The following is a 285,528-nucleotide window of genomic DNA, read 5'->3' as shown; positions in this document are numbered from 1 at the left end:
TTTGCTGAATAGAGCAGTGCCTTTCTTAACCCCGTGACCTGTAACCTCGACCCCACATCTAACAACTGTCATTGCCTGCTTGATAGCATCATCACCGCACAACAGTCCCTCCCTATGTACCGGCTGTTTTCACGCAGCCTTTGAAACTGCCTTGGGTCACACAGAGAAAACCTTTGACCACACTTTGATCTTTTAGAAACAGAAATTGAAATGTAATAGTATCAATTATGTAAATGCATACATTTTTACATAATTATGTATTTGACATTGATTTTGAGCTGCAAGTTAGAAACAATAATTCTCTGTCATTACTACATTCTTTAAGTTCTATACTGTATGTGCACATAAATAGTTTAATTTACGTGAATGAACTGGTTCAACACTTGCACACATTGCAGCATTGTACGTTCTGCTCTAAAGCCCTTTGGCCTTGATTAACACATAAAGAAATGAACAAATTTTCTACCCAGACTTGTTCATGGAAGCCCTGTTTGTCCATCACCAACGTTAAGTTTAGAATTTTTCTGCCATTTCACCACAAGAGGAAATGGGAATACAGCAACCAAAGAGGACGCAACAGCTGTGCTCAACATGTGCGATACTTTCCAGCGGATTACCTGCAGCAGCGTACGGTCGGCCAGGTGATTATTCCAAAATGTCTCTATCAGCACTGACTCGTCAAGTCACTTGAAAAAAGCCCCAAACGCCGGCTTTTAAAATCCATAGCTCTTCCCGCTACAGGAAACACCACTTAATAAATCATTTAAGTCAAAAAAAGTTATGTATGTTCCAAAGTACATAAACATGAGTCATTATAAAATATACAGATTAAATGCAATGTTCAAAAAATTCATCACGAGCCCCATCTACCTGTTCCTCACTCGGTGCATACTCCAATTGAAAGCATTTAAAAAAGAAAAGGCAAACATCATCTGTTACTGTGATAACCCAGTTGATGGCACTCTTGAACATATTAATAATTTATTATTCTATATACAAAGTTTTTTATTCATGCACAGAAATTTCGCTTCCTGTTCCTCTTTTTTCCTACGACTGAATTCTCTTCTTAAATCACTCAGTTAATTAAACAACCAAAAACGTAAAAAGCTTTTTAAATATTGTGGAACTTTTGTTCGTGAAACCTCTGACTGAATAAGTTTCTATCTGTGTGTACGTGCACTCCTGTTTTTATTTTTATGTAACTGTATTTCAATATTTCACATTTTATGCTCTTCATTTATATTTGAGGCATTCAAATTTGGTTTGCTGCTATTGTTTACCTGAAAGTTTTTATATTATGCTTTTGTTGAAACAAATAAAATAAAATAAAAATGGTCAACAAACATGGAAGGAACAAGAAAAAGGAAGTAGAAATGTTAGTGTATGATGTTGTTTTGACATAAATGAGTAAACTGACTTTTTGATAATTACCCCTCGTCCACTCAGAGGTAAAAGCCTGGAAGACGTTTAAAAAAAAAATTAGGCATCTGGTCCTCTAAGAGTCGTGAAGAACGTAGTAAATGTACAACAAAGAGTCCCAAACCCATGAGGTAACACTGGAACGTGATATTTCACGTGCTGTCCCATTCCTATTTATGCCATTTCGGGCCCTGCAGCCGCTCACACTCGAGCGTTTACCAGATGATGTCAACTAAGTCTGTGACATACAGGGATTAAAGCCTTCAAGGGGACATACTGATTGGGCCTAATTCTGTCTCCCTCTTCTTCTTCTTTTTTAAGGTTTAACAGCGGTTGGCATCCTTGTGGTTGTATTACTGTCAGTTCCTGGTGATACCCCCCCCCCCATCACTGACCGATCCCTACAGTGGCTTTAAGCAGTTGCTGCATTGTTCCTGCGTCTTTCAGAACATGAAAGAGAGTGAGAAGTGGTGAAGTGAGATCTTCACATTACTGTAACATTACATTTTTGGGTTATTTTAATCATATTAGTATGTACATACTTTCACTTATTGAAGTATAGTATATAATATAAACTGTATATTTCAGAAAGAATAATTCCACAAAATGATTCTGGACTTTAAAAATTCAGTTTTCTCATTACATTCAATAATTATTTCATTATCATTTCTAGCACTGTAATACTTTATTATATACGTATGTGTAACGTATGTGTAAGAGTTAGTGGTCACATTCAGATACTCAGCGCCACTGCCGCTACTACGGACCCCTCCTCCTCCCAGTCAGAAGAACTCAGCTCATGTACTGGTGAGCCAAGCTACCTCACCATGATGCCTATTGTCGAAATGTTGATATGATACATATGAAACACACAAACTCAATGTACCCGTGGTTTGCAGAAACATTAGACCAATATTTTATTCTGGGGTGGATCAAGGACTAATTTCAATTCTGTAAAACTTTATATTGCTGAGTGTATCTTCACTTATAAAGAATTGTATTACTGATTTTGTCAGAAAACGTTGAGAAAAAACTATTTCAGGTGCATGAGGGTTCATTCTTATACATTAGTATTACTTCATTTTCTATGTGATGAAAGACAGTGACTTTATGTAAGGCTGGATAGGGCATCATTTTCCACCCAGTGCTCCCTCCAGCGTATTGAGGAGGTCAAGGTCTAGGGTTTGGCTTTTGTCTACACTGTGTTTCATCCTGTTTATAAGCCTGAAAGTAACTGCTGGGATTCGGGGCTGTTCCTGGACATACCCAAAACCCAAATGAGGCAAAGGAAATACCTAATTCATAATTTTGGGATTTGACAGGGTCATAATTTGTGCATTTGAACATGTCAGAGTTGAAGGTGCTTTGACCTCACCGAAGTGAGACATGATGGGCCGCAGGCCCCCATGGTCTGTGAATGCGGCCATGGCTGGAGCAGACCACACCACATGATTCCCATGCTCATTACCACAGCTTAGTAGGTGGCTGGCCATCTGCATCTGTACTGGAGTCAATGTCGGTGTCTCTGGGCGTATGTTTGTGTCATGAAGGCTTATACTTTTATATTTCATGTTTTGTTTCTGTTATCTGTTGTCTGATGGTGTCGTTTTTGATTACATTAAATGTGGGATTAATGCAGTATTACACACCGGGGTGGGTGAGGGTTTAGTTACACCTACAGCCATATCACAGGATCTGTCATTGTGTTTACTGACAGACTTCACTTCACTATGTGTAAGCCCTCAAGGGGTTTTGTGTGTGTGTGTGTGTGTGTGTGTGTGTGTGTGTGTTTTATGTTTATTCATTGTGTCTCCATGAGATGTTAGCAGCACAGAACAGCTAATATTCTTTGGGTCTGCATGAAAAAAATAACACCAATAATTTCATGTGATTAGGTAAATTCAAATAAAGGGAAACTTCTTGGTTTTATTTTTGTCATAATCAACATTTAGAAAACCATGTATCTGTATGAGTGTCCTGAAATCTATCTATGACTCACACTTCAAACATAACTGTAAAGGAAGTAATATTATTATTATTATTTTTATATGAATTTGATATTTGGTCATATTAATCATCTCAGCTGGAAGCATGTCAAAATGTACAGATGTATAAAAGCATGTACTGAGTTGAAAATTCAATGCCAAGTGTGTTGTTTGTGCAGCATATTTACTGTTCTGTCCTGTATTTTGTTGTTTTTAATTATCTGTGAACCGTGCTACCATTTGGGGCTCACCAAACTAATTAATAATCATGAAATTCCATTCATTTGCTAATTTGTGTACTGAAATGTTACATTGAGTGTGTGACTCTGCAGCAGGACGCGTCATGTCATCAGTGAACTATGAACAAATATCACTAGAGGGCAGCAGAGGACATGATATGCAGCATCATACACAGGCCCACATACACGCACTTCACTTAAACGAGAGCCAATATGTCAACATGAACTAGATCCAGATGTGCTGGAATTGTATTGATCCTAATGTCTTTATTCTGTAATATTCCAAAATATGGACAAGTGGCAGATCCCTCCTAACTGGATTGATTAACTATTTTATGGTGAACACAGTTCTTTAACTTCAGTGTCATTTTGTATTTCTGTAAACACTTTCATGAATAATTCTGCTCGTGTACGCCCAAAATACTTTACCACGTAAGTCTGCCCTGTGCCTGCACAGTTCCACCAAGACCTGTTGGGGGAGGAGGACGACTGTGAGGTAGCCCATGGAAACATGGGTGGGTGGGTGGGTGGGGGTGGGGGGTTCTTCAGGAAGTTGGAATGTGGGTCCCTGTGTGTGTGATGTGATTGTTAGCAGAAACGTGTCAGCCCCAAGCCCACCGCCACCAACCCACCACCACCACCACCAACCCTGCGCCCGCAGCCCTGCTCAGGTTGTGAAAATAGAGCTCTGTACGTGAATATGCACACGTGTGTGTTTATGTGTGTTCATCAGCGTACACACGATATACCGCGCTGCCACGGAGGCCCAGATACCTTATCATTGCCTTTTCTAGTGGAACAAGGGTAAACTCACTCACGAGGTTGACGGTGGGTGGGTGGTGGAGAGCTCGGGGTAAAAAGACAGCCAAAGACTCAGGGCGGGGGGCAGACCACAGGCCCATGTGTGGCCATGCAGGGTGAAAAACCATACTGGATTAGGAGGGAGTTTACAACTCTCCCTCTTTATATAGAGAAACTGAAAGACAGAGGAGGATGGTGGCAGCGGCTTGTGTGGGAGTGTTCATGCTCCTCACCAACAAATGAGGCATCAATCAATCCGTATGCATCACTTTCCAGTCATTATAATAACCTAACCTGCACTGCTGCTGCACAGCTTTCTGTCACAGTGCTCAGTTTTGTGCCTCCAGTCTTTAAGGTTAAGACATGTAATGCTGCCAGCAGGAGATTTCAAACACAATGCTATATGCCAAATTTAATTCTCTGTTACGCTGCTGACAGCTTGGATATATTCTGTATTTCAGTGGGCTGGACTTTAAAGGTGTAGTCTATACAACCGAATGTAGCCTCTACTATCATCTACTATCATTTGTCTCCCCGTTTGACAGTGGAATGTTTGCTGAATATACAAACAGTCGACTGCTGAGTATTCATAAGCAACAGAACTTTATCCGCACGAGAATGAGTCATAATAATCCTTTGTTTATGTTTCAGAAATTGGTCATAAAATCCACTCCACGCTTGCGTTAGAGCCATTAATACGGTGGAGTGCAAAATGAAATCACATTTCAAGCAGGAATTAATATATTTATACATCTTCAAATTCAGACTTATTCTATCAAATTAAGGTACTTCTAAGTGCCACCTGGAAAAGATCTAAAAAATGCAATTCTGCAGCTTTTGTTTTCCTTCTCTCCCTCTTCCCTCTTCTCTGGCTCAGCTCCTGCGAGCCAAACTGTGGATGGGTTTTCAGCCACAAACCTCAAAGCGGGTCTTTGGTGCAGAGGGTCTGGGCAGGCTCCCCTCCCTGATCCAGGGAGTCCTGGCTGGACTGGTGGTTAGCCACACCAGCGCTTTCACCTGCCTGTCTGCTGAAGTCTCACCAGACTTTAAGCGGCTCTAAACAAGCGGTAACATCAGACCACACACTCAATAGTGCTGGACAGCCAGGAGGTAGGGAGTATGTATTTAACCCCTGTGTGTGTGTGTGTGTGTGTGTGTGTGTGTGTGTATGTGTGTGTGTGTGTGTGTGTGTGTGTGTGTTGCACTTGCACACACAATTTTGTAGCATACAATCCACAAAAACAGCGCTATATGGTTGTTGTTTTTTTATTTTATTTTTAATCCTGCATTCAGTTTTTATACACCTTTTTTCATGATGCATCAACCTATCATATCACTCTATATCACAGTGTCGTTGGATGAGTGGGATTTGTAGTTCAGCAGGAACTTTTAATGTCACACAGTGTGCTTGGTCACTGGTGATTATTTCCGACTTTAGACCCTGTTTGCATGCAGTGGTTTGATTTTAATGCTGCAGATTTACAGTCAATAGCAAGAGCAGCGGTGAGACCGTTTAGATGCCACTGGTCAGTATACTGTTGCCGACTGACCTCTGTGGCTGATGCATTGTGTGTCTTCCAGGCTACATTTAGATTTTATGTTTCAGAGTAAATACTAATTAGCCAGCATGGTCACGCAACATGTTGAGATTGATTTTTTTTAGAAGTGAGGACAGGTTTTATGTACTTTACAGTAAACATAAACAGGCCCTTTGAGAAGCTCACTATATTCTGCCCCTCAAAGGATTTGATTCAGCAGAAAAAGTTAAACTCTGTCCTTTTTCATCAGTTACATCATTTTGCTTTCAAGCACGCTGAGAGTTCTTTTTACCCAATAATCTGAATGGCTGCAGGAGACTTTTGACACCACGCTGCTCCTCTGTTATGCAGTTTAAAAGAAAAAGGCAATGCATTTATATGTGTGCAGTTTCTCTTTTTAAGAGCATCATGTAGGTGTGATACCTCCATACTATTAGCCACAATGTAAATTTTAAAAATTTAAATAGAGTTTGTGAGTTATTTGGAGTAAATATTTGAAAATGTGCTTTGTGCAGCAATTATTTTGTCTCCCCTTTTAAAAATTACATTTCATTGGCAAATTTAGGTCCACATTTACGTGTGTTTTATTTGGCAGCATGGGAGCTCATTTGTTTAGTTATTTACATGGCTTTAAGTGGACTCTTTGCATGTCATCTCATAATGAGGCACTTTAACAAACACTTTTATGATGTGCAAAATAAAGTAAAATTGTTCCTTGCTTTATCAGTTCAGCTCAAACTGATGCGGGGATTATAGATGGTGTTTTATGATTTAAAAGGAATGATGTGAAAGAGGTATTTAGTTTCTAACTCTGACTGCTGGATTCTGTTTGCCTTCTGCTTGGACGGCTTGTTTTCATACATTTGCATCATGTTAAATGTGCCTTCTCGTGGCGTGGCTCATCAGGTAGACATTATGGCGCACAGCGGCTGCAGGCAACAGGTGAACTTTAACCCATCCTGCACAGGGCCGATTTGTTTTAGTTTTAACTTGCATTGCTCTTGTTCTTTATTTTGGAATTTTGTCCGTAGAGGATGCAACTTAGTGTGCGATCACGTGCATAAAGAAAGCTATGTTACGCTTGATCTTATTTGGTCTTTATTGTATTATCTGATAAATAATGTGCACATCGGTCTGTCGCTTTATTCGCGTTTGTCCAGAAATTCTTTACCATCACTGAGGATATTTATATGACATCGTCTGTCACACTTTTAATATTTCGCTAAATTGGTACTTTTGCTGGTTTTTGTGGCCAAAACTTTATGTATTTAATTTTTGTTTCTCTTTATTAATGTCACTAACTTTTGTCCAGCTGTTTTCCCCCAGATTTAACTCGAGTGACGCACCGGTAACGCGTCTCTTTGCAGGCTGTAAGTTAATTGTAGTCTGAAAAAAGCTCTCGTGCTGCACCTCTACGTCCACGTCATCCACTCGTGAGGCTTGCCTTTAACTATTTAAAATGATCAAAACATCGCATTTCGGCTTGCTGAACCGCTGGCACTGGCGGGGTTTCATTCTTCCTTTTACTTGCTCATTAGGCCTTCAATTAATTTCCACGTGGCCCGTTCCTCCTAAATGAGGAGTTTCCCTGTTGAAGTCTGTTCAGTTTCTTTTATGAAAGCCAGAGGTTTTCTCGTGTTTGGCACCTTTTTATTTGGTATTCTTCCATCTAAAACTCATATAGATTAATACACTTTAACTCTCCAAAATTGGTTTTCGTGTATGGCAAAACGGAAGTTTGCAAACACAAGAGAGCGCGTGCAGGATGCAGAGCGCATGTCGTTGTATAACCAGGCTATATCGATTCATATTAAAACTTATTTGTGGAAATCAATTTCTTTACCGCCAATATGTTATAGACTACTTATGTAGCAATGTTTTAACCTTATTATGATGACCTTTAAGTTGTATTGACCGCACAGCGTTTAATATGAGCCTGATATGCATTTTAATTTCTATTAATGCAAACTGTATGTCTTTTTTAATTGTTTGCAGGGGAAACTCTTGATGTGACAGCTTTTTTTCCCTACATAGCTTCTCCATTTTCCTCTTCATATAAATCTAGTTTTTCCTCTTCTCTGTCTTTATTTATCAATGTATTATTTTACTAAAAAATATGTTTGTATATATGTATATATGTGTATATATATGTATGTTTATCTATTAGGGATCACCATACAATAACGACGTAATGTAACAGTAATTACAGCCATTAAAATAATCACGCGTTATCTTGGGCCAAGTTATATCCATGGTCATATTTGCACTCTGAAAACAACTCAAGTGCAAGACGGCGCTCTTATAAGCGCTGCAAAGCCTTCGTTATTTGTGTTGATACAGTAATGGAGAAGCATGCCATTCGGAAGTCTGTCTGCAGCTGCGTGTGTGTGAGGCAGAGGGGAGGTGGGTCGGGGATTTCCTATTACCTTACAAACTCCGCAAAATGTTCCAAACTTTGGAACTCTTTGAGCTTCTTTCGGCCCCTTCAGTAGCTTACATCTGTTTTTATTATTAGAGGCAAAATAAAGTGTGACTTCAGACGGAATTGTCCGCATATCCAAATCTAAGGAACTGTTTACAGTTTCTAGTGTTAAAGTGTAGTTTTCCAACCTTTTTCACGAGAATGCTGCGACATATTTAGAGGTTCTTTCTCAACATCTTAGTACCCAGTATTTTATTTTTCGAATACATTTTTCCCCACAGAAATGAATTTTCACTGTTACATCAACTCAAGATGTGAGAATATTGACAGCTTACAAATCAAAATAAACATCCAACTCGTGCTGTCTCTGTAACACACTGAATGACGGGGAAATGAACTCTGCGGGCGCCTGCGTATAGACAACATCCTTAAATGCAAATGAGACATTGCGCACACTGCAAAAAATGGCAACTTTCGCAAGACGCACGTTGTCACAGTGCTCCCGTCTTTTTCTAAACTCAGATATTCTGCTTATAGGCTGTGCTAAGTGTATTGTTTTCAATGTTTTGCTAATTTCATGAGGAACAGGACTGGCCATGCTCCATCCACTGAAGTTACAGTTCAAGAACAACACTGATAAAAAGAAAGTTTGACTGGTCAAATATCAAACTTGACTGTAGGTCTATTTTACTCTCTGAACACGATGCATGCAATATTGAGAAGTAGCTGTTTTTTGCACTTCATTGTGTTTCTCTCTCACTATAAAGTCAGCTAATCAATGTTCTCTCGGTGCAAACATGGCTCCAAACAATTTGATCCAATTTAAACGAATCAGCGGCTTGTTGGGATCTTTCCATGTCAGAATTTGAAATCCAGTGTCGTTTGAAACGGTCCGCGGAGAGCAGGCTAAACCTATGTGTAGCCACAGGCCTAAACATAGCCTGCGCTGAGTGCCCCAGGTTTCTGTTTTTTTTTTTCTGGGCGGACAAATATATCCAATTCCGATCTATTTGCGTCTTTTTTGGCCTGCTGCTCTCAGTCGTGGAAGCTGTTCTGTACCTTGTTCTGCTGGGGGAAATGACGGGACAGTAGGGTTCATTCAGAATATTTAGAGACAAACTGCTTGAAGAAACGGTCCGTTAATTGGCATTGCTAATTGACCAGACACTAATAGAACTACAGGCAAAAAAAAAAAGAAGGAAAACATATGGTCGATTAATAAACAGAGACATCAGGATGACCTCCAGTCTCTGATTATGCTGTAAACAAATTCAAATTATGCTCAATAAACTTGATGTCCACGTTGTCTGGAGGCTACGACTTTTGAGAAGAGGAGGTTGCGCGTAATGGCGCATGAAGCAGCAAATATCAAATGGATTCCATCAACCAAACTGGGATTATGGAGAGGTTTAGGGCAGAAACTGGGGTGGGGGGCTGGGAGGAATTATTATTTGGGGCATAAACCAATGCTAGTCCAGCACAGACTGCTCCCCCATCTACGTCCCCCCACCCGCCCCAACCCCTGATCTACGTCGCGGACTCAGCTTCCGCTTCGCACGGTTGGTCATTGATGCGCAGTGGAGGGCTGGAGTGGGAGAGCGCGCGCGAGAGAGAGAGGACTTGACAAGGCTAGAGACTGGGAGAGAGAGGAGGGAAGAAGGAGGTGACGGACCTGTTCCTCTGGGACTCGGCTACGGCTTACTGCAGGGTGCTATCTGCAGGGTTGGCTCACAAAACGGTTTTCGGTTGTAAAATGCGCAGCAAGGCACCGAGTAGCGCCTTGTAGCTGTCACCGAGCTCCGCGAGGGTCTCCACGGTCGCGGCTCCGTTTGTAGGAAATCTGGACAAACTGTGTGTGAGAGAGAGGGGGGGAGGAGACGGATTCATGGAGGTTCTGCGCGGCTCCATCGAGCAAAAAGCCTGGATTATCTGATTTTGGACGGGGCATTGAACATTTAAAGACGAGGCGGCGTCTGCTGTGCCACCGCCGTGTCCAACTGCAGCCTCCGACGTGTCTTTTTTTTGTTTTTAGGTAAGATGATCCCACTCTGATCCGGCTACGTGCATATTCGTCGTTGTTGTATTTCACAGCGGTTCACACTGTAGTAAAAGCGACTCCGCGTTGCAGGAATCGCCGCTCTGTGCAGAAGTGACAACGACTGTGTGTCGAGGATGTTTTTGAGCGTCACTGAGCTACATTGTGCTGTGGACATCACTGTGCCGCGATGCAACAATGAAGCTAGTGGCTTTTGTTTGGGGAACATGAATAGGAAATAGTGTTTCCTAAGGGAGATTGGGTCTCAGGGCTGCTTCAGTGTGCTCCCAGAAAAAGTCAGTCATTGCACTTCTAATGTTAAAACTAGATTGTGCAACTCCTTCATATTTAGATATTTGTGTTAACAGCATAAACATATTTGTGACAAGGATATTGACATAAGATACCAAACTTTTAGCTTCCTGCAATAATATAAGTTCAATTTATTATGCTGTTATTCTGAAAGGCTTCACATTTAATAAAGTTCACATGTTAATGTGCTTTACTTTCAAGGCTTTTTGGGATTTTAAAGGCTGATCCCTGAGCTGTAGTTATTAGCCTGTATAGCACACTGCACCTCTGAAATTTGTTGCTAACTTTGTGGTCACATGTAGTGACAAAATAAAGCTAGTCCCTGTCTGTCTTTACATACAAACGTATTCAGATGAGTCTGTAACAGTGTTAAGAGGGAGGTCCAGTCCCTCACACTCACATCTCTGTTCGGGTCTTGCAGCTAGGACGGTAGTTTTCGGAGCTGCGGTCATGGCGGACCAAGAGGAGACTTTTGGTCTTCAAAACTCGCCCAGTGGCTCGGATTCAAGGGAATTACCGAGCGATAATAAATCAGAGAAACAGAACGGGACCTCAAGCAAATCCCCATCGTCACAGACAACTTACATTCAACAGGTCAGTATCGGTCAGTCTGTAGGCCTCACTGTCACTGCGTCAGGCTGCGAGCCGAGGCTGCTTCCACCGACTTCTGGGGTCACGTCCACTGTGGAAAAACAAAAAACAGAAAAATCTGTCTTTATTTACATTATCGTCCCAACGAGTTTTGTCGTTTTAAGTGATAAATATGCACAAAATCTCGCAGAAAATGTCTGCCAGTGGGATGGAGCAATGCCATTAAATTTACTTCTTCCAAAATGTGTTTTTAATTGACAAATAGAACTTCTCGGATCCGATGTTTAGTCTGTGCTCTTTGTCATACTGCTTTGCTCACAGAAGCTGACTTCATAATTCTTATCTATTTATTCTGGACAAGTGAAACACCTTCAGAAAAGTTTCAAAGCAATTTTATCCTGCTTTTAGACTACATTTTATAACTTTTATAAACACGAGACTGATAAATTATGTAGGAGGATATGTTAACTGTCAAACATGAACTCTGGCCTTATTATACTTATTATACATACAGTTTAAAAGTGTATGCTAAAGGCCCAACAGGTTAAAGACTGCAGGATGACAAAGTACATCCATATGTTAAATTAAGTGGTTACACAAGAGTTCCACTGTCACTACATGCCCTTCATTAATTATTGTTTTGACTTGCATGTACGGCAACTTTCTTGAATTTTTTAATTCATGTCTTACGTCAAACCAGAGGCATTTATACTTTCCCCTTTTGGCAGATGTTTTTGACAACAGGCTGTTTAGCTCTCAAGGCCTCAAAGTCGTGTGCCTGACACCTCTGCGTAAAATTGAAGTAGGTCTGCTACAGCAATGCTGAGCGCACTCCATGAGCACTAAGATGTTTTATTTTGAAGGGAATGGAGGGAATAAAAGTCTACCTGCACGAGAGGGAACTCTGGACAAAGTTTCACGAGGTGGGAACGGAGATGATCATCACCAAAGCCGGAAGGTAAGCCGACAAACTTTAAAAAATATTTAGCATTATTATGAGTGCGAACCCCTAATCAGAACAAGGGGGGTTATTGACTGCATGGCTGCTCGCTGATAAGGCTACCCCCACAGCAATTATAGGCTACTATATGAATTTTATCTAGGCCTAGAATTATGGTGTCGTTTTACATTCAGGCTGGATTTTTTTTTCTTGCATGGAGATTTGGGAAATACACACCGTGAGGACAAAGCGCAGAGCATCTGGTGGACGCTTCAGCGCTCTGCAACACCACGAGTGCATAGCCTACATTTTAGCCTGGGTGGCCCTGTTGGGAAATACAATAGCATCGACCAATCAGTCTGAGAAGAGCAGATGCACAGAGCTGTCCTCCTGTGTAAAAATCCTGCCGAGTCTGGGTCTGGTTTACTAGACAGTTCTTTAAATCCAGAGAAATAAGACCATTTTAGGAGCGCGGGCTCTGCCATTTTCAGTGTTTTCTCCGCATCTTCTGTGTGTGATTGTACGCAGACACTGCTTGCGTGCAACACTTGTGCAGCGACACTTTACGCAGGGCTGTACATGTGTCTCGTCAGCTCCACAGTTGCCCTCAGACTGCATCCAGTCAAATAACAGCGCCCGTCGGCTGAGTGTGAACTTGCATTTATGCATGATGACCGCAAGTGTCTGCTCAGGGCGGCCCAGATGTGGGTATTACACATGATTAATATTCATAATTTAACACAGCTACATTTCATTGTGCGCTCCAGCGCGGGCAGAAGGCAGTTGTTTTCTCACAGCTGCATAAAGTCTCCATTATATTCCCGTCAGTCATTTCACTCACTGTTTTTGGCGTCAAGCGATATTACGCAGTCCCCCCTAGTCCTCAGCCCTTGCCTTCCACTCGCGAGGCTGCTTAACCTTACTAAATTATGTGTTTTTTCTACAGTTTGACAGCGACCAAATATCCCAATGATTTACTCAGCGGATCCAGCAAAATTCTGGCCTGGAGTGAAACATTTATAATGCGCAGGTCCCTCTCAAACCCAACGCCCTGTCCTGAAAATAGTCTTCACCTCTCCAAACCAAACAAAGGCGTTATTTGACGTTTTAAGCCACCCCACGTGTGCTGCCCGCATGCGTTATAATTAATTTGCACACTGGAGTTGATTAAAAGACGAGAAGGTCATGCTTTATTCTTTATGATCCTCTTTATTCTGTATTTTATAAGAGAGATGCCTGTACCCGTTTGAAAATGGCTAAAACTGGATGTGAATTTTAGTAATTTCTTCTACAGAGCAGAAGCCCATGAAAACGCACCGCAGTCTATTTTTGCCTAGTAGCATTCTTTTTCCAGTTAACAGAAATACCATATAGCGCTATAAAAAGTGTGTTTTTTTCCTTTACAGGCGGATGTTCCCGAGCTTCAAAGTGAAGGTCACAGGATTAAACCCCAAAACTAAATACATTCTCCTGATGGATGTTGTTCCTGCGGACGATCATCGATACAAATTCGCTGATAATAAATGGTATGTAAACTATAACACAGAAAAAAAACGAATTTTAAGGATTTTTCCTCACAGAAACAAACTTTTCTTTCATTTTACGCGCACGACATGGCACAATAACAGGGGTCATTGTGTTGGGGGTCGCGGCTACTCTCTCTGGAGTTTACTCCAACAGGAAATTTATATTGTTGCCCTGATGGACGAGAATCGGAAGTGAACATATTAATTCCCCGAGAATTACGAACTGCGTGTTTGCAAACGCATGCCAAGAAATGGAGTCAGCGGGGAGAAATGTTTGAGCTGCCTTTTCGGTGTTGAATGAATGTAGATGACTTTTCCTATAGCTACACCAAGCAGCCTATATGAGGACTGCAACAAGGCCGTCTTTCACACATGGGGCACAAACATGGCTATTTGTTTAGTGTAATGTCGATCTCTCTAACCTTGGTCAGGAATGCCTTGTTTGGGTCAGCGCTTTTCAATGAGGGGATACTCAAAGAGGATAATCACATGCCAATACTGCCGATAATGACCTGTCCAAAGCATGCCCTGGAACTAATTCTCCTCTTGATCTAACGATGTTGGAAAACAATGTCTACCAGCTCTAATCTGACCTCCTACAATCCAAAACCAATTCCCAAAGTATACATCCTGGTGGCCCGGACGTTTAAGGCAAGCGCGTAAATGTCCAGGATGACCAACTGAGATTCTCTATGTAGCAACTTTTCAACAGACTTAAAGATGTTATCACAAGAGTCCTGTTACTTGGTGGCTTTTGTTTGTCATTTTTATGTAATTTAATTTTTGATTTGCCCTTAAATGGATTGCGTTTAATTCAGATGTCCCTGTGCGTAATTTCTAAATTCTGCTAATGACATAATAGCTTACAGATGACGGGGAAGTGTTTTACACAACGTTAGTTGTCGTTTATTATTTAAGGACACGCTGACGGCACATGGGTGTCAGTCTAAGGTGTTACAGTGTGTCTGTGTTGCTGTAATTCAGGTCTGTGACCGGGAAGGCTGAGCCCGCCATGCCCGGCAGGCTCTACGTTCACCCGGACTCTCCAGCCACGGGGGCGCACTGGATGAGGCAGCTCGTCTCCTTCCAGAAGCTGAAACTGACCAACAACCACCTGGACCCGTTCGGACACGTAGGTGCCTAGGCCTATCATCTATACTATACCCGGTGTTTGTGTGTCTGTGAATGCTGCTGCTCGCATCAAAGTCGGTTTTGTTGTGATGCTCGGTGGCTCTTCAGCGGGGAGGATTGATACTGAAACGCGTGCCTTTTTCTGCTCACCTGCCCTGCAGGCTACTTTATCACCTTTTACGGAACAAATGCTGTTTTCCATAGATGATACTTAACTTGTGACTGTTTCCCGTTTGATTTTAAAATTATCGTTTTGCATTTGTATGAAAATCACCCAAATAAATTGGCCAAAATCAGTTGCGTCAACAGTCACACAGCTGAATCTGAAAAAGTTACAAAACGGGTGCGACTCTTTCTATTTATTATTATTATTATTATTATTATTATTATTATTATTATTATTATTATTATTATTATCTAGATAATATTAAGAAGTTGCATACTTTTAAAAAGAGTTTATTTTAAATGTTTTTGTTAAGACATACTGGAATTGATTAAAACTGTACTTATATTATTGCACCATAGACTTTAAAAGTCTTCTTTTTTTCTTTAAGAAAAAAAGTCAACTGCCCCTCCATCTTTGTAAAACAGTGATTTGTATGCTGAGGCACCATGAAGGCTGAATGTTGTCTGTTAAATTAACTTAAATTTTACAGAGCAAAATTTCCCTCACTCCTCCACTTCTCCAGCATCAGGCCCCATAAACTCACTGACCCTGAGAGGTTTTAGTTGTGTTCTGTAGTTTCGCTTTTTCACTGGAGGCACTTTGGACATATGTAATGTCTAATCTATTCTGTGCTAAAATCAAATCACACAAATTATTTAGCTCACTATTTAGTTTAGTCACACAGTTTGCTACTTTTTTCCTTTAATTTTTTTGGCTACTTTGTGATACAAAAAAATGCAAAGAATTATGTCCTTGCAATGCACATGACAAAAGAAAGAAGGTAAATATTTTACAGTTTGTTATCCTCTGAAAATTTCAGTCAAAATAGTTTTAAATTTTACTATCAGGAAAAAGTTGTTTCTTTATTGCATAAAAACTATGTACTGATGGTTTTCTGTAATGTTTTCTAGTGCTTAATTCTTCATTGACAGATGAGTTAAAAGGAGAGGATATTGGATTTTATGAAAAACAAACAAACATAACTTTAAATCAAATGATCTCAGATGGCCTTTCAAAAATAAGAAACAGGACGGTGACTTTACAGCACATTATTTTTTATCTAGGAGAAAGGCTTTGCTGAAGAGAATTTACATTTTGAATACTACAAATGTGAAATACTCTCCTTATAATCCAATCACTGGATTTCACAATGAAACAATAATATCACGTTCTGCTGAGAATCTCTGTGACTTTGGAGAAAACAAACTTAAGTTCTGATTCTCCACACAGAAAATCGACTGAACTTTGACTCTTTTCACTCTGCCGTCGCCGATGGTTAAGTAGAATAACATGTTTGGTTCCAGCGTTCTGGAACCTGGTTGGTGCTTTTCGTTGCCCAGGTTTATTACAGCACCCCCTACATGCATTTAAGTTGTAGACCTCCTAGAAGTCTGTTTTCCTAAAGTATAGGGGAACAGTTGGGCACTTTTTAGCAAAACGGAAAGAGGCAATTGCACCCCCACCCACTGCCCCCCCTCACCAGTGTGGACTATGGTACCCATTTCCGAACTTAAACTCCTCATTATTCTACACTCTCTATCTGGCCCCAGGCTTTTGTGAGTTCTGTCTTACCCAAAACAGAGAACACAAACATCACTTACTTCATCAACAAATGGGCCTGTTGGCGGCAAGTTATCATAAAATTTAAGTTGATGGGCGCATCGAGGCCAAATTAGATGTCTTGTTGTAGAAACAGAACAGTCACACAATTAATGTTCTTACTAATAGGCCGAGTCATTAAAGGAAAAAACAATCAGGAGGTTGGCAAAAGGTAGGCCTACATCAAAAGCTGTTTTGTTTTGAAGGAGATTAAAAACTGAGGAAAAACAGAAGAATCTGATTTAAGATGAAATGATTACACGTGTTCTATAAATGTTGATAAGAGGCTTTAATAAGACTGAATTAAGTTAGACTCTCTCATCGGGGTTAAGAATAAGGTGTACTTAGGTTGTCGTACGTAGATATATGTCATTAAGAGGCAGCTCCAAAACATGTCTCCTTGTTCTAAAGTTAAAGTCATAATGTTTGATTTATTCCAGAGACCATGGCCACTGAACACAGATATCATTCACATTTACCAAAGCTAAAACTGCATCTGTATTCCTACACACACAAGCCACTATCTGTCCACATGGCACCTATAGTGATCGAGGCCTCGCCAAAGCCCGGCTGGTGAAATGAAACACAGTCGAAATGTGAGCGGTGTTGTAAATTCTGGGCTAAAGCACATTTTTGATTGGTTGCAGTGGTTCTTGGCTCGCCCTCTTTCGTGCTGGGAGACAGCACCCTGGGATTCATAAATGAAACGCTGGTGGCTGGCCAGAAACATATTCCATCAGCTTGTTGGTCCAGCTGGTTGAAATAACTGGTGGATGATTTATAATTACTAGCAGTGAGACATGAGGCCGATGTAGATTGGACCAATTTAAGATGGGCCTGAAGCGGTCATTCTTCTCTAGAAATGTCTGGTAATTAGACACACGTCAGCGGACGGAGCAGGGCCGGGCTCAGCAGCTCAGGACTGCTGTGAAGGAGTGTGATAGGAAAGAAGGGGAGCAGAGCCTGATGGGGCCGGAGTGTTTTCTATTCAAATGAAGTGCAGCACTGCCTCCTAAAGTCTTGTGTACAGCTAACTTGCAACAGCAAATATTTTACGTAAGACTCATAAAAGAAAAATGCTGCCAGGATTAAGTTTTTGAGGTGATATAAGTAGAAGTTTTGAATGAGATAGTGTGCTTCTTTGCTTTTTTGCCACTTCATTTCTTTTGGTATTTCCATGCAGAGAGATGTTATGTAGTCATTTTTTTCTCAGTATTTTACATATGGATGAGCATGCCTAGTTTGTTTCACTGATACTTGCAGTCTAGTTGTGGATAATATACTCTGAATGTGGTTTCATGGTATTTACCTTTATAAACATGCATGTTAATAAATCACCACAGCAGTTTTGTAAAGTAACTAACTGCTTTAAGTATAGTACTTCAATACATTTTTGAGCATTTTGTACTTGTGTGTTGAGATTTTATCTCCCTCTATGCTTTTACTGCGTTGTATTTCAAATGTCCTCTTTAATCCACTACATTTATTGGACAGTTGCAGTAAAGTTACTTCACAGGTTTACTTAGAAAACATGATCAGTTTACAAAATATGATGCATTGTTTTCAGCTAAATTATTCAACGGCATAAAAAGTTGCTTGAATTAGCTTCACCATGACCCTCTGCAACATTAAAATGCTGTTTGAATGCATCAATAATGAAGATCCATTAGTACTGTATATACTGTACATAATAATAATGCAACATGCTAGAATTCTGCATAGTAAGTATTCATTTCTTTATATTTTTTGTTGTTAATATTTCTATACTTTTACTTAAGTAAAACTGGACATGCAGTACTTTCACTTGCATGTAGCATGAAAGTATCTCTATTGTAGCACTGCAGTAAAGGGTGTTAATACTTCTTAAACTACTGCACTGTGGTGCTATTTTGGTCTCATTGTTAGAGATTTAAGTAAACAAACTGGTGCTGTTCTTGTATCTGAATTCCTAAAAATCATTTGTTTTTGTCTCAGGTTTCATACCAAGCTGCAGTTTTTGCTTTGATCTCCCCCCTTCCAACTCCCAGAATATTCCTCAGCGTTATTCATCTCCCCCCTCAATTTGCTCCTGCACTCGTCTCCCTGTCTTCCCACACATGTTTGGCCAGGAGGGTGGAGTGTGAGGATCGCACTGTTTATATTTGAATGGCAGTGTGCGATGAGCAATAGATGATGGTGTACAAAGCCTGCTAATCCCGAGGCTCGGGGAAACTCTCTGATGTGGTGGAACTTGAAAGCAAAGGGCAGCGGCTCGAGACCCAAAGTGATCCTTCACTATCATTAAATACTATCATCCAGAGGCTGGGGGGGGGGGGGGGGGGGGGGGGGTAGAGATATAGGGACCCAGGCAGGGCAGCGGCTGGACACGGGAGATGAGGCGTGTGCTGGGACCCCAGTGGGTGGTCTACACCCCTACCCCCGCTAACACACACACTGGACTTTGGGAACCCACAGTCAGTGGACCATGCTATTTTCCAGGGTGAAATGTGCATTTACATATTTCCATGCAGCTTCCATAGTGCCACAGAGGCAGACAAGTTTAGCCTCTAAAGCCATGTAGTGAGTGACGCGTTTGCATTGATGGGCTTGCTGTTGTGGTTTGTCCTGATCTTGGACGTATCTCTGCAGACCTCAAGTAAGCCATTAATGAATGCATGCATGGGAAAATGTTTTGTTTAGCCTACTTTTCCTCGTCACTGGGTTCAAAAAGTTTTGAAAAGCTCTTTCATAGAGCGGTAAAGCCTCATTTATGAATCCCAACAGAATGGCTACTTGATAGTTGGGACATGTGGTTAGGAATTTTTTTTTTTTTTTTAATTTGCACAGTGACGTTACTTTACAGCACAGCAACCAATACAATCCCACGGTTAAATATGGAACTTCAAAACAGAGGTACCATGAAATACAGCAGCGGGATTTCATTTCTGTCAACCTGAGAATTTTTGGTAGAACTATTCTTAAACTCAGATCCAAGTATGCAGCCCCAAAACCCTTTTTCTGCAAATACTTTTATTTATGGTAGATTGTAAGACATGCAAAAGCTGAGTTTCCATCTGCAAAGCATCCACTATTCAAGAGCCTGCTTATCTAACCAAAGTGATACACTCAACTGATATTTTCTGCACAGGGTCAGCAGCTTCCATTAAATCATCTTGCATCTACACTGTGCACGTCAGGCAGTTAAAACACATTTTTACCCAGTTTCTGCCTGTTACAGAAACCTATTGCACCATGAAATTAGATCAAGTTCAACGGGGAATTGATAATAGATGAGTATTGTATCATCTGTGTAAACCTCTGTGGTTCACTCGGCTCTAAGAACATGAGGTTATGTCTGTTTAATGCTACAGGATGCCCCCACAGGTACTGGAGGTCAGGGCGATCCCTTGTCTCTTCTCATGCTGGCAGTGAAAGGCAGGTACAAAAACAACCTTTAAGATAACAGATAGGGGGAATGCTGATGGGGCAGAGAGGTGGGGGTAGGTGGGTGTAAAAAAGAAGGGGGGGGGGGGGGTAAGGGGGGGGTGCTGCTTTTTTATAATCTGTAAATGTAAGTGGATCTCATGAAAATAAAAACCATTAGATTTCCTCCAGGCTGATGACCGTGACTCCCTGGTCCGTCAAAACAATTAGACTTAAGAGCCACGGATGAGAGGGCCTCAAAAGAGAAGTTCAAGGCTCAAGTTCAGCTGTGTGGACCGCGTCTTAATGTCGCCAAGCTAGCCACTGGTAGTAGTCATCACTTAGCACAAACTAGGTTAGTCAGCGAGAGAGAAGACATGCTTATATCAGCCCATTACTCTCCTGGGTCAGCCCATACTGATGAGCATAGTGACTGTTGGGACACGGGACTGTAAGAATTACAGCGAATTAGCCCTCTGCAAAGATAAAATACTGAGTTTGGAGTTGCACATTTTGTTTGAATCCTGTCTGAAATAAACCGAGACAGACCTTTATTTCTTTAAATGAGGAGAAAGGTTCATATGAGGAGGCCTTCCACAGAAACAAAAGTGTGTGAGTGCCCATGGCCCGACTTTATTTGAAATATTTATGAAAGCAATAAAAGGTTCATTAGATTTTGTAGTGCAATAAAAGTTTTACCTTTAGTCAAACAAGTAATTTGTCCAAAAAAAAGTAGAGTTATGCAGTTTTTGACTTAAAAAGTTGAGCTTAATTTGATCTGTGAGATTAATGAAGTAGATTGCATTTTAGCCTTTTCTTGTTTTTTTTCCCCCCACTCTAAATTCTGAATTTGTCACCATTGTGCATTGAATGACCGCCCTGCTTTTATCCTTGTGTCTCTGTGCTCACCCATGTGTTTGCGTTTCACTTTGGTGCATGTTAGAATGAGACAGTGCTGGAGCTGAGCACTGAAATGCACTGCAAAATGCTAAGAATTGGACTTGTGCCAGTCTAGATCTTGTTGAAAATGTGGTAATTGGGCAATACATGAGCAACAACAGTGATAACCTCCAAAGCAACAAATCAGCAAAAATATAGGTGTGATTCATGCAGAAAATGGGGTTCATGGGGAAAGTTAGGGGTTGTTTTTTTTTGCATCTTGCTTTACTTTTTGGATTTTTTTTCGCTCCAAGCAGCTCCGAAGAAAACCTAATGTTAGAGCGTGTAACCAAACTCTGTCTCCTCTGCAAGTTTTAAAGGGTGTTTTAACAGACTTTGCTGTGATAGCATGCAATCAAGCATCTGACGCCGGGCCCCGCTCTTTCTGTCTTCCAGATCATCCTAAACTCGATGCACAAGTACCAACCGCGGATCCACATTGTGAAGGCGGATGAAAACAACGGCTTTGGCTCCAAGAACACGGCCTTCTGCACCCACGTCTTCCCCGAGACGGCCTTCATTGCGGTCACGTCCTATCAGAACCATAAGGTATGTCCTGCATGTGTTGCTTTTGGATTTTGCTTAGTTTTTTTTTTTTATTATTATTGCATTCTGTGACTTAGTAAATGGGCAAAGATTAAATCCACGGCGTATTTTATGAGGCGGCTTCTTTTTTTAAAGTTTTACACGTGGCAAACAGAAAGACAAAATGCACATACAAAAGTTTGCCAAAATGCAGAATTGTGTAAAGGTCTGATTTCCACTTTAAACTTAAAGAAAAAAAAACAGATTATTTCCACACATACCAGACTTCTATTGAATTTTGTCCATTTTACGGACGTCCTGGATCCGCTGACTGCACGGGAGAAACTGCTTCTCCGTCTCAGTAAAGCCTTGTCACTGTCAGCTGAAAATCTCTGATATCACCCTGAGCCACTGACAGACGGGGGAAAACTTCAGATACCCGACTAGACGACGTCTGACCTCAAGAGACTTCTTCAAGTTAGAGGCCTGCAGCGCTTTGTAGACAGAGACGAGCCGCAGATAAAGCGGATAAACCTCTGGCGCGACTTTCCAAGCTCCTCTGTAGGTGAGGGTGTCTTATTAGACCTGATAACAAGAGAAACCACGTCTAATAACACAACTATTATTAATAATAATAATAATAATAATCATCGAAATACGTTCAGCTCATTATTGTTGATCTGAGTAAATAATAGTTCGTTATGCAACCAAACTTCTGCTACTTTCCAAACACTTTCAAATCGCCATTTATTTATTTATTTATTTATTTATTTATTTATTTAAATTAAAATGTTTGTTTTCGGTCAATTTCGCAACGGCAGAAAAACACAGCCTCGGCTTAATTATGGTTTGATAGATCATCTCTTGGCTTTCTTTATTAAAGCAGCCATTTGCGTGTAGATTACAGGTGCGTAACATAAACTTTTAGTTGATAAAAACCGGGAATGCACATGAAAAACAATACAACTATAAATAAGATTGCACTTCATGTAATGTGTAACTGTTTTAAATTTCTATTTATTTTTTTCGTTGCGTTTTCTGTCAGTTTCTTGCAGTGAGTTGACGGTGCAACTTGTAACATTAATAAACAGCAAATTAAACTAATTTCGCTGTTGTTGCTACCGTGAGCGTGTAAAAGCTGAAAAACCTGCAAGATTTCCTTGTTGTTGTTTTTATTTACATTTTTTTTCCCACACAGCAAGTTAAAGGTAGCCTTTAACAATCTTGAATTAGAGTTAAATGCATCGGATTTCTTCAGATCGGGCGGCTTGGCGGTTGTTTAGCACTTCAGTTAGACTTGCGTGTTAAGATCTGGAGAAGGAAGCAGAAATAAAACTCACTATTTACTCTGCACAAATTTCTGGGAGGGGAAAATCTTGGGAGTACAGATATGTGTAAACAGCGTCTGTTTAACGTCATTTGACCGTGCAGGCCTATATGTTTTCAGTTTGGGGAATATGGGAGAAAAGGGGCGAAAGCTCGTAATGTCCCCGCAGCCAATCCGACGTCTCCGCGCCTCTGGGAACAGGAAGCGCAAATGACCGACATGCTGTAGGAACCATTCATTATTTTCAAACGTCTTATTGGGGGCTGAGACCGTAACCCTGGGCTAATTATTGGGGCTTTCCAGACCTACAGAAACACAAGCATTTCTGATTTCCAGGCGCTTTACCACAACTGTCTAATCAAACACTCTTAACATCTGCCAAAGCAATATGCGCTGCAGGCATGTGTCCAATTCACCTGTTAGACTCTCAGCTAATGAAAGTGGTCAGAATCTCTGGTTTCAAGTCTTTCCTGTCACAGCCGTAATTAAAACACGTCTCCAAACCGGGTTGTCTGAAATAATGTTTTCTTCAAGAATAAAAAGTGAAAAACTACTTTAAGTACTTCACTTATTTAGGGTGAAAGAGCCCAAAGCATCTGGAAACATGCTTACATAGGTCTCAGTTATTTTAATGAGCACACTGGATACAGTCTTGTAAAACTGTTTAGTCTTCAAGTTGTGAATGAATTTTGCACAATTGTCTCGAGTCTGCTACCAAATTATTTTTAACAGTATTCATATTCTCTGCTCTGATTGTTTCCATCCTCTGAGTACAGTCAGTGGGAGAACTCCCATGTGTTTTGCAAAATATATTATTTTCTTTCTCTGTAAACTGAACTCAGGCTATCACTGTGGAACGGGTAATTATTTGTCTAGCTGTATTCCTTCTTGGAACGCCCGCAGAGGGTAGCGAGAGTTCAGCAGGACTCTGAACTTTTTATTCCAAACTTTTTAAAAAAAAAAGATGAAACAATATACGTGGGCCCGTAAATGCTCTGCCAGCCTGCGTGTATTAACAAGAAGCTAGCGAAGTGTCACACGAGAGATTTTACAAGGTTTGGTTGAAGTGTCAGCCAGCGTGCAGACAAACCTCCAGTCTTGTCAGAAAGCTGGAAGCACACAAGAGCTGCCAACTAATTACCTGCCAGAAACCACTCCTCATGAGAGGGATAGCCCTGGATTGTGTTCAACCTCCTTGGGATTAACTTACTATTTTGGGGTGGTTCTTTGCACTTATTGTGTCTAATATTTACAAAGACATTTTTACCAAAACATGCAGGCACACAATAAATCACATGATTTGCATCTGCCAAGCGATGCGCCAACTATCTGTTCAGCAAGAGACCGTCAAATGTCACGTTATAAATTATGCAATGATAATATATCGTAGTGAGACATGCTTTTATTGCACTGTTCAGCTTCAGATCTCTAAATGCATCCTAGGCTTCTGGAAAAGTGATCTATTATTTTACTCTCTTGGGCAACTTTGGATGCAGTTAGATGCATCCAAAAAAAAAAAAAAAAGCTTCAAAACTCGGTTCTCCAAAAACATGTTGTAATACTGTCATCAAGCTGAAGAAGACTTGTGTACTGTGAGAGTATTGCAGGTATTGAAATGTTGTATTTTCTACAAAGTCCTTATTTAAATAACCGCTGTATTTGGGACAAAAAAATGCTGATGCACATGTGTGCTGATTTTGATTTGGGCCCATTTGACTTTTTTAAATAGTTGATCTTATAATGAAGCGGCACAGCCAGCACAACAAATGGCTTTTATTGCACAATATGTTACTAATTAAGTGTTGTTGCTGTTCTAGATAACCCAGCTGAAGATTGAGAACAATCCGTTCGCAAAAGGCTTTCGTGGAAGTGATGACATGGAACTGCACCGGATGTCCAGAATGCAAAGGTAGCTATAGGAGAAGTTTTGAAAATTAGCCATTTGTTCATTATCCGTTTCTTTCATTGATCCCGGGCTCTGATACATGGAAACGCTGACACAAACTGAATGATGTCAAATGAGTCAATAAATGTTGCATGGATTCCTGACATCCTGGTCACACTGTCACTTAGCAAGCCCCACTTTAATCCTTCAATCATCCCGATGCAAGCCAGTTATGAGTGTTATTTTCAGTGAGTGTTATTTTCAGTGATGTAAGTGTAGTTCTTGATCCTCGGCCAGTTTTCATGCTGAAGACTTTTATGGCTGATCTGGCAGAACCTCTGAAACACGACTGCAACATCTCCCTTCCACACAGCTCTTTCTACCAGGATGTTCCAACTGCCTTTGTGTCTGCTGCATATGTGTGTGCGTGTGTGTGTATGCATTTCTCTTGAACTGGTGGTATCGCTCGGTCCAGCAGCCAAGGCAGAACACGACCACATTGCTCTCTATTATTCAGTCCAGATGAGGGATGTAGCATGCGTCCATACTACGTAGAAAACACATTTTCAAAGGAGAAAATCTGGTTTTGAAACTCAAAGCCCACCCACCCCCCTTTTGGGCAGCTGATACAGGCGTTGTGCGCATTCAAATGTAGAAATCCCAAAACACACACACACAAAAAAAATGGAAAATCTGTTTGGCTTTTCCACAAGGTGCTAAAATCCTGCCTCCTTCCCATAACCTTTAGTCTGAGCCACAGAATAAAGTTCGTCATAATTAAGCATTTCAGATTAACGTCATGGTTTATACTGTGGAGGACAATCCCTGGAAGCCAGGAGCTGGTTTCTGTACTTCCTCAACTAGTTTTTAAAAATTGCACATTTGATTGTATCAGACGCACGTTAAGTTACTTTAAGTAGGTGCGTGCCCCAATTTAATACAACGTTTTGAGTGAAACGCATTTCACCTATCAAAACTCTGCAAATGTATAGAGCATGGTGAGAGTCCAGACCACAACATCAATCTTACTTGCCATTGTCCAATCCTGCCGAGTACAGTAAGCTATGCGCGTCTGCTCTTGGTTACATTTTTGAAGGGAGAGCTTATTGCAAAACCAGGTCATGGTTTCAACTGAGGCGATCCCTGAAATCAAAGAACCAAAAGTAGCAAAATGATCTATTGACGGATCCTGTGGATTAATAGGAGTGAAATACATGCTGGCTTTTTCACTGGAAAGGGTTTTCCCCACAGGAGTGTCTCTCTGGGTGTCCTAAGTGGACGTGATTCACTGATAGTGAATGTTGTTGAGCTCACGATGGCGCAAACTGTACAGAATGATCAATGCTATTGTTTGTCTGAATAAACTCTTCATAGCGATGTTAACAAAAATATTCTAGCGGGTCAACTGCAGATAATTACTAACAGCTGTATTTGGGTGTTTTTGTGTGTGTGTGCCTGCACACAGTACCAAGGAGTATCCAGTAGTGCCTCGCAGTACAGTGCGCCAGAGAGTGGGCTCCAGCCAGAGTCCGTTCAGTGGGGAGGTCCAGGGCATGGCCACCCCGAGCACCCTGAGCTCCCAGTACTCCCAGTGTGAGAACGGGGTCACAAGCACCTCACAGGACATGCTGCCTCAGTCGGGCTCCTACCCCCTGCCTCACGAGCACGGCCAGGAGTACCACTGCATCAAGAGGAAAGGTAGGAGACGCTGCTTCCACTTGAATTCTACAACGGATTAAATGAGGTGTTGGTATGTGAGGGACTTTTATCTAATATGGAAGACTCTGATGTAGTAAGAAGATAACACACTAAGTCTTACAGCATTCAGTAGGTATAGTGTAAACTGGCCTCTAATGACCCACAGAACAGTGATTAGTAACAGCCACATGTTGTAAATTGTATAATAACCTTCTTTATATATGGGCACACTATGTTCTTCCTCAAAGATTTTACACGAAATTAAGTTTAATGTGTATTTGTGTATTTATTTTTAATCCAAATTAATTAAAATTTAAATTACCAAAATGGACAAATATTCATCTGCAGTTTTGTGTTGGCAACCACATAATTATACACCAGCAAATCCAAAATCTAAAAGTATTTCTCTAAAAGGAACAATAGTGATCCAAGCAAAAATAGTCAAACATTGTGTCTTTATAAACAAAATATGCTAATTGTTAATGCTTTGTTGTTTCTATGATAAAGATTTAATAAATAGTGGGAAATGATGAGTAATTTTGGTACCAGGTAATAAACAGAATTAAAAGATAATTTTGTATGATTTCAAAAGGCTTTACTTGGTATAACTTGAAGATAACACTTGAGTAACACTGTTCTTTAACTCTGCCTGCAGTGGAGGATGACTGTCACTCAGGTGAGCACAGCTATAAAAAGGCCTATCTTGAGAGCTCGTCCAGCGAGGAGGACCATTACTACCGTCCTGTCAGCTACGCCCAGAGCCTTGGCCTGGCTGGCGGGCCCTACCGCAGTGAATCCAGCCAGCGGCAGGCCTGCATGTACGCCAGCGCCTCGCAGGGCGCGGAGCCTGTTCCTAGTTTGGAGGACATCAGCTGCAACACTTGGGCCAGCGTTTCACCCTATGGGAGTTGCTCCGTCACCACCATGCAGCCAATGGATCGGCTGCCCTACCAGCACTTCTCTGCTCACTTCACCTCAGGGTCTCTGGTGTCCAGACTTGGCGGGGTTGGGGGCCACGCCTCTCCGCAGCTGAGCGATGGCCACCACGCTGCCATGTACCAGAGCTCCATGACCCACCAGACTCTGGGCCGCCAGTGCAGTCCTGGGGCTGGGATCCAGTCGCCAACAGCCGGCTTACAGGGAAACGAGTACCTCTATACGCACAGCATACCACGTACACTATCGCCACACCAGTACCATACTGTACATAGTGTCAGCATCATGCCAGAGTGGAACGAGAACAGCTAAAAGAGCTTTTTGCTCACTCAACAGATAAAGATATTAAAAGGAAAACAATAAAACAGGACCAAAATAAGGCAGGGTTCAGAGCAATTTCTATTTATATTTTTAGAAGATGCGTCGCTGATCATTCTGTTGAGATCAGTGTTGGTTCACTGACAGCAGTGGATATTTGTAAGATGGTGTTGAGTAGGAAAGCTAGCATCTTATCACTTAATTTGTTGTGACAGCAGCTGCACTTATAAGCGAATATCAAAAACACGAACAAGAAGGAGCTGGACCAGAACCAGTGCAAAGACTGCTCGAGTGCAGAGAAAGTGAACACAGTGGCAATGCAGACACTGAACAGAGGAACAGAAATACTGCAGATGCTTCGCCAGCAGTCCCGAAGTTGACGGCGTTCTTGTGCGGTTGTGTTATTTGGTTGTCAATGTTTCAGAGACAGCAGAATATGTTTTCATCCTTTTTTAACGAGGACAAAACTCTTGTTTTGTATTCATGTCCCGAATTCATGTAAAAAAGGACATTTGTCTTCTGTCACATTATCCCGAGTTCTCATTTGCTTTTAAGTTTTTTGTAGCCAACAACTTACTTTGTAGTCGAATTGCTATAAGTTAAAAATGAATGAGCAGATGGGAGCTTTTGTTGTGGCTCTTTGCTTGCTCTTAAATCTGTCAGGAGGGATTTTTGCTGTTGCTGGGTATATTTACATGCATACAAGGATTGGATCTTAATGTCATTATGAAAAAACATGACAGTAAGAATCACAACTAGGACAGCACTTCAATTAAATTGTTTATTCAGGCACGCATTTTGGGCAGACGGCCTTTCTCAGCCTTCAAACTGTGTTACGCTGTGTGAACAGTGTTACAAGCAGTCACAGGTGAGCTAAGTGCAACAATGTGGCCAATGGCATTAAACCAACACTAGGTTTTTAACCTGGACCTTAATTTCCAGGTTTTTGCCATCATGATCCAAGATTTAATTAGCTTCATTACACCTCTCAGTTTGCAGGGCACACTGCACTCCAGTATAGTCCAGTCAAGATATGGCAACATCACTCAAACCCAATAGAATCAATAAAATGTTTGTCAGCTCTGACACTGTAATTTGACCTGCCTACACCCAGCTCTCCTTATAACTTTCATATTTCATACTAATACAATGAAGCTTTGATGAAATTGAAAGAATTGCTGCCTTTATTGTTGGTCGAGATTGATACATGCAGCTTACTGTATGTACAACACAATACAACACAAAATGTTGCCTTCCTCTTCCAGTATGGAAGAACTTAAAGAAGACTGCAGCCAGTAAAGTAAAGCAGGACATATGTGGACCATGATAAGAAAACCAAATGGACTGTCAGGGCCTTGTCGGACTCACCACATGTGGACTGCAGGTATAAGCCTGCCAGCATTCTCCTCCCCTTCTGCGTGTTAACGTTCACTACAGGAAACAACAGCACAACCTCCAAGCTAGTCCTCTGCACACTGAAAAAGCAAGTTATCCTAACGTGGTCACCAATGGTATGAACGTAAACAAGCTAGCAGCTGTTGCCTTTTCTGTTGCAGGCATCATGAAAATGTTCTAGTGCTGACACAGCACTGTGGAGATAGGTCTGGCTATGCAAGACCAGTCAAAACCTAAAACTCCACATAAATATTCAATGTTACTAACAGTGAATCAAATTACCAGTGAATATACGAGTGAATATTAGACCCCAAGTCATCATGTGGCCAGAAACACAACATCTAATGAATGTAAATGTCTCTCTGTGTCTACTTGATGTAATTAGGCAATGGGTTGCTCACACATTACAACTTTATAAGGTGATAATATGTCAGGGCTGTGGGTTTGTCACCCTCTGTGTGGCCTTCTTCTGCCCCCAAGTGGCCAAAAAAATCATTACTGCAGCTTTAATTTTAACTATTGGATCACAGCTACATAAAAGATTAGTGGTTGGCAAGTAACTGTCATTAAGTTGAAAGGGCATGTGTTGTTCATTGTTTCAGTTTGACGTTGGTTTCACTGGATAGTATTGAAAAGAGTAAAGAAACTGATAAAAAAAAAAAAAAATGAGGTCAGAATAGCACAGCAATTTGGACAATAAACTGCAGATTTAAAATATACTTAATGAAGACATGGATAATATTTTCATTTGTAACGCCGATTTGAGGTAACATCATTAATATTGCAATTAGAGCATTAACACGGATCTAAACATCATTAATATATGCTCATTTGCAACTTATTGCCACACATGCCCAACCTCATTTCAGTTTTCATTTACAGCTTTTGCACAATAGTATAGCAAGAGCTCATGGAAGTGGAGGAACAATTGACATTAGTGTGCAGAGGGCTTATGAGTGACCATGTGCCATCAATAAACTGTGCAAAATTACATGAAAAACATTGTTCCAGTATTCTAATCCACAAAAAAATCTTACTTATGCAAAGGGCAATAACATTAAAGTGTAACTATGCCTGTTGGTACCATAATAGAAGATGTCATCACTATTTTTATTACCAGTTAAAATGAACTGGCACTGGTGATGACAAATGAAAAAGACAAATCTTAATGTTGCATGCACAAGCAACAAATGTGGTTTTAAGTCTAAACGTCTTTGTGCGATCTCCACATGGTGAAACATTTTTTTTTGATGTTGTTTCAAGAAAATCTGAGGAAACAGGGTTTCAAAAATGCGAGTACATTTTCACCCATCTGCCTAATCTGGCCCCATCTCTTCACACACTGGTTAATTAGTTAGCAAGTATACAGTAATGGATCCTCTCTGAGTCTACCTGATATTCAAAGATGGGTTGTTGTTCAGCACTGCCATGTTACAAAACCCTCCTCCAGTCTCTTTGTGCATATGTGCATTTATTTGGATTGTATCACACATTCTCCATGGGCCAAATTGCTGTGACTGTGGGTCATCCACATCTGAATTATTTTGACATGTAGAGGCAAACAGCATTGCAGTATTAAATTGCAATTTCAGATGGTTTGACAAAGGTTTTTGCATCTTAAACACAATGAATACTTTGCCTTTTTTCTGATTTAACAATGCTGCAGAGTTCGAAGGAGATTTCTTATCTCTGCCTAAGTTCTAGTTGTGCGTTTCATGCAGCCTCATGCTGTGCTCAGTGAATGTGTGTCCTCTCAGATATTTTGTATTAGTCCCAAAAATGGCACTTCTTTGACAATCAAACTAAATCCAAAATAGCAGTCCGGCACTACATAGAATGTAAATCTGAAACCGTGAACAAAATTTAGCCGACACACATGAAGAAAAGGTGAGTTTCACCCTACAAATGAGTGCATGTTATAAGTATGTTTTACATGTGGACAAAGGCTCATTTTTAAATGCTTGTAGTTGATAGAATGCTATTTGTCAATAGTATTTATTTTTCAACTATGTAAATCAGCTTGCTCCTGCATGTATCAAAGATAGATGGTCCCATTTCTTTTTTTATAGCCTGTTTTTTATGATTGTTTATAGGATTTTCTAATCATACTTATATAGAAAACAGGAGATTACTATACAGCTGTCAAAAAATTATCAAAATAAGATTAAAACACATAACTTTGTAAATAAACATGTACATAACAGAATACCTGCAATAAATTAAAAAAAAATAAAGCAGTGTTTTTTTGTCTGTTCAAAATTCACACATGTTGAAAGTTTCCATTTATGTTTCTTTACTTGTCAGTCTTCCGTTTTATGCTGTGACAGCACTGTGGTTAAGGTCCGGTTAGGTTCAGGCATAAAATCCACTTGGTTAGTTTTCGGAAAAGATCCTGTTTTGGTTCAGAATACCCGGTTTTGTCACCACAATAATGGCTCAAACAGTGGTCTGTTTGGTGGTTGTCTCACCTGGATGTCACACCACCCCCATCCCCTCCACCAGGAGCTCATATACATGAACCAGCAATTTGAACAATATGTCACTTTGATACCTAAGTAGAAATTGTTGATATGATACATATGGCACGACATGTATAGGTTTAACGTATCCATGGTTTGCAGAAACGTACAATGGTATGGTAATGGTTCATGGTTACCTTTGTTTATTGGAATTTTCATTGACTTGTGAAAGAGTAAGATGAACAGACTATTGAAAGCAGGCCACACATGAAAGTGAAATGTTTACAGGAAATTAGAAAATGACAAACCCTGCACTGTCCGTTTCCCTTCCCCCAATAACTTGACCCTCACAGTCTCTTGGTTTCACTCCTATTTATCTTGCACTGTCTCTGCCCATCCCTCTGTCTCATTTCTTTTACTCCCCATGATCCTCTTCCCAATCCTTCCAACTACCCCTCCACCCTCTCCACCACCCCATGGCCAAACAGAGTGACCTAGACTCCCAGCCTCCTTTGATGTGAGCGATGTGACCCCTGTTCTCCAGATGCCCCTACACCGCCAGTCTTATCCTCTCCGAGAGCCGGCACAGCCCACAGAGAGGGCCAGTCATTAACCCCGAACAACCTCGGCCTCCCCTCCACTGCTTAAACACATGATGTATCACAACACCCAGCCTCATGCATCTCCCTGATTCACCCAAACACGCATGTGTGGGCGAGGACCGATGATGCAATAGGCTCTTTAAACATTTAAAGAACAGGTCAGCTTTTCAAAGGGAGGAGCTGGAACCTTTGGCCACTGCTTCAGTTATCATGGTCAGTGGTTGAAAGTCTGGTGATATGTCAGAAGGAAAACAAATGAATGTCTAATGAATGGAATGTCTGGATGATGGATGAAACTTCACACTGGTACATTGCTGGTTTATTTGGATTATGAGTATATATCTTTGCCATACCTAAGTGGATAGGGTTAGATAGGATTAAAAGAAATAATGCGCTTATCTACTAAATGATAGAATATGATGAATTGTATGGAAAATGTGCATCTGTTTATTATGATACGTTGACACTTAAATGAGTACAAGCGCACTGAAACCACACCGAATCCTTAAACCTACATCAAGTATCTTTCAGTAAACCCAACATCTTTTTGTTAGTTTAGCAAAGAGAAATTAAAACAAGTCATCTCCCAGAGTAATGATGAGTCATGGCCTCAGTCAACCTTAAATCTGAAACCTAAACAAATCATAGTGTGGGTGCCCCGCATGACAAAGGAGAAGAGTGCAAGAACAAGAGCATTCCTCGGGGTAGAAAAACGAGGGAGGGGGATTACTTTATTAAGATGTACTGAAACAAAGATCACCACAGATGGATGAGCGCCTTACACAAAGAGGGTTTTCAGAGAATCAAATCCATCTCATGCAGGAGTCACAAACATCTGTTTGAAGAGTCAAACTGTTGCAACTTTGGGTCTTTCATTAGAGACTGGGAGCCTCCTCTTGAAACCTTTGGACAACAAGCTAAGACATAAATGTCAGAGGGCTTAAAAAGACAAAGAGAGAAAGGGACAAAGAGGTGAGCTCTCTTAATAACGACAGGGTTGTGCTTTTCCATGCAATTATAATAATGAGGCTCCAACCCGGGCCTCAATCGACAGAGCATCTGGGCCATCCACATAAGGAGGCAAATGCTAATATTGCTCTTTCTGGCAGATAAAATAAAGTCTAGCACACTTTTCCTGGCACACTCCCAGGGCAGATGTTTGATGCCTGGCCTGAGGCTTCTGGTGAGATGGCAGTGGGGGTCGGTCTGGAATTAGAGAGTCCTCCATCAGATAACACATTTTCTGGTTCATGTAAAGATGTCCAGCATATCAACGGAGACATGCATCACCATGATGTGAAATCTGCATCTGTGCACGATGGGCCGGTTTTTGCCTACGCAGCCGGCCGAGACAAGTCCTGGGACGGGAGCGTTGAAATGGGAGCAGAGACCCTTCCATCTCCCACCATTCCGTCTTTCAGCACCACTCCTGGCCGGAGTCCTGGCGAGAGAGTGGGAGGAGAAGGGGGAGGGCAGGGAGCGTCCTCCGAGGGAGGCATGCGGATGGTGCTGTGTGGATAGGATGAGAACCGGAGAGTGCCTCACAGCTAGAAAGCAGCATAGCAACTGTTAAGCCGAGCCAAACAGTAGCAGGGAACTTTCAACTGGAAGTGCTGGCTAAGCAATTCTGCATAGAAATAAACAACCATCGACTGATATCCAAGCTGTTCACCTGGTCCAGACTGGTTCAAATCAAGTCCTCAGATGGACAATAAAGGTGTTCCACAGGGATCAATATCAGGCCCAGTGTTATTTACTCTATAATGGTATAAAAACAATTTTTTTGTTTTAAGTGAATATATTCAAAAGTATAGTTATTATTTGAATATATTCAATGAGGCTATTTATTGTAATGCCCCACAGTGAGTAATATGAAAAAGCTGGATGGTCATCGCTGACATGTAGAAACCATCAGCAACCCTGTGTTTCTATTGCCTAAATATTTACATCTTGAGTCGAGTTCAATGAGCACACCCATGACACCAGATCATAGCATAGGTTAGCCTAAAAAGTTCCTCATACCAACTTTGACCTGGGGTGGAATGGTTTCCAGTTCTATGCACCTACATGGCTGAACTATAAAACAAGTTGAAATGAGAAAATATTGGACATATTTTCAACAATATTTGCTACTGTTTTATCTAATGATCTTGAGTGATGATGAGCTTTAACTTAATGATCAAGATCCCTGAATAAATAAAGCCAAATTAACAAACTAACTACGTGGCATAGTGTTGAGATCAACACTGAATGAATACAGAAAAGGAAAGAGGAGGGAGCAGAGTCTTTCATCTGACAAGAAACAGATCATGGTACTGGTGAGAAAAATTGTTTCGATCATGTAAAAGTATACTGAGAAGCCATGTGTGATTCTGGGCCAAATCAATTTACAGTAAATGATGAGAGGTCTTTCCATGACAGGTAGATTATGACTGTGCAACATTTCTTATCCCAAAAACCATCTCAGTCGGGTGAAATATTGTGCTGTACCAACCATGCTGTTGGGTTTAGTGCAAAGAACACACATCTATTCATCAATTACAATGACATCTTGGTGGGACTCCTTTTAATCACAGCCTGCATTAATCAGGATTTGATTTTAACATTATGTTTTCATCAAACAAAAAGGATTCACTGTTCTGCAATGCAATGACAGACCATTTTTAACTAAAATTTGCTCTCAACTGCAGCTCTCCGTGGAAGATAACCAAGAGTGAGTGAAATTATAGCATTTGCTCGGTAAAGCCATCATATCAGATTTGAATGAATGGTTAACATTGCAGAAGTCTCATCCATCCTTGTCATGGAGAGACCCGGCAGGGTAGACCATAAGTGTTTCAATGTCAAAGCTGGGCCCAGCTGGAAAATGGCCTCCAGCTGTCTCATCATCAGAGCTGATAAGGCACTGTGGCCAGGCTTCCTCCATTCCACTGCTCAGTCTGTGGGAATTACAGGTACAAACTGTAGGTACTGGCAAAGAGAAAACAACCCTTTCTCTCATCCACCTGGGTAGTAGTTCCACCATATGGAACACATTTAGGCTTGTGTCAGTCCTTTGAGATGTTGAGCATGCTGGTTTGTTTCAACCTAAACATCTCTATCTGCTTTGTCCTGGGAAGATCTTTACAGGATAGTTCAGGTTTTTTGAAGTGGGGTTGTATGAGGTACTCAATAGTCAGTGTATTATCTATATTAGATGGCAGCTGGCAAGCCCCCAGTTCAGAGAAGCAGAGAGGAGTACCGGCACGGAGGCAGCAGCAAAACATATTTTATCCCTCTATATTTTCTCCACCACTTCACATAAGATCAGCAGTGCCACACACTGTAGATTAGATTGAAATAAAACTTCACTTTGCTGAAGCTTTCCAAAATGGTGCATGCTTGTGCTTTTCCAGGCTGTTCAAACATAGACATGTCCTGGTCACCATATCAATTTCACTGTGTCCCATTAAGTGATATTAGCCAGCTGCGACTAGGTGCATTGAATATGGACATCAACACCCCTTGCACAAGATTGAGACAATATGCATTTGCAGCAGCTATTTTTCTGAAGAGGATTATGTAAAACCACTGCTGACTAAACCAGATAGGCTCCTGCTGAAGAGCACTGCTGTACCCTACCATCAGGTGACATAGTGTTAAAGACCTACAAATAAATGAAATGGTTTACCAAACAACCAGTGAGATATTTTGCAGTTTGTCAGTTTCAACAGAATTTTCTCTTTTCTCTCTTTTAGCCCATTCAGTTCTGCAGTTGGGAAAATGTCGTGCCAAAAGAAAGGGCTGTCTGAGGGAAAGGTGAAGTGCTGAAAATATAGTAAATATTGTGTAAAAGGTCACATTGTAAATGTTAAAATTGATTGCCAATCTTGGTAAAACAAGGTTGCGTTAACATTGATCACACCTAATCCAATACCAGCACAACACAGAGGGCGTAAATAATCTGGTCATGCAAAGGCTGTACTACGCCCTTGTGCAAAGACCCTGCTGCATGTTAGGACCTAGCCATGGGATACCTCGGCCGTGATCACAGCCATTGCTCTAGAGGAACACTCAACAGGGAGTTCTGTAGTGGAAGGGGGATCAATACCATGCCTACAGAGTAACTGAACCCAAGGGTAGCGAGTCAGCAGCCCTGCCTGACCCCTCTGTGCCTTCAGGGACAGTGTGCCAACACAGCAGGTCAATATGTCTAGAAGCAGCAGTATGGGGCCATCACATTTTAGAACGGTAAGTTGACTTATCATGCGTGCCACAGCCAGAAGACGGTTAAATCACATTATGTTAAATGTGTTTAAAGTTTTTTGATTAAAGCTTTCAACCTGCTGTAGTAAATGCTTTAATTATATTAGCTGTCAAAACCTCTAATCACTTTTTACAAAAAAAAAAGATCTTATGTATCAAGTTAATTATATTGTCTATCATACTGTAAGCGTAACTATTGCATTACAAGGTAGCAGGAATGGGTGAATCTCTTATGGGAATACCACAAATTTGTTCCAGAAACATAAAAAGAGCTGACTTGAGTGGAGAATATCAGAAATATTGGCTCCTTCTATGAACACCAGTTCCGAATCAATAAATGCTTCTCTCCAGAGGCACTCTGAGCTGTTTGTGGCAAGGTATTGATCTCCCTAAATGCAGGTGTCTGCATGTTGCTCTCGGAGAGACACTGTGGCCTCTCTGTGTGCCAGTATACCCCCAAACCCACCCCCCCCCCACCCCCCTTACCCTTTGCTTTCACTCCCCGTCTCTCTCTTCTGCCACCCGGGCTAAGCAGCCAGCATAGCACCCCTGCAGAGGCCGATGTGTGACTTGATGCCATCGATAAAACCATCATCTGAGATGGACTTCCATCGCGCCCTGCACAGTTAGTCAGGCCCTCTGCAAGGAATCACCTTGATAGAGGCAGGCCCTCGAGGAGACAAACACTCAATATCTCACCAGCAGGTTTTTTCAAATCCATACCGGTTCATGTTCCTGCTTTTTTCTGCTCTGTGCTCTCGGTCTTTGGGGTTCTGGGTTAGCCAGCAACAGAACTCACCAGATCAAGGCATGGTGGGTTTGAAAAGTAATAGGGCTTTAAAATGAGCAGTGGAGGAATGATAGGGAAAATTCAAGCAGAGAGGACAGCAATGAAGGAAATGTGGACTTAGGGGCTGTTGCAAAACAAGTATTTAAGAACTGAAACAGCTGATCAAGGCTGTTCAATTTGTGTGCTGTGTTTAAAAGCAAGTTGCTGGAAAGCTGAGGGTAAAGGTGTATTGCAGGATACCAAGCTTTTTGTGTCTGTGAGTCAGCTGTTCTGCTTTTATCTTATCTGTGACAGGTTGTTTAGTTTTTGTAACAGCTTATTATCAATGCACGTGAAAAAGGTCACACTTGAGAGAGAGAGAGAGAGAGAGAGAGAGAGAGAGAGAGAGAGAGAGAGAGAGAGAGAGCGCCTGTGATATCATGCTGGTGGTCTTTTTCTTTCTCACACTTGAAAAACAAACTGGCCCTTTGACGAGATAAATCCTTGATCTGCAAAAGACTCATTTCCACTTTTACAAGATCGAGATCTGCCACATAAGCAGATTGTGTAACCTATCTGTGTGAGGATTTATTTGGTGTACAATTCTGAAGATTTATTTGGCATATGAGGCACATTTTTCTTTCTAGCAGTGAGCGCAGACACAAATCAAAGCGGGAAGAAGCCAGCACCGAGTTTTATAGTCCGTAGTTGTGGACTAAAAAGCACTGCTTAATGGTTAGCAATGTGAAGCCAACACTTGACAATTGACAGTAACAGTATGGAAGACACCCCATGGTCCCATATCTTAACAGAGGGCCCTATCAAGATGGATGGGTCTGAAAGGACAGTAAATGGTTAAACTGACTGATAGGACAACAGACAGACAGATAGTCAAGTCTTTAAATGCTGCACACAAACATAACTGTAATCTCGAACTGTCGTTTAGATTATACCAGCCTGGTCTTGGTGATACATGAGCCACAAGTTTTCACACCGCAAGTAACCAAAGAAGAAACTAATAAAGGAAGAAATGTGACAAATTAGGTGCAGCAGATACAGAATCTTGTGATTTATGAAGCCAGTTCCAGACATTAAAGCCTTTGAAAAGCTATGATGTTACAGAAATTCCCATCGTAGTCACTGCTATGTCTATGTATACCCTTTGCTGCCGTTGTTTATACAATCTTTTTTCTCCCGTTCCAAAATCCAGACTGTAGGTAACCTACTTCTGCAGTGTTTGGGCTCTCAGCGAGAGCACTGCTACGCCCGGCGTTGGTCCAGAATGTAGCTGAGATGGATGAGTGTATGACAGCACTCTCCCCTTTACTCTTTCTATGGGAGGCTCACACTGAGCTACGCAGTGGGTGTGTGTGTGTGTCTGCATACTGGCTGTATAAACTCACCCAGAGGGACCCCAGGCCTGTGGGAGATAAAGACCTCTCCTAAAATGTAAACACTCTCTGAAGTGGCGAGCGGGGCAGCTGTAGTTGCACACACACACATTTAGAGAAATGCAAGCCCAAGGTCAAGGTTAAGCGGTACACTCTTTCAAGGCTCACTTTCCCTCTTGACCCTCCGTCTTGCCGTTGGATCTGCTTTGGAGTTTGGGCGCTGAAACATGGGCCGCCTTGACAAAAGAGAAACAGTGAGAATGTGCAGAGGGCTGGTGCTGCAGAGCGGTGGCACAGCCGGCCACAAAGAAAGTTCTCATTTAGAAACAAGAAAGAAACAGGGAGGCAGGCATTTGAGGATTTAAAGCACATGAAACGTGTATTTTAAGAGCATGGGGCAAAGTGAAGAAAATGGGGTTAGGGTTGTTGATCTTGCTGCTGCTTAAAAGAATGGGCAGTGGAGCTGTTGCAAGAAAAATGGAGGTGAAGCTCATGATGCAAATCTGTCATATGAGGGACCTCATTCATGAGAGTGGTCCAATTTAGTACTGATTTTAAAGGAAATTTTCCACAGTTCTATGTGGTTTTAAGTGGGCCAGAGTGTCAGAGAACAGGGACTAGACTGGGGCTTTAAGTACAAATGGACAATTGAGCCGCTATGGGCATAATCATTCTTCTATGCTTAACTTAAGCACTGCCAGCCAAACACTTGGCTCTGCGCTCAAAGACTGAGAGAAGTAGTTCATGACAACATAAATAAACGGATCAGGATTTGAATGAATGAGCACAAGATTAAGGGCAAAATTCTCCAAAAATATACAAACAAATGGCTGCAGAATTAATAATAACAACCGTTATCTCTTTTTGTCACTCCCGTCTGTGATTCAATGAAAAATTGGGCAAAAGGGTCACATTTTCTCTTCGAATGTTATGCATGTGTAATGTCTACACTAATCTATTACGTACTCCGACTTTAGGCTAATAAGTTTAGGCCCGATGCCAGTATCAGATGTGTATACTACGGCCAAAACTGAGATAATCTCATTTGCATGACAAACATCACAGACTTGGAAAAGAATGAGTCAGCTTTGCATGGCTCTGTGCATAATCATCTGACATCAAGTGCCTATTTAAACTGAATAAATAAAAGTTAAAATGATAGGAAGTATTTAAATGTTCTAAAATTATTATATTACATCATTATTAAATGGATGTAGTAAATTCTATAGCAGTAAAGCAAAGTGTTGTGTCTTCCACCAAGCATGGCAACATTAGTACAAAGTCTGAATACAAATGTTTCCAGAAAGCCTCGTACAAATATACCCCGCAACACTCAAGTGCCGTGTAGGTGTGCTATTACCGGGGTGATGTTTGTTTGCAAAGAATAACACACTTAACAAGTACTTAACAAAGTACCTTCTGCTCAGTGAGAGTGCTGAGAAAAATGAGAGGGGCTGGCAGGAATTGCTGGTAATCTTTGCTCGAGTCCATCTTTATTATCTTGGTCAATGGACAGAAGTGGATCCTGAGGTAAAAATACCCAAGCCTGCTTCTCATCAATGTGATGCTCTTATCTGGCGTTTGAAATACATTCAGCAGGATGAGCGAGTGCGTAATGTATGGAGGCCTGAGATTTGTCTGCTGCATTTATATATGATGTGGAACCCCGAATGCAAAAAAGTAATAAATTAAACACAATGTGATAGTTTGTGAATCCTTTCTGGCATCTGCTCAGTTGAAACCAGCACAAAGTCAATACATTTAATGTGTTACCTCATCAGCTTCATTGATTTTTGTACATATCTGTTTATTGAATTTGATGCAGCAACATGTTTCAAGCAAGTTGGGACAGGAGCAACAAAAGAAAAAGATGTGGAAGGCTCCAAAAACACCTGGATCATTCCACAGGTAAACAGGTTTATTGGTAACATGTGATAGTATCATGACTGAGTATGAAAGGGGCATCCTGGGAAGGCTCAGTCGTTCACAAGAAAGGATGGAGCGAGGTTCACCACTTTGTGAACGCATGATTGTATGAAGGATGTTACTGCATGGGCTCAGGAACACTTTGTGAAACTGTTGTCAGTGATCGCATTCTGGTATGTACGTCCCAAAATTTGGAAGAGGGGCTAAATATGTCAACAATCTACAATTATTTTATTAATATATGTAATGAAAAATATGACATAATTGTAAACTGCTTTTAATTATAGACACAATTTTGCATACAATTATTAGGAACTCAATGCTAGTAGTAAATACAGGTGCTGAACTCAAGACCTGAAAGTGACAGAAACAAAGAACAAACTTAAAAAGTTTATTTTTGTGACTGACTGACAAAGTGAAAGGGGTTAATAAAAACAACTACATCTTTGAAGCGCAACAGATATCAATCCAGCACAAGGAGGAGACAAGGGGGAACATTAGCTGCGTTTCAGAACAACAAGGTGAGAAATTGCAGCTTACAGGTCCACAATAGTTCCACTCGAGTGAGCTATTGATTTTGTCCCCAGTTTTTCTTGGGCTCTGGACACTCTGCAGCCTTAGCTGGCACTCTGTCACTCTCCTGTGGGATGCAGGATGAAAGGACACCGCCGCCAAACAAGCAAGTCAAATGTGTGGCGAATCATTCAGGGAAACACCTCCAGAGATGGCTGTGCTTTTTCTAAACTGAGACAATGGTCCTCTTTGTTTGCTGCCGCATCCCTGAGCTGCTTAGGGATGCAAACACTTGCTGAGTCGGTCAAGTGCAAAGAGGAAGACAGGAGGACCTGGACACAAATGGGACTGGCGTGAGGAAAACGAAAAATGCAGTAAGTGCATCTTGTTTATCCACACACACAAACACACCAGGGAGAGTCAGTGACATGCAAAGAGAAGTACGGATGGAGGACAGAGGGAACACAGATCATACAGGAGGAGCACTGAAGCAACCAACATGTCACAACAGCCAACTTTCTTCAGCTTCTTGAGAGAGTGTTCCTCTTGAGTTTTAGAAATGTATACAAGTTCGTATAGTACACAGGTGTGTGCGCACAGGCAGCATCATGACAATATCACCCTATAACTTTGGGTTTATCACAGGCTGTAGTTTTTAATAAAGTTGGTATGATTTTGTTGTTTTGTGTCATCAAAGGTCATGACAGCATTTTTCCTCATATCTCATGATGCTCCTGTGGCTCAATGTTGTTTTGTTTTCTCTATACAGGATTTGGAGGAGGTGTAGTTATCAGCATTTACAGGAAAGAAACTGGGAACAGTTCCTAAATTTACCGATGGAAATGTATAAAAAAAAAAAAACTGACCTTGTGTCATAAGTAATGGGAAGTTTCATCAGTGAAAAAGTCATTTTTAAGGGCCTATTTCAGTCCAATCACACATAGATATTAAGCACAACAGTAAAACTACTATCAGCAGACTTTGCCAAACTGTGTCTGTGACCACTGTTACTTGGTCTATGACGTCATGATTTTCAAGACCAATCCTCTTGACTTTGTCTTAAAATGATCTGTTAGCTGGCGATTCTTCCTCAAAGTCAATCAAACTAGTTATTTTTAAACCTGATTCCATTGTAGGAGCACTTATAACTGTGATTCAGTTTCTTTAGAGCTAAATTCATTTCCCCCCTGAAGTGTGTCTATGATTTTATTGAGTCTCTGCACATTAAGTTGTCAAGAATAGCTTAAATGTAATGGGGGTATAATCAATCACACGTAACAGATATGCTCATCAGTTTTTCAGTGCGATGCACGTATGAGGGGCGGAATGGCAGCAGCAGTGAGGGCATTAAGGCAGCAGGCAGGCAGGCAGGCAGACGGGCGGGCGGCAGATAAAGAGGACTCTATTAGTTTCGGCTCGTTGTGCCATTCTGATTTCTTTCTACTTCCTAATTGGCTGGCTTCTGTAGGCTTGGCGGCCATATTTCAGTTTAAAGGGGAAGGCTCCATGGGTCACGGGAATAAAGGGGCCCATTTGACAGGTCAGCAGGCTGATGTCTACAGCATAGTCTTAGGTCGAAGGTCAAACTAACATCAAGATAGGCCGTGGCAGTGTGGGTCAGCTCCTACACCGGAGAGCTCAATAAGTAAGTCGGCAGACTGGCTGGAATGTTGTATCTTAGCATTTTACCGAGACTATCGTTGCAAAGACAATGAGCTGATTAATGTCATCTAATACATAAAACTAAACTCTAAACTTCTCTTGGTGTGAGCCACAGTTTTTACAAAGTATTCGATTTTTGAAGGAAGATTCGGGTTTGCAGTTTTAGAGGTAGTAGAATGCCAAATTACAACACTACAGATTACATACAAGAACATACACTATGTTCAATTACCGAATAAATGAACTTGAAAAGGTTCAAGACACACATGCGGCGCACAAGATTTACAAGGTTTTTCAAGTGTAGCCCTGCAGGATGCATGAAGTTGGCACATTCTGTACTGTTTGATCTGATTAATATCAGTACAATTTGTAGCTGTTATGCACTGCAGTTAATAAAAAGCAGCAGTGAGAGTTCAGGTTCAACTTAAAGATGTTGATTTGAAATAAAGTGTTGATTTTACTCATTATTCTTTACATTACGGAAGCAAAGTAAGGCAAAAGTAATCCAATTATGAGTAATCCATGAATTGCACTAGTCAGAGGGCTTAAGTAACTGACAACAGTCTTTAGGAGGGATTTGGTTTGTACAACAGATCACATTGGAATCAGCACCCTCCTAACTCGATTAGCATTAGCGTTCACCTCTAGGAAATGAGTAGCCCGAAAACATGAAATTCACCATGCACATTTGCACACACGCATTCACACGCATACATGTGCACACACAAACGCAGGACAGTCTGCCTGGCACCAGACAGCAGTGCACGGCCAAATGAGATGTGTGAGAGCCCCCTGCTGCCAAGAGGCGGACAGGAAGAAGAAACAAACCCTCTCTAATGGAGACATGACATGCTCGCCGGGGCGGAAACTCAAACAAACGATTAATGGGCCATGGAGCCTTCAGTACAGCAGCAAAATACCCACCACTGCTCCCCCTCTCTGTACTCCCTCGCTCTCGCTCTGTCCCATGTTGGCCGAGGGGGTTCGACATTTCAAGACCAAGGCCCCTACCCTGAGGCGACATATTTCTGCCACCCCCCTACCCCAGTTCTACTGAGATCCCTGAACTGAATCGAATGGACAACACGACATCCATATCGTGAACATATCGGAGGAACCCTGTGCACCAACGGATTCAACAGTAGGGCAAACAGACTCGTGCGTGCTTGTTTACTGTCCTGTTGATATTGCTATGACATTGTTTTAAGCCTTTCACCAAAGAGCTTTTTGCAGCCATGATACGCAAATACCCAACTTATCTGCATTATAAGCTGGGTTGCACGGCTCTTTCAAAGGGCAAGAGACAGACAAGTTCTGTCACTATCTGGAAAAGACAAGCGCCCTGTGATCATGTCTTCTGGTAAAGAGCAGCTCAGCCGTGTTTGGCCCCCCGTGGAGGTGGTGACCTGACAACGGTGACGCAGCACTAAATGAGACGACAGGGCCTGGGAAAAGATAGAGGGCAGAATCCACACAGAGGCGCACATCTCCTGAAACAATTTCCCAGCCACAAGCACGCTGGAAGGCATTGATAATGCAGTATGTAACAGAAATGCAGCTGATGGACTGGGGGTCAAAAAGTTTTGCATCAACTTCGACATAAACTCCAGCACTGGCTGTTAAAGGTTGCAGGAACATCTGAGGCGCCCGAATAAGTCCAGGAAGCGATAGGTTGGGAGTCTTCCATTCTCATGGGGCCACGGAGGTCCAACCAGTCCGGTAGCTGGTACAGTCTCCTCCTTTGTCTTCCCTTCCATCCCAGCAAAGAGTAGTGAAAGAGAGCAGAGGGGAAGAAGGGAAGCCCCTTACGTTCATGTGTTTTGATTAGCAGGTAATGATCTTTGATCTAATGCGCTGACTGGGAAAGTGCCGCTCCCATTGAAATCCGGTGGATGCTTGGCCGACCTGGAGCCAGTGTCACTTCTCGTTAGGGCCTGCAGCTCCATGACCTCCCCATTGCCAGTCCCAGCCCCCTCCTCGCAGCATGTGCACCCCGCGTAATGATATCAATAGCAGCAGGGGTGCAATGAATACAAATCCGCGTGCAGAATGTTTGGACAAGAATTCGCTCCCAGCCCTCCCTCCTCCCACTCACCACCATTCAACCTCTATCCCCCACACAAAGGGCTAGGTTAGGCTGTAATCTGGATGGTTGATTTCACTCAAAATAGTTGGCTACTGCAAAGAACAAATGCCCCCTGCTGGTTGGCTATAACCGCATATGTTTCAGCTAGTCTGTTTCTGCATCCCCTCCATCACGGTGAGTCATAACCGAGCTTATAAATCAGCATGTGAAAATGTGTGTGATTGCACCGAATTGTTTAAATTTATTCATGCATGCAACTAAAATCATTCAAGCTGCAAAGTATATGATAATGACTGTTACATGCTTAATTGAAAGGAGACAAAACTCATTTGTCCATTTGCATGAAATAGGGCAGTTCACAAAAATCTTCAGTGAGAAATATTGTTTCTCATCGACTCAAATAAAGCACATTTTTCCTATGATGTCATGAACAACATTTACTATCTGTACACCAGAGGACTCATGTTTTTCCTACGACCTCCCAAGAGCAATATATAATTTTATTACTGTACATCATCATATCATAAAATACACAAAATCAACATGTTGTTGGAAAAGGAAACTACTGCACAGTTCTGTGACCAGGCACACAACCGTCCCCTATCGAACACTCTGTCCAGTGTTGGACCTGACATGGCAGGCACCTGATTTCCGTCTCTGGTATTGACACAGCCGCTTAAAACGGCCTGGCCACCAGTGCCCATAACAAAGGTATGTTCATGGAACCAGCCAATGAAAGTTTCAGTTAAATCATGGAGAAAAGAACCAATGCATTTTTTTTCTGAATTAACAAGACTGGAAAAGCTATAAAATCCCTGCTATGAGAGCTGTTTATTATCAATTACTGCGGCACAATGCGGCCAGACTGTGAACGCACATACATGTGCTGCAGCCATGTGCCTCTCTGCAAGCATTGCATGCCATGTGTACATGCCTGGTGCACACAGAGTCCTCTCTTCTTCACTCGCCTGGTTCATTACTGCTGTCTGAACACACCTCTGTTGCTTTCTGCAGAGCTCTTGGTTACATGGTTCACTGTTTAATGTGCTGTAAAATGCAGCAGTGTCAAGAACAATGTCCGAGATGCCTTAGTTTCACTTATCACTTTGGACGACGGGATAAATGAAGCAGAGTAATCGTCCCAGACTAACTCTTTTGGTTGACAAACAACAGAGAATAATAAAAGTGCTCAAATTCTTTAGTCAAATTATAAGAAAAGGTTCTTGATAAATAACGATTTTCTTTTAATATTAGTAAGAAACAGGGATCATATACTCAAATTTGAACTATTTTGATGTTTTAAATCTGTTTTGGCATTAAAATAACTGCACAGTGACGCAAGTATTTTCCTATAACAACCAGTATATAGTGAATACTGCAGCTTTATAACAAGAGTAACTGTCTTTAGTTACCGACCAGCCTCAGACTGTCTTGATTCTGTGGTGTTACTCTACTGTTTTCTGTGGTGGATCATTTCTCTAAATGAGCCTTTCCCTCCCGAGCACCCATTAGGAATGGGGTGAAAACCACATTGCAAGAGATGAGACTCCACCAAATCAAAGCATGGTTTGCATCATCTTGTATCACGGAAACTGCAGGCATGAGTGTGTGTCTCCGTATCGCCTTGCCACAGTTTGACAGAAGTTCCTCAGCTTGTGGTCTGTCATCACTGAGGATGACATCGTTTAAAATCTGTTAATTGTAAACACAAGTGTGCACGCTGTCAATCTGTGGTGCAAGAGGCAAATTTATTACCTCTTGCAAGGAAGTGCCTGCCTTCTGCCTCTTCCCTCAAATGCTCTGTGTGTAAATGCTCTACTTTTCTTGTCTTTATTTACTCCATTTTGTATCCATTTTTTTCTTTTATTAATAGAAATACACGATTTTTTAAAGATCTGTCAACTTAAAAGTTCTTATTTTAGATCTACAGGCAGAGAGGACCACAGATCAGTCAAATGTGGACTATGTTCAATATTTTATGACGTAACCTATAGTCACTTTAAAAAACCCAGCATGACATTTACACTGCTGTGAAAAGTCCCATCTCCTCTGAGTCAACACTCATGGAGTCTCAAAAAGCTTTTTATTCCAGGACATCTCAAACGCATTAGCATTAATATGACCACGGGAAATGAAATCTTTATGCATACACGAAGAGGCTCCCTCAGGTCAAACATCTTTTGTCATACAGTGTCTCGATCGCTTCAGTTTACAGCTATTATTGCACAGATTTTTCTATTTTTTTTTTTTGTTACTTTATATGCACTGCTGACAATATAGTCAACACATCCAGATTACTTTCTCATAACGAGAGGTCCTTCCAGTGTTTGATAATGTAATGAAAAGTGAAATGGCCTCCAACTACATCTAGACTAAATGAGAGGAAAGATTAAGATAAATAGCTACATCTGGCTCTCACTTGAAACTCTAAAGGAAGTCGAGATAACCAAGGAGGGTCTGGTTATTCATCACCATCCAGACATGTGCCCGTACACAACTGTAACGGCGTAGAAAAACACACATGGACAGACGGAAACTCAGCAGCCGTGCATGGTCGAAAGCAGCACCTGACTTTGGGGCCTGTTTTTCACAAAAATAACCACTCACAGAGTTATACTGTAAAGGCGCACAAGGGAAAGCCATGGATTGACAGCTGGGCCAGGAGGGCACCTGGTTAATTTCACCTATCATCCAGACCCTTAGTGCCCCACACATCCCCTTGCATCTCTCTCTCATTCGCTCTCCACTCTTTTTCTCAAGGGAGCAACTTTTCCTCCAGATCCTGACTGACATAAACCCCAGAGCCTCAGACCCCAAGCAGAATTCGCTGCAGACCCCGGGCTGCTTGTCTTCTGTCTGCTTCATCTATCTCTTTCTTCCACCATTTCCATCCCCTTAGCCATCGCTCCCTTTGTTCTCGCAGTCGATCGATGCGCCATAACTCAACTGGCCTCTGGTGTTTGATGTCTGAGCTCTGGATATCATTTCTTCGTTTTTCATTGAACCAGTGAGCCACACTGATAATACCGTGTCTCACGAACACAGACGTGCAAATGATGTGTGCATGCACGCGCGCGCACACTGACACAATATATCTATACACTTGGTAATAAAAACAATATTGAAACGGAGGGATAACGTAAGGGGGGGAAAAGAAAAAGAGACTGCGGTAAGTCTTCATACACAGTAGGCCTGAAAACAGTGGGCGATATGTCACAAGACCTCTGTGCAGCTCTCAGTTTGAGACACAGTTAAAAAATAATGTTCAGGATCCTAAAAGTTAAACCACTTCATGCTAACGTGCTGAGAATGAAAGCTGCACAGAAAAGCATACAGCATGATGATCAATTGCTTATGGCTCAATGAGGATTGATTTGACAGCCACCTTTTGCCACAACCAGCGCGAATTAGACCTGATGGATAGACAAAGCAAAATGTTTATTCTAACGCCTGTTCTGAACACTTTAAACGAAACGCCTTTTTCGGATTTGAGCGGGAGGTCAGCAAGGTGAAAATGCATGCACTGATAATATTAAATACATGTAGAAAAAGCTAAAAAGAAAAAAAAAAAAACACACAAACACTCCACCACAGCTAATGTCGTGACAAGACAGTGGCTGTACTGGAAGTGTGGTGTGTTCAAGGTAAAGTTGGTACATTGGCGTAGAAATACACTTCTAAAAACTTTTGTGCCAAGTAAACTTCAGCAGTGAACAATAAGGAAAAGTGCTAATGCTGCTAATCTGCTTGAACCTGTAACTTAAACAACAGCTGCCTGCCTCATGTGAGGAATGTGTAAAACAGTGGGTAAAATTCATGTCGATGGAGGACATACTCAGAAATGGTCACAAATGAACAGTGCAATTAACCTGCATTGCTTTTATGCTAATTGAAAGAAATCTTATGAGACCATAGTGTGAGCACACAGAGCTGAGAAAACAGCAGCAGATGTTTAATACTGGATTTTCTCTCCTCGTTATCACATTAACTAACCTATTCCCAATTTCTAATTAGTCAATTACAGTTTTTCTGAATACACAATAACTGCAACACGTTTGGCACAGCTGTAAATGACATACTGTCCTGTTTGCCTGGTAGACAGAGAGAGAAGAAATATTGACAGACTGCCAGAAGTATTTAGTTAAGGGGTTTATCATACAGTAACTTTGTCATTTGCAGTTGTATGGAGCATCAAGTGTGCCTGCCATTGTGAAATGTGAAGTTAATACATTTGTATATATTTTATTTGGCTTGTGAGTTGCCTACTGTTAGCATCCTGAGCATCATCTAACACGCTTCTGCCGAGACGGTTTGAGATTTGTGGCGTCTTCAGAGCTACAATCAAACTTCAGATGCGGTGAGACTTTACAGAGGTCATTGACAAACTTTGGAAAAGTCTGGTGGTGCTGATTTCTTTAATTTTGTTGTTAATTTTTGAAAATTAAAGAAAAATGGACAGAAAAATTTAAGTTTTGAAGCATTTTAACATTTTACTGGCTGCACAATTTACATTGAAATATAAAATTAAACTGACTTTTACTTTCCAACTACAGTTAGCTGGCAGTATTCACTCTGCATAATTAGGGTTTCTTCCTTGTGGAAAACTATAAAACCAAACATACTGAAGAATGGGATTTGAGCAAAACGCAATTATTTCTATTCATGGTGTAATCTGATAGAAGTCAGTAATCTATACTACCCCTACCTCAGCTCCCTTAAAGCAGACTGACTTACCAAAGCGTAGCAGCGAGAGATCCGATTTGACCTATCATGTCATGAGATAGAGGAGTGTGTTCAGGTGCAATGAGCTGGGAGGGAGTGCAGTTGTCATGTTCCCTAACGTGTAGCAGGATGTATTGCTGGCAGAAGCAGCAGGGGAGACCCAGAGTCTCTCCTGAACACTCACAGCCTCATGAAAGAATGATGGTTGATTACCTGCAGGAGATGAGCTACACAGGCCCTCCAGAGTCACAGGATAGCACTTTAACGCCGCAGAGCTACACTGAGGAAGATGAGAAAGACGGAAGGAGGAAATCCATCTTTGTCTTTGCTGTAAACTGGATTTTTTCCTCTAGGGTTGTCCAGAAAATAAGACCTCACACATTTGAACGAAGCCATTCTAAGATTTTGCTTCGCGTAATTGGAAATTGATTTAGTACTCTCTGTGCACATCCGAGGACAGATTTTATGTGACAAGAAACAGATTTGACCCCAAACGAAATGACCAAAAATTCAAAGCCGTTTTTGAAATAATGGCAACTTTCACAAACATTACCGCCGTCAGCAAATTCTGGTGGTTATTCGTGAATACACACATAAATATGGATGCCTGAACTGAATGCCACCAAATTCTTTGCTTTTCCAAAGCTTATTGCCTGTTCACCTTCAACACATGCCAAAACTGTTGCCTGACGCTGGTTTTCTGGCTTAAAAATAAAAATCAAGTCATATTTCCTTTATATATTCTGCAGACTTTACTGTCGATACCCTTCTTGTGCCACAGCCACGCTCTCTGGGAGAACAAGGTCCAGATGGCTTGGGGGCCCCGTCAGTTTCCCTCCACCAGCCACTCTGCTTATCGGCAAGTTCACTTCACTTCAAGGAACCACTGACAGCTCTGTTAATTAGCACCTTTAGTCCTTTTTCTCCCAGACATGGACAACACTAAGACATTCATACGTCTATTAACTCCTGTCCTCTTCGTTGGGCCAGTTGACTTTTCTTTGATATTCTGCTGTGCGAAAATACCAAATTGGTGGAGAATGACAACAATGTTTGCCATATATGTCCTATTTCTGTTTTAAGATAGAATTAAATAAGCAGGGAGTTGAAAGAGGTCAGGAATAAAATAAAATCATACAAGCAATAAAAGCATAAATATGAATAGGAAAGTTATTAGAAACCTGGTGTTTTGATCTCTTTTCGGATTGGACTTTTTCATAGCACAGCAACACTGATGCAACGTTTGAAGCAAACTTTAAGTGAACTTTCCATTACCTCCAGATGTTTGCTGTAAATGCCACAAAAGAGGAAAAATTGACAAACTCATGGCAACATTTTGCAGCAGTTTTCATTTTGACCTCTCTCTTGTCAACATTGACAAAGATACGATTTCCAAAGAAATGGATACTAACAGTGGGACACAATGCAGCCAATAACCTGTCTTTTGAGTCCTCATAAGTCCATCGTCTCGTCATTATCATCACCACTGCCACCATCTCTACACCACCACTGAACAAAAGATCCGCTTTGTCTGAAACCGAAAGCCATGAGACACAGTTCACAGCACAGTGGCATCAGTCCAGGGTCAGTCCAGGGCCCTTGGCCTCTACCCTCAACGGAACTGAGTTCCTGACCTGTTGGCCATTTGTCCGAAGCGCAGGTTCGACCCCGGACAGCCTGCAGAGGAGGAAAATCAAGCCGCAGCTTTGATCTGCTGTTACCATGGATTGGGAGTAATGAAAGTGCCCCTGCTAAATTACAGTGGGGTTCAAGAGACTAATAAATAATCATGTCCACCAGCTACAGGTGACAGCTACAGATCTAGGTCACATTCTGTAATTAAACAGCAAAGATGGTTGCTGAATATCAATAGATATCACTAGATTTATAAGAACAATCCAGCAAAAACGATAATGCTCTGCACCAAACAGGTATAAATCAAACATATTTCATCCAACCTGAAAAACAAACAGTTCTTTCAAGGGTTCCTATCAATAAAAGAATAATTAAAACAGCCATAATGTTTTCCTTTTCTTATTGAGGAATGTTTCAGTTCATTAAAACTATCAGAGTGATCTTGGTCATGAGTGATACGAATATAATTTGGCAATTATATAAAGGATGAATAAAAAGAGCCGGCCATGGGTTTAATCCTCCTGTGTGTTTGAAGTGGTCTGTTGGGGGGCGGGACAAAGGTAGTTGATTGATAGCCACTTGGCCTATAGGGCCGGCCAAGCTTCCTCCATAAGGTCACGTCCTGTCTGGCCCCTGTCCACTGCACACTTCCACAACATATCCGGGGTCTCGGCCCTCCAAGCTGGCTAAAGCACTCAACATACACACACACACGCACACACAAACTCTGTACCCCCTTGGCGCCATGCTGCGGCGGTGGTCAGGGCCTTGCGTGCCATCCAGGGTCTGGTGTGACGGGGAGGGGAGGAAGTATGAGGGGGGTGAGAGATGGGAAAATAGTCTTCAACCAATCACAACCCTCAATCCTCCTTATGGAAAAGGTTACAGCACTCCTCCTCCCCTTCTCCAGTCACTGCGGCTGTAATTTTAGGTCATTCTGTCTTTCACATCTATATTACTCCACACACCAGATGTAAAGTACATAACCTGTTAGCTCCACACCTGGCTGTAAGGATATTAGTCTTCAAGCGACTCCTACAAGCACTCAACCCTACACAATGTTCCTGAAAAGTAGCGGCCACTTTTCAAAGACGCTGGGTAACTCTGAGTGATCCCTGATGAATGGCTCTTTACACAAACTTTTCCACACTGTCCAGTTTGTCAGCCCCGACACTGCGATCACTTCAAACCCGCTCGCAAACCTCCAGAACTCAAACCACGATGGGAGGCCCACAGGAGCTGGCTGGCTTTCAGACTTCTCTGTCTGACCTTGGGCAATGGCCATAGCGCCATCTTTTGGTAGGTACGTGTAGTGGTGAGAGAGGTTGTGTGAAAAGGCATTTAGAAATTTTTCTAGGAGAAATAATACAAGAAAAAAAAAACAGACTTAAACATACGTAACACACATGAAAATAGAGCAATAGTATTTAATGTTAAAAAGATAACAGTGGATTATGCGGCCACAGTTATGCATTAAAAGCTTTTATCAGATGGAAGATATAAGCAGATTATAGCTACTTTTTATATATGGTCTTATAAAATGGAACATATATATATTAAAGAGACTCCTTCATTGATAAGTGGATTATTTAATATTTAATACTTAATATTACAGCCATGGAAATGTCAGGATTAATGTGCTTTACTCCGTCTTTACTGGATCAGTGTGTGTCAAATTAGTGTTCATCACTGTGGGTGAAATTAAAATCAGCCAACAACTAAATAATTCAAACTTTCCAAAGCCTTACAATATCAACCATAAATTATCAATAACGTGAGAATAATCAAATGTGCTTAAAGTTTTTAAAGCGTCCTGAAATACTGTTTAAATATGACTAATAAAATAATTGTTTGGAGTGGCGAGCATCTCAAGAGCTCCGTCTTAACGAGCTTTGTCATCTTGTTATCCAGGATTCGTCTTAAGCTTTCTCCTGCTTCAATATCCACTGATTATTTTGATTTTTTTTTTTCCTTCCTCTGATCTTGGGGAAGACGAATGAAGTGCGTAACCACAGAGAGACAAGAGCGCTCGCAGAGAGTCTGGGAAAACATTCCTTAGACATGGACGGAAGAAGAAGAACGGAGAGATGTGGTAATAATGTTTCTCAGTCTGCTCAGTCCTGTACAGTATCAAATTAAATTTTACAACCTAGATCAGGGTGCAGAGGTATTGCTTAAATTAGGATAAATAAGTTGAATATTATACCCTCTAAGCCAAGTTTTCTGGCTCTCACTCGTGTAGTACAAATGTATGAGCTAACTGCGATTGCTGCTGTGTACAATAACAGATTTGACATTGTACATAATCACACTTACGCTGAATGTGCTCATCTAAATAAGTACAATGATTTTAGCTTAGCTTTACACTGAAATCCCATTAACCCCAAGGCGTTGTCACGATATGGTCAAAGCATAACACACCTCCGCTCTTGCTGTTCATCAATAATGTAAAACAGATGAGGAAGGAGAGACGGACCGGGCTCGGAAAGAGTTCAGAGCATACTGCGGATGGTAAAATTACCAAAAAATAATAAGAAGAGAATTGTATTTAGTGTGAAACTGAATTGACTGGTATGAGAAGTGGGAGAGCATAAGAGGAAATGTGGTAGACAGAGATGTGCTCAAAGTGCTCGGCAAGGCCACAGTTCGTTTTCAGGAGCTGGGATGGGATCTGTGCCAGAGAGGGGTGGAAGGTGTTGACTAGATGCAAACGAGTCGGCCCCATCGAGGAGCGACAGTCAAGCTGATAACCCACTTTCCACCCACCTAGAGAGGACCTCTTTATAAGGGCTTTCTGACGGGGCCCCAGGCACCTGAACATCCCCAAAAATAACCCTCTCTGAGGCCTGATCCAATAGGCTGCGGCTCCATGCCAACACGTTTAACCCCTAAACAACACAACACACGGGAGTCTCTCTTGTGATCTCAGTCAGTCACACAAAAACAATCCTCTCATTTAATGGATGCTTTCTTAATTATGGATTCATTGATTCATTATATGGATTAGAAAATGGAAGAAATGTAACATTTCACGTGCATCTGCAGGATCAAATTGTCAACTTTCAAGAGACTTTGCCAAACTCTGCCCTTTAAGCAACTTCACCACATATACATTCATGTGCAATCCCATTTTTCCACTTTAGAATACACACATCAATCCCAACAACCTCTATTTTCAGAGTTTGCGGTCACAATGACACAAAATATGGAAAGTGTGGGAAGATGCTGTGGGTAATAAAAAAGAAAAAGAAGTGCAAAAAAATGGGAAAAAAAAGAGGCCTTTGCGTGCTGACTGTATTTCATTTTCATGGCACAAAGGCAAGCAGCGGAAACACTGTCTTGCAGCTTGCTTTAGACGTAATAGTCCCTGCTGAAAAGCCTCTTTCCTTTCTCAGAAGGTGCACCCAGATTTACAGCTTGACAGCAGTAACAGATCATAGCAGAGACACAGTTCTCTGGCAATGAAAGATGTTCTTTACGTTACAATTGGCAGGTGGTGCTTTCAGGCCGCATAGTTTTATCAGAAAGCATAGGGTTGGATACTTGAAAATTTAAGAAGGGGATTATAATGAGACAGCAGAACATTTATGTCATACATCTGTAAATCTTAAGTAAGCTTGAATTGCCCCTGACACTTTTAAACCCACAGTAAGTCACTGACATATTAAAATGATCGTTACTGAGGTGTCGAGAATTGGTTTTCTTGGCATTTCAACCTTTAACTGGACATCCCAAAGTAATTATTACAAATGAGAGGGTCACTTAAGCCACACAAGTGAAGGGCATGTCAATCATGCACATGTGATTTGTTCAGCCAAGATGAACACTCGGGTTCAGGAGATCCCAGTTATCACGAATCACTGAAGCACAGAGAGGATTTTAATGGACAAAACATAGTTCGGTATAAAGTGTAAACAAGTATGAGGAAAAAAGTAGAACATCGTGTCTCAAAAAGTGCTTTTTCATTCACAGCATAACTGTTAGTGCCTTTTCTGAACTGCAGTATGTCACACTTCATCATAGAAATTTCACATTTTCAAAGGGTTTCAGATCTGTGTGATCACTTTCCCAATCTGGTTCCTATTCATCTTACTGTAATAATGGCCTCCAGCCAACGCAACCCCAACAGACATTTCTATTTCTAATTAGGACGTTTCTGGCCCCGCGACAGCCCCACTGACTACAGTTCTTCCCTTGTGATCAAGCTAATTTAAGGTTCCCTTTGAGCGTCTGCATGGCAGGTTGTTCCAAACATCTTCATGAGCTGCCTGTTTCCAAAACAAAGCCACAGCACTGTAATTACAATACGACAATAAACCGAGCTAACCAGCAGTTGACCTAACAACATCTCAGCTCCACCCAGTCTGACAGAGCAGCGCTGTGCGACCAACGTAAAAAAAAAAAAAGGATGTCCCATTGAAGATATTCCTCCATTAATGAGTTGTCAGCAGTTTTGAACATAGGAGAACGAAACTCCTGAGGTGAGAGCGGCTAATGTCAGTCATGTTGGCCCTGTCATTCCTCAAGTGGCCTTTTGCCTCGTAAGCGATAGCCTGAGAAAGGGCAGCAATCTTATCATCAGAGGGAGCACACAGAGGAGAGCCAGACTGCGGGGACGGCCGCTCGGGGAAGACAACGCACTCACATGTCTGCAAACAGATAACTGCTTCCATAATGGGTTAATGAGATATGGGAAATACTCTTAATGTATTCCTCATATACAAAATTACTGGGGAACATCGTTTTGGGATTACAGAGCTTTGTATGTTTTGCATGATTGCTGACATGTTCAATCAGATTTACAGGGAGTTATCAGCAGTGTGCACATCTTCTGTCCAACTTTTGCCTTCAGTTTGTTTGTTTAAGGTTTTGGCCGTACACTCTCTACACTATATTCATTTGTCCAAACCGTACCAGGCAGCCGCTGTTTATACTTCATTTCAAAGTGTTCTGAAAATCAACTTGCAGGGAGACCTGAAATGTTTTCCATGTAGGTGCGAGGAGAGATTGTTTTGAAGTGTTTAGGAGTCCGCTCATGAACCACACTGATAGAAAATCCAACCTCAAAGACAAAGCAAACATGGACGACTGAGAAAGCGAATAGAAGTCTGGTTGTTTCTTGAATGAAAGAGGCACTTTGAAAACTTTGATGTCGGGGCACATCCTCCTCCTCCTTCGAAGCACCAACAGGCAGTGTTGGGAGTAGCTTCTTACTGTAATTCCAGTACTTTGGGCAGTAAGTAGTAATGTAACTAATTACAGGGCTTGTACATGTTACTTTCGTCTCATGTGAAAATAGTGGACAACTGCAGAGGACAGCAGACAGCAGATTTTCCAGTTAATCACCACTGGACCTTATGGCAGCACAAGACAGTTCAGGCAATGAGAGCCTGCCTTTCATCACAGTGACTGTAATGTTTCTAATACAAAGTGAAGAAACTCAGTTTCATCAAATATATTTATTAACAATAACAAGTGGAGGAAAGCTTGGTCAACATGCAGCATCATGTGGGTGTTCTTCTACCAAATGCCACTGTCCAACCAAAACAGTGACACAAGATAGCTTATGCTACTGCCCTCTGGTGGTCAGGAGTATGAACAACTGCTATGACTACAGTGATCTTGTCTTGACACTAAAATACTGTTGCTATGTGTACATTAATAAGAGAACTGATGCAGACATTTAAAAGTAATACAGAAGTTACTTCCCTCTTAACTACTTACTTTTAAATGACATTTAAAAGAAGTAACTGGTAAATGACTTATTGCTAATTTTCAGTACTTGCACAACACTGGCAATGGGGAGCAAAGAGCTTTTTCATAAGACTCTGATGAACTGAAACAAATGGGCCAATCAATGGGACCTGGTTAGGCTGAGCAGCACTAATGCAAAGTTTACACAGATTTGTAATTAATGAACTAAAAATCTATGACCAGCGGTTACAGAATGTCCTCTACAGCCAAATACACACACAGGCAGCACAGTCCAGCTGTAACTACTGCCGAGCATTTCCATCCCACTCTTATGACAGCAGCAGTGCTCTGATGCACAGGCTCTTTGGCATATCTCGAGTGGATGCTGTGTCAGTCCTGGGAACCCGAAACAAAGATAAAGCTGCCGTTCCTGATGACTGGAGAGCTGCTGTAGCACTGGAGAGCGCTGGGACGGGGGAGAGGGGCCATCAGATAGACGAGGAGGGTGAGGGATGGTTCCACAGAGGATGGGATATGAGGGGAAGGCAGCCTGTGGCTTTGTATCTCTGCGTGAGGATTAACTGATATCGTAGGCAACGTAACCTCCTTCACTCCAGTTTGTTCTGGTCCCAGATAGTTAGGGGACAGACAGTACAAATGCCCTATCTGGATGTTGTTCTCCACAAATCACTTTTTATAGCTACGCAGCCCGTGGTTTGCTCAGGTGTGTATTTTAGCAATCAGTTGATGCACAACCCCCCCCCCCGCCATTTCCTCCACTCACACACACATATATACATATAGTCTCTTACTTATAGATACTTATTCTAATTACATGTCCAAATACTATAGACATGTAAGGACATTAGCCACTCCAATATTCAGGCTGCATTAATCACTTTCAGAGGGATTATCCTCCGTAAAAGAAATACAAATAAAACAATTTCAAAGGCTTTGTTTGGATATTAAGATGCCACATAATAAGCTCTTTTAGGTCAAAAGTCAAAGTCAAAAAGTCAAAGTCAACTTTACTGTCAATTACACCATATGTACAGGATGCATAGAGGGATCTAAATAATGTTTCTCACACTCCCACAGTGTGTGCAAAAAAATATAAAGGTAAAAAACAGATTTTACTAACTTGAATTGCTTTCTATCCCATATGAAATCTGCCACGGTATGTATATACACTATGTTCATTAAAAGAAATGAAAGTGTCAAAATGTCAACAAATACCATTAGTAATATATACTGAGAAGCTATTTTAAAAAGCAAAGTATGCACAATATTTAAAAAAAAAAAAAAACATACATAGTATACTGTATGCACACATATGATTAAAACGCAAGACCTCTGAACTACATGTGTCCTAATATATCTATATTTGGTTTGTGTTGTTAATATTACAACAATGATATCATCTATTGTTCTAGTTTTCATAATAATGTAGGTTTTATTTTCTCTACACTTACGAGTAACAGGAGAACAACATTATTAGTATCAGAATATTGTGCCAAAATAAATCTGGTATTAATAAGATGTAATTATTCTTGGGATTTGTTTCAATTAATCCAATGAATATTGATACAGCACTGGACAGAGAACTGAAACTTTGCTTATTTTACCCCCTAGCCAGAGGAGCTGGTGTGTATAATGAATTGATGTTACTTGGATGATCCCCACGCAATGAAATATGACAGTGCTCTGGTGTGTGTTCAGTGACAATCTCCATGGTGACTCTGCTGTGTTTGGACCAAATACATTACCTACTATATCTAGCACCCGTTTTCTTCCATCTTTAGCAGCATTCACACAGACGACTGGAAGGCACAAATCTTCACGGAAGAGCCTTGGCCCACGAGTAACTGCAACAATGAATAACCCATGATAGTATGTGCACGTATCATCAAATAACAGCTCGCACTGTAACCACATCCAGATGGGCTGAGCCACTTGTCTCCCTCACTTACATTGGTGTAGTGCTGCTCTTCCCTCTGAGGGCTGCTGTGCATGTGGTCATGTTTTGCACCTTCCCGGCAGCTGAAGAAAAGGGAGAGAATTCTGCTTTGCCGGATGATCGACTGTTGTATCTCCTGCAGGAAATAAATTACATGATCATTTGACATGTGGCCAGAAAAAGACAGTCGGTCGTGATGCTTCTCAGATGTGAGACAACCGGTCCATTATTGATGATAGAAAACCCTGAGTTTAGTATGATATTGATTTTTTTTTTTAATTATTATTCTGAAAAAAAAATTTAAAACTTCAACCTCTGATACTAAGAAGAGGCAAAAAAAGACATAATAAAAAATAAAGCATAAAATGTCAGATATCGAAAGCAAGATTTCAAACAAATGATTAAAATGTCAATTATGCATACTAAAATTAAACCATGACATTCATTTTATAGCACAGTTGAATCATATTTAATACCACTACTAAGTTTTTTTTTCCAAATTATTTTCTGTAGTAATCCTTTACATTCCAATGTTACAGATGTTTATGGATATATTTCTGATCATTGTAAGTCATGATTGACACCTGACCTGAAAAATAGACCAAGCATGAAATTCTGTTTTGTATGGCTTTGTTTAGGCTCCTAAACTGAATCTTGATACTAATGATCAAGGCATGAATTGTCTCAGTGACACTGCATTTCTCAATATACATAAACCGTCTCAATTTTGCACTTCTTCCCCTGAATACAGTGAAAACACGGCTGTCTTGAAAACTGATACTGACACTGATACACTTGCAGTGCTTGTTTTCCACCAAAAGAGTGCAGCATCATACCTTATGATGATGCTGTACTGTTAAAATACAGCAATTGCAAATGGAAATTAAAAATTGAAAAGCAGGAAATATTCAACTCACACACACACACAGAGAGAGAGAGAGAGAGAGAGAGAGAGAGAGAGAGAGAGAGAGAGAGAGAGAGAGAGAGGGGAGGTGAATAAAAGTTTTGGACTGTGTAGTAAATGAGTGGGTGAACTCAGTTTTAAGAACCTAATATTTCCATTAACACCATCCACTGCAGCACAAAATGGGAGCAATCCAGACTTTACACCAGCAAGAAGAAACAACATATCAACAAATCTGAAGGCCGAAGACAGTGACGTCAAAAAGTCCTCCAAAGCCAGTGGTTACCCAAACTGGGTTTTCATTAAAATAGTGACAAAATGTTCAAAAGGACACCAAACAGAGAAAGCCAGACCATACTTCTCCTGATAATACAGTCTAATGGAGCCATTTTGCCAAGCCATATGTCACCAGGGTCTCTCAGACCTTGAAGACCTTCTTCCAGACACAAGATTCGCATCATTAAACAGAGGGGGGAGACTTCAGACTCCCCTGTCTGCAGACACATCATTGTGGATTTCTAGCACTCTAACTTGACACCATTTACTACCTGGAAGAGCAAGCTCGAGCACAGAGACTTGCCTCAGAGTTGTCCTCAAACAGTCCCCATTCACTTTACTTACTGTGTTTAGATGCATTCCAGATGTCTTAAGTTGATCCTTCATCAAAGTCCTTCAAAGACTTGATATAACCTGCAGTAACCTCCTAAAAACGGCCTTACCGTATGAAACTTAAAAGACCAGTCTTTAAGATTTAGGGAGATATATTTGCCGAATATGGCCGAAATGGAAAATATCATTCAGAAGTATGTTTTAATTAGTGTATAATCACGTGAAAATAAGAGTAGTTTTCGAGAAAATGTTTTCTTTACCTTAGAATGAGCTTGTCACGTCCACACCAGGTGCAGGCCCTCTTCCGATTTGACCGCCATTTTGAGCAGCCATGTTTCTACAGCAGCCCAGAAGGGACATGAAACACTGGCTGTATATGCGTTTGTCGCGTTCTTCGCGAGTTTCACGGCCACCGTAGTTTCTCTCCATGCATGGAGATGACGGGGTGAGGTGGCGGTGGGAGGGAGGGTGGTAAATCAGTTGGTTGCAATCTGAGACTTCACCGCTTGGTGGCAGGGGAGGGTTAGTAACGCGATTTAAGCGCGCACCAAAAAAAAAAAAAAAAAAAAAAAAAAAAAAAAAAAATGGAACAAGCACTGCTCATGATCCTTGTTTTGAACCGTACTTCTGCTCTTCACTCGAGCCCCTAATCTACTTTTTCTTCGTCATTTAGTCTGCTCTACATGTAGGCATTGTGCTAGGAAACCTATGCTGCACCAGATTTCTCCACTTTTAAAAACTTCTCCTCTTCCTCCACCAGCTCATGGAAGTTGCTGTACTGTAGATGAGGTAGTAGTAGTTAGCTAGCTAACATTAGCTATGTTCATTTTTCATGTCTAATGTTAATCTTTGATGTTATGATAATGACATTATCTTGTACTTAGTGATAAACAATCAACACGACTTTGGAAATAAGATGTTCACAGAAGAGATGAAATTGTCATCACAAACTGGACTATAGAGTTTGAAAATGTGGTTGTTTACCAGGCAGGGAGGACCAACCACAAGGTGGTATTTGTTGCATTATGGGAAATGTAGGATCCAGCATATTGGGAGCTTTACACATACTGGCAGGATATGGTAAGGATATGTCGGCCTCTGCTGCTAAGATTTCGCTCGGTCTTTTTTTAAATCCCCCAACTTTATGGAAATGGAACATTCAAATAAATGCAGTACCTCTTTAATAGGATTAATTGCAGTAAAATGAGCCATAGAGGAATTGTGCGTGAAAGACACACTTTGCCAAACAAATGTACCAACCCACACATCACATCATTCAAAGTGTAACTGAGTGAAAATGAAGACAACATGGAGCACTGACTCATTCATATCTGTATTCTGCCAACAGTGATTAATGTGTATAGACATATCTGTGTACTGAAAAACATTTCACTGCCAACAGGAAAATGCAAAACACTTAACTTTAGAGTTCAGTAGGCCACGATGTAAAAAGATGAATTTCATCTCTACAGTCTAGAAATGCTTTCCTCAACTCCTTTAATCCACAGTCATGAAAGACTGCATCAAATCATTTCAGGTGGTTTGGGAAGATAAAAGACGCCATTCGGTCCCTCGTGGTGTCCTCCATCTCAAACCATCGTCCCTCCGTGTCAGTTCTCAGTCTGCGTCCTCATCAGAGTCTCTTCCTCATCTTCCCCTTCTTCTGACCACCCCGTCCAAACCCTGACTTCTTAACCTCTCCGAGGAACTGTTTGTTCTTGGCTCGGAGCTTCTTCATGCCTCCGCTCTGCAGGAACTGTTGCTTCTGCTTTTTCTTGCGCTGCTTCAGGATCTGCTGGTTCGTCTTCAGCTCTGAGCGGACTCTGCGGCCACCGGGCGTATTCTGCTGCCCCGTGGGCCTCTGGAAGTTAGGGCTCTGGGCGTTAAGACCTCGCCGGCCACGACCACGACCACGACCTGGGAGACGGACAATACACAGGCAAGGATTATGAAAACAAATATTACTTATATTGCTTGAGGGTGGTCTAAATTTAAGGAATATTTTGCCATTTCAATACCACCTTCAAATCTATTCATTGCACAGATAAACAGATTGATAGTGTACTTTATTGATCCCCTAAGGAAATTCAGTTTCCCCCTGCTGCCAGTCATTGTGCTAAGCTAAGCTGTTGGCTGTAGCTTCATATTTAGGAGATAATATGAGAGTGGTATCTCTATTCTCATATATTTCACAAAATATCAAATGATATTGATGTTCTCCTACCTCCTGCCGGCCTCCTCTGTCCTCCTCCTGTTTCTCCATCTGAGCCAGATCCTGCGTCATCCACCCTGTATTTTTTCTTCCACTCCTCGTAACTGACATGCCGTTAAGTGATACAACACCTGAACAACACGGCTGAACGTCGTCAGAGTGAGAGAGAACAGGAAGAGCAGTTAAAGTAACCGAGTACACAAAGAGAGATTTTGGTGGAAGGATACAAATTCTTCTTGTTCTTCTTGTTCTCGATGACCTGACCGCCATCTGTTCTGATCTTCTTCTTCTGGTCCTCCTTTCCCGTTTCTTTCACGAAGCGCTTCCTCTTACGATCCCTAAAAGTGACACAGAGACACTGAATTATGGTGTGAAATGGAAAACTGAGAACCAAAACGCGTCAGAAAGAGAAGAGACACAGATTTAGAGTGGATTTAAATTTTTACCATTTCATCATGTTTTTGTGCTGGTTCAGCCGCTCTCCCTCATCTCCCATGAGGTCCAGGACAGCCGAGGAGGCCTGCTGTTCAAAAGCAGTGCCCTCTCCGCTGAGACTTAACCTAACATCACACAGAACGTGAGCCACACAGATAACACATTTTAATCATGATGTCATTTTTCCCCCCGTTAAATCTCAGTGGTTCCTGCCTCACCCTCTCTCAGAGTTGAAGTCTTTGGGTCTGTAGGGGATGTAATACTCCTCATCTTTGCTCAACTGTTTGCTTCTCTTCTTCTTAGGCTGTTCTTCCCCATCTTCCTGTAGGCCTCTCCTTTTTCCACCTACCACAGCAGAGAACACCCCCTGGTGGAGACATTGAGAATTACATGTCAAAAAATGCTGCCGTGCTTGTGCAATTATCGTGCCAACAAATTACTATAAGTAATTTTCCAAGCAATACTGCCAAACAGTTTACTCATTCAAAAGTCTCAATTGCAAAGCTTTGTTGCTTTTCTTTATCTTATGTCATAATATGCTGAACATTTTTGTGTTTTGGACTCTGACTCTCTTTAATAACACAGAGGAATGAGAGTTTCTTGCCTTTAGATCGACCTCTTTGCTTATGGAGGATGTGAAATCCTCATTGTCAGCGGCGGTGGAGCTGATGGGCTGCTGCAGCTGGCTTTCTGCAGCCAGGCTGTCTCTCTGTCTGTTGAATTTGTCCACCAGCCGCGTGTCTTTGGAGCGTTTGCTCCGCATCACCTCGCTGGCCAGTGTCTTACTGCTCGAGTTGATTTCGAAGATAGTCTACAAGAAGACGGAAGGATGGGTTAGCAGGAACTTACAGCACTGTGAAATATTTGTATGATTATCTACTGCAACTCACTGATTTAGATTTGTAGCCTTTGATGGCATCAACTATCTGAAGGCGCTCTAGTTCCATTTTCTCCATACCTGACCCTGAAAAGAGATTAATAAATGAGATTAATTGAATGCTGTTACCAACAGCTTCCTGCGCATCATCATCATCACTGTTTTCGTCACAGTTCCCCCTCTTCCAAACTGACCTAGTAATGGATGGACAGCAATGCTGGACACATCCGTGCTTTTGACCCTTCTGATGGACTCAGGTGAGGGGTTCGGTCGAGATTTCAGATACTGCTTGTAGGCGTTCTCTGAGACCCGATGCAGGCTCTGCAGGTCCTGGGAGTTTTCGTGAGCTGTGATCAGATGGGTACTTTCGTCATCCAGGATGCTCTGAGGGACACGACCAAACACACCGTCTGAATCTGGAAGAGGACAGGAGAGGTTTAGATGGCGGACAGTGACAGCACAGAGGCAAAGACTGTGACCAGCAGCCTCAGAAGTGTAGCACCCCAATCCAAAGACCTGGCCGGTGTTCTGCAAAGCTTACCTTCTGTGCCTTCAGGTGTGGCGAACTGAACAGGCCTTCCAAGAAAGAGGTGAAGGTCATAGACATAAGGCATCTCATCTTGACAAATCATACTGTAGGCTGTGCCACTGCGCCCAGCGCGTCCCACACGGCCTGATGGGAAAGAGACAAGCAATGACCAAATAATCCTTATTTATCACACCAGCTTCATCAATTCTTCCCCCAATTAAAATTTCTTAATGTCTTAATTCAGCATATAAGCCACTCACCAACTCTGTGCAGGAACAGTTTGGCCTTGGAGGGGAAGTTGTAGTTGATGACGTTATCCAGCAGAGGGATGTCTATACCACGAGCAGCAACATCAGTCACAATTAGCACCATGGCCTTCCGATGCACAAACTTCCCAATGTTGATCTTCCTCGCAGTCTGATCGAGGGAACTGTAGATGTAGGCACACTCCACGCCTTCTACAGACAGCAGCTGGAGACAAAAGAAATTAAATCAAAGCTGATTTTTTAAAAAATATGAGGAAAAATACACAGAAAGAGAGATGTATGTTACCTCCTTCAGGTACTCCACGTGGTGTTTGGTGGCTGCAAAAACCACAGTCTGCTCCTGAGGCTTCACTACGTTCCTCAGCAGATGAAGCAGCATTGCTGCCTTGTCATCCACACGCAGATGGAAAAATGACAGCTGAGGGAAGACAGGAGAAAGATTGAGATTTTCTCATCGTTGGACAGACATGAAGTGAGGATTTAGCACCAAGATTTAGATGCATCATGCACCTTTATTCACGTCTGAATAATTAATGTTGTTATTTTTTAGGGCTTTCTCACTCATGATGTCGGTAAAACTAACCGTGTCCTTTCTTTACCTTAATCTGGTCACTGAGCTTAGAATCCACATCCAAACGAATCAATACTGGTTCAGTCAGACCTGGAAATATACAAGAATTTAATGTATTTAATGTATTTAGTCAGCTTAGGTCTTATCATGAATATTATTATGATGATGATGATCTTAAAAACATCATGATAGCAGCGTGTAAAAAAAAAAAAAAATCAGTTCTCACCAGCTCTGGCAAACTCCACCAGCAGTTTGGGCAGAGTGGCAGAGAACAGCAGAGTCTGTCTGATGTCTGGAAGCCTCCGGATGATCTCCTGAAGCTGCTCGGCGAAACCCATTTCAAACAGCCTGAGGGGAGGAAGAGCGCCGGCACATTCACACGTCGTAATTCAATCCAGGATGTGAAATGAAAATGACACCTTTAAATGCACAAACTCCATTTCTCACCTGTCAGCCTCATCAAACACCACGTACTCCACATTTTGCAGCTTCAGGTTCATCTCCTTGATAACGTGCATGAGACGACCAGGGGTACCGATAATTCTGAGGAGCAAAGCGCAGAGATCGGGATTAAAACATGCAGTGAACGGATGGGGAGAAACAGCGTAATCAGTCAGAACTACAAGAAAACACTCACATGTCAGGATTTTCATGAAGAGCAGCAAACTGATCATCCATTCTGGGAAAAGAGCAGAGACATTTACAATCATTCCAGGGTTAAAGGACGATGGTGCGGATCTCAGAGTATAACAGAAAACACAGGAATATAAAGACGTCACACACCTGTCTCCACCAAGGATCAAGGCAGTTTTGAGGCCGGTGAATTTTCCCAGCTGTAACACCACAAAGGAGGGAAAGAAACATCAGGGACAACCTGTGTTCTCCACAGACGCAGCAGATTAACTAAACCCTGATTAAAGAGTTGCAGCATCCAGAAAACACAGCTTCATGTTCAACATTAGCCAACTTCAACACTCAGTCTGACCTCTTTGGTGAACTTCATGGTCTGCAGGGCCAGCTCTCTGGTGGGGGTCAGGATGAGGGCCCTCGCTCCTGTCTGGGCTTGAGGGGCCTTCAGCTTCTCAAACATGGGCACGAGGAAGGCAGCGGTTTTACCACTGCCAGTCCTAGCCATGGCGACCATATCTTTGCCATCCAAAATCACTGGGATAGTCTGAAGGAGTGAGGAGAAGGATTGGGCGTGAAATACTGTGCTGTTAGAAGACAAATGTTTGATTATGGGATCCAGAAGGGGTGCTGACTTACTCTTCTTTGGATTGGAGTAGGGACTTTATAACCCTTCTTCATAATGCCTTTGTATACAGGGTAACTGAGACCTGAAATCATAAATAATGTAGTTCAACAGCATTGCCTCTTCAGCTCAAAAGAATACATACAGGTAGATTTACAATACTGTGAGTAACCAGTGGACATGCAGCCCTATCTGTGCACTCTTCACTGGGTCTTACCCATGGACTGAAAGCCTCCAGACTTCTTCTTCTTCTTGTTTTGGGCTCTGACCAGCTGCCTGGTGTCAGGCTCCACATCTGACAGGCAGTCTGACGAGGCGGGGAACCGTAGCACTTTCCTCCCTGGCTGTGAGTCCAAGAAAACACGATAATAACTTGTTAGCGACATGAAAAATTGATGCAAATTTATCCATGTAAAATGGATGGGTCTGAATTTATCTTGAGTTTCTTCTGATGTAAGGAGGCGTTTCCTCAGGATAATTCCGACAAGATACGCTAAAAGTAGTAATGTACATGACATATGATGGATGTAGACTTGAATTAATGGATGGCACACTAACAGCTTACTCATTTCATTGTACCAATGTTAATGTCTCAGAATAAGTGTAACTATAAAGTGACAGATGAGGTGACAACTACACCCATGGTACACTGAATAGTATGTAGAGGGAAATATGATATATAATCCATATAAATGACTACCCAAACTGTTATGAAGTCAGCTACAAGCCAACTTATATAGGTATCACACATAAAGTATTAAGGGGGCATCCGGATTTGAACCGGAGACCTCTTGATCTGCAGTCAAATGCTCTACCACTGAGCTATACCCCCTACTACATGAGCTATCCTGCTCATAATACAAAAAGCCTCCAGCTGCTACTGTCGATTAGCATGAACCGTAAGTTGTGTGTATACATTGTGTTTATATATGGCTGAGTACGTTGTTGTAAAGTGTTGTTCCTTACAGAATCATCGTCTTTCACTTCAGCAGCCAGCTCAAATTCTCCGCTGTCAGACTCAGCCTCCGCTTCCCTGTTGGCTGTGTATCTCTTCTTCTTCGTCAGTTTCTTCTTTCTCTGCGCCATCCTGAAGCTTTAACGCTCCTCTAAGAATGCGGTCGGAAACTTTGCTGTGCAGATTATGAAACAAAACGGCACCAAACTCCTGTTCAACGAAGCTCAGGACATCTCAGCACATAACAACACGGCAGGCAGACATATTGGAACACACGTGTGAGCTTCCTCTGCTTCTTCTTCTTCCGTTTTCCGCTTTGCGTGACTGCTGGTATGTTACTAAAAGCTCAACATCGCCATCTACTGCCTCTAGCTCGAGGTCCAATCAGCGTACTCGCTAATAATCTACAATTCTGCATATTTTACTCCACTTCCACTTCTTCTTAGGCCATTATTTTGTAGGCTGTGTAATTTCTATTATCTTTAACTCTTTACATCGTCTTAAAACGCAGTGTCTGATGTAACAATATCTAATTTTCTGACAGAGGATGCAGAATTGATAAACTGTACTTCAAAGCCAATTATGCAGCAGCTAAATCGAACCATATAACAGCATTTTCCGGTCTTGCTTTTTCCATCCCCCTCAAACCCCAAATTAATATAACGAATTCAGTGAAGACTAATATTTTGTTTGAAATTCATAAGCCTTGGTGAACAGGAAGCAGAGGAGCACCATGCTGTCTCATAAGTTGCAGATTTCAGGCTCTTTTGGTTCATCTTTTGAAAATATGCACTCAAGATCTCATGAGCTTTTTTAATTTCTTGTCAAACTTAATTTAATTAACAGTCGAAATCAGTTTTTACAAGCATGGAGTGACATAATCTCTAAGTTTCATCACCCATTGTTCATCCATCTATTGCAGAAAATCTAACCAGGAGAGATGCTCGGTTCGCATGTTAATTGTAAAGAAATTACCTTTTGCTGGCTCTTCACCTGATTTATCAAAGAGAATATACAGCATCTCCCTCACATTATATTGTGTTAGCACAGACTTCTCTTAGCGGACTCTTTGAATATTAATTACACCCTTTCGCAGTAATGTCTCTGATGCAGGTGCTTTATCCCTCTTCCTCAGACAGAATACATAAGTTCAACATCTTTGTTAATACACCTTGATAATTTTCTGTTTCCTTTGAAGCTAAAATCAAACTGAATCTGAAGTTGTATAACTAAAGGAAACACTGACAGGTCATCTGCAAGCAAAGAGCACAATAAGCATTATTTGTCTTATCAATTAAATGAACTGAATCAACTTTTACTGGGATTATTTCCCTTAGTAGCACCTTTATCCATATTTATTCCCATTACATGATCAAGATGTGTAATTTCCACATCTTTAATGCAAGATTTGACAAGAAGAACTGGCAAGTTAAGTCTTGCAGTTTGAGGAAAATGAACAAAGCTGTTTCATGACCTAAAGTTGGACAGAGTTGTATATCTCAGCCTCTGCAAACCCATGACGTGTTAATATAATAAATAATATATAATAACTGGAAATATTTTTAGGCATGCACATATGAAAAGCGTAAAAATTCATGGTGTCAAAAAAGATGATACGAGCGCCTTTTTTTTATTGCATAACTTTTCATGAAGTGACTGCATAGGACATTTTGGCAGGCAAAGCCTACCAATCCCTGCAACAACTGTCACACTTATGTTACTGGAATCCTGAAATATTCTCCAAGATTTCTCCAAAAACATAAGCTTGGAGAATCGTTAAGTTTCAGCAATCATTATGCACCATGCTAATTTTATGATTCTGCTGTATTTATTACACACGCTCTGAACTAAACAAGTCATTGTTTGAAACAGTGTTAGTATTAAACACAAAGCCGCATTTTATCATTCCTTGTCATGTCATCCCTGATGACATAACAAAACAGAGCTCTGCCTCCATTCATAAATATTACCCTGCCGAAGCTTAAAACTAATCTTGCACGACCAGTTGAATCTGTAAGGGGATCAAATGTGAGTCTCTTACTTGAACTCTCATTTTGATTTTGTCTAAAACGGTTTAGGATAAGGGTTTGGTCAAATTTTTGTCCTTGGGAGCCTCTAATAATCCATGCATTCACTTCTTCTGCACATTGATTATTGGGCAGTTTAAATGTCAGTGATGTATCCCACATGCAGTTTTCATTTGAATGTGAGGCCAGCTGCTGCTCAAGAAAACAGCTGCCCCAAACATCAAAAACCCAGATGAGCTCTGAGGTGTACAGTGTGTTATTCATTAGGAGCCAGTATCAGGGAAAGCTCTCCACTGTGTTTTCTTCCTACTTTTTTAATAAACAGTGTTTTTGTTTTAATCTCATGTGGTTTTTATGATGTGTAACATTAATGAAAACCAGGATATAAAGCGTGGATTTGATTTTGGCAAAAGAAAAGAAGAATGCACATTTTCTATTGGTCAGTTTATCTACAGCTTACATGACTTTTTTTTGCATTAGTTCACAACTTTCTGTTGTTTTTAAGCAGCCACGGTTAAATTTTTTAAATCACCGAGTGGAAATGTGTCCTTTGGATGATAACACTGACACTAATATGGCAGCCAAAATGTGTAGTGCACTGTTTGAAGTCAGTGGGCTGATATACAGTAAATAAGTCAACACCATGGCAACAGCCGGAGCTAATGCCATTCATATTCCCTCACAGAGCCTGGCTGCGGTGGCCTGGAGCCAAATCTGTGCAGGGAGCTGAGAGGGATGCGGGGTGTACACGCGGGCAATAGGTGCAGGAAGCCACCTATAGGATCCGCTTTTGTTCTTATAGATGATTTAAGTGATAAAGCCTGCGGGGATAAAGATATGAAGCTGGCAAGGAGGGGAAGGTTGTGGTGGTTTTGACTTGGCATTAAAATAAACAGGGTGTTGGCATCAGTGTGCTCTCAGGTCAGCCTCCAAAGCTCCTGGCAGTGTCTTAAATCTCAATTTCCCCACTATGTCAAGCTCTAATGTTGAAAACATGCTCCTGAATCACTGCTTCATCTCCACATGATGCGGTTCAGGCCGTTTATTTTCTGATGCTGCTTTGTTATTTATGAGGCTGGGATTTTAATGTTTCTGTCGATGTGTATCATGGCATATGAAAGAAAATACAGCAGCGTGCAAGCATCACTTACAAATCCCGTGAGAGCCCTGTCATTGATTTCACAAAGTGTAATGATAAGATCTGCAACAGACAACATAGATTTATGAGGACTTGATGAAGGCCATGCTAAGGTGCATCCTGAGCTATATGGGACTTAAAGTGGAGTATCTGATCTTTCAAAACTCTGTGGTGTAACAGTCATAGTTTTAGATCAGTAAGTGGTTAAAATAGGACCTGAATGAAAGTCATTAAGAAAGCAGATGTCAACATGTCTCAGGTTGTATTTTCATAAAGATGTTCTCCTGCAGAGTGCGTATGTGTGCAGCAGATGCTGCCTCTAAGCCTTGGAGATTGAGGGGAATGTTTAAATTAAGAGATTATTGAGCTGATGGTTTGTAAAGTTAAGCTTTTAAATGGGGGTAGCAGTTAAATATTCTTCCACTCTATCTGTGTCGATTTAATTATTTATCCACCGCTCTTTAAAGGGCTGCCCATGGGTTCACTGGACCCTTTAAAAATAGTCCAAACATCCAATTAGCATTGCAAGTGATGTGCTGCAACATATCAGGCAGGCATGTCCCTCCAGCAAGCCTTCAAATGCTGGTTTGATTTTCCATGCCAGACGCTGTACATCCAAGGGGCAAATTAATCTCAGAAATCTGATAACAGCCCCTCAAAAAGTCAGAAATGGCTGAATGAGAGGAAATATCAGCTTTGGAGTTGCATCCCATGAAGTGATTAAATCCTAATCGTGAAATGCGAGTTTTACTGTGAATGTTGAAACTGCTGGTGAAGTGCTGTTTTAAGGCCTGTAATACATATTTCAACCCTGAGACAACACATAGTCTAAACTCAGACCTGTGTATGGATTTCAAAAATATGAGAAACAAATCCAGTTGTGCATCAAGCTGATGCCAATACTCAATACTTTCTGCAGGATATGCTGTGGATCAGCAACCAGTGTGCATCATGCAGCTGTGAGTAACCTGGGTGAGGATGACAGTAGGTCTCAGGGCAGTTGAAGAGAGGGTCAAAGCCTGGTCTTGGGCTCACTGAGCTGGCATGGCACTACGAACGTGATAGTGCCACCCCCAGTGACAGCAGCAGATGGTGAGTGGACCCCTGGCTTTACCCTCAGGGTTCCTGGGCAGGGAGACAGAGCAGCCATGCACAAAATACAAGGCCACTGATTGGACTGTGCCTCTTAAGATGCCACAGGCTGATAAGATGCTGAGAGGAGCAGCGCTTACATGCTTGAGAAGACATATAATTACGTTAACCCGGTAGTTTCTCTGGACTCTCCACTTGCTTATCAAGGCATTGCAGCTTATTAGGTCAGCAAATGGGAAGTCTCACAAGGGCATTGGCTGGATTGCAACCCATAAAAAATTTAGGAGGTGTCAGTAAGACTCATTTTATGATTTTCGATGTAAAAGATCATAATTTGCACAAAAGAATATTGGAATAATCTGTGCACCAACATTACAAAAATGATCACATGCAAGGAATGGATCAATTACAATATGGCCATGCATTATTAAGTTATGTAAAGCAAAAAAAAAAAAAAGCATTGTTTTCTATATTGAGTGCATCCTCAAAGAGGAATTCATGTTGCAAATGAATGCATTGAAACCTGAATAAAAATGCTGGGGACCATAATTTAAAGGGCCATGAAGCAAAATTCAGAAGTGCTTACTTTTCAAATGAAGCTAAGCCTTTCGCTGAGACGTCTCCTTTGCTGTATAAGGAGAATCCGGCTTTGCACTCCCTTTAGTGTAAAACTGCAGAGGCACATACATCCGGTCAAACTTTCAATAACTTGATATTCTGGGTGCTAAAAGGCAGTTTCCCTTCAAGGCTTCAGCGGTTAATCTTACAGCCACTGCCAGCATTAAGGCGATAATCATGGGACATGTGACAAAAGCACAAAAAGTTTCCCTATAGGGAAGCGAAGGAGACCCCTGAGGATTTCTCCAACCAGTCAAATTGGTGGGGCATCAAAGTCCCTGAAAGTGAAGTCTCAAATCTTGCTGCTCTCCATGTAGTTTCTAGACTTTTGTTTTGATTTAGCTACACATAGCCTCCAGGATATCTTTCCATGTTGTAGAGTATTGTGGACAAACACTACTGGATTACTGCTCATTAGCTCTGCAGAGAACCCACTGGGCTGTGGTTAATACACGAGACTTAATGGCCATTTCCAGTCTCATCTCCTTTGCATGTTTAGGGGAGTGTTATATGCGATGACAGATGCCCAGAATTAAAGCCCACAGAGCAGAATTAACTTTTCATGTATTTTCTCCTCACATCCTTGTTGTTTCTTTTTGGTCCTTGCTTGCACGGCCTGGGGCTCGCTTCTTCTTCTGGTGTCTTAATTGCAATTTCATCAAGAATTTAAAGCCATGTTGCCTTCTCTATTCTTGTCACTGTCACTCTAAACTAGCCACCGCAGGGGACTTCAAGGGTATTTAAAGCAGCTATTGTGTGTCATAAGATAAGTCAGGAGCAGCTTGGGAAAGACTCACTTTCATCATTGTAGTACTGCCGGACCTCCTCTTCCCCCTTCCGAATCCATCCTTCTCTCACTCTCTCTTTCTTGGCTTTATCACTCAAAGGCTCAAGCAGCTCAGCAGAATATAAATGAATAAGGGCTGTAAGATGGGGAAAGAGGGAAAAGGTTGAGACAAAAATTGCATGCGCACATCAGCACTGGGACTTTTACAAGGACTGCTCTTTTATGCTTCACACCACTCAGTTTGGTTGTGTTGATGCAATATGAAAATTTCACATTATAGATTCACCACCCGTGTCTGTGACAAATGGGAGTCGTAAGACGCTGAGTTGTGTGTGTGTGTGCAAGGGTGTGTGTTTTTGTGAGTGTGCATGCCGAATATAATGTTCCTTTGAGAATTAGTGGCCTATCACTTAAGCTGAGGCTTTTATTACAGAAAGAGTTCATGTTAAAGCACAAGTTTGACATCTTGGGAAATGTGATCATTCTTTGCCTGCTAATGAGTTAATAGCCACATTTTTTTTGACTGTTGGACCGAGCAGAGGTAGCCAGTCTTTGTGCAAAGCTACAGTAACCTTTCCCTGGATGTTGCTTCATATTTAATAAGCAGATATAAGCGTGGAGTCAATCCTCACATTTAACTCTCTGCAAGAAAGCAACTAAGTGTGTTTTCCCATATGTCAGACTATTCCCTTAGGGTTGCAATTTGCACACACACGCACACAGATACACACATACACACACACTCACAGGAATATTGATTAAAGCTAAGCGTAAAACAGCATCTTTTCCTCCCTCACCACCTAATGCATGCAAACACAACTGTCCACATGACCCTTCCTACCTACCATATGCTTCACACAGATATTACACACTCCTGGCATTTCTCTTCTCTCGCTCTGTTTTTCCTCCACACACACTCACACACAAACAATGAGTCATGAATAAAAGCACAGAGAGGAGAGACAACTCACACGCAGCTGCACACACTTACAAACAAAAGGAGGCATGTATATGTGTGTGTGCAGAAACACAAGTCATGATCAGGCATTGTTTGTTTTGTAAATGAGCGGCTGTGGAAGAAGTAGCTTATCTGCATTCCGCTGTAATCAAAACATATGTGGAAAAATCTGCACTCGCCTCTGTAAATATGTCTTAATATGAATGACAGCGATCATTGGCAGCCATCTATCAGGCTGGACCATATGTTGCTTTGGGTGGGGAGGGAATGAGGGCTTACTGCAAAGCCTGCCTTATCCTCTGGCATTACAGTCTCTAAGAAAGGATTTACTCTTTAATTCTTGATTAGATAGAATTTTCTCCCCAGTGTGCGAGCGCAGTGATACACCGCGCAGAGACAACCTGCCCCGTTGGGAAAGTGTGTGTGTGTTTGTGTGTCCTTTGGCAATGCTCCCTCTCAGAGACACACAGACTCATGTACACGCCAACCTACCCCCCACCCCCACCCCCGCTGTGTGCCATCCAATTTAGTGCCTGGGCTTTTAACACATTTTGATAGGGCTATTATTAGGAGCGATGGATTATCAATCAGGAATTAATCCTGATTGATGTGTTTGCCCCAACTGGAAAAGGACCACACTCGCTGCTACACTGTTTGTTTTCATCTCTGTGATGAGAGAAGGTGTTTCTTTTTTGTATTTTTTTCAGAGGGTGACGTGAGAGAGAATAGAGGATTTTTTTTTTTCCTTTTCATTTTTGCAATCAAACAACTAGTTCCACCAGCTTCACCTACTCAGGACGTGAGGAGACCACTGAGGAAGACGTTCATTTATTTAGTTCCTTCACTCATCTATCTTCCTCCCCCTCGTCTCTTTGCCTGACTGGCTGCTGAGCCGACTGACTGCCTGGATGGTTGGCTCCCTCTCTCACTGGACTCTCACTGGCACCTCACTCACACACTGCGTGCGCTTCGCTGAGGCTGGGGTGGAGAGAGACAGTCGGGCAGCTCAGGCTTTGGGAAGTGGGATCTCTGCTAGATTTCTCTCTCTGTCTGTTTTGGTGGACTATTAGATGAGAGCAGAGGAAATATCTGGCTCTCTCTCCTCCAGCACTGACCACTGACCATCACTACTGTGCTGCATCCATGACTTTACATACCTGGCTGGTGTATGGGCTTGGATTTATCTTGGTTTGGGCACTCTGCTTGACACAGGGTGAGTAGGATGTATTTTGGCATTGAAATGTGTGAGGAATTTTGCAATGCACGGAGACATATGAAGAGGCTGTGCGAGTATGTGTGTGCGTGTGTGTGTGCGCACACGTGCATGTGGAAATTTGTATGTGACAGACAAGAAAAAGTGTGCTGAGCTCTCATGATATCACACACACAATAATCTTCACTTACATCAGGCTTTTGCAGGCAAAGTAATCAATAGCATAATATACACCCAAACAGGTAATATATTATATACACTGCTGTGTGCAAATATGATAAAAAAAAAAAAAAAGTATTGTAAAAATTAATGTTAGGCATTTGCAAAATATTAAAACAACGCAGCAGGAGAATATCAGAAAATAGGCTGGTGAGACCAATTGAACGAATCACATCAATATAATGTAGAACCATGCTGAAAGCACTTCCAATAAATATGCCTTTGTTCTGCATGTAATTGACCTGGGAGTTCAAAGCTACGCCTCCCAACAACTGGTAATATCCATAGGTGGCAAACTAAATTTCCCTATAGAGCAATAACGATTGACCTGACTTGGCTTAGCTGCAGCCTTTGTTCACAAGGGACCAAAGAATAAGAAACTGGGGTGATGCGCGCTGAGATGCTTTGCTTAATTCGTATCTCAGTGTTTTGGTCTGAGTCAGATCACCTCTGATCCCAGCTCCAGACCAGAGGGCGAAGTGAGCTCCTGGACCGATTAATGATGTGGCGTTTATAAATAGGGCAACATCCATGATAAGCAGCAGATGAGGCACCAACTAGGTGGACGTAGATATAATTGCACTGCATTATTAACAGTGTCAGATCTCCTAATTAATGTTAGAAATTCAGAAAAGGTGATGGTGATTATTAGTCATAACCAACAAACAAACACCAGAGGACATTGAACTTAATACCATAATAGCACACCATTTAATACCTATTATGTATGGCAGAATTCTTAATTACAGCAATAATCTTGCATTCATAAGTTACTGATATGTTTATGGCACCTTAAAAGCTAATTTTGAGTGCAGCATCATTTTAAGTCCTGCTGAAAAATCAAAACAAAGCGATGTATAATGAGCCAGGAAAGCAATAATACAATTAAATGCAAATGTTCTTATGGTAATTCTTAAAATCCTCCTTGTTTGTCTGCTTACTTTTTCTTTCCAACTGTCTGATTCTTAAATGGTTTCTCATTTAAAAAAATCTATAATGCATACACTCGTATTATGACTATAATTGGTTTGGTGTTGAAATGCAGATGAGCTTTACAAGCAAATTTGTTTGTTTACATATATTCAAACGTGCTCAAAACCAATAATTGATTAAATTAACTCCAGGTTATGATGGTTCTTATTTAGGTTTGATTCATACAGCGTTAATGAACATTTCCTATTGCATACCATTAGAGGATCTGGTCATAATAAATTGTATTGTGCCTTGAAGTGACAATATGTCCTCATTATGTTGACAAATGCTCATGCTGGGCAGCTTTTCAATGTTTCATGAGTGCAGTGCTAAACAACATCACATCACAGTGGACTGATAAATCAGGCTGTTAGCCAGATGTAAATGACCATTCCATGTTTTTTTCCTTTTTTTAATTTCCACAACCATTACCCAGCTCTAATGAAATGCTCCAATATTTATGAGAGCTTTCACTGCATGGTGTATCACCAGCAGGGAATATGACACATCCCCTGAAGGCTGGCATGTGCTCACTGTCCCTGTGAGGCTTTACATTGATTCCAGCAGATTTCTAAAGTGATTTTTGTAAGAGCATTTGCCTGGGATTAGTTTGCTCCTGAAAGCTCCATCAGAGCTTTTGGTGGGCTATTTAACAGAGCAGAGGCAGCGAGAGGCTCACGTCCGCTCTCTGCCCTCGCACTGAGTCCACAGGTTTGCAGAGATAAAGAGGGAGGATTGGTTTCAGCCAAAGCTGATCTTCCATCTTGTGTGTGTGAGATTTTGGAGGTCAGACACAGGTGTGTGAGTGGTCCGAAGTCACTGACAATCCCTTTAAGCTCCAGTGGATTTGTTCTGTTTAGGCTTAGCCTTACTTTAAGGAGAGTTAGACATTTGGTAAGTGAGACAGTGGCTTGTGAGAAGAGGGAACTAAAGATGAAAGAAGTCTTTGGAGCCTTTCATTTCTGGAGAGATATGCTTAAAAATTCAATTGTATCTTGGTGGTCCAAACCTATTTTGGCAAATGATCATATTAAGCGAGTCTACGATTTTTAGGCTTCAGCTGAGAAGGAAAAGTAAACAGCATCGTCTAGCTGCATGTTGATTTAGTCCCTCTCAGGTCCTTCTCAGTGCTGTAGCTTCCACCACTTACAGGGTGCTGAGTGGTAGAGACACGGCTTTGAGATCACAAGCTGGAGCTGGCAGGCAGACAGCTTGGGATGGGGTGTACAACTGAGGGTGAGTCACCCTTAAGCACTAGCTGGAGAAGAGAAGAGAAGAGAAGAGAAGAGAAGAGAAGAGAAGAGAAGAGAAGAGAAGAGAAGAGAAGAGAAGAGAAGAGTCAAATACCGTCAGGGACAAATATCAGATTTCTTGTTCCTTGTTGGGGAAACTTAATGCTTTTGAGATGCACTTCTCTTGAAATACCATGCAGGATATGTCTTCAGTTGAACTGAAGGATTGCTTTAAAATTAGCTCATTTGCACTGTTTGTGTGCTACATAGCTTCAGCTGCTGCAGTTCAAGTGTACCTCTCCAGTTAGGGGACTGCATAGCACAAAATTTTGGACCCTCCACATTCTCTACAGGCCCCTCCACACAAATCCACAGCTATTCATCCTTGTATCTTCGTAGGTCCTTCTCATATGAGGGCCCCTTCATCCTCAGTCCCTTTCCCCCCAGCTTTACGCCACTGGGTCAAGTAGATAATATCTTTGAATTTGAAACAGTCTTTTCCTGGATGTAAAGTAAAAAGTCTCAGGCTAATCTCTTCCATTTTCAAATTTTTCCTCTTATTAAGTGAAAATGAAATCTTTAAATCCTTATATTCATAATCATAATGCTCCAAGGGGTCGCCATGGGTTCAGTGTGTATGTCCTGCCGATAGCACATATGCAGGTACAGCATATGTTTTGGCATCGTTGGCATCATAGTGACTCTACTATCTGTCTATGGCATTTCTTCCATTGCCAAAAAGTAGCATTTTACACAAACAAGCTGGCACACCATCTTAAACTGCACCCTGATCAGTTGTCATGTACTGTTCTGTGTGTCTGCTGCAGTCAGGGGGCTGCAGTGCTATGGCTGCAACATCATCCAGGGCCAGAGGTACGTGGACGTGGGCTGCTCCAACCCAGAGGTCATCACCTGTGCCCACTCACACAAAGGCTTCAAACACCGTTTCTGCATCAAGACAGAGAGCAGTGAGTAATGACCAAGAAACTGAAAGCATCCTCACAAATTCTTCTCTTCTCTTCTCTTCTCTTCTCTTCTCTTCTCTTCTCTTCTCTTCTCTTCTCTTCTCTTCTCTTCTCTGCTCTTCGTCCTCTAATTCAGTGAGCTAATGCATCTGAGTATGATACTTTTTTGAGGAAGATTTATGGTGAGGTAGAAGATTATTAAATCATGACAAATTCACTGTGGCTTGCCACTGGACATTGGCATAATCATTTTTAATCATACTTTCATGTAAATGTTCTTTGTCCGCTGATGTGAATATTCTATTGCTCCTTGCACTGAGGGTAGTTACATAACCCTACTTTGGTGTGCTTTGCTGAGTAAATTATAAGTCATTCATTGTTTGATGTGAAGTCAAATGGAGGATGTGGAGAGCCACGACAGGATAGTGATGGCCAGATGAGTAGTTCTGCTGATATCCAGGGAAGCGTGGGCACTCCAGCTGTTCCTTTGCTTGACGTCTAACTCTGTTCGCTCATGTTGAAAGGGCTGATGAGGCACCTTTTCCGCTGGACTCTGAGAAACAGAAAGCTCAGACATGGACTGACAACAGCCCATCAGACAAAGTATTACACGCACTTTGTCAAAATCTTGAAGCAGTGTCTTGGTTGTAATCTGTGGCCAGTCAGCCTGTTAATCTTCATGCGACCCTGCCAAACTCAAATCTAACAGATGCTGGTGAAGTTCCATAAGAGTCTTAGAGTTCTAGTCCCCTTTGTCCTTAGATACAAGACATCTGTCCTCAGCCCGTAGCCACTCCAGTGCCCTTTTCTTCTGAATACAATGTCCTCTCACTTCTCACCTGTCTCCAGCCTACAAATATGACTAAAGATTAATGCTCATAATTTAAAAGAAGACTGGTTGGCCCTGCTGCCCTCAGATAGAAGACCTGATCACTATTCATTATCAGCTTGGATTTTAAAACAACAACCAGCTCCGAGCTCTCTGTGTCTGGGGATGTCAGGTTGCCATTTGTCCTTTCTGGGATTATAAATAACAGAGATGCTGTCAGGTGATAATTGAGTGCGAGAAGGTGATCGGTAACATCTCATTATAGAAATTATTTTAATTGAAAAACTGAAGCTGAAGTCAGGCTACAACTCCCTTTTATGTAGAATTAGCTCATGCCAAGTATTGCTGCTCTCAGATTCAAATCATGTTTTTTACTTTCATTGGTTCAATGAAAAAATTTACGCACCACACAAACTATATTACAGTGATTGTTGGAGGCCAATTATTAGTCCAATGCTTTTCTTCTAGGCTGTATGACAACCAAAAGTGGCAGACTGCAGTGGATTTAGTGTGGATTTAGGTTTATTTTTTTCAGAATTTTCCCAGTTAAAGAAAGCTAACACAGATTCTAAATCTACAAAATAATCAGAATTCTGTATCAAGGCTTCTCCATGTAGTACAAAATGTACTATTTGTCAGAGGCTTGGTTTCTCAGCTGTGAAGATGTATCCTGTAGAGTGTGCCTTTAAGATCTCTGAATGTCTTCCTCATTACATCCTTGCAGTATTTGGTGCTTACTCGTGCTTTTTTTTCTTGCTGAGCCAAACACCAGCTCGTCACTCTTCTCTGACTGACTGTCTCCGTCTTCCGTCTTTCCAGCGGCTCTGGGTATCGTCCTGACCAGCGGTTGTGCCACATCCAGACACTGCCAGCAGCAAGAGCTGCCAGGGGTGCGCATCCACTGCTGTGACTCAGACCTGTGCAACAGCGCCCCCTCCTGGCATCCAAGCACACTCCACTACATCAGTGCAATGTTGAGCATCTTGCTGCTGAGGATGTGGTTGTGATATGGGGAACATAACATCAGTGGACTATGGGAGAAGCATTTTGTATTAGTAACTCTCATGTCTTCTCTTAGCTGCTCTTGTTTAGGGCCGAATGAGAGTTTTTCTCAGTATGGTGTTGCCGGCGAGCACCTTGAAACGGTAGCTTTTGTCACATAGTCAGACCAACGGCAAAATAACCCTGTGAATCTGTTAAGTTAAACTAAGGTCATCAGTCAATTCATTGTGCACATCCACTCACTCAAATGTAGCTTGAAGTACAGTAGAGATATTATGGGATGTTTGTCGCCATGAAAGAAAGATCTTCTTTTTTTTTTTTTGGTCAGTTCATAAAAAGCTTTCAGTAAAGACACCTTCTATCAGCAATGCAGATGCACGCTGAATTCAGTTTTATAAAGGCTTACATCCACTTGTACTGTAAGACATAAATCAGTTTTCTCTGTCAAGGAGTTCATTAGCTTTCTCAAGAATCTTTCACTTTGTGTGCAGTATGTTCTTTTTAAGTCACAGGATATTTACTGTGCAAAATGAAAGATATTTTTTTAGTTTGCTCTCCAGTTGTCCAGGCTAAGCTTGGGAAAGCACATTGCATGTGGTTTTATGTAGGATTGTACGAAATATTGTACAGTGAAAGCATGTAATGTTGTGAATTAAAATGTTTCATATTTTTCAAAAGAAAAATGTGTTGAACTTGAATTTTGTTATACCAAGACTCACCATTGATGTCACACACTACACATAATCAGCGCAAGCTAAAAATAACTTGACAGGTATGAATTGCCAAAGCAGAAATTCCATCTTACACACGGACATGTGCCCAGCATCAAACATTTAATAAACAGCTCATAGCCCCACTTCCCTTATGCTGATTGTTTGTATGTGACAAATGTTCAAAACTCTCTGAATACAAAAGATATTCTTTTTTCCAATTAAAACATTAAAAGATTTGAACCTGGCTTCAAATCTGATCCCTCAAGCGATCAGTTTGTTTCCCACAGACACACGTGAAACAAACCATCCAAAGACAAATGCCATGAAAAACAAACAAACAAACAAAAACCAGTAATGTGTAGAGCCATATCTCGGTGGAACACATTGCCATGCTTTATATCTCAAAAACCTACAGAAAAAAAGAGAACAAAAAAACAGCTAAAGTTATTATTTTTGAAGACTGGCCTGCAATATAGGTTCTCTTTCATTTATTTGCAGTATGGATGGGTATGCAACTTTGGATTGGACAAAATTGGCTGCAATGGTAATGTGTAACTATATCATTTGCTGCATGTGGCATAAATGTAAACATTTATTAATTTGATGTAGGCCTATTTCCTTAAATATGGATCCATGGAAGAGTGCAATGAAACAAGTAATTAAGATCCAAATAAACAAAAGCCTAAATGATTTTTAGGCCACAATGGGTTACATTAATCTATTAAGATAAGCCTCACATCTCTGAATAAGTTTGATTCTTAGTCTTCTTCAAAAGCGAAAAGGACGATGAAGCAGCATCTCAGTTGCCAAGCATTTGAACCCAGGCCAGGTGTAATCAAATGCCTGAACACTCAAGCTTGTATCTAATGATTTCAATTTGAGTGATGATTTCATAATCTGATGCGTCACCTAATCCGTAGCGGTGTGCCAGTACAGCATGATTACACCTGTGCAGGTGAGGTTGCCTTTCACTAAACAGTGCACACACCGCAAACCGCCGCATATGATGCTCTTTGTCCCAGAAGCCCATTGTACACAGCGGAGGAAACCCTGTGCCGTGAGCAGCCATCTTGGATAGACAGATCATACTTGAGCCAGGATAACCTGCATTCCTCCTCTGAACAGCTGAAGAATACAAAGCTCTAAAGACTTACTTTCTGGTAAGAACAGAGAAGATGGTATTCTGGAACACACTGATACACCTGTTCATAATGGCTGACAAACGAAGAGGCACAGATATTTAAATTATGAAACAGTTGGAACAGTTTAGCTACCCTGTGTTAGCCAGAAGTCAGCTAATTGGCAGGCTAACGACGCTAGCTAACAGATCGCTAATACCAGGTTGGTGTTTCACGCTAGCTTCCAAGAATAGCAAATATTGTCGGTTTAACTGTTAGCGAGTACTGTTATAGGTGAGAATTGACTTGCTCAGCGATGGCTAAACGTGGGCTGACAAGCTAACTAAGATGCATATTTAACGTTAACATTGCTATAATCCAACCACTGCAGCTAAGCTAGCAGGCAAACTAGCATGCCAAAGCTATCGCTAGCTGTCGTTAGTTGGTCTATGGTGGCTTTTCTGAAATTGTGCAGAATCTCAGTTAGTTTACCAACCTAGATATACAACTAAGATAACATTGACTCGATTGTCTGTGTGTTAATGGAGGCAACCGACGTACATGTTGTGATTTATGCGATATGTTGTCAAGATACATCCATGGATGTCAGCAAGCAGTTAACTAGCTAACGGAAATTTAGCTGTCAAAACAGCTAATCTAGGGCCGCAGTTGTTATCAGACACGATCATGTAACGACTAACCAAGTAAATGTCAGTCCTCTTTCGTTAAGTATTGTTTGCGTTTTGGTGCTGACTAACAGCTGAGAATTAACCAAACCGACACTGTCACTTTGCCGGTCAAGCTAACTTAACGTTAAGCTAGGCACCGATGTCGGGGAGCAGGCATGACGTTACTATCATATTAAGGGGTTAGCAGCAGAAACCAAGTAGTGTTTGTTTGGGTTTATACGGACAGACCGTCTCTTTGTCTCTGATCTCTTGTATAGAAGTTATACCGTGATCATTTGTACTGCAGGGTCCGAAGCAAAAGGTCCGATAATTCTATGCCGACAGTGTGTTTAGCCTCCTCTTTGACGTAACTTTTCCAGACAGCATATGTGTTAAATTTTAAAACGGTTGGCGACAAAGTAGACCCTTCATGTGTAAAAGTGTTGCAAATTTGGATAGATCTGCTTTTATCTAACATAAAATGCTGCATCATTTCTGTTTCTTGCGTCTATACACTCTTGTTTACCAGCAGACTTGATTTGAAACTTGGAACAATGACGTTACATGTTGTCATGCTGTATTAAAATCCGTTAACCATCTAAGTGAAGTATATCATGGATTTGTATGAGTTGTGACAGAGTGTCAGTCTCGCCTGTAAAGGCAGTGATCATCTCAAATTGTTATCAGGGCTTGAAAGGAGTCACATGATTTGAATAGTGGGCCTTGACATAAAGGAGGCCCTGTGGCTATATAGTTATACGTCAGGATTTCCTGATAGCCAAGTGATTTCAGTTACTCATAAGTCATACGTCCTCTCCTCTATGGGAAGTAGGTGTTGGGAGGTGGAAAGGCAGTGACAGTATTTCTCTGGAGAAAGATTCAGTGTGATAAAGAAGACTCAGGGAAAAGTGCTGAGGCTGCAGTCTGGTCACATTGTCTTGACTCGCCTTGTGCTTGATGGATACTCATGGGGCTTATTTCTGTGTAATGAGCGGAAAAAAAAAGGAAGGAAAGAAATTGAAACTGTTTATCCAACTTAATCACATTTTATTTTTACTCATCTTGGGGATATCCTTTCTAATAGTTTACCTTCCAGAGCATTTAAAGTCCTCACACTGGCTATAGAGATTCCACATGAGGGTCATGTGACTGGAGGCAGCCTGAAAAAGACCCTCAGATGTTATGGTGTGTTCTGTTAACCTCAGGAGTCTGAGCTGGGAACACCAGAGATGACCAAGCTCCAGTACAAGAAGTCAGACAACCAAGCTTTAGGCACCTAGGAAAACAAGAATAACAATGCACTACATGCTATTTTGTACATAGTAACACTGTAGCAACATGTCCTCAGATAAGTTGGACAGCACTGTGTGTATGACTGATTAAATTACACACAAATAAGACAGAGGTGCTAACAAACAGGCCAACTAAAGGGGGCAGTTTAGTTTGAAACCTTCTCAGTGCAACATCAGATACTTCCTACAGTAATATCAGTTTTCAGTCAATGTGGAAGTGTGAAAATCATGTTATTTAAAAAAGTGCCTGACTTAACAAAACATCAGCTGATGTAGAATTAATGCATTAAATGATAGGGAGCAATGAAATTATACTAGCGTCATCCTTGAAATCAGCAGGTCGGTGTGTGACATCACAAGGGTGTCTGACTCAACGGCATTTTTATTAAAGTAAAGTTTTTTGGGGACATCTTGACCTGAATTAACCTGAACTGAGTAGCCGTGCCAGCCCTCTTCATTTCCCCTCTAATAAATTACATTCACCCACTTACTCCATTTTCTTGTGCGACTGAAAGGCTGCCCTTTTTATATGCCTCTTTTTTCAACCCTGTTTTTACTTCCTTGCTCTATCTTCATTTCTTCTCTTTTAGATTCTCATATCACTCTGTATCTCCTTTTCCTCTGATTGTGTCAGCATTAATCTGGCCTGTCAAACATGGTCACTGAACTGCAGATGCAGTTGCAGAAGCATGAGCATACCAGCAGTACTTGGTTCTGATGTGGTACAGTGATTTTAAGTTTCCAGTTTTGAACTGTAGCACAGTTTTCACAGAGCTGCAGATAAGAGAAAAACAATAAGAGCATCTCCCCATAGCTGTTGAATCAGTGTATTTATATGAATGTTTTTTTTTATTATTATTTACTAGTCATGGTGAGTCTGAAAGCTTTCCCTACATGCTTTGTCTGTGGAGTGTGAACAATGAAGCATCACTAGGTATCAGATAGGTGTCAGGGCTATTTTTAGCCTAACTGTGAGCCTATGATGCTGGAGGTGTTCTTGTGTACATGCAAGTGCCACACTGTTTACTTGTAGCATGTCCAGTGCCATCAAAATTTGCCACTGTCAGGGTTGTGCTCTATCATTATGAGAAGAGACAGGCAGTTGAGACAACAGGGGTTGCTGCTGTGGAGAAATACAGGCTTGCTGACCACAGAAGAGCTTTCTTCATTCCTATGGGTTAAAGAAGACATGTAAAGTGATGGATCACCTTACATGTCTACATGTCTGGACTTGAATCTTTATTATCTTTATTATTTTTTATTTAGACTGAAAATGTTTTGGACAAGAAAAACAAAGTGATGCTGATCAATGCCAGCCACTCTTCTTAGCTCAGTGGCTGCTGAGATTTCAGTTTTTTGCCAGGTACACGTGTACACAGGTATTTTTTAAAACAGAGTTTTCCTCCTGTGTTCTCAAGAGACATCATGTCCACGTAAGCATTGTTTTTAAAAAGAATCTCCATCCATATGAAACTGCAAAAACACAATTGAAGCACTGTCAAGAGCATGCCAAACCAACAGCCGATATTACCCTAAAGCCACATTAGCCTATAAGAGGCCTGAAAAAAAAGCTATTACCAGTACACTACCTGCAACTCGAGGTCTGACTGCTAAATTAAGAATTTACTTCACATAATAGGATTTGTAATTTCACAACCGGATTGTACAAAATCACCTCATGTAAACAAAGGAGATAAACGCACACACTCTATTGTCAGACAAAGGATATAATGGCACACACACTCTTGTCTTCACAAGCCAAAAGCTCAGTTTTCAGTGACCTAATACTGCACGTGTGTGGACGAAAGGGCAAAACACATAGAGAAAGCTACGTTTTGAAAGATAAATGTATGAGTGAATTAGGCATTTGTAGTCAGTAGAGCTCCATTTTTGTTAGGAATACTCTCGTCATCTAGGCCGTGGTCAACTATCCACAGTAGGCAACACACTTGATTTAATTTTCCCTCAAGCCAAGTGAACATTGGTGCAGCATGTGAAAGGTTGGCTGAGCTTTGAGCTCTGAAGTATTTTTAATATTCTAAAGGGACGCATGCTAACTTCAGCTTTACTGATAGCTCAGTCATAGCAGCTCCTTGTTAAGCAGCCAAATGGAAAAAGTGTTGAGTTTCATTTTTGGCTGCTTGCACAGTCTCTGTTGCATCATTGGAATTTAATAGGACGTAAATTATCTGATGATCATGAGAATCAAGCAAAGTGTTATGGTTGCTGAGATGGACAAATATCATATTTCTAATTAGGTAATTTAAAATTAGGATTAGGTAATTACTCAAATGGTGTAACATTCTTTACATAATGTGTATGTTTTGATGTGTTAATTCACTTTTGAATGGAGGTATACTGTTTTTGTTGTGATACTTAAGCATGCATTGTTGAATTGTTGCATTACCTGGAAATCTTTAAGTATGAAAACAGCAAATTGCCCTTACTGACAGTTTATATGCCTAAACCTTTACTCCTTTTTTCTTTTTCAGAGCCACAATGGCCACTGCACCGTACAACTACTCCTACATTTTCAAATACATCATTATTGGTAAGTAAGCAACGCAAGTGAGCGTTGAGGGTCTCCACTGAGCCATGTTGATGAGCTTGTGGGAGCAGTTCACAGTGTACTGATTTATCCCTCCTCCAAAGGAAGGTCCACCTGAATCAATTTTCTGCATACTGAATGCTTCCCCGTACGCTGATTGAATCCAGCGTGTTTCAGTATGTCTGTTATGGTCTTTGATCTTAACTAAAGCACCAGATTTTTTAAGAGATGTGTCTGCACGACTGCTTTAATCAGTTATACTAGACAAGCAATTTGACAGATAGATCAGTAAAATTGACACATGCATGAAAGCCTGTGACAGATTTGACGGAGTCAGTGCCTTATGATGTCTTATATCATCTTAGCTCCCTATTTTCTAAAGCAATTACTACACTTTAATGTCGTACTACGCTGTGCAGCTCATCAGTTAACATTTTTAAATGCCTTTCCTTGATGACTGCTTTTGCTGACATGTTTCTTAATGTGAGATTTCTAAGTCAACACATTGCTGCTTTTGCTTGTACATATATTTACAGACCGACATATGCATAAACACACACACACGCACCCACAGCTCCAGGCTATTTATCCTCCTCTTCTCTGAAACCCAAAACACTCTGCCTCAAAAGCTCAGTTTCCTCTAAATAGTCAGATTCAGTTCAGTTCGTTACACATTGGAACAGTGACTTTCACCTTTCCATTGTCAAAAATTGTGAATGGTACCAACAGTGCTGTTTATTTTTTTGCCCAAATACAAACAAATGTGTGTGATTTTGTTTGTTTGCAGCATAGTTTTTCTAATTGTGGTGGTCTGCAATGAAGAACTCAGGAGTCATAGATGAATACACAAACAGGATCAAGGTGCTAAACACATGTACCGTTAGTGTTAAAATGGTCATAAATGTGCATCATCAAACTCTGTAGGAGAGCAGACATTATATTTGTCTTCCTCTGTCTCTCATCGCTCCACATGAAATTTTAAGTATCATCGCTGACTGTCCCAGAGAGGCTGCTGCTTCATGCATGGGGGCAACACTGCGGGCTTGAATAGAGAATTGTTGTTCTTCTGTTATTTCCTTGGTTGACCTGAGTTTCTCTCTATGTCTCTCTCTCTCTTTTCTGTCTCTCTCTCCACAGGGGACATGGGGGTAGGGAAGTCATGTTTGCTTCACCAGTTCACAGAAAAGAAATGTAAGTGCTGCCCTGATTTTGACTCCTTTTCATCATTGCTTGTGCCTCGGTGTATGTCAGGTTGCCAGGTTCAATTGGAGTGCCTAAATCGCTTTAGATTTCTTTATATGCCAGAGGAAGTCGGTGGCATAGAAGTCAAGTGTGAGCTCAACAGTGAGAGACTCTTCTTCTGTGTGTGAGTCAGCTGCAGCCTCCCATTACCATTCAGCTCTGTTTTGTTTAGTTCTACTATTAACAAGCCAGATGCTGTGTTCCTCATTCACTCGCCACCATCACATCCTGCATACACACACGCACACACACTGGGGTGATTGAGAAAAGGTTTTCAGTGTCAGTTTTTTAAAGAAATTTGCCGCTTTCTGGGTGTTGATACTTAAAACAACTGTGAGTGGAGTGACTAAAGACTGTTTGATTAGTGATGCACCTGCTGCTGGCTTACAATTGAGGTGTGTGAGTGTGAGACTGCACACGCTTATTCAGCTGAAAGCTTGGTAAAAAAACGGCACTGAAAGAATAAGATTGAAACAGCAAATGATGATCACAGGATTGCATGTCGCAACACACACACATACACACACAAAAGAATCATGAATTTGACCTCACTTGTTCTTCCCAGTTATGGCGGACTGCCCCCATACGATTGGCGTGGAGTTTGGTACAAGGATAATCGAGGTGAGCGGCCAGAAGATCAAGCTGCAGATTTGGGACACAGCGGGACAAGAGCGCTTCAGGGCCGTCACCCGCTCCTACTACCGTGGAGCCGCAGGGGCGCTCATGGTCTACGACATCACCAGGTACAGGGTGTTTGTTGTGTGTCAGTGTGTGTGTGTGGGAGATACACTTACTACATATTCTCAACTTTCTAACCATTTAGTGCTTTATATAAAAACATGTGCACGAGGAGGCTTTGGAGAGGCTGAAGCACCTTAAAGTGCGCAGTCCTACAGCCCTACAGACCCCCTCCTGAACAAACGAGAACAATTTGTCTTACAGCTTGTTTCTGACCTTCTTGCCCACACTGTTAGATGGTATCAGTGGTCTGCCAAATAAACACAGTTCAACATGTGGAATGTCTGTCTACACCACACCCAGCTCCAGTAAGGGTCCCTATGGCCCCAGGAACAGTGCTTAATGTTGGTGTGGCCACCCGCAGCCTCTGCCGGGCTAATGGACAAAAATGGGAGATAAAGATCAGTTTGTTATGTAATGTATGTGGTTGAATTACATGATGGGCTTTAATAGCCAATTTTTTCTATTTTTATTACTCAGCGGACTCGGGGTTTGATAAATGTTGTGCATGGTCCAGTCCGGTTTGGTGGGTACAGTGTGTCAGTGCAGTGAACTCTACCAGTTTCTGTGTCTGCCATAGCTCGAAAAAAAAAAACCAAACAAAAACGCTTGACCAGACTTCAGAGTGATGCTGACGTGATTGTCATTAGGATCAAACTGTAATGTTGAAGAAATGGCACATGTATTGGAAATATGAAATTGTAGAACAGGCTGTAACCCTGCAAAGTTGATCTACATACTACAGGCGTTGCTGCAGTTTTGATCTTCAGATTTTTTTCCTTCTCTGTGCACCTTGGAAATAGGAGTGCCACAAACTCCTACTCTGCTTCGGTGATGTTGTCCCGCTCTCACTGTTACACCGTCCTCATGACGTAGCAGCTGCAGAGTCTTTTCTGATCCCTCCTCAGAGATGGCAGTTATAGTAACCTCTGTGCTTCTGTTGATGTCATGCAGGAGAAGCACGTACAACCACCTCAGCAGCTGGCTGACTGATGCCAGAAACCTCACCAACCCCAATACTGTAAGTAAACAGATTAACAGCGTTTCGTTTTGTGTGCTGGGGTTATTCTGTGCGTCTTTAGCTTCTCTTAAACTGTATGCTCCTACACACATTCCCTTCTCATGCTCACTGCTCTCTGTCTTTTTACCATGTCGTTTTCTCTCCTCCTGTGTCATCCCTCTCCCTTTTGTGACTTCCGCTGCTGCCTTTCCTCTGTTTGCCCCTGTGTCACCCCCCCCCCGAGTCTGTTTGAAGCCACAGAGCTCTGTCCATTTCTTAAATTGGATTGCTTGGTAAATATGATTAGCTCTAAATCATAGTGCTCTTGTTACTGAGTTGTGTTCCTTCAATATGCTGCTTCATCCCAGGTTTTTAATCAGAGATTTATATATATATATCAAACTGTTTTCATACACATGTATGTAGTTCTTGTAGAACTGTGCTTTCTTTTGCTAAGATAACCTTTACTATGTTATGAACATTATTTTAATGACAAGTTTTTGCTTTCTGTCACCTCTTTACAGTACAGCATGCTCCCAGAAAAAAATCAATTGAATCCTATTTGCTGAAGCAGTTTTCCTTTTTTTTTTTTTTTTTTTTTTTTTGGTGTATCCTGTGTCGGCCAGGCGGTGGCAATGTTGTAGTCTAGTTATGGTTTCTGCTGTAAAGTGTCAGCTTATGTTCCTGCTTCAAAAGACGTTCATTAGGCTGCTGTTGTTTTAGATGGTGGAAACAGAACTAAGACATTACCAGATCATTAGACTGACTCAGTTCTTCAGTCGACTGAATGAAAATAGGAGTTATGCAAGACTTCTCGTAATTTAGAAACTGCTTCTCAAAACCAGCTCTCGCTTTCCCAGTAACAGCCAATAATTCAAAATGGCAAGGTTTAATTGGATGTAAATTTTATGGAAATATCAGTATCAAATCAGCAGTATTGGAGTTTGTGCATGTGACTCTCAGTGGAAATTGAGCACTCTTCTCATCCCGACGAAGTTTGAAACAGTTTCCACCACAACACTGATGATCATTTGATGGTGACACAGTGAGGACAGTTGTGAGAAGTACTGACATAAAACAGACAGAAGAGCTAAAGAATCCATGAATGGATTATGTTGAACATGCAGCAGTTCCAGAGAAGTCTTTGGAAAGTCTTTCACTGCTACAACAGGGAAGTTCATTACATTATATCAGTACATTACCGGTATAATTGTATCACAGTTGCTCGGGGCACTGTCTGGTGTGCTCAGGTGGGAGTTTCAGTTCGTCAGTGCATCTCTCAATCGATCTCTTAACAGAGAACTCCACAGTGTAACAACTGCGTCAGGAACAGTCTTCCTGCACTGCCTTTAGTCTTCTTAGCTCTTGGAGGCTTGGAAAGAACATTTGTCCCTGAGAGGCTTCACTGTGACTGATTGTCTCATTCTTCCTGTTTTGTCTCTGTGTTCTCAGGTGATCATTCTCATAGGAAACAAAGCAGACCTGGAGGCCCAGAGGGACGTCACGTATGAGGAAGCAAAGCAGTTTGCTGAGGAGAACGGTGAGCCAGACACAGAGCAGCACATGTTGGGATGACAGGAAAAGGGGTTTTAGGTGGAGGAAATGGTTTCTCTTTAAATTTCAGCATGCTGTTAGACTGTCTCACTTCAACTCTTGACGGTATTGCGAAGGCATCTTTGAACTGTGACTGTTCCATGCTCAGTTTCACCAAAACAATAATCACAGGAATCCCAGCAAAATGTCCAAATATTTAGAATAAAAATGAGCTTTGGCCTCTGTGTTCTTTTTTGTATGAGTTTTTATAAGAGAAGCCCTCGTGTTCGATTTCAAGAGACAAAAAAAAAAGATTAATATCATTTTTTTATTTATGTTGCTGAGATAGAAAGTAAGAGAAGGCGACTTGAGGAAAGCTTCAGTGAGCAGAGGTATTAGTTGAAAGGGGTTGAATGAGAACTTGGTATTTGAGGTATGTGAGCTTGTAACAATAATGTCATTGTGTCTGTTTTATGTTCAATAGGTCTGTTGTTTCTGGAAGCCAGTGCAAAAACGTAAGTCTGCACAACTTGAGCTGTTCCAGTGGCTGCAGAACATGAAGTATCCCTTTGCTTACATTCTTTAAACTCCCAATTTCTCACATTTGTGTTTATGCTCTGTATTCAGAGGTGAAAACGTTGAGGACGCCTTCCTGGAAGCTGCGAAGAAGATCTACCAGAACATCCAAGATGGCAGCCTGGACCTGAACGCCGCCGAGTCGGGGGTCCAGCACAAGCCCTCGGCCCCTCAGGGCGGCCGGCTAACCAGCGAACCACAGCCCCAGAGGGAAGGCTGCGGCTGCTAATGACCAAGCAAAAACCCCCTTCAGCCTTCCTTATCCTCCCTCTCCGTCTGTCCTGCCCGCCCCCCCTCAACCACCCCCCTTCCATTCATTCCTCCACCTCCGTACGTACGTCCATCCACCCTCCTCCCTCACTGCACCAGGAGCTGCATGAGAGCACAGCCGCGGGGGGGAAGTAACGGGGAACGGATATCGACTTGGGCCAGACTGAGCTTGGCTGTGTGGACTACATCTCTCCCCTCCTTCTCCTTCTCCTCCTCCTCCTCCTCTTCCTCTTCCTCTTCTTCCTCCTCTCTGCCTGTCTGTCTCCCTTTGTTGCCGTCTCACTCACCCTCTTTAAACTCTTGTCAGTGTGTTGTCGTCCCATAATTCTCCTCTTTCGCTCCCCTCCACTCTCCGTGCGCCATTCAGTGTAGCTCCCCAGTTCATAGAATCGTAGACGCCACCACACATCACACGGGTTACTGACACTTTAGATAGACGTAATGTTCATATGATAAATTAAACCAAGACTGTTTTTTTATGTTTGGTTTTATAGCTATATATGAAATGTAAACACTGCATAAAGTTTCATCCATCACTGATCATGTCTGAATCGGATCTAATTCATGTTCTCAAACTCTTGACGCGTCTCCCGCATGGTTTACCAATCCAGCATTTTATCAAGACATGCGAGTGTGACATCTCACTCGCGGTTAATTTTTGTGGGATTGGACCGCAAAGGCAATGAAGTAGTGTGTCATGCTGCCACACAGGTAGAGGCTCTGCAGTGTGGTGTCAAAGAATGTGCAGCCAAGTGAGCTTTTTCAGCGGGGTTCACACCTGCTTGTGGCTTTTGATTCTGTTTGTGCTGCTTGGTCCAAAACGAGTTCCTTTGCCCTGACTTCTGCTCTCAGGAGAGAGGGGGGAAAACATTGAGAAAACCAGGAATTACCCACAAATTCCTTGCGGGTGATTCCTCAGTCTCTCCTCTGGGACATCACAGGAAGGAATATTGGGTGTTTTCCAGCTTGTGTGTGTGTATGTGTGTGTGTGTGAAGAAGTCGGGTGGGAGTTTCTTTTGACCACGTTAAAATGACACTTTAAGAAGGAAAAAAAAAACAAAAACATGGCATTTGTGTTTTTGTTGGAAGCATTCATTCACATCTGTTTCTTTGCACCAGCTCTCCCTGTCCTCACCCACCTGACCCCCGAAACTCTCCCCCAGGTCATATCAACAGACTCTGTCTTTACCAGCATTTTCTTTGTCATTGTTTGTTGCCTTATTATAATTAATGTTATTACTCTCTAATCTTTATGGTTTTGCTGTACTTGCTCTCATCACACTGCTGTTCACCCCGATTCAATAAATCAATTTTTTTTTTTTTAAAGAATAATTATTGCATTTTGTTGGCAATTAACAAAAATGTACAAGTGGTGGCTTACGCGGTCAAAATATCTGTCAGCAGCATGGTCTTAAGCCCACATCTTGACTATTCAGATGTAAAACAAACTGTCAACACTCCTTTATCTCAAGTGCTGCACTGAAGAGCTGATCTGTTGTTCATTTGGGCGGTCGTTCCTCTGCCTTGTATAAAACAACACCAAGCAGCATGCCCCTCCCCCTGAAAAACATCAAAATCCAATTATGCTTTTTTTTCCTCCCCCAGTTACAATTTTTCTGTACCATAGAGTGATTCCCTGATTGGACAGCTGTATATATTGCTTCTTAACTATTGGTGATGACCTCGCTACTTGGGATTTAGAAATTTATTTGCTGGCTCTGCCAAGATCTGTACAGTTGATGTGCTAGTGGGTTGCCTGTAATTCATGCTTGGGAAATTCTGTAACATAGTTTCTATTAATAAATGTATGTAAAGGACAGACACCTAGACACCCCCCCCCCGCCAACCACCCAGTCTGCACACTACTGAACCTGTCGATTGGTTGAGGGGAGAGGAAGTGGATTGAGATTATGTGCGAACTAGTATTTATGTCTGCAAACTTCGATTTCTCTCTTTTCTGTATGGAGTGGAGAATGGGGCACTTTTATGTTTATATTGTTTTTGTTTTTCCACCCCATCGTCGCCCCTCCATGGGAGGGGCCTGCATCGCTGTCTTAACTTTTGGGGAGTGGGGATTGGTTTGTTATTGTGGGAAGTTGGTGGGCTGGGTCTTCCTTTTTCCTGTGTCCCACCTCTTTGCAGTCTGAGTGACCACTTCCTGCTTTTGTCTGTCCACAAGTACAAAAAAAAGTACATATGTATAAATTTTTAAGGAGCTGTGCTAACATTTAAATGCGTTCTTGAGTGTATATGATTTTAAAATGTTGACATTTTGATTTTAATGACAAAATACTCTAGACAGAAAAAATAAATTATACATAACCTGTTGCTGCGTGTCTGTTTTTTGATCGAAGGGAAAAAGCTTTAATAAACAGTCTGGTTGCTCAGGTTGAAAATGAATTGCTCCAACTGGTTTGCTGAGGAAAAAGCATTTGACTCAATGATGTATTTCAAGTAGCACAACTGCTTTGTATTTTATTGCAACAAAAATTGCACCAAGGCTAGAGGGAGAAACAAATAGGAAAAAGAAAACATATTTACAAAGGAAAGCAAAGTTTGTCTACAAAATTGGTGAGGATGCTTAGACACAAAAGTAGAGTAGTGGTATGGTTGGTAAAGGGGAAGGAATTTAAAAAAAAAAAAAAAAAAGAGGCAACATTGACAGTACCATGTTGAAGTCAAGGCAGCTCGCGGTTGACATGTCCTCAGGCATCGCAGTCAGACGGGGCACATGGGTGAGACGACCGCAGCACAAATACTGAAAATGTCCAGGAGTTGCAGACGAGCATAAAGGAACGTATGGTGTTAGAGTGGAATTTCATGGGTTCTTTTAGTCTATAATGGTCAGCTTCTCACTTATACATTATTTTGTAATACAGCAAGTAACAAATCCATAAACAATTCAGTCCAGTGTTTCCCCCAGGATATATATATATATATTTTTCTTTTTGCTGGGGTGGAAAGGCCTCTGAAACAGCATTTAGACCACGTGGCCTAAACCCTCCATCAAAACTAATTCTTCCAGCCAAAAGAGGCCCTTCAGTGGTCAGAGAAACACTGTTTCAGTCTGTGATCCCTCTTTACAGATAAAACAGCGCGCTGCTGCAAGGCCGAGCTGCTACTGATGGCTTTTGTGACTGGCATGTCGAGAAAGTTGAATCAAACTTGTATTTAAAAAAATATAGGTCCAGTCTACGGACAACATAAAACAACAGTCAGATCCACTGAGTTGCAGATCATGCACCCTGGTCCCTCTCCAGCACAGACTGGAGACAAAGGTTTTTGGTATGGCAAAACATTTAAATCCAATAAACAAATCAACACAGCTATTTCCTAACCACATTTCTGCACACAACAGCTCTGCCAATAGTGTTTAAGGCACTATCTGCTACCGAAGTGTGAAGTGAAGCAAAAATGTGAAGGCCAGAGGCTCATTGTGCCTCATTTTCTTGCTCCCATTATTACTGTATGGCACACGGTTGCAAATACTGCAAAAAAGCATTCATACAAACACTGACATGTTCATCACTCGGCACGCGACCGATCGCTGATGACGTGGTATGGAGCGATGAAATGTTGGGATGTGCTGGACAGAAGCATCAGGTAACAAACACTGTGTGATTCCAGACCCTCCCTAAGTCTTACAGGTGATCACTGAGCATGAAAATCAGTCGTTTAAGTGTTAGAAGGCATCCTAGAACAAGATGAGGTTAGGCGTTTTGTTTTTGCTCATTGTCATCGGCATCGATGAGAAATCAAGCACTCCAACAGTGATGGACATCACAGGCCTTTTTTCTACAAGTGTCATCGATAAGGGGAAAACACATCTAGAATACATAAGACATGATCATTTCAAAAATGATTGGTGAAAAGTCATGTTGATAGAGAATTGGCCCCTTGCCTCTCATTGAGGCCAAAAGACACTGTTCATTCATGGTTAAGGCTTTTCAACATTGCAAACTCCGTGTGACGACGTCTACAGAAAGATTCCTTTGATTCCATCCACAACAACCACAGGCTTAAGTGTTTCAAAGTGTACTGTAGTGTGAAACCTACACTCTGCTGCCGCTCTCCTGCAGGCTTTACCCTCAGATCTCCAACATGAGCTCAGGATGAACCGCAGTTCATGCACATGTTCAGAAAAAAGGGTAGTGTAAGATACAGTTCATATTAGTTTTATATTTTGGCAGTTAAAGATTTTATGGCGCTACCTCTGAACAATGTCACTGATCTCTTTGACGGAGGACAGCAGCTTGCTGAAGTCCTGCTGTGAGTTGGCGCCCCCTGTGGCGGTGGGGCAGATTTGCAGCTCCCGCAGGCTGCTCTCGAGCTTGTTAATGGCCTCGCGGAAGGCAAACTTGTTCCTCATCTGCTGTATGGAGTCAACGTAGCTCATGCAGTACTTCGACAGGTTCTTGCCGGCCTCCAGCACAGCACTGTGGCTACCCGTCTGCTCGGAGTTGCGGCAAATGGCTGCACGGAGCAGCTCCGTGCCTTCTAGCACCATCTCGCGTGTAACGGCAGAGTTGGGGGTGCGCTCGGAAGCCTGGCGGGTTGCAGTCTTGCGGAGGGAGCGTCGTGAGTTCATTAGGGGGATGAAAGCAGTGGGCGAGCTCTGATCGCCAGGGGAGGTGAGGGAGGAAGAGAAGCCTCCTAGGCTTTGGCTGGAAAGGGAGGTGGTCACTGAAGAGGAGGAGGTGGAGGTCTTTAACGGTTGAGGTTTGGAGGTGGAGCCCAGGGGCAGCTTCTTGGAGCCCTCACTGAGAGGTGAGCGGGCTTGGTCACTGGCAGTGGTTGTGTGGTGGGACTCTGAGACAGATGGGAGGCCCTTAGCTTTGATGTCTGAGGTGGTGGATGAGGGGGAGGGGGCTTCTTGAGTGGGGCTGCGGGAAACCTTGCCTGTTTTGGCATTGGTGGGTGGTGGAGGTGGGGCCGGCTTGGGTTTCTGTAACTTTCCTCTTTCCCTGACAGATGAAGAGTCCACAGTGTGCTTGTGCCTGCGGGCCCTGCACTCTTCTCCGGCTGCCCCCAAAGCAGGAAACACATTGGGCTTGAGAAGCTCAGCGTGGAGAGCGCTGGTCTTGGAGTTCTCCAGCCCCGACAGCCCTGGTCTCCTGACCACCTTAGGTGTTAATGCCTGAGGACTGGAGCCAGGACTGGGATCAGTGTCTTTGCCTAAGAAGGCTGAGGAAACATCTGACGAGGTGTTCAGACGTGGTGGGGGAGTTAGGGTGCCCATTCGTGGGGCGTTCTCCCCTTTTTGCTCACTGGTTCTCTTGCGTGGCAGAGCTGGCTTGCCTCCAAAGGTGCCTGAGTCAAAGTGGCGCTGGCCGAGGTCTCGCGGCAGTGTGACAGACTTCCATTCAGTGCCATCTGAGCTGGTGGGAATGCTAGAGGACCAGAGGAAACGCTTTGAGTTAGACATGGACTCCTCCTCACTGGGCGGAGTTGTAGCTGCTTTTCCTCCAGGTCCAGGCACTGCAGGTGCTCCCTTCTTCCTGGGAAACAAAGGTCCTGGGTATGTAGGAGCCCCGTTGGTGATGCCCCCTGCCCCATTATTGTTAGTGCTCAGGAACTTTGCAGAGTCAAGGCCATGTGTGACGTCATTAATGGCCAAAGATGCACCATTGTTGAAGCTGTCACTGTCTCGAGGATCTGGAGTCATGCCCCGCCTCTCATGGTGGACATCCATCTCTCTGAAAGAGGAGCTGCGTTTGGGTGGAGCTGGTGCATTCTTTTTCTTTTTCTTGATGAGACTGAGAAAGCCACTGCCACGTGTCTTGTCTTTGTCTTTGGGTAGCAAGCGGTCATCCTCATTCAGGTTACTGTCCAGGAGGGGGCGCTCTTTCCTGGGGAGCATGGGTGACGACACTGCTGCCTCTGGCTCCACTGGGTCTGAGGAAGGGCCCAAAAGAAGAAGGGAATCGTCAGTGACGAAGAGGAACAAAATACATATCAAACTACAATTACAGTTGTAGAAAAACAAAACATTGTACAAGAAAGGTGTGTGCGTGTTCAAAGAGAGGCGGCAGATGTTTCCATAGCTAATGGAGCCGTAGCTCTTAGGTCTGTGGTTAATGACAAAAATCTCAGACCACACTTGATCTTACTGGGTGTTAAAAGCTCAGACTGTCTTCAGTCAAAGAGAGTAACTTAAGCAAAGCACCATCTGGACGAACTGAAAAGCCTTTTTCGTTTTACCTATCAGTGCAAAGATTAAGTCTCTACTTCCTGTTTGGGGCTGGTTTGGGTACTTTACATTTTATCAAGTATTCTTATTTGAATGTATCAAGTGGGAGTGAGTGCGTCTCACCTGGACTATCTCCATCCCGGTTGTCCATGTTTTTGCGGAGGGTTCTGGTTTTGGTGGGCAGCTCTGGAGCCTGCTGGATGGGGCCTAATGTCGCCTTCTTCCCTTTCTTGCCCAGCTCCTTTTCCACCTCTATAATACAAATACAATCAAGATTTGACAAGCAACCAAACATGACTTTCCACATCTTAACACCCACAAGTAAAGGCGCGTCGGATATGAAAGAAAGCAGCGCTGACCATCAGAGATGCTGGACTCCTGGAACATGGTCTCAAAGGCTTGGTGTGTTTCAGCAAAAGATGGACGCTCAGAGGGGTTCCACCTCCAACCTGACAGGAAGACATAAAGAATATAAGTCCCTCCAACAGAATACAGTGCCTCTGATCATATTCTGGATAGACGAGTTTTGCTACTCACAGGCCGTCATGAGCTCATAGACCTTCTCAGGGCAGCCCTCTGGTCGATCCATGCGGTAGTCTTTCTCCAGCAGCTCATACACTTGGGACAGATCAATGCCGGGGTAGGGGGACATACCGTAGGTGGCGATCTCCCACAGCAGCACGCCAAATGCTGGAGATGTGGGCACAAGACAGTTATTTGTGTGACTCACATAACAACCAACAACAGAAACATGTCAAAACTAAATGGCTGGAACATAAAGTCATGGTGAGATTACGTGCAACAGTGTTATGAGTAAAACTGTTTCCCCTTGTTGAACAGGAACCTGAAAGAAATTAGCTGCTCAAGCAGGAACATCAGGAAAACATTTCAGCATTGCCTGACTTAAATCAAACTTACCCCAGACATCAGACTTAATAGAGAACTTGTTGTAGGCCAGACTCTCCGGAGCGGTCCACTTGATGGGGAACTTGGCCCCAGCGTGAGCTGTGTAGGTGTCTCCAGTCATTAGCCTGCTTAGGCCGAAGTCTGCAACCTTTACCAGGTGGTTCTCCCCGACCAGACAGTTACGGGCAGCTAAGTCCCTGCAGGAGACGATACAGACAGGTGAATGAGTGAGGAACAGGAGGCCACGGTGGAATCAGAAACAGACAATGTAAAAATGCATGAGCTGACTCGAACACAGTAAGAAAAAAATATCAACAGTGCGTCGTTACAACATCCACTGTAGTGTTGGATTTTTACAGATGTTTTGTATGGAGCAGAACCACAAGCTGCCTCTTGTCAGGTTTAAAAATTAAACTGCACTTTGGCTAATACGAAAGACATAAATCACCTCATCTCCTCTGAAGGACCCTATTAAACGTGCCAGAACAAACTAGCTGCGTTACGACATCGACTTGTCTGTGATACAACTCGGCCGCCCAGATGGGGGACTGAAGGGAGAGCAGCTCAGGAATGAGACGAAAAGAAAACACGAGATTTAAGGACACTGCTGACTGAGATCACACTACTGAAGCTAGAAATCTGGCTGCCTGACAAGCCTTAGACTTCGGAAAGGAAGTGTAAGAAGATCTTAACACCCACCTGTGTATAAAGTTTTTTTTCTCCAGGTACTCCATGGCGGAGGAGATCTGCGTGGCCATGTGGAGCAGCACCACTGCATTGACCTCCTCCCTGTTGCACTCCCTTAGGTAGTCTAGTAGGTTACCATGGGTCATGAATTCTGTGATAATGTAGAACGGTGGCTCCCGTGTGCACACACCTGCCAAAAAAACAAAACACGTAAATACACAATGATTTGTGTTTGTGGGTTACTATTCGATATTTCAGCAAATCTGCATGCAAAATCCTCCTTTTAAAACAAACAGGAGAGATGTTTGATCAACGTTTTTCCAGAGGCTCTTAACATACCTAACAGCTGTACCAGGTTGGGATGTTTGATTTCTTTCATGACAGCAGCCTCCTTGAGAAACTCCTCCACCTCCATCGTATCCTCCTGACAGGGTTATTGGCAAAAAAAAAAAAAAGTGAGCAAAACCACAAGGTGATTGCAGTTGCATCTATATGACAGCAGATGGTAGCATTATTCAGACAAATTAAAGATTTATAATAGACACAGTTAATACAGGACGGTAGGTGTCAAATGTGCTCTCTCACAGACTCTTGTTCAACCTGTCATCTTACCTTTAGTGTCTTAACAGCCACAGTGAGGTTGTACTTCTTCCAAACCCCCTCGTACACCTCCCCATACTGGCCCCCTCCCAGCTTGTGCTTCATGGTAATGTCAGTGCGCTCCATCTCCCACTTGTCGTAGTTGGGAGAAACTCCGTAGATTGTGGGCTTGTTGCGCTTTGGCGCCGGGTAGTGCAGCGTGGTGATGAGGCCGTCGGCCACCGTGGAATGGTGGTGCACCAGCTCCGCCAGTGTGTTGAAACGGCTCTCTGACGAGACGTACAGCTGGAGGACAAAGAGACATGAGACGTCAGCTCAGCTTTGAGCTACATCAAAGATCATACATAGGTTTGATTTCTGGAAATTATTTTCAGTGATGACATCGAGTTTACAGTATTTTCATGAGGAATTTTTAAAATCCTCACACTCAAAACTGTGCAGCACAGCTGTTAAGATTTTAATAAACAAAGATTCCCAAATGTTGCAAAGTGTTTTCATTAGATGGTAGTGCTTACACATGTTGTCTGGAAACAATAAGGGATATTAGGGAAATGTGTAAAGCTACAAATAACTGGCACAGTAATGCAGCATGAAATCAACTCCTCAAAGTCTTCACAAAACAACACTAACATGTTTTCCCCAGAATGAACGGTCTTAGCCTATTCAAAACTCACATGGAATTAGTCAGGGAGGCTGGTGGAGGGAAGGATATTGGTCAGGGCTCAGTGGACACAGTCTTTTCCATTGTCCAAGTCTTACATAACCCCAAAAATGATTTGCTCTACAATCTGCACTGTGCATTTCTTCACTTGTGAACGGGCTCTTTGAGCGAGCTGAAGGCATGTGGAGGAAATGGAGAAAGAGGACAACCTTGAAAAGACCTTTGAAATCTAAAGAGGATTTAATGGTCAGTTGGCTGGTTTAAATCATGAACATTGACTAAATCAAGGGGGAAAAAAAAATCTATTTACTAACATAAAAATCTTAGTTATTCAGAGCAGCGTTAATCACAGAGTCAGTGTGAAACAAAGCTGCAGCTCGGGGGAGTACTGAGGTAATCTCAAATTATGGGAGAAGTCATACCAGACTCTTGAGTTGTAGCTTAGTGGGAGGATGGAAAACAATATGAGATGGGGAATTGTGTGTGTGTGTGTGTGTGTGTGTGTGTGTGTGTGTGTGTATGTGTGTGTGTGTGTGTGTGTGTGCATACTTGGCTGCATCTGTCTGTGTTAATGCATGTCTTAGCATGGGCGTCAGTGTCTGGCCGGCCTCGCATCTGCTGGCCATTATGAGCAGCACAGTGGTGGTTAGAGGCATTCTTGTCATAGCTAACGTTCCTCAAGCTAGCTCACCTCGCTGCATCACAGACAGGAGGGTGACACAGCCAAAATGGCAGCGGCTGCTCGATTGACATAGCACTTTGGGGAAATCCCACAGAAGAAACTGAGCCGTACACACAGCGAAATACGGCCTTAACTTCTATCATTACCACCAGTGTGGGGTATCCTCCCGGTCATATAAGGGCAGACTTTAACTATGTGCTCCAGACACCCCAACTTCTCTGCCCAACCTCAAGTTTTTCACATAAGGGATACGATTTCAAGTCATACATTATGCAAAACCTCATTACGTTTTTATGGATTTTAGGGATACTGAAATAATAAAGAAAAACATCTCAAGTTCAGTTCTGTGAATGATGGAAACCTGTGTCCTGACCAGCTTTCAGAGAACAGCACAACGCACTGGTCTGTTCTTACAGATAGCTGCGATTCTTTGTGAGCATGTGTTTGTGTGCATGCTTTTGTTGCCTATTAGGGATATTTTCCAGTATAAGGGAGTCCAAGGGTCCTCACAGGGACCAAAGCCTGGCCCTAATGAATGAAAACATCACTTCTGAAGTCCTGGTTAAGGTTACGGGTAAGGTGTGAACTGAGGTTAGGATTAGGCTACGCATAATGAATGAATCTCAATGCAATGTCCTTCCAAGGATAGCTGCACAAACTTGTACATGTATTAGTCACACGGTGGGAACATAAATCCGTTTACACAGTCATATTGTGGGGACTTGCCTCTCCATAGCATAAATCATTAAATTTTAGAGTGAAGACGGGGTAAGATTTGGGTTAGGCAAGTAGTGGTTATGGTTATGGTGAGGGTAATTCTTCAGGAAATGAATGTAAGTCTATGTAATGTCCCAAAAAGTAATGGAAACATGATTCTGTGTGTGTGTGTGTGTGTGTGTGTGTGTGTGTGTGTGTGTGTGTGTGTGTGTGTGTCCATGTGTGCATGCGTGTGTGTGCCTGCATGATAAAAATATGTCTTGCCATTTCTCAAAGTGCTGCAACAATCCCCCTGGTTTACTGCACCTGGCCACTATCTTTACTTTAAAACAGTCATTACATTCCAGCTAAAGCTGATACAGAACAATGTGGCAGATCCTGCCACGTGGTGTAAGTAACGTCCTGCCTTCATGAAACAAAAAGCAAACCACAGACCCACATCCAACAATGAGTTCTAGCCGTTAGACCCATTTAGACGCCAACAAAGCAGGAGGAACTTTTTGGTGTTTGTGGGGTTACTTTGAGTATTTTTTTCAGTTGTCAACGTACAGTAATTACACCTTTATCATTAGGCCGACAGAAGGCATTCTTGGTGTGTATGCATAATATGTGTTTGTGTTTCCTGATGCCCACCTTGCCGTCAGACGCAGTGTTAATCCTGTAATGGTAGACTCTCCCCTCGTACCGCAGAGAAATGGACCTCTGGCCGGGGCTGCTCTCACTCTCGCGGACCAGGAAGCTCCCGTTGATGCCCGAGCTGAGCAGGTACTCTGCCGCGTTGCGTGACACAGGTCCATGGTACCAGCTGTGCTTCTCCAGGCTGTTGACAGGGGTGATGTAGTTGGACGGCACCCAACCCTGGCCATTCTTGGTCTGTGCCTCACACCACTCGCCATTGTGGTTGTAACCCAGCACGCGCAGCTTCTCTCCTAATCAACAAGTGACATTAAAAGTTCAGATATTATCCAGGCGAGTATCTCATTAGCTGCATATCCATCCTTTAATATTATTTAATGTCACTTCTCATTCCATGTGTGTAAGCTTGGCATGGTGTGGACACTGTACTAGATCTGAACTCAGCGTGTTTTAAAGTCAGACATGCAGGAGTTCACTGTATCTCATGTCATGTTTCCTCAGATCAGGAAGCAGGGCCTTTTCTTTTCCGCCAGTCATTAGGTGACCTAGACTAAAGAGATGTATTTCTTTCCTTTAGTTTAGACAGGATGCAGCAAAAAAAAAAAAATCATTTGAAATTACACATTTAAATTTTAAAAAGGGGCCAAACTTCACATTCAAATAAGTTTGTTACTTTGCAAAACAGACCCAAAACAAAATGAACCCCTTTTGCTGCAACGGCTCATATGAGAACAAACTGGAAAGTACTGTTGTACAGGACATTTTCTTGTTTATTCCGGTGCATATGTTCCCCCCTTCCTTCCTCCGTTCGCCTGTGTGTTCCATCTGTGGTATTGTTTTACAGTCGCTTCAGAGGAAGAAAACAACCCATGTGTGAGACCATCCTCAGGAAGTGAGAGTCACGCGGGGATGAAGACAGAGGGGGAAGGAGACGGGAAGCAAATAAGCAGATTCCCCAGTAAGATTCATAACCTTATCGGGACATGTCGCTTTGCATGTCACCTCCAACAGTCACCTTACAGCCCTGTTTCAGAAAGCCCTGAATCCTTCCTTGCTTTACATAAATTAAATCTGAGTAACATTTCGCTCTTTTCCATACCTTTGGTGATGCTGAGCGTGTTGTCACCACTGGCCACGAAATCATAGAGTGCGACGAACAGGTTGGGGTCATTCTCGCTGGGTCCAGCCAACAGGTTCTCTTTGGAGTTCCAGCGGGCCGCTTCTGTCAGACCCTGACCCTCGAAGTCTGGTCTCTGGAGAGCTTCTGAAAAAACAAAAATCAGTCCATCAGAACATTTAGTTAACTAAGATGTGTGGGAAAACATCACACAATGCTTTGCTGAGAGGAGACATCTGTGGGCATGTGTTTGGTATGCACCGACACTGCAAAGTAGTTTTCACCCATACAGCTTCACACATGCATGATGATTCAGCAACAATGCCAACTCTTCTTCTTCTACATCCCCTTCAACTGGGTCTTGCTCCAACAAGCAGGTCATCAGCTGTGATCCCAACGTGGGATTAGTGCAATAAACCTGATCATGTGACCCGCTGTGTCCCTGCTGTCTTTATAACTTTTCATTTCCTGGATTATCCCTGCTTAGTTTTCATTTTCTTCAATATCCAGACAACTACCACGTATCAGACCGTGAGAATGTGTCCCAGCATGAATCTTCACCGTAACTGGAAAATGGACGTGCTCGCGCTCACAGGTAATGAGCCGGAGTTCAAAGTGCTTCAACTTATAGTTATGTTAATTACAGCCACAGTTTGAATTATAGCAATTTTAGAGCCGTAAAACTGATGGCTGGATTACAAAATGTGGAAAATGGAATGAATGCGGAGAAAGGAAGAAAATTGTGTTTAAGAGGAAGAGAGAGGTGAAGTGAGGAGAGGACTTTTAACTGCAGTTTGGCCTTAACATGAGCTCGACTGTGTGGCTCACTCAGCTGTTGTCACACATGTTTTAGAGGCATCTTACATTTCATCCCCCCCCAGCTCACTAACACCCACATCTTTGCAGTGGAGACAACAGGCTGAAGCTGCACTAGGTTTTCAGCTTCCAGCGAGAATTTCACAAACTACCTCACTAAAGTGAGGAGGAAATATTTGAAATGAATCTGGAAGAAAACAGCAATAGCACATAGTACACAGTACCATAAGGAAACCAAGCAAACTCTAAAAAAGTGATGAAACATACTGAAAATGAACTTAAGGCTGACAGGATGATGAAAAAGCTAGCTACCAACATAAGACAAATCAAAGTGGTCAAGCTTAGCAATGCACATTTACATTTTTCATGGAACAACATAAAAATTACTTCTACTTTCGGAAAGTTTTAGAAAATTAGGCGAAAATGTCCAATTTTAAAGTTGTTTGAACAGCAAAACACAGACAGACAAATAACTGGATGAGACAGTGGAAGTGTCATGCAGAGTCTGGGGATTTGATAGTTACTTTAGTAACTTCATTTGTTCCGGTGCACATCTAAGGCCAAAATATTGTCACTCAAAAACACTGGTGGGTTAATACAGATTTAAGGTTGCAGAGGCCTTTTCTAAGGATTGTTCAGTAACATACAGAAGCCAGCATGTCTGAAATGCTGGTCACAGTCTGATAAAAACATAAAACCAGCTGTTTATGACGATTTTAAGTGAGTGCATATCATGCCATTAGTACCGCAGGCAGGAAAACTGCGGCCAACTTTAAGCATTTCCCAATCGCATACACACACACACACACACACACACACACACACACACACACACACACACACACACACACACACACACGAAGGAACAGTTCTCCATTGTATCATCTCTGTCCACTGAAAACCATACATCTTAAAGTTTTGATATCTTTGTATTTCCTCTCCATTTCAGGCTCATTCAAAAGCCTACTCATCTCATTATGTCTAAGACACATGTCATGGCTGCTGAAAAGGTAATATTTTGGAGATACAAGCTTTTCATCATATGCTGGAAAGCACTGGAGCAAAACCAAATCCCCCAGCTGCATAATTGCTCACCGCATTTATTGCATAAGTGGATGCTCGTTGAGAGAAATTCCACAGATCCGCAGTGCGTTTCTACAAAAAATAAGGAGTGAGATCACCTGATGTATCTTTTGCAGACATTATGTCTGCAGAAGGAGTGCGAAGATCGGCCTGGTCGAAAGGAGACCGAAGTGTAAAAACAGAGTCGCCCTGAAACTGTGTCCTGCACCACTACTGACATTTATTCACAATATAAGGCTCATTATCTTGACTTGGTTAAAAGACCAATGTGCACTAACATTTGGTGGAAACACAGAGCAGAGAGCTGAATTGAGCTTGCAGCAAAGAAGCACTTTGTGGCGAAGCAGGAACTGAACAGAAGAGGCACATGCACCCTCTCCGGATGACTTGAACAGAAAAGAGAACAGAAAGCGACTGCGTATATACTCAGTACAGGGCAGGACAAGTCTGTTTGTATAGCACCTTTCAACAACATGGCGATCCAACGCGCTTTAACCTAACAGTGAGGCATTAAGAAAAGATAAAAAAAGACACAAGGTAGTATAAACATACACACATAAATAGGATTAAGAAGAGTATTCCAGATATGTGGTGCATAAACTGAATGCCGCTTCTGTGTGTCTGGTTTTGACTCACGGGACAATGAGAGGACTTGTCCCACACGGCCTAAGATGTCTGAACGCTTCATAACAGAGCAGCAGACCAGAAATGTATTTTTACCCTCAGCCATTCGGTGCTTTATAAAGCAACAGCAGTATTTTAAAATCAATGCTTTGACAAACAGGAGGCCAGCGTAAAGGTCTGAAAACTGATGTGATCCACTGTCTTGGTCTTGGTGAGGACTGGCAGCGGCGTTCTGAGTCAGATGCATCCGTTTACCAGCATGGTAATTATCTATGGTGTCTCTTTCCGACAAGAGACTAGCTTTGCTTTGATGGGGGCAATTGCATCAGTAACATTCAGAATTTTAGAACAGAAATTATCAACAAGATAATTGACTGAGGCCCAAGAGACAGCCGTGTGGAAGTCTGAATGAATAATTCACTGGATATGCTGTTTTGTGATGAACTGTGATTGAACATTTGTGTGCACACAGATAGACATTTCCAAGAGAACGCAAGAACATCAGACACTGCAGAGCTTTGAACTGTGTGGTTCTGAACTCATCATCGAGTTTGCACTGTAATTTAAGAGGCCAGCTCGACACGCGGAAGTAAACTGAAGATCAGCTAATTTAAATTACGCACATTTGACATGAAGACATCTGTGTGCATTGGACAGAATGATCAACTCCACCTCCTTTCTTATGTACTGTAGCGTAGCTCGTAAAACTAAAGCTGGGAGGGGCTGACTAAATAACAAGACCTGCACTGTTATCGCGGCTTAGCCAAGTTTCAAAACAAAGACATAAATTCAGGATGGTGCCTGATAATTAAATCATCCATTAAAAATGATTTGCCGGCTGATGACAGGCTGTGGGTGACAAGAAATTGATAACGAATTTGATAAAACTGGAATAAAGGATTAGGCAGATTCTACGACTTATCAAAAGGCCAGGAGAAGAGTCTGCTTCTGGGCGTTGGTGTTTCAACCTCAAGTATGTGTGTGTGATTGTGTCCACCCCAGATGATGATGGATCTTTTGGAGTCACGGTGGGAGAAGGAACGACATGCCAGTTCCTCAAAGAAAGAATAAACAAAGAATTTGTATTATACAAAACTAAATCAAGTCCAACCCTAAGGAAGTAAACAGAACATATGCGGCCCACAGCCAGTCACATGACATTGTTGACAAGTTGCAGGAATCTGTGCGTTAGCGGGCCAGTCAAAGCCTTCCACACAGCCTCTTCTGCAGAGCTAGGCTGGCCGGCCTGAACGCAATCAAAGCCAAATGTGGTGCTTCTTTTAGGTCACAAACCTGCCATTTTGTATGAGAACATGCCAGATTGTATTTCATCTGGAGCAAGCGGCCTCGGTCATACTCTCATATTTAGGTGGGCTCCACAGCTAAAAAGAGACAGACCTGTTGAGCTCTGGAGCAACAATCAGGGGCGCCTCGCTCAGCCGGGATAGATGCAGGTATCTATGTGCCTGATGCAAAAATAAAGGCAGACTGTAGTGCCACATCACATGGTTCAGAGACAGAAAAACCAAAAGGTCCCTTAAGGAGAGCAGTCCCTTTCCTACAGCACAGTACACCACTTTTCATAGAGCAGCAGATTCAGCTGAGGCAGATGAGAATGTAGTTCAATAACACGATAATTATCCGAGTAATTAAAAGACGTCTGGTTAGCATTTGAAAAGCTGGTTCTTTTTCATAAGCATGTGGTGACGAGTGATGTCAATGACTAGCCAGCAATCACTCAGTTCACTGGCATCCGAAAAATGTTTGATGGGTCTTGTGTCATCTTACTTTGCTCATTTAGCTCAAGACACACATTCGATCTGTTTGTATTCAGATTCTTGACACAAGATGGTAATGTCCAGGTATTGACACACTGCAAATACTGGCAGTCTAAATATATATATTTTTTTGTTATTAGGTACACTTTATAGAGAATAATACAATCCAATCTGACATAGTTTTGATAAAGTATTAGTATTTGCATTGATACTGTGTTGGATTTCATTGTTTGGGTGCTTTGGATGTTACGTAAAAACTGTAAATTTTGGATAAATGGCAACCAAAGATTAATTTTTTAGTTTACAAACAAAAGTATTCCCAATAGGCACAGCAGACATACAAAAAATACAGATACCTGGTAACTGAAGTCAAACACACAGCCGTGTTTTGTCAAATTTTGGCTAAGCAGAGGCCACAGATCAAGCAAGATAGAAAAAGCCTTGAGAGCAAGCAGGACATACCATATGTCCAGAGTTTGGCCTGGTCATAAAGTGTGCGGGCAGCGCTTTTGAGCGGCCCATGCCACACATGTCCACTTTACGGCCCCAAATACCACAGCTCTTTGTGAGAGGGTGACGGCACACTGACACATGGACGATGACAGCACAAGCTCAGAGAGAGGAGAAAATAAAAGACATGGAAAAGGAAACTCAGGAGGTGAGTGGGAAACAAAGAGTTCTCCAGAGTCATGCAGTGGGAGAAACTGCAGCACGTCCTGGTTGCATTGCTGGGATGACACTGAAAATGATTAAATGTGTGTGGAACTTGTGAAGAATTCACAGCTATGACTGCACTGAGCAACAGGAACGCATCCAAGCTCACACACTGACACAAGACAGACATTTCTTCAAAAACCGGACTGAAAAATAAAACAAACCCATCCATTATTTCCAGGCATCTTCAATAAGCAGTTTCACACTTTGTCTGAAAGGAAAATGGAACAAACTAAGTGCCACAACAAAAACCAGAAGTAGTCTGGGTCCAAAACCATGAATCTATATAACAGCATATTCCACTTCCATGGAGTTGGCTCTGGTCCCAAGGCTGAGAGACAATCTCCATCTTACATATTTATCTCGCATCACCTGTCATCACCTGAGTGGGAGGCGGTGGAGAACAAGGGGAATGATTCAGATCACACATCTGATATGGTTCCACTGACTGTGGGGGATATTTTCATAATTAAGAGGAACTACAAGGTGTCATAAAATATTCTCATTGCATTTTCCTCCTCTTCATTCTATTGATGTCAAACAGTTTACGAGCCCGCAGCTCTAATGAATGTTTAATCTGGGGTGGAACATCTCAGCGTGACATCTGATGGGTCTTATACCATATGATCTGCAAATGAGAGACTACCACTGTCATCCACGTCAGTGGGGAGCGCATCAGAGCTATTAACTCTATTAAATCATTTGGTTGCACAATCTTTGGTACACATAACACTTCCTTGAATCTTCCAATCAATTACTATGTTGATCATGCAGAGACTCAATGTGGCCTGGATTTCTTCAAACTCCCCTTCATCCAGATCTACATTATCTTTCAAATTCATTATGGAAGCAGCAAGGAACATCAAAAGTACTGGAACATAGCAAAGATCTAAAAAGAAAGAGCGCAGCCTGAGATTAGATCCCCTCTCCTCATAAACAAGAGTTAAGTGGGGCACGACCAGGAGTCAGATTTCCTTGTATTCTCTTTGCCGTCTCTTTTTCCACTTCTTTCTTCTTCAGCTAGCCAGTGTGTCTGGCCTCCCTCACCCTCCCCTGTGCTTACCCTCTACTTTCCCCTCCCCATTCTTCTGTTTCCACAGTACAGACATCATTGTTGAGCCTTTACACGGTGATTCTTCATCTTTTATCATTCTCCCCGAGTCTCCCCCAAGCCCTGATTTTTTTTCCCCTTTCTGACATCTGTGCTTTAAGTATTGTTTAGATTTTTCCAAAGTAAACTTTAAAATCACGGCCCAAGCTAAAAGACGACACCACAGCCATCACAAAATATCCTTACCTTCCAAGTAACAGCTGGAGGAGGACGAGAGGCCTTTCTTAGATTTACACCCCACCAATTTCAGGCATATCTCCAACATTTTCATTTGCTTTCTTTCCCTTCCTGCTGGAAAATGTTGTTGCTGGTTCAAATCAGACGTCCCACGAACGTTTCCCCTCTACATGTGTCCAACAGGAGAAAAATCACAAGCTGAAAGAAAAAACTGACAAAAGGAGATCCAGCACAGAGCCAAAGTATGCGATGAATTGTTCTGGTTTTCTTGTCCTCTGTCCTTTCGGTTGCTGTGTATCCTCCTTCTCTCCTCACTTTCCGAAACAGAAAAAGCCGAGTCTGTTGTCCGGCAAAGTCTATCAACTTTCTCTTCTGAGCGGCTCCATGTTTTTTTTCCCTCTTTTGCTATTGGGCTTTTGGTTAGCTCCACTTTTGAAGGATACAGCAACTATCCAAAAGCGCAGGCTCGTTCCAAAAGCTCGCTCGACCTGTAGATGTGTCAGTTGAGTGGGCAGTAGGGCCGTCTGAACGGTGCCATTCCTCTCTCCTGTCCCCTGTGTGACTGTGTATCTGAGGCACAGGGACTACTCGTGCTACAGCTGCCAACAAAGGGCCTCTTTCAGGCTCAGCCTGCTGCACTCAATGACATCAGCTGAGCCCTCCCACCTCCAGCAGCAAGCACAGAGGGAGAGACCGCCACCACACACACAAGCACTCAAAAAGAAGAATACAAACAACATCACCCAAAAATCATCTTGGTCTCATTTCTCATTTGAAACTCTGAAGTTTAGATTCAGCATAGACTTTAAAAAAAGTTCTTCTTCCCCTCTGTTGAAGTCATGAGATGATTACAAGAAGCTCCTCCTCCAACTTTTCACTTCCCCCCTTCCCCTCTCTCACTGTCTTTCTGCCCCTCTCTCTTCTTCTGGACTTTGCTTTTTTCCTCTCTCCATTCTGAAATGTTTACAGGTTGAGGAATCACTTCTGGAAACAGGACTGGGTTGTTAAAGACACAGCTAAAGCTCTCAATCAAGAGCAGCTCGCAGGGAGGAAAGAATAACCCTCACCAGTTTACTCTGGATTTCACACACTCTGCCAAATGAGGCTCAGTTGCCACAGGTAATCTCAAATGGGGATGAAGTAATCAACATATCTAAATTAATCAAAATGAGAGCATTTATCTTTTGATCTTTGGAGAAACATGTCTGACCATGTGATTTTAGGCAGCAGCGGCGGTCATATCTGGAAGGAATGAATAATCCTTGGCAGATGCGAAGGTGTCTTGCGACACAACGTTTTTAAAGATCTCTCCTCTGTCTTTTCTCAGCTGTCTCAAAGTTTAGTGATAAACAACTCACTCTGAGCTTTGGTCATACCTCTGAACTAAACTGACCAGAAGCAAATCTATTGAAAATGCGATTAAAGCAACCAAGGATGTCACTATGGCTGTGCTTTAAAATCTGGTTGTGTCAATGGAATCAATCAAAAAAAGTAATACTTTGAGCTCTGGGGTTTCAGCGCTCTTCTCCCAACTGTCCATTGTTGCTCCATCTACATCAACAATGCAAATTTCTCAGAAAAATCTAGGTACACCTTAAACAAGTAAATAGTATGCATTTGTTTAACTAAATTACAGGAGGTGAGGCAATTCGAAACAATAGCCACGCGACAAATACAGTTTCACGAAACTCATGCTTTTATTATTACTCACTCATGCTTTTACTGTCAGAGAGATCATTGAACTCTTTAATAATTTCTGAGGTGTGCTCTCTATTTTATTGTATGATAATGGATTTCTGTTATTCGGTCCACCCTGTAATGTGGACTAAAAGGGTTGTCGATCGTCATTACGCCACAAAAGACACAAGAGCAGCTGTACTGACTGCGTCTGGCAAATGTTTTTTTTCCATTTCGATGACAAACATCACTTCAGAGATAAGAAGTCCGGTCAAGGGGGTGATTACATACCGGTGGGAAGCTGGCTTGATGACACCATAGCCCATAGCACGAGTGCCAAACCAGTTTACTGGCTGACCCGGTCACTGGAATTTCCAATCAGGGAGTAAAGGAACTGACTAAAATCATGAGCCATGCAGAAAAATATACATGCACAATGGCTCTGACGGCTTTTATTTTTTGCTATATAGAGTGAAAGCAGTGTTTATGTCTGCAGTGGATGAACTTTATCTGAACCAGAAGGCCTAGCATGCAGTATAAAAAACGGTGAAAATAAATTTTATTCAATACAATTAAATGGGATTGCGTCAAAAATGATCGTAACTTTGAGACAACACCTCTCTAAAATAGTTTCAGCAACTGAGCATTACAACCTGAATGAAGATGAGACTTACTGCAGGATGGCTGTATCACACTACAGTAGTTTTGGCTAGGTGTACCTAATAAACTGGCAACTGGAGTATATTATTAACAGCCTGAAATTTTAGGGGGGTCGTGTTTGAAAAATAGAAAAGGATACCAGACAAGTAGGGACACTAGCTCCTCAAACCTAGGTATATCTGATGGTTGGACCCTCATTGGACTGGATTTTGTGTTATGAGTATCGCAGGAAGAAAGGTTGACTGGTCCACTTGGCAAGTGAAACAAGGAGAGGAGAGGAGAACAATAAACAGATGTTTCTGAGGAGAAAAACTGATTCATGTGCAATATATAAGACAAGGAGAATTACGAGGAGAATAGATGACAAAAAGTAAAAGAATAGAAAATCCAAAGATAAGATCATGTCTGTCTGAACGATGACGTCATCCTATAAGACACAGAGCACTGCAGGCTGTTATTGTCTCTGTAAATATATTGTGCATGACTGGGTTTGCTTCATAGAAGACTTTAGAAGTCTTTCCAATGTGGGAAGACAGAACTCAGAAAAAGTGCTCTGCAAAAAAAAAAAAAAACGTGTGAACGTGCTACCTCTGCCGCAGAAAACTTGAGGGGGTCGGGAACTGGCTACCTTGCGAGATCTGCTGGATCGATGGGATTGTGCAAAGCGAGAATCCATCTTGCCAGGCTTCGAGCACTGGGCAAGCGCAGCGCCCGATCAATCAGTGTCCTATCAGGAAGTACTGCTAAAGGCATGGTGTGGATGTCGCGGCAGAGCAACTGTTCCTTAAAGAGGTTAGTGTAGATAGTAACACAGAATCAGTTATATCAGAAATGGAGAGTATTTCTTCACTTAAGAGCAAAGAAAGGCTTTTTTTTTTTTTGCTCTTCTCCCGACTGGGTTTGACAAGTTTCACTCTCCTTTGATGTTCATCCAATCACCTCAACTAAGTATTTTTTGAAAGTGCTGACCCCTTTCCCCAAACAGTTTCCACAGAAGAATTCCCAGATGGCTCTGTGTTACAGAACAACATTAGGAAATTGAGAGACAACCCCAAATTCCTTCTGGAAACCGCTTCATGCAACAACTGTTGGTAAGCTGCTTCACGTTCGGTTAATTGCCTGCCTCGGAGGCTTCTAACACCTACTATATTTTTGTGGTGGTGGGTAATTGAGAAAGAATCAAGGATTCGAGACAACAGGCTTGGAAAGGGGTTTGAAAAGCACTTCAAATTACGTCTAACAAGCCACTTCACCTGGGCTAAATGAGTACAAATAGTGACAAGCGGAGACGTGTGAGTGGCACGAAGTTAACTACATCCACATCTTGTTGTCTTCATATCTAAAGTTACTGCATGCTTGTCTGTTTGGTGTGGACACAGATGCTCCAATTAGCATGTATGGGTACTCTTTAACACGACTCAGTCTCAGTGGCTTTGCAAGTAATGACTTCAATACCCTGAACAGCCAGTCATATGGCACCAGGCCCTACATCATCGCTGCAGTGCTGGTATGGCAAACATTTGCACCACCCCAAACATCAATTAAGAAGAAATACAGGCTTCCTCAAACTCTGAGAAAGGCCCATTAATTTACCGCAGTCACAGAGTGTTGGGGAGATGAGAGGAAGAAGGGAAGAGGAGAGGGGCTATAAAAATGGAGGAGGAAAGAGGAAAAAAGGTTGCAGATGGAGAAACATGAAGCACATTGTTTGGAAGTGAGCTCATAGGAGAATCACTCGCTCGCGTTTTATAATCCGGGCCGTGTATGTTAACAGTTAGCTGACGTACGTCCACCCACGGGATGGTTTTTGGCCCTTTTCCTCTCATGTACCCCGTCCTGCTTTCCTGATGCCTTTCTTTAAACCGTCAAGCAGCGAGCAGGTTGTATTCCCAAACTCTGAGGCGGCAACTGCGTGACTATTCAAGCTACATCGATTTTAAAGCGTCTCGATAATGTTGACATGAATCCATGCGTCAATTATGAAGCGGGCATTACTTTGATACTTATTATTTTCTTTTACCAGAATGCACAGAACAAGAACTCACCTTTGTAAGTCATGCCATTACATGATTAAATGCTACTGGCATCTGCTATGTATATTTTGACATGAGGCAAGGTGGTGAAGTCAGAAGTAGGCCATTAACTCGCATGATAAATTAACACTGTCATGTTGATACTCAAATAACAGAAACATTAAGCAGAGGGTAAGAAGATACTGCTTTTAAATGTTACAATGCTACTATGACATTTAAGGACTGCTTCGTTTCTGTCCTACCAACTCCACACACACACACACACACAAACACATATATAATCACACTGTCTAACAATGTTAGAAATGTAAGCCAGCCAACACTTGGCATAAATCCTGTCCATCTAAGTCATGGAACAAGATTTATTACACTTTTAAACTGAGCAAGCTTTGTAATTACAGAGGAGGAGCAGGGTGGGAGACGGGGAGAGAGACAAAGCCGAGTCGGTTCCTAATAGTGATTCTATGGTTCATCATTCCACCGCATCACCTCATCCAGCGGTCACAGCGATCTGTAACAGCCAAGTATACTTAAATATCAGACACTCAAGAACCAGGTATGTGTGGATACGTGTGTGTGTGTGTGTGCGTGCATATACACATGTGGCTGTTTACTCAGGGCCCTCTGGAGAATGCAGCCAGAGTGTCTGAGGCGTGCGGACCAGCAGATGAGGTTAAGGGGTTTAGAGTTCCACATAATTCTCCACTTAGTATTGTCCACAGGGAGAATGGACACTTAGGAACGACACGGTGGCTGCTCTGGTTCAAGGTTAAGGGCTGCAGCATCAGCCTGCATCGACAGTAAGTTACCAGTGTGGACAACAGGGAAACTGATCATACAGAAACACATTAGAGAGTATTTTCAATTGCGTGCATGTTTGCTTGAACTTGAAATCCCCAAATACACTCAGAGAACAAAAGACAAACAAAGTTCTTTATGTCGATTCTCTCTGGGCTTTTTAGAGGCTGTTTTCCCATTGTATTTTACATGGAAACAGTGAAACTGACCCAGAGGTCATTAAACACATTTTATGATGAAATCCACTTTATGTGCATGCTCTTGTGTATCTGCTCTCACACAAATTTCTCTCTCTGCAGCCAAACCGCTCTCATTTGAGGTGACCCATTAACGGTCCACTGTCAGGTCAGTTTTACGACAATCTTCGACACAGACGGGGCCGGGCAGACCCGGTTAAACCCAGCCGAACTACTGGAAGGGGATCGGAGGAACCATTTTATCACAGTGACAGACGCAAAATAGGGCAACACAACCCAGGTGACTGAGCAGAACCTTCGCTCATTTCTCCACATGATCGACTGCTATAGGCCCAGACGTAACTATGCAGTGCCAAAAATATGCAAACCTGCAGAGAATGGAAATGTATGCATGCTCGCCAAGAGTTAAAATTTCATACTTTGAGCAAACAGAAAGCCAGGTCAAATGCACACAACTATTCATCATTTGTCAGGGGTAAAATGCTGCGCTAATCATCTGTGTTGAAAAGGTCTGAAAATTAAGAGGGCAAGAGAGAATGCAGGCGTATGAGCTGTGCTCAGAAATGGCAACCTGCGTGTGCAGAGAGGAGAGGGTGCTAATCCAGTCATTTTCAGAATTGAGCTAAACTACTCAATTTGATCCAGAGTGCCAGAATGAAAGCACAACATTTTATATTCCATTGTTTTATGAGCATGCAGACTGGCCGAGCCAAACTCTTTCAGGAGGGAGAGAGGGAGCAGAAAAGAAAAGGGTACGCTTGCACACATCAGTGGGAGGTTTGCCGTTCTACAGCGATCGAAAGGAAAAAGCTCAAACTAAAGCCTCCAATATTACTGTGGATATAATTTATGAATTCAACTGCATAAAAAAGCCCACTTTGATAAGGGCAGACAGACAGTAAACAGAGCCGGTAGATGTGTCTGTTTTTACCAACTATCAACTTTAAATGTCACTGAGATGTGATGTCAATGCCTGAGGAAAGACCCCGTTTGTCTGCATGCCCATTGGGGTAGAAACAGAAACAGACATATAGAAGAGTGACTCCGGCTACGAGGCTCTCAGGCTGCAGCAGTGGAGCTGCTTGGGCTCTTCTTTGTGTCTAAGTGGATCCAGATGCAGCAAGCAGAGCAGGCCCCCTCTTTTAGCGCTATGAAGAGGAGCTTCACACAACACAAAGGGACAAGACAGCATACCAGTACTGTATGGACTGGACTGGTGAGGGGAAAAAAAAAAACACAGACCAGACAGTAATGTAACTGGCCAGACGATGCCTAAGTGGATAGGATTTTGTTAATTCCTGCACCATGGAAATCAAATTAAAAGACAGATTTTAGAAAATATAGAACTCCAGATTCTGCAGGCAAGAAAAACGGACCTCATGTGAAGGCCTCCTCAATAGGAAGGCCAATGCCCTCGTGTCAAATCGTGCACCCATGGACTTTTATCCTGTAATCCGCATGGGGACACAGGCTCTCTGACCAAGAGGGCCCATAAATGGCTGAATTTTTCACAAAAAGACAGAGCTGGCGTCCTAGGTAGCAGGTTGTCTGCAGAGAAAACAACAGCTGCGTCTGGAGCTGCCTGCTCGGGCATGGAGCGGGGAACAGGGGGTGGTTTTTTTTTTTTCTCCCCCGTAGTATGTGTGTGTGCGTGGACTCGGGTGGCGAAGAGCTCCCACGCTGCATTCCTAACCCAACTTGGAGGTTCTCGGTATGCATGTGAGTGTTGTATGTACATATGAGAGTACAATGGAGGGATAACCGGCAGAGAGAAGAAAAGCAAGCGCTCGTGTTCTGCTCTGACTGGAACTTAAGAGTGACGACTAAACGCACGATCACGAATGCAGTGACTGGAAAGAATACGAGGACGCCGGCATGAAAATGGAGATTCTTTTGTCTCGGATGCGATGACGATGAAATGGATCAGGCCACAAGCTGATTCTTACATAAACCACCTATCACTACGTAATTAACATTAAAACAAGCCAACGAAATTTTGAGCGATGCATCACTACACAACATCCAAATTTGCAACTTATACATGAGCTTTCAACAAACAAAAAGATATTGCAGTAAATAATTACTTTCTTGTCAGAAACTTGGCAGTCACAAGACCAGATTTCATAACATATACTGTTGCAGATGCTGAAGCGAATCCAAATAACAAAAACCAGAGTGAGAGCCAATGACTCAACAGGACTGTTTGTTCTAAACCGACATGCTTACACTTCAATTGTTCTGCGCAAAAGGCTGTGTACCTTATGTATATGGAAAATGCTCTGGTTTAAGCCTTGGTTTGTGCCTTTGTGATTTTTCCTTCCTTTGTTTGCATTCGGCATTTTTTTCCCTTCAAATTAACTCCATTACAAGTAGCTTATCATTTCTCCATTTTAGCAGTTCAATTTTTTTTTTTTTTCAGCAATGGAAGTTAGAGACTTTTCCAATTATCAGACAATGTAAGCAAACACTGGTTAGCTAAATATCAGCCGCTGCGTTATCCACAGCGTAACACAAAAGGCGGCACGACTTCTTACATGACAGAAATTGTGGCAGATAGCTGCACAAGCCCGTGTGAGCACGGTGCCTAAAAAATACAAAATATACTCTCAGCTTCTACACTCTGAATGCTGATATGCTGTTGCTTTTGCTTGCTTGTGTTGTTTACTGCGCTGCTCTTTTGTGCGCTCCTTATTGTCTGCTGATTTTCATTAATCTAGCCTGTAGCTTGTTTTCGCTATTGTTCTCCGGGTCTATAAATGTGTTCTACGAAATGTAAAAGCCACTTAATGAAAACTAAAAAAAGACACAGACAATGGTGAAAAAAGGGGAGAAAAACAAAAAGAGGAAGGGAGGAAAAGAAAAGAAAGAATGGAGGGGGGGAGGGAGGGAGGGAGGGAGGGACGGGGATTGCACCAGTTATTTGAGAGAGGAATGCACAAGAGGTCACATTCTTCACTCCACTGCTGTGGCTTGCCCTATGTTCAACTCTCTCGCTCTCTTTTCCTCTGTGTAAAATCGGCAATATTACTCAACACACCTCTGGTGCAATGGATCACACACAAACATATGTGACTGACAAGAAAACAGAGTGGACTGCTCAAGAGATCGGTGATGAAGAGGCTGCGGGCCCGGAACGAACTAACCTTGAGCTCTGTTTCTGTGCCAGAAGTGTGGTCATATGTGTATTTGAGGAGGGCTAGCTTGATTTTATCTTGCAGACCTGGACCATTTCAGATCTAAACATGATAAAAAACTGTATATGTCGTGCTTTTTCAGACATTTTGCACCGGCACATGCCATTAGTGTCTAAAATTCAGGTCCTTGTGAGGCACAGAGTAGCTTGATTTATACACACAGCTGTTTTGACTAGTCATCGGCTAGGGTGGCAATAAAGTGGACTCCTTTCCAGGTGGTCAAGACTTGATGAGAGGGGAAAACACTTACTAATCAGCAATGTGTCATCAGGTAAGTGACAAATGTGTGTGTGTGCGTGTCTCTCTCACACACACACCCACCCACACACACCCATTAATGTGGAGACATGGAGAGCCACAGTGAGGGACAAGCCACCAGGAGCCTAACAGCTGGCCTGAATGAGCATGACTATGAGGCGCCTGCTGCGTGGGTACGTGCGTGGGTGTGCACACAACACACACATACACATACATGGACCCCCTCCTCCCATCATCAGGACCCACAGGGATCATGGGAGGAGATTTGGTGTGTAGACTGTCAAGATTCCTCGAGTTCCAGCCAGTTATAGACGAAAAGAGAAATGGATTCACTTACTGCATAAATGCTGAACGCAGCTGCTGCGGCAAGAAAACGCACACACACAGAAATCAAATGATGTCTAATAACTAAAGGTAATGACCCCTCTGACAGGGTGGAGGGCTATTGTGCCAATTTCACAGCTGACAAAAAACTGATCACGAACATACAAGCTCGGCCGAAGACGATCATTCAAATTTCACTGATCAAGACATCATTGTGTCAAGCTCTGTCAAATAACGGGCATTCTGCTGGAAGAGATATTTATCTTAAACCAGATGACATACAAATTTCACAAGGGAGATAGAGTGTATGTAGTCTGTATCGAGTTTCCATGGCTGATTTAGAAGATAGATGAAAGATGGGGATCACATGCAACAAAGGTCCCTGGCCAGACTTGAACTGCAAATGTTGCGGGTCATGAACTTAACCTGTAGGCCCCCAAAGCGCCCCCATGTTCACATATTTTCGTTTTTCCTTTTATGTCCTCCACAGTCAAATGGTTTATTATTTAGTCTCCCATACACGAGTGTTAACCAGTGTGTGGTTTTTTAGTATTTTCTGTCCTGTACATGCTGCTCCAGCACCCTGTGACCCTGAACAGAAATGAGCAAATAAAGACACTGAACAAGAGGGGTGTCATTTTCCTTCATCTCTACATTACAATGCGCCTTGAACATACTTGAGGCTTTGCCAGGCTAGCTTACAGGCGTCAAACAGGGAAAAACTGTGGGGTGACGCTCATTATGAGGAAGAAGAAAAGCCCTGTTGTGCCCATTCTGAAACATATCCAAACAAGAAGAAACTCCCCAGAGATCCCTACATTTTCTGTAACCTAACTCGTCTGGCTGATGACCATAAGTTGGCACTGTTTTCTTCTTGTTGTGTACAAATGAAAGTTGGCTGTAGCTAGAATTTGAGGGCAATCAGTAGTAGTCAATCACATGCCAAAACCGCTGTCTGTTAAATCCTTACACTGTTTCCAGCTGTTGTTGTTTTCCAGTAGTCCAGTAGTTTTTGTGGGATTTACAGCTAATATTGAGCTTCACACAAAGGTGCATTTTCAAACATTGCGTTGCTGAAACTTACAGAATGCATTTCCTTAGAGACAAAAGGTTTAATTAATACACTCACTGTATGTCAATTTTCGAATCGGTTGAGAGATACCTATGACAAATGATGTGCAACCACGATCAGAGCCAGTGATGTGGTCTTCCATGCAGCACACATAGCATGGTAAAAGATGCGTCCTCTTATATGTCAGAGGTTTGCCCTGTGGCCTGCAGCTCTTGATCGAACCACGGATGCATTAAAATAAAGGGATGAGGACTCCAAACAAGTCAGAAAAGTTTCTACTGTCTCCCACCTTGGACGTCTGTAGACACCGGACTGGCACCAAAAAGGTTCTCTTAAGACTAAAGCTATGTTAATTTGTACTAGATCTAATAGTATCTTAATGGTGCAATGGCTAACTTTTAGTGTGTGTCTGTGTGTGTGGGTGTGAGAATGTGACATTTCCTGTGGCTGATTTCACAGTAAAAGCATTCCACTGCTTTCCTGATATGGAGCAGCAACATTAGTACAGTAGAAGTTACATTAGTACTATCAAATATAAGAACTCATCAGAAAACTGCTCTTGGATCAGAGTTTCTCAAACTTCAGCGATGGTCCCCTTCAGAAGCTGAAAAAGCACCCCCACACAATTTTTAGCAGTCATTTACAATGATAGGGGAGGCAACTAATGGAAAGGTTTAATGTTGTGTTTGTTTATTTTCCCGTCATAAATCATGTTCATTCAGCTTAGTTTCATTCCATATTTCGCCTCCGCTGCAGTGGCTCTATGGCCCCAGGCTGGCCTGCCCCCCAGTTTGAGAGCCACTGTGTTAGATGAAAGTAAATACATGAGAGGAAGTTGATGAGGAATGTTGCTCGGATGATCCATGTTTCTTAACACATAATGTGGGACTGTGCAGCATCTGTATCTGTCTGCATATCTGTTCACATCCGAGTCTTTTTGTTGTGGGACTGCATCTCTGGGCAACAGCTAATTTTTGAGCACTTAATTCTAAACAAATTAATGGATTAAATAAGCTGCAATTATAATATGCTTCCATGACTACAATGGGAAATTATACACACACATGTACCTTCAACAAACACTTCAACCTTCAGAAATAAATGTAACCACCAGGGGGCAAATTTCCCCTTAACCATAAAATGTGCAAAGTTACCAGACAAGACTGTTGTCAGCTTTAAAAAAAAAAAAAAAAGTCCTCTTTCCTTTGAACCCTCCCTCCTCAAAATGCCACTCTGTTTTCCTCTTTCCTCTGACAGCCCTATTCAGGGAATGGCAGGAAAACAAATGAAAGGCATCATTCCTTCATTGAATACTTTTATAGAGCCTTGCCTGCCGTCACACACTGCCCTAAAATTACAGGAGGTACATATTTGACGGAAGTGTGACATATTTTGCTTTACTGAGTATAAGAACAACAGTCACCAAAAGAATCTCAGACTAAACAACAGTTTCGCTGCCTTGGTTATTATAATTTTACTTCAGTTTAATTACTTTTGGACTTTGTACCAAAAATGGCACTGGTGTGGCAGGGACATGCTGCTGCAGAAAGCATACTGAAATAGCAATAATGGGTGGCTACTAAACTGTAAACTGAGGCTTTTTGAAGATATAAGCAGCTGCACATACACATTATCAATCCAGGACGTATTTTTGTGTTTACACGTGAACGTGATAGACAAGCAGATATCAGATAGATAGATAGATAGATAGATAGATAGATGGATAGATAGATAGATAGATAGATAGATAGATAGATAGATAGATACTTTATTCACCCCCAAGGGAAATTCACAGACTAGAATTAGACTAGAAAGGAGTGATCAAGTACACTCTTGTGTTGTGCTCAGACCTGTTTTTTTGTTTTTAAAAACAGGCCTGGTAACCTACTTTAGATTGTAATCTAGACCATGATCCATCAAAGTCCACAGTAAACTTAAGGTGGTACTCGGTTTATCTGAGCCACACTCAGAAAAAAATGCCTGAAATACAGTGAGAGTTGTGGTTCCAAAAATCCACTAGCCCGCTCAATCCTTATAATCTGTGCAAGCTAGCCAGTGAGATCATACCTCCCCACTGTACAGTACACAGAGGTGCCAAGAGGAGAGACAGGTCTTTGCTTGCCCTTCACTGCCTCCGTCTCTCTCCCAGGCAGCTGCATGCAGAGGTCTGAACCTGCCTGCTGGGAAGCAGCATGGCGCTGGCTAGCCCAGTGCTAACTAGCTGGGGCTCACCAGGAAGGAAAAAAAACATTGATGTAAAACCCTGTGTTGATATTGCCCTCTTCTTGCACTGTGACTCACATCCCCCTCTCGGAGTCTAACCTGCTCATCACAGGAGAAAGGGGGCAGAGAGGGAAAACAAGTACGGCCCGTGTCACTGACCCTTTGCCAAATTCGATCCATTTACCGGCAACGGCTTTCATTCTGTTTTTCTGACCTTCCCTGTCCTGTCCCCCTCTGTGTTATGCAAGACTTAGAGTCAGTGGAAAGTATTCCTGCCAAGGCAATCACAGCCCAACAGAAACATTTGGTAAACTTATCAGTTAGCTGAATGCATGGCATGCATCCGGTTCGATGGCAAGTGATCGTTTTAAAAAGTTAGAACAGTTTAGCTTCATCTCAGGTGGTCATTTTATCCAACGTTGTGTTCTACATTGATAAATATACTTTGTTTATGTCACCAATACTTTCCACTGATGTCTTGAGATAGAAAAGCAATGATTCTCCCCCAGATTTTTTTTTTTTTATAGATTTTTTAATTGTCCTACCCCCTACTGAGTATTAATTGCATTGTTAAGCATCAAAGCTGAGGCAGTTAAACATAGTAATAAATGCAAAATAAATAAATAAATAAATAATTGATTTATGGTAGAGAATAAGACTCCCTGTACCTTGGTTATATCGTGTGTTGTGCCATTCTGGGCAACATATTAGGACACAGCCCACCATGAAGGCATTTCCATAAGCCAAAACTAGTAAATAACTAACCACTGACTATAAATAAAGGAGATGAAGTAACTGATGATGTCACTGCTGGTTTCTATGTGTTATGACTGAAGCTTCAGAAGTCTGCTTTCTGTCTAGCGCATTAAGAAAGCATCATCTGATGGGTCCTTAGAAAGAGCAAACCAGGAAAATAACCAGGAAACAGACAGACTACTTTCTATGATCATGGCCGACAAGACACACAAACACACAAAGAAGCATCGCCAGGTGAGACTCTTTTCTTCAATGTGAGAAAGATGTCATTACTTGCTTAGCAAAGCATGGTGAGGTTTTGTGCAAGCAGCTGGTTAGCCTTCCCCAGACGTCTCCCCAAGGAGTGCAGTGAAGTTCTCCTTATGGACCATGAGCATGATTAACTCATTAGGGCAGGGCTATATTTCAGGTATATTTGTGGTTACTATGGCTGTCTGATATCATTCACTCATTCATTAACAAGGAGACATGCAGGGCTGGAAATTAGCACCAGACACGGGGCAAATACATGTGAATTGGATCAACCCACCAGCCACAATCGTGGGTACACAAAGGGACCCACCCAAAGATGAATCAATCAGTCAAATAACAGAAAATTACTCAGCAACAATTCTTGATTTCAGCTGATTTTCAAGCAAAAATGCCGAACATTTCCAACTCCAGCTTCTCAGTTGTGATGATATGCTGCTTCTCTGTGTCTCAGACACAGACACTATATAGAGAGGTGGATATACCCACCGTGGCATCTACCTATCGGTTTGGCAGACTGCTGTTTTGAACCCTGCAGGTTTCTTTTGGAGCCAGAAGTGACATTAGGGGTTAGCAAGAGCAGCGGTTAGCAAGTGGGAAGTTAGCTGTTCATTGTTTAAGTCTAGAACACCAGACTTTGGTTGAGATTTGCACCATAAATTCACATTAGTTAATTTGCAATGCTTCAGTCTCTTCAGTTTTCTCTGTATTGTGGAAGTTTGTTAAATGGTTACAGAGACAGTAGAATCAAATGTGAGAAATCTAATAAGGGTGTTGCATGTCTAAATGTTTTTATTATGGGCTCCAGACAGACAGATGGCTGGAACATCTCCGACCACAGGATCAATAGCCCAAGCTAATATGCATGCATCAATATCAATATCAGTGAGTAACTAAAACCACCATATGCTGTAAAAAAAAAAAAAAAAAACTATCCCTTTACAGCCCTACAGAACATCTCAAAGTTCCACAATCTATTTGGTATTATAGTCCAGAAAAACATTTTCCAATCACAACTTAGAGTAACACATCTGTCAACCAGTTTACTACACCAGAGGTCCCGACTGAGCCAAAATAACACCATACCGATTGCAGTTTTCTGCTCATTACATGCTTGCTTAAAGGCCACCATGTTAGCAGCAGTAAGTCATAAGTGATTGTGTGGCTTCATGAAACAAACTGCAATCTGTACTAGTCAAGTGACAGACAACGGTTCACAAAAGAGACCAAACAAGCAACCAATCAACAGTTCAGACTCATCATACCATCTCTGCTGCTGCTTGTATTATTAATGTGTGGTAAGATTCATTATGAGCTGTTAAAATTTATTATTAAATGCTTTGAAGTGAACATCACTTTCTCTCCTCCAGGTTGTGCAAGCAAGCCCGTTATTCCACTGGCAAGCTGCATTCTCAGTGATGCAACCACAGCAGCATTGAAGTGTACGCTGTTGTGATTTGTGTTTGTGCATAGTAACATCTGCATGTTGGTGAAGTGAATAGATCCACTTCATTCCCTAGATTAACAAAAGTCAGCCCAGTCTATTCATTTTCGTTATGTAACTTACTTTGTTGAGAAGTAGGAAAGGTGTGTTAGTATTTAATCCAGTGAGGGCATGAGATGCTCCCTGACACTCTCATTAAACAAACCTATACAGCTGGACAAACTGATATCAGTTCTTACCGTGCACAGCAAAAACGTTACAGGGCTGGGTCCCATGGCGTGTCGACTCTCTCTTCCCACCCTTGATGAAGGCCGGCAGACTGGGTCTCCTCTGGTCCCCTACAAACTTCCCCGGCTGCTGCCCCATAAGGGCAGGGTGCCAGGCCGCAGCCGGGACTCTCCAAGCTGGACTCAGTTGCTCGCCGTCCAACAGCGGGCCACCAGGCAGCGAGGGGATCGGGAGAAGACAGGAACCCCTTTCCCCTGCTCGGTCTGTCTTCTCCTGGAGTATGGGTGATGCGGGTCACCTACGCAGATCCGTATTACTCCAGTATATCTCTGTTTGTCGTGCATTAATGGAGCCTGAGTGCTTCAAAGGTCAAAGAAAGGCATTTCAAAGTAACCTAGAGGGGAAAAAACATTAAGAATGATTTTATTAAGAGTGACATCCATCTTTCAGACAAAAAAAAACTGTATACAAACACCTTACAAAGTGTACAAATGACCCTGGTTTACGCTTAGACTGCAACACACTCACAGATTAAGATTAAGGATGTACTTTGAAAAAAACATTACAATTAATCCATGCAAGCTGGACAGAGAAGTTTCTCTAACAAACAGCTCTCTATATGCGATACTTGCTCAAAGTATGCTCCTGTTTGATTTTTAACTGTCCTTCTTCAGCTATGTTGTCAGTACATCTACATTACCTGTGCTTCCTTCCTATATATAACCCAAAGTCCCTGTTACAACTGGGATGCACGACCACTGAGTTTCCTCCTTTTAATGCTAATCAAGCTCTTTAAATGACATGCTAACGCTGCTAAACGTACAGCAGCCAGGAAATTTAGGCTAATGCTGAACAGCAACAAGGTGCTCGATACAAAAACAATTTACATCGAGGACGTGCAAATTATAGCTGCAGCAGAGCATTAAGTATTATTACAATTAACCCTTTAGTATGTAGGCAACTTATTTCAGTACAAAAGCCATGTCAAAAACTTTATATCCTCAGCAGTAAGCACCTCAGTGAAAATGACAGACTTCTATCACTTATCCCAAACTTATACAGTAGTTACAAACTTCTGGAATAAAGACAAGCGTAAATGGAAACTTACACGGCCATGGAAACATTTATATTGTTGGTTAGCTGGCGACCTCAAGCTAATGCTGAAGGTAGCCATGGAGGCTAACTAACGTTAGCTGGTGGTATGCAGCGCCGGACCCTTAAATGCACATCGAGCACTCAACAGTTGGATCTCGCTGGGTCGCTGTTAACACGCTGGTGGTAAACGTCGGACAAGTGCGCTTAAATGTCCACAAAAAACATCTCCGGTCACCACTATTTAACGCTTTAAAAGTGCTCTTCCCAAAGCTGGAGCGTTCAGTTTGTTTCAAACTTCCGTGTCCACTCTTCCCGTCTTGCGGAGTTTCTTCCCCTGTGGTACCCGGACTAAAGGCACTTCAATCAAGGAGGTGAAGAGAAATCGAGGAAACTCAGCTGGCCAGAGACCGACGACTCTTTCTGCAAGCGCTTTCCTCTGTTTACACTCTGCGAGCTGTTCGTTGCCGACCCCTCGGTTCGCGTACTTATTCATCGCTTTCACGTGAATATCTCGCCAATAAACTTTGGCCGAGCAGTAGTAGTGTCGCTGGTGCCGCCATACTTCCATACGCAAGGTGGTTTACAGAAATATGTGGGTGGGGCGACGTGTGACGTCACGTGCGTGCGTGGGCTAGTACATGGGACCAGAGCAAAGGTTTTATTATGCTGTGAGTGCAGGAGGACAGAGCAGCTCCAGCTCCACTGACAGGAGATCAGCTGAGGAAGGCAAACGACCAAAACCCGCTTTTCCAAGTCTTTTACTTGATAGAATTTTCCCTACATTCTGGTGGGTTTTATGTAAGGTATGTAACTTAAAAGATGTAGTGTTTTAAAGAGGAGAAAGCTTATTTTTTTTTTTTTTTTACTTTACTCCTCCAACTCACATGCAGCATTATATATAAACCCCTTATGGAGACTTGAGTAAGACTTCAATAAAACACACCACACTAAAAATTACTGAAAATTATAGAAAATTTATTGCATACAACAGTTTTTTGTATACTACCACACATTATAAAAAATGTTTTACTATACCTCTGTAAAACTTAAGAACAGCTGCTCTAATGATTTCTGAATGCTGCAGGATTTGAAAAGTTACCCATCATTTCCATTAACAGGCAAACAATCAGCAGTTTTGTTATATAAAATGCATTTAGAGCTGTTCAGCTGCACAACAGACTGTCACAACAGGAAGGGTGCTTTGAAAAAAGGTCAGCTCAGTCCTCTGATACAGCTGGTCAGTCCCTGACGAAGCTGCTTGACATGATCTTGGTCTTGTTCACAGGTCGTAGTTAGGATTTGTGCTCTTTAACCTTCCTGTTCCAACAGTTTCTGTTGCGTCAACATTATAATCTCCTCCATCACTTCTGGTTTCAAGATGTCCTTGACCTATGGAGACAGCATAAAGCCAAGAATTATAGATGAGTCACGCTGAAGAATATCTGGTTTCAACACCACACACATTGTATGGATCCTGGTGAAACTATTTACACACCAAAAGCTTTATTAACTAAATTTAACAAACACTCCCCACTACAAACAAACCAGTGCAGTAATTTCTTCAATGATTTCAGCCTTAATAGTGGACATATTTTTTGTTACTGAGACAAGTCATGGACAGTTTTTAGCAATGACTAATTCAGTCCAGTGATTGACTGATAAGGGTTTTTCATTGGCCAGTGTCAATATTTATAGAGCAGGGCAGCCCACGGCAGATACATAATGCTGATATCACGTTGTTGTTTTTTCATCTAACAATAAACAACTCATAAATTTTAAATAAAAATGTATCAGCTAAATAAATGTCCACAAGTAATTAAAAAACTCAACATCTCATTGTTTCCTCCTCCAGCTCCTTGAGTTGCATTTATCTAACACTAATGTATTATTCACTTCACAAAATGACTCATAAAATAACTGGACAGGACTGGGTTGGACTTTTTAGCTCGGGCTATGAGCAAAAGAGAAAACTTTCCAAACTAATGCCCACGTCAACAGTAAGTGTGCCTCGTCGATGTGTGAACGACGATATGGCGACAGCATGTCAGCCAACATGCTGAGATTATAAAAGCACTATTTATGAGAAGCATTAGTGATGATGTCATCAATTCCTCGCCCAAAAAAGCAATAAAATCAACCATGTCTGTTACACAAAGTTTTAAAACAGTGGAGTCTAAATCGTGAACTGCTGTCAGTCATTGCTGTAGGTTTCCAATATGGCCACCAGATGGCACAACACATCCCAGAAAAGTCCACTTTCTTCCATTTTATCAGGTATGTGAGGGAGAAGGTTTTAATTCAAAAACAATTACATGCCGTTGAAAACTGAAATAAGTAACTGTGGCGCATCAAATTTTATCTGACTGCTTCCTACCTGGTGTTGAACTGAGGATTCGTAGCAATAGAGAACACTGGTGTCATACAGAAGGACCTTGTGTGCAGCCAAAGCCAGTAGGCAGTTTCTCAAGCGTGAAATTACTTCTCGATCTGACAGACTGACAGGCTGAAAGACACAAGATGCACAAAGAAATCAATTTGACACAGAAATATAGATACAATTTGGATGTGGTAGATTAACAAAAAACAAGTGTCCTCTCTTTGATGATTACTCAGATATTGAACTGAAAGGTTATCTAATCAGGGATATCAATATTTTACCAAGATTTCTTAATTGAAATCTGTGTACTCAGTGATAGAACGACTGGTGAAACTCTGAAATACTGCTCTTTGCAGATTTGTCCCCACCTCCATGCTGGTGTAGAAGCCCCCAGCCTCCTCCTCCTGTTGTTCTGGTGTGGGATACAACCACACAAAGCCATTGTTCCCAAGGATGATGGACGCACCACATGGCAGGTTGTGAAAATGAGTTTTCTGCCTCTTGATCAGAGAAGGAGAAAGCTGTACCAGCACTCCTTGACCCAACTGATTGGCAGAGAAAGTAGAAGCAGGATATTAGGGTGAATTAGGAACGACAAGAAAGTATTACTATCTTATTTTTTTCAGTAACACAATTAGAGCTACACTGCAATGCAAGAATGTAATGGTACTTTATCAAGGAGCAAAATCACCATTGTATTTTCTCTGCACATCATAGTGTACACTGGCATAACTTACTTTTCCATACTTCAAACTACGGGTGTGAAGTGACAGGGCTCCATCTGAGAAGACAGACTGCACCTCCGCCTAAAAGCACAGGAAAAGAGCATCAAGAACATAATAAGTGAGGATAATAAGAGGGAGCAGCCAATGAAAGATTGTAATAAACTGTGAGTTACACTGATGAGATCGCCCTCCTGAAGGTATTCTCTCATGGTGAGCTCATCTTCTGCTGATCGTCTCCTCTAAAAGAGAAAATCAAATGAACATCTTACATAATAAACAAAAGTTGCCCTTTAACAAACTTCCCTGTCCAAACCCACTTCCCAATGGGACAATGCTAGTTCAGCAAAATACACAGAACCAGTATCTCACCAGCTCTCCCCCAGGCAGATTGACAGAAGACAACAAGAGGACAGAGTCCAGCCGGGAGTTGGTCTCCACCTTCCACCGTTTCTGTTGTACCTACATATGTCACACACAAAATATCATACTGAACAAAATAACAATAGCCTGATCTAACCATATGATTTTAGGCTACATTTTAAAGGTCAGACATCACATATGGGAAGAAACGTGACGGCAGTGCTTTACCTCTGTGATTCTGCCAACCACCACATCTCCAACCTCACCGTTGAACCTGCAATTCAATAACATACAACAAAATTATAACTAATGCACATGCAGCAGTACATTAACCAATTAAAATGTGTGGACACATCAATTTAATACCACTTGACTTTGACTGTAAATGTTTAAGAGCCTCAGTTCAATCACTTACCTGGTCTTTAGTGGTCTGACACAGATCAGCTTGTCTACTCTCTGCACCTCTCCAGCGACTGAAGCAGTTAGCTTGTCTTCATCAACATAGGTACCATGACCCCTAGGGATGAATAGTGTATAGCAATTAGCGCTGTGACGACTAATTGATTAGTTGTCAACTATTTTATGAACTGGCAGGCATTTGGATAATTGACTTTTAAAGATTTAAGATAGATATCAGTACAAGAACCAAAGGCCATCAAGCTCATTGTAGCTTCTTTCCTTCCATAACAACATGGTGTGGCCACCTTAGACACCAGCGCTTAACGAACCAGTACCAACCTCATGAAACCAGTGTCTGAAGTGATGACATCGCCGGGGACGACCAGATCTTTTCGGTCGAAAGCAGAAACTGACAGAGACACTGCTTTTCGGACAGTTGGTAATCTCATGTCCGCAGCCATGCTTGTGGTTCTTCTTCTTCTGCCTCTTCTTCTTCTTCTTCTGCTTCCCTCTAGGGCAGTTGGAAAACAGCTTAATGTGTTTTATCGCCACCTACTGAAGTATGAGTCTGAATGTTTTGTCTACCTAATATTGCCAGTAGTTTTAGAACAGCTTAATAAGTCCAGAAGTGTGTATATAATAGAAAATACAACATATCTGTAGCATTGATTTGCTGCTTTTCACCGCTCAGTGAACAAATTTCTTCTTCTTCGTCTTCTTCTCTTGCTTGTCTTCTAACTACATTACCGCCACCTGCTGCCCCGAAATATGTACCACAGAGTCCAGTATACAGTCAACATTCACTCTTTCTTTCATAAAGAAAAAAAAAAAAAACAAGATGTGACACAGTCGTTAATTTCGGCTGTTGACACTATTCATTTGACACACACGCACACGGGCGCGCTTGTGCGCTCTTTATAATGCTGAAACCCTCTTGAATCAAATCACTATTTGTTTTTAGAGGTGAGAGACTATTGCAGCACGACTAGCTAAGCCACATTTTTTCCAGGGACAGTTGTACAGCTTGCAGTTTTGGAGTATATACCGTGACGTGATATTATCTTGAGGTTTCCCCTGCATGGTCTCTTTTACACCACCAGATGTCAGCGTTGCCTTCAACCCAACTGTGCTCCAACCTTGGCTTCACATAACGGGGAGGTGACGTCAGATGTCAACACACGCAAACGTCTCCGTCGCCGCCAATCAGCTTAGAGTCGGGTAGACTCTTGTAAAGATGGCGACGGATAGGCACAGAGGAGTGAAAACTGGACGCTCTACCGCTATTAAACACCGATGGTTCAGACACCGTAAAAACTGACAAGGCGGCGGGAGCGAGAGTCCATCGACCAATTGTCAGCCGCGGTACGTTGTTTGGTGCTGTATGGTGACCCGGCGGGCCTGATTGCTTTTGTTTTCGGTTAGTCGTTGCCTTGGACAGCTCATTAGCCTCAAGTTGGAAAGCCAATGCTAGCCCTGGGCTAGCTGTGTAGCCCCATCGGCTACTGGGATCTCTCTGTACGGCATTCGTGGACTGATCGCCTGCCCAGTGTACACGCTGAACATACTTGTACATGTACGTACTTAAAGTTTGAATTTTTACGGAAACAGCACCCATGACTCAGTTGGATTAAAACAAATACTTTCGGGGGAAAGCGGAGCACCGACGACCTGGCATTGCGACACTGGAGCGTCGAAGCGGAGTGAGTTCGCCGTCATGTATTTTCTAACCGGCTGGCCCCGGAGGCTGCTTTGTCCGCTGAGGAGTGAAGAGGAGCCCTTCCACATCCAGCCCAGCTCTCAGAGGTTTTACTTCGCAGTGCTGTCAGAGACACAGCTCAGCATCTGGTTTAGTCGGGTAAGTTTCAGCCGCAGCTTCAGTCATGCTCGTGAACTCAGCTGTCCGGACAAAACAATGCGGCCAGCGTCGCTGTCATTTTAGCTAATATGAACATGTTGCGTACAGTAGACGCGATTATCAAGTACTTCGCCAAATACAACCGCTGTCGTTTATTTGCGTGGCCATTTGACTTTCCGCCCCTTTATTAAAGAGAATAATTAATAAACACGGAGAGCAGCATTGGTGCTGTGAAGAGTGAGCAACCATTTGCCGTGATGACACGGTGCCACCGTTACACACCTACTGCATACATAACAGGTGATATTGTCATGTATTATAACAGTTTGAGTACATCCGCATTCGTGTGACGCGCGTGAAAGCAAAGCAGGACAATTTCTCAGTACGTCATATGTGAACGGCGCTTCACGTGCGTCGTTGCTCTCATTTACTCCCTCATTCATGACAAAGGAGGCTTGGTGGCTTTTCATTCTCCTAGCGAAGCAGAACAAACACCGAATCGTAGGTAGTGGTGTGTTCTGTCAGGCGGCAGCCCAGCGTCATCTCACCATTCAACATCTTACATGATTAGTGTAAACAGTCATGTCAGCACCTCATTTGATCCCTGTTATTTTTCCATTTTTCCTCCACAGCGTCTCAGTGACTTGAAGATATTTCATGTACTGACGGGTTACATTTTTCTCTAAATGGATCACTTACTAAATCTTGAAGCATTTTAAGCACTGTGAACTGACCCACACCCACAGATGAGATCCTATTTTCGCCATTATCCTTATTTATTCATTTGCTCACAATGTGTTGAAATCCCAAATGACAAATAACGTCATGTCATTTGTTACCAGGGAACTTCTCCACCCAGTTAAGTAGAAGTTCAGCTTTCAGTTTTTTGGAAATGCCCAGTGGCTCATGAAGTCATTCCCCACTCAGCACTGTTTCTGGTCCCCAGTCCCCCAATGAAAAGTTGGAAAGTCCTGTGAAACTCCAGCCCTATGCTGTTTGCACTCTGAACCCTATGCTCCTGTCCACATTAGAGTTGAATGCACCAGATTTAGCCATGCCAGAGGAGGAATTTGATTTGATAACCTGCAGTGGAGGACATTGTTTACAGCAGTCTGCGCTCCACACAGCTTGTATATTATTGAGTTGTAGCAACAATGGATCAGGGTCGCTGCTGATTTCCTGAGGCCCACACAGGATGTGACCATGTTTTCCTTCCCCTCTTTCTTAAGAAGTTTGCCTGTCCGCGAGTGTCAGTGAGGCGTCCGTGAAAAGGATCGTGTCAGGAATGTCAATTGGAGCAATTTGTTCCTCATGACATGCACCTTTCACATCTGCTATAACCATTGTGTCACGTCAGTTCACCATCTAGCCCAACTCCACACGCAGATGTGCTGGAGGGTTTTGTTTATGCAGTTTTCTCAAGTACTGTATTTACTACATACTTTTAGATACAGTTCTTAAAGCAAACACAGATGGCAAAGCTGAGTACATATAATATCAGGATTGTGACTTTAAATTACATATATTGTGTGTGCTGGATTGATAACTTTGTAAGACTAGAAAAGCCTTATATAAATATAGTCCATTTACCTTCCAGTCCATTTACTCTGTGTATCAACATAGATACTATGTTCTGCTGCATTAAAGCTGCTGAGCACATTGCTCAGCAACATGAGTATGTTGCTCAGGTTATTTGGTGAATCAAGGACTCTGGAAATCTGTCATTTCCCCTGCAAGATTGGGACTGCTCTCAGCCATCATTCTGATACCCAGTCTCTTTAATCCCATCTAGCCTCTACCTCGACCAGTGCAGCCTGAGCCCGACTAGTTCATTTGAGGCACTATTACTTAATCCGTGTATCACAGTAGCTTAGCCTTGTAGTCGTTCTGTTCTGCCGCCTCCCAGCAGCTGTATGGTGCTGCTCAGGATGTCGAGGAACAGAGGGATGGAGTTTGTCGACGTGGTGGCACTATTATGCAACAGTGGCACCACACCAACAGTAGTTGGATCTGAGTGCCTGCGGAAATTAACAGCACTGTGCATGTGTGCACACGTATTGTGACTTCAGTTTAACCAACGCTAACTGCATTTGATTGTGGCGGGGCATGGAAAATGGGAACGCAGGGATGAGTTTGACATGCTACTACCTTACAAACGATTTCAGCTTTAGCTCAGGTAAAATAATGTACACCTGTTGGTTGTTTGGGATTTTGGCATGCAAACACAGGTCCCCCAGGGTCAGTTTTTTCTTTGGCAGGTCTTCCCGTGTGTCAGTGGGCAGCACACCTGCTTGCCTGCAGGGTTGGTTGAGGCAGTGAGTAACTTTTCAGTGCATTAACCAAAGTTATTGATCCTGACATTTAATAAACAGTATTTTCCTCCTCATCCAAACATACTTAATAACTGTCAGATGTAGTGATGATGGTAAAAATCAGCACTTTAATGTCATTCGTTTTGAATCCAGTGCACTGGAGTAAAAAGGCAAAAGAAAACTGTCCTAAGACTTAAAGACTGCAGCATACGTGATTCCACTGAGCTGCCATAATGTTGAACTGTTTCCATCCCCAGTTCCCAAATGTAATTATACACACCTCCTTATACAGGCTACCTCTGGTGTATTTTTAATTCTTTAAAATACAGAACACCTAATGAGTTTGTTCTGATTGTTATCTGACATTATTGCACCTCCTAACGAGGAGACAGGCCTCTCTTTCTGTTATCCACTGAGCAAGCTTCACCAGTCCAGATACTGTTGCCGCCATTAAGATTTCATGTGAGGAAAGGGACACTGTAGGTTGGAAAAACTTTAAGTCTGCTCTCTCATTTCCATAACTGCGTATGGGGGCTGACGTTGCATAGCTGGAATTACATGAGATATTTCCCTGCTTTTGTTACATGACCAGCACCGTTCAGTGTTCAGTGCCTCCGTTTTCCTGTGCAAGGACTGTTACACTTCTCACTGAAAACAGAGTTTGCTGCTTTACTTTCTAAGATACAGGGCCGCAGTATACTTCTAATGCTGCGGTTTCTAATTTCTTACTTCCTATTTCTGTCTGGAAGGATAGAGGATTGACTGAATCAAGAGAGGTCACCAGAACGGCAGCAGCACAAGCTGAAAAACATGTTTACCAGACCTATTGGCAGTGCTACGTGCTACAAAATAAATAAGGAGTCTTACAACTCTTTTGTTTACATTTGTTGATGACTCAGTATTGATTAAGCTTCAGTAATAGTCTGTTCTATTATCCTAAACAGGCCTGAAATGACTTTTTTCATTGCCTGCCACTGTGACACATTTGAAACCTGTGCACTAAATGAAGGAATCATTTATACGTTATTATAAATGACACGTGCTTCTCTGACTCAGAGGTCAGAATCAGAATACTCCTCAATTGAATAGTGGACCCCCCCCCCCCCACACACACACACAGTTAGAAATGGCACACATTAAGCTACTATAGGTTGCATGAATGCACTTACTCCCGTTTTTCAGTTGCAAAATTGCATTGAGAGCAACCGACATGGACAATTGCAGCTACGCATTGTACATTATGTGTCACATGTGACACACACACACACACACACAACAGAGAGAGGACTTATTTGTGGTCCTTCTTGTACTTACATGACATAGAGGTGAGTGCATGCTCAAACTTGCATGTGGAGGTAGTGGAGTGTGGCATTAGAGGCATGTAAAAGCACAAAAAAAACCATGTAGAAAATATTCAAAATTTGGGCATCAACTTGCATTATTCTGACAGCAGACTAAAGCACATGCTTATTATAATACTAAAACTGGTTCATTCAATGAGCTACACAACTGTCTTTACAGTGGTACTTATCTAAAAGTCAGTGTTTCAGTTTCCTACACTGGACCTGCTGTTGTGCCTGTAGGCCTCTTTGACCTGTGGGAAGAAGTTTAATAAGTAATTTTGGAGCTACAGCATTTACAGTTTTGTGAACCTGACAGAGTTTTAATTGTGTAACTCTGGGTTCCACTGGGAGCCAGTTTAGCTACAAAAACTGGTTTCTTTCTATGTGCTCTCATGAACCAAGACCCAAAACTACTCTGATCAATTTATTTTGAGAGACCCGATGCTTGGGAAGACTATAGTACTAGGTTGAGTGGCATTGGATTAAGCTGGATGCCACTTTCTCTGTCCAGGAACACTGACTTTCTAGCCAAGAACTTTGCTCCAGCGTTCACGGAATTCTGCACACTGCACATTTTCCTGAGTCGTCCAACCTCTTCTGTTTGAGGCCATTTGAAAACAGTCAATAGCATCGCTTTCATATAGCAATCGTGGGCAACTTTAAAGTGTGTAGCTCTATCCAGTCATACACTAAACTTCCTAAATGTGTCTTTCTTTAGTGCATTTTCTTGTTGGATGACCTGCATTTGGTGGGTGTTAGGTGCTAATTTCAGACCTTGATACACAGTAAAGACATCCAGGTTTCTAACTTTAAGGAACCACTTTCTGCAGGGGGGGGGGGGGGTTTCCACTGGTTGTTTGGCAAGCATTTCTGGTGACTGACAGACTTCATTACCAGTGCTCTTCCTCAGAAACTGTTTTAACACCCGCTTATGTCACACGTTGTTTGAAGTTACACACTCGTAAATCAAAAGTTACTCATTGATTCTCATTTGGCTACAGGTACACATACCACACTCATTGTTTGTGGTGTTTATATTGGGGGTTGGAATGAACTGGTAGTGATTCTTGTTCCGTGATCCAGACAGATATCTGCCGTAGTGATTCAAGGGTAGAGGCAAATTAGGAGCAACTGCCTCAGGCACAGACCGCCTGTGTACGCCTGTTCATCTGTCTGTGTTGCGTGGTATAAAGAGAGGCCTGAACACGCTTTTGTTTGCTGGACTGAAAGATATTTTTCACATTAAATCAGCCTCACAGGGTTTTGGCAACAGTCAGGTGTCATAACCATCCCATCCTTTCAGAATTTGGTGTTTTTGCTGTACAAATGACACATCAGATTAATCGATTATCAAAATAGTTGGTGATTCATTTTCTGGCGATCCACTAGCCGTTGCAGCTCTGGGAGAAAACAAGAAGTGATCTGCATTCTTTAAATGTGAGACAGAAACACTGGGGATATCTGATTATGAACGTGTTTTTCGAGCTATGCCGTCTTTTTCTCACAAACCGAGCCGGGATATTAAGCTGTACTCATAAGTCACGTTTACATTCAGACCTATTTTAATGCAACTTTGTTATTTTGTGGCTGAAATAGCCAGACTTTCATATCAATCTTTAGACATTTTTGGCAGCCGCAGTGCATATCCTGTTGTGGAAGCAGGAGTTTTTTTTTGTTGATTTTGGTTGCCATATGTGGCAGTCAGATGGCTCATTTTCTTTCCCATATCCCTATTCCCCACCCACAGCCCAGTGTTTTGATAGTCAGCTATATCGAGTCTGCAAAGGCGGCGGCCCAGTTTGGCTTCTACCAGAAGGCAGAATGGAAACCAGACGACTCCATGATAGCTGTCGCGGTAAGTACACCACTCGACCATCTCATCCTATATTTGCAGTTTGGCTGTTGCCCACTGGCCCATGTCTTGTGTCATCATCAAGTACAACACACTAAAGTACACAAACTACTTGTATGCTTACTACAAAAATAGGATACTTGACTGGAGATTCGATCACCATGACTTTGTTGAGTTGCTGACACACACACTATCCTCAAATGTTACAAGTCAGTAGAAATTCAACATTATATCATGATTGAGTCTTGAAAAGTCGACAGCACTGTGATTATGTGTCATATAATTGTAATACTAATGTTAAAGGATTCTCACCATTGCCTTTTTATCCAGTGAAGGTCAATTATAACACAATTATTTGTCGAGTCAGAATCATGACGGGTAAAATCATCATTTTAAACATCGCACTCATGCTTGGTGTGCACTGAGTCGTTGTGGGAAGCTCCACCTCTGAACTGTGGTTTGCCATCATGACTTTTAAAACTGATGACGAAATGCCTTTGTCTTTGTAGTCCACACACTCTGTGATATGCGTGACCTACCCGCATCCATACAGTCCTCAAACCAGCCACAGCCCTGAGCGCGGCTGAAACGTAAACAGCTGCATAACAAGCTGCCTCTGGAAGGTGGGCCGTCAGGTGCTTTTGGGCCACGTGTCGACTGTCACCTGTAATCACTTCTTCCACTCTCATGCTCTCCTTCCTCTTACCTGTCTGTTTTTATGTCTGCCTGGAACAGTAACTTCCTGTTTTATCACATTGTTAGCACTGGGGTTTATTGCATGTAGAGTTTCAGTCAGTGGGTCAAAGATGCTGCAGTAATCGATCACTGGCAGGATTTTATCAGGATCTTTCTGTTTTAGAAACCCACAGGAACAGAATGAGCACGTCAAATGCTAGAAAGAAAAAAAGACGAATGTTTGGCTGCACTTTTCTGAACAGCAGGGTTTGTCCTATTTTTTGATGTTATGCTGAGCTCCATCCTGTAATACAAGAAATACAAGGAAGGTATTCCCGTGGCGAGGAGAGTGGAGCTGAAACGAGCTCACTCTCTGCATCATGTTCCAACCTCGCTCGCAATCACACAGTGAGCAACGGTGTGACATTAGTGTGAAGTTAGGATTTTTAGGCGCTAGAAAATAACCACAAAGGTAGTGGCAAGTAAAGGAAAATGACAAAATGTCAGGGGGAAGAGATGACAGAGGATTAGAGTAACCAATTCAATCTTGTCAATTCCCGCTCTCGCTGTCACATGGGAGGAACACGGACAACTTGAAGTAAGTGTTGGCTGTATGATCTGACTGATCATAAACACTAGGTGCTCTCTGTTTAGCAATGTTTTAAGTTATGATCTCAGCAGTTACAGGTATTCAGACTTGTTTATATACAGTGTATGTAATGTATGATCCCAGAGGCTGGACACCTTTGACTCGCATGGTCATCTCTCCAGGTTTGCTTCTTACAGAAAGCCGCAAGTCACTTCAGGCTTAATGTTGCCAGAATGCAGTGTCTGCTTAGAGGACAGTTTAAGGTTGAAAGCATACCACTGGCTGTTTAAGTTACTGCCAGTTAAAGTTGAACAATAGACTCCTCCAGGCATAAGAAAAGTTGGAAGACCGAGAATGACCTGCAGCTGAACCGTGACAGACGAGCCTGTCAAAATGAAATTAACATGGAGGAGACTCAACATGCCGCCAAGGATAGGGAATGATGGAAGGAGCTCATTGTCATCTTACGTCCCACAGGGGACAAAGAGGATTCAAGTGAAAGTAACATCCTGAATTTGCGAATGGCAGTAGTTTGTCTGCGGTAGATAAAGGTCACTGAACAAGCTGGCCTTTAACATTTTGTGAGATAACAGTTGAATGCTTCAGTTGCACTTTGCTCCCTTTCTGAAGTATTGTCGCACTTTGTCCTGTGACTGTGACACAATCATCCCAAAGTGAAACTGTAGTTCTCTATCAAAGTGAAACAGTAGCTCTCTATCAGACAGGCTGTTGTGTGGTTCATCCATCACAAATGTTTGCATTTCAACCTGAGTGTATTAACTTTACTATCACAGTAGAACTTCTTATGGTCAATAAATAGGTGATAAGACGGGAATCAGCCACCTTTGCCCTTGAACCTTGGACTCATTCTTCACGCCCGGCTCGTGGGTGAGCTCTGTACTGGGAACAGATTACAGCTGTCTCAAAGAATCTCGCCACCTCAGCTCTTTTTGGAGAAGAAGAGAGCCTCGTTTTTTGTGTGTTTTGCAAATCAATACAAATTCGCCCCAATGCTGAATCTAATGAGAGGAGGATACACCGCCTGTGTCAGTCTGTTTTGTTTTTAATCTCCGTTGAAATAATCATGAGCTCTCTCCTCTGGGACCTTCCTTGCTGTCATTATAGCCCTACCTTAGGTAAACTCTCTAGAATAACCCACAACCCCCCAAAAAAATATGCAAATTCTCAGCCCACAAAGCTTAAAAGACGTGATTTTAAAAATTCATCCTCATTTCCATGGAGATGAAATGACGATGTTCTCGCCAGCATGTTTCTGTATGTAAGCCCACACAGGCTCACTGATGTTAGTTTAGCCAGACCTTTCCTCCGCTGTCACGCCTCCAGTCGGATCATCAAATCTTTTGCAGCTCAGTTCCTCTGCAAAATCTGTCTCCCATGAAATTTAGGTAGTATTGTTCTTGATTAGGTTCACGTATGCCCGCTGTAAGATAAACATTATAATCATCTCAATCAGCTGTCAGTTTGTGCTTCTGCAGTATAGGCAGAAAATCAACGCACTTACATTGCTTTGAGGCGTTAAACACAACATTGCATGCTATATATGGACAGCTACACTGTCCTTGTTGTGTCAGATATTTACATCACAGGCTCCACAGAGGCTGAGAGCAGAACTAAGTATGATTTGCACCTAATATGCACAAATAGCGGCATTGTTGAGAGGAAAGAGAGCAGGTTTTAATACCCTCAAGGAGCAGCGGCCCTTAAGGCAGCAGAGTGCGTCATGACTTGATGTATTGAGTTATTTACTTTCAGGATGGCACATTATTTATTTTCGGGGTGGAGCGTAAGTCTCTTTCATCAAGCGTAATCCCCCATAAAGAGCCCTGTCTTTGTTGAACTAATGTCTTGGTACATGCTGTGAATCAGAGACACAACAGACGGATGCTGCATCTGCCCTGTCAAACATGTTGAAGCAGACAAAGAAGCCTGAGCAGTGGCAGTGGAGTCAGACTATTTGTCTGAGGATGCTCATGTAAATAAACAGGAAGCTTATAGGAATAAGTGTGTGGTAGAAGCACGAATTCAGCTGGCCCATTCAGATGGGTTCATCATGAGAACTAGATGTACGCTATATTGATGTAATAAATGAACTTCACGATGCATCAACTTCTCACATTTTCTGCTCTTGTTACCATCACTCATGACTCTTAGCGGAGCTGCAGCGAAGGTAACTGTGCGAAGGAAGCGTCTTGTTGAGTAATCTCACACGAGGCAAGCGCCCGAGTCAGCAGATGACTCAATCGGCTCCCAAAGGCCATGTGATCAGCAGCGCACAAGGACGACCGCCAAGACCCAGAACAGGAGCAGACGGCATCAAAACAAACCGCACACAGAGAATTGATTCATTAGAATCATTAGTGCCTGCTGGAAAAGCGCGCCGCTGTGTGTATGTGTGTGCTTGCATCCATGCGTACGAGTGTGCGGTCTCTGTGAGCGGCCTGGGGTGTACAAGTGTTTGCAGGTCGCAGTCGTTGGATTTAAGAAATGAAGCAGCTCCCTGAGCATTTACATTTCTGTATGCACTGTATCTAAGATTAGAAATGTTTAATAACATAAGTAATGCTGGTATTAATTAGGGGGATAATGTGTCTCTGGTAACCCTGGCTATCGTATTGCAGTCAGCCATATGTTAGATATTTCCTGTACAAATGTTTATTTTCTGTGGAGTAGCTGGACAAGCAGAATTATTTGCTTTCTTTTTTATCTTATTTCCATGCTTGGGATGTTTCAGGTCAGAGTTTCTCATACATTCAGTTGGACATTTAGCATATTTCTGCTTCATATGAAAACAGCACGCAGCCCTGCATCCGAGGAGTTTATTGTTTCCCCTTTTTTATTTTATGTTTCCACCCTAATCCAGCTAATCCTACATCTTTCCGTAAACACTGCCAGGGAGTACCGTCAAGGCTACGAGTGGCTGTTTAGAGGTCAGTGTGGCAGAGGGCAGTGTATGTTTTTCCCAAAATACCTCCAATTGTACTTGAAGCCACTCTAGTGGAGTCACTGGTGTTAAACAACAACAACCCACACACACACAATTTTTTTTTTTTTTTTTTGTGTCAAATTGAGCATTAGAGTGTTTAAAGTGGAGAACTTACTGGGAAGTTGTCAGAGGAAATGCTTTACCTGCCAATTCAATAAAGAAATTGATTCAAAATAGTGAAGACAGAACATAGCTTATTAGAAAACATTAGCATGATGACCTCTTGGCCTCTTGGGGTCTGTCTCTACACCCCCTCTCCCAAAGTATTTCCTTTCATCCCTGAAGCCAAAGTACACATGAATGAATGCTGTGAATGTGTCAGGGAAAGCACTAAGTCAGGCTTGGTCTCAGGCCCACCCAGCCAAACACAACAGGGAGCAGGTGGAGGAGTTAAAAATACTCGTTCGAGCACTTCCTGGGCTCCACAAACACTGTTCGATTCTGACTCGTGACTGGTGAGAAGTATTAAATGTTAATGTGGGGAGGACTGGCGTGACCCTGCATGTGTGCAGAAGAAGAAATGTGTTCGAGCTGTTTATGTGGCAGAAACGTGCACTGGCTGGAAGAACCACTGTCACAACCACAAACTGTGTAATTGGCAACAGAAATGCCTCTTTAATGCCAACGGTGCTGCAGCCTGAACAGGAGCTGAATTGCAGTGAAGCATTCATATTCTCATTATGCTCAAGTCCCTCACGATTAACTCAACTTTAATCATTTGATTTAATCAGATTTCACTTGCCCTTTGGGACCATGTTTTTGTTTTCTGTGCTGTTTTTACTTTCCTTTCTTCGGGTTTGTTCTTTTTGCCTCTTGCACTTCCTGTCAAACAGGAAATATTTTGGACAAGTGCTTGCAAACTTTGAAGCAACAGTTTAGATTTGAGTGTCTGCGTTGAGTTCACAACACTCAGTGGAAGTCAATTCAGAGTGAGATCTACGGACTAGACAGTGATCGTGTCAGACTTCCTGAAAATGCGGTTGAGTTCAACATAAGGACAAAAGTAATGTCAAGTTTAAAATGCAGACCATGCATTCAGCTGTCATGTTGCTTGTCAATTTCTCATTTATCTGACAATGAAGCTGCAGAAAGTGGGCTTCCAGAAAGGCACCTTGAGTGACAAAACTGACACCGCACTCTGCCGAAATAAGATCAAAACATTTGATGGCTCTGCTTGAAATAATGGATCTGTGTTAGCACACAGGAGGTTCTGATGACATGCATGTCTTACGTTTTAAGTCTATGCAAATCAGCCACAGGCTACATGTTGGGATGAGCTTTCACCAAGCGTTATTAATTTGAGAAGCCTGTGGCATCCTGCTCTTTTTTCTTTTTTGCCTCTGCTTTTTTCCCCTCATCTAGGGATGGAAAATGAGTTGGACTTGGGCGTTTGACTTTCGCTATCACACTGACAAAGCTGTGGTTGGCAGATCCCATCAGCATCAGAGCTGGGAGGCTGCACCGAGGATGGAGCCGCTTTTTATAGAATGTTGTATTTGTGTTTCATTAAATTTTTGAAAAATGAGCCCACATTTTTCAACATTTTGCCCCGTCAACCATGACTGGAGAGCCGTGTTAGAATGACTTAACATAACCTAAACACTGATAACAGCACTGTTTGTCTAGGAGATTATCAGTATTTCAGTGATGACCAGTCAGGAACTGGTTCCTATTTAAGTTTTCAGTACCCATCCCCAGTTATGTGCTGTGTTGACTAGCTTTTATGTCAGGAGGCCATAACTTTTCTCTCACCCTCATCAGCATTGTAGTTTAATTATATGGTGAGCAGACTTGGAGAAGTCAGGGACTGCAGACAATAAAGACCAGCATTGCCCAGGCAGTAGCCCTCAATTCATCTACCAGCTGTTTGCCAGATGTTTGGCTGCTCACACACCCTGCAGACCTCGAGGCTAACGTAATCACCCTCCTAAACCATGGCTAGAACTATCTTTAGCTGAGTGTGTGTTTGTGTGTGTGCATGCATGCATATGAGGCCGAGAATGTGAGAGAAACAGCTAAAGCAGTTGAAAGAGGAATAGACTGTGTTTGTGTGGCAGGAGTCAAGAAAGGATGAAGTCCTTCAAACAGGGGAAATACTTTTTCGCTCCTCTCGTGTGTGTTTTGGGATCCGTCCGAGGCCAAAATGTTCCCTCTCTGTTTTTAGGCTCTCACTCGGCAGTGCTCAAGAAAAGCGTTTTCTCCGAAGATTTTTTTCAGTGCATTTTTCTATGACACAGAAGTTCCACATACATATAAGAACATAGTATCAGCTTACGTCAACGTAAGCATTGTAAGTTTCTAAAAAAGCAAGAAAGATGTTTAAGACAGAGAATAATAAACTAACGTATACAAATATTTTCCTGGTCCTTTTGCTTTTATCTGGCTTTTGTTCTGCAAGGAAATGTTCAAAAAATAAGGAGCAGATAGATTTTCTGCAGCCTTTTATGCTTTGCAACCCTTCCTGACTTATCTCTGTCACATACATTCAGGATGTTGTAGCAGTACCAGGAGCATGCATCGGCTCTGCAATGAACAGAATCTTGTCGAGACTGCGTCAGAGAGGCTGTTTACTCTTTACTATTTATTTGTGCTGTAGCTGCACTGGATTAGGTGTTCCTTTTGCTGTGTCCCTTCCTTGATTACACAGAGCTGGTACAGTCTGTCTTGTCAGAATTTTTATCACACCGTTTGATCTGGTTTCGGAAGATTTAAGATCTCTCAAAGTAGAAATGGTCTAAACGCCAATGTCTCTCTTGGTATTATGCTTTGTTATGCTTTTTCTGTACTCTAATTTAATTTAAACGTTTGCTTTGGCCAAACACTTTCACCGTTAAGCTCCATACCAGTTTTTCTCAGCAGGGATGAACATGATTCAGCTATCAGTTGCACATAATTCCTTCCCTGTTAGGAAAGATAACAGCATGTTATAGTAATGGCATACCAGTGAGTCATTTAAGTGTTGACTTCCTCCTCACTCCTGTAGTCAATGCTGAAGAAAAATAAACTGATAAACAGATAGAGGGGTGGATTTTCATGCTTCAGTCAGGACAGCTGTGTGCTTTCGAGCCACATTTGGTATTGCTGCAGTTACAGATGCACACATCTGCGTCCGCCGTTGCATGTTTGTGCACTGTTTATGCTGTTTAAAGTCCATGCTGGTAGCTACTGTTGCACAGCAAAACATATCTGACCTGTGTTCAGTTAGGAATTTTGCACGCATTTACATTCAGTATGTTTTTCAGTGACTGCCATCTAATGTCTGTGAATCATGTGAGTGGACACTTTTTTTTTTTTTCTTTTTTTTTTTCTTAATTTAAGGGACATCCACGGCCGATATCCACACAGGTTGCATATGTGAGGATCTCTGGAGCTTGTTTAAACATGCAGAAGAGTGGCCTCGGTACGCTATTAGATGGTGCACGGCTTTCTGCTGACTTGCCACTTTCTCTGCAAACAGCAGTATAAATGCAAGCCTGAACCAGAGTTGTGACCAAGTCAGCTTGTTCCTCTATATAGTGTTATAATTGCAGTATCATCTGTTACATGACGTGCCTCTCATATACCGATTACTGAGTATGTGCCCAAAAGACACCAAGTTATTAGGAGCAAACTGGTTGAATCAGGACATCATGAAACATGTTTTCATCCCCTGCGATAACCTGAAACCTGTGTTTGCATGCATTTGCTCAGTAGTCCGTTACCTTATTTTCAAAACCACTTATTAAATTGTCAGAGAAGGTTTTTTTTTTGTCAGTCTTTGGACTAATAATGCAGTGACAGTTCAGTACCGGAGTCTTTCCATGGCCTACCGACCCTTGACACTTCAGTGAATTAGCCTTGTGCAGAAAAGTTTTGGGGGACTCTGATGGACACTGCGGTCCTTTATCTGCAGTGGAAGCTGAGCTGGACCTGGCATCACTCATTTGTAGATGTGTCCTGTTTTGCCGGCTCATGAAAGATTCGTTGCAGCACCCAAGCTCCTGAGCCACTGTGTGTGTTTTGCCTTTTGAATCGTAGTGCCTGCACGTTTATTGGGCCTTAGCTGACAATGACCGGCGTCCTGCCTCTTCCTGTATCATTATCTCCGCATGTGTGAATGTACCAAGAGTTCCTGGAGACATGGGACGCATCTCAATTGTTGCTCTTCTCTCTTTATCTCCCCTCCCTTTCATCCGCAGCTTTTCACCTATCTGACGAGATGAGTCGAAGTAAACCTAATCATAGTCCCACGAAAAGATGAGTGGGTGTGTGAGCGCTTTCATGTGTCTCGTGTGATCAAACTACAGATGAAAGGGATGCAGTGTTGAGAGTGGGAGACACTGCAGAAGTTTGTCTTAGGTTGCCAAATAGTTTTCCCACCCCTCCCCCCACCCCCATCTTTGATAGTTCACTGAGATTCCCTGCCTCCTGTAATTGGCATGCTTTTGAAGTACAGCAGCAGGCCAGTCACACTCACATTTCCTTTCCGAGCCCACATGGCTCTCCTGTGGGACAGACGTCTTGTCTGAATTAGTGAATACATCGGCTCAGGAGGGGGCTCCTGGGATTGACGACTTCACATTGACAGGATTTCAGAGCTATGATGTGAATTTCTTCCATCTTATAACTGGATATATGCAAAATACAGTATTTCTGCTGGCCCATGCACTCTTGCTAATACTGGTCATTTCTTTTCTAAGAGACTCCCAAATGCTCACAATGGCTGTCAATCAAACTGTGGTTGAAAGTAACTATATGTAGATTTACTCAAGAACTGTATTGTTAGCCTGGTCCTTTGTTGAAAGCCCAAGATCGGTCTGAAGCAATCTTCAGTTCACAGTCAAAGTATTTATTAAGGTCACATATAAAGTAATACAGCGCTGGTCTCAGACTGACAGAGCTCCTGCAGGAGCTCTGTCAGTCTGAGACCAGTTGTCATACACATTTATCATGTTGGGTTTGACCAAACCCAGTACAATAATCAGATATACGTTACAGAATATAATTGGTCAAGGCGTGAATGCCAGATCTAAATGCAATAGACATCACAAAAAGAGAAGAGGAGACGAGACTGTCAACAACCAGTGTGCCACCTGCCTTTTTGTTATGAGAAGTGGCTCTCACCAGCCATGTTATCCTTACGGCTCTAGGCTATGAAGGACATCCATGTAGGCTAAAGATTAGAGCATGAGAACACATGAAATGACCATAAAGGGCCTGATCATTACAGTATGATAAAGATAAATAAAATTTGGAGATACTTTACTCGTATATTAAGACATATAGTTGCTTGCTTGTTCCTTTAAAGATTCAAATCTGACATGGAAAAACAAATGATAAAACCCATTAAGATTAAACCTGTGGTCTCAAACCATTTGGCTTTTAACTTCTCACAAAAACAGTGTTTAGCTGGATGTCTGAGTTGTTAGCGGTTTTACCAGAGGATGATTTCCCCTCTAAACTTCTCACATGGCTTCATTTAAATTCGTGCTTGAGGCCCGAAGAGATGAAATTAGCCAGTGTTTCACAGAAAAAGCAAAGATTAGGGGATACTCACAAAAACTGAAAACAGATTTATGTACAAGAACTTTATTTCTTCTTTTCTCATTTCGTCTCCCATAAATAATCCCAAGACCCTTAGGAGGGCCTTGAGCTCTGAGTCAGGAGCCACTGGACTACCTGACTGTATCCAAAGCGGAAAATCCAGTTCCACCTCAACCAGCTACAGTAAAGTGCTGCTTACACATTGATGCAGTAGTTGTAAAAATCTCATTATGTCGTATTCATTTGTACTAATTTCTTTATTCAGCTTTATGATTGAGATATGAGACTTGAGTAAAAACAGTTTATGGGTCTAAAAATGTCTTCTCCGATGCAGATCTGGAATCAGATGCAGTTTGAAAAATTCCAAACATTTCCTGTTGTTGAAATGGCAAATATTGGAGAATTGTGCAGCCATGGCGGAGGTATCCGCTCTCTGAGTGCTTACTGGTATTCGTATGTGGACGGCATTAGCATGCTAGGCTATAATAACTAACTAGGTCATTGTAATGGGACTGTGTCCTACTGTGATCTTAAACTATATATAGTGCAAACGTGATAGTGATGAAGTGGCCGTTTTATCTCTTCAACTCAGTGCACATCGACTCCGCTCAACACGCTAAAGTCAGTTTAGCATTAATCGTATCTCCTCAATGTCCGAATCTCACTCCCACAGTAATTCAGACTCTTTAAAGGTTGTGATACAGGCAGTTCATAATCAGCCGTGTGTGTCACAGACATGATTGCGGAGCATTTGGGGATTTAAGTAAATAATGTCTTTTCGGAGATGGTGATTTTGCACACGTTAAGCAGTTAAACATGGAAATCTTTTTTGTTTGTGCACTTCCTGCTGCTCAGTTCACCACATCTGTGTCTGAGCAGCTGATAGCTGGCTGTTACAGTGCACGTTGGCTGTGTCATCGCTCTGTGCCTCAGCAAATATTTGAACAGCGATGTTTGCATACATTTCATGACGCTTTGAATAATGTGCTGCAGGTTTCACATAATTCTTGCAGTTAACGTTGTCATTATTCTTATTATCAGTCCAAACAATGCCCTCGGAAATGATTTCTTGAACTTGTATGTAGATGTTAAGTGTGTCTTTCCGCAGCGAGATGTGCAGTATTTGAAAGGTCAAAAGGCCTTTTAAGCTAAAGTTTGCACTCTTCATTGACAGTTGTCACACCGTCTTGCTGTTTAGCAGCTTTTGCCTTTGTAGCTCATCAACAGCTTTGCGGAGCTCCGAGGCTTGTTGATGGGTTTAGCAGGCCTCAGTTTGGCTCTGTCCTCTGTCTCTTTTCCAGTCCAGCTTCATGTTGCTGCTGGCTTCCTCCGCTCTCTGGTTTGCGCTTTCTCATCGCTATGGTGACGCGTTGGCCTGCGACTGACAACACTGTCGCCACACGAGAGGAGTCAAGGGTTACTTCAGAGCGCTGCCACCAACTATGAGCAGACACGGGCATACTGCAAAGCACAGATGAATGTAACACTGTGGATAGCAGACTCGTGTTGTGTGCGGTGAACTCGCTCTGGTTCAAGGTGGATCTGCACTACGACAGGAGTCTTTTTATCTACAGCCATTGCAAAACCGTGGCACTTCACTGCTGACGGTGGAGTTCAGTTCAAGTTTCGTGTCATGTTTCAGTCTACGGGCTCAATTTCAGTGGTTTCCCTGGCAGCACTCTGCGTCCACATGCGTGTGCAGTTGCGCAAAAAGCTCTGTTGCAAGATAGCAGTCCTCTATGTTAAGAAATTAAAATAATCATTTATTAATCCCACAGTGGGAAATGTGGTGTGACAGCAACATAGTGGGTAATGTCATAGTAAGAAGCATCAGTTAAAAGATAAGATACATAAGTAAACCATAAATTAAACAGGCAGTGGTTTATTCACATTATTGCATATAGGAAATTTTGGTATTACTTATTTAGTATACACTGACGTTGCACATGGGTGAATTTGTGAGTTTTGATGCGTGCGGTCAGCTGGGAGCGGTGTTGATTGTGAAGTCTTACAGCAGCAGGAAGGAAGGAGCTGCGATACCTCTCCTTCACACCCTGCCGCAGGTGAAGCAGCCTGTTTGAAGGAGCTGGTCAGTGCTGCCACACAGGGGCGGGACATGTTCTCCACCAGGGGTGTATTATTTTTTCTAATATTTTGACATCATAGATAGTGTTGGCTTCTCTTGTAGCCAATCTAAATTCAGTTTTCAAAATGATCAACTGGCAGCTCAGCCTGTTCAGGATTGTGCCACGCAGGAAAATGTCAAGCATCATTTCCTGTGAATACTAATATGACCTGGCTGTGTTGCAAATACTATCCTTTGTAGCATATACCGAGGAGATCTGGGATAAAATGAACATGAAATACTCTACAAGTAATCATGATCTTACAGAATTATTTGCCAAAGGATTCAGATGCATTCGGACGAGGCAGCCGCCTCTATCGCAAACAACATAGGTGTGGATTTTGCTTTCTTGAGATAACCAGCGCGATTAGAAGGTCCTATTTTAGAGAGCGTGCGGCGTAATTGATGTGAAGCTGTTAGCCAGTAGCATCATATCATAATGACTGCAGCTTCAGACCTGTGGGTCTGGACCTGCAGCTTCAGTCAAATCTGCACCACCTGTCAACTAAAGTAACAGCAGCAGCGGTTTAGAAGTACATCTGAAAATGCGTTTGGCCATATTGGTCAACAGTATGAAATATGTGATAGTGCATATTCATTCTGAATGCAGCCCAGTACACCATTTGCAGCCATAAGCTTACCCTCTGTCTCACTGTCTCCTCTGTGATGGCAACAGACGATGTTTTTGTTTACTGATAAACCCCTTTCCTTCCCTCGCGTCCTCGTTATTTCTCTATCTTGCAGCCAAAGACGGCATCGAGTGACTTTGCAAATTTGTGATCTAAATAATAAAACACCATTTTTCTTTAAAATTCCTGTGCGCATCGTTAACCACAGATTCTCCTCACTTTCCCTCACTGTGTGGTTATTTGTGTGTTCTCAGTGTCTGACGCTGGCTGAGTGACTGTATGTGTATTTATTTTTTAAATGACAGTCTTTCCTCTCTGTTTTCAGACTGCCAAAGGCTACATCCTGTTGTTTGATGTGCTGGGTGGAGGGGAAGACAAGTACCTCTATGAGCCTGTCTATCCGAGGTGAGTGCAGCACACATACGAACTCTCACACACATTGATGTACAGCACACATGCTTAGGGAAAGTGAGCCAAAGCTGTAGCGTGCAGGAAGGCTACACCATAAACAAATCACATGTCCCTTAACGAGCCACATAACCATCATTATTATGCACGTTATAGCGATCTTTAATGATACCCGTGTTTGCTGTGAAAAACCCTTCTCGTGCAGTTTGAATTCATCAATGGAAACAGCGAACATGCCTCTGTTAGCCCCGCTGAGTCGCTTGTGCTTCAAGTTTAGCTTCAACTGCTTGCTTTTCCCTTTTGGGATTGTTTGCTTGCTGCAGTTCAGCTTTGAAGAAGAGCGTCAAGGTCCTCGTTATGGTGTGAAGCGGGCTGAGTCTTGTTAGCAAGTAGCCAGCAGCTGTCTGTCAGCGCATGTGGCAAACAATACTACGAGGAATACAGGAGCGCTTCACTACTAAATCCTCTTACATAATACTGTGTTTGCTCATGAGCAAGTATGTAATAAATAGTTTGCTATGGTTATAAGGTTGGTACAAGCAGGTTCAGCGACCACTGAACGCATGCTTTTTTTCTCTTCCTTCACTAATCCTCCCATTTCTGCGCTTTGCATTAAGACGTCCACGTCTTGTGCCATTGTGTCCGCAGTGTGTGTGTGTGTGAGTTTCACATTCCTCGACGGCATACCAGCAGAGGTCGGAGCAAGTCGGGGCATATTCAGTGATCTTTTTTCAGCTCGGAGTTTACAATGTGTTGCATTTTGGGAGTTGTCCTCATACATCACTGCCACTAATATCAATATATGTGTCAATGTATTTGTGTGTTTGCACAGAGGAAGCACTCGTGTGAAAGTGACCCCGGGTTATAAGGAGGAGCAATGTGCCCCTGCCCTGTCTTTAGAGATGAAGAAGCCTGTAGATCTGGAGGCCCCCATTACCAGGTAGTATGAAGTCTTGCATTGTTCTCTTTGTCTGTTTTCCCCTCCCTCTTTGTGTTTCTCTCCGTCCCTCCCTCGTATTCACACAGGCAGAGGCACCTACACACACTGGTTTTATGGTTTTTTTTTTTACCCCTCCCCTCGTGCGTCGCTTCACCAATGTGTACATGTCATATGCAAAATAACACAAAGGAAATATGCTTTACCTTCCAAGACAAAGCATAATCGTGTTTTTTTTCTTTATTTACATTTGCCATTTGCCGATTTAAACTGTATTCACCTTGTTTTTGGGGGATATTTAAAGACATTGCTGTAGCTGTTAAAGCTCAAAACTGCCTTTGTGCGTCTGCGAAGGACATTTGGCTCAGAGAGGTGGCCTGAAAAACTCTCCTCTTCCTCTCATGGAAAGTCAGCATCAGTGAGACATGGCTGAAGCTAAGCTCCTCCATTCTGTCGGTTGTAAGCAGAGAGGCCCGCAGAGAGCAATGCATGAATGTGCGGAGATGGAGGGGGTTGTTTAGAGAGGAGAGTGATGGACAGATGAGTGGAGGTGGGTGGAAAGGCTTAGTGATGATTGATGAAAGGATGACAGAAGGAACATGTTTGATTTCAGCGTTAGCAGGACGGAAGGGAGCGTTGCGTGGAGCATTAAAATCAGCCTCATACGTTTTGTGGACAGTATTTTGACTGTATTCAAATGATAAAGTATTTTGGGTGTTGAGGATTCCTGACCACCTTTCACTGCTCTCCGTCAGTCTCGGCTATCAGTTTAGAGATTGATTGCTTGTCATGTGACCCCCATGACCGTGTTTGCTTTGTTAAATGAGGTGCTTCTGTTTTGTGTTTTGCATTTTAGAGTCAGCTTCAATGAAATGTCACCATTTTTCGACGGCTTTTTAGATTTGAAGACAGCAGTCACTCACAGCATTCAAAGTTTATTTAAGTGAATCACCTTCATTTCATGAAGGCCTCAAGATCCCTTGTTCATTGTTACCATGTAGTGGTTTAAATGGGGATTTTTAAAACCTAAATTATAATAGCATTGATGAGAAGAAGTAACCAAGGCCAAGCAACAAACACTGCAGTCTGTCAGATAAAAGCCAGTGTCTTCCACCTCCTCGTTGTCTCCTTTGTGGTGGTTCAGTCTTTGCTAATTTCACTTCTTTTTTTTTCCCACCTTCCCCATTATCTCCCCTACATCCACCAACTCGCCATCTTTGTTTGCTGAGTGATGAGAACTGTCACTTTACCGGTTTTCTGCTCGACTCCCTCCTTGTTCGGAGTTTTGTTTATCTTGTGTTTGTATTGTCTGCGTCTTTGGCGTCCTTGTGTTCATCTGTCACATCTCGTCCACTGTCTGCACTCGACAGAGATTACAGGGTAGTCATCAGAACAAGAGCGCTCTGTTGGCATTTCGCAGGCGCAGCTTGATTGTGCGGGAGATGAGTGGGCGTCTCCTGCTGTGAAACTACAGTCGTCGCCTCCTCCGCAGCGAAAGTCCGCTGAGCTTCATTTCCTTTGGTTTCTCTCTTTCCGACTCTGACTTCTCCTCTCGGTTGTCCCCTTGTGCTATCTTCAGTCGTGGACCCGTCATACTTTTTGGAAGACAATGAAGCGCTTCACACACACACAAACACACACACTGTTGCTTGTTCCCCTTGTGTATTAGAAGACAAGTGAGACTTGGCACGGGGAGCTGTGTGGCCTCATCACAGCTGGCCAGTAAAAGTTTCAGGCTTCACTCAGAGGGCACAGCTGGATGATGACTAGTCCACTGTTTTCTAACACTCTGCCGTTTGTTATCTTGTTCCCACCCTTCCTACCTACCGCCCCTGCCTGTGTTTTTCTTTTACTACATCCTCCGCAGTTTTTTTTTTTTTCCTTTTCTTTTGAACCTCAACGCTAATTTCTGCCCTTCTCCTTCCTCCCACCAGTCTGCAGACCCTCCAGGAGGACTTATTGGTGTGCACCGCAGACGGCTACCTCCATGTGCTGCACTGGGACGGGCTCGGCAGCAACGGGCGCAAGGCCATCTGTCTCACTACAATCCCCTTCTCACTAGACCTGCAGTCTGCTCGAGGTCAGAGAAGACTTGATCGTACATTGTCCATCTTCCCTCATGTTTTGCTAACTTCAGCTCCAGATTCAGTCTTCTTGTTGCGTAGAATACTTCAACCTCTGTATGTGTGTGCGTAGGTGGTCCCTCCCTGGACCTGGAGGGAGTGTATATCCGATGCATGGAGTATTGTGTGACTCTTGACGGCTTTGCTGTGGTGCTGTCTGACGGACGACTTGGCTTCATCACACCACTCAGCAACACCATCACCACAGATGTAAGAACACTCACAGATACACAGGAGTCAAAGAAGAGTTTCTTTTGTCCAGTAATTCCTTTTATTTTATTTAATTTTATTTTTCTACCTAAAAAAATCTGTTGAAATCTGATATATGTAAGTCCCTCCTAGCTTTGGAAAGAACGATGTAACGCTGTTTCTGGTTAAACAAAACCGATCGTACTCTTCAAGAAAAAGGCCTGTCTCTGTAGGGATCATTTCCATAATGTTGTCAGACACTTATTTTAGCAATGTGAGCCTGTCAGTGGCAAAAACAAACACTTCAGCGGCCGTACATTGACAGCGGGCAAACACCTGCAGGGATTATGTTGCAGCCTGTTTCATGGCTGCACTCTCACTAAATCCTGGAAAAGCCTCAAAAACTGATGTCTCCATTAGCCACTTGGACACAGAAACATGGGTAAATAGGGTCCAGAATCAGATAATAACTGACTGAAATTCCTCCCTCCTCTGGGGCATTGAAGTCTTTTGGGTTTTCCCAAACAGGAGAGACACAAAGACCCTTTTACAGAGAACAATCATCCAAACTGATGACGCAGCATGTCCGGGTCAGCAGGTTTTCAGATTTTATACATAAGGCAGTTTTTTGGTTTTCATTAATATCATGATAATTTGATCCTGCACAGACCTTGCAGCTATTACTTTATCTTGGCCGGATTCAAACAGTAATGACCACATCAGTAAGACATCTTTCAAATCCAAACAGGCACGATGAGCTCACCATTAACAAGCTGTTCGAAAATTGTGGCCAGAAATGATGTTCTCGAAAATCAAAAAGTGGGTGTTGAGGTCACATCGAGACATGAATGCGTCCAGATATAAAATGTTAAATTAAAATCATGACCAAGCAGTCTGCTGAGTTTTATTTAGACTTATCGGAAAGTTAAATAGAAGTGATGGGATTGAAGGAAACCACAGTCAGAACGCGCTCTGCTGACCTGCAGCTGATACCTTACACACATTCAGTTATTGGTGATGTATAAAGGTTTCTGGTGTGTGTGTGTTTGTGTGTGCAGCAGCTGCAGGGCGTCTGGGCAGCAGATGTGACCGATGGCACCTGTGTGGCTGTCAACAACAAGTACAGACTGATGGCCTTTGGCTGTGCCAGGTACGTGTCTGCCACTGTCTCTCTGTCAGCATCTGTACAATAGAGCGATGGCAAGAAATCTTGAGTGTGTGTGTTTGCTTGCGTCCGTGTGTTACAGAGATTGATTGTTGTCCATGTGGTGTGTGTGTGTCCAGTGTGAGAATCTGTCAGTTTGTGTTTGCTGAGGCCTACCTAGTGTGTGCTTGTGCAATCTGCCAGGTTGGCAGGAATTTCTCTTCCTCACTGCTCCCTGCTCTCCTTCAGGTTTTTCTATATTTTGAACCTCGCCGAAACAACATGGGTGCACACACAGTGCTACCGTTCTTTATGTAATTATTGCCTAAACAGCCCTTTGCAGACAATAAGACAAAGCAGAGTCTAAAATCGTATTATCTGTCTTGCTGTATAAGGAGAAACCACAGTGCTGTGTGACCAGTAGCGTCATCTGAGTCTTTGAACATCATTAGAAAACGCCTTTTTAAAAACACCCTTAACGATAGAAGTGCTTCTTACTATCGCTGTGTTTTTGAGCAAGAGGTTAACTGTTCATAAGCAGGAACTGAAGAGGTAGATTTAAGCTGTGGTTAAACAATTACCATCACACAAATAATGACCATGATTGTGTTGTAGAGTTGTGTGCATGTGTGCTTTCATATGAATGTGCACTCACCTGCACAGACATGCAGACATGAGAGTAGTTCAAAGCATAGAAGTGTAGCTTGGAGCCGTTGCTCCATAATTACAGCCACAGGTCACTTCCACCGCAGCAGCGTTTCTGATTATGTGTGTTCCTGCACTCCTCATGCTCCTCCAGGCAACAAGTTACGGCTGTTAACTGGTGCTTGTTTTCATTACAGCGGCTCAGTGCTGGTGTACATGATAGACACCACGACAGGATCCATGCAGCTCTCCCACAAACTGGAGCTCACCCCGAAACACTACCCAGGTATCACCCATACGCTCCCCGTCTCTCTCTTTCCTTCTTCCTCCCTCTTCGTCTCTCCCCTCTCTTCTTCTGTCTCTCTCGCTGCGCAAATTCCTCGTTGAGATCACTTGCATTCCTTCAGCTTTCTCTCCTGGGTGCACATGCCTGTGTTCCCCCTTAGTTCACATCTGTTTCAGTCACACTCCTGGAGTCTCTCACAAAGCCAGAGCTCCCCCTAGTGTGGGAACTGTCATTCAGACCCATTTCCAGGCTATCCTCAGGTCCTGAAAAGTCTTTAAAAGCACTCAACAATGGTCTTCTTCTTGCTTGCAGTTGCAGGGCTGTTAGTTATTAAATGTGATTAAATGTGATTGTGGGCTCTACAAATCAAAAATGGGATTGACACCTAGGAGGCTGTTCAACCCTCTTTATGGAGTTGACCTTATCTCACCTACGTACAGCAGGTACTGTCACCACTGCTAGCTGCAGTAGCCAGGAAGCTCATTGTCTCATAATGGGCGTGAAGGATTTTTGCTTCTTTAGGCCTAAAAGGTAATTTGACAAGCTCTCTGTCCTGATCAGGCTGGGCGGTCTCTGTCTCTCAGGGGAACCAAGGTCATAGCAGCTGAGCTTCACTCTGCCTCAGTGTCTTGTTTAGGATTCAACACCCAAAAGAATCCTCACGTATGTTTAGATGAGTGAAGAATAACCTTCCTTGGACATGCAGTATGTGTCTAGTAAGGGTTAAATGCAGGAGTGTGTATGCCAGGGAGCATCCTTCAGAACACAGTCAAGCTTCAGTAAATGCTTTTGCGTAAGACACCGAGGTTTCATGAACCCTCCTCAGTCACGAGTTAACCAGCTCTCACGATTTCTATTACACTGGCCAAGTGTTCATTTTAGCAGAAATGTAAATAAATGAATCATTTTGAAATGGATATCCCATCCATCCATTTTCTGATGCTTATCTGAGTCCAGGTTGATTTGATTAATTACATAATTAGTAAGTATTCTTATGCACTGCTGGGAGGTACATGAAATGTGATATAATAATAAATAAATCTAACTGTGAATGAAGTTCTGTTTTAACAGAAAGTCAGGCTCTAGAGGCCATGAATCATGTTTTTTTCTCATGGTAAAGTCTGAAAACAAAGGACCAAACATTGAGGCACAGTGCATCAATGAAGAAGACAATGTTCAAAAATAGATGAAGCATAATATCATGTGGTTCAGTGTCAAATATGAGGAGATACTTCACACCTCAAACGCACCACCTGCAAAAGTACAACTATAACCAAAGCCTCCTGATCCCTTAGAACTTCTCTTTCTCCTTCGCCCGTTCAGACATCTATAACAAGACGGGCCCGGTCAAGCTGATTTGCTGGTCACCTGACTACAGCGTTGCCATGGTGACGTGGGAATGTGGCGGCCTATCACTGTGGAGTGTCTTTGGAGCTCACCTCATCTGTACTCTGGGAGAGGACTTTGCGTAGGTGGACACACGAATGCACCCAAACACACGATACACTTAATTTAACACAAATTCATATCAATCTTTTAATTCATCTTTCCCTTCAGGTATCGTTCTGATGGTACCAAAAAGGACCCCATTAAAATCAGCTCTATGGTAAGTGATTTTATTCGATACTGCTGCACCATCTACATAAAAAGGATGGAGATTTAAGGTGATGGAGACCATTAAACTAATTGAAATAATTATGAGTAATGACAGAAAATCGCTCGGCAAAGTTAAAAGCAAAGATGCGGCGCTTATGTTGAGATTCACTACCTACTTAGCACCGTTATTTACAAGCAAATTGCCCTTCATTGAAGTGGAACGGAGATAACACACAGGCTGTGTAAGCGTATGCATATTGAAATCTTTTTTTTTCTTTCCTTTTATTGGGAAAACAAAATTTGCCTGTTCTATATAAAATGTGCTTTTGTGTAACCATTGTGCTCGCTGTCTGACCCGCCCTCTCCAGAGCTGGGGAGCAGAGGGCTACCACCTGTGGGTGCTCCCTAACAAACAGGAGAGGAGAAGGCAGGAGGAGCAGCAGCAGCAGCAGGAGGAGGAGGAGGAGATGGTCGCACCTCCTCACTCCTCCCTGCAGGCCGGCATACTGCAGTTCCACTTCATCAAGAGTGCCCTCACAGTCAACCCCTGCACGGTGAGAGGACACATATTGTCAGTTTTGTGAATACACACACACACACACACACACACACACACACACACACATTAAATATTCATGCCCTGTTTGCTCCTCTCTCGGCTGCACAGAGTAACCAGGAGCAGGTGTTGCTCCACGGTGAAGACCGCCTCTACCTGACCTGCGGTGACCCCACGCAGGTCAACAGCGCCTCTGACACACACCCGCACACACACTTACACCCGCGTGACGGCAGCCCGCTGCACCACCCCCCCAACCCCGACTCCTCTCTCTCTCAGGGACTCAGCACTTTACTGGGACACAAGCACTGGCACGTGGTCCAGGTAAGGATGCGCAGCCATCACACCTGGTGGGCCTGGATTTACGTAACGGCGATGGTGTCGAAATGTTTCTTGGTATTCACGTTTCCAAAAACGAGGCCAGTGCGGCACAAATGAGCTCCCATAGCACTGCAGCCTCAGGCCATCTGTGTAGAATCAGCAACAGAGGCTTTTAGGGCTGAAATTAACTATTCATTTTAATTTTTTATTAATGTGCCAATTTAGTTTTTTAATGTTGTAATGATTTGGGCCACACAACACAGCCCCCAATTATTCAAAAATATTCAATTTAATATAATGTGAGACAAGGAAATGTAAGAAGTTTTTACATCTGAGAAGCATCAAATGTTTGCTTAACAAATCATCGATTGTTGATAAAGTTGGAGAATCATTTTCTTCATGTGCTCAGTCCTTTCTGTGTCATAGATGACATATGAATCAGTCAGATCAGGGAGCTTCAATCAACAAGTGCCAGTGTAGTTAGATGACGTGTGGTTGACTATCTTGTATTTCTCATAGTATTTTTGTATTCCTCTAGATTCACAGCACATACCTAGAGAGCAACTGGCCTATACGGGTAAGTGTGGGAATGTGTGTGTTTGTAATTTCTGGTCCATTTGGTCAAGTGTCATGAAGAAAAATGTGCATTTAGTCGTCACTGTCCTCCATGAGTATTCAGCTTCTGAGCTTTCTGGCTTTGAATGTGATGTTATGTATGAGCCACCACAAACAGGTTAAAACAAACATTAATTGCCATTTTGTGTGACGGTGTGTTCAGTTTGCAGCCATAGACACAGCAGGCCAGTGCATGGCTGTAGCAGGGAGGCGGGGCTTTGCACACTACTCGCTATTCACAAGAAAATGGAAGCTGTTTGGAAATATCACTCAGGTACGTGACGTTGTAGACCAGAAGGTGAATATCAAAATGTAATACAGTTATCGATGAACGACTGGTGGCTGCTCGCTTTAGTTCACGTCCTTCCTGTGCAGGAGCAGAACATGACGGTGACAGGAGGTCTGGCTTGGTGGAACGACTTTGTGGTGGTCGCCTGTTACAATTTCATAGACCAGCAAGAGCAGGTGAGACCCAAAGCACTCACTTCTCCATTGTTTCTCTGAAATCCCACTGTTTCTGCACGTCAGTCTCATTGCGACGCTTCCCTCTCTTGACACTAGTTGAGGCTCTATCAACGCTCAACCAACCTGGACAACGCCTTTGCATCTGTCACCAAGCTGCACTCGGACACTCTGCTGCTCAACGTCTTCAGAGACATGGTCATCCTGTTCAGAGCGGACTGTTCCATCTGCCTCTATAGCATAGAGAAGAGGACCGACAGGTGGGCTCCTGCGCACACGCTGCACCTCCAGCCTTAACTTCAGAACCTCATAGCGCACAGTTGCCTTGAAGCAGGGGCAGTGGTGTTCCACATGGCTTATACATCCTAAATCTTTGCACACTTTTTTTGGCAAGTTCTTGACATCACAGATCCAGATTTTGCACGCTTAAAACAAATGCTAGTAATATTAAGAGATAAATAGGATACTGTTCTCCATGTTTAACACAGTCTCTTGCTTTCACGTACTCCAGCAGTAGGGAAATCCCTGGCAACAGTAGTCATAATACTGTTAGGTAATAGTGTTACTCAGCCACATTTTCCCTTGGGAAAAGAGGCTTTTCGTAAAAATGACTGGCCTAAAACCCATCACATGACAGAACTGGGCCTCAGCTTTGTGTCTATCTGAGAGTATTTCTCTAATGAATAGTGCTGCACCTCGGAGTTAAAGTCTTTCGCTGGTCCAAAATTTCATGCCCGAACCTGTAAAGACCCGCAAGTGTAGCACCGAGACCCTTGCAAAACTGAACCTGGCTGGGAGATTCAGACCCTTTTGGGACTGATTTTGCCGCAAATTAATGTTAATTTACATGTTGTCAAAACCAAATTTTATGTCTGACGTAGTGTATCATTAGTAGCCTTCTCCCCTGAGCCTGGCCATGATGTACAGTCCATCCTCCTTTGCAAGAGCGTTTGTAAAATGTTTTCTGTTGTTCCTCTCTTGCTGATTGAAACGTGGCTAATACACAAATTTCAGCTTGAAAGTCTACTTGCTGTCACGATGGCTCGTTTAGAATCAGCTTTGAAATTGTTGTTGCATCTAGTATAATTAAAAATAGCTTTGACTGTTTGCCCTTCTGACCAATGATAATGGTTGCTCGTTCTTTGCCATGGCTGCCAATGTCAGTATTGCTAATTAGCTATCATCTGCGCTCTCCAAGATGAATCTGTTGTGGCTCTTGTGGTTTTTTCATCTCATAGAGTCTCGGGTCCCTGGGTTCAAGTCTACCGGTTAAGAGCTGCACCTCCAAGCCTTCGTTGTAGTTTTTTATAGTTTGCTTGTTTGTTTTTGTGCATTATTGTTTTTACCTGGAAGTCATGATTCTGACCCAGAATACGCTCACCTCTGTTTCATGTTCCAGTCCACACCCGACAGCCAGCGTGGAGTTGTTGCAGGAGGTGTCGATGTCTCGCTACATCCCTCACCCCGCCCTCGTGGTCTCTGTCACGCTCACCTCTGTGCGCACAGAGACCGGCATCACACTGAAAGCCCCACAGCAGGTAACAAGAACACCGCTGCAACACGCACTGACCTGTGCTGTCTCTGTAGCCGCATGTGCGTTCATGTTTTACGTGCGTGTCCACCTCAGGCTTGCATGGCGGAGAGCATCATGTTGAATCTGGCTGGCCAGTTGATCATGCTGCAGAGGGACCGTTCAGGGCCGCAGGTACGGGAGAAGGAGACGCCTGCCAACAACAAGAAGCTGGTGAGTCCGAACACCTCGCTGAATTTTAACTTTTTACCCGCTGTCACCTGTTTTCTTTGGTAGTCTCTTAGTCATTGTGAAGGTAGTTTAATAAGCAGTGCAGTGGTATTACTGCACTGCTTCAGGTCCCAGTGACACTTTTTCTTCTCCCCTAGCTACCATTTTGTCCTCCGGTGGTCCTGGCCCAGTGCGTGGAGAACGTGTGGACCACCTGTCGCTCCAACAGGAAGAAGCGCCACCTGCTGGAGGCCCTGTGGTTGTCCTGCGGTGAGGCAGGCATGAAAGTCTGGCTGCCGCTGTTTCCCCGGGACCATCGCAAGCCCCACTCTTTCCTCTCCAGGCGCATCATGCTGCCCTTCCACATCAACATCTACCCTTTGGCCGTGCTGTTTGAGGATGCTTTGGTTCTGGGGGCAACCAATGAGACCGTACTTTATGATGGACTGCAGGGATCCTCTGAGCCACTGGAGGCGCTGTTCCCCTACTGCACTGTAGAGAGAACCTCCCAGATCTACCTCCATCACATCCTGAGGCAGCTGCTGGTTCGCAACTTGGGTGAACAGGTATGTGGAGCCTCGTGTCTCATCATGTCAGCTTAGTGAACGAGTGCTGGTGATATTAGAGAACACAAATACCCCCAACCTCAGTCTAAATGTTTGCTGTGGAGCATGTACCTGATAATTCAGACAGGTCCATATCATGAGGCCTACATAAAGAACATAAACTAAGTCTTTCTCTCTGCTCTTTAATCCCCCCCCTCCCACAGGCTTTGATGCTGGCTCAGTCATGTGCCTCCCTCCCCTACTTCCCCCATGTCATGGAGCTGATGGTGCACGTCGTGCTGGAAGAGGAGGCGACATCGCGGGAGCCCATCCCCGACCCTCTGCTGCCCACCGTGGCCAAGTTCATCACCGAGTTCCCCCTCTTCCTGCAGACCATCGTCCACTGTGCGAGGAAGACGGAGTACGCCCTGTGGAACTACCTGTTCGCCGCTGTGGGAAACCCCAAAGATCTGTTCGAGGAGTGCCTCATGGCTCAAGACCTGGACACAGCAGCCTCCTATCTGATTATACTGCAGGTATAGACTGTGGTTAGAAACGCACACTTGACAATGCATGCACTTATTCACTCTGTTTAGGGTGTCATGACGTCTTAAAATGCTCACGCGGTCTCCATCTTTCTCCTCTTCTGCCTCTCTGGAAAGAACATGGAGGTTCCAGCAGTGAGCAGACAGCACGCCACTCTACTCTTCAACACAGCGCTCGAGCAGGGCAAGTGGGACCTCTGCCGGCACATGATCCGATTCCTCAAAGCCATCGGCTCCGGGGAGATGGAGACTCCGCCCCCAACACCCACCACTCAGGTAAAGAATCTCCTTTTACATCCTTTGCTTGTCACTTTTCTTCCGTTCTGTCTGCCGCGGTTGGTCTCACCCCGTCATGCTTTGTACCCACAAACACTGAGCTGTGAACATGAAGTGATGAGTGTGTGTCTCCGTCTTTAGGAACCCAGCTCAACGGGGGGTTTTGAGTTCTTCAGAAATCGCAGCATCAGTTTGTCGCAGTCAGCAGACTCCATCACTACGGGCAAGTTCAACCTGCAGAAGACCTTCAGTATGCCCTCGGGACCCTCTGTTAAAGGGTATGCACGCACGCACACACACACACACACACACACAGACACGCAGTAACATAGATTGCGAGTACGCTGTCTTGTTCTCGCTGTAAATGTTTGCACTCCTTCCTCCCGCCTCGGCCCCTCTCAGTCGGGATGTGGAGTGTGCAGAGAACATGTACATCGACATGATGCTCTGGCGCCACGCCCGCCACCTCCTGGAGCAGGTGCGCCTCCGCGACCTGGGATGCTTCTCCGCGCAGCTGGGCTTCGAACTCATCGGCTGGTTGTGTCGCGAACGGAACCGCGTGGCCCGAGTCGATGACTTTGTTTCGGCGCTGAAGAGACTCCATAAGGATTTTCTCTGGCCGTTCCCTGTCATCCCCGTGGGAAGCCTCAGCTCGCCCTTGAAGAACGGACGGTGTCGCACAGGTGAGTGAGGAGCTGGCGAGGGAACTGACAAACGTTTGACTCTATCGCTGTATTTCATGCTGTTTTTTTTTCTTTTACTCGAAGTGCTGAGCACCCGGCTGTTGAAGTCACAGTCAGCTGACAGCCTGTTGAACAGCGACATGGACACAGCGCCCCCGCAGGCGGCTCCCACCAACCACACCTGGCTGGACGGACTCAGTCAGAGGGGCAAAGACACGGACATGGCCTCGTCTGCTCACTCCAACCAGCACTCACCACAGACACACGATGCGTTCTTGTCCCTGCTCACCAACAAAGGTAAGAGCAGTGAAACCCGTCCAACTATTAACATTTTAACCACTGACTTTTTTTCTCACTTCCTGTTTTAACATTCGTTCACTTCTCACCCCTCCAGTGGAAGAGTACAGCGTTGGCTCGGCCACAGACCTGACAGAGACCAGCTCGGTGGTGGATGGCGATTGGACGATGGTCGATGAGAACTCCTCCACTCTGAGCCTGAGCCAGGCCGAGTTGGAGCACATCTCCATGGAGCTGGCCAACAAAGGCCCGCACAAGTCGCAGGTGCAGCTCAGGTGAGACGCCATCACTGAAACCCGACTTCTGTGATTCCAGCGCAGTAAGTTCAGTGCGAAACCAATGCCAGCGTCTGACAGCTGTGCCTCTCCGTGTCCTTCAGGTATCTCCTTCATGTGTTCATGGAGGCGGGCTGTCTGGAGTGGTGCATAGTGATTGGTTTGATCCTGCGGGACGCCAGCGTCATAAAGCAGGTGATCGGCTTTCTGGACAGCCCCGAGGTTCCTCAAGAAACTGTGCAGAGTGTCCGAAACGGTTTACTGGCTGTCGACACATGGGCCTCTTCTGACTGGTGGGTACAGCCAGAGACCTGTCCAGATGTGTACTTATTGCTCTTTCAGTGCTCTTCATTGGCTGTTTTTAGCATGGGATTGTTGCATGGTACATACTCACTCAGCATCTGTGATCACAGTGCAAGCCTGATCGCTGGGAACGCTTTCAATGTGTTTTAGAGTATGCACCCAGTCTTGCCACGCTGACCTTTTTCTCTCCTTTGTCTCTCATCTTCTTCCAGCTTGGGATACAAACCTTTTCTCAACCTGATCCAGCCCCAGCTGCAGCTGCTGATGGATTCAGCAGCCGGCGAGCAGGTGCAGCCTGAGGCCTTCCAGCCCTCCAGCCAGAGCTCCAAGCTCGGCGGTCCCGAGGGGCTGGGAGGTGCTGCAGTGCCACGGGCGGAGGACAGTAGGGGAGTGGCGACTCCGCTGGGCCTGGCCCTGCCCTCCCTGGAACCTGCAGGCGGTTTTTCCCGCCCCCCCTCTGAGGACTGTGCTCCCGAACAGACAGAGGAGCAGGGAGAAGAGGAGGGAGCTTACGACTGCACCTTGTCCTGAAGCCAGGAGCCTCCTCTGGATCTTACCTGTGAACTTTGGACCCAGGAGGGAATGAGAGGAGGAGGGAGCAGCAGCAGCAGCAGCATTGGCTTGAAATAGACTTTTTGTGTGTGTGTGTGTGTGTGTGTGTGTGCGCCTGTGTGTGTGTGTGTGCGTGTGTGTTTGTGTGTGTGCACAGAAAGTACCTCTCCTGCAGGTTCTTACTTAAGTCAGTATTATCCACATTTCAGATTTGCCCTTTGTGTCGACTAGAACCCTGTGGATACTGAGCGACAGACAGAGCGACAGACAGCCCGACTGGCACAGACGCATCACAGCACAAGCAGAGACGGGGTTCAGTCCCATGGTCCCTCTGTTACCGGCCTCCTTTTACCAAAATGTGCTGTCAGACAAAAGGCCGCCTCTGTCCGTTAGTGCGCTTATACATCAGGTTGTGGTGTTTGGGAGCTGTAGACCAGCACAAGAAAGAACTAGGTTTTTTTTTTTTAATTCCAAGACAGATGTTTTGTGTTTGTAGCTTTTCTTTGGCGGACGCTCAAGAGCAACTGGAGACTTTGAAATGTTTTTTTTTTAATTTTCTTTCACTGTCCAGACAAAAAGCTTCATTGTTCCCTTTGGTTTAAAGGTGCAAAGAAAAAAAAAAAAACACCTGTGTGTAATCGCAGCATCATGCTCCGTCGCTAAGCGAAGTGCAGAACAAAGCTCCAGTCACGAAGCGTTTGGGAGATGCACCGAAGTGCGTCTGAGCCGACAGTAAGCGTGCAGGTCCGTTTGTGTGCTCGAGAGGTGTTTCATACTTTCATACCTCATATGATTTTAAAATATTTTGTGATACCTTTTTCAATAATGTAACAGTGTACGAGATAACATTATTTTTCTATCAATTCCAACTTCTTGACTCTCCCTGTAAAAAAAAAGAAAAAAAAATATGCTCATGGTATGAATTCTGTGTAATTCTTGAGAAGTGACGACCGTAAGATTTCTAAGAAAACGACCTCTGAGAAGAATCCACTGTTGCGAGTGCGGACTAGTTTCTTACGACTGATCAGTACCTCCGTTCATGTATTTTTCATGCACCGACGCCCCGACTTTTTGCTGAAGTCCAGGCCCAAAAAGTGTCTGCCAGAGTCGGGCACCTGCTCTTCTTCGTGCGGTCCGTGAGCGGATTTAAGGCTGTCGTCCAGCGAAGGGCTCGGGCGGAACAGACGCTACAAAAACCAAATCATGTGATGCTTTATCCAGCTTTTAAACACACGTCCGGGCGCCAGGCTCGGCTTGAGAGACCCGACGTGCGTTCCCTATCATCAGCGAGGCAGATCATTTCACATTGTGTTGTTAAAGCCATCGTGCTGTGTAGATGTTGAGCCTATCAGGCATCATTCGATTCCCTCGTCAGCAGTGTTAACAGCGACGCGTCAGTATCGTTGAAAGCGAGGGTGGGATTTCGTTGCGGTAATGTGACCCTCGTCATCCCAGTTATGTATTTCGTCCAGTTCAGTATGCATATCATCCCTGAACCGCTTGACACGATGATTACTCCACATGCTTTCGTGTTGATTTCTGCGTGCATGTACCGTGTTGTATTGACATGTTTGGTGACTTTCATCACATGCAATTTTGTTTTAATTGTATTAGTCCTCATTATTACTATTATTTATTGGCATTGTAGCTGAGTGGTAATTACTGAATTGATGCTCAGTTTGTTTTTATGACTGATAACAAACATTTTTCCCCCCCTTTAGTTAATCAAAGGCGTGTATTGGCTCTCTACCACAAGCACTAAAAGGTTCATCACAGATACGTCAGTATTATATTGTGCAATGTATTGAAATGTTAATCAGCTTTATTTTTAATGTTCTCTGCTTCTTTTTCAGCCCCTCTTTTCATGATAGACCAAATCCAATTTTATAGATTCTTCTTTGCTCACTGGGCGTGGTATCTGTTGAAAATTAAGGCTCTTCAGCAGTTTCTCTTTTATGAATTGGCTGTTATAGCCAGAGCCGTCACTATTCATGAAAAGGGCAAAATGACTCGCTGTCATCCCTCAACACAAATCCCCGTCGCACCCTCCGCTCTGAACAAGCCTACAGCTACACGACGCTGCTGCGCTGTAAGCTTTACTTGACTTGAAAATGGTAACATGACGAACCAAAGACTTGACGTCCAGAGGCCTTCTGTTTTAACCGGTTGCTTCGTTTGACTCATTATGCAGAGGGAGGGGGGGGGGACCTCACACACAAACACACACACACACACACACACACACACACCTGTACCCCATCCCTCTCAACAGACTAAAAAACTAATTCTGACAGCATACGAGAGAATTTCCTACGGAAATGAATATTGCAGATCTTTTTCTGGTTTCCTTCTCTGTGGGCGAGGAGCTGTGGGTCATTTGCGTCAGCGCTCCCTCCCTCCTGTGTACAGTTGTAAAAGTATTGCCTGTTTCCTGACTTAAGTTTTATTTCTGTGGCGGGAGCAGCAAACATCCTCAATGCAGTGTAAAGATAACCTCTTGTACATTTGCCTTTTCTACTCATGTTTGGTTTTCTACTTCATTTTTTTTCCTTGTACATAAAGACCAATAAATTATTTTTAAAAATGGTCAGTTTTCCTCATTAATTAGAATCTGCTGTTTGCAGGTGTTGTAAAAGGACGATGCAGCATAGTTAACGTAATAAGCATTTTAATTGCTGTACAAGTGCTAATTAAATTCAAGCTTTTTGCATAATGTAAAATCATCCCGTCCATTCAATCGATGGATACCCTGTAACCAGATCAATCCCAATAGCAACAGTCATATCAATCACTTAACAATTTTAAAAAAAAAAAAGGTTAACAGCAGTTCAAAGAAGAAACGTAACTGTTACAGTCAAATCATTCACTAAAAAGAACAAAATGATTAGTCTTATTTCAAAAAAACTAATCTTAATTTAACTTTCAGATCAAAAACTGAACAGTTAGAGAATTAGGCATAGGTGAAAAGTCAAGATGCTGGACAAAAAAACATTACAAAACAATCATTTGGAAAAAAAAAAAAAAAAAAAAATTAAAGACACCCTTCAACAACAGGCATTAAGACATTTCCACGTGTATCCCAAAATAGATCTCAGTTAAACTCAGACGGACATTTGGGTGAATGATTGTTAGAGTTTCCTTGACTGTTACATGTGATGGAGATAAAGCTACATCCACCTGTGAGTTTACACTGAACGACGAAAACACTGTGCAGCACTTGGTCTCTCAGTCCGAGCTGAGTCACGTGAATATATTAGATTCTGTGACTGAAATTCACTTTACCCTAAGAAGAGTTTGTTTCTACGTTAAGTTGTCTAGCAGCACTCGGTGTGAGCTTTAGGTGGCGACACAACTCGTCCGGTTTTTCCAGCTTTCCTTCAGCCTCTAACAACAAACAACAGACGTTTAGAAAAATATTAATTTGCATTGTTAATAAAGCTTTTTCTCCCACAGACACAGCTGATCTCCTTCACACCGCTGAACAAACTGGGCGTCTCTCTTTTGTTAAACATGGCTTACTTCAGCCGCAGTGCCAGCTTGTTATTCGCAGGCTCTCATCTTTAGAAGTCAAAAACAGGACAAAAACATAAGAGGACATTTTCAGAAGCCCAGGTCACCTTTTTTTTTTTTTTTGCTGCCCATGGTAAAAGTAAAAAGTCATTTTTTGAAACAAAAGCACATTCGTGGTTCAGATTTCAAAGTGCTGCTGTGCTGGTCAGAGCAGGTTAACGGTGAGCTCCGTCCGAGTCAACCAGACACACATCAGAGTCTGCTGTTAACAGATCAACCACGACCTACTGACAGACTGCAGGCTGAAACGTCAGAGAGCGAGAGAGGCGATGGGTCACGGTGCAGGACACACCTGCTCAGTTAGTGTTTGTGTTTCTGCTGCGCTTCATGTTGACGCCATTGTTAACCGCTGCAGAGCAGCACAGAGTTAAAAACAGCAGCATCTGTTTCAGAGGAAGAAAGGATTAAATATATTAAAGGACCATACTGGTGCTTTCCCCCCTCATGTTTCAACACATTTACATCACAGCTGATTGTTTTCTGTTCATTTGTCTGGCAGTCAGCTGTCGGTCTCCATGTGAATCGTATGGCTGCTGTCACTGCTGTAAAAGTTAGAGCAGGGTTATGGGAAGTATAGATGATCTGTTATAAGTGGCTATAAAAAACACAGGTATGGTCCTTTAAGATGAAAAAAAAACAAAAAAAAACACTTAATAAGAAGTAAAATAACTACATCGTTGACCAACAATTTCACCAGCCATCAAATTTAAATTCTTCTTTACAGTCAGAGTCAAACTCATAACAGCAGATGTCTAATAGATGGGATTCAGTAGCTCTGTTCCGGAGCTTTCCACTGTATCACACGGTCTTCCTCAGCTGGCCGAGTCCTTGACAAAAAATTTGAACATCTACATTTCAATGACGACGAAGCAAACTAAGGTCATGTGACACAATCAAAGCTCCAGAACAGCTGCGGTACTGCATGGTTAGATGGTGCATAAACGAACGGAGCGCTGTCGGACAATCTGCTTTCAACCTGCCGAGTTCAAGGCTGTAATACATTAAAGTTTCAACTTTCCAACAGACAACATAAAAACTCTGTACAGTGCAGCACCTGATGGCTTTAAGACCACTGAGATGTTTGTGTCCACAGCAGTAAACATTTTGTGTGTCTTTGGAAGCAAAATGTTAAGGCCTCCTTCATGTCAGCATTTATTTAGTGGGACCGAAGCCAGACGACACGGATCACAACGACGCGTCACCGGGTGGACAAAAGGCGAGTTCTGCTTAGCTGATCTCCCGCGTGCAAAGAAACCATCTCCCAGGTGTCTACAACAACCTGATTCCACCTGCAATTACATGTCGGAGGAGTCAAACAGCTAACAGATTTCATCAAGAGTGAGGGGCTGAAGGCAGGGAGGGGACGGTCCGTGACACAGCTATGAGATTCAGCTACCAAAACACTGTGGAAACAGGCCTCGTCAGCTAAATCTCCACTTTGACAGCAGGAAACAGACACGAAACATCCAAACCGGTCTTCACAAGAACTGTCATCACCAGACTTTGATCATTGTGGAGGTAGCGGTGATACTGAAGGGGTGAGAATACACGGTCAGAAACATAAAACATACTGCCAATCCAACATTCACACCCTCTCCACGCTGCCATTGGCCAGCCAGGGTTTGAACTTCTTGGCACAAGCGTCTCGGTCACTTTTCACGTGATCGACCGAGCGCAACACTGCGAGTTTCTCCCAGGAGAGGCTGCGAGCTGCTCTCCACACATTTCAACGGTACTGCAAAGGGCCCTGGCTGCCGCGTGCTGTTCTCCGGGGGTCTACGTGAAGCGGAAGTGTAAAACAGGTCACATTAACTGGATTGTGGTTGTGACGTAAGATGAGTGAAATATCAGCAACACACACCACAAATGAGCAGACGGTACAGGTGACAGAAGAAGCTGTCCGCAGCAGCACCAAAAGGCTTAATGACACATTTCAACACGACCTGGGGAGATGACGCGTTTAGCATAGCCTTAGCATAGTCTTGTCTGTCTACAGCAGAGACTATTGGTGGTTTAACTTCAACCAAATGCAGTGAAAATATGGAGTTACTGTAAAGAATAGCTCGGTAAATATTCATTGTTTTGTTATCGGGAACCTATTCCCCACATCTGTTGAATCGTACGCTTGCCTGGACACTAATTTGATATTTCTGCGTGCTCGGCTGGCGACTTAATGGAAGTCGACTGAACGCAGCCTCTGTGTTCCATCTGATTACGAGCAAACTGCACAGTTCTTTGCGGGAAATATTTTCAGAAATTACAGACCCATAAATAAAGCTTTACCCTTTCTGTGTTGTTATATTGCTATATTTGATTGATTTTCTAAAAAAAATCACACTGGAGTGGTTTTTAAGTGGATTCAAATGAATTTCCTGTTTTGTTGTGATGCCGTTCTAGTGGTTCAATTATCTGAAAATGCATCTGCATCTGACATGTACAGCTACTGGATCATTTTCTTTAAGGGCAGCAACTAATGTTTGTGTTCAGAATTAATTACCGTTCCAATTATGTTCTTGATTGATCGTTTACAGGACAAAATGTCAATAAGTAATAAAAAATGCCCTCCCAGGGCGTCCTGTTTTGTCCAACAAACAGTCCAAAACCTAAGGACATTTCCTTTTCTGTTCTTTATGACAAAGGAAAGCAGCAAGTCCTTGTGTTTGAGGAACTGGAACCAGCAGATTTCAGACATGGAACTAATTGATCAATCTACTGCTCTACTTTCTACTTTCATTACAAAAAGATGTTCATTGGCGCTGCTGGAGACGGCTCGTAGCGCAGAGCAGAGGTTTGAAAACAAGTACAAATATAATTACAGTAACAGCAAATGTAAGTAATCAACACTTCCACATGAGACATGGACCGAGCTGACCCACGCTGGTGTGGAGTTGCATTGCTGGTTTTCCACCCAGTCGTCCTCGAGGCTCAGGGAATGAATCACAGGAAGTTTAGACTGCCACGATCATCATTTCCCGGGTCTCATCAAGCCCAAAATCTAAAGTACACCACCGCATGAGCACATCAGGGCGAAAACTTAAGGACCTCAGAGACAACCTCGATGCTGCCTTCAGGAAGGCGACTCCTTTCAAAGGACACCTTGACATTTTGATTTTAGCCAGATGTTTTCATTTAACAGGCACAGTTTTCTGCATCTGCGCGCCAGATTCTGACAATTACAGCAGATCGTTGGCATTCCTCGCTGAAACGCAGGGGCACGCCTTGCTGCAAACCAGTGGCGCTAGTGAGGAATAGTAATGAGCGATTTCACTGTCAGCCAATACAGAAGCTCATAATAAAAACCAGTGCGTGTTGGTGAAAAGCGACTTTCAAAGTGTCAAAGCTTCCAGTTAAAGTCCGAGGAGAGGTCAAACAAGAGCAGGTCTTTGTCTCCCTCCTCAAACAGACGGTATGTTACGACACCTGCAGTCCTGACAGTGGTGGTGTTTTTGCAGGGGAAGCCAGAGACACATCAACTCGAGTGGTTTGCCGATAGAGAGAGAGAGAGAGAGCAGGGGAGGTAGCCATGCGACGTTATTCATTCAGGAAGAGTGTTAGCATGAGAGACGATAACAGGAGGAAGACAGCCAGAGAGAGTGAGATGGAGTGAGTCAAAGCAAAGGCACTACAGATTGAGTACAAAATAAAATGAAATAAATAAAAATCTTAACCCCTTCGTTTCACTAACCCAGGAGTGAGCACAAGGCTTGTGGCGGCCGGTGCGTCGGACGGTGAGTTAGTCGGTCCGGAAGCTGTCGGGTCAGCTCGCCTCTGGCATGTCTCAGCGTGTCTCTTCCTGCTCGGTTAGCTACTAAGCCTACTGACACAGTGATGGGGGTCTCTCAGGCAGGCTGGGAGGGAGCGTGAGCGTGTGTTAGAGTGTGTGTTTGTGTCAGAGTGAAAAGGCGGCAGGGCTGGTCCTCAGTATTGTTCCTTGAAATCTTCCGTCCGTCTCGCGGGCCCCCTGCGGCCCTCGGCTCTTCTCGGCGTCAGCCTCTGTGCAGCGTGGCGTCCTCAGTATCGGTACATGTGGTAGGTGCTGACCCAAGATGAAGGAAAAGCCCACGTGGGAAACCTGCGGAGGATTTCCTCCAGCTGAGCAGTCCTCTGGTCTTGCCCGAAGAAATAGTGAGACGAGATGGCAACGGAGATCATCCCCTCGGGGCCCGATGGGTCGGGGTCCCTGGGAGGCTGGCAGAGGAGGAGAGAGAAAGAAAGGCATGAGAAGGAGAGAAGCAGACAGCAGCTCTCTCCGGCCTGAAGAAAAATCACCTCAGCTTCAGCTTCATTGTGCTGCATGTGTTTAAGCTTATACAAAGGACTTTAAAAGAGTCTTTAAAAGGTCATGGAGTTGCTCTAAACTCATGCAATGGTTAATAGAATCAAAAAAAAAAAAAAAAATCGAATCTCCGAAACTGAAGTTTAAAGGTTTTCACATGACACAGTCCAACTGTGTCCTGGAGGGAGCTTATCTCCTGCAAACGATCGCAGACTGAGGCCCTGAGAGTGATGCTTGGCAGAGTGTAGAAATGTGAGGAATGAAAAGAATGACGTTAAAAAAAAAAAAACAATCAGCTGCATCTGTCTGGATCCTGAGACGGATTTCAGGCTGTCAAAGGTGCAGCAGTTCCTGATGATTTATTTAATATTGTGGGTGAGGGCAACACTCTTAAAGGGATAGTTCAACATGTTGGGAAATAGCTTTCATGCAGAGAGTTCAATGAGAAGACTGACACCACTCTCATGTCTGCATACTGCATATAAATTTAGAGCTAGCTTAGCTTAGCATAGCATAAAGACTGCAAACAGGACTAAACAGCTAGCCTGGCTTCCCCCCCCCACCCCCCCACCCCCAACACAAATTCTCTTCAAAACCAAAACTAACGAGTGACGGTCCTCCTCTCACCTCCTCTCACTGTAAACAGAAAGCAGTCTGAATAATTCACATGGGGGAAAGAAATGCACAACAGAGCAGAGATATGAAATGTTAATGAGTACAAAAAGTACACACTGTGTACTTCAGCTGCATATAGTACCTGGATTTCAAACCAGAAGTTCCATGTGGGAGCGTCGAGTCCGTGGGAATAGAAGATGAAATACTCTCCGCTCAGGTCGAACTGCGGCGTCCCGTCACCGAAGGACCAGGTGGAGAGGCTGGCTCCTTGGTGAGGCATCAGGTACAGAGACATGTGGCTGGGACCTGCACGGGACAGGACGGGACAGGACCCAAAACTGAATACTGCATAATGATAAGTCTTGACAACAAATAGCTGTAAAATCTCATACTTTTAAATGTGTAATATGTGCAATCAAATGCAGCAGGTCTGGAGGTTTTGAGCACACCCCATGATCTTCCTCAGCAGATGGAGTTTGCCCAGTTCTCATCAAATTGCAGAGTTTTTTTTTCCCTTGTTTCATCCAACAGGTAACAGTTGAGATGACCTTACAGTGCTCACAAACGTGAACGTCTACATTCTTATGATAAGTGGGCAGATTCCTTCTGCTGAGGAAGATCACCTGATATGACTGAAAGCTTCACAGCAGCTGCTCAAACTAGTGTCTCCAATTGTTGTTACATCAAAGCTAAGTTGCAAGTCTTTTTTTTTATTGTATCTCTGCATACAACTCATAGAAACATGGCCTATCGCGATGCGTGTTGGTCTGGCCTCACAAAGTGCTCCTGACCTTTCACGCTGAAGGTCATCTTGATCGTCCCCCAGCTGGTCTCCTCTTTGGACAGCAGGCTGAACTCCAATGGAGAGCTGGGGGACACTTCTGGTGCAGGAAGGTACCAGTTCTTCCTGCAAATGCACCACAATAACATGTAGCGAATTAAAAACAATGTTAAGCAAATGGAAACAAAGCCATAAGGCTGCTACTGACTTGCTGAGGAACTTCACAGGCAGGAACCAGGGGTAGCCACAGAAGGGCTGGTCCTCACGGCAGTGGGTGCGAACGCTGTCGTTGATCTCAGGGATGTGGGGAGTGACATGCTGTATGCCCGTGTAGTCAAAACTGTTGATCCACAGACCTGAGTCGCGGCTCTCCACCTGGCCCTGGAGATTGTGGAAGGTCCGTGTTGTATGCTGCAGGTGGGTGGATAAAACATTCTTCAAAAGGAAGTCATTTGCTTCTTTTAAGGGCATATTTTTTTCTGCTCTTTATCTGGAGCAGGTGGTCACTTTCTTCCAATCACAAAAACATGCCGTGTCCCGTTATAAAAAACAATGTTATATGGAGTTTTTGTATTCCACCTGCTCCCAACAACAGACCATAATCACGCAAGCAGGAGCTGCTCTGCAGGATTCACGGCCAAAATCAAACCAAAGTATTTGACCCCAAAAAATTCGAGGTAATTCTGCAGCAGCTGTTTTTAAAGTGTTGAATTTTCAAGGATGTGTTTCAATCAGTTTCAAATGATTTATAAAGGCAGCTCAGTGAAAAAAAATCATTTTCTTAGTGAGAATTAGAATAAAAGTGGATGTTTCTGTGTACATATTTGTGCTTCCATGTGTGCATCTGTGTGTGTGTGTGTGTGTGTGTGTGTGTGTGTGTGTGTGTGTGTGGTGACTATGAACCTGCAGGAAGACTCGTTTTGGCCGTGGACTGTCTGGACTGCCTGAATAAGGAAAGAGGAGGCCACAGGACATCAGCAGGAACATGACGATGAAGACTGAGCCCAGACCAGCCAGGATCCACTTCGTGCTCCGCACCAAGTAGATGAAGTGCAGCTGAGACAGAGAAAGATAACATGTCACCGGAGCGGAGGAACAACCTACACTGCAGTCTTTTTGAAATGACAATTATGAGAGGTGGCACATAGTGTGGGAATACTAACAAAAAAGGAGGAGAGGAAGATGGTTCCCAGGGTAACCAGGGAGGCCAACACCACCTCAGGGGGAATCTCTGTGCCGCTGCGACCCATGATGGGTGTGAAAATCTCAAACACCACCCAGATGAGGAACATGAAGTGGACATACGGCAACGCCAGGCCCAACAGGTAGAGCATGCTGTACTTCAGCGACGCTCCTGCAGAGAGATGGAGAGGTCAGTGTTTGTCAGGTCACACTGAACGTGACCCACGAGGAGGACTTTTCATAAGATCATCTAACATTGATGTAACTGCTGAACTGCTGACACTCCCAATGTCAAGTATCTTTAATTTGCCTCTATATAAACATTCACTGCAAATAAAGCTGAGCTGAGGTTGTGTATTTACCTCTATGTTTAAATTCTTTGGCCAGCAGTAGTTTGGTGGCCAGGGGGAAGGCCACCATCAGCATGGGCACGTAGGCTGAACACAGGCCCTGCTGGGTCAGCCACACCAGGCTGCAGCACCACAGCAGCAAGCTCACGTCGAAGTAGAGGTCCCCCAGCTCCACCAAACGCACACCCTGCATGGAAAACACACACACAAGGAATATTAGAGGCATGCATTATACACACTAAACATACACCACAGATAAAATTACAAAATCTTTGCACGCATCTCTGCAAATAAAAGTGTCTGTAACTCGTGACTGATGTGAATAAACTCTGAACAGGAACAAATAATCAATGATGTGACTCGGAACTTCCCAGTTTCCACAAGAGGAACTTTTAACAATGGGCACTGATGCATCCTGAAACTTTGACCGTAAGCTAAAAAGGAACAAAAAACCAATGAAAATGGTTTGGAAAGAACCTCGGCCACTGCAGGAAGAAGTCACTGATCTGATTTAACATGCATTACTGGAGGATGATTGAGAGGCTTGCGTTCGGTCCGAAGTACATCTACATCCCACGAGCACACAAAGCAGCGCTGTTTGATTAAAATGAACGTCGAGATCTTTTCTCAATGCAATATGTAATATTATTTGCGAGAGGCACTGCCCCAGCTTCTTTCTCACACTGCCTTTTGGTTGAATGATTTGTCAACCAGCTGTTATACAGAAAGCCTTCACGCACGCACACACAGCAAAAATTTATACAGCAGCATATAGTCCCGCATCACCGCCACACAAATAAATCCCCAGTGTCTTACGGGGACCTTTGTACAGCAGATTGTGGTCAGCAGTGATGTGGGGCTACAATCATCTTTTACTGTACTTTTGTAGGCAACGGTTCAGATGTAATGTTGGCTTTCATTGAAACTAGCTGCATTAAGATGTATAGACTGAACCAAAAAAGTCTCTAACACATGCAAGAATAGGCTTTACTATTTACAGACATGCAAAGACCCACAAAGAAGTGCTGGTCTGTGATCAGCGCGGAGGAAGGGGAACTGTTGCTTTCTCCTCTCTGCACTTTAGTCCCCTTTAAATGTGACCTCAGCCAGTCATCAAGGGATATTAAGTTATTATTATCTAGGATATAATGACCTCATCTTCATATCAAGCAAAACGAAATGACAAGTGGAGTTTGGGAAGAATTTGATCACACAGAACTGAAAGAAAGACTGCAAAAGTTCAGAGGACACTTTCAGATATTAATCTGAGTCCAGTTGGTCAACATTCTTTCAGCTTCACAGAGAGTATTTCAACACTCACCTTTGAAGCACATCACCATTTACTGTAGACTATACCTCAAATTCTGCACCTACACACACTGCCTGCCCTTTAACTTCCTGTCCAAAGACGTTAAACGTTATTTCCCACAATGCACACCCTTAAAGGAAGCCTGGCATAAAAACTCCACTTACTCCAAAGTACAAGTTCTTGGCCAGCGTGTGAATGAGGATCATCTTGCCTGTGGCAGCAGCTCCATACAGGCAGATGGAGGCGTAGAAGTGGTTGTACCAAAACATGGAGCGGCCCAGCAGAGTGACGAGCAGAGCTACAATCAGCACTGACAGCAAGGTGACGAACCAGCTCAGGATCGCTACACCTGTGGCACAGGCCAGATCTCGGACGTAGCGGCCACCTGAGAGAGACGAGGGGGCGGTGAGAGCTAACAGAAGAACAGCTCATCCAGCTCTTCTACAGAAAAATTAAATGAGTTGAACTGTTTGGATTTGGCCCGACAAATTGGGATTGTTCATTTGTTTACATTTGCAAGAAACACACTTGAAGGAGCCACAAAGAGGAAAACACACACCCAGTATAGGAAATGACATCACATGCATCCACCAAAGGAAATGGCGACCCACCTCCATTGCCTGGCAGTGAGGCTTTCTTAGCCAGATAGAGGAAGGTGGCTGTTGCTACCATGTAGTTGAGGATGGTGCCAACACGGGCTGGGTAAGCCACCACAACCACCCCGAGCAGGTCAAAAAATACCATGTTGCCATGACGATACTCGGAGGAATCTGCCAGCTTCTCTGACATGACCAGGTACCTCAGGACCGCAAGGATGTTGTCACCTGAAAACAGGAAGTGAGCGGTTCAAAGCTGAAATGTGACACAACAAAGCTCTGCTGCGTTTGACTGCACTGATTTCTTCACTATAGAGTAAAAAGGCGGCCGGAGGGAAGAAGCAGATCTTAACTTACAACCAGGACCGGGTAGGACAGTATGAACTCATTAACGAACTTTGGACTAATAGCTGTGCTTAATCTTTTTGTGTAATTTGCTACAGAGGAAGGAAATGGCTAAAGTGACTGAATGTGAAAGTGATAGCTTCACTATCATGTGACAAAAAGGATCATCCTTTATACAGCTGACACTTCATATACAGCCAGCAGAGTTTACTGATGACTCAGTATAACCTCCTGACCAGAAGGGACAAACTATGACGCTGAGGTAGTGGCCTTTGTCACTCCCGCACAGCCATCCAGACAGTATTTTCTGCAGCAATAAAATCCGTGCGCACATGAACAACACATAAACAATTAAACATACTATACACTCGTACCTTCCTGCATGCACTGCGGCTCTCTCAAACACACAACTCATGTTATGCAAAAGCTTTCCCCATGACAGGATATGTCACAACACACAAAATTATTCAATCCTAAACTCGACTATTCTGTCTTACACTACTACAGCGTGTGCTATGGTGCTTCTCAAAGAGTACGGTGGTGTATGTGTGTCTGATTTATGACCTGACGGCCTCTCGTAGTTGCACAACCACCAGTATATATAGGACACGTAGAGGACTTTCTACGAAACTGGCTTCACTCATGATGCTGAATGTAGATGAGAAATGTGTCTACGTGAAGGATCAGTAAGGGGTCGCCATGGTGGTTACTGCTGCCTGAGGCTACGTTTCTTTTCTCAGTGTACTGCTGCCTGAATGCCTGCACAGTTAACAGAGCACACACACACACACACACACACAAACACACAGACAAGACAAAGCGCCATTGTTCTTCCGCCTGGTAGGCTCGCTGTGGCCTGAAAGTGTAAACAACTGAGTGTACAACATCCACTTGTTCGTGCTGGGTTCACTGCTTAGCTACGCGATTATGCTTTGTGATTCACCCACAACTTTGCTGTCTGGATTTCACAATGACTAAGCAAAAATCATGATAAGATTAATTTAAAAAAAAATTAAATCTAGTAATTTTATTGCACAGTAACACTACATTAGAGCAAAGCCAGGCTTGCACTTTTCCTCCACTTAGTCTGAAAGCAGAGCTGTGAAGTAAGAGATCTGAAAGAGGCCAAAATGCTGCTGCTCATCGCAGGCATCAACAGAGCGGAGCTACTGGTGAATCTGTACCATCTGCATCTGTGCTGTATCACTCTTCACCTTACAAAACTGTTCTTCTCTACGGACTAAAAATACCTTCTACCTCCCTCTGAAATCTCACTTTCTCTCTCTAATAATTCATGCCTTTCACGGTCAGTTACTGTACACAGAAGAAGAGGAGGGAGATGTCCAGTAGCTGCTGAGGGAGAGAGGGGAAGATGCCAACCGTCTCAGGTTTTTAGTGCTGACTGACTGGATTCTCTGCTAAGCAAAGCAAAATAATTCGGCAACGCAGACGCGCGAGGTAAATGAGGGCAAGTGCAACATAATGTCTGCGGCAGCTATGTATGCATGCATTTCTTACTTCTCAGGGAAATAATGAGATCAGCGTAGTGCTGACCCGCCTGAAACGGGGGGATACAGCACAAATGGACAGCGTGCCTTTGTGTCTGTGACAGAAAAACGGTGTTGGCATCTGCTTTTAACCACCAGTCTACTGCTGCAGTGACTGTGTTCTCCTTGAGAGACACACGGACACGCCAACCAGCTAACATGCTCCGAATTTAGACAATGAATGTTCAAATAAATAATATGAAGGAATAACAAGAATAAAATCATTTCGGTCCACATGCAGGGACGCGTAGATGCACGCATGCTTATTTACACACCAGCTCTCTGTATCGAGTCCGTCAGGATCCTGTCAGCAGTGTCGTACTTGGTATGGTAGATGAAACCGTTTTCAATGAACGCCAGATCAATGCCTGTAAAAAATGAAACACATACACAGACAGAAAGAGATTTTAAAAAGACACAAAATTAAACTGTCTCATTAAAGACTCAGACTCTCATGACTAAGCTCAATGCTGTAGTCTGAGGCTTGGTGAACATTACCTGGGATGTTACCAAAGTCCCTGTAGATGCGGAAGTCAGTGTCAGAGGGGATGATGCCACTCTGAAAGACCTCCTGGCCGACCACAGAGGCAAAGGGGTGTTTGGCTGCATGAACGTAGGCCTGGACCAGCCACGGGTTCTCTGGGCCTTTTGAGGAGCAACAGGAAGAAAAGGTTTCTAGAATATTTTATATATTGTACAGTTTTCTCACTTTCCAAGGTTTTGCCACATAGAATAATCATTCTGTGGAAATGGTTTGAGACCAGGGCTGCAACGTTTACGTTATGGTGGGCGGCACACGCAAATATATGCAAAACAAAAGCATAAAGTCAACATGCCAACAAACAAAGCAGAACAATTGGCCAAACACAAATGAAGCAACATTTTGTTATCATGCATCGCAGACCTGGAACAACCTCCCAGCTGAGATCCGACAAGGCCCGACCATTTGAGGTCAGAGATAAAAACTTATCTTCTTAGCTTTTAAACAGGCCTCATTGTAATTGTTTTTACATTCATTGTGCTGCTAACATGGGAGGATTTATCTTTTATTCCCACTTTTACTGCCCTTGTGTATGAAATGTGTTACACAAATAAAGTTTCCTTGTCTGCTTTGCCAAATGGTTACAGTACCTGTCTGGAAAACAACCTCCTTGCCCCCAACACCTGCAGCCTCCAAGTTAATGAAGGCTCGCACCTGCTTGGCCCAGGGATGCTGAGTAATGAAGCCGTGACTGGCCTGACAGAGAGACGAAGTTTAAAAAAAAAAAGAGACAAAGAGTTAGTGAGAGAGAGAGAGTAAGAATGTAGGAGAGAAAATAAGGAAAGCAGAAAGAGACGAGACGTTTTAAATGAAATGACAATCCAAAGTGGTGAAGACAGGCTAGTTCTAACATCCAAAGTGTAAAATATATGTCCTTGTCGCTTCATTTTACCTGCAGGATATTTTCTTCCGCCCCATTAAAGAGGAAGATAACTCCGTGATGAAGAGGAGTAGACTGGTTGGCCAGAGAGTGGAGGACTTCCAGCATCACTGCACAGCTCACTGCATCGTCACTGGCACCTGAGACAAGGAGACCAGTGTGTGTGTGTCAAAAACACTAAAAAGCTGCACGGTTTGGGGAATGCGAGCTCCTGCTTGCCTTTCACATTTGTATCAGGCAACAGAGGCTTGGCATTTACACACAGACTCGAGCAACTGCCAGGATCACCAGATCACCCAAAGTCCTGACGCAATGGCTCAGTGTGACATTAGGACACATGCACAAGATTTGAACTGTGACGTACTTCAGAATAACACGAATTCACAAACACGCGAGAATGAAGGGAGTAGGCTCCGTGTGCAAATGCAAAGAATGCGGCAAGCTGGTAAAAACCCAGTTCCCCCTGCTTGTACAATGGAGAGCACAGAGGAAAAGGGGGTGAGAGGAAGAAGAAAGGACCACATGAACGGGGCATGTGACCCAGAATGATTAGCCATGTTCGTGGTGAGGAACACAATTTTACTGAGACTGAATGTGAAGGAATGAGAGGGAAAAGCCCAAAGTTCTGAGAGCCAAAGTAAGACATCATGTGCTCCGGCTTTCTGCACTGAATGTGTTCATGAGGTATGGGTGGGAGCCGGTTCGCTCTTTGTCTGGGTACCATTCATGCTCCTGTCACTGCCACTTGTGTCCGCTACATGTTAATCCTTGTCCCAAAAAGCCATGTGAGAGCTCAGAGGATGGCAAGAACAAAGCCTGAATAGTCCGCCTGCACACATAATAGCTTGAAAGTGGAAAAAAGTATAGCACATATGAAATAAGCCCTTTGAACTCAGTTATCAGTTTGCCCTCCTGACAGCTTGCACGTGCATTCAATAAACCTACGTGCATGAAAATATGTGCAAGGCAATGCACCACCTCTTTATTTTCTGATTGCTTTTTGGATGAACAAGTGTTTAGAATTCCAAGCAATCAAAGGTTTGGCAGGAAGCGGTGCACATGAAAATGGATTTGTATCTTCCTGGTCCACGCCTCTCAGATCAATTTCCTTTTGCCAGTGAAGCTGTGTGTGTGCGTGTGTGAAGTGGGAAAACAAGGCTCTCCGAGAGGCTGAAGGGTGTGGAGTGAAACTGTGAAAATTCCTGAATTAATGCAAAACAAAGAATGGCTACGCACCACAATGTGCTACAGTACAGTACAGTACAGTACAGATATGACTGTGCTGTCTGGATACGATCCCCTGATAGCTCTAAGCAGCCTCCTGTTTGAAGCACAATAAGACCCGTCTGCAGTACTTTCCAGGAAGCACTGTGGATTCAAATTCTCTGGATTGGTTTGCTATGGCTATCTACATTTCACACAGTGTGGTACACGAGACTACAGAGCACAACATGGGACACAAATGAGTCTATGTCGTCTCAAACACCTGAGGCCTTGCATGCTGGAAACGTATGGCTTGTACACACTGCGAGGAAAAGAGCTACACGATGTGACATGGAGTCCACAGACATGCTAGCAGTTCTTGTTGTCATATGATAAAGATGTTAAAAGCATCAGCATGCTAGCATGTTGGTATTTAGTGGGTATAATGTTTACCATATTCAGCAGATTAGCTTAGCGTGTTAGCATGGTAACAATAATTGATTAGCACTAATGCAAAGTACAGCTGAGGCTTCTGGGAAGGTTGTTAGTTTGTCTGTATTTGGACAAAAACAGACGTCTTCAAACCTGGACTGTTGGCCACTGTGTCGAAGTGGCAGTTGGCTAGCATGAAATGCTGCGTCCCGCCTTTGGGCTCCAGCCTGACAGCAATGTTGGTGACGCGGTCATAGAAGCTGGTGAAGCCTCCGAGAAAGTCAATGGAGAAGGAGCCGGTGGGGCGCTGCACGTCCACTGTGAGCTGATGGGGTCCCGCTGCGGTGTCAACCCGGATGTTCTCGATCTGCTTCAACAGGTAGCCCACCGTCAGGACTTCGTTCTCCTGGCTGCCCACGGGCCGAGGGCCGACGCTGGTGATCTGCTCCAGGTGCCGTCTGGATTGTGAGGTGAGGGAAGAGTGAAGAGAGAGAGACAGAGAATATGGTGGTGCTGTTCAACTGTGAAGAATGAACCAAGCGGATGTGATCCTTCACAATTTCAAAGCATTTCTTATTACATTTTCTGCAGTTCACACACAGTTGGTGCTTGAAAATTTACCAAATCTCATTTTCCTTTATGTCACACAATGAATGGGTGGTCGTGATGACTGTAAAAATATCCATATTTTGCTCAAATAGTATCAGTTTAAATTAGGTTTTAAACAGGTTAGCAATGCCACAACATACGGTTTGATTGGTGGCTCCAAAAAGTCAGAATCATTCATTACATATCTGAACAAACTTCTGCTTTTATCCCTTCAGCTAGAGCTGAAACGACTGGTCCATTAATCAATTGGGCGACTGGCAGAAAATCCATCTGGTACAGTTTAAATAATTATCATTTATCATTAAAATATTCATTATTGAATTCATTTTTCAAGCAAAAATAACAAATAATTGTCATTACCGTCTTATAAATAACATCAAAAGTTGAACGTTTTAAAGAGAGTGGAGCGACTTCATGAACTCTGAGTGGAGGTCTTGGGGTTGAGGAGTGTGTAAGTCAGCAAATGACATCCCTGTTTCTGCAGTAACAAAGATGACCCAACAAAAGATAAAACCAGAGCTCAACTTCATTTTCCATTTTCAAATGAACTCATTTTTTAAAACAAACAGGGTGTAATCCATCTTTGTTATGTTATCCGAGTGCTGAGTTTGGGCCGACTCGGTCAGGTTGCGGTATACCATGTCTCTGTATTACTTTGACCTCATCTTCCTTGTCACGGCACAGACTCCGTGAGGAGATGGAAAACAGGAAATGAAGCCAAGCAACCCGTACGGCACAGAAAAAGGAAAAGCAGATGCGTTTCCTCATCTTTTTTGTTCAAACGCTGCTGCTGCTGCTGCTGCTGCTGCCGGTGTTTGCTGCAGCTGTTCAAGAAGGGCCGATGTCAGCTTCACTGCCCACACCAGCAGGACTGCTGCTGCGCTAGCTGATGCTCACAGCCACCAAAAAATAACATTGTTATCTAACTGTGGTGGGGGTGAGGCCCAGCTGCTACAAGCATGGATTAAATATATCAAACGTTTGATTTTCCTTTGCTTTTTCCACATGCAGTTTTATTGTAGTAACAGAGTGATACCAAATATTATTAAAGATGTCTGAACTGAGGCTTTCATTCCATGTTGAAGCCTCGGAGGCACCGCTTTATGCTCAGGCTCATAATTCAAATCTGGATTGGCCGGGCATGGACTTGTGAAAGCCATGATTGTGACCAAAGAAGCTCAGAGCCCTAATCAGTTCAAATGCAGCACGCCTGACTCATTTATAGAGCGACCAGCCAAATGATGGCAAATCCCATCTGCCAGCAGTTTCAAGAGCTCAACTGCAGCCCTGCAGACCTCAGATTCAATACCATAATCCCTGTCTCTCCTTCTCACAGGGCCTGAAAATCTGATAAGAGCTGCAGCACCGTGAAACACAGCAGCTTGTTTTATCTGGGAATGAACAGGAAGTATTAAGTTCTCTATGGTCAAGTAAGATGCATTTTATAATCAATTAATCTGTCCATTAGTAGTCTGATATTCATTTTCAATAAAATGTCCTATCATAGGTTAACACTGAAAATTGCATATTTTCTCAAAAAAGTCAGAAAAACCAAAAGGCTTTCAAGTGACAGTTATGTGAAACAGAAAAAGGAGCTTTTACTCCCCATTTGTGAGACCCTAAACCAACTTTAAATCAAGTTAAACTGAGTACTGCTGCAAGAATTGGAGCAGGACAGCAACTAGTGACAATGTCCATTACTGAGTGATATTGTGATTATGTTTTCTAAATAACTGATTAATCAATTGGTCCATAAAATGTCAGAAAATAGTAAAAATGTCCATCATATTGTTTGTTTTCTGTCATTAAGGGGCCCACAACCTGCAGATATTCAGATTACAATAACATGAAACAGATAAAACAGAAACAGCCCACAAATATTTACATGTTTTGGTTGATATTAACTTAAATAATTTACTATATGGAGATACAACAGCAATGTTTATACTGTCTTTAGTGGGCCTTTAAAGTTTTATTTTTATTAAATTATTGAAATGATTGACTGTCCAGTTCTGTGCATCAGTTTCCTTCTAAAATATCTAGTATTTACTGTTTTTAAAATCTTGCTTCCTGTCCTTTTAATTTGTGCTTCAGTGTTTTTATGCTGTATTTCCTGCCTAATGTTTAAATCCATTATGTGACCTTACATGTCATGGCGTCTACTTTTTGAGCCTGACATAATGTTTCTGTATCTCTGACTCATTGGAAGATAACATGTTGGAGACTGCCTCGTTTAAAAGCTCAGTCCTGGGGGGCTGCTGTGCCTCTTCTGGCCGTAACACACCGTGAGCACACCTGTCTGCCTCGGAGGTAAAGGTGGAGATGGAGGTAAAGGTGGAGGTGGAGGGGAGGAAGCAGCCGGTAGTGGTTTCTAGGCGGGTCTGTTGTCAAACTAGAGGAAAGGTTAACCAATGCTCTGCTACTTCGACACCGTTAGCTAACATTTAAAGCTAATGGAGGTGAGTATTTTCCCCAGTATTGGACTAAACTCACCTCGCTCTCACTGCGTTGAACTCGCCGGTCGGCTTTCCAATGACGAGCTGCTGTAACGACAAATGAACGAGTCCCCACAGCACCAAAATAAACACAGAGACCAGGGAGGCTGCCAGCCCTTCCCGCAGCAAGTACAGGCTCACTTCGGGCTTCCTCTTCGGGTCACCGTTGTAGCCGTTGTTCCCGCACCGGCCCCGGGAACCGTCGTTATCTTGCGCTACATAATTCTGTGTCCCGGAGGATTTTATTCTCCTGACAGCGGTGTCGCTCTCCATTTTTGAGCCAGCGGTACATCAGCTGCAAGCGTCGCTCTCAGGCGTCGCTTTTTTTCTGCTCGAGCAACGGATCGCGCTGAGGGACAAACTTGTTTGAGAGGGCGGGCGGCCGAGGCGCGTGAAAAACGAGAAGCAGGAGGAGAGAATAAACACAGTGGCTGAAACAGCTCCTGTCAGGAAGTAGGAAAACAATAACTAGGCGGCAGCTATTGGAAGATTTTATGGACGCTTTAAAAGAATAGTTCAACATTTAGTGACATATTCGCTTTGACCTGAGACTGTTAATGATCTCCTCATTAACTCTTTGCACGAAAGCGAATAAATGAATTTCCCAAAATGGCGAAATAGTCCTTTAACATGAACTCGACGAACCTCCAAAGCAAAGCAATCCAGCAGAAAAGCCCTGCAAAAAAAAAATCCTACATTTGTGAGATTATAACCAGTATTGAGATTATGGATAAGTAGATTTAGCAACGAAATGAAACACTCACATTGAAAGTAAACGCCCTGCATTCACAAGTTTTAAAAATATTTAAGTATCAGCAACAAAAATGTGAAAATTAAAATATCAAAAATAACAGCTAGACAAGGCAAAAAATTATTTTACGTCCCCTTTCAACAACAACAAATCTTTTTCTGCAGAGTGGCACCCTGAAGGGTGTATTACATATTATGTTACTGTGTTAATATCACTGCTAAATTACCATATAAGAAGCATTATTATAACATTGATGTTGTAGCTAGTCAGATTGGAGATATTTTGATTAGTTAATCTACTTTTGAAAAGTTTCATATGTTACAATGTATAATATTCTATAAAATATGTTTTGTACATAAAATATTTTTGCCTTAAAGTAATAACTACAGCCGTTAAATAAAACATTGCCCTCTGCAATGTAGTGGAGTAGAAATTAGCAGAAAATGAAAATACATAAGTAAATGTAAGTACCTCAAATAACCTCTAATAACTTTTTTTTTTTTCTTTTTACTTTCGTTCCCCAGCTGTATTTTATTGTAGGGCATCATGTAATGACCTTGGTGTATATGTTCTAGTGTTTATAGATCTAATCTTATCTAGTTTTATAACCTTTCATCTTTGGAGGAGTTGACTCATTTATTGTACTTTTGAGGCCACAATTGTGTGTGTAGCTGGACAGGAATACATTATGATTTAAGGTGCTTCTATAACTTTATCAAAAAATCAGGCATCGACATTATTCATTAATGAATTGGCACTGTGTGACATTACTGGCTGGTCATGTGATTTGACACTGGGGTTTATGCCGCTACTTTGTCGCCATCGTGTGGACGAGATGAGAATAGCAGAAGGGAGTTTATCCTGAGGTCATTTCACTCTGACTTTTGTCCTGTCATCATCCTTTAATAATTTCACTTTATCTTTTTTTCCCCCACGTTTGTATGCATACAGCAAAATATAAGCTCATTTCAAAAGTTCTGCATTGAAAATATTACCAAAGTAAGTACGGAAGTAAAATATCAAAAATAAGTCATTGACAGAGTGTCTCCTGTCAGTGTTACATTTTATTGATGCAATAACATTTACGCAGTATTGTAATGCTGTAGTGGGTCAAGGTCAAGCTAAAAGATTGCCTTATATAAGTACAATATTTTACTTGACATGTAATGGAGCATAGGCTGTACTCATTAACTGATGAACTGCCTGGTTTTTCCAGGCAAAATGTCAAAAATGCGACAGTGGTTGTTTAAAAATATGGAAATCACACGCCTTAGGTGTCTTTGTTCCTTGTTTTTCCCTGTCTTTGGTACTTTTCCATTAGACGCTCTCATTTAAATACATAGCCGCTAGCCGAACAGCAGCTAATATCACCTACGTATTTGTTTTCTAGGCTCAGCATCGACTTGCTGCAGGGAATAATCAGGAAGGACAAGTAGTTACTTTGGACATTAAAATAATGTCTAATGTTTTATTGCTATTACAACTGTGGTCACAGGTCAACATCCTCAGGTGAGGCTAGTCATGTTCTTCCCCAGCATCTTTAGCGTCTCTGGTTTGCATTAGCTTGTTAGCATGAAGCGTGTGAAGCTACATATAAGCTGGCTTTAGTCTTAGCTGTAACCATGTCTTCATCTTTCAAAATAAAAGTCCCGGTTTTTACTTAAAGTAGGAAATTTTTGCATTGTATTTTCGTCGTGATTTTTAGCTAAATTGAACGGAAGGTCATAAAGTTTCTGAAATGAGTCAGAACAAAGTACTGATTGCAAATGCAACTCACCCAAAATGCCACAAATGAAATGCAGAACCACCATCTCTAATGCATACTGTGACAAGATATGTGTTTCAGAAACATAATTAACATAAATTGTGCTTACAGGTTTGATTTTGACGTTGGAAAATTGCAGTTAATCTTAATTCAACTTTTACTCACTGTCTTTTTGTATGTCTTTCTTCCAACCTCATCTGATGGTCTTCACAGCAATCTTCATAGCTACCAATGAAGACCATGAAGTGCAGCTTGAAAAAATCTACTATTATTTTGTCAAAACACTGTATGCTGTCTCCAAATTGGCAATTAAGATATAATACCACATATAACTACACAAACAATAATTGTGCTCCATAGGCTCAATGGAAATTACAAGAATTTGGGAAACAAATGTTGTTAAGATAAGACTTTACTGAACTGGGGATATTCACTTGTTACAACAGCATGATACAAAGGAGAGGTACAAAACACAACAAGTAGAACAAATAGACAATAAAAAAGATGCAAAATAAAATCAACAGTACAGTCAGTACAGTAATACAAAGAGTATAAAAAGAAGTGTCCAAACAGAAACAAATAGAAATTTAACAAATTATAAGAGAGATAAGAGAACAGTTAACAAACAAATAAAATATATAAAAATGCTCATAATAAAAACATTATCTCATCCCACCAGAAAATCAGACCTTTTTTGAAAAGTTTGTTTTACAGTGGTGGTTGAATAAGCTAAGGTTTTTTTTTTTATGCAGCTATAAGTACCCATAATTTAATTTGTGACTTGTAATCCGATATCTTTTGTCATACATCCAAGGCAATTTCCTGAATGTTATCAATGTGCTATCTGTTAAATTGTGATCAATTAAAATATTTATCTGACGTTTATTTTGCCGTCGAAGAAAAAAATCTAACGGAAGTGTCGAATTTTTTATTACGGGTGACTTGACACCTGTCTATTCTACCAGCTTCCGACTCTCAAACCGACCACTAACCAGGCGAGAATAGCAGAGAGCAGTCAGCCCGTCGTGTCTCTACCCGAGGCCGGATGGTAAAATCCAACCTCCAGCGGATCCTAAACAGTCATTGCTTTGCTCGCGAGAAAGAAGGAAAACAGCAGTCTTTATCTACCATGGCGGACTTGAGTAGCGGTATCTGTGACATGATTGGGAAGTAAGTAAACGATGAAAAAATACCTGACCTAGCTAACTGCTAACGGTGATGTGGGGGAGGGGTGGCTAAGCTAATCCACCTAGCAGCCACGGAAAGCGGAAGTAAAACGCGTTTAACTTTAAATGTGCATCTTTAATGTCACTTTAATGTACTGTGTCAACCACCTAATTGTTCCATTTTATGGCAGCCATAGTTCTAAATTGGAACTGGAAACTTGAAAAACTGTCATGTAAAAATTGACTGACGCACAGACATCCACTTGCTGGCCCGAGAGACAACTTCAGCAGCGTTAGCCGTGTTAGCTAACGTTAACCGTGTTTGCCAACGTTAGCTAACGTTAGCTGTGAACATGGGCGAACTTATGGTACGTCACTGTAGTTAACTGCGCCAGCTAGCTAACCAGTTATCGCCAACGCTTCAGTACGATTAAAATCAGTACTTTTACCAAGGAAAATATTGACAAGTCATATTAACTAGTTTATTTTGGACTGTAAGGCGTTGGAGATCATAAACTGACAACAGACTAGGGATTTAAATCGAACTGTTTTTGATCTCTTCCGGTTAACCAATTTAAAGAGCAAACCGACTTCAGTGTGCCAGAATAATACTGTTAGTTTACGGTCAACAACTCGGAAATAATGTAATGCCAAATATTTGACAACGTCTTTGTCATCGAAAAACACCGCACGGTGTTAAGAAACGCACGGATTAGTTAGCATTTAACAGGCAGTCCACAAGGGCACAGTTTCGCCTTAACTCGTGTCGTTGACGTTACTTCAAGTTAATTCACATTGTAATTTTTGAGGGCTTCGGGAAAGGCAGGAGAAAAGTGATTTCAGGCTCAAAAATGTGCCAGGAGAGTCGTAAGTGAGCACGTTTCGGGCCACGTTGATCTCGTGAGCTGACAGCGGAGTCAGGTTGATTATTACGCAACTGACAGTTTACTGCAGCAGCCTCGAGACGGCAGGAAGTCGGCGGAGCGGTGGTGCCATGTAAACAGATAACACATCGCACAGGGTCCCATCATTGTCGTTAGTTAAATTTTGTAGTGTGTAGTTTTATGGGCTACTGGACTTAAGGTGCGGAATGACTATACAGAGGGCCTTACTGTTAAATTAATTAATGTATTTGAAATAGAGTAAAAGGGATGAGTCCATCAACAGAAAATTCATGTGGATCAGAACTGATTATTTGTTTTGTTGTTTTGTAATATTCAGTGCTTCATGTTTAATTAAAAACACACTTAAACCATCATCTTGGGCTGCTGGAAATCTTAATGGGCGTTTTCACTATTGTCAGACATTTTTTTTTTTTTTTAGACAAAAGGAAAAATAGAAAATCAGATAAATTGATGATGAAAATTGTTGTTAGTTGCAGCTCTAAATTAGAAGATACATTGTTAGGAAAGTATAATGGGTATTTTTTTTCTCCAATTTCACTGTTATTTTATATATCTATCAAACAATCAATTGGGAAAATAACTTCCAAATGTATCATTAATGAAAGTATGCATTAGTTGCAACTTTTGTATGAACTCTACAGAGATCAGCATATTTATTTGTTAAATTTTGGTTTGTATGAAACTCTGCCACTTGTATGGCTTTGTCATTACATTGTTTATAAAGTTGTACTAGGTCACAAGATACAGTATGTTTACTCAACGGTTTGATAAACTTCCGAACAACAAATCTTTGGTTTGTGGACGCTCGATGTTGGGGGGCTCTGAGCTTAACATACACTGGCTGTTTGAACTAACCACACTGAAATTTGAGTAGGAGAATAGGAATTTGGGTTTGTGCTTTTCACAGCAAATATGTCTCATTGGTTGCCTCCCACCGCATCCTGCTGTGTTGGTGCACTACTCTTAAAAGTTCTGTTAACAACTCTGTAAACACAGTGCCATTGTTTGGGGCCACACAAACTGTAAGTGGTTTGAAAGAACATCCGGACCTACTTGTGTAACACATGCTGTGGATTGAGCACCTAAATGAAGTACTTGTTGAAGTTTACAACTTGGAAAAACTTGTTTTTTTTATCAGTATTAGATGTTGTTTTTTTTTATTGGTAATAAAGCAAAACAGAAAGCACTCGACATTTTTGTTTCCAGAGCACAGTTGTTGTTTTTTTTTAAAGTCGGTATTACATCGGTAAGTGTTTTTGTCCAAAGCGACATGAGAAGTTCCTTCAAACCTGATAGGATGGGTCATAACTCTGAAGTGCATCCAAATCAGACAAATAATTAAGAATGTGTACTTATAGTACAAGTGCTTGGGTTTCAGAAACAAGATCTAAGTGTTCTCATGGAGTATCAGGGTGTAGTCTGAAAATGTGCCGACTCAGTCCACAGCTGTTCAAAACATCACACTGAGCTGCATGTAAATCTTGAAATTTTAGGGACTATAACAAAACAAGAAAGCATACCTTTTAGTTTAGATGACAGATCTGTAGAACAGTATTATTATGCTGAAAGTGTCTGTCCTTGCAAGTTTGTATTGTGTTTTGGCAAAAGATCTCTGATCTTGTGGCTTATGCTCATTGTGTGATGTAAACGTCCTCCATAATTAAATTGTAGGAACATGAGCCTGGACTTATGAAGTTACATGCGAGATTAAATTGCTGCAGGACTTCTTGCCGCACTAAGTTGGTCAAAGCCCATATTTGTCTGCATCGAGTCCCATGGCGCGTCTTTGAAGTTGCAGTTATAAAATTTTATAAAAACCACTTTATTAGGTTCAAGTTGAATTACAGAAAACCTCTGATAAAAGTGTGGATTCTGTTTTTTCTGTGTTGTGATTATGTCCTCTCTCTGTCCTCCCATCCAGTCTGTCCCTGCACTGTAGTAGTACCCGCGGCCCGGGGCCTCTGTGGTGCTCCTGATGCCCCTCTCCCACCCCTGAAGATCCCAGGTGGGCGAGGGAATGGCACACGGGATCACACTCCTTCAGCTCGGCCGCTCTACTCAGTAAGATTAGAAACACACACATATACACACACACACACACACACACACTCATGACTGAAATGTAGTCAGAGGGAAAGTGTTTTCAGAGGAAGAAATGTGTCAAGAATAGGAGCTCCTTCTGACTGCAACCATTTCCTGTCACATGATAAATTGTCAGAGTGTGTTTACAGAGCAGAGGAAGACACACTTGGTTCAGTCATCCACACACAGCAGTGACACATCGTTCAGCTTCTCTTCCCTCAGTTCAGTTTATTTATAGGCTCAGCCACTCTGCTTGGCCACAGTGAGTGCGTGCAATTGTTTTGGCCACTAGTTAGTTTGTAATTGGACATGAAAAACGTACTATCTACATGACACTGATACCTTCAGTGTCATCCACTGCTGTTTTCAGATGTGTTACTAGTGTTTGTCTTCGCAGGACAGAAAGTTGACTGTAACAGAGGAGCCAGCAGGGAACGGTCGACCGAGGATACTCCACTTCCAAAGTCGTCCCACCGTTACCAAGACAATACAGTGGGATGCTGTCCTAAGCAGCAGCGCACTCTACGTGGAGATACCTCTTGACCCTCTTCCTGAAGGTAGCAAGGAGAGGTAAGGCCAGACCGTTGGCAGCAGGAAAGACCTCGAGTGGAATGTAGCGTCAGGTCTTTACAATGGCTTACTTGCAGTGTTACAGTAGAGCAAACAGGCACTTAAAGTTTGAGTAGAACAAGTAACCGTATTATGTAAAAGTTGGCTTTTTTTCCTCTGGACCCTGGCAGCCTGCAGACCCTCAAGCCCATAATTACCTTTTAGTCTCGTTTTTAGCGATTCAGTTTGGCTCATGTCTGAAAGTAGAGCATTTAAAAGAATCAGTTAATGCACATATTTTTATCGGCCATGCATGCGATTCAGCCAGTTGTGTTTTTGTGCCTGCATGTGAAGGAGTCGTTTTCTGTTTCCTAACCTAAGCTGCCCTCTGTCCTCCCCACAGTTTTGCGGCTCTCTTGGAGTATGCTGAAGAACATCTGAAAGTCGTTAGCGTATTTGTCTGCTTTTACAAGAACAGAGATGATCGTGGTATGTGCTAACAGCCCTGTTTTTCCCAGCACACCTTTTTCATTGTGAATATCCAGATTAATTCGATTACATAATTGTTTAGCCTTCCATGTTCTGGGATCTTAACATCTGTTGTCCTTGCCTTATTCTTGCAGCTAAACTGGTGCGTACATTCAGTTTTCTGGGCTTTGAGATTGTGAAACCGGGCCATGCCCTCGTCCCGCCTCGACCCGATGTTTTCTTCATGGCCTACAATTTTGACAGGGACTCCTCGGACGAGGAGTAGCCTTCTGGACAGCCCCTCCGCCCTCTGCTTACTTCCCCCTTTCTTCCCATTGTATGTTTGTCCATCCCGTTCCAGCTTACTCATCTACACCGCCGTCTGAGTTAAGGCCTCGGCGGTAGCTCTCTGTATGCAAGCATTCATTTCCCCATGCTTTTTGTGTTTGAAGGGAATATGTAAGATGTGCATCTCCTGTTTCCACCACCTATCTTTGTGTGTTTATTATATTGTTTTCAGTCAAGATTAATTGGTGTTGTCACCTAAAAAGGAGGGAAACTTTGTTTTTTGGACTTAAAATCAAACTTGTCATAGCTATGAGTTAAAGTTCTGGTATAATTTCTTTTTCTTGTCAAGTCTTTGTTTTTATGAATACTTCCTTTTATGATAGATTAAGGTGGAGGATTCTTAATTTCTTGAATGTACAGTAAAAAGGTCATCAGGTTTACACTCGGGTACTCCAGCTTTCTTTTGATTGGCTTACTAATGACTTTAATTCTGTCTGAATCGAATTACAAATACATTTCAGCGGGACCAGTTTAATTTGTAGCACTAATCCACTTAAAACTATTAGGATTTTTGAAATGTTACTTTAGAGCAACGGCCCCAATAATTGGTACTTCATAGCTGAACAGTGATTACATGTAGACTCGAGCAGGAGTGACGAGATGAATGCACGTCTGATGTTGGCGCTTCAGTTTCAAGTTAAAGATCCTACAATGAGTGAATTGGTACAAAGTGAAAGGAAAGTGAATAATCCAAAGTGCTTTTGCTTCTTTATGCCATGTATATCTGACAATATTGTAGTATTTTGTTTTGGAGGTTGAAAAAAATGCTGTGATGTTAAGATTGGATTTTTTTTTTTCCTGGATTAGCATTCCTTTAAACTTTTTTCATGATACTATTTTGTTGTTCACCTGCATAGTGGTACCTGTTGTGCTTCTGTGATAATAAACAAATAAAAAAACATCCGTTTGGGCGCTGAATGTATTTAAAGACTCACAGAAAATCTGATTAAGAGCTCCGTCAGGGCTAAACGCTGGTGACAGCTGTGACCGGAGGCATTATGTTTTCAGGTTGTCAGTCCATCATTTTCTCACCATTAGGACTGAAGGATGAGCTGATTAGATTTTCAAGGTCAAAGGTCAAGGTCACTGCCAGCTCATGTCCGTCTCACAGTCGTAAACTCGATAAGGACACCTACGGAATTTCATTACACCTGGTACAAACGTCCTCTTGGACTCAAGGATGACTCGAATTTGGTGGTCAAAGGTCACTGTGACCTATGATAAAATTTCATGTATGTCTCACAGGATAAAATGATTTAAACTTCACTGCAGCATCATAATGTTCTGCAAAACCACTTTTCTGACCATTACTGAACACCATAACTCACAGACAGCAGGACGGATTGTGACCATATTTCACATTTGGTCGGATGCTGAATCGGGGACACCAATCTTGTGTGTCCACCCTGAAACTGTGGTCTCTGTATAGATCATCCGTGCTGCTGCACATGTTAGAATGTGTAGCTTCTTTGCAGCAGCATCCATATTTGAAGCATTGTAGTTCATCTGATTCGCTTCGCTGATATTGAGCGTCAGGTGTTTGTTGTTGCACCCTGTGATGAAGCTCTCTGTCAGTGAAGACGGCATGTTTCTCATAGGAAATTATTCACTAGAATCACACGTCAATAAGGTCATTTCACCAAAAAATACACATAATACCTTTTATTACATTGCTACCATGAGGTGGTATTTCTAGTTTGTTTAAAATTAAAATAACCAATGAATGTATTCAGTGTTCTGCCTGGAGGTGCACTAATGTGTGGCAGCTTTAAACGTGCCTACATCTATTGTAAAATCTGTGCTCTACATAATCAGGAATATTTTTCCAATTAAAGTTTTATTGTATACATCATTAACTTACACCGTAAAGCACATTTAACGGCCCGTGGTCATGCTTCAGCTGGTCTCCAACATCATGTAATCTGTGCTTCTCAAACTGAACAAAATCAGGTCAGTTACAAAAGAGCAGCAGGGCAGACATCCAGAGCATGTCCTGTGTCTTCACACCACCAGGGGGCTTCACAGGACACTGAGCTGCACATGACCGCTCAACAGCTGATTTTAAAGTTGTGCAGTTACACCAACAAATGTGATGCTTATGTGGCCCCAAGAAGCCTGATAAGGTTTGAATGATCTCAGAGTGACGGCCTCTTACTCAGCTGCTCCTCAAATTAGCTACGCATGATGATAAAACATTGATAGGCTGGAGAGGAACCATCATACACCCACACAGGTGAGTTCACTTCATTTAAATAATTGGACATTTTGTGTATGTATGCAGACTGTGCTTGATAGACTACCCGCTCTACCGGCTTAAATCTTTGCTTTGTGCAGCAGTCCAGTGACCTCCTGATATTTCCAGCATGGCTCTGCCTGCTCTCATCCTCACTAGAGGTCTAACCAGGAAGAATAACTCAGAACACCTGTGTGGGTGCACAGAAGCAACACTTGCTTCCCTTGTTTGGGCAAAATTACAAGCCTTTTTTTCCACAGCACAGCAGCCATTTTGACTTGTCACAATAGGAAAAGCACAGGTGCTGCTAACATTAACGATGGCCCAGTAAGCCATGACAGTGTGACAGCGAGCCTGCATGCACAAAGCCAGGACCCTGGAACTAAAGCGGCTAAAGGGAATTCAAGCAGCACTGATTTTATAATCTTTTATAATTATAATGTTTTACAACCTGCACACAGTGTTGGAGTGTAGGTTCTCAGTATTGAGCGGGAAGCACCAATAATTAACTGCTAAACAAGCATCAGAGGCTTTAGTTCTGGTCTCGTGTGTACACACAACAGTCTGCGTCATTTGAAATGTTATTTACATTATTTACTGCCTGGGGATAACAGTGATTAAGTCCTAATTTAAAGCCTAAAAAGCTTATATGACAAAGAGACATTGTTTGACTTATGTATGGAAGGAGAATAATGGAAAAACCATAAAAATGAAATAAAAACAATCCTGAAAAATTCTCACACTCATCAGAACAAAGAATCCACCACCGGCAGCTTTGATGGAAAATATAATGTCGGGAGAGCACCTGCAACATAGAAAAGAAATCTTCTTTAATGGGTTTCAGGGGGATTTTATTATTCATCTTTTTATGAAAATAACTATAATTAGTTGGCCTAATGTCAGAGAGCTGTGATTAACATCACTGTAAATTAATTTGGGAATGGGGGTGGCTTGACCACTTTAGATATTAATTTCATGGTGCAGACATTAGCATCACTCCAACGAACAAGTTATTAGCCTCGTGAAATCTGTCAGGACAAAAAAGAAGCACGTTTCATTTCTGGAATCCAAATATTTAATAGGTACATATCAAGTATTATTATGACATGTATAAAATTTCAGATCACAATATGAAGCAATGAAACTCCTCAGACTGGCATATGCTGCAAATGTTTGAGGTCGCCACATAAAAATGACTAATGATTAAAATAGAAGAGAAGCAACTAAAATGGTCGAAAAGTGGCGTACAGACATAGATAATAGTAAGCATTCTAGGGAAATTAAATGCGACTTTTCAAACTTTTTTCTTCAATAGAGTGCAATAAAAATAAAAAAACAACACAGCACTGAAGCCAAGCGTCCACAAGACGTCTAAAAGTTGTTAGTACTGTAGGTTCACGGAGGGCAGGAGACAGAGAGGAGGAGGAGAGGGCGCGAAGGTCACAGCAGAGAAAGAAACGAGGGCTATTAGCTTGCCAGTCAATGCAGGAAGAAAATAAACAGGATTGAACAACAGTGGAAGTAATGCACATCACAGTTAGCTTTAAAGACCATAGTAGCATTTGTACTTGCATGTTGTTGATTAAAAAAAAAAAAAAAGAAAGAAAAAAAAAAAAAATCCTGAATGATTGAACAGAAACGAGGACATCACCACAAACAAACAAACAGCCAGCCAATGAGAGGGGAGGAAGTGGCGGTTAACAACTGTGGGGGGGGGTCAGACAGACAGCTTTGACTGAAGGAACTGATGCGTACAGCAGCAGCAGGTCAGCTCAGCTCGACGCCAAACGTGGCCGCGCCTCGAAGGCTGCTGCACGACGACGAGGGGGCCGCGTTTCCCCACAAAACCAACTCAACTATTCCAGACGCCTGATCCGAAAATCAGCGCGCTGCAGGTCCGGATCACAGATCAGCAGCTGCTGGGATGTTTTTGTTTTAGCTCCTATCAGACCTGCCAACCCTGGACATTTTAAGGTACCATATCAGCTGCTCAAGGTAGAAAAAACCCGTTTGGAAGTGTAAAAAGCATTTGCTCGGGCTGTATTATACAATTCCAAAAAAAGTCGGGACGCTGCGTAAAACAAATAAAACAAAGTGATAATTTCCTAACGTTGACAGTTGCGGAATGCTCAAAAAACACCTGTTTGAAACTTTCCACAGGTAAATTTTTATTCTTTCACACAGCGTCCAAACTTTTCTGGAGTCGGGGTTATATCTGTAGACGTGTCAGATCTAACAGACTAAAAAAAACATGAAGACAACTCAACGTGCACGGGTGCATGTTTGCCATTACATGGTAACAATAAAGCTAAAAAAAATGTACAATTATCAAACTATTTGGGGAATATTGGACAACAATAGGTCTTGTACAAAATAAGTAAAGGATGAACAGCATGTGGTCACATCCTGTAAGATTATTGGTCTTACTTGTGGAACTTTAAAACTACGTACTCATTTAAAAGGCATGGAGGGGCAGTTCGACTGGACAGTAACATATGAGAACGGTTAGCATACAAAATCTATGTGTTTAAGGACAACTTCTATCTCAGTTCAACGCTGAGTGGTATTTTGGATCGCGGTGTGTTAGATCTGGAGAAACAAGTGAGTTCTGGATGTTTCTGTCTCATTTTTAGGTTATACACAGAATCCACTCACTGCATTACTCGATGTGTGTCACAGAAGCTCTAAATCCTTATAAACATGTTCTACGTTATCCAGCATATCCAGAACAAATGAACTAGTTTGCTCTCATAGGAAACTCTGTCTTTGGAACTGTTGTGTCAAGAAATCTGTTTCTGTATTTGCCCATTTGAGATCTACACGTTCAGCGCAGCCAACAATCGGACCTGACCACTAACACTCCGTCCTTCCCGGTTCATTTTTAGAACGCTCTTTTGCTGTCAGGTCTGCTCTGGTATGAGCTCAGACGTCTCTCTCTCAGTTACAAACATTAAGCGGGTGAAACCAGGGGACGTCCATTGCCTCATGTCCTCCAGTTGAAACGTATCTTCTTCTTCTAAAATCCCGTTCATGACACTTGTCATCTGATGACCAATGTATTTGTCTAAAGGGGGCGAGCACATTCAGTGACTAACCCTGGCCTACATCTCTCTATATCACTCCTCTAAGGTCTGGCTACTGAAATATTCAACAGTATAGACAATATTGAAAGGCTTTCAATTATATTGTTTACATTTTTCAATATTAGCATCAAATCAACACCTGATTTTCAGCACCAATGCCAATCAAAACTTTTTGTTTTGAGGACCTTTTCTACAAAATTTAAGCATTTAACGTTGTTTAAACGCACGCATCCTGACAAGAACTCGGCCAAAATCAAACAGTCTAAAAGTAAAATTTTAAATCAGTACACTTCTGATTAGAAAGTTGATAATATTAGGAAACTGACCGGACATTGGATGCCAACTTTAACAGTTTTTGATAGTCTGTGCTATTAAGCTACTCTTATCCATCTCCAGTTGTCTTGTCCTACGGGTCTGGACTGGTGAATGACATCATATGACAAAATCACACTAGTCACTAGTCACACGCTGCATTTCTACACTCTATATTGAGCATCACTGCACATTTTGACCCTTTTCCTCAGCTTCTGATGGGGTGAATTCACTTCAGATTAGAAGAAGTTAGAAAGCTCTTTCTAAGAGAAATAAATGGCCTTTTTTTCCAGGCTCACTGAAACGGATGTATCTCTTTCTGACAACATATCATTCATTTTACTACTTTTCTACAATGAAGGAGCAACAGATTGTGCTGGATACCCAGAGCTCTGCAGTGAACACTGTGCTAGATCTAACAGACCGAACAATAGCGGCGAATATCTGCTGAGCACAATATATGCTAACCATCTTTGTGTGAAGTCCTGCTTGATTGTGGTTGCTTGGTAACACCAGGGACGACCACAGTGTGCCCTTCTATGCAAGCAGCAACCCTCCTGCTTTTCAAGCTTTTCAGGGCGCTGCATGTAACTCTTTAGTTTCCATTACAGCATTATAATATTTCTCTGGTAGATAAATTAAAGGGCAATATCAGCATGTATTCATTTAAAGTACAGTTTAGTCCATCTGACTGAAGGAGTGGAACCGTGAATGAGAGTACATGTGGATGTGAGGACTAAGTGCTACTAACTGTAGCTGCCATTAGCTACTTCACTCAGTTAGCCATGCAACTAGCTGACCCTGCCCGGACTGGACCCAGAGCTCGGAGCACCATGAAGTTTTGGTGTTTACACCACCAGCACAGGAGCTCTGGACCGGAAAAGAGTAGATCTTTCTAAAATAAAAGGCTACAAGACAGATGCCGGGCTGGCCTTCTTGCTGTATATTAGCTGGCTTGTTATATATTTTGTTGTTGCAAGTGCTTGATGTTTGACTGTGTTAGCAAAGTTGTTGACTTGCTACTTTTTTTTATCAAAAGTAATGTAATCATAACAAATGCGCATGTACAGCTGTGTATATTTATGACAGAGGGGTGTCAGTGAATTGCAGTAAGAGACTGTAGGGGCGTCAAATCGTAAAAAATATCAATTCTTGCATAATGTTGCTTTGATAATGATGGAAGGATCATTTGGTACGGTCCTGTTTGATGCTTCATAAGTATATGTTGCATTTTATTTCTGGGCATGGTTCCTCACTAGAAATGACCCATTTTAAAGCAGATTTCTGAAGATGTTTGCCCCCGACCCGCTCCACAGCCTCATGTCTTTGGTATGCTTATGAAATAAAAGCCTTGTTTTTTGACTCCACATAAATTCTAAGCAGAGACTTGTGCCTGTTGATCACTGTTGAGTTCACTGAGTATGTAAAGGCTGCTGCTCAGGCGTCTCCTGACACTCCAAACAAACCGGACGCAGCTGCCAAAATTTCTCTTCTCTGTAAATTCACTGAAACTTATCTCTGACGAGACGTTATTCTTACTAGCTCGAGGCATGGCAATGGCATTATTCCAAGTGACATGAGCAGCTAGCAGGATGCTAGCGTGTGCTCCTGATTAACCTACAAAAAAAAAAGTCTGCCGCACATGTCATTGATAAAGTGCTTCAAGGGCGTAAAACATTGTGTGCTTCATTTCCATAAATACATGCTAATTCTTGACTTTCCTAATTTTAGCTTGCTGTAACAAGCCAGCTCTGTGGGCATCTCTCAGTCACATGACCTCCTCGCTCACACTGAATGTTATGTAGGGTGTTGCCTCATCTCTGTGTCTTCAGTAACCTTGTGAAATTGCCAGTCCTGCTGTGCCTAAATCACTGTATTAAACTAGCACCTTTATTTGCCCGCTGAGTAAAATCCTGCACATATATGAAGCAGCTGTGTATTTTGGTGTAAAACTGCATACATGGTACACTAAATGCGTACAGGTTGGCAGGAGTCTAATGGCTGACTTGAGGACATTGCGGAATTTGCACTCAAACAATGTGCCATGTGTCAATTTGTGGACCTGGTGAACAAACACAGTGTAGGGGGCAAACAAAAAAATGAGCTAATATCTTGAGGGGGCTAGTGGGTGTGAGTCGGGGCGTCTTTTGTGCGTTTGTCTTTGTGTGGCAGGAGTAGGGAGGTTAAAAAATGTCCTTGGTTGAATTTCAGGCTGGTGATGTTAATGGAGACAGTCCAAGTCCTACTGAGGTTGTTTGTGTATGAATGATTGTATACATAAATGGCTGTATATGCAATATACAATTGCCCGTGGGTAAGTACAGTATGTGTGCGCAATGCGTTTTAAAGTGGAGCTCTAGGTACTTGACAGTATACGTGGGTGCACAGAATGGATGCTTATGTGCATGTATGTACGTATTCTACTTATAAATGTGATTTCGACCTCATCGGCCCTTGCTGTAGCCGGGAAAGAACTGGTCAAGCAGCATCTGAAGCGTCACGTTTTGGGTCATGATGTAGTCTTTGCCCAAGTCATGACGGCAGGCAGGACAGGTGTACACCTTCGCTCGGAACGACCGCTGGAGACAAGTCTGAGGAGAGAGGACGGCAGGAGAGATTCACACACAAATACAACGGCGGGGGTTTGGAGTAGAGGTAATTAAAAATGCATCCACTCAGCACGCACCTTGCAAACATTGTGTGAGCAGACGGTGGTGATGGGTTGGAAGGCCAGCTCCTGGCAGCACACACACATGAAGATCTGCTCCATCTTGCGCAGGAAATTCTTCACATGTACGCAGAAACACATGGAATATGTATTAAAAAATTGGAAAAACAACTTAAAAAAAATATCACTACAGCCTTTTCCTTTCAGAAATATGTTGCTGACACTGCTGTTTTAACTGCTACTGTCAGTTTGCAGGCTCGACAGACGATTAGCCGCTCAGCTGCAGCACATTAAACAGCATGTAAACATACCTGTAAATTTCACTTCAGTCCGGTTACATGCTGGTGTGGTCCTTACTCTTCAAACTCACTGCTAACAACACACTGTCTGCCCTGTCTGCGAGTTTGTTTACGAGCACTCTGGCAGCCTGCCAGCTGCTGTCAATCACACACAGCCGCCGACACACACCCCGACAAATAGGATAACGTCTGATCTACCTTTTCTCCTGTTTTTAATGTCACAAAACCATAAACAATACATTTAAAAAACATGACATTATTTTAGTCTACAAAATGAAATGGATGACTAAATGTGACTTCAGTTGGACTTTCACACCCCATTTACACCTGGTATTAAAATGGGATCTGTATCCGGATACATTATCTGGATGATTAACGATCCAATCTGTCTTTTGTGGTCACACCTGGTATTTTTAATGTGTTTTCATTATCATCATTGAGATGTGATCTCTCTTTCCTCCGAAGAAAAACCTGTGTGTGAGTACTTTGAGGTGGCAGCATATCAGCCCCAGACTCCTTGAAAAATTTTTTGAGTTGCTGAGTTATGGGAAACTTTACTGACTACGACAAATTCCTAATTTGTCCCCACTTATAAACAGTGTGAGACGCTTTGTGGACGCAGCACTGAGGAGCCTGCCATGTGTTAGTGTGTCAGAGTGTTCTGGGATTCCTACCGGTCCCTCTTTAAGGTTTCCCATGGCTTCATCCCAGAGTTTCTTGTTGGCTGTGTCCTCCCGGATCAGCTGCTGCTGCTGCTCTGACAGCTGGAAGGTCTCTTCAATCTTCATCCGTTTAGCGGGAGGCTCTGCCACTGGTGACAATTCTGGTAAAGACACACAAACAAGGCTAAAAAAAATAAAATAAAAAGCAGCTACTAGAATTAAAAGACAGCGACGGTGGTGCAAGCCTGAGGAAAATAAGACCCTGATGGATATCAAATATTTACAAGCTATCTTAAAGGGACGTTTCACTGCTCATACTGTTCTCACCTGTCCTCATCTCACAACACCTTGTCTGACCTGCTTTGAGCTTCAGCTGTAAAAGCACCCACCACTTTCTCTGGTTGTCTTCTGCTCTCCATTACTCTGTGGCTCCTCTTCATCCACGCTGGCCATCATCTGCTCCTCCTCCTCTTCCTCGCCATTCTCCTCTTTCTCCTTGATCTTACGTTGTCTCCGTGGCCTTCCCCTCCCAGGATAATGCTTACCCCGGCCGCCACGACCTGGTCTGGCGCAGGCCTCCTTCTTCGTTTTGTTAGCCATCGCCGCCAGGTAGCCTGGTGGGTACTGCAGACCGAGGGAAGCAGTGTGCATCTGTATTCAATTTGAGCTACTTCTTGTCATATTTTCAAGTCGGAAAACTGTAGCTGTACATGTGCAACCCCCATGCAGATATACTTGTAGTCTAACCTGAACAGTAAGGCCCAGTTTTTTGATCCTCTCCTGTCCTTCAGGTGTCCACGGTGCTGGTTCCAAATCGTCCCGTCTCAGCAGGTACCGCCACACCAGGTAACCACACTTTCCGATCTCTGGCCAGTACTTTACCACCTAAAATTCACACACACAACCAAGAATAACACTGAATGCATTAAATTTAGAGCTGTTTTAAGATATTTTCGGACAATATATTATATTCTAAGCAGCTTCACATGAAGTTAGCATCTGTTTTAAACTCTTGGTTTGCAACTAAATGCATCGGTACCTTGTAAATCCCATCGTAGCGGTTTCCCTCCTCAGGAGCATATTTGCTGATGCGTCGGCCTTTGGAGCTGCGCACCACTCTCACTGGCTTTCCTGCCCGCCAGTTCCTCGACTCTGCCCCGTCTTTGTCATTCAGAGGTGCATCACAGTTTAAGGCCAACGCCCTGCAGGAGTCGTATCCAAGAGTCACAGACAAGAGAAAAGGATGTTTAGAATGTCTGAAGAATCACAATTAGAGCTGCCCCTTTAAAAACCTTTGAGATAAAAATATAATGCCAGTGTTTTTTAATGGTGCAAATTGGACAACCTGATCTTGATTATAGTGACAGGAACTAAACAAAATTCTGTCTGTCTGTCTGTCTGTCAAATACTAGTGATGTAAAATACTGCGCATATACCCATGGAATCAAACCGTCGTACCTGTTCATGTGTGTCAGGGTCTGGTCAAAAGAGTGTTCTCCGATCCGTTTGTTTCCTGAGAGGTCACGACCCCCGCTGCCTGTGTAGGTGAACTCATCCCCTCGGTCCTGCAGCAGGTAATAACCGCGACAAAGTGATCGGCATACTTGAGGAGAATCCCCCTACTTCAAACTATCTGCCAGAGTAAAATAACACGCTATCTACAAACAGATTAATAAACACGTAGGAAAAAATAAATATAACCCACCACTTCATCCTCAAAGCCTCCAGCCAACACCAGCGAATAGGAGCCATCGTTACTGCGCCCGTGGATCCCGCCAACATGTGGCCTGTGAACACCTGCCTCACTCACCTGAAGTGTGAGTGATATATTATAGAAAGATATAATCCATAATAACATAATCTGAACAGTATGTAAATTATAGGATCGTACATGAGGGACTTAAAGTGCTCTTTGAGTGTTTATTTATACCCAATTGATTTGTAATGCAATGAAAACCAGCTAACCTGAACTCTGAATTTCCAAGTGGTTCCAACAGGAATACCAGGGATGGGTCCATAGTGGTTTGAAGGGACAATTGTGCACTCCTTGGTACGCCCCACACAGGCCATACCCTGCAGTTACATCAAGACAGACAAGGAGTCTGAGCAGCATGCGCAGAAATACCATTAAATCTCCACATGGGCGCGATGGCTTTAGATCACATTTCTCTTCTGATGAATATCGAAAGCCAGTGATTCAGAAATCATTAGCAGGCCATTTAGGAGCTAAACAGGATTTCAAAAGTGAGAAGACAAAGAAAAGTATTTTATTTTAAGGGTTATAAAATTGCGATTATGAGAAATGCAAGCATAAATGCTGTGTGACTCACGGCGCTTAAATGTGCCCAAACACACAAGCCAAGCTGTTTTCAATTAGTCCACAGAGAAAGGGAGCATTCTGGTAAAGAAATGAGTTATTTTCCGTTGGCAGTTCCAGGAAAGTGGCTAAGTAATGCTTAATGGCATTGTTCACATTACACCATGGAGCAGAGCGTCAGGGAGACAGCCAGGCCAGGATGGAAACGAGCCACACAATATCTCAAAGTGTTGCCATGAGAGGACTCAGAGGAGATTTTGAAGAAAATATTTAACAGTCTGCTTTAAACAGATGCTTTGAGAAACTATTTCCAATACATGTCAGCTGTGTTCCTCTGTCTCATTTTCTGCCTCAGCAGCCAGCATGAGATCATTTCAGTTCAGTCCAAGTAGAGACGTCTTAATGTCATTTTGCCCTTGTGAGGAACAGGAGTGTCCAGTGGTCATGTTATTATTAATATACGAGAGCAATTTGATAATCAGTAACATTGATACTTTATCCAAAAAATGTAAAAAAAATAAATAAATACAATTTAAAAAAAATTAAGCATTATTGATTTCTGGCTTCCGATCTGATCATTTGATCTGAGGACGAAGCTGTGAGGTGCTCAGGCAACATTTGACAGAGCTGCAGAGAACGCAGCAACGGTTGCTTCTTACGTACGGAGGTGTGTGTCGGAGCCAGGAGTGGTGGGTTCGTGATGTGAATGGCTTCACACAATTTCATCCAAAATTTCAAATGTCAAAGGCAATTTTAACTACATCTGCCAGAGCCCCTCCACAAGAGTCTTGCGCGGCAAAACGGTTCAGGCAAGTGAGTGATGTAAAAGTCGAATGATTCCAATACGACTGATCTGACTGAAGTCGCAAAAGAAAAAAAAATAAATTAAATTAGACCCTTATCTGATTTAAGATCACATTCGAAAGTGAAATACGAAATGAGCAATAAAAATCTGATTTGGGCCTCTCCAGGAAGGAAGTAAATGGAATAAAACGCACATCCGTAATTTTGTGTGTGTTTTGTGTCTTATTTCTCCATCAGGGCCGTTGTGCTCTGATAAACCTCAAACTTTTCTGGTGAAATTCATTTTTTTGTGATGATTTTTGACTGTGAAGAGGAATTCCACTTCTTCTTACTACTGTTTTAACTTTTGACACAAACTGCTTTTTCATATCTATCTACATGGTCTTTGATCCTTTTAGGAACAACAGGCCTTCCCTCCGGCTTACAGTTAAAATTCACTGACGGAGCAGCTGTCAGTCCACCTGGTGTGTGTGTCTGTGTACCTTTGGGTGCCCTTGAGTCTCACCTTTCCCCAGTCTCTTTGACTCTCTGTTGTTGCCGAAGGCATCTTGGCTTTCTTCTTGCTGGCTTTGAGCTTCTCTCCTGCCTTAACAACCTCACTGGTGTCGTTCTTACAGGTGGGACAGTACCTGGCAGAATCAGAGGAAATTGTTTTCTGTGGGTGTAGGCAGGTGTGTGAGTGTGTGTGAGAGAGAGAGTTTGATAAGAGCTGCAATAAAAAAGCTCCGCATAAAAAGATGTAGTGGCCATGTTCTGGCAAACACAAACACTGGAGAATGAGGAGAAATGCTTCCCCAAAGACACTGATATTTGCTAATGAGTATCCTAAAGATAAGTGTTGCGTGAACTCAAATGTTTAAATTCAATCTATACCAGAAAGTTGCAGTAACAGTTGCTTAAGGACTGTTGTCAGTTTCATGTTTAAACGTCTGCTGTTTCAGTTTCATCAAGCAAAACATGCATGACACAGAAATGGAGGGTGGGGCTCTTCCTTTCAGTGACTAAGCCGGATTAGATAAACTCACACCTGTGACTGCGTTGTGTCATTATTCTATATTGATTTTAACCTCAATCAGCCCTTAATTACTGCTTAAATGCGCCTGCTCATGCCGAACACCACCAATCAAGCCATCTCAAATCGACTGTGAAGCGCAGGATGTTGTGGCTAATTGCTGAGCTCTCTCTCACCAGTCCTCGTCATCCGGGATGGTGGCTAGCGGCGGGTTGAGGCAGTAGATGTGGAACGCCATGTTACACTCATCACACAGCAGCTGCATGTGAGCATCCTGCTTCCCGCCACAAACACAGCAGGAGCAGAAGCGACACTCAGCGTCGGGATCAGCCTTGCAGTGCTTACACTCTGGCCCGCTCTTCCCTGGATCCAAGGACCAGAGGGAAACATGCATACATACGTGCACATGTTTAAACAGAAACTTGAAGATGATTTTATGGTCTGACTGCGCTAAAATACACAAGTTTTGCGACTATTTTCACGGTGTGTTTATGAGTTTCTGCATACGTTTAAATTGTCCATCTGCAGCTGAGAGTGCACGAGCTCCTGGTTTCTCCACCTGGTAGATTTCATCCAGAAACTGAACTTTACAGTCCCCGATTACGTCTCCAGGACTCCTGGAGGGAGAGGGAGGGAGTGGGAGACATGAAAGCACAAAGGAAGAAAACCAGAGAGGAACGATGTGTGATCGAGTGTGCTACAGAGAGATGGAAGGAGGTCAAAGACAGAAACATTACATTTTACATCTTGGCAAGCAACAAAAAGAAAATCTGGCCGAGCAGATACTTTAATGAAGGAAGCAACACAGCAATCATCCCCCTACGCCCAACGCATCACCCTCCCACCTAGGAAGGCAGATCCTCACCCCAGGAGGATCTTGACTCGGAGCTCCTTGTTGGTGCGGGTGGTTTGGTTGATGCTCTGAACCTCGGCGTCGAACCAGAAGCCCCTCTCGTCGGGTGTCTCCATATTGTAGTTGACCATTACATGCATGTCCACGTGGAGCTGGTCCCACCGCAGCAGGGTCCTGGCACGTGGCCGCACATCCACCGGTCGCATCTCCACCACACCGTTCTCTGGGTAGCTGGGGCAGAAAGAAGAAGAGAGAAGGGTGGGGGTTAGGTGGGTGAAGGCGTGTCAAGTCTTTATGCCTGCTGCTGTCATCAGCCTCATTTTCACACTGCTCTTTTATCTACTAAAACAAGGACAGGCTACTACTGCTACTACCGAGCACTTGACGTTAATTGTATCCTGATGGCTGGAAGAGTAAAATTGTGTGAAAAGTGTAAAAATCCTCAGCAAAAGCAGCCATTCAGAACACCGTGTTCTGTGAAAACAGATGGATGTGAACTACTTAACAGCTCAACGCATGAAGTCCCAGACTGCACCATTGATAAGCAATATAAGCCTCTCTGTGCAGGAACATGCAGGTCCATGCAAGTCTGCAGAAGCCCACACAAGCACAGAGGGGCAAAAACTGCAACAGAGGTGGATTTCGCACAGAAAGCCAAATGGTGTTTATAAGAAGCTGGCAGTTGATTCAGAATTGAAGTTCTGTCCAGAACCACAGCATGTAATGATGGCGTAACCTACAGACCCAGCTCAGTTTATACAAAAGTGAACACAGCGCAAATGAAATATGGCTGCCGTCACAAAATGTTATTTTTTGTTTAGCAATTTGACAAAGTTCAAGCACGGGTCTACTTAAAAACAGTTTTTAGCGTGAGCGAGTGAGATGGAGCCAGAAATTCTTTTACCGATAAATGTATGGGTTTAAATTTAGACTGGACTAGTTTTACACATCATGTCTTCAGGACAAATTCCACAGATGGGATATTATTTTTTCCCCCAGCAGCTCCTACACAGTCCATAGGAGTTTCTGACACAGAAAACTAAGATAATTAGTTACATGAATGACTTTACCCCACTTTCTTCTACAAAGCAAAACCCATTCACATACTATAGCTTCTCAAAGACTCGCCCCTCCATACAATGAGGCGCACAGCAGCTTTCTGTCTGCGATTTGGAGCGAAGGAGCATTTTTTTTACTACTGTAGCCTCCCTCCACCTCCCTGTGAATCTTCACAGAACATAATACATGTAATACAGCGACTTTACTGCCATTAACAAAACACTGCTCTATTAGTTTAGCAAAGCTTTGGCCTTTATCATACAGCTGCATACTGTATAGACAGGAATCAGTCCACAGCTTTCTCCAAAATCCCCTGCCAAATTACAAATGTTCAGAGGATCCCTACTGATGTTGTTTTCTCCACAGCTCCGTCATTATATTCACTGTTTATCATTTGTGCTCAATTGACAAAGTCAAATGTTCCCAGCTTCATTTCTGTGAAATGCTGCACCCTCTGCCCCCTTCAGCGGCAGCAGAGCGACAAAAGGTGAGGTGACTAAAGATGATTAAGATAAACAAATTCGTAGTAATGGCAGGATTCAGATGAATAAAACATCCACATGGCTTCAGTGATAAATATTTAATGATGGACCTCATGCATGCATCAGAAAAAAAAAATATATATATATATACACACACACACACACACACACACACACACACACACACAAGTGATTTAAACCTGTTACTTTAAACAAGATGACTGACGGGTCTTTTAAAGAAAAAGTTTGACATTCTGGCAAATCCTGTTGTTTGTGTCCTTACAACAATGCTAGGCTTGTCATCTTGACATCACCGTGGGGCTGCCAGGCAACCAACAGTGACACCAGACAGTTACTGCACCTGGCCAAGAAATAGTCTGGCACATAACGGCCTATAAAACCACAGCATGTTGTTTTTACACTCCGGTTTTTGGACAGATTAAACAAACGAGCATGCTTTAGAGGTGTTAGCAGGCAGATTTTGTTACATTTGGAGAGGGCCAAGCTAGCTGTTTTCCCCTTGTTTCCAGTCTTTGTGCTAAGCTAAGCTAACCAGCTCCTGGCTGGAGCTTCACAACCATCCAGACAGGACTGTGGAATCAATCTTCTCATCTGACTACTGGCAAGAAAGTGAAATAGAATATTTCCCAATATGTCAAACTGTTCCTTTAATGCATGAACAAAGACCAGTCACGCAATACACAAGTCTTGCAAGTCTTCTGATGGTGAGAAGAGTTTGTGTTTTTTAGTGTTGAACGCCCCTAACCAGTGGCGCATTTTGTACAATTCAAAATGTTTCCTGCTTTGCCAAAAGACGACCCGAACAAGCGTGAAATGTATTCTTGTCTCGCAAATTTGCAGTGGAGGTATTGAGGTTAACTGTGCACGTATCCTGCCTGCCAATCATCATTAACTGTAAGGATCAGGCCAGACTCAGAGATGAATTGACAGCTCGCTCGCTTGCCAAAAGTTGGAATTACGCTTACAGATGAACAGTGTGTTAGCGCTGAAGTTGAACTGCACACTCAGGTCCGCTCACACGGTGGGGGGTGAAGGGGGAAGGAAAGAATTGTGTGCATGAGCGAGCATTGTGTGTGTGTGTGTGTGTGTGTGTGTGTGTGTGTGTGTGTGTTTTTGAGGGAGAGCTGAGCCTAAACTGGGAACAGTCTGCACTTACACTCAGCCAATGACGGCCTGTTGAGCTCAGGCTAAAAAAGACTATGATACCCGACATTTAAGATTTTATCAAGTCAGTACATGTGCACTACTTATGCTTCACTTTCTTACTGAGAAGCGTTCGCCGCATATTTTAAGCCTTTGTAAATTGACTGAAGAGCGTCTACAGTGGCAGACTGCTAAGAGTTGTGCCACACAACTAGCTCGTACTCCCAGGAAGAGGAGGCTGGGACACAGTGGAGGGATTTCCTTTTTTAGGCCCTAGGGATTACTGCAGTTGTGGGTAGGGTCGGGTGGAGGGGGGCTGAATACAAGCAACACAAACACACACAGACACACATCAGCATGCACATGCGTACACACGCGCACAGGAGAGGAATATCAACCTCGGAGCACAATGGGACTCAGCACGAACAGAAGGGGAACATGGAGTAACACAAGGGGAGCAGAAGTAGCCGAGTCTAAGACCACACAAGCTCACGCTCTCTGTGCTGTGGTACAGTGGGCCCGCTTAAGATCCGTGAACATTCGCCTACGGCTGCGGAAAGATTTATCATAAAACAACACAAAAAAATACCTTTTAAAGCCTGATGTGATGTAAAATAGACAATTATGTTTCATTTTATCAGCGTGGATTTTCAGGGACAGACACTGACTCATTCCTTCCATACTCATTAAAGGGCAGCAGGATCAAATAATGGATGCGCAACAATCATCTTAATGGAGAATCATTGACTGTCCACTGTCTCTGATCAATGTAACAGAGATTACTGGGCCTGAAATATGATACATGCACGAGAAAGCGCTTGCTAGTTTCGTCTGTTATTTTATTCTGGCATCTGACAGAACATGCATGGATGTAATAATTACCATACTATTACTTGGGATCCTTTACATTTCTACCCATCTGAAAACAGAATACAAACGATGACTCTAATAACATTTATTCAGACAAGATATATGCAATGACCAGAGGAACAGAAAACACTGGTCTGTATTGTTTTGGATCACTCTGACCCCGACAACAGCTGCCAAACATCTCTGGCACTGATTCAATAAGAGACATCAGTGCTTCATGCTACTGCTAATGGTCGATGGGTAGAGGGAGGCCGCTCTCTATGGATGTTGCTTTCGAGTTCATCCATCTCTAGTGAATTCTAAGATGCTAAGATGTGAAAGTTAGACCGCTGTGACCTTTGAATGAAGAAATACCACATTACCCTTCTGGTGTGTGTAAACTTGGATTCATAGGACATAAAATACACCCTTGCACCGTTAAATACACTCAGAGGTTTTGATCCTACAACCCAAAAGATGTGCGACATGTTTCCATTTAACATAATACTCTTTTCTCTCACGCTTGCCACAAAGAGAGACTCGCACCTGTTTGAACAGGCACCATAAATGACATTTAAATAACCACAATAACAAAAAAATCTATTTCGGTCCTCACACTATTACAGTACATTAATACAGTTGTTACAAAAAGGATTAGCCTGCTGCCTACATGCACTTATGTTGATGAAACTGAGGAGTTATAGTCATGAAATAATGTCCATATATTAAAGAAATCTAATGAATCAGTCTATTCAAATTGAGGATTTTGTTAATTTTGTTTTTTTTCAGTGATGACGTCTTAAAATATGATAACAGACATTTAAAGGTTCATTCAAGAACCTCAATAGCAGCTTCAGAAGTAAAAAAAAAAAAAAAAAAGCCCTGACATATGAAGTCAATACAAGCCGATCTATCAGTCTGGCTCTAATGAAGGCAAATCCCCTGAGCACTTATCAATGAAACGTTTATCAGAAACAAAGCACGTTGCACAAAAGGATGTTTTTGTAAAAAACATTCACTCATATTCCCAATAAACACATTCCAAACTTGTTTTAGCCGTTCTCAAACCTGAACCATAAACCTCACAAGTTCATATCATCTGCTTCTTCTTCAGGCCGACTGCTACCAACACAAACAAAATACAGTATTTTCCTCTGAAACACTGCTCGAGTTATTCCACCTGCAGATATGAGACACCCTAAAAACAACCTCAGCTGAAAGCCTGAAGCTATGAAATCAAACATTTGCAGCATCAGTGTTATATCTCCACACAGAGCTAACTTAACTACGCCTACGCTGTCGCAGCAGCTACACCCAGAGCCTGGTATTAAGTAGAAAATGGAACTTTCCCTTGAGTTGGGGAAAGGAGGAAGACTTTGAGGTGCACAAGAAACCCAAATCGTGTCAACACTCTTATCAATGCAGAGTGTACCAAAACAAAATGTAGAAACATATTTAATCAGTTGTGAAATTGAAGCAACATGTCTTATCGACAGAAAGGCTCTCACAGTCTTCTCTTTTTTGAAACCATCATTAGCACTTTGTGTGCTTAGCTGAAGTCCCTGTAAGACGGGAGAAAGGCAACAGAGAAAATGAGAAATTCTCAATTTGCTGATAAGCGGCCGAGTCAGAACTTACTTTGACACTAAACAAGAAGCATATAATTGCTTCACAGTGGTGAGGGAAAGCGAGTGAGGTCCCTCATAACCTCAGTTTTGCTCGTGATTGAGGCCAAAATGTGAAGGTGCAACTTTTCAAAAATACATATCTAAATTACTTTAATCTTAAAATGAGAATATTTAAGGTTCAGACATTTGACAGACATTAGAGGCGAACTTCAGGTCTTAAAGGGCCAACTTTAACTTACTGATTTTCAACCTGGACCCTCTTATTCTAACTTCAATCCCCACTTCTCCAAAATCTACGTAAGCTAACATACACAGATGACCAATAGGCCTTTTCTTCTCTGCATCACATGACTGTATTGATCACAACATTTCAGGTCAGAGCTACTGTTGAATAAAATCTGCTTATCACACATGTTCCAAAATCTTCCACGCAATCTAATATTTTCCAGTATTATTTTAAGCCTACAGTGCGGTGCTGCCTCACAGTCCGCCAATGGGCAGTCTGAAGAGATGCAATGCATTTTGGGCTGCTTGAGCAAGCTCACGCTGCATAGCCAGAAATTCTTGCTAATCTGGTCAACATCCGGGCATTTCTCTCATACGCAACAGCCACGTACTACGCAGCTGAAACACACTACATACTCAATTTGACATCATATTTAGTGCGAATAGTATGCTAGCATGTGAATTCTGAACCCAGCTATAGTGACTTGTCAAAGCAGGAAAAGCACAGGTGTTACTAACAACATTAATGATGGCTAAGACAGCAGAATGCACCCTGCAACTGAAGCTGCTTAATGGAATTCAGCCATCATCAATCAAACGTGCTTTTAATACCATGACAGGTCAAAATCTCCTCTGTGGATAAAGGCCTATAAAGCACCATGTCAGAGATTACAGTCACAGTAAACATAGCCCTAAATTTAATATACTAAACTGCATATTATCAACATATATGATCACATATACCAATATAACTGTAATAAGCCGATGTCAGCCATCTAGTATTCTGGTACAACAATCAAACAATGACTGCTCTGTGAGGGAAAGGAGATAAGAGAGTGGGCGAAGAACAAGAACGAGAAACTAAACTGAAACTGAAATTAAACTTTATCTCATCCTCGTTTCATTGTCACTTACTAAATTAGAAACTGCAGCAAATAAAACTCTCTCAGCGGCACTCAGGTAGCAGCCATGCTCAGATAATGGCAGGCCAACTGCCACAGCTTTAGATACTGGTAAGATCTCTTCCACTGCATATGATGATCCTTGCTAATTAGAAGACAGAGCTCATTTAAGAAGTGCTTAAGCCTCTCTTTTAAGCAAAACCTTCCCAAAACACCAATTTTAGTTTAAAAAGCCTCATATCAAGCGTGATTAAAAAAAAAAAAAAAAAAAAAGGATTTCTCACACGAGGTGCAGAGTGCTGCATGGCAACAGGCCTTTTTTCACTGCAGATATTCTGACTTGTCATTGTAAGAAAAGCGCAGGTGTTACTAATAACACGAACAATGGCTCCATTATATTCAAGTGTCCCAGTAAGCCATGACAGTGTGACATTCAACCAGCACGCACAATACCAGGACCCTGACACTGAAGCAGCTAAATGGAATAAATTTAGCCAATATCAATTTTACTATTTACACCTGTGCTTTTCCTACAAGTGACGTGCAAAACTGTCTTCCAGCGATGGTCCTACACATCTGCAGCTTTGTCGGGGACTAATTCTGCTTTCTAGTGGTTGCACAAGGGAGGAGGAGTTGGCATCAAATTTGAAGCCTTGAATGGTAATGAGATGCTGATTATAACAAAGTATATGATACACATGGCAAAATACAAAAAAGCAATACTTTTTTGTTGCTTTAAATCAGCCCTAAATTCTGACATCATTCAGTCTTTATCCCAACCGTGCACAAAAGGAATTCTGCCTCAGCACGAATAAATCATTTCATTACGTTACAGGATTTTTTTTTTTTAAATCAGCTTGGATAAATGAATAGGCATTGACGTGCTGAAAATGACAACACCATTAAAGACACAAGATGCCAATTTCCATTTGCATAGCGACTGTAACGGTCTACTTGAAAGCTACATAAGCAGAAATTATATTTGCTCATTTTATGTCTATATTTGTTACCCTCTCCACAGAGAATCTTAAACACATGCTGAGCTCAGCCAAGATTTAACCATGAAACCATATCTGAGAGCCTTGTTGTGGAGCAACACACACATTACAGAAAAGCAAACACACACACATACACATGGCAGTTCCTGGGAGCAGCAGAGAGGAGGTGCTCCCAACATATCCCTTTGATTTTGTGGTTCGTTGCATTCTATGGAAATGCTGTCCAGAGCAGCTTCATGCAAAACATTTGTTCATTTGGTGGGTCTGGTTCTCCTTCTCAGACTATGTGGGCAGGTGTTTAAGGGGGGAGCATGTGTGTATGTTTGTCGGTGAAGCAATTTCACCCACCCTGCACTTTTCCCTGGCAAACAAAATGACGGACGAAACGTGGAATGGTGCTCAGGACAGAGTCGGATACTCGCAAAAGGCAAAGGAGTGTATTAGACAAGATGTCTCTAAAACAGAAGGCTGAAAATTTACATCTTTTGCAAGCGTAGCTGAGGCGTCTCAGCGGCACACAAAGCCGAGGTTGTGTTCGTGACTCACTTGGGGAAGATGCAAATCACACACTACTGTGACGTCTCGGGTTTAAACCTGGGACCTTTGTAGTGATTCCCGTTTCCCTTTCGCTCCCTGCCTCTCTTGACTGTCAGCTATCAAATAAAGCGAATGAGGAACACGGGGCGAAAACAGCAATCTGAATAAACAAACAAACAAATAAACAATCAAATTCATTAAATTTTAATAAAAGCGGGGACACGAGATGGTGTGTGTATTATTGGATTGTCCCTGCAGGAGCACTCCTGTCCCCTTTGATGAAACGACAAACAGAAGCAGAATACGGGGGATTTGGAAGATCGCGGAATGTCAAATGGGAACGATGTGCGCCTAAAAGAAAACACACATTTACTGCTCAACAACCCTTGATGGAGTTTCTCTGGCATAACATCCCATGACAGAAACACACACACAGGCGCGCGCATACACACACACACACACACACACACGCTACGGTAGACACAGTGAGGAGGCATGTTGGCATGTTCACAGCAATTACAGACAAAGCTGAAGGAGGCGAGCAAAGAAGTATGCTCCCGAGAACTCCTGAGTTGCCATGGAAACATGGGCTTCTGAATGAATTTGCTGGAAAAGGAGAGCGCAAGAGATCGAGTCCAAATTGTAGCATCAACTACACAAACCTCCTCTCTCCATCCCCTGGACTGCCAGGAGAAAACAGAGGCTGCAATTCCCAACGTGCCGAACCAATGTTACTTATGCTTGCAGCCACTAGTGCCGTGCACACAGGCACACACAGACACCATGTATTTATGACTGGCGGACATTGTTATCTAGAGTGCCACACAGTAGCAGCACGAGCAAATACATTCTTAACAGTGGCATAATTAGCAAGAACGAAACCCGATTTTCTGCTGCACTGTAACGCAGCAGAGGGCACGCATACGCACACCCCTCTTTGAGCCACAGCACTGCGAAATCCAATTCTAAACAGCATTTTACCATCTAGAATGGCTTCTGCTCGCCAGACCAAAATGCTGCTGCACTGACACTGTGAAAAATCTGATCTCCACTGTGCACACTTATTAAAAAACCTGCGATGATGTGTTTGTTATCACTGCAGCAGGAACGCTCCCCCTGCAAAATAAGTCATCACTTACTCGTCATATTTAATGTGGTAAATTACATCCTCTTCTCTCTCCTTGGTCTCTGTAGCTGCTGTAGAGTCTGTCTGAGAGGTGGAGGCTCCATTACTCTCAGAGCTTAACACAACATTATTCCTGTTACTGTCTGTGGTTTGGCCCTGGCCGTGGGCCTGTCCCTGCTCGGCCTCCAGCTTTCCATTAGTCCTTTTTGGGGGCCGGCCCACCTTGCCCTTGGTAGGCGTAATCTGTCCTTTGGGAGCGCGTGTCACATTTTCGATGCAGGCCTCAAACCAGGCACCGATGCTGACGTCTCTGCAGTCCACCAGCTCGTTAATCTGAGAAGACACAAAGGCAAAAATAACCCCTGGTCACTTCTGATCCCATCTGTCTGTTGTCTGAAGAAACACTCCATGTTTCAGACCATTCGCAATACATCACATACTTTCAATAAAAACATTAGAGTATCAGATTTTCCTAAATGTTTTTCCTAGCCTAGGTAGGATACTTCAGTGCAGTGTGAAAATCAACTTTCAGACTCTTAATCCATCACAGTCGAGACCACATTCCCACACAAGTCATAAATCTCTGCAAACTGATTCGTTAGACTGCTCACGTGAACTGTTACCAGCTGCATCCTGGAACTTAAGGGGAGCTCATTAAAATAGTAATGTGAGTAATATAAGTTACAGGCAATTAGTAGTAAATGGGTTGAGACACGCAAAAAAAATTCATATATACTTTCATTAGTTCCCTGCATGAAAATTCTTTAACATCCGGTGTCCTAGTGAGACACAACATGTTAATCTTCAAACCAAATGTTAATCTTCAAACACTTGTGTGCGCAAACCTCTTGAAATAAATCTCATCCATGGCACTGTTTGGCTATGTGTTCCTTTGCGAAAGCATATAAAATATTCACTGAGTCTGCAGTGAATGCTTAGCGCCTGTAAAGGCATGTGACCTTGATATCCAGTGAAGTCGCACAATTTACAACTCCTCTCCTTAGTTACAGTATTGATCTCCCTGCATGGTGAACTAGACTTTTGGCATCAAAATGAGTCCAGTCCCACACATATATCTATGAGACATGCGGGTCAGCCAGCCAGCAAAGCTCAGAAGAACACAGTAGAGTAGACTCGCCATCATAAGGGTTTTGTCTATTTATAATCTGCAAATTGGTTGGTGATAGTATCGTAAAAACATGTTTCTTGTGTGGTGTGGCATGTCTGTGGCAATGTCCGCCACATGCTTGTGTGCGCGTCATTGGTCGTAATAATTCTCATTAAATAATGAGAATGAAGGGATACGTTTGGTTCATGCTCACACATGAGGATATAAATACAAGGAGGCTCGGGTCATTTTGGCTGCAACATTGCACAACAGTATCAAATACAAATGTAGAAGGCATATATAAGAGGTATTTCACTGCTGGTAAAACAGTCTTTTCATAAAACTGGGCCCTCTATGCAGTAGAAAGACATTTATTGATTTGAAATTGGTGCTACATGACCAGAGAGAACAGAGAAAAGGGGCTGTGGTTTTCCCTTTCGCTGAGAAGGTAGAAAACCTACAACAACCAGAATGCACTGGGCCGCACTGGACCACTAGATGTTCCAGTTGGTGGGTGACGTACTGTGGATTGGATGGTGACAGTTTGATGTGAGCTTCGTGAGCCGCCTAATTTTTTTATTTTTTTTCTCACGAATGCCGACAGAAAGTCAACTTTGTTCATCCAATAACAGCGAACAAACATTCTTGATGTCAAACACAAGTTAAGGTTAGAGTAAGGGGCTGAGAGTAAGGGTTCGCTATGATTGGAATGAATCCGTCGCCACCCTAGATAAAAATATCGCGCCTCTCTTGATCCAACTGTCCATTGGAGGCAGGTGTACAAAATCATGGGAAAGTATAATCTGTAGTTTGCAAATGAGTGGGAAGCTCTGAGTGCAGGCAACATGGAGGCAAGTTAAGCATTGTTCATTTGCATATACCACCCACACTGTAATGATTCAAACCTCAGTCTAAAAATCAGCAAAGCTTCCCTTTAAGGTATGAAATCTAGTTAGCACAAGTACGCACACTCCTTGTTTGATGTTAACTAAATTATGCCAAACCATGTTGACATGAAATGAAGAATTCACATAGACTTCATCTCAAAAAGGTTGTCTTGCGTTTTCAACAACAGTGGAACACAAGATACATTTGGTTCATGATTTGATATCCAAACACATTGGTGGGATTTTGGCGTGTCGGGCAAAAAACTTGTTAACGCTGTCTCATTAAGCTACGAGCTGGACGTGCTAGTTTCATACAAAATCGCAAATATTTACGCTCTCATTCTCACCTTGTACACACCAATTCCTGGGTCGGCTAGTGTGTTTCTGCTGGATGTGGGGGGCTGGGTGTCACATGCCGGACTGGAGGACTTGAACCCATTTTTGGTACTGGCTGAGTTACTGGTAGCGCTGGTGTCTGGCTTGGTTTCGTTAACAGTGCTGGTAGTGACGCTGCTGCTGTCATTGTCTGTGTTGGTGGAGGTTTCTATAGCAGCGGGGGAGGCAGGAGCTGGGGAGTTGTGGCTCTCCAACCTGGGATCAGGGGGAGGAGCTGAACTACAGGCAACACCAGAGGAGTCATTGGTGGCGGGGCTGTCTGGAGCGTCGGACTGTGAGCGAATCAGCAGCTGGACGATGTCATTGAGACCCACGTTGTAGTCAAACAGCGTCTGGCCATCTTCCATCTAAAAAGATGAAAAATTAGAAATTAAAGAGCCACAATATAGTCCACAAATGTCATAAACACTAAATTGTATTGAGTTGACATCGATACACAAAAGCAAACAAACAAACAAAAAAAAACATTTGAAAATCTCTAACAAGAAATAATTTTTTCTTCAAATCAAATGATCAAATTTTCCCAAAGATAGTGTATTTAAACAACTGCACACCTGACATCCTTTGATAAATTTGGTCCCAAATTCCTTTCCTAATAGACACTCATGTGATATGAAATGAACACCACTGCGCCACGGAGCGCCCTCAGACAAACACACTCAGCCGCTTGTCAAGGACAAACAAAGAACACGCAAGACAGAAGACAACATTGAGCACAGTGAGAAAACAACTATGTACTGTTACTGCGGCCAACTGCATACAGGGGACATTAAAGTACACACATGGCGCTTCAATAAATCTACATGCGTTTAAACACACCAGTGGTGTTTAAGGATGGTGCTTAGGAGTCTGCAACAACAACATCTGTTCTCTGTTCTCACATGAGTCGACGTTTAGCCAGTGATTAAACGCATACGGCTATACATCAAAGTGCTGAACTGATTCAGCTTCTTTTATTTTATCTTCTTATGGAGGTGGAAAACATTTAGCACTTATGACTGGCAACATGGCACTACTGATTGGCCGCGTTCGTGTTCGTTAAGCATCCAGTCCGATGGAGACGGATGCCAAAGTGCAGCTCCGCTAACATACATTCCACACTGCTTTTCGACAAGAAACGAAAGAAAAAAAATAAATAAAAGAAATGAATGCATGAATTACAAGTCATAGGAGATGTAGCTGGGGGAAAGAAATGACTGGGTTGCTATGACAACCAAAAGAGAGCACCCCCCCCCCCTTCCCATACCCCCATGAACCTGAATCATGTATACAATCTCTGCCGACACCAACCCACCACCACCGCCATCAGCACGGCCCTATCAGGCAGCGCAGCTTGTAGGTATCAGAAAATGGTTTCCTCTCTAAAAAACACGCTCTTGACAAAAAACGATGAGGGCCCATTTGAAACCCATATCTACTCTTCAACCACAACCAATCCGCTGTTAAGTATACAGTACAGCTACTGCCTCAGGAATGGAGCTTATGGCAGACACGCAAACTCATTACAGACCCCAGCTATTCATTTCAGCCCTCAACCCCACAAGCCCATTGTACTGGAGACACGAGCATGGCCGCAACTCTCGCTCGCGCTCCCCTTCTCTTCTTCGTTATTTGACAGCGAGGAGGGGAGCGGTCGGAGGCGTAGCGGCAGAGCAGTGGAGGGAGCAAGCGTAATTTCCCCATCCCTCCCTGTTCTTAATAGTCTCATGAAATTTAGATCAGAGGAGCAGTGGTGCAAACACAGCCATACCACCTGTCTGTCTGTCTTTCTGTCTATCTCAGCAGTTCTTTGTCTGTCTCCCTGCATAAACTCGGTCTTCGATTTAGTCTCAGTAATTGTCTATCCCCCTGCATTAAGGCAAGAAAGGCAAAGAAACAGACTAATAGAAAAACATCCTGCACAGACAATGAGATTGCTGGTAGGCAGCCTCACCGTTGAGAAGCACCGGCTAGCTAGATGGACGGAGAATTACGCAGACAGACCTGAGAATCCGAACAACATACAGCAGAATTCCATGCACCGCACCAAACCTCATAAATAATATGTCAGCTGTACTCGTTTTCCACTGCGACTTCATTGTGTGATCAGCCTCTCGCTGCGAGGTGTTACAGCCCTGACATCAGTGACAACCAGCAGAAGAACCATGAAACAAAGAGCCACCATCTAAGCGGGCAATGTTAGAAAAAAATGCTTCATATATTTATGGAGGTCAAACCGCTTTGACAGAAGTACTGGCATGTTCAGGATCTCTAGTGTTTAGGACGAACAACATTACCAAGGATAGGACATTTTCTCCTTTATCATAAAGGATGCAGGATGAAAAAAAAAAAAAAAACCCACACACATTGCTTCTGGTATGTTCATTATGTGACTCAGTGAAATGTTGTTCAGTGTTCCAGAGGCAGACTTCAGTTCCAGGCAGACATCACAACAAAGCTTAAGACAAACCAGAGACACTTGACTTGAACATTTCTCAAAAGGCTCGAACAAATCAGAGTCAAAAATCCTTGGCATGGCAGTGGAGCGTGTGTGTGTGTGTGTGTGTGTGTGTGTGTGTGTGAGAGAGAGAGAGAGAGTTCTTGCGTGTGTATCACATTGTTGAGTGGAATAAAATTAACACCTCTCCACAAGGCTAATTTCTCTGTTGCATTTCCACAGGCAGCCTTTCAAAGGCTCATTTCTTATTGTAACAGGCACCAAAGTACAACGTCAGAAAGAAGCTCGAACAAAGACGAGCAGGAGACCTGTGGCTGCTGAGATACTGTAAAAACATACTGAGGGTGTTGAGATAAATGTGTCTGCCTCATTCTGTCTCAGCTAATATCAATGATAAACCCACAGCCAATAATGCCTTTCATAGAGCAGAAACTGCAGGTGGGGAGAGATTTGGCCATAATATTGTGTTACGGTTCATAATCGTGCCAACATGCTGTCACACAGTATCTCACTCTAAGGCTGTAAAAGCTCTTAATGCAAGAATCATTCTGAAATTAAAGCAGCACCCACTTAGTATCTATGCCTGCTAAACAACATCATAACACATTAAGCCATTAAGTAAAGGTGAACCCAAATTGAACAGCTTGTGAGCAGGGGGCCCTCCCGACAATGCTGAAATTATTAAGTTATTTATTTAGGTTTCTCGGTTCGTGCTTTACGTTCATATTTTGAAATTTCGACTAATGTGAACATGTGACATAATGTTTCGATTTTGTACATTTTCTGCTGGCGCCATATCATTTCAAACATAATTTTGTTGAACGCGGTTTGGAGGGGCCCCCTGGGAATTTCTGCCTTGACTGTAGAATCGCCACTGAAATTGAAAGACTGAGAAATTGTGGTCGTGCCCAGCCTAGTGCCCAGCTCTTAGCTGATGTTTAAATGTGTGAAACCCAAGCCCCACACTGCTGGTGGAGGAGAGATTTCATAGCAGAGCAGAAATTAGTCTCCTCTGCTCAGGAGGGCCGTCCAAACCCCTTACTCCTACGCGGTTTCTTCTTCGCCCTCGTCTCCACCCGCAGGCCGCCTTAGTAAAAAGAGCTGAGAAAAAATAGGTCATATTTCCAAAAACAATGACATGGGGTGTGTCTGTGTGTCTGCCATCTACCAGCCTTCCATCTTTGATCTTTTATCCCCCATTCTGCCCACAGCCATTCTATCTATTTCCAGTTAATTAGCAGGAATTACCTGGAAAGGTGACAAAGGTTGTTTTTTTTTGCTTCCGTTTGCAGCTCTTTTCATTGCTTGATGTTAGTTCTTACTGTAGGCTTTCGGCACTGTACAAAAAGTAGAATTTTTAACCAAACCTGTTCAGTTTGTTGAACAGTGAAAAGGTTGAATAACTGCATCAGACAATGTTTTTTTCAAAATATATGCAAAATTTCTTGGGATCTAGTCGACATGCTCAGTTCCCAGTATTTACACGTGTTTTTCTGAATGTATGAAATGTGTGAAACCTTGTCACTGAGAAGGAAGAAAGCAGGACAAATATAAAAGCCATTTACTGTAAGCAGGAGTTTGCAGGTTTAATTTAAATGTGACCACGACTTAATTTCTAAACGATTTCAAGTTATGACTCCAGTCTTATTGAGCTTGGTATATAAATGCAAATCTTTTACTTAATCATAATTTAAAATAGTTTGTATACTACGTTTGCAAACATTACTGATGTAAACAACCCTCTACCATTCTCTGAAAGCATTAATAATTAACTGTCTACTGATCTTGACAGACTAACCTGTGATAGCAGGTTGCAACTCTGTCCTTTGAATTTGGTTATGAGATGAACCTTTTGTTTGTTTTAAACCACACATTGTGCTTTTAATCTTTATGTGTTTATTGCCTGCAAACATGTGCCATTATTGACACAGGAAACCTAAACCTAAGAAATGCGAGACAATTAGCAGCATAATAACCCAGTAGGTCCTCTGGTAATCTGAGTGAAAAAGGGGAAACCTGACTATTCACAATGCAGGTGCAAGAGCTGACAGATAACAGGTAGGACATGTGACCGCGAAGCGAGCGAAAGCTACTACGAGAAGGAGTGGCAAAACTATGAAAACATGTGGGAGTGTTAGAAAGCCTGCAGTTGTAGTCCAGTTTGAGTGCCTCTCTTTGTCTTTGCTCTTTGTCCAGCCTATCTGTTGAAGAAGGGTGTGACTGTCTCCATGCATGGCTGCAGCCAACTCTGCTTCCCTCTACAGCTTAGCAAAACCCAAAGAAAACCCATCAATCGAGGAGCCAACATCAATGTATGTATAATCAAATTGTGATGATATCTAGGTCACAGCAACTGTCTGTGCGAAAGAGGGCAAGCCAATGAAGCTTTCCTGCAGCCCATTAGGCAACAGCTAACAGTGGATGACAGCCCAACTATTTAAACATGAAACATGTTGCTGCCTCGGTAGAAAAAAGCACCAGTGAACGACAGCCTTACAGTTGAAGCAACACAAGCTGAGCTTTAAACAACCTAATTAACAGGCCCAAATGTTTGTTTTTTTTAATTAGTAAATGAAAAAGTCCACTGTGAAAGTGACTGTGGGCGTTGAGCAGAAAGGCTGCACTGACAGCGGAAGGTGTGTGTGTGTCTGCTCGTGAATGTGAGTGACATGAGACGTTGTTGTTCAAAGTGAAACAGAGGCACAATGTGGACCTTTGAAAGAAAAAAACAAACAAAGAAAAAACACCGAGGCAAAGTTGTGTGGCTGCTGGCTTGAGACCCTTGCGACTGAAGGGCAAGCATGACTCTGAACTGGCGAGGCAGCGTGCGCAGCGAGCTGGAGGGAAAAACAAGACGCCATTTTGAAGGGGAATTAGACTGAGTTATTCTGCTACAAGTCCAAATCCTAGCAGAGCGCAGGCACCACTCCAAGCATGTAAGGGCACTAGCTAGTGTACGCTGCATGTCACTGGCTCATTCCTTGCATTACTTAACACATGGAAATCCCCTAATCTACCCTCCCCACTTATTTTCCATTGAAATGAAGGAAGCACAGGATTTACAACCCGGGCCAAGCCTTTGCAACCACAGCTCTGACAGTCCATGACAACTCCAGCGTAACAGCTAATTGATTGTTAATAAAGCTAATACAAATCAATTACGTTGTCGCTACCTCTGTTGATGAAATTGTTGAATTGAAAGAAGAACAGTCCTGCTTTGTGCTTTGTCACTAAGGAGCTTCAGTTGCACAAGGGTTTTGTTGATTTTAGGAAAATTGCTCAGAACAATGAAATGAATTTACTAGTAAAAATATGGAAATTGCATCCAAAGGCACTGGGGTAACACAATATCTTCCATCTCTTTTCGTAATAATGGTTTGTCATTATTTGGTTGCCCAACTAAACCATTGTTCTTGACAAACAAAAAAACAAAAAACGCTGTAGTCTAGAGGGAGAAATCGCACACAGAGAAGAAAATCAAGCCATTGAGGCCTGCATGAGTCAGAATCGAATGTTAGACACGTCACTATCATTCAATTATACAACAGGAAGTAGGCTAGACAACTTCAAAATGCAGAAATCCGTTTATAAAGGAATTTCATGGCCTCCAATAGTGCCCGACACAATGAATGCAGTAAAGTGTGACTAAATGTAAACAATGTGAGATCAACACATCATGTAGACTGTTCGCTTCCGGGGGCTCATCTGCCCGGCTGAGTCATACTCTGTTAATATCAGCTTTGTAATGTTATGCTAAAATACTAAATAAATCATGGCATCGGTGTCCTGCCAGCAGTGAGTATCCTCTGCTTATTACTGAGAGACCAGCTGGCAGGGTGAAGGCTTTCGCTAACCTTTCACACATACCGTGGGCCGGTCTTCCTGTCTTTTATATGGCGATTCTCTCATACACCGAACGTTTATATATTCGAACAAACGCGGCATAAGCAGTGAGAGACAGAGACTTCTGTTCGTCATATCAAAGCACGACATCTACGGTCGCAGGATATACATTTTCCAAACACTGTTTGCATCTACTGCTTTAAACGTTTCAGTCACAACGTGAGTGTGTGTGTGGTAGATCATAAAATATGCCTGTGTGTGTTCAAAATGTAAACCACAGGCTCTGAGACTGCACGCTGCATGCAACCATCCGCCATGACACACACAAACACATGTGCCCATGTCAGGACGGCAGCGTACAGTCTTCATGCCATTGTCTTCACTAACGGCTGGCGTTTAATAACATTAAACTTGCTTCGATCGCTGTGTGGGAGACAGAAAAGGTACATGAACATCTGTTCACGGTAATATATGAATCATCACATTTCTAACACAATGTGGTTTAACGGTGTGTGGAACTGCCATCCCACCAGGACAGTGACTAAATATTACAGCCTGAGTCTGGTCACAGCCAAAACAACCAAAGACATGTCGATTTAGACTCAATTTGGTCTTGAACAATGACTGTGGTTTTTACACTAGTTTCCTCCCAGAGAAAGTGACAATGTAGTACTGTCCCAAACATATTTTTACCAGAGCTCTGCTGCTTTCATGTATTACAAATTCTCTGAGTAATATTGCTAAAATGGATTCTACAAACTATATTCTATTACTGTGTTATAACTGAAAAGCGTGTAAAGTCTGAATCATATGTTATATGCAAAGGCAATATGACAAACTATGTAATGAGCAGTAGAATTATCACTATCATATGATATCAATTTTACATATTTGACATGATAATACATACTATTTACAGTATTATTGAAAACCACATGCTAAAAAGGCTTAACTAATGCTGATCCCTTTACATTTTTTAGTATTTTACTAGAGCAAATCTTCAAAAATATAAAGTATCTGTCATCTCATGCTGTAACTCTTGAGCATTGCTACAGGCTCCATCACTAAAATAATCAAACAAGTATAGTGAGTAACAGACCCAAACAACGGGGTTACTTGTGGCATTGAATCAGCAAAGATACCCAAAACATGTTTGTCATGTTGCCATCTACCTCATTTTGGTGGAGTTAAATGTGATCTGAAACAGAGTTGAGAAATTGTTTGCTGGATATGTCATAAATACTGAATCATCCCCTTACAAATCAAAATCATATGGTACAGAAGTAAGGCTTAATGTTTGGAAACTGGGTTAAATAAAACAGCACATGCCTTGGGAGCAAGAAACTGCATCTGAGTGTTACACTGCATTTGGAGAAGAGCTGCAACAGTAAATCAATTGGTTGTCAACGATCAAATAAACCGCCAACAGTTTTGATGATTAATTAATCTGAGTATCTTTTTTAAGGAAAAAAGTCAAACCCCTGATTCCAGCTTCTTAAATGCTCCTCTGGTTTCTTCACTCTGTAACAGTAAACTGAATATCTTTGGGTTAAAGACAAAACAAGACGTTTGAGGACTTCATCCTGGACAAAGGGAAAACGACGATGGACGATTTTTAACACTTTATGATATTTCATAGGCCGAACAACTAATCGATTAATCGAGAAAATAATGGACAGATTAATCGACACCTAAAACAATCCTTACTTGCAGCCCTGCTTTGCACTACTGAACAGGCAGGCCCTGAGAGGACAGGTGGGCATCTTCACGGCAGACAGCCCTGTCTCTTCTCACAGTACGTATGCATAAATAATCTTGATGGATGTAAACACAACTACCCTTGCTTTTGGATGTCAAGGCACGTGGAGCCACGAGTCCCCTCCTCCCTCAAATTATAATTAACATCATCATAACACACCGCATGCCCAAGCATGATGGGCTCACTAATGGGCTGAGTACAGTTCAGAGCTGCTGGTGTCACATGATACCAACACAAAACAGATATTAGTTTATATTTATGGCTATTAGGTGTGTAAATCGAGCTGCTGTTAATTCCCTTAAACAAGTGCTCTTCGGCGACAGGGAGATGCGGGCTGTTTTGTTTGCACTGCACTACTTTGGTCTACATGTGGAAACAGAGGGCGATGTTCTCTTTTCTCTCTCGCGGCAATGTAAACAAACATGTCTACGGCGGTGAGACATTTGTTGCATGAGGGTCTCCTCGGCGCCGGCCCAAAACAATGTAACATGGCTTCATTATATGACCATACATTCATGTAATATCGCCGTTTTTTCCTCGGGGGCTGGCACACCACGTACCCCGGGCTCTTGCGCAAGAACTATTGGCGAATTCCTGTCAAAACAGGAAGCTCGCATGGGTCCGAAACGGCTACAACACCAGAGGACCGCTCACTCTCCACCAGCACCAAACCCTGCCAAAGCACCGAAAACCGACTGTTGCATGACGGGGTGACACAAAAACTGGGCTTACCTGCTTCCCTCTGTAGAACAATCGCTGCTGCTGTGGGCTTACATTGAAGATGTCCTGTATTTTCAAGCGTAAAGACTCAATTTTGGTCAATCTAGAAAGATCCTCAACGGTTCGCGTCTCCTTCCCGTCTATAGTACGAACCTGGATCCACATCGTTGCACCGCCCTGTTATGCTTCAAATAAATAGCAATAAAGCAGAATGTGGATGCGAATGTTGTTTTCCAGGGGGTGAAAGCAGATAGAGAGGAGGGAAATAATCAGGGCTCCATTGCGTTTTCCTCTGCAGAGGTAACGTCGGACTGGCTCGCGCAGGAGGTGTCTCACATGAGGTCGCGGCGCCAAGCAAATCTCGCGAAATAACGTTTAAGCGAGCACAGTTTGCAGTTAAAGGCGCAGCTCTCCTTTTAACGTTAGAAAAAACAAAACACGACACGTCTGCCTTTACAGTACAAAAGTAGAGTATTATTATAGTGGTGCCACTCAACAGTGAGTCATATCATATGTCTGGAGGCAATTAATTTTTTTTAGGATGTGTTCTTCCTGTCAAAAGAGTATTTTTTCCCCCAAATCAGGGCCTCCCCACGGTTGAATGCATGACTGGATCAGTAGTAGAAAGTACATTTTGAGGTACTTGTTTATTTCCTTTTTTGTCTTCTTCTTTATATTTCGACAACTCTGCATTTGTCTGACAGTTTGCACACTGAGATATTTTTTCCCCCTCTTCATCGTAGTTTCGTTGGATTTCATTGTCTGAGTAGAAGAGTACAAAAACACTGTCATTTTATGCATTTTATGTGAGAATATTAATCTGAGTGCATAAATATGAGCACATATATACATTGCTAAAGCTAATATCTGGTATAGCCTATATACAATAATGTAATTCTAACAGGGGCCATTCTGCTGCAAAATGAGTGCTTTTACTTTTCATACTCTATGTTCATTTTGCTGATAATATGTCAAAGTAGTTTTACCTGGTTTAAATTTAGAATGCATTGCATGTACTCGCAGTATTACATTGTCATTTTGCTACATTTACTTATTGGAAAATCTGATTTTTCCACTTCAGATCAGGTCTGATTAGTCTGTTTAAAGCCAAGGGACAAAATTAAACTTGTGCTCCTCTCCCTCTCTGTGTATTGTGTACAGTACTCCTATGCTAATAATCTACATCATATTGTTACCATGATGATGTATTAATGAATTATAATGCATTCAACGTACAAATAACAAATAAATAAAAATCCAAATAATGAATCAAGCCATGCATATGTTTCATACAGTGCCTCAAAATGCTTTTCCAAAGAACCCACTATCATGAGAGTGGCTCTGCCTGCATCCCTCATAGTATTTCTGCAATGCACATCAGGGAATTTTTCATTATTATGTATCAAAAAGAAGACCTTCATTGGACTGAAAACCCCTTGCCTGACAATACCCTCTAGCTGAGCTGAAATCACTGTAAAGCACATGCCTCTCGTGGCATAATTGCTTAATTAACAATTATCCCAGTTGGAGGCCTCCTTGATGTGCCACTGGCAAGTCTATAACTGTCAGTGTAAGAGAGTAATACATCAGATTTCCTGATGCTGCATGTTCCGTCCCTTGCAACTGTGGCTTCAAAAACATGACAGCTGTATTAAAATAATGTGTGAAATATATTCGGGGACACTATTTTAATCTATCAGTCTGGTGATAAACAGCTCCAGTCCCCCTCCTCAACATACAGCAGTTCATAGGCATAAGTGCAGCAACCAAAACAGAACGTTTGGGATATTTTGCCCTGATATTCGCCTGTCGGGTTGTCAATTCTCTCATGCATTGTACCAATCCTGCCTCCTGCACTGGGAGCGACACACACTTGTCCAAAGCATCGTTATACCCAGAATAACTATGTCTGACGGTCCCAATCATTTAGTAAACAGTCTGGCGTGAAGAGCTACCTGAGAGGCTAAACAAGGGGTAAAAAAAAGCCCCTGACACCACCTGCACATCCATCAAAGACGTAAGAGCCTCAACTGTCTGTTGTACATGTGACTGGCGACATCTAGCGGTTACAAATAAGTAATGAGTGCTGCTCAAGTTTACGCTGTATACGGAACAGTACCTACTGTGTAATTGTTTTCCACTTAAGCGCTCAAGTTATGAATGAGAGGTCGCAGTCTGATGCTGTTGACTCGTGCTGTGCGCAGTAGCCTTGCAGATAATGTGCAATTTCTTTTTTTCCGATTGACATCCGTCTCGAGATGCTCCTCTTTCTGTGATAATGGGTCACACAATCTCAATAAGGTCGACAACATAATGTAAATGTGAGTGTGTCAACATTACCTCCAAAACCAAAATAGCAGTTTGGTATGACACGCGACCAGCTAGCTACGTCAGGGCAGGCTGCGCACATTTGCATCGGGCGCACGCAGGGTGGAAGTGTAGTGAACGGTACAGTAGTCTTAAAGCAAGCCAGACAGAACAGTCGGTTAGTAGCTTTTTGTAAACCGTACAGGGTTCACAAGAAATCTGACACATGGCGCAGATTTGTCTCCGAAGTGAGCCTAGTCATTTTTACGTGTCATGAAGTAGCTGTCAACTTGCAAATCTAGTGGGTTAGCTGGCTGGCTAGTGATAATGAACTGCTGTGCATTGTCGGGACAATCAGCTAGTGTTACTACAGCTAATGCTCCTTTAAGTTAGCCATCTTGCTGTCACTGACATGACTCCGTACGCTGACGACATGAGATGCCTGCATAACTTTTTATTATCTGCTGGACATTTAATTGCTAATAATTTTTCAGTATGGATAGCGAACGCAGCAATTGCAGGCCCCAGATTGGAGACAATAGCAAGCTAACCTAGCTAGCAAGCTGTCGTGTCTGCTAAGCTTGCTAAGAGCGGTCTTGCCTGGTGCATGTCTGGAGCCGCACAGAAAACGTCGAGGTATGTTGTTTAACCAACCAAGCTCTGCCTCCGTTCACTTTGTTTTGGCGTTATTTTGCACGTGATCAGGAGAGGGGACGTGATAAGGGTGTGCACTGTAGATCTCTCTGGGAGCAAGTGGAACAAACTTTGTTTACTTATTGTTTTAACTACCGTTAGCTAGCTCGCTAACAGCTAACTTCAAGCTAGCTTCCCGTTGATCCAGGGAAAAGGAAAAGTTTGTAAAGATCAGGCAGGTACATAAAGTAAGTTCAACTGCAAGCAGTTTGGACACCATCATATGAGGTAAATATGTGTTTTATCACGCGGCTGTAATAATGCGAACACCTGCCATGACAGGAATTTAAATGTCAGCGAAGGTATCCCTGTGAATCTATCTATGTTAGTTATGAAGGCATCATCTCCCTGCTGTGATTCCTTTGGGACCCTAAATGCTTAGTAACCACTGTTTATTTGTCTGGATCTAGTTTTCGCTTGCATCAAAACTATGTTGGAGTGTTGTTTGCGACATCAAAGTTCACCATAGGTAACACCTGTTACCCCCTTCAGGTGCCTGCACCATGAATCAGGAGGATATAACAGACCAAATCACAGCAGCTTGTAGCCAACCTTTGTTCCACAACCAAGACCTGACTGTGACTGACCAAGACTCAGCACCCCAGCAGCCCAGCTCAGACATCATGTCCTCACAATCCAAATGGGTGAGCAGCAGCACTGAAGATACTGACCTGGTCGTAACTGAGGATGGGCTCAGTAATGGCACCTGTGAAATAGAGACTATGGTAGCATTACACTGTCCTGGCGATAGTGGGGATGTTACTGCTGAGGGTGACCACCTTGCACTTAGCAATGATGGCATGTCGGAGTTTTCAAACAGTGACCTCTCTCTGCCAGAAGTCTGTATTTCCACCAACAGCAATAGCTTTGAGGAGGATATGAACTATGAGGTCCAGCAAGCTTATAGGATATTCACTGGCTTTCTCTTAGAAAAGCATAAGGGGATCACCAGCCCTTTCCTCCATCCCATCGGCCACCAGGAAGCCCAGCACGGTATTGGAGGTGTCCGGGGCTGGGGTCAGGCACAGTTGAGACAGTCTATGTGCTTACGGAGGATGGAGGAGAAGTTCATCAATCAGGAGTATGAGACCATAACAGAGTTTGTTGCAGACTTCAGGCTGATGTTGGAGAATTGTTATCGCTACCATGGGGTGGACCACTGGATCTCCAAACAGGCTCAAAAGTTGGAAATCATGCTGGAGCAGAAGCTTACGTTGCTGTCCAGGTAAACATAATGTCATTACACTGTTGAACAAATTGCTTGGTTGGCAAAAGTCCAAAACCATTATACACCTGCAATCACAGAGGGCCCAAAGGATGTTTTCTACATAATGTAATCAGAAATTAATGTTGTTGGTCAGTGTTTTTTTTTTTTTTTTTTTTTCTTTTCTGGCAAAATTATCTCACAATAATTAGTAGATAGAGTTGTTTTCAATTTTCCAGCGTAAACATAAAATGTCTATATGTATTATTATTATTAATGAGAGAATGGGAGCCCGTTCAGCAGTGTAGTTTGATCTCACATCCAATTGTTGATCAAAAATTTACTTGTTTACAGTATTTTGAACTATCATTTGGTACAGCTCCCGTCAAGCAATTTTAATTTGACTCATTGATTTTTTGTTTTCCCTCTCTTTGTCAAACTAGGACACTGCGAGAGAAGACGACCCTGGCAGTGACGTCTAAAGGACGTTTTGGTGCAGAGGAGGAACGGGGTTCAGGGGGCACCTCAACAAGGAGGAGACTGGCACCTCGTAGCCTGGCTACCATCACTGTTGGTGGGCATGAGTCTATCATGGTCCAGACCCTACGGCTGGAAGAGCAACAGAGGGCCAAGGATGAGAAGAGGTGAGTGAATTTTTGAGAGGAGCGATTAAAAGTAGCTGTCCAAAGTTGATTTTTATTTGGTATATTAATACAAGACATTTATTGGAATTTGGTGCAAAAGTAAAACCACCAACAATCTACATATGTCTTCTGACTTTTCAGGCAACGTGAGCTTGAGAAGAAAGAGGCAGAGGAAATGTCGGCCAAAGAGGTCGAAGAGTGGGAGCAGACTCTGCTGTCGCAAGCTTCCCCCCACACGGTGGACACACTTTGGGAACTCCCTGCTGTAGGACACTTCCTCTGCCTGGCTCAGACTGCCCTTAACCTCCCAGAGATTGTGTTTTTTGAGCTGGAGCGTTGTTTGCTGATGCCCCGCTGCAGCCCCCTCCTGTCCAAAATTATGTCTTCCCTACTTTCCCCACCCCAGCGGAGGGCCACTCTGCACCGCCGGCCTGCCCTGCCTTACCGCCGCTGGGAGTCAGAGCTCAGGCAGCGGGTCCTGGGCTGGTATCGAGCTGTTGGTGCTTCCCATGATCAGCCAGGTCGGGCTGAGCAGATGGGACTCTGCCACCAGTTTTTTAGCACCCTGGGGGAGGTGAGTCCTTTGGAGGAGAAACCCTTTCACTTGCTGCCCTTCTACCAGAGAGTATGGCTTCTGAAGGGGCTGTGTGATCATGTGTATGAAACACAGAAAGATGTGCAGGATGCTCTGCTGTCCCAGCCCATCCATGAATGTAGGGAGTCTATTTTGGGCTATGACAGCAAAGAGAATGCATATATACATTTCCCACATTTCTGTGGGGCAGACCTGAGGATCTACTGCCAGAGCCCCAGTATGCCCCCAGCGTTCCCTTTCCCTTCTGTATGGGTCAAAAAGGTTGAAATAGAGCCAGGGACAGAGGGGGAAGAGTCGGATGGAATGAAGGATGAGGGGGTTAAAAGTGACAAGGGATGTTATGGAGGCTCCATGGACACGGGAGAGTCTGATGACTTTGGAAATGGGACAACAGAAACACTTGGGGTTTTCAAAGGGGAAAATGGGGATGGAGAAGAAGAAGATAAAAACAGGCTTAAAACATTGTCACTGAAGAAGGAAGAGGGGTCTGAATCAGGGTCCTCTGATGGAGACTCCTGTGATGACTCTCAGTTGGACTTAAAAATACACTCTAACTTCTTATCCCTTTCACACACTAGTCCTATTAGAGGAGGTGGTGTGGAAATGAATTTGAAGGAAGACACTGTAGAGTTGGAGCATCAATCCAGTCGACTCATGTTAAAACAGGAGCAGGGCTTCTCATTGGACTCAATGCGCACCATTAAAGCAGAGACACAAGAGCCCTGTCTGAGTGTAGGGGAGCATAGCTACACAGGCAGGTCACCTGCTCGCTTAGTGAGTAAGGCCTCCCCAACCAAATCCGTGGGCCTCAAAGTGGAGGAAGGAAGTCTCAGTCAGGGACACCAAAGATCTTCCTGTTTGGAATGTTGTAAAAACAAAACTAGTAATTTTAAATCTGAAGAGGACGACTGCTACTGTGGCACTTCGGGACTAGCAACACAGTTGTCTTCTGAGAGTGCTCAAAACTCAAGTGAAGAGAGGGTGAATGACAAAATCTGGACCAAAAAAAAAAAGCGGAAGAAAAAGCGAGGGAGGGAACAGCTGCCGAGGGTGAAAGGAGAGCACAAGCAGCTGCAGCACGAGGACAGGATGAGGCTGTCCCCAGCTGAGGCTGCCAAGTCTGCAGTGCGGAGAGTTGCCACAACGATCAAAAGAAAAGACAAGAAGAAAAAACATAAAACAGGTGAGAAAAAGTCATTGTAGATGTTGTGGTTTCTTCTGGTATTACATGAGGCTCATTGGTAAATGTGCGATCAGCCATGTCATGTGAAATATTTCCTGGAATTCCTTTATGATTCAATTTTTACAGTAATAACTTGTTGATTAAGTGACTATTATCTTGTTGACAGGAAAAAAGCTTGAAACGTTAAAGAAAATTAAAGATGAACCTCCAGTTGAGCCATCATTTAAGGTAGTCTCTCATACTAAAATATACACTCTTATTTCTTTAGGTGTGTATTTTTTTAATGCTCCATTGTATGATGATATGATTTTTTAAAAGTTATTTCTCTTCTGTAGTTGGTGTGTACCAGTCTTGAGGACTTGCGAGAGCTGATCAGTAAGACGGAAGATGAGCTTGACGACTTGGAGAGCACCAGAAAAAGACTGGTAGGTTACAATCTTACTTCTGTGAAGACCATTATAGTCAATTTGAGGTAACTGGCATCGGCCAATGCATGGCTGATTATGCTGTTGTTAAGTGCACTAAAACTTTCTTTTTTAACTTGTCCTTGTTTAGTGTTTTGATTACATGCAGACATTTCTTTCATTGAAACAGTTTTATTTTAAAGGCATTACAGAGTGCAGATCAACTTAAGCAAGTAAGAGGCAATGCAGACTATAACATTAGTGTTAAATACGTGGTGATTTAAGCTCAGAAACTGTGTTGCATTTGTTATTGTTGTATTTTATCAGATGCAAAAAAACAGCGACATGATATCAGCATTATATATCGTCTATTGGCCATCATGCTCTCTAAATATCAGTTGACCACTGGTGTCAGGAGGACTTGATCACATGCTCAAGAGTCTTCTGAATTTAGTGGAGAAATCAATGCGCTCAGACATTTTGTCATATTTTAATGTTAGTGACATGACTAAGGTTTCTTTTGCATGTGTGAACTGACAGGGTCGATGGTATTATCGGAGAGAAGCAGTAAAAGACCTCCACAGCACTCTGATCAGACTACTGAATGAGCTTTCACCCTGGGAACCCAAACTTGCTAAGGCCTTTCAAAGGAACAGGTACAACACATATGACATTTAAATGATAATTGGATAAAGCTTTATAAACACTTTGTTCTGATGGTAATTCTTACTCTTGTGCAGTTTGAACTCAGTTGACCAGCACAAAGCATAATGACCACAATTACATAGCTCTTTGTATAATATCATCATTGCTGAACTAACCTCTCTATGCTCTGTTATTTTTTTTCCCTCTACATCAGGCTTCGTTTGAAGAAGGAATTTGATGATTTCAAGAAGCACCCAGAGTACAGTAACTTTGTGCGTGAGGAGTGTATTTCATCATCATCATCATCAGATGATGATGAAGAGAGGAGTTTTGGGAAGGAGGTGTGTTCGTTCTCGGATCATTATAGAAGATCAGAAGAAGAAGATCTGGAGCATATGGTTCCCAGAGGTCTTTGGAGTGGGGGTAAAGTATTTAAGCTAACACTGACATTTGAATTTTGGTTACTATAATGTAACAATAGAGATTTAAATTGTGTTTTCCTGATCCTAATGGCTGCAGTGCGCTTAAATTACACAGTTTTGAGCTTATTAAACTGTCCTAGAGAAATTGAAATGAAGTCACTACTCGTCTGTTGAACCTGTATCGATGGCTGATTGATCAGTGCATACCTAATAGACATCTCTATTGTGTTCTCAGCAAGCACCAGGGAGTTTGTGGCAGAGTCTGCTGAAGAAAAAACGGTGACCTACGTACCTCCCAACCACCTAAAACACCATCTGGCCAGCACGGAGAAAGGCGTTAGTCTGCTGTCAAGAGTTCAGACTGGCAGCAGTAACATTAGTTCTACTGCTAACCCTGGGCCACAGTCTAGATCTGAACTGATCCCATCAAATCAATCCAGGGATTCAAACTCAGCATGGGCAGCAAAGGTGCCAGCCCAGGCTTCACCGTCATCCAGACCACCCATTCTCCACCCCACTACTGGACTACCTAAGGGCTACACGCCCATCCCCACCCTGCTGGCTAAGAGTGTGGGAAACAAAGTGACCTTAATGAAACGGCCTGCTGATTACCCAGGGGTCAACATCATTAATAGACAGAGCAAAGGGTCTTTGGTCTCCCTGCCTACCTCTGCAGTGACTACCGCAAAACTTTCAAAAGCACAAAGTTCTCCATCCAGTTCTCAGCAGAACTCACAACAAACGCAGGCACAAGGACTACAACAGACAGAATTTCAAAGGCAGCCAGGAATGGCCACAGCAACGGCAGCTCTTCCTAAATCACCGCAGGCCAAACCAACACAGGCTGTACCAAAAAATCCTGTGCAAGTGGTGTACAAGGTACCTGAGAGGCTGGGTCACATTGTAAGAACAGACAGCAGCAGCCCAGTAAAGATCTCTGTTCATCCTGTTGTGGACCAGAGCACTGGGGAGAAGATTATGCAGCAAGTGGTGATTCTGCCTTCTAACCTCCTCATTCACAAAACTGATGAAAAAGCATCTTCTTCACATCAACAGCAGTCAAAGGGTATTCAGGTCCCAGTTTCCAAAGTGGCCAGCCCCTTATGTATGTCCACCAATGTGCCTGGGTTCACCATTCCTGAAAACAGAATCCCTGTTCAGCAAGTTGCTCCCCTAAAAGATGCCAGGACATTGAGTACCCCTTCTCCTTCAGTTTCCCCTCGTCTGCAACAGGGGGCCATGAACACAGCAGGGATCAACAGGGCACAAGTCTGCAGTCCCCAAGCTAGCACAACACAAGGTATCATGCCAAATCCTTCACCCATCACAGCTCCTTCTAGTGCAATTTCTACTGAGCCTCTTAAATCTACAGACCCTAAACAGGAGCTCAAGACTGTGTGTATTCGTGACTCACAGTCCATCCTGGTAACAACCAGAGGAGGTAACACAGGCATCGTCAAAGTCCAGACATCCTCAGACCAGAATGCACTTGGTTCTTTGCCCACCAGTTCAGTCATCACCATCTCACCTCAGTTTAAAGCCTTCCTCGTATCCAAGACATCACCAACTCTTTCTCCTTCTGCTCCCTCTCAGACTTCCCCTTGCACCACACCAGCAGTAACAAGTATTTCAGTGACCCAACCTCAGAAGCAGGTTCCCTCAGTATTAAAGTCCCCCTCCACTGTCGCAACTCCCATGCTCACTGCAGTCACTGGTAGCATTCCTGTTACAGGCTCTGGAAGCACTACTGTTGCTGTAGGTCAAGGCTCCAACACCTCACCTGGTTCCACAGTTACAACAAAGATTGGCCAGCTAGCACAGACTGCTGTTGCTGGTTCACATTTTCAAGCTTCAGTAGTAAAAAGCACTGTTGTTGTCCCTTCACTGAGTAGTTCTGGTGTTCCCCAAGTTCTCACACCAGCAGAGTTCATCAGCAAGACTGGCGTCAAACGGGCCAGTACAGATGAGAGATCCCAAGTTACTAAATTCATCCTGGTTACTCCCTCTTCTTCCTCCACCTCAAATGTAGCCTTATCAAAAGGTACACCCTCTTCCACAAAATCACTTCCGAGTTCAAGAGTCGTGTTCATCAGCCAGCCCACAGCGACATCATCCACCACCTCCATGGGCAGCATTCCAAAGCAGGCAATAGCAACAGGGGCTAGTGGACAGCTGCTGACTACTTCATTATCAAGTCAGACTCTCAAGATGGGATTAAGCCTAGGCCAACCTGTTGGCGGTGTCACCTCAGAAACATTGGCTAAGGTCAAGAACATCACTCTGCCTTCAGGTGGGTTCATTTGATGTGATGTTTTACTAGTATTCTCATCATGTCTGTTCTTGTATTTGAATCTTGTCTGTGCATTTTGTAACAATGGGAAATTGTTCATTTGCACATTCACTTGTTATAATGTAGTTGAAGGAATGTAAAGCTATGTTTTTTTTAGATTCTACATTAATTACCAGTTCAAATATTGTATTAAAGTGGCCATACTCATATCCTAAATACAGCCCTATTATCCATGTTGACTTTTTGAATAAAGTATTTTTTCTCTCTGTCTCTCAAGGAGTGCAAATCCAGTTGTCAGGGAAGACAACAACCATTGGACAGACCATTGGTGCCCTGTCACGCTCTCCTTCCAAGAGCACGCCAGTGTCTGTCTCAGATCCGGGCCGTCCAACAGTGGCCATACCTGGACTTGTCCCAGTTACAAGTTCAAATACCATCACAAGTTGTTCTGCCCAGCTGTCCTCTCGTGTTTCTCTGACCACCAGCTCTCAGCTCCAGGGTATCCCTTCCTTCACAATGATCTCCCAGCCAGGCTCTTCAACATCCACATCTACTGCTGCCACTCTGACTGCAGGAAACGTGATCAAGAAGGACCTTGGTATTTCCCCAAATATATTGTCCAGCAACTCCCCTGCTCAGGTAACCACTACCTTGCAGAGTATCACAGCCCAAACCTCCACACCCACTCTTGTCCATCAGCCTTCAAATATCCAAAGTGGCACTGGTGAGGAAACCACGTCCCACCAATCTTTCTCTCAGCTTGCTGTCAATAAAATCCAAACACCCATCTCCTCTGCAACGACCACCAATACCCAGTTCACCACCTCTGCTACTGGCACAATCCAGCAGAGGATAGTCATCAACACCTCTACGCCCCTTGCTGCTGGCACACAGATCCTCCTTAACAATGCACGTTTTGTAGTCCCTCCCCAGGGTTTGGGTCCAGGCAGCCATGTCCTTATCATCTCTAGCCCTGCACCACAACAAGTGCCTACTGCCAGTGCTACTAGCACTGGAGCATCAGTACCTCCCCAAGGGGCAAGCCATGCCACTGTAGCCCCTCGAGCACCAGTTTTATCCCAGTCCCCAGCAAGGCTGCCTGGTGTGCCAGCCGTAAGTTGTCCTTTTGTAGCATGCACACCTGCTGTTGGTCCATCATTGCTAGCAGCCACTCCCAATGCCACACCAGGGCAACTAACAGGAACACCTGGTCTGGGCTCAACTTTGTTACCTATTAAAACAAATGCAGTGTCTGCTTTGCCTAGGTTCCCAGCTGTGCAGGCTGGTAATTTTGCATCACCTCCTGTTGGTACACCTACTCTGTTGTCATCGCCACCAAGGTTAGGCAGTGTACCAGCCTTAGTTTCCCCAGTGGTAACCAGTGCCCCTGCTCTCGGTTCAGCACTAGCAACAGTCAGGTTAGCTGCTGGTACACCCACACGAGGAGACTGTTCGTCCATCATTTCGCCTGTAGTAGCACCCCCCTTGTCCAGTGTGTCAGCACCTCTATCATCCTTGCCTGTTTTACCCAGGCCAACCGTTCCCACAGCCCTCACCTCAGTTGCAGCTCCTGTAGTAGCAGGCACACCAGCTTTGCATTCTTCTCTTCCTGCCCAGCAGGTGGGTTCAGTGACAACCCTGGGCCAGGTCATACAGCCCCAGCAGACAGCAGTCGGAATTGCAGCACCCTCCACTGTTTTATCACAGGCTTTAGTGCATACGGGACTAGACAACACATCAATCAAAAAAACAGTGCCTGCAGTCATGCAACCAGTGCTCGCTGGCACGCGGACACAAGTGTTGCCAACAGTGGCTGTCCCACCGATTGTAAGTGCGGTGTCTAGGATGCAGACACTGCCCATTGCTACGGTTACACCAATAGGAAGCACTGTCAACACCTTTGAAACTGCACCTGTGGTAACCACTCATTCATCCAGCAGCACTGTAATAATCACTCAAACTCAACCAATCACATCACTGAAGACAAACAACACCATCCACCCACCTGTCTTTCTGACCAGTCAAGCAATTGGTAGTCACTCTCTGCAGACTTCATCCTTAGGAATGCATACCAGTGTAGCATCCAAACTACTCGTTAGTCCTGATGGCGCTGTTTTGAACACAGTTCAGTGCCAGGTCAATCCAGCAGAGCTGACTGCCTGTCCCAAACCGCTGGACGCACTGGTGGTTTCCCCCAACAGTTCCACTGGAGCACTACACACACATGATTCCTCTTTACAGCCTTCACAGGCAGTCAGAAAGTGCACCAATTAGTTGAGACTGTGCCAGCTCTGTGAGGACTTGGACACCACTTTCCAGCTGCTTACTTTGGCAGGAGTCATTCATTGCTTGTAGTAATCCTTGGGTTAGTTAAAGAACTGCTTTCCAACTGTAGTTTAACTGACATTTGGGATACAGTAGGTTATACCCTCTGGTTAGATCATCTTATAGGTAAACTGTATGCTCAGACATACTGGAAATGTAAACTGTGATGGGTTTCTCAAGTGAGGTTGCCCTCAGATGAATGTTATAGACTCTTGACTTTCCTGTTTTGTTTTGTTTTTATTTCATGGCCAGTAATGACAACTGTTATAACAAATCAGTAGAACCGGAGGGAAGATAAAATAAATTTCAACTCAAACTTTTGTAATACTTTTCAATGCCATTAGATACTGCTTCAACAAGTAATAATTGGGATACTATTCATTGACATAACTTGCTCTACTTTATCTATCAGTTTCAACAATACAACTGTCTATCCAGATTCTGTCACGTTGTCCTTTTTTCAAGTAGTAACTGTTTGAAAACTACATTTTACTTTTTAGAAATATAAATAAACTAATAGATCAATTTGTACTACATGTTTGAGCCCATATGAAATGTTTTGAAGTCACATTTATTTATTTTTACCATATAGATTTTTCAAAAATATTTACTAGGTACATTTTCATTGAACAGATGTGGACGTTACTGCATGGAAATAAACGATGCAACTGTCCCCAGCAAGTGTCTGAGCTTCTTCCTTATATAAAGACTCTTGCAAAACCATTTTTTATTGTTTATTGAAACAACCTACAGTATATACATTGTGTTCATTCATGTGAATGATTTTACAAAGTGAGGGATACAGTGTTTTCACCTATTGGTATATTTAGCTACGAAGAACCATATTGGCAGTGACATTAGATTATATAGCATCAGACAACAGATGAAGAGTTCTCCAGTATTTTTCCTTCTTCAAACATCTGTCCATCTTCTACAAAAGTCCTTCAAGGGGAATATGGAGGAGGCAGCGGCCCTGAGGAAATCTTTTCATAGGCTGGAGGAGCATTAGGAATCTGGAGAAGAACGGAATAAATACATCCAAATGAAATGGCTGAAAATTTAGAGAAGTACAGTACAGAATATTCAAGAAAATGTTTGCTTTTTTTAATGGTTACATCGCTATATCAAAAGCTGTATTTTACACATATGGAATTCAGCATCATATTGGGAAACTTCAGGCACTCTGTCGGCTTAGACAATCTTTATATTGATGGACTCAGCAGTTGGTTCAGTATGGTGAAAATGCTCTTTTTTCTGAAATCATGGTAGCTGCTGCAGTAGAAAAAGATTGGAATTGCTCAAGGACATATGAGAGGGTGCTGAAATGACGTTTTCCCACACACATGGATACACATACCTCCCTTGGAAATAAAACATTTTTAATACCTACCCCCAGTCTGGTGACAAAATAATCTCTCCTTCAGGCATCCATTACATCAGCTTCACGTGTTCAACACTGTGTTCAGAGCCCTGAGGCTCTGTTACTGTTACTGAGGCTTTACCCTCTCACGTGGACTTGAGGTTGTACGAAGTTGAATCAAGTGTGTCTACTAGTTAACTGTCAGTTGATGATGTATTCAAAATTATAGATAGGCAAAATATAATTTTACTTCATATGTGTCCACTGGTTGAATTTGTTGTTATTTATCTTTTTCCTGACATTAAAAATACTTGACTTTGGGACAGGGAGGTACATTGGAAGGCCAGTAAAGTCTGTCCCTCACCGCAGGTCGGAAGCTGCCGAAGTCAGTTAGAGCCATCTTGTTTTCTGCCGAAGGTCCTGCCTCTGAGTACTGTCCTCCTGTGTATCCTGGTGACCCTGATCTAGGGCTCTGCAGAGGAGAGAAAGAGGTGTGAGGAATTGTGAGAAAACAGCAAGAAATGAGGGTGATAAATTGGGAGAAAGGAGAGAAAAGCAGAGTGAAAAGAGACAAGACAATCATTTTCATATGAACATGCACAATTCTATCAATTAATTGACCCATCAGATGAAGTTTTTATCCAGAATTTTGCAGCAACATTCAATGCATGATTTTATTAGTCAGAATAACACAGATAAATCCTCACCTTAAGTATAGTATATGAATACTTTCTTAAAGGAAGTATGATGGCCTCACCCTGATTATTTTGTAGCCACTCCTCTTCTTGAAGTACCAACAGCCCAGGATGAAGAGAGCTGCCAGGATGACCACCAGCAGAACTATGCCCACTGCTCTGCAGTGCACAACACAATTTAGACAAAATTTTAGTTTTATCGGATTCAACACAAAATTTCCGTTCTAAAGTATTCACCATAACTAGGTCTTGATCCCTGATTTCACATACTCTTCAGCTCTGACGTATCCTCGTCTGCTGCTGGCAAAGTAAATGTTGAAGTCTCCACGAGGCATCCCGCCTGTATGATTACACTTCATCCAACTGACAGTCAAGAGAAATTCACTTCAGAAATTGTGCAAGTACAATGTAATAACACAGTGACTATTTAGAACAGCTTCAAATCATACCTCTTTTCATCATGCAGGGTTAGTAAAGGTTAAGAATGGCCTATGTAATGGTTAAAATTAGACAGACATGACAAACCAGTCTGCTGTGTTGACTACTGTGCCTTAACACTCAACATTAATCCCACACCAGGATGCATATACATGGTATACATTGTGTGTCAGTCGTGACACACTTCACCACCATGAAGCACTGTTGAACTGATCAGTTGTCCTTTTCAGATAAAGTTCAGTTCGTTCTGTTTATTAAAATAAAATTGGACTGTCCACTTCATGGATCATCTATTCAGAGCCTGACGCGCGTCCTGTTGCGTTTTCATCCTCTCTCTCTCTCTCTCTCTCTCTCTCTCTCTCTCTCTCTCTCTCTCTCTCTCTCTTCCTTCTGACTGATGCTCTCTCGCCCAGTCCCGAGGCACTAAAGAGTAATCGTGCAATTTTCTAAACAGTGCTTGAAAAATCTATAGTTTTATTAGCAAATGAGGAAGATGCATAAAACATTTGATAGTTTTGTTAGGTTGCACAAAATGGTGTAATATCTGGGCAATTCAAGTATAAAAGCTACAAATCAACAGGTGGTAAAACAGACAGTACATAATTTACAATAATACACATAAAAATATCGATTATACGAAGCAGATGTGCTCTTCTTGATAACATGTGTTAATGATATAGTCATGCTGATAGGTGACAGCATCACCTGTTGCAGTAGGCTGGACTTTAAGTATCCAAATGTTAAATAATCTTCGATTCACCTGACAGTTATGTTCATGCATCAAAAGTAGTCACTGCACAATACAAAATATTCTAGAGCCTATAGTATGCCTATAGTAGGGCTACCTCTGCTAGAAATAAGAAGTTAGACAAACAAACCACCATCTTACCAAACTGGATAATTAGGTTGTAGAGAACTGTTCCTCCGATCGGGAAGCCTTCTCAGAAAGACTGGGTCCTCGGAGCTCTGTGTTATTTCTCTCCTCAAATATCTTGCCACTGTGTGCCGGCGAGCGGAGAGGGGCAGAAAACCCTCATGACCGTCACGGGTTAGAGGCTCATGGTTAAACCCATTGAAGCAGAGTAATTACCGTGAAACCCCGCGGTCCTGAACGCAACACTATTATCCACTCGTGAAACTAAAGGCGTCAGCTGCTGGCTTTTCATATGGAAGTGTGTGTGTGTGTGTGTGTGTGTGTGTGTGTGTGTGTGTGTGTGTGTGTGTGTGTGTGTGTGTGTGTGCTCTATTGTTATTCACCATTTAATGATAAGATATAAAATTAAGGGAAAAGCACAAACTTAAACGTCCAAATCAACACCATAGCAAGCTACAAGCACCTTGGAAATATTATGGTTGTATACATATACATATGTATGCTTATTTGTCTGTATTTATTAGTACTTATTTTATTTTATGAGTACTTTATCAAGTACTGCAGAGTGAGAGAACCTATACCAATATTTGAGTTATTCTATTCTGAAAGAATAGTGGGAACAACTCCTGAAACTTAGAATATTTTGCTTTGAGGCCAATGTAAGATAAATATTGAAAAAGTAATTCTTATCATTATCCTGATCATTTTCTGGCATAATGTATTTAAGGGAACAGTGCTATTTTTGCTATCATGTGTAATATGTGGACCCATGAGTTAATGATCAACAGAGTGAAAATTTCCCTCGGAACTGAGAAGCAAACCTCTCACAAACATTGTTGTTGCTCATGGCTGTTTTTATTCAGTGCATTCATGTGGGTCCTTTTTTTTTGTCGTTCATGTGCTGCAGTTCCAACACACTTCATAAAGCTTTTGAGGAAATTCTCTGAAGAACAAGGTATCAAGAGGCTTTATGCTTTTATAGGGTCAACAAACTACACAGCATATGGAGCAGGTAGAACTTAAATCTCCAAACTAAATTCAACCTTGGTGTGGAGTAAAAAGAGCTTGGCAAATATGTCTGTGAAGATTCTCATTCATTCAGGTCATGGTACTCCTAAGTGCTTCCAAAGGAGCTCAGCAAATGTGTTTTAACCTGTGATTGGCGCAGAAGAATGAAGTTTGACACCTCATTTCAGTGCAGGGAAGGATATCCAGGTGACTTTTACTTTCTCAGCGGACAGGCTGCAGCATAGAGGATGTCTTGGAGGCATCATTTTTAGTATCAGATGGGATTCACAGAGCCCCATTGTGCATTTGCTCCTGAATAATAAAGTCAGTTCTCTGATTCATGCTGAGCCTCATGTGTTTTTCAAATAAACCACCCCATTGATATTTGATGATGAAGTCTTCATCCAGACAAAACGTTTAGTAGTATTAGTGGATAATAGTGTATTTTCTTACAGCAACTCATTCTCAATTATATAAAATAGTTTTATTGATTTTGTTTGTTTTCATCATTCAAGCCGTTGCCTCTGGGCTGGACTGTTGTTCTGCACAGATATTTTCCTCGGATGGAAAAATCTAAATGGAAATGTCACAGTCCAAAAAAGGTAAGCTGAACAAGGCTGCACCCAGACTGAAAGACAGGAAAGCTGGCTACACAGAGCAAAAAGTTTGCTTTAGTCTACAGCAACATTTAAGTTTTCTCCACAAGAGGGAGACCAAAAGCTGGTCATGTAACTGTGTCAGTTTTGATTTGTTTCAAGCTCAAATTCAGTGTCTCATCTCAGAAGGCCTTCATGGCGACCAATTAGATGTAATGAATTAGTGCATGGCTTGAACTGGCCTTCTACACTGCGGCGTTTCTGAATAGTTTGGAGCATATGAGAAAACACAAGAGGAGGAAACCTTTGCAGCTTTAGGCAGTGCTGGGTAAGTTTGTTGTGGGAGCCAGCTGATTGGCTGCTTGCTCACGTGTTTGTCGCGATGGCAAGCCCACATACATCAACCTCTCAGCTGATTAGACGAGCAAGATTAATAAAAAGTGAACAACATCTAATCAGGAAAAACATATTATTGAACTTTTCTGTGAGGGGAAATGCAACATAATGTAGGAAAGACTGTACGTGTAGTTCTGCAGGCCAGGGTTTTAAAGCCCCAACTGTAAACATCACAGATCGACGTGATGCAAAACCCGAAAAACCGGATTTTTAATCATTGATGCATTTAATAATTTCAAAAAAAAAAAAAAAAAAAAAAAAAATGTTGCTAAACCACAATCGTAATGCCATTTAAGGATCCCAGGAGGTTTTCTTCCTGGTGGCCGATAAATTAGTTCCGTACATAGCAGGGTCATAAACGTTAGTTAGCCTGGCTCCCCACCGGTTGAGGGAGTTACTCCTTTCACCGGTTCTTCCGGTCGGCATTTTGAAAGAGAGGGGGGTAGGGGGGTAGACAGAGTGGACCCCCCCTTTTTTTCTCTCTTCCCCGATTGTTTTTATATCAGGAAAATTAACCGGTGCTCGCAAACATTAACTCCAGCCTCTGGTAATATCGTCGTCTGATGAGGGGATGCTCTTCCCCCCGCCCCAGCAGATATGCTCGCCGTGAGAAAGAAGAACCCCCCCGCCCCCCAGTCCTCCCGACGGGAATCACTGTCGTTGTGTTAGCCGGAGGAGCTGTTTGAACGGTGGGACGGAGAGGGAGCTAGAGACTCTTCTCCAGCTCCAGCTGCCATCCTACTCCTGCTCCTCCCCCTCCTCCTCCTCCTCCTCCTCCACCACCAGAACCACTTCTCTTTCTCATCACATCCAGAGGTAAATAAGCCAGATTCAACAATAACAACCTCTTTTCAGACCAATTGTTCACCTTCCCGAGTGTTTCCGCGTTGTCAGATACATCGGGCAGCCGTTGGGAACCGTCAGCGGGATCAACCAAGGGGATAATTCTGATTTGTGATGGGGTCTTTGCTTTGTACCCCTGCCTCCCTGGCGTCGGGTCGGGGTTACGCTTCCTTAGGCAAGTCCGAGGTCCACTTTGTGAGCTAGGGATGCGTCGACGAAGGCCATAGTAAGTGTGAGGTGGAAATCGAAATCCATACACGACCCGTGTGAGAAAAAGAGCGACACAGAGTAAGCAACCCACGGCTAACTGGGCTTGATGCACTCCCGGTGATGCTAGCTTAGGCAAGTTACAGATGTACCTTCCCAGTTAGCATACGTTAGCTAACTACATCTCCAGTTGTTGCTAGCCGGCTAACCCCGAGTTGATTTGAAGTCACTTTAACAGACGTCGTTATGCTGCTAGTGCTCTTAGCAAGTGGCTGCATCGCCAAAATAGTAATAAGTGAGTAATAATACAGTCATATCTGGTGTTAAGATGAGCTAATGTCGCTGTTATGGGTTTGGACAGTCCCGGAAACCTTAACTGACACTGTAACAAAAGAAATAATTCAACTAAAAGGTTTTTATTTCGCAGGTTTCAGTTGCGAAAATTCATATAGAAACTCAGACAAGCTAACGTTTGAGGTTGGAGATGTAGCTACACACTCAGAGAAAGAGAGAGAGAGAGGATCGTTGGAACTTTTTTATCATTAATTCTGTCGTAGTTAGATTTGCACAACGATGCACACACTGAAGATGTGTATTTGTGGAGGAAGAAAAGAACCAGGGAAACAAGACATCAGAAGCTGATACAAATCAATAAGTTATAAAGACATGCCCAGGCTTGCTGCAAGGCCGGTATAAACTGTCTACGTCAGAGGTGCAGTTATGTTGGCAGTGTAATAATGCACACTCATGAGCTGACACATTTCAAAACCCTAATCCCAGAAGAAGCACACTGAGATATATGAAAAAACGCCTGGCTTTTTTTCGTAGTACTTAAAATCCTAACAGGAGCAGCGCTGCATGTAATATCCAACCTTGTAGATGGTGAACATTCTGTAAGATTCTCTGTTACCACTTTTTTTTTTTAATTGTCTCTGCAGCATTTTGGAGATGTGAGGAATAAGAAGAGATCGGTGATATTGAGCAGCCTGTGCATTGACACGACCTCTTGACCTCATCTTCAGCATGAATGGTGATATGCCTCATGTTCCCATCACTACTCTTGCTGGAATTGCTAGCCTGACAGACCGTAAGTGGAACATCAACTCTCTAATGTGTTCACACAGCCTAAACACTGACATCCAAGCCAAGATATGGCAAGGCTAAGGAATACTTGACTGCCAAGACTGGATGTGTAGTTACACCAGAATCTCAGCACTGGTATTTGTGATGATGCTTCTCACTGCTGGTGATTTCAGGGCAGGCAGGTGAAGTGGATTATGTTTCTGAAGGTGGGAAGTTGTAGGCTCAGAGACCCCAAAACCTGTTTTGATGAAAGGAAAGTGAATGTTAAAAGAATGGAATAAGATAGATTTCACAAACATATGATTCATTGCAGGACTATTGGATTGGATTACCTTGCTTTAGATTGTGAAAGTAAACTTAATGAAGGGGTGACTGGATCTTTCTTAACTCTCATGTTACCGTACTTGTAAGGCCTTTTGATAAAAAGATAGAGAGCATGTTTATTATATTACCACAACACTTTTTATATTTCATAATGCGTTAGGCTGGCATGTATTTGGAGGCCTTGTTTGGAACCAGCAGAATAAGGAGGTCAACATATTCTAAATGTACATTGTTTTGAAGCAGTTGACATTACTACTGCATCAAATGGGCCAGTTTAAATCATTGCATGCACACATCTTCATGTGCTAATCTGTTTCCAAAACTAGTTTATTTCATGTTTATGTCTATGCCGATGTCTTTCATTCTCCTTGTCCTTCCATCATCTGTTTAGTGTTGAACCAGCTGCCTTTGCCTTCTCCTCTACCTGCCACCACTGCTAAGAGCCTGCTCTACAATGGAAGGATCTCCGAAGAGGTCAGCAGCCTGCTGGTGTGTCGGGATGAGAATCTGGTGACTCAGCTGGCACAAAGCCTTAACCAGGTCTCCACTGAACACATGTAAGAACCACTCACTCATCTTTCACTCTTCCCTGAAACTTCAAAAGAGAATTAAAATTCAGAAGAAGAAAGATTGCCAGTAGCTACTACAGTAGGTTTGTAAAAGAGCGTTAAGTCTAAAATTAGTTTTGAGTTGGGAAAGAAATCACAGTTAAATCGATTTTGTTGTCAGCAGTGTCAGTGGGAATGCATTACAGTGCAGTGTTGTTTCACTGTTAACTTTTTAACAGTGAAGTCAGGCATTGCTGTTTCAATTTCAGTGATCACATCGCAGTCACTGTTTTACCAGGCAGGTCAGCTCATACTCTGGGTTGTCAGAATCATGAAGTCAATGCATTGCTCAAAGCTGCATTTAAGCTGGTGGGCAGCTATGGTCTGCGATATGACTGACTCTACTTTTGCTTGCTTTCCAGAGAGCTGAAGGACAACTTGGGGAACGATGAACCCGAGGGTGACATGCCTATGCTTCTACAAACTCTGCTGTCCAGGAACCCCAAAATCTTCAGGGACAAAAGTATGCCAACCCAGTACAGGGTTTGGGGTGGTAAGGAGGAGATGTGGAGCAATTGCTGTTGGCTCTGCAGTTGAGCTCAGTGCATGTTCTCTCGCTGTCTGTACTCTTGGTTTCCACTGTAACTGATTACCCAGCTTTGCATTTCTTGGGGTAGATGCACTACTTGTGCCTAGCGTCACTAGTTGTTCCCAAAGTGAGGGTTGAGCCATTGTGGAAGAAAAATTGTAGCGTGAAACTTGAACAGCCAATTTTCTTTCTGCTATAGCACATGAAAGGGAATTTTTTGGATTCCAAACATAGACATTGCAGAAAAAGTTTGGGAACCACCAGCAGCATCACCGTTTGTGTTGTTTTGCTTTGGCATCGCTCAGGGGTTTGTTTAGCTGTAGTTTTAGTGATAATTTATCCATGATTGTGGGTTTCGTCTTAATTGGCCAGCACTGGCAGTTATTTTGTTTCTTCACAAGAAGTAAGGACCAATGCTAACACGAAAGTAAATACAGATAATGAATAATCTGTACATATTTAGCCTCCCTCAGCTCTAAGAGAGGAAACAGGCAAAAATGATTACCCTATCTCTGTAAACAGTGAAAAAATATGCCTTTCAGAAAATGTGGATTTTGGAGTAGTTAGCAAAGGGATTTTATCAACAACAGCTACGTCCAGTGACTTGATGCTAGACTTTTTAACATAGCGTTCATAGTGGGATTGTCAGGTGTGCGCTGTGCTGTGACTCAACTAAGCCAGGGCGAGTTATTGATGTATTGGTGACTTGCTTGCTAATAGCAACATGTAACATCTAAGTAAGAAAACTGTGGAGTTGAGGCAAGGTGTACTTTCTGTTTTAATGCTACTTCCGGTTTTTGAGTTAAGATAGGGAAAAGTTTTAGCTTATCTAAATTAGACTCAGAAATTAGACTCAATTGTGTTCATAAGGAATGTGTATTCCTTTGGTAGAACGTTGTTTAAACTTTAAACCTATTGACAGCGAAGTTTGTGGATCCTCCAGAGCAAACGGGATGTTGCTTCTGGAAAGACAGTGCTCTTGATTTTTTTCTATAATGTTTTGGCATTTTATGCCTTTACTAGACAATGCTAGTAGAGAGAAAACAGGAAATGAGGGGAGAGATATACAGCAAAGGTCTCGAGCCGTATGCAGACCAGGGATATTGCAGTTCACGGTTGGCATCAAAATGAAATTCCATTCATGTCCATTGCATTGGGGTTGCGGAAGTAATTTGACAGACAGGTATCTTAAAACCTTTCCAAATAAAACCAAAACTGCTTGTACAGTTGCAGCTAGTATGATAAACACTTGTTAGATAACTTTTAATAAGAAAGTAATGCTTCATAGTATGTTGACCTATAGTTGAATTGTTTTTACCTGTTTTAGCACATGTGATATTTAGCAACAGAAAAATTATCTTAAAAGATATTTTAACAAACATCCCATACACATTTCTCAGAGGTGTAGCTCTGTTTGTTCATGGTGTCATCAATGATACTGCTAATTGCCATAAACAGTTCTATATTTGTCTTTCAACCTTTGTTCAGAAAAGCCTTCTAGTTTTATGAGCACCTGCACTAGCCTGCAATTGCGGGTAATTATAAGTAAAGGACTATATATTATGCATGTGCACTACCATACTGAATCATTATTTGGGCCAGAGAAGAAGAAAAAAAGAGAGAAAAACTTTGCACATAGTGTGCACTGCAGACCTGCAAGTGTTGGCAACTGCGAAATGATCATTAGTCCTAAAAAATAAACACAAGCATTTGTGGTAGTGACACGCAGGCACGGCCAATAAAGATATATAATCAAGGAAGGATATTTTATTATCACTGATACATCAGTCTGTTGACGCTCTGAGTGAAACATGCTTTTGATATCATTACTTCTGCCATTTTGGCTGGTAGTGCTTTTGACCTGGTGAAATGTTACTCTGAACATGTGCTCAAAGGGTAGTTGTCACCTCACAGAATGTACTGTACATAACCTTACACCTTGGTAAGCCCTCACCTTGTAAACTCCTGCAGCTTGAACCTCCTCCTTCATCACTCTGAAATCAGTACTATCAGTACTAACAGGGCACATAGGATTGGAAATCTGAAATCGAACCAGAATTCTGAGTTACCAGTTTATTATATATACTTGTAATAGATAATGAAAGCCATTAAAGTAACTGTGCAATAAATCCTATCTTTTGGAAGCTTTTGATATGTATTTTAATATGGAGTCTTTGTTGGCACTGATCTTGATCCAACTATATAGTCATTTTTGTGGCCGCACGTAATGATGTTGTTATATGGGACAGCATTATATTGAAAGCTACTGTTTCTAATGTTTTGCCCACCCCCATTTGCAGTTTATAGTACATGAATCAGGGGAACAAAAGTAGTATAAACATCTCTCAATATAGTGCTGTCCAGTACAGCAACGCCACTAACTATAGCCTCAAAAATGACCAGAGTTGAAGCAACTCCTCTCTGACACACTGCTAATGGAAAAAAGGAAGATAAGCTTTCTTAGACTGAAGCTAATTAGAAGTTTCCAGTATTGCCACTGAGTAAGTGGTGTTTGGTTTAGGTGGAGACTTTTGATATGCTGGCAATGTTACACCATTTCACTTTCACTTTTGAATATTTTGTTAAACCTGAGCTACCTTACTTCAAGACATTTAGATGTTACCTGATATGAAAACCTACATTAGTGAGCTTCTGTTTCCTAGGTACATTGGAGGGTTTTGGTGCTGCAGAATTGTGTGTTCAGTTTCTTGTTTTTTATGACCTAAATTGGAACTTTTTTTTATCCTCATCTCTTAGGTGTAATGCAGCAGCCAATGATGCAACAGTATAAGCTGTCTCAAAATCAGGTGCATGGGAGTCCAGGATCAAACTATCAGCAAACCACTGTCCCTCAAAGCCCCTCTGGGTAAGGTAGAGCCTGCATACTGCCGGATCATCAAGAAGCAGAATTACCTGTACTTCTACTAAGACTACCTCTTCCTTCTTCACAGATGCTTTGCATCACCGCAGTCTGGATCAGGTACCCGGTTTGTACCCCAGCAGAACAGCCCTATACCTAGTCCCTATACCCCTCAGAGTCCTACAGACTACATGCAGTACAATCCACCCAGTTATTCTCAACACCAACAGACTCAGCAAGGTGAGTACAGATTTAGATCAGTAAAAATGTGCCGTTCGCTGCCTGCAACACCTCTGCTAGGAACAGCAAATAGCAAACATTTGAGATACTGAGAAATAACATAGAAGAACACTAACTTTTATGCACACTTATGTGGTGAAGAGAAGTTAATAAACTGACGCTGTAATGTGGTAAAACTACAGTTGTCTGTAAAGGTGGAAAAGAGTGTCTCTCAGGTAGATGTGAGACATTGCAAATAATTTAGCTCGATATTTCATTTCACTCTCTGTTTTAGTTGCAGGTGGTGTGAGAAATATCCATGACAACAAGGTCTCTGGACAGCTATCGCGTAACTCATCTCATCACAATGTGAGACTCTCGGACGAAGATTACATGAACATGGCTCACAGACTGGGAAACGAGGTAATGCAGAGAATGAAGATATCCTGAACTGGACTAAGCAGATGCTGACAGTTGAAAGTGCTCATAAATGTCTTGTATTGTAACAGGACAATGATCCCTCCATGAGGGCTGCCACGTTTCCAGTGAAATCCCCGCAGTCTGTGTGTTCCTCTGCTGGGAGTGAAGAAGCTGCAAAAAGTATGCTACCTTATCAACCAATCAATTCTATTTCATTTTGTGAGTCAAAGATAATGAACTTCTTTGCCAAAACCTATTCTCTGGTGCTAACCTTTCCTTGAATTGATTTGTGTTTTAGCAGCATCCAGGCCCCCCCTTATCATGCAGTCGCCTCCACCTGATGGGCCGCAAGGTTCAGCACCTGACCTGCTCCTCACCTCTGCTGACCGTAAAAAGAAGCTGAAAGAAAGGAGTAAAGACGAAGATGATGAGTTGGATAAAAATGCCTTGTATGGCATTGTTAGTTCTCCATCAAAAGATTCCACCAGGCTGACTTTAAAACTTCAGACTTCAGACATGGATCAACCTGGAGATCTTCCACTGCGGGCACATATCGACTCAGGCCACGAAACTAATTTAATGAATAGTAATAATCAGTTGTCAAGGATTGCCCAGGACTTATCACACAGGTTGGGTGCTGAGGAGCAGGCAAACTGTCAGCAGGTTCTTGTTCGCCCAAATACCAAGGATTCTGGAGTTGTCAGCGGGCTTGTGTTTGATGATGCTGAGATAGACACACTTGCAGAGATTGAGAGAATAGAACGCGAGTCAGCCAGTGAGAGAGAACGATGGTCTAAAGAAGTCCAGGATAAAGGTACGTTTGCCTTGTGCCCTCTTGCCTGTATTTCATGACTTAGGCTTGTTTGCGTTTGAAGAAGATCTAAGTGACATTTTTCTTTATTGCAGACAAGCCACTGAAGAAACGGAAGCAAGACTCATATCCTCAGGAATCTGAGTCAAGTGACGGGCTTGCTGTACAAGGTGGCAACACTGACAGCAAGCTGACACCCAAGAAGACGAATGCTGCAAGTAACGGTGCCAGTCGGCCTGCTCTGATGGTCAGTATTGATCTGCAACAAGCCGGCAGAGTGATAGGACAGCCTGTGGTGGTGTTGGAAACGCCGCAATTGTGTGACGGCCACCTACGGCATATAAAGTCAAAGACTGATGGAAAGGTAGATAAAGTTGTTGAAAACCGACCTGGGATCATCAAACAGCATGCCAACAACCCCAGGAAGTCTGGCTCAGATGGGCAACCAGAAACCCCGAAACAGAAGCAGGAAAGGCGGCACGAATCCAAACACAGACATGACGGCAAAACTGAGGGCGGCAAGCGCCACTCCGATGACAGACGGCCAGACACACTACAGCAGAAGCATGACAGGCAATCAGACTCACGCCACAAAGAGGAAAAGAACAACAACAGTCACCGGTCCCATGTCAACCAACCTAAGACTCCAAAAACCATGAGCAATGCTGAGCGGAACTCCAAACATGGAGAAGACAAAGTCAGGGAAAAAAATAAGGATAAGGAAAGAGATAGACACAGAGATAGAGACAGGGACAGAGACAGAGATAAAAATAGAGACAGGGACAGAGATAGAGAAAAAGATAGAGACAGGGACAGAGATAAAGATAGAGACAGGAACAGAGACAAGGAAAGGGAAAGGAAACACAAGATATCAATGGAAAACTGCAATAGACATTCTCTTGACCGGCATAGTAAACCGGACAGTTCTAGAGTGAAGCAAGACGGAAGCAGAAAACCCACTGACCTGAATGGTCGACAGAGGACAGAGATCTCCAGCCTTCAAAACACCCAAAATAAGGACGAGAGAAGAAGTGGGGATGGCAGCATTAGCTGCCAAGCTAGAAACAAACAGCCGTCTTTTGAGATAAAACCTGGCGAGGTCCCCTCATTCCTGCTGGGTGGCAAGTCAGGAAGTTTGAAGAACTTTGTGATTCCTAAACTGAGTCAGGAGGGGAGAGATCCACCACGTCCAAGCAAATTGAAAGAGAGCTGGAGCCAGCCCCTCGTCAGGCTGGAGAGAGTGTCACTGATAGAGAACTTAAACAAAGGAGCCAAGCCTGTTGTTGTGCTTCAGAAACTCGGTATTGATGAGGTGAAAAGGATCATTAAGGAAAGCAGGAATGCACACAGCTCCAAATCCAGGAAGTGGTCCTCCTTTGACAAATCAGAGAGAGGTATGATCTTCTTTCTTTATTAAGTATTTGCACAGAAGTGTTTCTGGATTATTTATTGTCTTTAAACCACTGTCTCTTAAATGATGATTATCACAGTCATTGATGAAAGCAAATAGCTGTGGAGGAATGAGTTCCTGATTGTGTCTAAGTGTAGATGATCCTGCTGAAAACCAGCTCACCTCTTGTGCTTACAGAGATGTCACTTCATGAGGGGATGAACAAGCGAAAGCACAGAATGATCAGCAAGAAATCCAAGTACGCTGAGGAGGACTCGACTGAAGACGAAGACGGTGACTCTGACAATGAGTGTTAGTATTAAACCTGAAGAATTCACAATGTTTGTGTGCGTGCACATCAGAGTACCATGCAGTAATCTTTACGGTGAAAAAAGATGTGCCCAAAAATGTTTTATATTCTAATTATTGCATTGTATTAATTTGTCTATTTATCGAAGTGGGTTTTCTCTTTCTCTGCTGTTCTTGCAGATGCACGGAAAAGGTTCAAGAAGGATCACAACAAGGCGTTGAGACACGAAGAGAGGAGAGGCTCTGGAGAGCACAAGCGAAGCGGAGGTCCTCAAAACGCTCACCGGGGGTCCGGCAGCCGTCACCGTGAATGGAGCCCTGATAATTTATGTGAGGGCTCTCCACCACCAAACCTGAGTGATGGTGAGTCTTTTTTGCATTGGCTTTCCAGTGGCTATAAGTGAAAATAACAATAAATAATTCAGTGTTAAAGGCCGTGTGGAGGGCGATTTTATTTTGTTGTAAGTCTCTAAGGAGGCAAAATGATTTTGTCTCAATTCAGCCTTCAACAGTAGACAGACATGCAAATTGTGTCAAGCAATGCAAATCGTGACTGTCATTCAAATGATTGCCTCTGAAACCAGTGACCAACCAGGCCAACTCCCTGGATGGTTGAATTACTATACCCAAGTCTGGCTCAATTAAATATTTATCGCTTGAGGGTTAGCTGCTGCTGTCAAGGATTTGACTAATGCTGTTATTGTTTTCTTTTTGTACAGTTGCCAGAAGATTGAAGAAAAAGGAGAAACAGAAAAAAAGGAAGGCGTACGATTCCAAACTGTCACCAGAGGGTATTGTTTTCCCATTTTGAAGTCTTCTATAATGAAAATTCATGTTCCACATTTAAATCGTTTTATTAATCAGCTTGTTTATGTTTGTTTGACAGAAGTTATGGACTCCTCCACATGTAAGAGATTCACGGCCCGTCTGGACAACATTCTGGAGAACCTGGAGGACGTGGACCTCACTGCAGCAGGTAGACATCAAGCGCTGCAGTTTCCAAAGTTCTTGACGTTTGCTGAGTTGAAAAAAATGGAAACATTACATGTTTGTGCCCACAAACAGATGATGAAGAGATACCTGAGGAACTCTTGCTTGGAAAGCACCAGTTGAGTGAGCTCGGCAGCGATTCTGCTAAGATTAAAGACATGGGCATCTTTAACAAGGTGAGAGCAGCGTGTTCGTGCGCTGTCACATGGTTACACTCAGGTTCACGGTTGGCGTTTAGCTGTTAAAGACGATTCACAGCCGCATCGTGGTGAAAGTAACCGATCATTTGCTTGATCCACAGTTTCCGTCGGAGAAACTGGTAAAAATTCTGAATATCCTGGAGAAGAACATCAAGGACAGCGTCAAACTGTCCACATTAATGAACCATGTAAGTTGATTTTTTTCCCCCATTGTGGAAGTTATAATATTTTCAGTCTTTTCAGGTTTATTTTTTTTTTTACAGTAATTGTTTTTGCCATTTGTTAGGGTAACGACTCCGTGGAGGAGGAGCGGCTGTGGCGTGACCTGATCATGGAGCGGGTGACTAAGTCCGCTGATGCCTGTCTGACTGCACTCAACATCATGACATCTCCACACATGCCCAAGGCTGTTTATATAGAGGATGTAATTGAGAGGGTGCTGCAGTACACCAAATTCCATCTGCAAAACACTTTGTATCCTCAGTATGACCCGGCCTACAGGATGGATCCTCATGGAGGTCAGTGCAGTTTCAGTTGCAAAATTTAACATTTAACAGTTTTGTTTTTTTTGTTTTTTGTTTTTTTTAGAAAAGCTTGTGCCTTAAATTATCTTTACACTTATTTGAAAGTACCCACTGACACATTCCAGCACTCTTCTATTAAAAAAATATTTATATAACGTGCAACCTTGCTATTTTGCTGCTGGTGTTTGAAGTGGCTTATATTTTATTCAGCTCTTATTTTCCCGTCATCTTACTCACTCTAAGGTGGCATGCACACTTCAAAGTCCAAGAGAGCGAAGAGTTCCACCCACAAACAGAAGGTGGTAGTGGTTCTCTACAACAAAGTGTGCGATATCATCAGCAACATCTCAGAGCTCCTGGAGATCCAGCTGCTAACCGACACCACTATTCTCCAGGTGAGACTCTTAATCCGTTCTGACATCATTCAAATTCATGACCCCATTTAACCTTTGACTCTGGAGCTCTAACATACCGGATTGCTTTTGTGCTCTGCTTTCAGGTGTCCAGCCTGGGTATTACACCATTTTTTGTGGAGAATGTCAGTGAGCTGCAATTATGTGCCATCACACTAGTGACTGCAGTAAGTCTGCCATAGCATGCAATTTTAGCAGTCAGCTTTGTTGTTGCTTCAGATTGTATTTATTTATTTATCTTCACTTTGAATGACAGGCTCCTGCACGACATCTCTACTGTTGTGTCTTGTTTTAAGTGCTTTGGATTTTACTCTTCCTTAGGTGTTCTCTCGTTATGAGAAGCACAGACAGCTCATTCTTGAAGAGATCTTCACCTCCCTGGCTAGACTGCCAACTAGTAAACGCAGCCTCAGGAACTTTAGGTAACTGCATCTTCAGTGAATATATCGCTCATAAAATTCCACAAATAAAGAAATTGGTCATTCCTCTGGGCTGCTCAGTAAACCTAACGATACTCGTTCTCTCGTTCTTCCCCAGGCTAAACAGCAGTGATTCGAATGGAGAGCCCTTGTATATCCAGATGGTCACAGCACTGGTTTTTCAGCTCATCCAGTGTGTGGTACACCTTCCCTCAGAGAGGGACACAGAGGATGAACATATTAAGAAGGTAACTACCAAGGATTTAACTGACATTTAAACCGTATTCATCTGTAAAGTTTGGATTCAGGAATTGTTCTGCTTTATTTTGTTAGGTGGATAAAGATGTCTTCATCACAAACTCATATGAAACTGCCATGAGGACAGCTCAGAACTTCCTATCAGTGTTTCTCAAAAAGTAAGTTATTGTTCCCACTGTCACTACATATATTCTTGATCTCGCCTATTCCTCTTTAACCTCAAGCCGTAACCTACAGCTCCGTTGAAGGGGGGAGTGTCCTTACACAGCTGGCTCAATGTTCAAAAATATTTAGTAGTTAAGGATTATATTCTGTGTGTTTCAGATGTGGCAGTAAGCAGGGAGAGGAGGACTACAGGCCTCTGTTCGAGAACTTTGTTCACGATCTGCTGTCTGCAGTCAACAGGCCTCAGTGGCCTGCAGCTGAACTGCTGCTCAGTTTACTGGGCCGGCTGTTGGTGAGTAGCACCACTCGCCGCCTATCCATTGTTATTGAGGTTTGCTTTTGTCGTGACATTTCTCCTCCACTTCCCGTGCTCTAGGTGCACCAGTTCAGTAACAAGCAGACAGAAATGGCGCTCAGGGTGGCATCGCTGGACTACCTCGGCACTGTGGCTTCTCGCCTGCGCAAAGACGCTGTCACTAGCAAGATGGACCAAAAGGCTATCGACCGCATCCTCAGAGAGGTAGACCAGATATTTCTGGGATGTTTTTAACGGATTTAAAGTAACTGTGGTGTTGAACTGCTTTTGAGATGCTCCTGGCCTATTGATTTTCTTGCAGACTCAAGGCGGTGATGAAATCCAGCAGCTCCAGAAGGCCTTGTTAGACTACCTAGATGAGAACGTTGGGACAGATCCAGCTCTGGTGGTGAGTGTTTAATTTTCTTGCACTAAGCAAGTGTATGTATAGCTTGTAGCTTGTGTATTTACAGAAATCATTATGGTCACATTTATGGTTCCCTAAGCACATCATGCTCAGGGTTTGCATGCAGTAATATGCACCCCTTCTACTCATGTTACTTGAAACTCTTGAATGGCTCGACACAGGGATGTTGTGGCAGGTTTAACAGGGTTCCTTGGTGTCAAAGCGGTATTGGACTGTTTACTATGCCTTCAAATGTTCTGCAGTGTTCATCACGTATGTATGCGTTTGTTTCACATAGTTTGCCAGGAAGTTTTATATTGCCCAGTGGTTCAGAGACATTACAAGTGAGGCAGAGAAAGCGATGAAGTCTCAAAATGGGAACGACGAGGACTTCAAAGGTCGACATTATTCCCCAGATGTTGACTCAACTGCGGAGATCATGCAGAAGTCCGAGGCACGAAAGAAGTTCCTCCGCAAAGCCATCAAGGCATCACCTTCACATTTCAGTTCTCTGAGGTAAATATTACTTCAGCTCTGGCAGATTGCACTAATTTTCTATGCTGTTTGACTTTCCCGGTGTTAAACAGACTTCTGAATTTTTCTTTCAGGTCAAACTCTGACACAGTGGACTACGAGGACTCCTGTCTGATTGTCAGATATTTGGCCTCTATGAGGCCGTTTGCACAGAGCTTTGATATTTATTTATCACAGGTAAGTAAATAAATAAATAAATAAATGAGTGTGACAGATTATTATGTGTTGGCTGCCATTATCCTTGTCCTCTTATTGTTTCTCTTGTATAGATTCTGAGAGTGCTGGGTGAGAGTGCCATTGCCGTCAGAACTAAAGCCATGAAGTGTCTGTCAGAAGTCGTAGCTGTGGATCCGAGTATTCTGGCACGGGTAAGTTCAAGGTTAATTTATTTGTCATTGTACAACACTCACAATTGAATGCAAGTTGTAGTCCCTTTATGCTGCACAAGAAAAGCTATTGTGTGTGGTTGAGTGCGGAGGATGAATTGAGGAGTCTCACGACCTGAGGAAAGAAGCTGCTCTGCATCCTGTGGTACGGCAGTGAAAAATTCTTTATTGCTTGCCAGACAGCAGCAGGCAGTGGCTGGGGTGGGTATTCTTTTATTATCGTTTGGGCTCTGCACAGGCGCCTCACCAATTTCGCTGATGCTTGATAGATGGGTACCAATGAGGTTTGGGTGGTCTTAATCACCCGCTGCAGACAAACCATGCCAATTTGTAATGTTTCCAACAGGATACTTTCTATCTCTTGTTTCTGTCCTTTTCTGAACCAGGGTGGAGAAGTCATCCTGTTTTGTCTGCAACACATCTCTTAGACTGCTGGACTGCTTGCACTAAATTTTTTTACAGATACATTTTCGCAATCATAAGAGGGGATTTAGTTATGAGTTTTATGTCAGTGTTCGCCGGGCATTACCAGCCAATTATGTCCGTTTACCACAGTCAAACTAGCAGCCATAATATTCAGTAATATTTACCTGTGCTTGACTAATCTCCTCTATTTGTTTTTCAGTTGGATATGCAGCGTGGCGTTCACTGCCGCCTTATGGACAACTCCACCAGCGTGCGAGAGGCAGCTGTGGAGCTCCTCGGCCGCTTCGTGCTCAGCCGCCCGCAGCTCATTGAGCAGTACTACGACATGCTCATTGAAAGGATATTGGTAATTTCTTCCCTCTTCACTTTTTTTTAACACCTCAGTGCGATGCTCCGTATCATGCACAACTTATTTTTCGCTCTGGTGGTAAAGTCTGTTATAAGACCAGCTCAAGTGGAAAACTCTGACCAAGAAGTTCATTTAAAGTGCAAAAGTTCGGCTGAGGTTAAATAATCTTATTCCCACACTGCCACCCTAAGATTAAAGGAAGAACTGCAACATTTGACGGTGCAGCAATTTGAGAAATATATATTTTCTCGCACCATTTCTATCTGACCATCATGCATCTGTTTATTTTCCATGTTTTATTTTCACATAAAGGCAAAGGCACTTTATATTAAGTCTGTATTGAGCTGTCCTTGTAACCATTTTGTCTTTACACAGGACACGGGTATTAGTGTAAGGAAGAGGGTCATTAAGATCTTGAGGGATATTTGCCTGGAGCAGCCGGACTTCCACAAGATCACTGAGATGTGTGTCAAGATGATCCGAAGGGTGAACGACGAGGAGGGGATCAAGGTTTGTGTCTATTTTTATGTGGGTGACGCTATCAAATGGCCGATTTTAGCTTTTAATTTACAGTTTATATACACGCAACATCTTTCCCCATGCAGAAATTGGTGAATGAGACATTCCAGAAGCTGTGGTTCACCCCCTCACCCAGTCATGACAAAGACGCCATGACCCGGAAGATCCTGAACATCACAGACGTGGTGTGTACTATCCAGGCTTCTGACAAAAATGCTTGCGCCATCATTCAGATAAGAAGCATTTTCATACATCACGCGGTCACAATCTGACTCATGTTTTGATCTCATCCCAGGTGTTGGCATGTAAAGATTCAGGCTATGACTGGTTTGAGCAGCTTCTCCAAAATGTGAGTTGTTTATTGACTTGCGTGCTTTGCTTTGATTTCTCAACAGCAGCTTGTGTGTCTTTATAAACACCTGCTGCGTGCACTAACTTCTGTATGGCAATTGTGTAGCTGCTCAAGTCAGAAGAGCAAGCATCGTACAAACCTGCCAAGAAGGCCTGCGTCCAGCTGGTGGACAATCTGGTGGAACACATTCTGAAATATGAGGAGTCTCTCGCAGGTAATAAAACGAGAAGTAGTGCAACCCTGATTCCAAAAAAGGTGGGACGCTTAAATATAACTACTTGATAATCCTTATTGACATGTATTTGGTGTTTTATCTCATCAGCTTCATTGATTGAAAACTCGGTAAACACAGTTCATTTGCAAGTGATTGCATTGTGTTTTTATTTTTTAATGTTTCACACAGCAGCCCAGCTTTTTTGGAATTGAGGCTGTAGTATGTTTACTCTCAGAAATTCTTGAATATTATTGTGCTGTGTCAAATATCACTGTTTTCTGTATTTGTGTTTCAGAATGTGAGGACAAAGGGGTCAACTCAGGTCGACTGGTTGCGTGCATCACCACTCTCTACCTGTTCAGCAAGATCAGAGCACAGTTAATGGTCAAACATGCCATGACTATGCAGCCCTACCTGACCACAAAGTGCAATGTAAGTACGATGTGATTTTGTTCTGCGTTACTTTATTATTTTTTTTACTTGCATGAAAGTATGAGGAGTCATTTGTTGAGGCTTGTGCCATGAAGACGGAAATGAACACCAACTTTTAGGTTGTACCATAGGGCCATCTAGTGGCAGCCAAATGAAAACACAATTGTTCCACACAGTGGATCCATCTCAGTACAGTCCAGACACTAGCCTTTAGGCACATTACTGCCAACAACCTGATTAGAGTGGTGGTGCAGACCCTGGTGAATTGTGGCAAACACTTATCACATGTTGGTTAAACGTACTCTGTGTTGGTATTTTTACAACTCTCTTACAACTGCTGAAGACCTCAAGTGTGCCTATTGAGACAGACCCGTAGTCGTTTCTTGCAGCTCAGCTTTGGACTGTACAGCTGTCTCTGTATTGATGTTTCAGACTCAGAATGACTTCATGGTGATATGTAACGTGGCTAAGATCCTGGAGCTCGTCGTGCCCCTGATGGAGCATCCAAGCGAGACTTTTCTCACTACCCTAGAAGAAGACCTGATGAAGCTCATCATCAAATATGGCATGACGGTCAGTGTCATTCTCTCTCGAAGAGTCTGCACAACATGGATGTGAAGCTGCTGCTCCGAGCATGAGGTCTGATTCCAGCGTGATGTCATTTGTTGTGTCTGCTTCTCAGGTTGTACAACACTGTGTGAGTTGTCTTGGTGCTGTGGTCAACAAGGTCACACACAACTACAAGTTTGTTTGGGCTTGTTTCAACCGTTACTACGGTAAGGCTAATGGACTGTAACGTACATTTTCTTATCCCTGAATTCTTATATACATCGAAATGGAAAAGGAACATGTTCTGTACACAGAGCTTGTAATTATTAACCTCTTGCACCTCAAAATTAAAGGCTACATTTTAAGATGATACAGATTTTCTCATTTCACATCTTTTTTATAGGAGCTCTGGCCAAACTGAAGACACAGCACCAAGAGGACCCCAACAGTTCCACTCTGGCTGCCAACAAACCCACTCTGCTGCGTTCACTGTTTACTGTGGGGGCTCTCTGTCGACACTTTGACTTTGATCAAGAGGAGTTCAAGGGCGCTAACAAGGTAAACACCAGTCAGCTTAAACTCTGTGTGTAGAGCTACTGTGGAGCCTGTTTTAATGACTGACTTACTATCTCTCATGGTGTCTCTTAGATTGTCATCAAGGACAAAGTGTTGGAGCTTCTGTTGTACTTCACCACTCATGAAGATGAGGAGGTGCAGATCAAGGCCATCATAGGTCTAGGTATATTTCACCTCATTTCGACTGTATTTACACTGTAATTTATTGTTTACACCTCTTCTGATCTTTTTGCTCACCTTCCCTCAGTCATTACATCTGTTTTTAAATGATTTCCATTGTCTCAAGGCTTCCAGTTCATCATGCACCCGGAGCTCATGTTTGTGCAAGATGTGAAGGTACTGTATAACAGCATCCTGTCAGATGAAAGCAGTTTGGTCAGTCTGAAGATCCAGGTGCTAAAAAACCTGCAGACGTACCTACAAGAGGAGGACTCTCGGATGCAGGAGGCCGATCGCGAATGTGAGTTCAACAAGTCCATCTCTTGTGTTCTGTCTCTCAGATGCCACAGATTATCATTGTGTGTCCAGTAGTGTTAATCCTGTAGAGCATCCCCAAACTGATCCAGTGGATTTATGTGACTTTTCTTTTAATTCAGGGAAGAATCAATCCAAGCAGGAGGATCTAAAGGAAATGGGGGACATCTCATCAGGCATGAGCAGCTCCATAATGCAGATCTACCTGAAGCAGGTGCTGGAGTCCTTCTTCCACTCGCAGTCCACAGTTCGGCACTTTGCCCTGAGCGTCATTACTCTCACTCTCAGCCAGGGCCTCATCCATCCCGTGCAGGTATGTTCACCGCCTCACTCCGGCATACTCTGGCCAAGACATACAGATCTGTGATCTGTGGGAGATTTTCTCCTATCTCACAGTGACAACATTCTCTGCTGCCTTGAATGCATCATGAGCTGTTCACAGATTAGCAACAATTGTTTTTTTTTTTTTAGTGTGTGCCCTACTTAATTGCCATGGGAACAGACCCCGAGCCAACCATGAAGAACAAGGCCGATCAACAGCTGGTGGAGATTGACAAGAAATATTCAGGCTTCATCCATGTGAGTGGCTTTCTGGTTCATAATCAGTGTGTGTAAATCAAAGTCAGTACGATGGTTTGATTTAAGGGTATCTGCAGGCAGCAGTGTGTGCATCTTGTCATGGCTGGAGAATTTGAAGTTCAAAAATGTAAATCTATACTCTCCACATCTAGCACTGTATTATATTACAGCCTTTGATCCTAGACTTTGTATTTATTGGAAGGGTGTCAACCATTATCACTTTATTTATGTTTTTTCTGATTTCTGTCTCGCTGTGAATTCCCAGATGAAGGCCGTCGCAGGGTTGAAGATGTCTTACCAGGTACAACGGGCCATAGATGGAGCCAAAGGCGCGGCGGTTCGAGGTTTCCGTCACGATGACTCAGACTCTGCTCTCTGCTCTCATCTCTACACGATGGTCCGCGGGAACCGACAGCATAGACGAGCTTTCCTCCTTTCCCTGCTCAACCTGTTCGATGACACCTCTGTAAGTTGAAGTCCTGATCCAGTTTTCAGCATGCACAAGTGTGATGTGAGAACGCGAAGCTTCCAGGGTGCATACACTGACTTAACAGTGAAGTAGGAGACATCTTGTGTCCAGCACTTATTCAGCAGTTAAACATAGTCAAATATTCTGGAAGAGTCTGTGCCATTTTAAGGATTTTAATGAGCTGAGTCAGAGACACATTAGACATTTTTTGTGTATGCCTTAATACCTGTGTGGAGGGGATCTTTAATTTTAAGTAGTGATGTTTTCCACTTTGTCCCCTGCAGAAAACAGAGGTGAACATGCTGTTGTTCATAGCAGACAACTTGGCCTGCTTCCCCTACCAGACCCAGGAGGAGCCTCTTTTCATCATGCACCATGTAGATATTACTCTGTCTGTCTCCGGTAGCAACCTGCTCCAGTCTTTCAAGGAGGTGAGAGGCTTTGTTGAATTAGACATATGGCTTATTGCTCTTCGTAGTTTGTGTATCACGAGATGAAAATCAGAGCTTGTGTAATGTATCTACTGTATATTGTGTTTGAGTGGCTTTGTTCTCTGTGCAGTCTTTACGGAAAGAGCCTGTACAGCGGGAAAACAAGATGAAGAAAAAGAAGAAGAAGAAGAAGAAGCACCACCGGAGGAAGAAATACAGCTCTGATGATGATGATGATGATGATGATGATGATGATGAAGGGAGCAGCAGCAAATCCAGCAGCAGCGATGAGGACGATGAGGTGGTCCACAGACGAAAGAAATCTGTGGTTTCGGATGATGACTCTGAGGCGGACGATGAGGACGCAGTGATGGACCGCCTGCCTGAAAACCCCAACCCTCTGCTGGACTTCGCCAGTGCTTCACAGGGTATTCTGCTGCTGCTGGTGCTAAAACAACATCTGAAGAATCTGTATGGCTTCTCGGACAGGTAGGCAACATCAGAAACACCAGTCAGCAAATCTTTGAACTCCCTCTCAGTAGTGAACATGACTAAACTGAACGTTATGCTTGCGTTCCAGCAAAATCCAGAAATACTCACCCACAGAGTCTGCCAAGGTGTACGACAAGGCCGTGAACAGGAAGTCTAAGGTGCACTTCAACCCTCGTCAGACACTGGATTACCTGAAGACTGATATAGCCGACATGGATCTCAGCTACGACACCAAGAGGAATATTGTCAAACAGTATTTGGACGTAAGCATTTGGTGCTATGTTCTGAGTTTATTTATGTGTCATTTCACTCTCAGGAATATGCAGTCATCAAATGGTCTGTCTGTGAGAGAGAGACTGTGCGGAATACTGTATGTTTTGGAATTTCAGGTGGCTCAAATACTCAAATGCTCAAATAATGCATACTCATGCAGGTTTGTGCAGTAATAAATAAAATTACTACAAGCTATTTGGTAAAATAAGTGCTTTTAAGCTGGTGAAATAAAAAAATGTATCAAGAAACTGTTAAATTGAAGATCTGCCTGCTTTTATCTCTTAGTTCAAGGTACTGATGGATCATCTGGATCGTGACGAAGAGGACGAGGAGGGTGAAGCAAGTGCCAATGCCAGAAACAAAGCCATTACTTCACTGCTGAGTGGCTCAAAACTCGGGAACCACAACCACAATAATCACACTGCGCCAGTGGAGTCCGATGAGGAGGAGAGTGAGGATGAAGATAATCCTGTGGTATGAATTTTAAAACTCCTCAGAGTAAAGATAAGTCGTAGGATTTACATGTTAACATACCTGCAATCAAACTATTTCTGCACAGAAACTGTTTACAGTGGTATTAGTTCGGTCATGTGAATGTCATATTTGAGGTACGTTCACAACAGAAGTCACTTTGTGAGAATGTGGAAATGGTTTTGCATGTCACAGGGGCGTGAAGAGGAAACAGAAAATGGCATAATGCCTGTCTGTGAGGATATGCAAACATCATTTTAACTCCCTGAACCCCGCAACTTGCCAGCGTGTTTGAAAGACGTGTTTTCTTTGATAGATCGCCAAAGTTAAACCATTCATCAGAGCCAGAAACTGTAAAAACTGAACTTATTGTCAGATTCTCAAATTTCTGATGGTTCTTGAGGGAATCATGCTTGGAAAACTAACCAAATCTAAGCATAAAATAGTGATATGTAATCAAAATCACTTTATTCTACTCATGTAAAGAATTGTCAAACATAAACAGTTTTCACTATCAGATCCTGTAAAAAAAAAAAAAAAAAACAAGCCTTGAATGAGAACCTACAGTCATATGACAACTATTCAGCAAAAAATAGACTGAACTGCAGGCTGTGTTTCCACAGAGCAGAGAGGAGAGGACAAGAAATCATTTGTACACGTTGTAAAGATGAAAAAGACAAAAGTCATGATTGTGCCGTTTCCATAGAGGTGCAGAACTTATATACTGCAGTGAAAAATGAGCCCACAGTGAGTTAAAAATGCCCAGAAACTGCCTGGGATCCAGTGGGATCAGTTGCTCCTCATTGTTGCAGAGAGCAGATCAACTCTGCTGGCGTTTGTGCTGCAGCTACTGTTCACACATTCACGTTGTTTCATGCCGGATGCTCTCTGCTTCTTCTATCCACAGCAGAAACCAAGGAAAGGCATGGACTCCGCAGACAATTCAGGTCACATGAATGCGACAGTGGAGGCCATGGACGTCGTTGCCATCTGCCGTCCCAAATACAAAGACAGACCGCAGATTGCCAGGGTCATCCAGAAGACCAAAAACGGCTACAGCATACACTGGATGACTGGATCTTACTCTGGGCCCTGGGCTGTGGCAAAGAAACGGGACGGTCGCAAAAAGGTGCCTTGGGTTGACACTATCAAGGAGTCGGACATTATTTACAAGAAAATATCCTTGACAAGTGGACACAAGCTGACGAACAAAGTGGCACAGACGTTACGGGCACTGTACGCCGCCAAGGAGGGGACTAAGAGTTAATCGTCTGAAATTACTCAGACAGAAACCCCTCCCAGCCCAAATCTGTGTGCATCCAACATGTTAAAGAGAGAAGACGGACGTGGTGGAGGAGAAGGTATCGAGAACACCGGTCTGTTTGAACACAGACCTGTTGAAGTTAAACACAAGAAGGAAATCATTGTGTGGGAGTTCCTTCGCTGTTGTGCAGCAGCTTTGTTGTTTGATTTTTACTCCCACTGTATCATAGTTTAACTAAACACATGTTTATATCTGAACATAATTCTGTAAAAAGAAAGAAACTGAATGTTGGAAACTAGTGTATTGATGATGTTCTTAATAAAGTGTTTTTTGGAGTTTAAACTAGCACCAGATGGATTTATTCACTTGACCTGAGCTCCAACAACTTTTAACTTTCCTTTTTTTTCCTGTTTGTTTACCCACACTGTGTAATGGAGTATCTTTGATATAATTTATTTATGTTGAAAGCAGTGCAGTATCTGTGCCTATATGCAGGGGAAGTTATATTGTTTCTAATATAGATTTTGATGTTATAGAACACAGAGCAAGAAAAAAGTGATCCCCCGCTCTTCTGGTGGAACAAATACTGCAATAAATTTTTCTTACGTCTTTGTTACTTGTTTGTGCTTTTTTTCACTACATCAGAACATGTGTTGTATTATTTTCAAAGTCGTCAGGATCATCTTTTTTTTTTTTTACCTGTATTGTGATCCCATCACTTGTGTCACAGAGAAAAGGGGAGTGAAGGAAATCATGGAGGGTTTTTTTCAGATGTGATTGGACTACAAACAGGAGAAATATTACCAGATCTTAAAAGGTTACTTAATTCTCCACTCACTGCAGCCCTGCATAGATCATCTTATCATGATGACTGTGAGGACGTGCCCATCAGCAGCTGGCAGGTCACTTAAAGCTCTTGGACATCTGTCTAAATGACAGCCACCAACCCAGCTCACAGCGTGTTTGCGCTGGAGAAGTTATGACCGTTGGCAACATGATTTGATCATGTCACATTCTTTTTAAAATACAGTAATTGATTTAATGGTATCAAGAAGATAAATGGGGGTCTCAAAACTTTCACAGCAACATTTCAGGGTGTAACAAAACATCAATTTGCTGTCATTCATTTTAGAATAAATTAAACATTCTATTGAAAAATGTAAGAAGGCAAAAGTGCAAAATCTGCAAGAAATTCACTGCATACTAAGGCACCTGTTTGAGGTGAATTTTTTTTGTATTCACTCAATTGCAAGTTTATTTTTAACACGTGTTTTGAAAAAATGTATTTGTATCTGTCTTTCTGTGGTGAATTGTTCAGGTATAATTACAATGACCGGTAGATGGTAGCACAATGTTTCACTTCACTCAGTCTGCGAAACATTGAGGACACGAAGAAGAACATGAACCACCGGAAAAACAACCTTTCACCTCTGCCGCTGTGCATGAGGTTGGCGGGCTGCTAGTTGTGTGTTTTGTATGATATTGTATGTTTAAATTTTGGTGCGGAACCGGTGAGCAAAACATCTCAGCCACATAATTCAGCATCACGCGGAATCTTTTCAGTCGGGTACAGCAACGAGTTCACTTTAAAACACTTTAATTCACACTTAGTTAGCATTTAGCTTGCATGCTAAATAATAAGGGTTTATTACTAGCCGTCGGCTAACTAACCGGCGTCTTCTACCAGCTTGCTAACGTCTGCTAGTACTGAAAAGGTTTAACTTATCGTGAGGTTGACGTTGTATCTCTCCATTATCCACGTATGACATCTCGCCTAACTTTGCTAACGCTGATATCTGTAGATAAGTTACCGGTGGTAGCCCAGCCATGCCGTCCAGCGCTGGACCCAGCAGCCCCGCCGCTGCACTCGCCGAAGCGCTGGAAAACGCTGCCCGGCTGATTGACAGACACCTGCAGGATGACCGCTGCTTTCCTGACCTGTCGGAGCTGCTCAGCGTCCCCTCTCACAGTAAGTCATGTGTAGGTATGAAGCCGAAGAGGGCAAGACCTCACAGTGGCGATCAAGCTCGAATGTGTATGTTTACACCTGGGCTGCAATGGCAGCCAACGAGTGGTAGACTAAAGTAGGTCATTGGACAATGTTGATTAACGCAAAAACTTTGATAGACCAAGATAGTTACTGTTGCTGTATTCAGAGCTTGTGTACACGAGGATATAAGCACAAAACAACAGTGGAAGTGGAATGAGGCATTGACAGCGACATCATTTATGATATGTTTTATAAATGGCGTAAGTGGATGCCATTTGCCATGAGTTGAATTATGTTTCCTCCGTATGAAAAACAGAAGTTGCCATAATATATATCCCGCTGACTTTTTATGCTGTTTACTTGTTAGTTTACAAGAAATTGAATTGTAATTTGAGTGCAAAATGTGATCTGGGGATGAAGCATAATGAGACTTGTTCTTAATTGTGTCGACAGATATGCCGTCCCTCTCTGGAGTGTCGGACATGGACTACCCCCTCCAGGGACCAGGTTTACTCAGTGTGCCAAATCTCCCGGAGCTCAGTGCAGTCCGCCGAGTCCCTCTGCCACCTGAGCTGGTGGAGCAGTTCAGCCGTATCCTTTTGGCCATTCAGGAAAAGCTTGCAGATGGATCCAGAGGGTTTCATCAGACGTACAGCAAGAATGTGAAATTGTTTGCTTTTGAGTTTCCACTTAACAGTTTTACAGATATGCAGTGCAACTGCATGATGGGAGTTTTTCCTGAGATCTGTCGAGCGTGGCTTACTATTGACAATGACATCTTCATGTGGAATTATGAAGACGGGTGAGTGTGTTTAGCTTATATGGAAATGAGTGAAACATTCATTATTGGTATTCAGTTTTTACTGTGGACTTCCATTGATGGTAAACGTGGAATGAAGGCAGCTGTTTATTTATTTCTTCTATATTCTTTGCAGAGGAGATGTGGCCTATTTTGATGGCCTCATTGAAACTATTCTGGCAGTGGGCCTTGTGAAACCAAAACAAGGTGTGTGTGTGTGTGTATGTATGTATGTGTGTGTAATTAAACTCAGCATTGATTATTATTATTTATTTAATTACCAATTTCAATGAATTTTTATTTGAGTAATGTTCATGAGCTGTGTTTTTCCTCTCAGGGATTTTGCAGCCACACATTCACTACCTCTTAGTATTGGCCACTTCTGTGGATGTAGTGATCCTTGGGCTGAGCTTTCCCAAGAGCCAGGCTGGTGAGTTCCCTGTAACTAACATGTCATTATGTAGATGCCAGAGAGGAATTTTCTCACGATGCTTCTCTGTTTTTTATTTATTTATTTAGCATCTTTTGCTATTGTTTTGATTGGGAGACTACTAGCAGGAGAAATTACATACTGTGTGTTTAAGAGTTTAACCTCTTATCCTCCTTAGTCCTCCGTGGAATCCTGTAATGACATAATTCTTATTCTCTCATCTTTGTGTCTCTCTTGCTTTTATTGTAGGGTTGAATGACAGCATGTCCGGTGGGATGCAGCTGCTACCAGACCCCCTCTTCTCAATCCCCACAGACAACACCTACATCCTATCCATCACCTCCACGGACCTTGGACGTATCTTTATGGCGGGAAAGGATGGCTGCCTCTATGAGATTGCTTACCAGGCAGAGGCAGGATGGCTGAGTCAGCGCTGCAGAAAAATCAACCACTCCAAAAGCTCTCTGTCATTCCTCATCCCCTCTGTGCTCCAGTTCTCCTTCTCTGAAGACGGTAAGGACAGGGACACTTTCTACATGGAGTGAAACATGTCCAGGAGATAATAAAACATGACTTTAACCTCTCAGTGTCCTTGCCCTCCACAGACCCCATTGTGCAGATTGCTATCGACAACTCCCGGAACACATTATTCACACGCTCCGAGAAAGGCGTCCTGCAGGTAGGATGTTCAGTGGAGTGGAAGCCACACAAGTTTTTCACATGTGTGGCTTCCTGATCTGCTCAGAGACTAACAAATCGGTTGTGATTGTTCTTGTGCTGAGATAAGTCACGATTTGTCTCTCTGTTTAGCTGTATGACCTGGGTGCTGATGGGCAGGGAATGAGTCGTGTGGCAACCATGTCGCAGAGCTCCATTGTTGCGGCTGCTGGAAACATAGCCAGGTGTGTGTGGGTTTGTCGAAACTCAAACATGTTCCTTTCACATTTCATTATTTCTCCTCCTGGAGATGAAGATTTTCTGTCTCTTTGAAACTCTCCTTCTGTTGCAGGACAATTGATCGGTCTGTCTTCAAACCTATTGTCCAGATCTCTGTGATTGACAGATCTGAGTCTTTGGACTGTCACCTGCTTGCTGTCACTCACGCAGGTAAACATTACAGGACAATAGTGACGATGAGCAAAAATAGTAGGACATACGTAAGGTTAAATGAAATGTCTATACTTTCTGTGTGCTCGTACGTCTTGTCTCTGTAGGTGTGCGTCTCTACTTCAGCACTACACCTTTTGCCCCTCCACACCAGAAGCATGTGGCGGTTCGACCCAGCTTGCTAGCTTTGGTCCATGTCCGTCTTCCTCCAGGATTTTCGGCATCTTCTACACTGCAGAAACCTGCAAAGGTCCACAAGGCACTACACAGCAAAGGTAAGACTATGTTCAGCTCACTGGCATACGGGCCCACTGGTGGCAGGAATCCAGACCTGCCTGTAATATGGTTTTGTCTTTTCTTTGTTTAAAATCTTGCAGGTGTTCTGTTAATGGCTGCTTCAGAGACAGAGGACAGCGACATTCTGTGGTGCATCAACCATGACTCCTTCCCCTTCAAGAAACCCTTAATGGAGACTCAGGTTGGTGCATAACAAACATTCTGTGAACTTTTAGTTTTAATCACTGGCTGCCCCTCTGTAGAGCAGCTTGTGCATACAAGATACACCAGTTAAGAGAAACCCTACAACATGCCTCTCTTTCTTTTGTTTTCTGTTGCAGATGATGTCAAACATAGATGGACACTCTTGGGCTCTTTGTGCCCTTTATGAGGACAAGCCATCCAAGATTTTTAGTCCTCTGAACAGGGAACAGATCCCCATCACTGACTCACCTGTGGTGGTCCAGCAGCATAATATCTCTCCGCAGAAGTTTGTCCTACTCTCTGCAAAGGTTAAAACTTATGTCACAACTCATTATGTTGCACACAAAGTCCTCATACTTGATACAGTGTAACAAAACGATGTCTTAGTTTTGCATACTAAGCATGGACTCCTTGCTGTCCTGTAGGGGAGTCATATCTTCCAAAAACTGCGGCCAGTAGACCAGCTCCGTCACCTGCTGGTGAGCTGCGCTGGAGGAGAAAGCGAAGAGGTTGAACGGTTCTTCAAGCTGCACAGGGTACAAAACATGATATTCACTGTATTATATTTTATAATCTTATCATGGCCTTCACCCTTAAACCTGTGCACGACATACAAACACCTTCACACAGGATTCAAGCATGCAGGCTCAGACCAGTGTGCAGGCATGTCTCCCACAGGCACGCACAGGATATATTTCAGTTGTTAATCTCCTCTACACAGGAGGAGCAGGCTTGTGCCACAGCGCTGATCCTGGCTTGTTCCAGCGCTGCTTGTGACAGAGAGGTTTCACAGTGGGCCACCAGAGCCTTCTTCAGGTAACCGATGACGTTCTTTAAACAGACAGATTTACGCTCACTCTCACTGTCCACAAGCTAAAAGCAGTTCCTCCTTTGCTGTTGTGATCAGATATGGAGGAGAAGCACAGATGAGATTCCCTGCAGCCATGGCATCTCCCAGTACTGTTGGACCTGTGATGAGCTCTCCAGCACCCGGTAAATCATTAAAAACTGCCTTATATAGACTAATCCCTAAACGGGATATACAAACAAATTTAATATTATACAATTTCAACATCACATTTGATAATATTCTTGAAATACATGAGTAAACCTTTGTCATTTTTCTTACTCTTCTCAGGCATCGTGCCCCCAGCTTTGGCCACACCTTTCGCACCAATGCACTCTGGGTCTGCTCCCATCACACCCATGTCAGCTGGCCCAGAGGTGATTTTCTCAGGGAAACACAACGGCATCTTTATCTACTTTGCTCGCATTCTTGGGTGAGTAAATCCCGTTACTATTTGTCACATGGACACATTTTGAATCTGTCATGACATGTCTCTTCAGTCAGAGGTGTGGGTGCCGTTGGGCAATGATGGTGTCCATACTGAACAACATGTCTTTCTCTCCTGTTCCCTGCTGACCTCACTCTAACAGAAATATTTGGGACGGCAGCCTTGCTGTTGAGAAAATAATAAGCAAAGGAAATCAGACTGTCAGTATTGTAAGTATCGTAGTGACACCAGCCATTTATTTCACACTTTAATAGTAATTAAAAGCATTGGTGCTAGTAGTGGTTAGTTGTCACTAACTGCTATCTGTTTTCCCCGCAGCTGGAAAGCAGCGTTGGCTTGTTTGATCTGGAGTCAGTGCTGCTGGAGCTCTGTGGTTTGCGGGAGTTTCTTGATAAAAACTCTCAGTTCAGCCCATCGTCTTTAGGTGCTGCAAGGTAAGAGCTCTTTCTCTGCTTGCTGAGTCTTACATCAACTAATTGCTATGTTGGTGCCTAAAAAGGTTCTGCTAGTTCTCAAACACATCAGCACACACTTTTCTCATTTCACATGATATTGTCACTGAGAGTATTTCTTAAATGAAAGGGGCTAAAATAAGATCCAGATCTACAAAAACTCTACTGTACTCCAGTCTTGTTTCCAGTCCCTCCTGAATAACATCTGTTCTGCTCCCTGTTAGTTTCAGCTCCCCTGCCAACCTTCAGCAAAGGCTGCTGGGATTTATGCGCCCCGACGGTGCCAGCTCTCAGCAGGTCCAGCAGGAGCTCCAGAGGAAATATCACAGTGAGTTATGAGCGCAGGTTTCCACATTTTCCTGAGAATTGTCATAGGAATCAATATCCTGAATGATCCTGATGATGTTAGGAATCTTATTCAACATGAAGAGAGTAAGAGTGGAACTTCAGTGTAAGGAAGAAAAAGTGATTTACTTTGTGTGTCATGCTCATCACTGATGTCTCCATTCCTTCAAATTCCTGTAACTTTTGGCTCTTTGTGTTTCCATCTGTATCCAGCCAAGGCTCAGGTCTATGAGAAAATGTCCCTGCAGGGCATCCAGCAGTTAGTGCATCGCTCCTATCAGACTCTGGCCCTCTGGAAGCTTCTCTGTGATCATCAGTTCAGCCTCATTATGTCTGAGCTGCCAAAGGTACATGCGTGCACAAATGTTTCTCCTGTAGAACAATTGTAGATGCCCGTACATCATCACTGCAGTATTCATCTGACTGTACTTCAGCCCAAAACCTTGTTTATGGCTTGAGCTTGTTGCTCACTCAGGCGTTTTTTTTTTCTTTCTGTTTTTGTAGGAGTTTCAAGAGCAGATGAAAGGAGCAAGTTTTAAAGATGTAGTGATCCGGGGCAAGGAGCTGTCTGGAGCGCTCATCACAGCAATCATTAATGTCTACATCAAAGATAATGCCTCTGTGGATGCTATCAGCAATCACCTGCGAGACATCTGTCCCCTGCTGTACAGCAGCGATGACAGCGTTTGCTCTAAGGTACGTAAACACTAACATATGGTGTTTTGGGGTCCGTAAAGTTTTGAAAAATATATCTAAAGACCTTAAAAGGTACTAGATACAGTTAAATGTATGAGTCTTTATTACAGTTACATTATTCTGCAATTTCTGCTTTCTTGATGTCTCGGTGATTTCACATTTCTTGCATTCTTCAGGATAATTTGGGGGTCACCGAGGTCATTAAAAGGTATTGATTCACCAACATCGATTCATGTGTCTTAATACTGAATTTGTTGCTTTTGTCTCCCACTTAGGCTAATGAGATGCTGCAGAGCTCTAAGCAGATCCAGAATAAAGTAGATAAAGACAGAACACTGAGGGAGTCTCTACGACTCTATCAGCAGATCAGCCAACACACCGACCTGCCGCTGGTCTGCTCCCAGTACAGGCAAGGTAAGGGCACACAGGAAACACCTTCCTTAATCTGTGTTTGTGTAGTTGATATGTTAAATGTTGTTTTACACTAATGTTGGTCAACTGTCTCAGTGCGTTTCTACGAGGGAGTCCTTGAGTTGTGCCTCACAGCGGCAGATAAGAAGGACCCACAGAGATTGGGGCCCCACTTCTACAAGAACGGAGAGCCGGAGGATGACAGAGTGGGACAGCAGGCCTTCCAGGAAAGGTAACACAAGAGAGAAATGATTCAGCATCGTTGGTGCCTTTTTTAGCCGATTGTCACCGACATTTTTCACTTCTGTGCTCTCTGCTCCAGGCTTTCGTGTTACAAGTGCATCACAGACACCATGCAGGAGCTGGTGAACCAGAGCAAAGCTGCCCCTCAGTCCCCCAGCGTCCCGAAGCAGCCCGGGCCTCCTGTCATGACCTCCGACCCCAACATGCTCAGTAACGAAGAAGCTACAGCTCATGTTAGTACCAAGGGGACAGTTGATGTTCAATTCTTGTCGTACATAATCTGTATTATTAATGAAATTATGTTGTTCCCTTGTAGTTTGAGCAGATTCTGGGTCTGGCCCAGAGGTCTCAGGACGAGTTGTTTCACATTGCTCTGTACAACTGGCTGATTCAGGCCGATCTGACCGACAAGCTGCTGGAGGTAGTGTGTAGGAGACAATGCATATGAGTCCCTTATTTGTTTGTTTGTGTATCCCAGTAGCCCTATTTAAAGTAAACCTGTGTGATTGTTGGGATGATTTCATGCCATCCGTGTGATAGCTTTTCCTTTCATTTGTCCCGTGTTGTCCAGGTGAATTCTCCTTACCTGGAAGAACATCTGATGCATATGATCAAGCAGGACCAGAGTAAGGTGCACAATATGGATCTGTTGTGGCGCTACTACGAGAAGAACCGAAACTTTGGCAAGGCGGCTCACGTACTGGCCCGTCTTGCTGACATGCACAGGTTTGGACACCACTGGATAATAAGTTTGATTCTGGTAGATTATCATCACGTAACATGAAGAAATTTATGAACAAGCTCAGATTCTGCAAACCTTGGTTTACCACATATACTGTATATACACTACATGGGTGCTCTTGTATTGTTTGCTTCTTATCTTTGAAGTGAAGACATGATGAAAATGTACCTTCTTGTTGTTTGTTCTGTGATCATGCAGCACTGAGATCTCTCTGAAGCAGCGTTTGGAGTACATCGCCAGAGCCATCCTGTCTGCGAAGAGTTCCTCCAGCATCTCAGCTCAGGCATCAGATGGAGAGTTCCTGCACGAGCTGGAAGAAAAGATGGAGGTGCGTATGCGGTGGTGATCACAGTGAACGGAGTCTAGGCAAGATCACCCTGTGAAATTTACCGTTGTAACTTATTTTCTGTGTCTTGTTCCCCTTCTTAGCTGGTGCGCATCCAAGTGCAGATTCAGGACACCCTGATCAGACAGTACTCCCATCACCCCTCAGTGAAAAATGTCATCTCCCAGTTGGACTCGGAGCTCATGGATATCACTAAGGTAACACAAGCAGAACAGTGATCATCAGGGGTCGGGGATTATAAAGGATTTTCATTACAGTGAATTGAAAATGTTTTAACTGTTGAGAAATGTCCTCTTGTGCAGCTCTACGGGGAGTTTGCTGACCATTTCAAATTGTCTGAGTGCAAGCTGGCCATCATTCACTGTGCAGGACACTCTGACCCCATCCTGGTGCACTCACTGTGGCAGGAAATCATGGAGAAAGGCAAGGGAAATGTCAACACCTCACAAAACATGTAGTGCCCCAAAGCTTTTTAAAAATGCCCTTCACATGCCACACGTCATGTTAAGTGTCAGTGATTGTTTTGTCTTGTCTAGAACTGGGAGACTCTGTGGCCATGAGTCCAGTCGACAGGATGAGGTCTCTCAGCTTGAAATTGGTATCACTGGGAAAGATTTATGCTGGAACACCGAGATATTTCCCCCTGGGTGAGCACTCATACCCTCCTGTAATTATGCTCTGTTTTCCTCTCGTTAGAATTTTCCAGCTTGCTGTTTACCATTTTGTTAACAGTAATATAATTAGTCTCCCCCTTTGCATCATTTATGTCAGCATGTCTCTGTAGTACAGGACTGTAGGGTCATGCTGATGCTCTAGGTGATTGCTTAATTATCCTCTCGTTGCAACCAGCCTGTTCAAACTTGTCCTCTCTGCTGAGACGACGATTCATTTTCTATACATCTTTGGTACATTGAACACATGCACAGACTATCAGACTCAAAACAATAGCAACCAAACTGGTGGGTACGCAGTGCTAAAAAGTACCAATGTGTCCTGCGATTGCAGAGTTCCTAGTGAAGTTTCTAGAACAGGAAGTGTGTCGACTGAACTGGGACGTGGGCTTCGTCACCTCCACCATGCAGGAGATTGGAGTTCAGCTGCCGCGTCTTCTGGAAGTCTATGACCAACTCTTCAAAACTCGGGTACAGATAACATGTCACCTGTCAATGCATCACTTTATCGGTTTTGTTAAAATACATGTACATGACTAGAAGCAGCATTTACAGTCTTTGTGGATTGAGGATGAAATTGTCTCGACCTGCCACGTTTCCTCTTGCCTGCAGGATCCCTGTTGGCAGCGGCTGAAGAAACCTCTCCACCTGGTGGAATGCATCCACGTCCTGCTGTCAGGATACGTGGACGATCCCAGCAGAGTACCGACCTATGACAGGTAATCACCGTCCGCGTAGTGGCCGGTTGTGGGCGCTGCAGCGTTGGCTTTGTGTTTTACAGAGAGCATGAGCGTAGCATCGCTGGTTAAACTAGCAGTGGACAAGTTTTTTGTTTTAACTTATCATTTAAAATGCTAGTTGCACAATGTAATGGCTATAGAAAAATGCCACCATCGCCATTTAGATTAGTTCCCGATAAGCCTCGCTTTCACTGTGCGGGATCCTGCCAAAATGAATGAGTTTTTATCTGCTTTCATGTCTCTATTATAGACTAAGTGAACTCACGCTTTCCTAATGTTTTCTTCCACACACCCTCAACCCCGATGCAAACCCCAGCTGTAGTTACGTGTTTGTGCAAAGCAATACTCAAATTATTATGACTCCATATGAAGACCAATAATAATACCACTTGAGAACCCTCGGGGGAGAAAAGTCGAAAAGTTGTTTGTTTCCACTTTCCAAAGCGTCTATGAGCAAGATAAGAACCTCCTACGTCTTGCTCACTTAATTGTAAGCTGCTCTAGATAAAATTCAACTGTAATTATACATTGTGGTGTTGGATTAACGCTTCCACTGTCTCCACAGGAGCAAGAATGCTTGAAAACATGGTTAGTTTGTCAAACACAGAACGCTTTGAAAAACTGTGTCTCCAGCAACATTCAGTGAGGCATTTGTACTGTTTCTAGGCAACGCATCGTATCTGTCAATCACTCGTGTGCTACCAGCAGCAGATGTATTCAGGAAGTCAAAGAGCCAGTAGACGGACAGAAAAGCTGAAAAGTGATGTTTGTTGATTGTCTGACATGATGAATTCACTGTGGAGTCAGAGAGCTTTACGTCAGAAATACTCATTGCAGGCGGTTTTTGTTTAAAGGACAGCTTCCCATTTATTCAGGGCTGTTTTGAAACAATACTCCCACGTCCATATGTACATGGAAAGGTTTATTGGTCTCTGTAATAGTTCATCCTGCCCATAGTGGCTGTGATTCTGTGTAAAAATACAGTTCATTTCTGAATATGACGCTTCGGCAGCCTGAGCCAGATCGACTGGATATCTTTCAAAATTCCAGTCTTTTTTTTAGTGCAGATTTCCCTCTTTCAGTAAACCATGGAGAACTACAAAGAGTGAATTTTGCATTAAAAAAAAAAACAATCTTTGGATCATCCCCGCTCGTTTTGACGAACATATTAGCTTCGTCAAGGTTCCTTGCATGTGTCTGAAACTGCAGTGAACCCGCAGTAAGCTCGGTTTAACAGCCTGTCTTCCCTCCACGGCAGGCGGCGGTTCACCAACGTGTGTCTTGACAACATCTGCGGATACCTCGTGGAGCTGCAGTCTCTGAGCCCAAACTCGACCCTTCAGCAAACCATCGGCAACTTCAAGTCTTTGCAGGCGAAGCTGGAGAAACTCCACTGACGTCACTAATGACATCCTTCACAGGACAAGAGACAGGTGACCTCTGGGTCTTGCACTGCTGGCCTTAATTAAACAGCTGGTTAGAGGTGTGATTACGTCACCAGTGCACCTCTTTTCCTCTTCAGGCTGACACTTTACAGCTTGGCGCGTGCTTGTTGTTAAGGGACACTTGGAGACAAGTTTTATAACTTATTTAATACATTTGTTAGAAGCAAAGCAAGACACTGTTGGTTATTTGCATTGTGTGTGAATTGCTGAGTCAGATATCTTAAGAAACATTTGAGTTGAGCTGTGTTTATAAAAAAAAATGAAATCACTGAATTTTGCAGGTCGGTTTTCGTATATTGAAATTGCACTTATTGACGAATGATTTGGGATATTTTCTTATGAATCCACTCTTTAAATACACCTGACTGAAGCCTTTGATCACAGAAACATTTTGATAGATCTACGTTTGCCTCCAAACAAACAGTTCAGTGCTAGATGTTGTAATTATGTACATAACTTGGCCACGATGTCGTTTCTTCTGCCAAAGGTCTCTCTCACACACCGAGACTTTTTTTTTTTCTTGTTTTATTTACAGTCAGCATTTTGCCTACTTGTCTGAAACATTTAACAGTGCCGTTGTGTATGAGTGCTTTTGTCACTGTTTGCAATGTAAAACGAAAACACGGTGCAGCTCACAGTGCCACACTGAAAGCTTTGGCCTGTGATGAGGGGAAAAAAAAATCATAAAACATTTTTATAAAGAAATTAAATCTGTCATTGCTTTTATGTGAGACGATGTTATGAAAACACAGAATCTAGCTACCCGTTAACCCACAAACTGGTGTTCTTGAGTAGTCGGGTGTTTAAATTTAACCAAATAATTACCAGCAGACAGGAGGGTTGAATTGCTCTGGGTTGATAATGTGACACTGCAGAGAGTGCACAATAATGGAATTACTGTCGTCACTGTGTTTACGCAATTATCTTTAATTGAAAATGGCGCTTAGAGGCATTGCTAACAGGCAATTAATTGCTTAAGGTCTTTTTCTCCAATTAGCTGTGCACCCTAGTACAAAATTATGTTTAATTTCCACCCTCATGATAAATAAAGTCATTTTTCTTAATGCTGAGGTGATTTCTCCCTTAATGACACAGGGAGTCAGGACACTTACAGAAATGCCAATAAAGTGTTTCTTACATAACATTTACGTCAATAATACGATCAGTGTGAACAGTCCCACCCCTCCATCACATCAAACTAACATATCCAATGTTAAAATTTGAATTATCTCTTCAAATTCATGAAGAAAGTGACTTAAAATGTTTATTGTGACTTTAAGCATCTTTGTGCACAACATGTATGAAGAGTACATTTAGATTTGTGCTTCTAGCATCTACAGCGTGAGCAGCAACTTTATAGTACCAACTTTTTCCAGTTGGTTGCTGTAGAAATATAATAATCTTTATTTTACGTAGCTTTTCAAAATAAAGTTAGGGGGTGTTTCATGGCTTAGAAGTAAAAGTGACAATGCAATGAAACACATTTCTACCTTTTGCATGAGCAAGCAGCAGGGGTACTGGAGGGCTGCGATGAATGATTGTTTTCATTATTAATCTGCAGATTATTTTCTCAATAAATCAATTCTTTGATCTATGAAATAGTGAAAAGTGCTCATCAAAATGTCCTAAAGCCCAAGGTGATGTCTTAAGATAACGACCAACAGTCCAAAACCCAAAAATATTTGCTTTACCATCACACAAGACAAAAACATGCAGCAAATCCTCACAAATGATGTTTGGCACGTTTGCCTGACAGATGGCTTAAAGCTCAAAAGAAACACCTGCAATTGTAATGATGAGAGAGATTAGCTCATAATGCACAAGGAGTTCTGCACTTCAACAGACTCTAGCACAGCCAAAGGATGCTTTTATTTTTCAAGGGGCCAATTCTGACAGATTTGGATGTAGGTTTTAATTGGGCAGTAGCAACATGTGGATGAACAAACATTCAAACAGATAACGTGTTGGCTAATAGAGGTTTTGGGACCACTTGAGATGGAGAAACAGCAGTGAGGATCAGATTTAACCACATATACATAACCACATATTTGGCCCAAGAGCAAAAATTGGATGTGATGCACACATTTCTACCTTTTGCATGAGCAAGAAAGCTTTTTCACTCCGTGCAGGAATATGTAAGGGATGATGCAGGTGTAGGAGGCCGCAACGTAGCTGGCCACCTCCACCACTATCGACGAGGTGTGGATGCTGTTGGTGATGCGCAGAAACAGATGAGTCAGCCAGCAGACCAGGAACACGCTGGCTACAGCCACCACGCTCTTGGCTGCCCTCACCTGAGAGCTTGAGCTCGGGCCGGGCTTAGCTGGCATCTGGCTGGGCTTCGAAAGATTTGGTTGAGCTCCAACTCTGCCGTCTGTGTTTGTTTCCCTGCTGAGGGGAGGACTGTTAGAGCTGTGACCCGACAGCCCTCCATTTGGACAGGAAGAAGCAGACACGTCCGTATAAACTTGGGCTGGGGTTGCAGGATCTTTGAGACATTTTGAGGCGCCTGGATTAGAAGCGGCGCTGTCTGATCTGTCATCATTTCTGGTTTCAAGATTCTTGCTTTCATCCTCCTTGGTAGGGTCAGAATTGTGACTCTGTATGCGTCTCTGGTTTTGGAGTAGAGTGATGACAATTTGGACAGAGGCAACTACAATCCCAGCAACAGGCAGAGCGTTAGCCAGGGTTAAATAAAAGATCTCATAGGTTTGTCTGGCAAAGGCGTTCGGAAAGACGTCTATACAGTCTTCATGGCTGTCGTTTCCTCCCTCCACTGTGACAAAGAAAAAGTGTGGGACGCTGAAGACCACAGCCACCATCCAGCTCCCAGCCAGCAGGCATCCCACCAAGCACAGGCTGTCCAGCCGCACCGGAGCGCCTCCCCGTTTCAGGGAGCAGACGAGCTTCTGGTGCCAGAAAGCGCTGATGAAGAAGGTCGTGTAGATGCTGCTGGTCTCTGAGAGGTCAGCGCAAAAGCGAAACACGCCACAGAATGTTTCCCCCAGGAACCAGCGTCCAGCGAAATCTGCCACGGTGTCGGGCAGGTCCACCAGGCAGTTGGTGATAAGGTTGGAGACGGCCAGGTTGATGAAAAGGACCTCGTTGGTGCGGATGCCAGATTTATGCGCCGGCAGGGAGCGAAACGCCAGCCAGTTGTTCCCCAGAATCCCTGCCAGGAACATGAACGCTCTGATGATGGATTCAATCAACTCTTCTGCATCCATCGTTCCACAAATTCAGGTTACGACTCGTCTTAATCTTCAATGCCGCAGTCGACTGGTCTCACCCTTTCAAAGCTTGTAATGTGGGATGCTTTGGTCCTTAGACATTTAAAGAGGAGGTTAAGAAGCCCAACCCAACCACACCGTGGAGTTCAAACAACGCCTTACCATTTTGTTTTCCGCCAAGGAGCTTTCATCATGTGGTCCACTGAGATGGAGGTGTATTTTCCTCGTGATGACAGGCCCTCCCAAGGAGCTTCCCCTGACTAGAAGTGCACTCTAGTAATGTTGTCTGACTGAAGACAGAAAGAACACAGCAGAATCTGAGGGTCCGCTGTGGACGTCCGTGAAGAGCTGCCAATTAAATCCCTGATCCTCTGATAAATTACAGCCGAAATGTTGCTCTGTGTTGTTATTTTTGTGCTCCGGTGCAGCTCGGTTTATTCTTTGCACAATCTTACATAACACACTCTGAGCATGGCACAGACTGTTCTGCTGAAACCTTTCGGTTTTTGTCAAAATTCCTGCATGCAAATGGGATCATCTCTCTCTTTTTCTGCGTGTGAGAGATCAACATGTCCCCACACAGATGCACAGGAGGAAACACTCCGTTATGTCTTCGTGCAGCAGCACTTGATTTTACCCCGATGGCCGGACAAATTGTGTGATTTTTCACATTGATTTTGTTTTTGTTTAGAAATCAACACCGACTGAACACTGTCCCACTGTCTGTATGCAATTTCCCCCTTTACATTTAGTTTTCTAATATCAGAGCTGTCTTTTTCCTTCAGAAAAGGAAATAGAGTACTAATTAAAGACATTATTAATGGTTCATGAGACATTTAACACTTGACTAAATGTTGGTAATCCATCAATGAATGCTCATGGGTCTCTCACTTTCTAAAAAACACTCTTAAGTAAAAACAATAATACCAAACTGTCTTTCATTGAAAATACTACTCAGGTAAAAGTATGTAAGCATAATCAGGCAGATGTACTTAAACTCTGAAAAGAAAAAGTGCTCAGTGACTTATATATTAAATAATCAGATTATGCTGCATGCATTAGTATAAAAGCAGGATTTTACTGTCATACTTGGTTGAGGTGGAGCTCATTTTGGACTGTTTTCTGTGGGACAGCAGCTATTGTTTGTTTTCATTATGGATTAATCTACTGATTTTATTCTCCATTAATCGATTGATTGTTTGGTTTGTAAATTCTGAAATGGCGCCACACAATGTTTGTTCTGACCAACCAGCAGTCCAAACAGATTTATTGATGATTAAAAAGAAAAGCAGCAAATCAATGTCAAATTTTAGTGGAGTAAAAAGTACATTTCCCTCTGAAGTGTAGTGTAGGAGTAGAAGTACAAGGTGGAGAAGAAAATACTCAAGTATCACAAATTTCTACTTCAGTACAGTATATGCACTTAGTTCCATCCCACCACAGAAAAGCCACCCAGCCTGCAGAGAAATGTTGATAAAATCATTAGTAAAAGTTGTTAATGCATGGATTTCAGTCCAGATGCTGTCCAACGGCTCCAGTGGTCTTCCTGGTGAATTCAAAGCTGCATAAAAAGACTGAAGAAATCCTGCTGGGAGAGGATCACAGTTCCAAGTTGATAAAGGACGGTTGGACCTGGTCTTCTTTAAAAGCCATCTGTGGAGACTTGGCAGAATCAGTTTATAAAATGCTGACAGGGCTGACTTTTAATGGGA

At 42.8% G+C, this 285,528-nt stretch overlaps 15 protein-coding genes and 1 non-coding gene across 24 annotated transcripts; 8 read left to right on the top strand and 8 right to left on the bottom strand.

Annotated features, from left to right (window-relative positions):
- Positions 1 to 11,201: 11,201 nt before the first annotated feature.
- tbx5a (T-box transcription factor 5a) lies at positions 11,202 to 27,728 on the top strand. The gene is made up of 8 exons (XM_076758487.1): positions 11,202 to 11,345; positions 12,206 to 12,300; positions 13,689 to 13,808; positions 14,793 to 14,940; positions 21,442 to 21,594; positions 24,715 to 24,806; positions 26,248 to 26,480; positions 27,136 to 27,728. Exons 1-8 carry the CDS (start codon positions 11,202 to 11,204, stop codon positions 27,726 to 27,728), a joined length of 1,578 nt encoding a protein of 525 aa, XP_076614602.1.
- A 33,740-nt stretch (positions 27,729 to 61,468) lies between these two features.
- On the bottom strand, positions 61,469 to 67,706 carry ddx54 (DEAD (Asp-Glu-Ala-Asp) box polypeptide 54). The gene is made up of 20 exons (XM_076757241.1): positions 67,412 to 67,706; positions 66,663 to 66,789; positions 66,460 to 66,530; positions 66,179 to 66,367; positions 65,977 to 66,026; positions 65,831 to 65,872; positions 65,641 to 65,736; positions 65,420 to 65,541; positions 65,222 to 65,283; positions 64,909 to 65,040; positions 64,617 to 64,827; positions 64,369 to 64,500; positions 64,022 to 64,243; positions 63,841 to 63,914; positions 63,555 to 63,761; positions 63,169 to 63,317; positions 62,962 to 63,075; positions 62,743 to 62,853; positions 62,528 to 62,619; positions 61,469 to 62,220 (listed from the first exon to the last, which is right to left on the bottom strand). Exons 1-20 carry the CDS (start codon positions 67,529 to 67,531, stop codon positions 61,937 to 61,939), a joined length of 2,607 nt encoding a protein of 868 aa, XP_076613356.1. The 5' UTR covers positions 67,532 to 67,706; the 3' UTR covers positions 61,469 to 61,936.
- trnac-gca (transfer RNA cysteine (anticodon GCA)) lies at positions 67,206 to 67,277 on the bottom strand. Its single transcript has one exon. It is a non-coding gene; the product is annotated as a tRNA-Cys (tRNA).
- Positions 67,707 to 74,692: 6,986 nt separating the features above from the next.
- Positions 74,693 to 81,127, top strand: LOC143338159 (uncharacterized). Its single transcript, XM_076758369.1, has 3 exons — positions 74,693 to 75,233; positions 78,484 to 78,624; positions 80,270 to 81,127. Exons 1-3 carry the CDS (start codon positions 75,164 to 75,166, stop codon positions 80,455 to 80,457), a joined length of 399 nt encoding a protein of 132 aa, XP_076614484.1. The 5' UTR covers positions 74,693 to 75,163; the 3' UTR covers positions 80,458 to 81,127.
- Positions 81,128 to 82,210: 1,083 nt separating this feature from the next.
- On the top strand, positions 82,211 to 94,478 carry rab14l (RAB14, member RAS oncogene family, like). Its single transcript, XM_076757563.1, has 8 exons — positions 82,211 to 82,325; positions 86,736 to 86,794; positions 87,929 to 87,982; positions 88,599 to 88,776; positions 89,726 to 89,792; positions 91,224 to 91,311; positions 91,789 to 91,819; positions 91,932 to 94,478. The coding sequence occupies exons 2-8, from the start codon at positions 86,743 to 86,745 to the stop codon at positions 92,107 to 92,109; spliced, it is 648 nt and encodes a 215-aa protein (XP_076613678.1). The 5' UTR covers positions 82,211 to 82,325; positions 86,736 to 86,742; the 3' UTR covers positions 92,110 to 94,478.
- A 129-nt stretch (positions 94,479 to 94,607) lies between these two features.
- Positions 94,608 to 127,449, bottom strand: abl1 (c-abl oncogene 1, non-receptor tyrosine kinase). 2 transcript variants are annotated; one of them, XM_076757561.1, is made up of 12 exons: positions 126,871 to 127,449; positions 125,774 to 126,156; positions 104,329 to 104,493; positions 103,227 to 103,522; positions 100,546 to 100,818; positions 100,273 to 100,357; positions 99,946 to 100,123; positions 99,259 to 99,443; positions 98,878 to 99,030; positions 98,700 to 98,789; positions 98,464 to 98,592; positions 94,608 to 98,045 (listed from the first exon to the last, which is right to left on the bottom strand). In XM_076757561.1, the coding sequence occupies exons 2-12, from the start codon at positions 125,898 to 125,900 to the stop codon at positions 96,358 to 96,360; spliced, it is 3,369 nt and encodes a 1,122-aa protein (XP_076613676.1). In that variant the 5' UTR covers positions 125,901 to 126,156; positions 126,871 to 127,449; the 3' UTR covers positions 94,608 to 96,357. The 2 variants fall into 2 exon arrangements, with proteins under 2 accessions (XP_076613676.1, XP_076613677.1); XM_076757562.1 differs by lacking the exons at positions 125,774 to 126,156; positions 126,871 to 127,449 and adding an exon at positions 110,659 to 111,241.
- Positions 127,450 to 127,811: 362 nt separating this feature from the next.
- exosc2 (exosome component 2) lies at positions 127,812 to 131,949 on the bottom strand. The gene is made up of 9 exons (XM_076757403.1): positions 131,058 to 131,949; positions 130,735 to 130,836; positions 130,548 to 130,593; positions 130,329 to 130,418; positions 130,133 to 130,198; positions 129,972 to 130,040; positions 129,603 to 129,779; positions 129,232 to 129,360; positions 127,812 to 128,246 (listed from the first exon to the last, which is right to left on the bottom strand). The coding sequence occupies exons 1-9, from the start codon at positions 131,177 to 131,179 to the stop codon at positions 128,166 to 128,168; spliced, it is 882 nt and encodes a 293-aa protein (XP_076613518.1). The 5' UTR covers positions 131,180 to 131,949; the 3' UTR covers positions 127,812 to 128,165.
- Positions 131,950 to 132,432: 483 nt separating this feature from the next.
- ric1 (RIC1 homolog, RAB6A GEF complex partner 1) lies at positions 132,433 to 166,012 on the top strand. The gene is made up of 27 exons (XM_076757400.1): positions 132,433 to 132,573; positions 137,976 to 138,083; positions 150,951 to 151,030; positions 151,866 to 151,973; positions 153,905 to 154,050; positions 154,167 to 154,303; positions 155,341 to 155,432; positions 156,269 to 156,357; positions 157,681 to 157,825; positions 157,915 to 157,963; positions 158,322 to 158,507; positions 158,621 to 158,833; positions 159,369 to 159,407; positions 159,609 to 159,719; positions 159,821 to 159,910; positions 160,007 to 160,167; positions 161,307 to 161,445; positions 161,535 to 161,651; positions 161,807 to 162,214; positions 162,418 to 162,729; positions 162,856 to 163,014; positions 163,156 to 163,292; positions 163,417 to 163,697; positions 163,782 to 163,994; positions 164,092 to 164,269; positions 164,374 to 164,562; positions 164,785 to 166,012. Exons 1-27 carry the CDS (start codon positions 132,433 to 132,435, stop codon positions 165,101 to 165,103), a joined length of 4,347 nt encoding a protein of 1,448 aa, XP_076613515.1. The 3' UTR covers positions 165,104 to 166,012.
- A 1,763-nt stretch (positions 166,013 to 167,775) lies between these two features.
- ermp1 (endoplasmic reticulum metallopeptidase 1) lies at positions 167,776 to 186,185 on the bottom strand. 2 transcript variants are annotated; one of them, XM_076757401.1, is made up of 15 exons: positions 185,854 to 186,185; positions 182,905 to 183,209; positions 181,129 to 181,256; positions 180,827 to 180,932; positions 180,194 to 180,340; positions 179,971 to 180,063; positions 177,819 to 178,031; positions 177,372 to 177,592; positions 175,911 to 176,085; positions 175,530 to 175,720; positions 175,270 to 175,422; positions 174,575 to 174,777; positions 174,377 to 174,492; positions 173,728 to 173,891; positions 167,776 to 172,882 (listed from the first exon to the last, which is right to left on the bottom strand). In XM_076757401.1, exons 1-15 carry the CDS (start codon positions 186,126 to 186,128, stop codon positions 172,706 to 172,708), a joined length of 2,667 nt encoding a protein of 888 aa, XP_076613516.1. In that variant the 5' UTR covers positions 186,129 to 186,185; the 3' UTR covers positions 167,776 to 172,705. The 2 variants fall into 2 exon arrangements, with proteins under 2 accessions (XP_076613516.1, XP_076613517.1); XM_076757402.1 differs by having other exon boundaries at positions 172,571 to 172,882; positions 174,575 to 174,783; positions 175,276 to 175,422; positions 185,854 to 186,163.
- Positions 186,186 to 189,339: 3,154 nt separating this feature from the next.
- Positions 189,340 to 194,790, top strand: oaz1b (ornithine decarboxylase antizyme 1b). Its single transcript, XM_076757229.1, is given in 6 exon segments — positions 189,340 to 189,541; positions 192,364 to 192,415; positions 192,417 to 192,503; positions 192,922 to 193,094; positions 193,477 to 193,562; positions 193,697 to 194,790. Coding segments are annotated over 6 exon segments (654 nt in total). The 5' UTR covers positions 189,340 to 189,416; the 3' UTR covers positions 193,828 to 194,790.
- A 7,040-nt stretch (positions 194,791 to 201,830) lies between these two features.
- uhrf2 (ubiquitin like with PHD and ring finger domains 2) lies at positions 201,831 to 228,596 on the bottom strand. The gene is made up of 16 exons (XM_076757228.1): positions 228,265 to 228,596; positions 219,445 to 219,840; positions 217,116 to 217,435; positions 208,145 to 208,363; positions 207,787 to 207,896; positions 207,456 to 207,642; positions 206,773 to 206,896; positions 205,112 to 205,219; positions 204,852 to 204,956; positions 204,605 to 204,711; positions 204,186 to 204,348; positions 203,894 to 204,031; positions 203,536 to 203,770; positions 203,159 to 203,307; positions 202,204 to 202,302; positions 201,831 to 202,108 (listed from the first exon to the last, which is right to left on the bottom strand). Exons 1-16 carry the CDS (start codon positions 228,415 to 228,417, stop codon positions 201,962 to 201,964), a joined length of 2,760 nt encoding a protein of 919 aa, XP_076613343.1. The 5' UTR covers positions 228,418 to 228,596; the 3' UTR covers positions 201,831 to 201,961.
- A 2,060-nt stretch (positions 228,597 to 230,656) lies between these two features.
- Positions 230,657 to 241,699, top strand: brd10 (bromodomain containing 10). Its single transcript, XM_076757396.1, has 10 exons — positions 230,657 to 231,195; positions 231,745 to 232,477; positions 232,900 to 233,100; positions 233,242 to 234,878; positions 235,045 to 235,106; positions 235,214 to 235,303; positions 235,823 to 235,938; positions 236,142 to 236,350; positions 236,585 to 238,639; positions 238,917 to 241,699. The coding sequence occupies exons 2-10, from the start codon at positions 231,756 to 231,758 to the stop codon at positions 240,911 to 240,913; spliced, it is 7,089 nt and encodes a 2,362-aa protein (XP_076613511.1). The 5' UTR covers positions 230,657 to 231,195; positions 231,745 to 231,755; the 3' UTR covers positions 240,914 to 241,699.
- On the bottom strand, positions 241,684 to 247,255 carry mlana (melan-A). 2 transcript variants are annotated; one of them, XM_076757398.1, is made up of 5 exons: positions 247,200 to 247,255; positions 243,290 to 243,382; positions 243,082 to 243,178; positions 242,689 to 242,796; positions 241,684 to 241,977 (listed from the first exon to the last, which is right to left on the bottom strand). In XM_076757398.1, exons 1-5 carry the CDS (start codon positions 247,229 to 247,231, stop codon positions 241,909 to 241,911), a joined length of 399 nt encoding a protein of 132 aa, XP_076613513.1. In that variant the 5' UTR covers positions 247,232 to 247,255; the 3' UTR covers positions 241,684 to 241,908. The 2 variants fall into 2 exon arrangements, with proteins under 2 accessions (XP_076613513.1, XP_076613512.1); XM_076757397.1 differs by lacking the exon at positions 247,200 to 247,255 and adding an exon at positions 244,347 to 244,479.
- LOC143337688 (nipped-B-like protein B) lies at positions 246,966 to 269,009 on the top strand. Of its 5 annotated transcripts, none has more exons than XM_076757390.1 (47): positions 246,966 to 247,147; positions 248,320 to 248,468; positions 249,180 to 249,345; positions 249,759 to 249,859; positions 252,683 to 252,791; positions 252,877 to 253,025; positions 253,300 to 253,427; positions 253,514 to 253,604; positions 253,723 to 254,238; positions 254,331 to 255,629; positions 255,824 to 255,937; positions 256,115 to 256,297; positions 256,654 to 256,725; positions 256,821 to 256,910; positions 257,000 to 257,100; positions 257,226 to 257,312; positions 257,411 to 257,642; positions 257,892 to 258,043; positions 258,148 to 258,228; positions 258,383 to 258,483; positions 258,599 to 258,728; positions 258,814 to 258,896; positions 259,063 to 259,195; positions 259,280 to 259,423; positions 259,521 to 259,607; positions 259,903 to 260,120; positions 260,213 to 260,315; positions 260,408 to 260,506; positions 261,150 to 261,296; positions 261,675 to 261,809; positions 261,905 to 262,003; positions 262,114 to 262,167; positions 262,276 to 262,384; positions 262,680 to 262,816; positions 263,249 to 263,389; positions 263,499 to 263,592; positions 263,769 to 263,923; positions 264,014 to 264,104; positions 264,228 to 264,401; positions 264,538 to 264,728; positions 264,887 to 264,994; positions 265,260 to 265,460; positions 265,748 to 265,894; positions 266,025 to 266,383; positions 266,475 to 266,649; positions 266,945 to 267,133; positions 268,038 to 269,009. In XM_076757390.1, exons 2-47 carry the CDS (start codon positions 248,405 to 248,407, stop codon positions 268,395 to 268,397), a joined length of 7,899 nt encoding a protein of 2,632 aa, XP_076613505.1. In that variant the 5' UTR covers positions 246,966 to 247,147; positions 248,320 to 248,404; the 3' UTR covers positions 268,398 to 269,009. The 5 variants fall into 5 exon arrangements, with proteins under 5 accessions (XP_076613505.1, XP_076613509.1, XP_076613507.1 ...); XM_076757394.1 differs by having other exon boundaries at positions 247,012 to 247,147; positions 253,306 to 253,427; XM_076757392.1 differs by having other exon boundaries at positions 247,012 to 247,147; positions 253,726 to 254,238.
- Positions 269,010 to 269,832: 823 nt separating this feature from the next.
- On the top strand, positions 269,833 to 282,181 carry nup155 (nucleoporin 155). 2 transcript variants are annotated; one of them, XM_076758811.1, is made up of 34 exons: positions 269,833 to 269,961; positions 270,197 to 270,363; positions 270,838 to 270,975; positions 271,090 to 271,186; positions 271,320 to 271,390; positions 271,521 to 271,613; positions 271,863 to 272,126; positions 272,219 to 272,292; positions 272,424 to 272,515; positions 272,623 to 272,720; positions 272,828 to 272,995; positions 273,098 to 273,198; positions 273,338 to 273,508; positions 273,626 to 273,736; positions 273,922 to 274,016; positions 274,108 to 274,193; positions 274,339 to 274,480; positions 274,638 to 274,704; positions 274,814 to 274,929; positions 275,172 to 275,275; positions 275,506 to 275,639; positions 275,797 to 275,988; positions 276,264 to 276,402; positions 276,496 to 276,631; positions 276,722 to 276,875; positions 276,959 to 277,063; positions 277,214 to 277,368; positions 277,583 to 277,712; positions 277,814 to 277,927; positions 278,033 to 278,153; positions 278,267 to 278,377; positions 278,736 to 278,872; positions 279,014 to 279,120; positions 280,400 to 282,181. In XM_076758811.1, the coding sequence occupies exons 2-34, from the start codon at positions 270,222 to 270,224 to the stop codon at positions 280,536 to 280,538; spliced, it is 4,104 nt and encodes a 1,367-aa protein (XP_076614926.1). In that variant the 5' UTR covers positions 269,833 to 269,961; positions 270,197 to 270,221; the 3' UTR covers positions 280,539 to 282,181. The 2 variants fall into 2 exon arrangements, with proteins under 2 accessions (XP_076614926.1, XP_076614927.1); XM_076758812.1 differs by having other exon boundaries at positions 269,839 to 269,905.
- A 492-nt stretch (positions 282,182 to 282,673) lies between these two features.
- On the bottom strand, positions 282,674 to 283,823 carry ora5 (olfactory receptor class A related 5). The gene has a single exon (XM_076758623.1). It carries the CDS (start codon positions 283,811 to 283,813, stop codon positions 282,674 to 282,676), a length of 1,140 nt encoding a protein of 379 aa, XP_076614738.1. The 5' UTR covers positions 283,814 to 283,823.
- Positions 283,824 to 285,528: the final 1,705 nt, after the last annotated feature.

The sequence above is a fragment of the Chaetodon auriga genome, chromosome 19 (genome assembly GCF_051107435.1).
Source record: "Chaetodon auriga isolate fChaAug3 chromosome 19, fChaAug3.hap1, whole genome shotgun sequence".
Lineage (NCBI taxonomy): Eukaryota > Metazoa > Chordata > Actinopteri > Chaetodontiformes > Chaetodontidae > Chaetodon > Chaetodon auriga.
This window is presented reverse-complemented; position numbering and strand designations above follow the sequence as displayed.

Coding starts and splice junctions, on each gene's coding strand:
- tbx5a (XM_076758487.1), top strand. CDS start 11,202: ATGGCGGACCAAGAGGAGACTTTTGGTCTTCAAAACTCGCCCAGTGGC. Junction 12,301..13,688: donor ATCATCACCAAAGCCGGAAG/GTAAGCCGACAA, acceptor TTTCCTTTACAG/GCGGATGTTCCCGAGCTTCA. Junction 21,595..24,714: donor CGTCCTATCAGAACCATAAG/GTATGTCCTGCA, acceptor TTGCTGTTCTAG/ATAACCCAGCTGAAGATTGA.
- ddx54 (XM_076757241.1), bottom strand. CDS start 67,531: ATGGCGCAGAGAAAGAAGAAACTGACGAAGAAGAAGAGATACACAGCC. Junction 66,531..66,662: donor TGGAGGCTTTCAGTCCATGG/GTAAGACCCAGT, acceptor TTATGATTTCAG/GTCTCAGTTACCCTGTATAC. Junction 62,854..62,961: donor CACAAAAACATGATGAAATG/GTAAAAATTTAA, acceptor TGTCACTTTTAG/GGATCGTAAGAGGAAGCGCT.
- LOC143338159 (XM_076758369.1), top strand. CDS start 75,164: ATGACTTTACATACCTGGCTGGTGTATGGGCTTGGATTTATCTTGGTT. Junction 75,234..78,483: donor GGCACTCTGCTTGACACAGG/GTGAGTAGGATG, acceptor TGTCTGCTGCAG/TCAGGGGGCTGCAGTGCTAT. Junction 78,625..80,269: donor CTGCATCAAGACAGAGAGCA/GTGAGTAATGAC, acceptor CCGTCTTTCCAG/CGGCTCTGGGTATCGTCCTG.
- rab14l (XM_076757563.1), top strand. CDS start 86,743: ATGGCCACTGCACCGTACAACTACTCCTACATTTTCAAATACATCATT. Junction 89,793..91,223: donor ACCTCACCAACCCCAATACT/GTAAGTAAACAG, acceptor CTGTGTTCTCAG/GTGATCATTCTCATAGGAAA. Junction 91,312..91,788: donor GCAGTTTGCTGAGGAGAACG/GTGAGCCAGACA, acceptor TATGTTCAATAG/GTCTGTTGTTTCTGGAAGCC.
- abl1 (XM_076757561.1), bottom strand. CDS start 125,900: ATGGGGCAGCAGCCGGGGAAGTTTGTAGGGGACCAGAGGAGACCCAGT. Junction 104,494..125,773: donor TAACGTTTTTGCTGTGCACG/GTAAGAACTGAT, acceptor TTGTTTTTTCAG/AAGCTCTCCAGAGACCAGAC. Junction 99,444..99,945: donor AAAAAAAACTTTATACACAG/GTGGGTGTTAAG, acceptor CGTCTCCTGCAG/GGACTTAGCTGCCCGTAACT.
- exosc2 (XM_076757403.1), bottom strand. CDS start 131,179: ATGGCTGCGGACATGAGATTACCAACTGTCCGAAAAGCAGTGTCTCTG. Junction 130,837..131,057: donor TCAGACACTGGTTTCATGAG/GTTGGTACTGGT, acceptor ATTCATCCCTAG/GGGTCATGGTACCTATGTTG. Junction 130,419..130,547: donor TGGTTGGCAGAATCACAGAG/GTAAAGCACTGC, acceptor TGACATATGTAG/GTACAACAGAAACGGTGGAA.
- ric1 (XM_076757400.1), top strand. CDS start 132,433: ATGTATTTTCTAACCGGCTGGCCCCGGAGGCTGCTTTGTCCGCTGAGG. Junction 132,574..137,975: donor TCAGCATCTGGTTTAGTCGG/GTAAGTTTCAGC, acceptor CCCCACCCACAG/CCCAGTGTTTTGATAGTCAG. Junction 159,408..159,608: donor AGAGCAACTGGCCTATACGG/GTAAGTGTGGGA, acceptor CGGTGTGTTCAG/TTTGCAGCCATAGACACAGC.
- ermp1 (XM_076757401.1), bottom strand. CDS start 186,128: ATGGAGAGCGACACCGCTGTCAGGAGAATAAAATCCTCCGGGACACAG. Junction 177,593..177,818: donor CTCACTGCCAGGCAATGGAG/GTGGGTCGCCAT, acceptor CGTCTCTCTCAG/GTGGCCGCTACGTCCGAGAT. Junction 174,778..175,269: donor CAAAACGAGTCTTCCTGCAG/GTTCATAGTCAC, acceptor ACCCACCTGCAG/CATACAACACGGACCTTCCA.
- uhrf2 (XM_076757228.1), bottom strand. CDS start 228,417: ATGTGGATCCAGGTTCGTACTATAGACGGGAAGGAGACGCGAACCGTT. Junction 207,897..208,144: donor CGAGTCAAGATCCTCCTGGG/GTGAGGATCTGC, acceptor CTCTCCCTCCAG/GAGTCCTGGAGACGTAATCG. Junction 204,712..204,851: donor GAGGCTTTGAGGATGAAGTG/GTGGGTTATATT, acceptor TACCTGCTGCAG/GACCGAGGGGATGAGTTCAC.
- brd10 (XM_076757396.1), top strand. CDS start 231,756: ATGAATCAGGAGGATATAACAGACCAAATCACAGCAGCTTGTAGCCAA. Junction 235,107..235,213: donor CAGTTGAGCCATCATTTAAG/GTAGTCTCTCAT, acceptor TCTCTTCTGTAG/TTGGTGTGTACCAGTCTTGA. Junction 235,304..235,822: donor AGAGCACCAGAAAAAGACTG/GTAGGTTACAAT, acceptor GTGAACTGACAG/GGTCGATGGTATTATCGGAG.
- mlana (XM_076757398.1), bottom strand. CDS start 247,231: ATGTATCTGACAACGCGGAAACACTCGGGAAG. Junction 243,383..247,199: donor ACGCGGAAACACTCGGGAAG/GTGAACAATTGG, acceptor CTTGACTGTCAG/TTGGATGAAGTGTAATCATA. Junction 243,179..243,289: donor GGATACGTCAGAGCTGAAGA/GTATGTGAAATC, acceptor TGTGCACTGCAG/AGCAGTGGGCATAGTTCTGC.
- LOC143337688 (XM_076757390.1), top strand. CDS start 248,405: ATGAATGGTGATATGCCTCATGTTCCCATCACTACTCTTGCTGGAATT. Junction 258,897..259,062: donor CTATCAGTGTTTCTCAAAAA/GTAAGTTATTGT, acceptor TGTGTGTTTCAG/ATGTGGCAGTAAGCAGGGAG. Junction 262,817..263,248: donor ACCTGACCACAAAGTGCAAT/GTAAGTACGATG, acceptor TTGATGTTTCAG/ACTCAGAATGACTTCATGGT.
- nup155 (XM_076758811.1), top strand. CDS start 270,222: ATGCCGTCCAGCGCTGGACCCAGCAGCCCCGCCGCTGCACTCGCCGAA. Junction 271,187..271,319: donor ATGTGGAATTATGAAGACGG/GTGAGTGTGTTT, acceptor TATTCTTTGCAG/AGGAGATGTGGCCTATTTTG. Junction 272,293..272,423: donor CCGAGAAAGGCGTCCTGCAG/GTAGGATGTTCA, acceptor CTCTCTGTTTAG/CTGTATGACCTGGGTGCTGA.
- ora5 (XM_076758623.1), bottom strand. CDS start 283,813: ATGGATGCAGAAGAGTTGATTGAATCCATCATCAGAGCGTTCATGTTC.